This window comes from Agelaius phoeniceus, chromosome 12, assembly GCF_051311805.1.
Source record: "Agelaius phoeniceus isolate bAgePho1 chromosome 12, bAgePho1.hap1, whole genome shotgun sequence".
Taxonomy (NCBI): domain Eukaryota; kingdom Metazoa; phylum Chordata; class Aves; order Passeriformes; family Icteridae; genus Agelaius; species Agelaius phoeniceus.
This window is the reverse complement of record NC_135276.1, coordinates 22,100,316-22,378,570: the sequence shown is the minus strand read 5'-3', so window position 1 is coordinate 22,378,570 and position 278,255 is coordinate 22,100,316. Positions and strand designations below refer to the sequence as shown.

General features: G+C 45.8%; 17 protein-coding genes, 3 long non-coding RNA genes and 1 other non-coding gene across 49 annotated transcripts in view; 7 read left to right on the top strand and 14 right to left on the bottom strand.

The window, feature by feature from the left end:
- LOC143695105 (uncharacterized) overlaps positions 1-1,842 on the bottom strand; it is a 5,779-nt gene extending 3,937 nt beyond the window's left edge. The window contains exons 1-5 of one of the 3 annotated variants that reach the window (XR_013184023.1): positions 1,591-1,842; positions 437-1,513; positions 319-360; positions 181-224; positions 36-79 (exon numbers count right to left, since the gene is read on the bottom strand). This is a non-coding gene — a long non-coding RNA (uncharacterized LOC143695105). The remainder of the gene's footprint in view (positions 1-35; positions 80-180; positions 225-318; positions 361-436; positions 1,514-1,590) is intronic. The other 2 variants (XR_013184024.1, XR_013184025.1) reach the window with 2 other exon arrangements.
- Positions 1,843-1,900: 58 nt separating this feature from the next.
- Positions 1,901-4,215, bottom strand: LOC143695096 (uncharacterized). The gene is made up of 5 exons (XR_013184013.1): positions 3,251-4,215; positions 3,137-3,172; positions 2,941-3,054; positions 2,777-2,857; positions 1,901-2,699 (listed from the first exon to the last, which is right to left on the bottom strand). It is a non-coding gene; the product is annotated as an uncharacterized LOC143695096 (long non-coding RNA).
- Positions 4,216-6,114: 1,899 nt separating this feature from the next.
- LOC143695071 (uncharacterized) lies at positions 6,115-6,976 on the bottom strand. The gene is made up of 4 exons (XR_013183967.1): positions 6,651-6,976; positions 6,535-6,576; positions 6,273-6,440; positions 6,115-6,189 (listed from the first exon to the last, which is right to left on the bottom strand). It is a non-coding gene; the product is annotated as an uncharacterized LOC143695071 (long non-coding RNA).
- Positions 6,977-33,845: 26,869 nt separating this feature from the next.
- LOC129125595 (carbohydrate sulfotransferase 5-like) lies at positions 33,846-41,393 on the bottom strand. Of its 3 annotated transcripts, none has more exons than XM_077185100.1 (2): positions 41,069-41,393; positions 33,846-35,584 (listed from the first exon to the last, which is right to left on the bottom strand). In XM_077185100.1, exons 1-2 carry the CDS (start codon positions 41,132-41,134, stop codon positions 34,376-34,378), a joined length of 1,275 nt encoding a protein of 424 aa, XP_077041215.1. In that variant the 5' UTR covers positions 41,135-41,393; the 3' UTR covers positions 33,846-34,375. The 3 variants fall into 3 exon arrangements, with proteins under 3 accessions (XP_077041215.1, XP_054497060.1, XP_077041216.1); XM_054641085.2 differs by having other exon boundaries at positions 40,875-41,389; XM_077185101.1 differs by lacking the exon at positions 41,069-41,393 and adding an exon at positions 40,178-40,258.
- Positions 41,394-43,875: 2,482 nt separating this feature from the next.
- On the bottom strand, positions 43,876-49,073 carry TMEM231 (transmembrane protein 231). Its single transcript, XM_077185102.1, has 7 exons — positions 48,788-49,073; positions 48,542-48,711; positions 47,379-47,507; positions 45,884-46,027; positions 45,495-45,576; positions 45,262-45,367; positions 43,876-44,366 (listed from the first exon to the last, which is right to left on the bottom strand). The coding sequence occupies exons 1-7, from the start codon at positions 48,927-48,929 to the stop codon at positions 44,177-44,179; spliced, it is 963 nt and encodes a 320-aa protein (XP_077041217.1). The 5' UTR covers positions 48,930-49,073; the 3' UTR covers positions 43,876-44,176.
- A 190-nt stretch (positions 49,074-49,263) lies between these two features.
- Positions 49,264-54,073, top strand: GABARAPL2 (GABA type A receptor associated protein like 2). Its single transcript, XM_054641089.2, has 4 exons — positions 49,264-49,449; positions 49,760-49,815; positions 51,755-51,927; positions 53,493-54,073. The coding sequence occupies exons 1-4, from the start codon at positions 49,416-49,418 to the stop codon at positions 53,581-53,583; spliced, it is 354 nt and encodes a 117-aa protein (XP_054497064.1). The 5' UTR covers positions 49,264-49,415; the 3' UTR covers positions 53,584-54,073.
- Positions 54,074-58,181: 4,108 nt separating this feature from the next.
- Positions 58,182-78,892, bottom strand: ADAT1 (adenosine deaminase tRNA specific 1). 9 transcript variants are annotated; one of them, XM_077185094.1, is made up of 11 exons: positions 78,772-78,892; positions 78,132-78,325; positions 77,297-77,365; positions 75,559-75,613; positions 74,668-74,795; positions 72,512-73,130; positions 69,889-70,034; positions 67,585-67,684; positions 63,878-63,964; positions 60,359-60,485; positions 58,182-59,193 (listed from the first exon to the last, which is right to left on the bottom strand). In XM_077185094.1, the coding sequence occupies exons 2-11, from the start codon at positions 78,298-78,300 to the stop codon at positions 59,116-59,118; spliced, it is 1,578 nt and encodes a 525-aa protein (XP_077041209.1). In that variant the 5' UTR covers positions 78,301-78,325; positions 78,772-78,892; the 3' UTR covers positions 58,182-59,115. The 9 variants fall into 9 exon arrangements, 7 of the variants coding, with proteins under 7 accessions (XP_077041209.1, XP_077041212.1, XP_054497058.1 ...); XM_077185097.1 differs by having other exon boundaries at positions 78,132-78,253; positions 78,772-78,888; XM_054641083.2 differs by lacking the exon at positions 60,359-60,485.
- Positions 78,893-78,926: 34 nt separating this feature from the next.
- Positions 78,927-87,622, bottom strand: KARS1 (lysyl-tRNA synthetase 1). 3 transcript variants are annotated; one of them, XM_054640637.2, is made up of 14 exons: positions 87,468-87,622; positions 86,634-86,778; positions 86,262-86,427; positions 85,767-85,860; positions 85,319-85,505; positions 84,949-85,074; positions 84,058-84,177; positions 83,690-83,852; positions 83,422-83,595; positions 82,585-82,670; positions 81,662-81,747; positions 81,217-81,343; positions 79,407-79,550; positions 78,927-79,113 (listed from the first exon to the last, which is right to left on the bottom strand). In XM_054640637.2, exons 1-14 carry the CDS (start codon positions 87,620-87,622, stop codon positions 79,036-79,038), a joined length of 1,851 nt encoding a protein of 616 aa, XP_054496612.1. In that variant the 3' UTR covers positions 78,927-79,035. The 3 variants fall into 3 exon arrangements, with proteins under 3 accessions (XP_054496612.1, XP_054496613.1, XP_077040994.1); XM_054640638.2 differs by lacking the exon at positions 87,468-87,622 and adding an exon at positions 87,270-87,439; XM_077184879.1 differs by lacking the exons at positions 78,927-79,113; positions 79,407-79,550; positions 81,217-81,343; positions 81,662-81,747 and adding an exon at positions 81,794-81,877.
- Positions 87,621-89,869, top strand: TERF2IP (TERF2 interacting protein). 2 transcript variants are annotated; one of them, XM_054640650.2, is made up of 3 exons: positions 87,621-88,086; positions 88,195-88,271; positions 88,845-89,869. In XM_054640650.2, exons 1-3 carry the CDS (start codon positions 87,621-87,623, stop codon positions 89,280-89,282), a joined length of 981 nt encoding a protein of 326 aa, XP_054496625.2. In that variant the 3' UTR covers positions 89,283-89,869. The 2 variants fall into 2 exon arrangements, with proteins under 2 accessions (XP_054496625.2, XP_077040999.1); XM_077184884.1 differs by having other exon boundaries at positions 87,621-88,271.
- A 3,033-nt stretch (positions 89,870-92,902) lies between these two features.
- CHST4 (carbohydrate sulfotransferase 4) lies at positions 92,903-104,105 on the bottom strand. Its single transcript, XM_054641037.2, has 2 exons — positions 98,590-104,105; positions 92,903-94,800 (listed from the first exon to the last, which is right to left on the bottom strand). Exons 1-2 carry the CDS (start codon positions 98,700-98,702, stop codon positions 93,609-93,611), a joined length of 1,305 nt encoding a protein of 434 aa, XP_054497012.2. The 5' UTR covers positions 98,703-104,105; the 3' UTR covers positions 92,903-93,608.
- Positions 104,106-106,390: 2,285 nt separating this feature from the next.
- TAT (tyrosine aminotransferase) lies at positions 106,391-129,134 on the bottom strand. Of its 2 annotated transcripts, none has more exons than XM_077184883.1 (12): positions 128,995-129,134; positions 114,109-114,351; positions 113,825-113,929; positions 113,002-113,069; positions 112,465-112,623; positions 112,103-112,241; positions 111,541-111,593; positions 111,020-111,172; positions 109,988-110,116; positions 109,465-109,548; positions 107,804-107,902; positions 106,391-107,071 (listed from the first exon to the last, which is right to left on the bottom strand). In XM_077184883.1, the coding sequence occupies exons 2-12, from the start codon at positions 114,341-114,343 to the stop codon at positions 106,928-106,930; spliced, it is 1,368 nt and encodes a 455-aa protein (XP_077040998.1). In that variant the 5' UTR covers positions 114,344-114,351; positions 128,995-129,134; the 3' UTR covers positions 106,391-106,927. The 2 variants fall into 2 exon arrangements, with proteins under 2 accessions (XP_077040998.1, XP_077040997.1); XM_077184882.1 differs by lacking the exon at positions 128,995-129,134 and adding an exon at positions 120,892-122,271.
- On the top strand, positions 122,271-124,304 carry MARVELD3 (MARVEL domain containing 3; the record flags this gene model as incomplete). The annotated part of the gene is made up of 2 exons (XM_077184887.1): positions 122,271-122,748; positions 122,862-124,304. Coding segments are annotated over 2 exons (1,080 nt in total), but the record flags the coding sequence as incomplete, so codon positions are not given.
- Positions 124,931-157,837, bottom strand: PHLPP2 (PH domain and leucine rich repeat protein phosphatase 2). 3 transcript variants are annotated; one of them, XM_054640624.2, is made up of 19 exons: positions 157,632-157,836; positions 157,181-157,425; positions 152,273-152,406; positions 148,025-148,215; positions 147,467-147,592; positions 145,860-146,014; positions 141,316-141,462; positions 139,618-139,848; positions 138,686-138,888; positions 138,135-138,195; positions 137,520-137,615; positions 136,071-136,226; positions 134,939-135,139; positions 134,277-134,439; positions 132,908-133,038; positions 132,423-132,533; positions 131,774-131,962; positions 131,414-131,645; positions 124,931-130,370 (listed from the first exon to the last, which is right to left on the bottom strand). In XM_054640624.2, exons 1-19 carry the CDS (start codon positions 157,773-157,775, stop codon positions 129,231-129,233), a joined length of 4,056 nt encoding a protein of 1,351 aa, XP_054496599.2. In that variant the 5' UTR covers positions 157,776-157,836; the 3' UTR covers positions 124,931-129,230. The 3 variants fall into 3 exon arrangements, with proteins under 3 accessions (XP_054496599.2, XP_077040992.1, XP_054496600.2); XM_077184877.1 differs by lacking the exon at positions 132,423-132,533 and having other exon boundaries at positions 157,632-157,837; XM_054640625.2 differs by lacking the exons at positions 157,181-157,425; positions 157,632-157,836 and adding an exon at positions 153,010-153,029.
- Positions 157,838-158,740: 903 nt separating this feature from the next.
- AP1G1 (adaptor related protein complex 1 subunit gamma 1) lies at positions 158,741-196,748 on the bottom strand. Of its 3 annotated transcripts, none has more exons than XR_013183981.1 (23): positions 187,529-187,732; positions 183,112-183,236; positions 180,842-180,983; positions 179,535-179,631; positions 178,627-178,703; positions 176,359-176,454; positions 175,816-175,896; positions 175,473-175,571; positions 175,010-175,065; positions 174,480-174,593; positions 171,256-171,396; positions 170,881-170,935; positions 169,669-169,791; positions 169,276-169,365; positions 168,650-168,777; positions 167,977-168,081; positions 167,355-167,496; positions 166,661-166,787; positions 166,135-166,230; positions 165,735-165,895; positions 164,650-164,748; positions 161,791-162,574; positions 158,741-160,243 (listed from the first exon to the last, which is right to left on the bottom strand). XR_013183981.1 is itself a non-coding variant. In XM_054640630.2 (23 exons), the coding sequence occupies exons 2-23, from the start codon at positions 187,727-187,729 to the stop codon at positions 162,473-162,475; spliced, it is 2,457 nt and encodes an 818-aa protein (XP_054496605.1). In that variant the 5' UTR covers positions 187,730-187,732; positions 196,499-196,748; the 3' UTR covers positions 158,741-162,472. The 3 variants fall into 3 exon arrangements, 2 of the variants coding, with proteins under 2 accessions (XP_054496605.1, XP_054496608.1); XM_054640630.2 differs by adding an exon at positions 196,499-196,748 and having other exon boundaries at positions 158,741-162,574; XM_054640633.2 differs by lacking the exon at positions 166,135-166,230 and having other exon boundaries at positions 158,741-162,574.
- Positions 172,996-173,082, bottom strand: LOC129125610 (small nucleolar RNA SNORD71). The gene has a single exon (XR_008534975.1). It is a non-coding gene; the product is annotated as a small nucleolar RNA SNORD71 (small nucleolar RNA).
- A 631-nt stretch (positions 196,749-197,379) lies between the features above and the next one.
- ATXN1L (ataxin 1 like) lies at positions 197,380-202,733 on the top strand. Its single transcript, XM_054640636.2, has 2 exons — positions 197,380-197,559; positions 197,803-202,733. Exon 2 carries the CDS (start codon positions 197,913-197,915, stop codon positions 199,977-199,979), a length of 2,067 nt encoding a protein of 688 aa, XP_054496611.2. The 5' UTR covers positions 197,380-197,559; positions 197,803-197,912; the 3' UTR covers positions 199,980-202,733.
- A 3,511-nt stretch (positions 202,734-206,244) lies between these two features.
- Positions 206,245-218,728, bottom strand: ZNF821 (zinc finger protein 821). 3 transcript variants are annotated; one of them, XM_077184881.1, is made up of 9 exons: positions 218,525-218,728; positions 218,198-218,349; positions 217,059-217,150; positions 210,401-210,511; positions 210,179-210,304; positions 209,592-209,734; positions 208,971-209,075; positions 207,861-208,027; positions 206,245-207,167 (listed from the first exon to the last, which is right to left on the bottom strand). In XM_077184881.1, exons 3-9 carry the CDS (start codon positions 217,096-217,098, stop codon positions 206,513-206,515), a joined length of 1,347 nt encoding a protein of 448 aa, XP_077040996.1. In that variant the 5' UTR covers positions 217,099-217,150; positions 218,198-218,349; positions 218,525-218,728; the 3' UTR covers positions 206,245-206,512. The 3 variants fall into 3 exon arrangements, with proteins under 3 accessions (XP_077040996.1, XP_077040995.1, XP_054496616.1); XM_077184880.1 differs by having other exon boundaries at positions 210,179-210,511; XM_054640641.2 differs by lacking the exon at positions 210,401-210,511 and having other exon boundaries at positions 218,525-218,725.
- A 30-nt stretch (positions 218,729-218,758) lies between these two features.
- IST1 (IST1 factor associated with ESCRT-III) lies at positions 218,759-225,361 on the top strand. 2 transcript variants are annotated; one of them, XM_054640646.2, is made up of 10 exons: positions 218,759-218,991; positions 219,962-220,061; positions 220,723-220,903; positions 221,130-221,217; positions 221,487-221,570; positions 221,947-222,057; positions 222,355-222,561; positions 223,629-223,721; positions 224,837-224,882; positions 225,044-225,361. In XM_054640646.2, exons 2-10 carry the CDS (start codon positions 219,974-219,976, stop codon positions 225,241-225,243), a joined length of 1,098 nt encoding a protein of 365 aa, XP_054496621.1. In that variant the 5' UTR covers positions 218,759-218,991; positions 219,962-219,973; the 3' UTR covers positions 225,244-225,361. The 2 variants fall into 2 exon arrangements, with proteins under 2 accessions (XP_054496621.1, XP_054496620.1); XM_054640645.2 differs by lacking the exon at positions 218,759-218,991 and adding an exon at positions 219,272-219,371.
- Positions 225,362-225,977: 616 nt separating this feature from the next.
- Positions 225,978-229,678, top strand: DHODH (dihydroorotate dehydrogenase (quinone)). The gene is made up of 9 exons (XM_054640649.2): positions 225,978-226,091; positions 226,348-226,542; positions 226,839-227,038; positions 227,257-227,339; positions 227,869-228,056; positions 228,522-228,635; positions 228,921-229,074; positions 229,148-229,307; positions 229,426-229,678. Exons 1-9 carry the CDS (start codon positions 226,074-226,076, stop codon positions 229,478-229,480), a joined length of 1,167 nt encoding a protein of 388 aa, XP_054496624.2. The 5' UTR covers positions 225,978-226,073; the 3' UTR covers positions 229,481-229,678.
- Positions 229,679-229,818: 140 nt separating this feature from the next.
- On the top strand, positions 229,819-240,079 carry DHX38 (DEAH-box helicase 38). Its single transcript, XM_054640627.2, has 26 exons — positions 229,819-231,002; positions 231,242-231,429; positions 231,588-231,689; positions 232,124-232,289; positions 232,398-232,516; positions 232,627-232,703; positions 232,791-232,946; positions 233,573-233,734; positions 233,820-233,927; positions 234,785-234,897; positions 235,000-235,137; positions 235,357-235,543; positions 235,633-235,818; positions 236,234-236,374; positions 236,554-236,664; positions 236,737-236,853; positions 237,089-237,196; positions 237,312-237,424; positions 237,900-238,108; positions 238,194-238,348; positions 238,428-238,583; positions 238,659-238,793; positions 238,876-239,001; positions 239,381-239,476; positions 239,618-239,739; positions 239,846-240,079. The coding sequence occupies exons 1-26, from the start codon at positions 230,689-230,691 to the stop codon at positions 239,928-239,930; spliced, it is 3,690 nt and encodes a 1,229-aa protein (XP_054496602.2). The 5' UTR covers positions 229,819-230,688; the 3' UTR covers positions 239,931-240,079.
- Positions 240,043-275,340, bottom strand: LOC129125278 (polyamine-modulated factor 1-binding protein 1). 6 transcript variants are annotated; one of them, XM_077184886.1, is made up of 8 exons: positions 272,254-273,643; positions 256,207-256,351; positions 252,705-252,790; positions 241,909-247,478; positions 241,036-241,200; positions 240,773-240,940; positions 240,540-240,695; positions 240,043-240,218 (listed from the first exon to the last, which is right to left on the bottom strand). In XM_077184886.1, exons 6-8 carry the CDS (start codon positions 240,917-240,919, stop codon positions 240,090-240,092), a joined length of 432 nt encoding a protein of 143 aa, XP_077041001.1. In that variant the 5' UTR covers positions 240,920-240,940; positions 241,036-241,200; positions 241,909-247,478; positions 252,705-252,790; positions 256,207-256,351; positions 272,254-273,643; the 3' UTR covers positions 240,043-240,089. The 6 variants fall into 6 exon arrangements, 2 of the variants coding, with proteins under 2 accessions (XP_077041001.1, XP_077041000.1); XR_013183983.1 differs by having other exon boundaries at positions 240,420-240,940; XM_077184885.1 differs by having other exon boundaries at positions 240,043-240,940; positions 241,909-242,157; positions 245,613-247,478.
- Between the last annotated feature and the right edge of the window lie 2,915 nt (positions 275,341-278,255).

Here is a 278,255-nt window from a genome sequence, read left to right as displayed (position 1 = left end):
CACCTATGAGTCAGCCTGCCTAAACGCCGACTCACCTGCCCTCCTCTGTTCCTTGGCGTACCTAGGGCAGCAACAGCACCTGCAAAGTAACAAAGCAGAAAAGCATGCTGAGATACTGTGAAAACACAACCTCCCAAATCTGACAAATATGCCACACCGATACCTTAAGCTCGCACCCACCTGGCACGGATATGCTCGGCTAGGATAGATTGCAAGCGGACCACCTAAAATAAAAAAAAAAAAAGAGATGCTTAAAGCTGCACCAGAAACTGAGACCTCAGCAATAACAATTGCTTCTGTACGCTAGTCAATGCTCACCTCGCCCACTTGGCCTTGACTGCTGCTCTCGGCTTTAACTTCCTAAAAAGAGAGACAAAGAACAATGCTGTAACGGCCACCAATTATGCTTCCTCTACAGAAACAAGTAGTGCCTCACCTGCTTGGGGGAATCCCCTCACCCGGGATGGGGCCCTCTGGCACGGATTTAATCCATCTGAATCTGAAAAAAGGTTAGGACAAGAGTCAAACTGTTGCAGGATAACTTAAGAGCTCCAGATATCTTGTGTCCATTTACAAATCCCATCTAGAGTCCAACTACACCCCACATTACAAACTTCAAGTCCCCGGGACTTCTCCTATTGCACCGGGCTACGCGGCAGGGCAGCGCAGCTCCGGCACAAATGTGTGTGCTGACACCCGTGACACGGGACGGGACAGACGACGGGGACGCAACACAGACAGAAATCTCCTGGCAAGGAAAATGGCTGCGAGGACTGAGAGAATGCAAAATGAGATGACCGAGGTGAAACTGATGGTGGGCTGATGAGGCTCAGAGAACCCGGGAGGAAAAAGATGCTAACTGAATGATTTATTCCAAGAACTGCAAAGATGGATGCCCGAGAATCCTACAGCCAGAAGCCTCTACCTGCCCTCACATTCTTACAAGTCCTAGTCCGCCATAATGGATCCTGGCGGGGTATAGCTGTCCATACAGCTCAGAACAAGACCTGAGAAAACAGCTGACTGGATGCTTATAAAAAGAGATGAGAGTCTGAGCTCCTGAGTCAAAAGTTCTATGGCATGGGTGCCAGGCCAAGGAACGCTGAGAGCACAGATGCTAAGACTGGTGCCAAGGTTTCTGATAGGCCCCTCAAAGGGCTAAGATAAAAGACATGAGACAGCTAAACAAGACATAATGCACAACAGACAAGTGACACAATACACACCGGGACTGCTCTGCCCTGCTCACCTCAGCATGGTGATCAAAAGTGAGATTTTGCTTTTAGGGGGCCTAAGGGGCCACTTCTTGGCTACCCTCGTCTCCAGAGCCAACTCAAAACCTCCCCCATCCCAGGAGTGCCGACCCAGCACCTCGCTTTCATCCCCTCTGTGGGTCGTGGCCCTCTACTTATCTCTCGGACATCCGGGGATGCCGGTCCGTGTCGGGTGCGAAGAAAGGCCGCCTCGCCGGCTGGGAAGTTGTGCTGTCACCGGGCTGTTGTCTCTTAGACAGCTATATTAAAGAAAACCAAACATCCACGCCTGACCTTGGCACCACATCGGCCAAAACCCCACAAGTCTGCTACTCACCGTTCTCCTAAGAAGGCCTGGCACCTCGTAACCGTAACCCTCTGCCACAGATGTAATTCATCTGCACCTGAAAGAAAGGTAGAACATATGTCAAACACCTGCAGGATAACTCAAAAGCTGCAAACACCTTATGTCAACCTAGGAATAGCATCTAGAGTCCAAGTACAGCCCACATTACAACTTTCAACTCGCCGGGGCTTCTCCTATTACACCAGGCTATGCGGCAGGGCAGAGCAGCTCCGGCACAAATGTGTGTGCTGACACCTGTGACACGGTACAGACGGGACACGACAAACAATGGGCACAAGACACAGACAGAAATCTCTAGGCAAGAAGGATGACTGCGAGGACTGAGAAGATGCCAAATGAGATGACCGAGGTAAGACAGACCGATGGCGAGCTGATAAGGCTCAGAGTGCCCTGGAGAAGGAAGATGCTAAACTGAATGTTTTAGTCCAAGAACTGCAAAGATGAATGCACAGGAGCCCTACGGTCAGAAGCCTCTACCTGCCCTCACATTCTTACAAGTCCTAATCCACCATAATAGAACCTTGCAGGGTGCAGCTGTCCATACAGTTCAGAACAAGACCTGAAAAGACATCTGACTGGATGCTTACAAAGAGTTGCAATTCTGATGCCTGTCTGAGCTCCCGAGTCAAAAGTTTTATGGCCTGGGTGCCGGGCCAAAGAAACGTGGAGATCGTGGCTGCTAAGAATACTGCCGAGGTTTCTGATAGGCCCCTCAAAGGGCTAAGATAAAAGGCATGAGACACCCAAACAAGACATAATGCACGGTAGACAAGTGACACAATACACACCGGGACTGCTCTGCCCTGTGCACCTCAGCACTGTGATCCAAAGTGAGACTTCGCTTTTAGGGGGCCTAAGGGGCCACTTCTTGGCTACCCTCATCTCCAGAGCCAACTCAAGACCTCCCCTCCCCGATCCCAGGAGTCCCAACCCAGCACCTTGCTTTCATCCCCTCTGGGTCAGAGCCCTCTACTTATCTCTCGGACATCTGGGGATGCCGGTCCATGTCGGGTGCGAAGAAAGACCGCCTCGCTGGCTGGGAAGTTCCTGCTGGCACCGGGCTGGTGTCTCTTAGACAGCTATATTAAAGAAAACCAAACATCAGTGCCTGATCTTGGCAGCCCATCGGCCAAAACCCCACAAGTCTGCTACTCACCCTTCTCCTAAGAAGGCCCGGCTCCTCGGGTCACACGCTTTGGGCACGCTCAGAGGCCGACACCGTCGTCGTGGGGTACGCCTGGGTTAAAAAGACAGGAGGTGATGTGGCATTGCTGAAAACTGACTGGACCCTCGGTCCTCCTCCCTACTTCCCTGACTCACCGCAACTCCTCGGTGGTTCCTGACTGCTACCCAGAAGACAGGGCTCATCAGGGTGGAAAATTCGGTCCGTCTGCCGGTTGGGGATGGGAGCTTGGCGTGCTCTGAGTGGATTGCCTAAGGCACAAAAACGAGAATGGAGACTTAGACTTGCCCCCGTAGAATTCAGACCTCAGCAACAAGAAAGGCTACTGCTCACCTTGCTCTCTTGACGGCTGGGATCCAGCTATACTTCCTAAAAATAAAGACAAAAAACAGCGCTGTAATAGGGTCACACTTGACACTCCCCCTGCACAGACAAATGGTGACTGACCTGCTTGTGGGAACCCCCTCACCCAGGATGGGGGGCTCTGCCATGGATGCAATGCATCTGCACCTGAAAGAAAGGTAGAACATATGTCAAACACCTGCAGGATAACTCAAAAGCTGCAAACACCTTATGTCAACCTAGGAATAGCATCTAGAGTCCAAGTATAGCCCACATTACAACCTTCAACTCGCCGGGGCTTCTCCTATTACACCAGGCTATGTGGCAGGGCAGAGCAGCTCCGGCACAAATGTGTGTGCTGACACCTGTGACACGGGACAGACAGGACGTGACAAACAATGGGCACACAACACAGACAAATCTCTGGGCAAGAAGGATGACTGCAAGGACTGAGAAGATGCCAAATGAGATGACCGAGGTGAGACCGATGGCAAGCTGACGAGGCTCAGAAAACACTGAAGGAAGAAGATGCTAACTGAATGATTTATTCCAAGAACTGCAAAGATGGATGCCCAAGAATCCTACGGTCAGAAGCCTCTACCTGCCCTCACATTCTTTCAAGTCCAAGTCTGCCTTAATGGATCCTGGCGGGACATAGCTGTCCATACAGCGCAGAACAAGACCTGAAAAGACATCTGACCGGATGCTTCTAAAGAGACAAGAGTCTGATGCCTGTCTGAGCTCCCGAGTCAAAAGTTCTATGGCATGGGTGCCAGGCCAAGGAATGCAGAGATCACAGATGCTAACAATGATGCCAGGGTTTCTGACAGGCCCCACCAAGGCCTAAGGTAAAAGACATGACATATGCAAACAACACATAATACACAAAAGACAAGTGACACGATACACACCGGGACTGCTCTGCCCTGCGCACCTCAGCACTGTGATCAAAAGTCAGGTTTTCCTTTTATGGAGCCTAAGGGGCCGCTTCATAGACACCCCCCACCTCCAAAGCGGACTCAAAAACCCCTCCCAGTAATTCCCAAACCAGCACCCTGCTTTCATCCCCTCTGTGGGTCGTGACCCTCTACTTATCTCTCGGACATCTGAGGATGCCGGTCTCCGGTGCGAAGAAAGGCCGCTTCGTCAGCCGGGAAGCTCCTGCTGGCACGGGGCTGGTGTCTCTTAGACAGCTGTATTAAAGAAAACCAAACATCAGTGCCCGATCTTGGCAGCCCATTGGCCAAAACCCCACAAGTGTGCTACTCACCCTTCTCCTAAGAATGCTCGGCTGCTCGGGCCGCACGCTTCGGGCACGCTCGGAGACTGAGGCTGTCGTCACAGGGGGTGCCTGGGTTAAGAGGAGAGGAGGTGATTTGGCATGGCTGAAACCTGAGTGGAACCTGGCTCCTCCTCCCTACTTCCCCTACTCACCGCAACTCCTCAGCAGCTGCTGAAGGCCACCTGGATGGCACCTTTAAATAGAAGAGTTCAGGGTTTCATCACCAGGTCCTGTAATGCATCCACAGGGCTCACACGTGCAGGGAACCCGGTGCATCGGCCGGCTGGTGACGAGGGCTTGACAGGTTCCGAGTAGATTGCCTAAAGTACAAAAAAGAGAATGGAAGCTTAGAGCAGCACCAGAAACTGAGACTGGAGCAATAACAGCTACTTCTCTCCACTGCTCACCTTGACTGCTGGTATCCAGACTTAGTTCCTAAAAAGAAAGACAAAGAACAGAGCTGTAACAGAGTCACCACATACACTTCTGCTGCAGAGACAAATGGTGCCTCACCTGCTCGGGGGAAACCACTCACCCGGGATGGGGCCCTCTGGCACAGATTTAATCCATCTGAATCTGAAAAAAAAGTTAGGACAAGAGTCAAACTGTTGCAGGATAACTTAAAAGCTCCAGATATCTTGTGTCCATCTAGGGTCCAACTACACCCCGCATTACAAACTTCAAGTCCCCGGGACTTCTCCTATTGCACCAGGCTATGTGGCAGGGCAGAGCAGCTCCGGCACAAATGTGTGCAGACACCCGTGAAACGGGACGGGACGTGACAAACAACGGGAACACGACACGGACAGAAATCTCCTGGCAAGGAAAATGGCTGCGAGGACTGAGAAGATGCAAAAGGAGATGAGCAAGGGGAGACCGATGGTGAGCTGATGAGGCTCAGAGAAACTTGGAGGAAGAAGATGCTAACTGAATGATTTATTCCAAGAACTGCAAAGATGGATGCCCAAGAATCATACAGCCAGAAGCCTCTACCTGCCCTCATGTTCTTTCGAGTCCTAGTCCGCCTTAATGGATCCTGGTGGGGTATAGCTGTCCATACAGCTCAGAACAAGACCTGAAAAGACATCTGACTGGATGCTTCTAAAGAGACAAGAGAGTCTGATGCCTGTCTGAGCTCCCGAGTCAAAAGTTCTATGGCATGGGTGCCAGGCCAAGGAATGCAGAGATCACAGATGCTAACAATGATGCCAGGGTTTCTGACAGGCCCCACCAAGGCCTAAGGTAAAAGACATGACATATCCAAATACACGTAATACACAAAAGACAAGTGACACGATACATACCGGGACTGCTCTGCCCTGCACACCTCAGCACTGTGCTGAAAAGTCAGGCTTTCCTTTTATGGGGCCTAAGGGTGTCCGCTTCATGGACACCCCCATCTCCAAAGGAGACTCAAAAACCCCTCCCGGTGGGTCCCTACTCTGCACCCCTCTTTCATCCCCTCTGTGGGTTGTAGCCCTCTACTTATCTCTCGGACATCTGGGGATGCCGGTCTGTGTCAGGTGTGAAGGAAGGCCGCCTCAACATCTGGGAAGTTCCTGCTGGCACTGTTGTTCAACAGCTTCCTGTTGTTTCTTAGTCAGCTACATGAAAGAAATCCAAATATCAATGCATGATCTCTGCAGCACACTGGCCAAAACCCAACAATTCTGCTACTCACCATTCTCCTAATAATGCCCGGCTCCTGGGGCCGCACCCTTCGGCAGCGCTCCGAGGCTGATGGAGTTGTCACCGGGTAAGCCTGGTGTAAGAGGAGACGAGGTCATGTGGCATTGCTGAAACCTGAGCGGACCCTCGCTCCTCCTCCCTACTTCCTCGACTCACCATGACTCCTCGGCCGGTGCTGAAGGCTACCCTGGTGACACCTTTAAACAGAAAAGGCAGAGGCTTCATCAACGAATCCTGTGATTCTTCCGCAGGGCTCGAGAGAGCGGCACACCCGGTGCGTCAGCCGGTTGGTGACTGGGGCTCGGCGTACTCCGAGTGGATTGCCTAAAGCGCAGAAACGGGAACAGATGCTTAGAGTTGCACTGGAAAGCGAGACTGGAGCAATAACAACTGCTTCTGTACGCTACTCAATGCTCACCTTGCCCACCTCATCTTGACTGCCGATATCCAGCTTTACCTCCTAAAAAGGAAAAGAGCAGTGCTGTAACAGAGTCACACTTTACACTCCCCCTGCAGAGACAAACGGTGACTGACCTGCTCGGGGGAACCTCCTCACTCGGGATGGGTGGATGGATTTGGCCCTGGATTTTATCCTTCTGCGTCTGAAAGAAAGTGAGGACAAAAGTCAAAGGGCTGCAGGATAACTTCACAGCTCCAAACATCTTGTGTCTATCTAGGAATATCATCTAGAGTCTGGCAACACCCCACAAACTGCAAGTCCCTGGGACTTGTCCTATTGCAGCAGGCTATGCGGCAGGGCAGGGCAGAGCAGCTCCGGCACAAATATGTGCGGACACCCGTGACATGGAACGTGACAAACAGGGGGACAACAAACACAACACATTATGCTTGTGGTGAGGGTCTCGAGGGGAAAAGGCAAAAGGGACCCCAAAGACACGCTAGGTAACACGGTACACCGGACAACACGACGTGGACCGGAACTGCTCTGCACTGCCCGCCTGAAAGCTGCCGTCAAAAGTAGAGCCTCCCCCTTTAGCTGTCCTAAGAGGCCCCTTGGAGAAGATTGCCTTTCCCTCTGCTAATTTTTAAATCTGTCCCAGGAACTCCCAACCCACTACTCTCCCATCATCCCATCTCCAGGCCATGGCCCTGACTTATCTTTTGGATGATCGGTGATGTGGATCCACGTTGCGCCTGAAATGAGTCTGCCTTGGAGGGCCCCGTGATTGCCTGTTAGCCTCTCGGTCAGCTACAATAAAGAAAAACAAAACCAAAGTATGAGTACAGAGTTATGTGGGCCAAATCCCAGCAAGTCAGCTACTTGCCCTCTCCTGAGTGTGCCTGGCTCCTTCAGGCTCCAGCTTCATCCTGATTCCAAGGCTGTGGCCATTATTATGAGTGGTACCTGGGTAAGAGAAAGGCAAAGTGAAATGGCATTCCTGTGAGTGCAGTGGATGACACGTGAATGCCTCTGCTAGGCTTCTGAAAAGCCTTGGGGTGGAGGCTCAAATAAACACCCTTTCTCACCCTGCTGCCCTCAAAACCACCCCCCCCAACAATGACTCCTAACTGGATACCTGCTCAGCCTCCCTCTCCTAGTCACAATCCTCAACTCACCTGAAGCCTCAATCTCAAACATCATCTTGGACACTGGGCAGATCCCTCTTGTGACATGATGAATCTGCTGAAAAGTGTTGTAGTTGACACAACCTGGAGCCTCTAGAAGCTGCACTCTTCCTAAAAAAAAAATGCAAAACAAAATATGAACAAAACCAGAAATTATAAATGCACTTTACCACCCCTAAACACAAAACCCAAAATTGTGAACTTAAATAGTCCCTGTATTCTATGCTGTTTTCTTCACAGCATCTTTAAAGCCTCTGTTGCTTTAGGTGCCCAGAAACACCTACTGAAAACAAGCTGAGATAAGCTGAAAGAGGCTCTTCTCTGAAATGAGAGGAGAGCTCTAATCCCAGCACAGCCCAGAGAGGGAATGAACCCCCTCAGCAAAAGCTGGGGTTAATATACCCCTGATGGTGCCCGCCTCTCGTTCCCATGGCACCCAGGAAAAGGGAGGGGGCTGATCCCACCGGGCATAAAAGCCCTCAGAGAAGCTACAGCTGTTTGGCTCCTATGACTCAAATTCAAGGGGAGCAAAGGGCTTGTTATAGAAGAAAGCTCTTCAGAAAAATAACAGTGCTTTCTTTTTTGCAACAACTACTTGGAGTAAAAGGGCAGAAAACTGGTAAGAAATATAACTTTCTGTTTAGGCAGCATAACTAGATAAATTGGGTAATTTGCTGTTAGCTTACTTATAATTATTCCTTAGTGGCTGCTAAGTAGTACTTCACGTGTGACTAAGTCCAGTGGAGAAGAATGCTTATGATATGAATAGTCTAAGTCTCCTTGGGACCTCTAATTAGGCCTATCTACATTATAAGTAAAAATAAGGAAAATAAAAGCTTCCCAGGCAGTGTAAGGGTTACGTGCATGCCAGGCTCACCCTGCTCTGAGGTACTTGGTCCTACGGCACAGAAAGAAGGGCCCTGAAATGTAGTTTTAAACCCTTAAAATGCTGAAAAAGGCAGAGCTTCCTTCCAGTGCACCCCTTAAACAGAGGGTTAAACAGAGGAAATGGGGCAGTTACTTCTACTGAAACTAATACAATGGCAAATAAATAGCTTCTGCCCTTTAATTTATTCTCCTTAAGTACTGGGAAAAGAGGGGTTTTCATCACTTTAAATCTCTCCAGTGATGAAAAAAGAGGGATTTTTCCCTCAGTTCAAACTCTTATGGAGGGATAGCTGGGCTTCTCCCTCAATTTAGGCCTCAGGACAACAAAAAGGGGCCGGCTACCCTAAATTCAAACCCATAAGAAACATTTTCAATATTTTCCCCTTCTACTTAAACTGGAAAATAATAGAAAATGAGGACTCCCTGTCAATTAACACCCCTGACAGCATAGAAAAGGCAGGGATTCTTTCAACTGAGACCATTAAAATTGCAGGGGAAGCAGAGTCCCTCCCAGTTTGAACACAAAAAATAAAGGAAAAGGAAGCTTTTTCCCTTTTTTCTAAACCCTTTTTCTCCTAATAACCCCTCTCCTGTCTGGGGGCCCTGGGGAGGGACTGACACAGTAAAAGGGGAAAGTTGAAAGCCCTCTCCTGGAACCCCAAATGCTGCCTGGCCTGCTCAGATGCTGCCCCTTGGCAAAAGGGCTCTTCCCTTGGCATTTTCTCAAAGTGATGCTCCGTGCCGAGGTGGGTCTGGCTGCTCCCTAGTCCGTGCTGGATGCTCCGACCGTAGTTCCTGGAGGGACCCTTGGGATGCCCCTGTTAGCCCCTCTGGACTAGCAGCTCCCTGTGCGGGTGTGCCTGGGTAACCCTCTGAAAGCAGCTGGTCACAGGGGGCCTGCTAGACCTTGGAGTGGGCTTGAGGTGAAGAAAGGTCCTGTGAGGAGTTCCTTCCCCTGCACAGCCCTTCGTCTGCCCCTTAAACCATGGACTGCCAGACTTTCCTTTCTAAGGAAAGTAACCGTCTTTCCTCTCTGTGTGCCCGTGGCCAAAACTGTGATTCCGCCTCCAAAACTGTAGAGAACGATTTCTCACGGACCGCGGCTGCTGACGCCGAGAACTCTCGCCGCCCTTGGAGTGCCACGTGCCTCCTGCGAACGGACGTCGACGCGCAGCGGGGCTGAGTTTGGCTTTACGGGGAAGAGGGCCGGCGCAGGATTTTTCCGGGAGCAAAGCTGCCCCCGCCGAGAACTCGGGCTGCCCTGGCAGTGCCGAGCACCTCCTGCAAACTGGCGTCGGGAAACGCGGGGGGTGAGTTTTTCTGTGCAGAAGTTCTCCCAGACCAAAGCTGAGAGGATCTAACCCTAACCACAACAACTTAGCTGGGTCTAAAACTTACAACCTTCGGACTGGCGGCGTGGGACCCAACCCGCTGTGCCACTGCTGGCCCCTTGCTCAAGCATTCCACTGCAGTCCTAAAACTCTGCCTTTTCGGAGGGTGTTTTCTCTGACCCTGACCATAATCTTCCAAATATGCTAAAGACTCATAAAATGGCTTTGAAAAAGCCCCAACAATACCCTAAGTAGTCCCAGAAAAGTCCCTTCCAAAATCCCCTAAATACCTTTAAAAGTCCTGGGGAAAAAAACTCAAAAAGATATGCTCAGTCTCCAAATTCTACCTATTGCTGTCTAGCCCACAGATGTCGTCCCTACCTTGCTGCAGTGGGTCTGTTGTCCTCTGAGGGTTCTGTCATTGTGCTGCTGTGTGAGGGTTGCTGTCTGGTCTCGCTGTTAGGGTTGCTGTGTTGTGCTGCTATTGGGGGAAAAGGCTGTTTTTAGGGGGGCTGCTTAGGCTGAGGTTAGGGCTGGGGTGAGGGGTGGTACAGCTGTACCCTGTACCCCTGATCTCCACTGGACTGTCCAGCCCTCAAGCCCTCTCCCTTTACCCCTCAACTGGTCCCTCTGCCCCCCAGCCCTCAGCTCCTGTGTGTCACCCTTGACCCCTCTCCTTTGCCCCTCAGCCCCCAGCTTCTCTGTGTCACCCTACAGCTGCCCCTGCCACCTCAGCATCTCTGTGTGTCACCCGCTGTCCCCTCTCCCTGTTCCTCCCTCAGCTCCCAGCCTCTGTCACCCTCAAGCCCCCACAGTGCCCCTCAAGCTGCCCCTCAGCCTCCATGTGTTGTGCCATGAAAAGACCCTAAAAAAACCTAAAAATTCCCTGAAAACCTCCTAATCTTCAAAATGTCCTAAAAACCCCATGAAAACCTAAAAACACCCTTAGAATGCTGTTAGAATACACTGGAAATATCCTACTTTTAAAAAACCCCTAAAAATCCCCAAAGAACCTTTAGAAATCCCTAAATATACCCTAAATAGTCCAAAAAGAGCTCAAAAAATACCCCAAAATCCTTAAAATGCCCTGATAAGATCCTAAAAAACCTAAAAATTTCCTCAAAAACCCTAAAAATACCCTAGCCCTAAAAAGTCCTCCACATACCCTCAATAGTCCTAAAAAAACCCCAAGAACACCCAAATCCCCCCCCAAACAATTCTTAAAAGTACTAAGAAAGCCCTTAAAATATCCTAACAAAATCTTTTAAAAGCCCTGAAAAAGCCCTAAAAGTATCCTAAACGTTACCAGAAAATTCCTGGAAAACTCCTCCAAAAAAGCCCTAAAACATCCTTTTAAAGGCATGAGAAAAACCCTAAAAAAAAACCCTAAAAAACTGCTCAGCACCCAACTCCTACCTGTCACTCTCTAGACCACAAACATCATTGCTACCTGTTTATTAGGGTTGCTGCCTGCAGCTGCTGGGAGAGTTCTGGGGCTGTCCCAGCATTGGGGTTACTGCCTTGTGCTGCTGTTGGGGAAAACTGGGGTCCTAGGGGTGCTCTTTAGGGTGACCTTGGGGTTGGGTTGAGGGCTGCTGCACCTGTACCCTAACCCTACCTGGTACCCTGTGTCTTTTGTACCCCTAACCCTCAGTGTGAGCTCTCCATCTGTCAAGCCTCCCCCTCCTTGCCCCTCAGCCCGCAATGTCTGTGTGCCACCCCGAGACCTCTGACATTGTCCCTTGGCCCCCTGGCCTCCACCGTGCACTCTCCACCTGGTTAGGGGTGGTGTGAGGGGTGGTTCACCTGTCACCCTCAAGCAGCCCCCACTTTGCCCCTTAAGGCATCTGCTTCCCCTCACTCTCTTCTTGTCACCCTCAAACTCCCCACTCCCAGCCTCTCAGCATCTCTGTGCCACCCTGGAGCCCCCCAGTTGCTCCTAACGCCCCCTTCTGCCTCTCAGCTCCCCCCATCCTCTGTGTCACCCTCCAGCCCCCTCCCCTCAGCCCGCAGCCCCCTGTGACACCCTGCAGCGCACAGACGTTGTCCCTGCCTGTCTCGCCTGGGTGTTGTCCTGCTGCGAGAGCTGCGCCGTCCTCCGAGGGTTCGGGCTCCTGCGTGCTGCTGCAGGGGACTCACGGGTGGGCGGTGGGTGAAGTAACGGATGGAGCGGGAAGTGTGGTGGGACGGGTTAAGGGCGGGCTGGAAAACAGAGTAGGGTTAGGGGTGGAGAAGGGGACGCAGCAGCAGGGGGCTGAGGTGAGGAGGTAAGTGTTAGGAGGAAGCGTAACTCCATAACTCCAAGACCGAGTCTGCAGCTAACGAGAACTCTGAGTGACCTGGGAGTGGTGAACATCTTTGGCAAACTGATGTAAGGAAACTGGGGTGATGAGGTTTGTTTCCCTTGGAAAAGGGATGGCATTTGTGTTCGTGGGCCTGCACCCTGCCCAGGACCTTTGATCTCCAAACATCGCAGGTGAGACAGGGGGTTGGAAATTTTACTCGGGGTAGAAACCAATTTTGGATTTAGCTGAAGTCTGCTGGTGAAACTTGTGTAGTCTGTTAATTGGTGTGCTTGCAAAAAGGCCTGCAGAGAGAACAAAGGAAGTTCGAGGCTACTGCTGGAAAAAGAGAATCTGGGTTACAACTGAGTGCACGGCCTCGTCCCTGTGCAAGTAAAAGTTTGAGGTTTTGCTGGCAGTGTCACTGAGTGCTGAGGGGTCCCCTGGTCGATAGGGCAACTTGGGAGGGTTTGCTTCGGGCTTTGCTTGTGAAAGGTGTGAGAAAAGCAAGCAGCTCTGAAGCAGATGAGCCCCCTCTTGCCTGTTGAAGTGTTGGATAAATCAAAGATAAACCTCAACGTCCCTTCCCACCCAAACCATTCCGTGATTCTTTGCCCTGGAGGCAAAGGGTGCACCTGTCACCGCATTTCTCTACACAGAGCAAAGCAAGGCACAATTCTTCCCAAGAATATTTCTGGGATTCACATTCTCTGAACCTCAGAGGAAGGAAAAACAATTCTTATCTCATTTTCTGTGCCTGTCTTTGTGCCGAAGTAGAATGCAACGTGGAGATTGTTCACCCAAAGTGATGGTGTTTTGTTTCCTTGGCCTGTCAGGGCCAAGTGTGTGTGTGTGTCAGGACTGTTGGGTGACAGTCACGAGTAGTGTGTGGTGTGTGCGGGGTTGAGTACTTGGCAGATTCAGTTTAGATGTAATGTAATATAGTATATTAAAGTAATTAGCCTTCTGATAAGGCAGAATGCAGATTGGAAATATTTGCACATATGATATTAAAGGACACGTGAACCACCTTTCTGTGAGACAAAGACACAAGACTTGGCCCATTCCTAACTTAGGACACAGCTAAAAAATAATAGATAATTTTTAATCTATTTTTGAATAACTCTCTAAAACTAATGGCAGATGATATAGCTATTTTATCTGGCAAGCTTCCGTGCAAAATTTCCTGCTGATGCTGGCTCAGACGGATGGAGACTTGGGAGGAGGGGGAAGAACAAAGTGCCACAGGGTTTTATTGGATAAGCCTTGAAAGGTTTCTGCAAGCTTCTATTGCAAGGTTGATGAACCTTGTGTTTGTTAACTTCAGTTTTGCTCAGTGTTTTAACCCTGCTTTATCTCCTGTGGTCCAGATGACACATTTACACATCGTTAGAAAATTCAGTGGGATGCTCTTCAAACAACATGTGACTTTGCACCAGTGAGGGCAGAAACTTGATGGTTTTACCTCAATCTATAGTTTTTCAATATTGTTATAGAAAGTGCTTTTCTGTGAAATGTCTACTTTGGTTAGATCATGCAAATTGAGTGCTGGCTACTTCCATAAGTTGAAGAGTAAGAATAACTCGGGAATGTTTCATCATTTGTCTCTGCACTGGTCAGAAATGGTAATTTGAACTCCAATCTGTAGAAATTTAGCAAAAGAAGTTGGACACTCGGAGGATAAAAATAGAAAAAAATGCTTTGGAAGGATTTTTCCTTGCTAGTGAGTGAGTTTCTACCTGTAGGAGCATCGGGGGGTAGCACGGTCAGGACGGACGGAGACGAGAGATCTCTGAAGCCAGGTCGTGGAACTTGGGGTTTATTGCAAAGGGCCTGGGTGCAGGGGCCTGCTGGGAGCTGCCAGCCACAGCTCAGAGCAGGCCTGAGAGAAGAGAGGGGTTGAGAGGATGAGAGGGTAAGAGCATAAAAAGGTAAGAGAGCAAAAGCATAAGAGAGTAAAAAGGGGTAAGTGAGTAAAAGGTCAAGAGAGTGAAGTTCCCATTACAATACAATAAATCATCTTCTGTGTTGAATATTCTACTTCTCACTAACCAATCTAGTACAATACACAAATCCTATAGCATTTCCATACGGCCTATAAGAATCACTACATTACCATACCGTGTTACATTTTAAACCCTAAAAGCTCCTCTTTGGACCCCTTCTGCCAAGCTGGTAGGGTCTGCTCGGCCCCTTGGAGCTGTCTGCAGGCAGAGGGTGTTGTTTCATCAAAGGGGATTACCTTCAGCTGGCCACACCATTGTTTTCCTGTTGTTCAGTAACTGAGGGATCTCAAAGCTCGCTTTCATTTCAATCTTGCTTATAGAAATATTACCTCATCCATTCCCGTTTGTTCCCCCACTCGTTCGCGGCTGCCCCAGCCCCTGTGCCGGCTCCGGCACAGTCCGTCTGTCCCGGTCCGTCTGTCCCGGTCCGTCTGTCCCGGTCCGTCTGTCCCGGTCCGTCTGTCCCGGTCCCGGCCGCCTGGCCCGCGGCCGCTCCGCTGGCCGTGCCGGCGGAAGGGGCGGGGGGTCCGTCCTGCCGTGTGCACCGTGGGTACCGCGCTGACCGCACCGAGGGGGGGTCCCGTCTGTCCCATCCCCGGCTGCCCTGACTCTGCTCGGCTCCCGCCGCTGCAGCCGGGGTCAGTCGCCGGCTTTGTCTCTGCCGGATCAGCCGTCGTGAGCCATGTGGGGCCGATCCACGCTCCAGCTCGGTCTGCACCGGAACAGCCCCTGGGACGATCCCGGCTGCAGACCCCGCCTTTGGAGCACCCGGACCCTGAGCTGTGCCGATCCCCTCGGGCGATTCCCCCTGCAGACCCCGCCTTTGGAGCATCCAGACCCTGAGCTGTGCCGAGTTCCCCCGTCCTGCCCTGAGCTCCGTTCCCTTGGTAACCACAGCTCCGGCTGCTCAGGGGAACTCTCTAAAGGAATCACTTTATCGAAACACTAAAAGTTCAGGTAAAAGAAAGCCATCTACTGATTCTTCCTAAAAATACGGGAGAAAAGCTATAGAAGATAAAAATCCAAAAAGAATGGGATAAAGGGATTGGTCTATTTCCATTAAAAGAGGTTCCCATAGGAGGGGGCGGACCAGGGTTTGTAAATGCTCCTTTGACTTCGTCTGAGGTCTGAAATTTTAAGAAATAAATAAAAGGGATATTTGGAGGATCCCATAGGCATAGCTGAACAATTAGACCAATTTTTAGGTCCAAACATTTATATTTGAGAAGAGATGAGGTCTGTAATGAAAATAATATTTTTCTCAGGAAGAAAGGCAATTAATCAGAGCAGCTGAAATAAAAGCTTAGGAAAAAAAGATAATCTGTGGGGACCACCAGAGAAGACAAAATGCCAACTGTACCTCCTGAGTGGGGTAAAAATAATGAGGGGAGTAAACACGTGAATAATTATCGTAATTACATAATCAAAGGAATAAATGAGACAGCATATCAAAGGCGAAATGCAGGGAAAAAAAGAGTTTTTAAGGGACAGCTTTTAGAGGGGAAAGAAGAAACTTCAGCTAAATAGATAAACAAACTAAAGAGAAATAGGAAAATGGTCCTAAGTAAGTGGAAGATCTGAAAATCGTTAAAGAGATGGGCACAGAGGAGGAATAGGGAGGTCATAAGCTCTAATTTTTTAGGGGGGACAAATACCATCTGGAGCCTGTGATAACTTTAAAAGTGGGTCCCCAAGAAGAAGAATTGGAATTTGTAATAGACACAGGGGCAGAGAGAACCTGCCTGTTAAATATTCCAAAAAGTTATAGTGTGAGCAAACATATAGTGAAAGTAACAGGGGCAAAAAGAGAAAGTTTTAAATTTCTGCTCATTAAAGATGTAGTAATTGAGGGAAGAAACTAGAATTTGGATGGGAGATGTCTTATTGGTCGCAGGGGCAGGTAGCAATTTATTGGGAAGAGTCTTACAAGTGCAATTAAGAATAGGAGTTATATCAGAAAATGGGAAAATGACAGCTAGAGTTTTAAAATTAGGCCAAGAGGATGAAGAAAAAAAAAATCAACAAAGAAGTTTGGGCTGGAGAAGGAAATAGGGGAGGATTAAATATTGACCCCATAAGGGTTACAATTGAGAGAGAAGATTGTCCCATACATGTACGTCAGTATCCTGGATCTTTAGAAGGACGGGAAGATTTGAAGCCGGTAATAGAAGGACTAATAAAGGATGGGGCATTAGAACCTTGTATGTTTCCTCATAATATCCCTTTTCCCCCAGTAAAGTCTGATGGGAGTTATAGACTAGTATAAGATTAAAGGGAGGTTAATAAAAGAACTCAGACTCACTACCCAGTGGAAAAATATCTTAGACACTTAATAAATAAAAGTAGCTAGAAAACCAACCATGAGAAAATTGCAAGAATTTTATTCATTCTCCCTCCCTCTTCAAAGAGAGAGATCAGAAAATTACCTAGATTATTGAAATATTATAGATTATAGATTGAGGGGTACGCACAAGTAGCAAAATTCGTGTATGAAAAAAATTGACAGAAGGAGATGATGTAAAACAGACCAAAGAAGATATTGTTAAATTAAAAGAGTTAAGTTAAAACTAGCCGAAGTACCAGCTTTAAGCTTACCTTTGTTAGAAAAATCCTTTATCATTTATACATAAATACAGAAAATGGAGTAGCTCATAAAATTTTAATTCAAGAGTAAGGAAGAGTAAAAGAATATCTAGTAGCTTATATATCAAAGATGTTAGACTCAGTAAGCCACAGCTAGCCAGTAGGTATTTAACAGCTACTGCAATCCTAGTAAAAGAAAGTTGTAAGCCTACTTTTGGAAGTAATTTAGTTAGGTTCACCTCGTACCATCTGAGGTCTGCTGAATTAAAAAAAAAAAAACCAAAAAAACAGGTAAGAAGAGAAGAAAGAGAGAAGTTGAAGTAGGGAGGTGGTTATCAAACTCTGAGATTTTAGAATGTGAAGTGATGACATCTTGGTGCTAGAAGAGAGCAGAAGTGTGAATGCAGGTTTTTTGCATGAAAGGCAGGGAAGTGTCTTAACACACGGTTGTTAGGAGGTTATTCAATGCCAAACTGAGGTCCAGAAAGGGTTTAGCAGAACGGGCTCTCCTTGAAGGGAAAAGAGGATAAGTTGACTAGAGAAAGGAAAAGAATGTCAGGAGCACCTGGGGACGCCAGGTTTGGGGTTGTCAAGGTTGGGAGGTGTTTGACCGCTCCCTACGAGCGGCGGGGTCTCGGAGGCTGCGGCAGGCACCGATCCATGGAGGTGACCCGGCGGCGGTGCTGGCAGCAGGGGACACACGGGTTTGCCGGGCAGGAGCGCGCTGGCTCTGTGGCGGAACTGCCGGGGGGCTCCCAGACTGCCGGAGTCCCGAGTCGAGGATGGCAGTGTCGGCCCCGGTAAGTGGGCCGAGAGAGAGAAGGAAAGAGAAAGAGAGAGAAGAAGAGAGAGAGGGCAAAAGGGACCCAAGGCTGCCCCCAGGGTCCCCATGCCCGTGGCTGTTCTCCCCTGCTCCGGCCCTGCAGCAAAGTGGCAGCACTGCATTGACAGCAAGGCCGTGAAAAGTGCGGGAGGGGGGCTAGCACTAAAAGATAAAATCAAAGCAGAGATTGCTGACTCTCCAAACCTCACAAAGTGGGTTGTTTTTCTTAAGTAAGAAGGTTTTTGGTCTTTTCTTTTGTGTGTTTTGTTTTACTGTTAAAAAGAAGTTTTTTGGTTTTTGGTTTTTTTTTTCCTGAAAAATGGGTTTGTAAGGCTAAAACAATTAAATGCTGCCCAAAAAGTAAAAAGCAATAGATGTGATACATCTAGTGTTAAAATTGGTCTAGCTTTTCTTATTTAACTAACTGTAACTCACAAAAAGAAGAATTTGCCTCTGCAGCTATTAGCACAGCTGGATAGAAGAAGAAGAGGCTGCTGTGGAAAAAGCTTTTAGCTAAACCCAGAAAGTTTGGAAGAAAAGTGAATGGTAAAAGTTAATGCAGTAGTATCTTACTTTTATTACTATGCTATTAAGAAGTCCTATCCAGGTACTACCGAAGCAGCAATCAGAATCACGGAAAGAGGGTGAATTCATGCCAGCAGAATCAATGGACTATCACATTTAAACCGGGTGATACCAAACTGACTTTCCAATGGGGACTGAGTGGTAATAGTTTGGAAAAAGCCAAATGATCCAAGAAATGTACAAAGAATAACACTGAATTCAGAAGTAAGACAATGCTTATACCACTGGTTTCAAGCACTGCCTGAATAAAACATCTCCTTAGGGGAGGAATACTCCAGATAGAAGGATGAAGACTGTTTTTGTGTTCTGACCTTAGCCTGAGAATTGTACAGGGGAGAAGGGGAATCACCATTTCCATCAGTAAACTTTATTTGATTCATTCCAATACTGGACATGCTACCTGGGTTATAAGTAAATGCTTGAATTGTGAGAATAATTAGTATTGTAGTTCACAACATTTATGCTCTTATTGCAAAAAGTGTTAAAGTAATAACTTAGCTTTGTGGATGGGAATTATTACTGCCTGGTGAATGAGAGATACCTGAAGAATGGTAAGAGACCACAGTTAAAGGGTGTCCAAACCAATTTGCCTGGAAATTAGTTAAGAGAAAGTGACAAGGAAATAGAGGGCAAGACCAGATTGGCCCCTGTATTTCGCCACCAAGAAGATCAAATACACCTGCTGTGGGTTGCAACCTCACAGGCCTGGGAGGTGGGAGTATAAGGCATACTGGACCTCTGTTATTCCTGTTTCTGGCACTCATTTGTTCTCTTTTCCCTTTCAGGATACCAGCAAGATTGTGTCACAAATGCTACAGAAAGCATCACGTGGAAAGAAACCAAAGTTCCTCTTTAATTACACACACCTATGTCAACAGCCACTGTTATAACCCATCCAAATTAAGAACCTGTAGGCAAAACGGAATAAATTATTGGATTACAAGAAACTTAGGAAAATGTGGTAATAGATTTGGAATTGAATGTCTAAAAGGAGAGAGATTGATTTGTTTTAAATTTAATCTTGAAGATACGGTTCGAGATTTGGTAAAAAAAACAAATAATAAACAAAAAAGTAAAACCAGCACAGCAATTGAACTCTGTGTTGACCCCAAATTATCTATTGAGTCGTATTACAAGACTCCAAGCAGTTATGGAAATGATAGCAAATGGAGCCGCCCAGGCTTAGAGTTATTATCAAGTCAGCTAAGCCAAACAAAACCTGTAGTGTATCAGAATAGGTTGGCTTTAGACTATATATTGGCCAAAGAAGGGGGTGTTTGTGGAAAGTTTAATATATCAGATTGTTGAAAATTGATGAGCACAGAAAAGTCATTCTAGAAAAAGCAAAAGAAATCAAAGAAGAAAAGAATATATATATGCATATAATAACCCAGGTACCAGTCCAAAAATTAGAAAACAATGTTAAAACCTGGCTGGTAGGGTAATGTATTAGAAGAAATTAGGATCTTTCATTTTATGTGTTACAACTGTTTTTATATTTCTTCCTTATGTAATCCCCTGTTTTATTTTGCCAGCATAGTCCAGAAGATGCAAGTAGATAAGAAATATTGCTCAAGCCAAATGATTTACAAAGAATAAGAGTGGGGATTGTGAAAAATGCATGTATTTTATGATTGGCTTTTCAGAAATAATAAAATGAATATTATATGTGTTGTGTTAGAAAGTAATGCTGTATTAATTCTCTTAAGTAGTGTGTTAAATATAGTTATAGGTTACAAAAACTGTTAAAATAGAAACGATGTGAAATAGAAATATGTAAGATACTTTTTTTAAAGAAAGGACTTGCAGCGAGACAGCGGCCACAGGACACCTGAATCTTTCAGAGAAAAAGAATTTATTGCCCTCTTATCAGAAGAAACGAACTTCTCCCCGCCTCCAAGGCACTGTTAGGATTAGAAGGAAGAAGCTGATGATGACCAGACAGAATCCTGTGTTTGAATGGAATTTATGCACCATGTATGAAGTGTATGACTATGCAACAGGCTATTGCTTTTAAGGGTCAATCCTTTGTTAACGGGGGTCCTTTTTCGGGCCCGTGCTGCCCAGAAAAATGTACCCCGATGTCCGTAACTCTTTGTTTTTGTTATCTCATATTGTCCTAATTCAAATTGTCCAAATTATTATTACTCTGATTGTATTACTATTTTTATAACCATTTTATTACTATTAAAGTTTCAAAAATTTCAAAAACAAGTGACTGGCGTTTTTCAAACCAGTCTGTTAGTTGAAAATTATCAAAAGATTGTTGTGAGTTGTCTAACTTTGGCATTAATGCTGGCGAATTTTGAGGATTTACTGTCTCATTTTGGGTCGAGAAATCTGTCCCAAACACTGGGGGGACTCTGGAGCTATTTGGGAACGGTTATTTATCGAAATTCTTTTGCGTTGGGATCAAAGGGTTGGCATTTGCAGGGGCAAAATAATTCTGTCTGTCCTACATTTATTAAAGCAGCTGTCATATTCCACCCTCCTCCTCCTCCTCCTCCTCCTCGTCGCACAGTTTTTGTGCATGGATGTGGCTGTGCAGACGAATCATGACACAAAGTAGTCCCACTGGGTGCTAGGCGTGTGAAGGCGAAAACGCGGAGGCACATCAGGTATCGGTTGTGCACGGTTACGCGCGGCACTGCGGAGGGATCTCTCGGTGCCCGGCAGAAGGAGAGACGTGGAAGGATACATGCAAGGCGCTGCAGTTTTCCCCTGCTGTGCTGCCGTGTATAGACGCAGTGGTGGCAGAAGTGGCGTGACAGGGCACATGGATGCTGGCTGTGGCTGGACAGTGGCACACAGCGGCTCGGAACCAGGACCGGGCTGTACCAAAGCTGCGGCAAAAGCAGTGGGGGGTGGCGGCGGGGCCGTGGAGATGGGAGGCTGGGCTGGAGCACCGTGGCGCCGGCACGGGGTGCCTTGGGTGGCTGGGGCGCCCCAGTAAGACAGTCATTAAAAAATTATTTTAAAAGCTCTGAAAAAGCCCTAAAGGTATCCTAAACATTTCCAGAGAATTCCTAAAAAACTCCTGCAAAAAAAACCCCCTAAAATATCCCTAAAAATCCCTGAAAAATCACCTGAAAGACCCTAAAAATCTGTTTAACCCCTACCTGTAACACTGTGGCCTCCAAACATCATCTCTACTACCTATTAATCAGGGTAACTGCAAGACCCTCAAACACCACCACAATCACCAGCTTGAGTTGGTATGGACAGCACCAAATAAAATAAAATAAAAAGCTTTATAAATAGAAAAATTAAAAATAAAAATTAAATAAAAAATAAAATTAAAAAATTAAAATAAATGCTTTAAAAATGGGAAAATAAAAAAAAATTAAATAAAATAGAAAATTAAAAAATAAAAAGCTTTAAAAATAGAAAAATTAAAAGTAAAAATTAAAAAAAAATTAAAAAGCTTTAAAAATAGAAGAATCAAAACTAAAAATTAAGATAAAAATAAAATTAAAAAATAAAATAAAAAGCTTTAAAAATAGATAAATCAAAAATAAAATTAAATAAAAAATAAAATTAAAAAAATTAAATAAATATTTTGTAAGTAAAAAATGAAAACTAAAAATTAAATAAAAAATAAAATTAAAAAATAAAATAAATGCTTTAAAAATGGAAAAATTAAAAATTAAAATTAAATAAAAAATAAAATTAAAAAAGAAAATAAATATTTTGTAAGTAAAAAATGAAAACTAAAAATTAAATAAAAAATAAAATTAAAAAATAAAATAAATGCTTTAAAAATGGAAAAATTAAAAATTAAAATTATATAAAAAATAAAATTAAAAATAAAATAAAAAGCTTTAAAAATAGATAAATCAAAAAAAAAATTAAATAAAAAATAAAAAAACAAATGCTTTAAAAAAAATCAAAATTAAAAATTAAGATAAAAATAAAAATAAAAAAATAAAATAAATGCTTTAAAAATAGAAAAATTAAAATTAAAACCAAATAAAAAAGAAAATTAAAAAAATAAAATAAAAAGCTTGAAAAATAGAAAAATTAAAACGAAAAATAAAATATGAAAATAAAATAAAAAGCTTTAAAAATAGAAAAAATAAAACAAAAATAAAAGATAAAAATTAAATTAAAAAATAAAATTAATTAAAAATTAATAAAAAACAAAATAAAATCCGTAAAGTGCTGTAAAGTAACGTAAAAGTTCCATAAAAGCTAGTGTCGTAAAGCGCGACCGTCGTAAAAATACACCTTTTACGACAGTCGCGCTTTACGGCACCTTTTACGACAGTCGCGCTTTACGGCACCTTTTACGACAGTCGCGCTTTACGGCAGTTTTACGACAGTCGCGCTTTACGGCACCTTTTACGACAGTCGCGCTTTACGGCACCTTTTACGACAGTCGCGCTTTGCGGCACTTTTACGACAGTCGCGCTTTACGGCACCTTTTACGACAGTCGCGCTTTACGGCACCTTTTACGACAGTCGCGCTTTACGGCAGTTTTACGACAGTCGCGCTTTACGGCACCTTTTCCGACAGTCGCGCTTTACGGCACTTTTACGACAGTCGCGCTTTACGGCACCTTTTACGACAGTCGCGCTTTACGGCACCTTTTACGACAGTCGCGCTTTACGGCAGTTTTACGACAGTCGCGCTTTACGGCACCTTTTACGACAGTCGCGCTTTACGGCACCTTTTACGACAGTCGCGCTTTACGGCACCTTTTACGACAGTCGCGCTTTACGGCAGTTTTACGACAGTCGCGCTTTACGGCACCTTTTACGACAGTCGCGCTTTACGGCACCTTTTACGACAGTCGCGCTTTACGGCACCTTTTGCGACAGTCGTGCTTTACGGCAGTTTTACGACAGTCGCGCTTTACGTCACTTTTTACGACAGTCGCGCTTTACGACAGTTTTACGACAGTTTTACGACAGTCGTGCATTATGCCACTACATTAATGGAAATTTTACGGTACTTTACAGCACTTTACGGTTTTTATTTTCTTTTTCATTTATTTTTTATTAATTTTATTTTTTAAATTTTATTTTTTATTTAATTTTTATATTTAATTTTTCCATGTTTAAAGCTTTTATTTTTATCATTTTATTTATTTAATTCTTCTTTTTAATTTTTCTATTTTTAAACTTTTTATTTTATTTATCTAATTTAATTTTTTATTTAATTTTTATTTTTAATTTTTTATGTTTAAAGTTTTTACCTTTTTTAATTTATTTTTTATTTAATTTTTAGTTTTAATTTCTCCATTTTTAAGGCTTTTATTTTATTTTTTTAATTTGATTTTTTATTTAATTTTTATTTTCAATTTTTCTATTTTTAAAGCATTTATTTTTTAATTTTATTTTTTATTTTATTTTAATTTTTAATTTTTCCATATATAAAGCATTTATTTTATTTTTATTTAATTTTTATTTTAAATTTTTCTATTTTTAAAGCTTTTTATTTTATATTTCTAATTTTATTTTTATTTAATTTTTATTTTAAATTTTTCTATTTTTAAGGCTTGTTATTTTAGTTTTTAATTTCATTTTTATTTAATTCTTATTTTTAATTTTTCTATTTTTAAAGCCTTTTTATTTTTCTAACTTTTTATTTAATTTTTATTTTTAATTTTTATATTTTTAAAGCTTTTATTTTTCTAATTTTATTTTTAATTTAATCTTTATTTTTAATTTTTCTATTTTTAAGGCTTTTTATTTTATTTTTCTAATTTTATTATTTAATTAATTTTTATTTTTAATTTTTCTATTTTTAAAGCTTTTTATTTTATTATTTAATTTTATTTTCATTATTATTTTTAATTTTTCCATTTTCAAAGCTTTTATTTTATTTTTTAAATTTTATTTTTTATTTAATTTTAATTTTTTATTTTTGTATTTTTAAAGCTTTTTATTTTATTTTTCTATTTTTATTTTTATTTAATTTGTATTGTTCATTTCTCCATTTTTAAAGCTTTTATTTTTCCATTTTTAATGTTTTTATTTAATTTTTAAGTTTATTTTTTATTTAATTTTTCTTTTTACTTTTTCCATTTTTAAAGCTTTTCTTTTTCTAATTTTATTTTTTCTATTTTTTCTATTTTTATTTTTTATTTTTAATCTTTATTTTAAATTTTTCTATTTTTAAAACTTTTATTTTTTAATTTTATTATTTATTTAATTTTTATTTTTAATTTTTCTATTTTTAAAGCTTTTTTTTATTTTTCTAATTTTATTTTGTATTTAATTTTAATTTTTAATTTTTCTTTTTTAAGCTTTTATTTTTCTAATTTTTTTTAAATTTTTATTTTAAATTTATCTATTTTTAAAGCTTTTTATTTTATTATTTAATTTTATTTAATTTTTTTTATTATTTAATTCATTTATAAAATTATTTATTTTATTATTTAATTTTTATTTCATTATTATTTTTAATTTTTCCATTTTTAAAGCTTTTATTTTTCTAAATTTTTTTAATTTAATTTTTATCTTAAGTTTTTCTATTTTTAAAGCTTTTTATTTTATTTTTCTAATTTTATTTTTATTTATTTTGTATTTTTAGTTTTTCCATTTTTAATGGTTTTATTTAATTTTTTTAAGTTTATTTTTTATTTAATTTTTATTTTTACTTTTTGCATTTTTAAAGCTTTTCTTTTTCTAATTTTATTTTTTCTATTTTTTCTATTTTTATTTTTTATTTTTATTTAATCTTTATTTTAAATTTTTCTATTTTTAAAACTTTTATTTTTTAATTTTATTATTTATTTATTTTTTATTTTTTATTTTTCTATTTTTAAAGCTTTTATTTTTAATTTTTTTATTTTTAAAGCTTTTATTTTTTTTTAATTTATTTATTATTTTTAATTTTTCTATTTTTAAAGCTTTTTGTTTTATTTTATTTGGTGCTGCCCAGACCAACTCAAGCTGCTGATTGTAGTGGTGTTTCAGGGTCTTGCATTACGGCACTACCCTTTATGGAACTTTTATGGCACTCTATAGCACTTTACAGTTTTTATTTTGTTTTTCATATATTTTAAATTAATTTTGTTATTTTAATTTTATTTAATTTTTATTTTTAATTTTTCTATTTTTAAAGCATTTTATTACATTTTATTTGGTGCTGCCCAAACCTGCTGTAGTGCATTTTTATACTTTATAATACTTTGAAGTAATTTTGATTTGTATACCCATATTTTTCCCAAATGGTTTATCCCAAACTGTACCCCTCTCCCTTTACCTGTGTTATCCCTCTCCCGGGATGAGATCATCCCCAAACCCCCACCCTGGCTCTCTGTCAATCACTCAGCCTCCCATCCCCTCCATGCAGAAGTTTCTGTCCAAGTCATCGAGTGATTAGCCAGAGGCCGGGGCTCAGCCCCCCAAGCCTTGCCCCATACACTGTCCTATATGTCTATCCCCCAGCATTCATCCCTTAGGGTCACTTAATGGTTGGTAGGATGTTATCTCCTTTCGGTTTCCACCTCCCTTTAAATGTAACCTTGGCACATCTCCCCGGGGCTCTCTGCAGGAAGTCCCCTGAGGTGCAGGAGCTCCTTTGGGACTCCTAATAAAACCTTGGATTAACCCCTGCTAAGGGTCGGCCCTTTATCATCTACCGATGTCTCTGGTGTCTCTTCTGCTGCAAAGGCGACCAGCCCAGGTGCCCTCAGTACCCTCGGGGCACAGAGAGTGTCTGCCCCCAGCCCAGGTGCCCTCAGTACCCTCAGTACCCTCGGGGCACAGAGAGTGTCTCCCCACTGTCGGCCGTGTCGGGGCTGCCCCCCCGGTTTCTGCTGACTCGGGATCGGCCGAGGGTTACAGAGAGGCTCGCACAAACCCGCTCGGCCGCTGATTGTGGTGGTGTTTGAGGGTCCCCAGGACAAGGGAAGAGACGAGAAAGTTGACTCCACCTTTCAGAAGGCTGAAATATTATTTTATGATCTCTATTATATTAAGAGAAAATGAGATATTAGAACTATACTAAAAGAGCAAGGAGACATCAGAAAGCTGGAAAGGAATGAATAATAAAAACCTGGGACTGCTCACAGCCCCAACGCAGCTGGACCATGATTGGTCATCGAGTAGAAACAATGTACAGGAGACCAGTCCATGATGCCCCTGTTGCTAAACCATCTCCAGCCCACACTCCACAGCTAGCAGATTGTTATTGGTTCCATTTCTGTTCTGAGGCTTCTCAGGAGAAAAATCCCAGCAAAAGGATTTTCATCAAACACATCAGTGCCAGGTGATGGCACAGGCAGCATTGGCCGGCCGAGGTCACTGTGTCATCCCTGCCAGCCCACGTGTCACAGCAAGGAGGAGAGAGTTCACCCGGTGCTCACCCTGTGCTCCCTGCCAAGGGACCGGCTGCCAAAACAGAGCCGTGCCATGCATGCCAGTGTCTGCATGGCAGAGAGAGGACAAGAAAAGCCATTGAGGAAGCTGCCACCTCCTCCCTGAGCTCTGCCCTGCAGTCCAGGTCATGGGCAGCCACTTTGGGAAGGCTGCATTTGCTGCCCATCAGCTGCTCTGTGTCTGACATGAATTGAAATAGCCCAGACTTGGGTTGGTGCTGAGCAGAGGGCAGTGAGGAGAAAGGGAGAAGGCTGTGCTGCAGGGCGGGTGGATCCAGGCAGAGCCAATTTGGGGAGCAGCCTTGTCTAACAGCATTTCATTTTCCAGTGCTACTACATTACATTTCATTTTGCACTTCTGCTAGAACAGCATGTCAACAGGTTTCAAATATTCTCCTCAGTCCAGCAGCCTGCTTGATAGTGCTGTGTCTTTATCAGACCATTGATGGTCCTTCTGAAATGTGAGTCTCACTGGCTGCATCCAAACCTTGTGCTTGAAGAGCATTCCTAATTAAAGCAGATTGGGCCTTTGGGGAAGAAGGGGCTGCAAGGCATTTCCTAAAGCATTTTCTACTCCAATTTCATTGTGAGGAAATACACCTGAAGGATGATGCAGGGATTAGGATTGAGAGAAAGATGAGTTTGGTGGGTCAATTTTACTTTGAGAGCTTGAGAAGCACAGGAAGCCCAAGTGATGATCCCAGAGGGTTGAACACAGAGGTTTCACCCTCCCAGATATACAAGGGCCTTAAGGTTAAAACCACTGCTCTCAGCACGGAGCTGTCTCAACACTGCATTAATGTTTTCTCCTCTTTGTGCATGTGTAGAATTGAAATCCCTCTTGGGGAGGAAGCTTATTCCAAGTAAATTCCTAAACAATCAACTGAAGAAAAACCCTGAAATGTTCTTTCACTTGATTTGCTACTCCCTGCCAAATGCATGCGCATGCCAGGTCTTGAGCCTGGTACTGGAGCTGAGCCTTGAAGGAAGAATTGTCCACACAAGGCTTCTCCTTCAGTTTTGGGATCCAGTGCTGATTGCAACCAGGTCTGGTGAGAGAAGTGATCATAAATACACCACGTTTCTGTGTGGCTCGAGAAAAATGAAGAGCAGGTTTGGCCCAAGGCAGGTGTTGTGGTCAGATCCTGTCTGCTCTGCATGGAGTGGAGTTTTTGGTCTCTGGGAACCTCTCGTGTGGGGCAGGAGTTCATGTTGCAGCGTCTCCTGCTGGGCTTCACTCCCAGATGCTCCAGTAATGATATCTGAGGGTTATCTGGCTGCACTGGCCAAAGATGCTCTGCTAAGACACCTTCTCCTTCAATTCTTTCAGGTCCCATCGGCTTTCATAGCCTTGTATGTTTTTAAATCCTTTGACATTTGAAACACTGTTCCCCTGCAAGGCCTTCTCCTAAATCCCAGCTTCTCAGAAGGCCCAAGGGGACAGGGTTGGCCAAGGGTGGAGCTGTTCTGGGTTTGTGGGTGGTGCCTTGTAGTGAACAGTGTGTTCAGAGCTGCTCTGCTGGTTCTGCCTATCACTTTGACAGGGAAGGAGTGTGCTGGGATATGATAAATCACTAAATTGTCACTTCTAAATGCTGCTTGCAATGAAAACATTGTGTATAAATCCTCCTAAACGGTGTTAAATTTCTCTGCTATATTTCTTCCCTCCCACCCCACCACTGCTGCTCTAAGTAGGATTCCTTAGTAGCTCAGTCTTTCTTTGTGTTTTGTGTGACATTTATGCCCACTTTCCCCAAAGCTCTGGGGGTTCTTTTTAAAATATGATATTGATTTTTTCTTGGTTTAAAAAAAAACCCTGAAGTACACACACACACACATACACACACACACACACACACACACACACACACACACACTAAAGAAGCAGGTCTCCATGGCTCAGCCCTGAGTGGTAAAGGAAGAGCAACAGGAAGGGTGGTTTGTGGTGTTGGAGAAAGTCTCTGCAAGGCTTACAGGAGCATCCCATTTCCACAGATGGCTTTTTTTATTAATGCGTTATGGTGCTGGGAAGATCTGGAAAGAGTGCAAGTCCTTCATTCCGGTTTGGATGTCTTGTTTAAAGAAATGCGTTCTTTCAGCTCTTGGAGAGCATAGTTTTGGATTCATCCTCACATCCTCCAGTCTTGATGGCTCTGTTATTTATTTCCCTTTCTCTGCCCTTTTCCCTGCCCTCAATCCCCTGATGGCTGCAGGGGATGTGGTTCAGGCACTCATCACTGCTCTGTAGCTTCTTTAGAGAGCTAAAACTGACTGGGTCTTATAGACATCTGAGAAAAACAAAGTTTCAAGTCCCTGTTATGGGATGAAAGGAAGAAAGCACTGACATTCCTTCTCATTTATTCTTGTTCTGTGGTCGATTTTGCCAGAGATGCTACAAAATGTGTAAGTGGCAAGATTAAGTTTTGTAACTGATATAATCCTAATTAGGAAAAGTTACAAAAATACAAAAATCCCATTAATCAGCAACTATCTGAAATGGTTTCATATAATTAATATAATTATAAATTCATATATTTTCAAATTGTTTCATGCTTTTTTATGTGTTTCATATAAAAAAATAGTAACACTCTTACAAACAATCCCAGCAGCCTTCAACATGAGAATAGTTCCATTCGAGACCAAACAAGAACTTACCATAAGCATCTTCATCTGGCTCCCCATTGCTAGCTGAGTAGTACTCTAAGACTGTCCGGTACACACTGTAGCCTAGTTGCTTATACATATTTACAGCAACATGATTTGATACTCTCACAAAGAGATCGACAAAAAATCCACCCTTTCTTTAGCAGGGGAGGAAAAGAAACAAAAAAGCAAAACCACATTAAGGAATAGTAGGTAAATGTATTTCTAAATAACAACCCATAAATTGTAATGAAACACAAGCAAGTCCAATGTAGTATACTAATTAAACATCTTTCCCAATGTAATAACAGATACTCTCATTTACCAAGGGAAAATTCAGTCATAGACGTTTAATTTAATTTTTATCGCATGGCCATTTTTCATCAGTCAGTGGGTTCAGAAATTTGATCAGAAAGAACAAGATGAGTTACATGCCCCCACAGGCCTAAATCCAATTTTAAAAGTATCCACATTTTAGATTGCTTGGATTAGGAGAAGTGGAATCAGTCACAAAATTCAGTTGCCTAACAGGAGATGATAGACCCTTAATTCCACAAGGCAAATTTTTCATACTACTTTCCAATCTTACCAACCATAGTGGGGTTGCACTACTAGAATCAGCTAAGGACATTTCCCAGTGGGTTCATCTGACACTAAATTAAATTTTCTCAGGTACAAGTAACCAAGCAGGGGATGGCAAGTAAACTAAGATACTCTCTGCAGTACAAAATTTGTTCAGGACTGTGCCTGAGGGCATTGCACAAAGCCCACAGTTACTGAACAAGTATGTTGGAGGCCCTATAGGAAACAGTGCTGATGTTTCACAAAGCTCTTTTTCTGTCAAGGAATGTTCTTTTATACACTATCTGTACTGGAATTCAGGCTATTTCCTCCTCCCTCTGGCAAGTCAGCTTTCAGAGAAACCCTGAGATTTGAAACTGCTAAGCAACTTTCATAACTCTTTTTCTCCAACTGTGAGGAATTTCAGAAAATCAGAACACCACATAAAGCAAAATTCTGCCACGTAAAAAAGAGGCAGCTTTCTGTAGAAATGCTACTTTTAAACGTTACTGTAAAAGATAAATTTAAAGATAGCCATACTACTCACTTTTCTGAAATTTCTTCCAGGAGCTCCATCAATTTAGCAGCCAAACCCAGCCATCAAAATTGTGGTGCAACAGAGAGAGCAGTAACGTGTCCATGCCATTCTTCCCTAGTCACAGAGCCTTCGGCTTTGCCCGTGACTGTGAACATACAGAGCATCAGCGCAGCAGCACCTTTGGAGTAATGCACTGCCTGCAGCCAGACAACTTCACAAGAGGAATAAGCCATGGATAAACACATGATACAATGGTTGTGGTAAAGGCTAAAACAGGGATGTCTACCTTTTCACTCTATGATTCAGCAGCCACTAAAAATGTCATTTTACTCAAATATTACAGCAGTTTCTTGACTGCTCCGAGCCCCCATCATCCTCACAGCTCACACCTGGCGCTGATGCCACTCTCCAACAGCGCCTCTCCCTGTCCAGCACACAGCCCGCTTCTCACAGAAACTAAGCAAACAGAAATCTGCTCCGGGTATTGGCTTTTCTTAGTCCCTCTGGTTCCACAAATCAAACATGCACGTGCACTGATGGCATTGAGGGAAAGCCTTCCAGTGGAGAAAACTGTCATTCTGGTAGCACGCTTTGATACGCCTTCAGAAAAAGCAGAATCAGCGCCACCTCCTAAGGCCCCTGCTGAGGAACCCAGCCCTCCTTGGGACACCCAATGCAGCAGACCTCGAAAAAGGAGGAGAAAAGTCAAGCTTGGTGTGGAAAAAGAGAATATAAGTACACCAGCTTTTAAAAAAAAGCCTTCACACAGCAATAGTGGGAACCAGTCACATTTCTCCTTTCCTTGCTTTATGTGGTGACATAAATACAAAGTAAAAACACATTAAACACAAGGCAGACCTAGGATTTTACAGGTCTTTGTTTTGGATGACAAATGTCTGGATGACAAATGTCTCTTCCTAACCCTAACCCTAACACCCAGCCCAGTTTAAATCTGTCTTTAGCCCGACTCTTCCTTACCTCCCGTTTCCCACTGCTCCGCTCAGGGCTTTGCACCTCATGCTCCTTCCTCCCGCAGCGGCGTGGCACCGGAACACAGAGAGGTTTTGGCTGGCACTCACGTTCCCACCAAGATGATCTTACCAAGAACTCTTCTGCTTTTCACTGCGCCAGCCACAACAACGTTTGCTCACTAAAAGAAATCTTTTCCACAATGAACTGCAGGTGCAAGGGAACAAGTGCTGCCCAGAAACACTACTTTTCAACCTAAGGACAAATAAATGCTTTCTGAGGTCCTAATTCTGTTTCAGTGCACCAGCACCAAATCAATCTGCTTTGGCTCTGAAAACATCTGCAAAGGAAGTATTTGTACTGTTGAGTGTGTAGTTACTTTATCTACGTATCCAGCTTCCGTTAAGGAAAATAACAGGTGGTATAAACTTCATTCAAACACTGTGATGAGACATACAAAGTGATTTCAGTGCAAATGAAATGAAGTAGCTTGTGTACTAAGAATGTAAGTAGAACTCGGAAAAGCTGGGATGGGATCGAGGGAGGATGAAAGAGCCTCAAGACCATAAAACTTCATCAAATGACTGAAGCTGATTAAGGTAAGCAAGCCTTACTCTGTATCTTAGAGCAATTGAGTTTCTCACATCAAAATGGAAATCAGTCACTATTAAATTGTTTCATAGCGAGTGGTATAATTCTTATACAAAACCATAGAATTATTTATGAATTATATTAATGAACATCGTATGAGGACTATGCCTGCATGTTACTACAGACTTTTTTTTTCTTGCAGCTGGGACATTCTTCTTGTCCAGTTGTTATCCAGGGATAACAATGTACATAATGTTGACATGGATTCAGGGTAGTGGTATGATCACCTTCCTGACATACGGGATACTTTTTTGACTGAAGCTGAAAAATTACCTGTAAAAATATTATTGCAGCCCTCATCATCCTCACAGCTCACACCTGAAATAATTTTATTTCCAAGTATACAGTTTTGTTCTAGCAAATTTATGTTTAGGGGTCCCAAATAAAAAAATTCTAAATTAACAGCACAAAGGACTGAGGGTGATTAGATCAGTGTACACGCAACTTTTAAAGTAGTGCAGTTAGAGGAGTTTAGGACTGAAATTGTCCTACATAATTGGGATTAGTGATGCAAACCAACAAATTAAAAAAAAAAAAAAAAGAGGAAATAAACGTTTTCTACTATCATTTACTCCCCCATTTTGCCATTTAAAACCACTGTTACATCTTCTCATGCTGTGGAAGGTGTTTTCACTGGGTCAAAATGGAAGCATCCTAAATGTGCTATACTTAGAATAAATCTACTGATACAGACTTCACGGAGGATGCTACAACTGCAAATTAATTTCTCCATTCAATAATTATATATTAACCCTATTAAGGAACAAGAGTAACTCATAAGCATCTAACAGCTGCATTAATTTTCAAAGGGCAAGACATGGTTTGGATTAAGAATCCAGCATGCTGTATGTGGCACTCCCTAAAACAGAAGAGCTAGGTGAGCGGAGTCCACAGTGGTAAAGGAAACCTGAGAAACTGAGGAGCTGGAAAACATCGTATTGGTTGTGATGAGGGTTGCCCGGCAGCCGAGTGGTGGAAAACCACAACACCCAGCACGCCCCGGGGACCAACACGGACTATAGCAAGTTCCGTCCCCTGGACCGCAGCTCCCGGCGTGCGGTGAAGCGCCCCCTTGCCCGCTCAGTTCCCCCGCCGAGAGGCGATTGCACCACGCCGCGGCGCCACCGTAGCTCCGCGCGGCTCCGGACGGACCGTGCCACCCGCTCCCGCCCGGCGCCCTCCTCGGCAACCCCCGCTGCCCGCTCCCGCTCGGCACTGCCGCCCGCGCCGCTCCATCCGTCGGCAGTCCCCGCCACTCACTGCTTGTGCCGCGGGCCCCGCAGGCACCGTCGCCCTCCTCGGGTCTTCCCCTGGACTGGCCACGCGGTCGCCCGTTCACCGCTCACCTTCAAGTAGCAGTACCAGTGTGAGGCAGAGCGCAGCCACGGAGAGCGCCACTACGGGTTTCTTACCTGGAGCTCTGGTCAGCAGCTGGCACCGGCGACGTCTCAAAACCGCCAAGTACGCGCTCCATGCTCAGCGGAGGGTCTGGGGACAGCCTCCCCCGGCCCCCACCCGCGCTCATTCCGAGCGTCTGCGCCCGCGCAGTGCTGGAGCATCACCGCTGCCCCAGGAGTTTCTCGGGCGCGGCACCGAATATTAACCGTACACGAGCATCTGTCTGTGCTATCAAAGTTGAACGGATCACTTCCATGCAGCAATATAATCGATACGCAAATTTTCAAGGCTTACTAAACTTCTCAGTGATCTTCACAAATTGCTTATAGTTGTACAGAGAGAGGATAACAGTATGGAGTGCGGTGGCAGGAGCAAGCGTGCACTTATTCTTTGTCACAGTATTAGAACACAACAGGGACAGCATTAAAACGCTATTTCCACTATGATTCCACTGAAAGTTTCTTCATATCCTTTGGTTCTTGCAATCCAAGCAAACATCACATTCAAGTATCTGATTGTAAATATTGCTATTCCAAATAAACCACTATGAAATCTATCAATAAATGAAGTTTCCATTTATGCCTTTTACAACACAGCTGCTGCAGTTGCCCCACCTTTTGGAAAACTTGTATGTTAAGATTTAAAACATCAACAGAAGTCTGAAAAAAAAATACAACTGCAAAACAACTTTAAAGAAGAAAGTCAAGTGAAGGAATTTACTATTTACTTTGTTCCATATATACAAACAAAGAATTGTGATTCTTAAATACTTAAAGCATGAAAAAAAAAGAAGTATTATCAATAAACAGACATCTTCGAGAATCCATCTTTTAATAGAAAGTGCTTAAATTATATTCTTAAAATAATGCTCTGAGCAGCACAGTAACAGGCCGACCAAGTATCTTGCTCTTTTTTTTAATATGTAAAAAACTCAGGGAAAAAAAAAACTTCTTACATTAACAGAAAAGGAGTAGACGAAAAGATAAAGTCACAGCCAAGGATTTTCCAATTACTATATGCTGTGCAGTATAGAAATATTCAAACAACTACCCTGCCCCAACTCCCCAGATCTCTCAAAAATGTCTCAGTGCTTTGGATTAAATGATGACCAACTGAATTGATTTTGTCGTCTTGGCAACACCAAATCCAATGTCAGATCTCTTTGTTCTTTTTCTGAATCCACTAGCTGATAACCAAGAATGTTTATAGCACCTTTGCAAACTTCCTGTATTTTCTTAACTTTCTGAAAGGAAAGAATATTTCTCCAGGCCTGTGAAACACTAACTGCATCTCGGGATGTTATTTTGAAGGCTTCTTTTTTTTTCCCCGGTCCCTGTCCATGAGTGATATTATAAACCCAGCTTTTGAGCCTGGGAGTCAAACTAAGATCTGCAAATTTATACATTTCTGAGATTTCTGATAATGGATCTCTTACCAGATCTTCAAAACGGACCATTAAATAGCGATCTTTCAGGAAATTAGGTGGTTTTAGAGTAGCTGTTTCATAAATCTGAACATGACTTCTACAAACCTCTTGCATTACTTTGTATTTGCTATCTTCCACTTTAGTGCCATTGGTACTCAAGACAATTCCATTGTCACGGGCTAATGCTTTCACCGATTGTTCCCGTGACTTAACGACTGCCCTGGGGTCACGGACCAGGTGAATAATTTTGAGATTCAAGGACGGATCAGTGAGGAGGGGGTATAGGACCTTCAAGTCAAAGAATCTAACTTCCTTGATGACAACATGGCTGTAAGTTTTACAGGCTTCTTCCACCTTGCTGAATGGATACCGTCCACAAAGAGTCTTGCATGCCAGTTCACTGGTTATGTCGGTACGTTGAAAAGAGTCACAAGCAGGAGCTGAACACAGAGCCCGACTTGCTGCCCACTGGAAAAGATCGGATAAGTTTCTTTTCCAAGGCATGTAAGCATCAAACACAGACATGTCACACAGAAAGACGGACCTGACTAAGTCCCGCACTGCCATGTGTAAGACTTTGGCACTGTTCTGGTACATTGTAACCCACACGTGCCATGCAGGCTCCATCAGGTAGAAGACACTGGGGTGCTGGCTGAAAAGTTGACCAACAAAAGAAGATCCTGACCGCCAAGAGGAGAGAATAAGTACGTGGACTTGTGATGGTTTCTCCTCAGACTGAGGCATGAAGCTACTGTACCGGGCATACATGAAGAGTAAGAATCCAGTCTGAACCGTAACAAAAATTATAACAATTGTGCTAGGAATCCGAATCCTTGCCATTCTCACCGAGGAAGGGTAATGAAAAAGCTGAAAAAGAGAAGGGAAATACTGGTGAACCATTGCTCCTGTGGCACAATAACAATACAACTTAGACAATACAAACTCTTGCATTAGTAAAACCTTTCTTCAAATGTGTATGTATGTATGTGGCATTAACTGCCTCCTTAATCAGCTGCACTTGGGGATGATCACTGCAGGTGACAGCTGTTGGGGAAAAAAAAGGAAGTAATGTGTGACACTAAGATCACTGCAGAAATAAGGAACTAAGTAAATGTTCAATGTTGAAGAAAACCTTGGGTTGATGCAGCTCAACCCTTGGATTAAAAAAAAAACAAAACAGAACTACAAAATACGCAAGGCCCTCAAATTGAACACTGGTAAACACTGTGCTAAAAAAAAAAGAAGAAAAAAAAAGTTTCTGACTTGCTCAACTGTATTTCTATTTCAATTTAACATTACAAGGATTTCTATCCCCTAAAAGGAGTGGATGCGAACATTGGTAGCTGTGGGTGCTGAAATTAAAATCATCTTATCTAATGTGTGTGCTGTACCCTACAGTGGCCATAGGCTGCTATACCAATTGGTGTTTGTCCACAACCTTCTATTTTCCAAACTGCAGAAGGCAGAAGATGGATGAAAACTCACAACCTGAAGCCACACCTGGCCACAGGTGACAAAATTTAAAAGCTGCTGACACGTATCTTTGGTCTGGAGTGCATACACCCCAAGACGGAATACCCTGAGTTTGCATTCAAGTTAGATTTGTCTGCATATAACTCCTAGAAAATCTTAGGCATGTCAAGCCCAAGTGGATTTCTGCTTTACTTTGCAGTCAAAGTTCAAGACACATGCACTCCTCCCCCCCAGCTTTTTACTAGAGATTTTTGGCACCTACCCTTTTGTACTCTCACTCATGCAGATTCCACTTGCAAGCAGGCAGTAAATGTTAGCAGGCAAGGTAAAGGAAAGTACTCCTCATGTATGCAGATCATCTCAGAAGTTCTACATATACCTATTTGTTATCTAGCTGCATTTGCAATTACAATTTTTTTCTTGTTACAGTGAAAGACACATTTTTCAACACACTCTAAACTCTTGAAAGAAAATCATGCAGACTAGTAAACAAAGATACATATTCATTTGACATAATAAATTGAATTGAATTAAATGATCACCCATTACAAAACCTTTATGTACACCGCATATTAAAAATGTGAAACTCTGCTTCAAAATTCTGTAGCAGCAAAAGTATACAGGAGTTCAACAAATAATCACATTGATTTAAAGTAAGTAAGGGAAGAAAAGCCTTCCAAGGACTGTTAAAGGAAAAAATGAGGCTACAGCCCATGGCTTAGCAATCCCCTAAGCCACGGATAGCCCATGGTATACTGTATTGCAGTGACATGCTGCAAGAAACAAGGCTTAATGTATTACTTTCTCCTTAGCAGTCCGCTGCTTGCTACTCTCAGGCACAAGAGCAGATAGATAAATCCTTAGTTTAGTTCAGCTTGGCCATTCTTCATAGATAAAATCTGCCTTGTTCTAATACTGAACATATTACATCTTTTTTTTGCATATTACATCTCCAGAAGCATCTACAAGTTTCTCTGTGCTGCGAGGATCACCAGCAATCCAGCAGCCTGCACTGACACTTCACCAAACAGAGGGGATGAAAGAATCTAAGCTGAAGTCAAAGCTGAAGTTGCATTTGCTAATTGAAAGATTTTTCTTGAAACAGGCTCTATGCCTGAAAGTCAGCCAGACACAACTATCTCGGATCTTTTTCTTGAGTGCAAAACGTGAGTCATTATCTGCACTAAGACTGCATTCTGCAGCTCATTGCAGTCTCACTTATTATGTAGCTTTCAGAAACTCAATTGTGCTTTTTAAAGAATGTGTTTCTACTCTAGCTACGCAGAACTGTTGCTCCACTCTAATCATGCTGCAGAGCTGCAACACTAACTGCTCTTTACATGTTATTAGCAGAGTGTGGGAGACTGAGGAATAAAAGCCAAAAGCTGTTTTTTACATTCACTTTTGCCTTGACTTTCTCAGACCTCTCCTTGCTCCAGTTCCCACACAAGTAGTGTTGCAGACAACACTGTGCCAATGAAAAAGCAGATAACGTGAGTATTAGTCCACAATATGTCTGAACTAACAAGACTCAAGCGCTACAAATAACATCAAACGACTACAGCTGAGGTATTTCCCTACACTTCATTATGATAGAAACTGCAAGAAAAAGTAAAACACTAAGTAGATATCAGTTTTCTATATTTAAGATTAATTTTCTTTCCTTTTAGAAAAGTTGGAGTGTTTCAAAGGAATATACACACATGTAGACACCATCAAATAAAAAGCATAATTACGCAGGACAATACAGCATCTGTAAAGTATTCTCTTGTGTGGCTTCCAGTGCATAAGGCCAAATATACCACTTTTTCTGTGAACAGTGCCCTTTATTTCTGCACTTTTCTTGTTGGGCATGTGTAATTCTATTTTCATGTAAACAACCACTTACCATTTCCAATTGCATTCTGCAGTTAAGGTGATTTTAGCCCAGGTTAAACTCACATTCCCCTAAAGTACAATTTTTTTAACCCAACAAGGTCTTCTGTGATTTTTGATGAACTTTAGCTGAGGCAGAAAGCAGCTGTTGAAAAGCCCATAGAATAACCTTCTCATAGAGTTGCTGAAGATCCATATATGTATACACACATTTATAAATCTACTGAATAGATTACATTATATCATTGCCTTAGTTGTGGACTTGGCATTGTTGGATTAACAGTTGGACTTCATGATCTTAAAGGTCTTTTCCAATGTAAATGATTCTACAATTCCAAATGCGAGGAACGGGACGTCGCAATACAGGCTACTTCTGATCCTCTACCTATTCCATTGCAGGACTCGCCAGATGGTGCTGTTAGGCAAGCTTGCTCTTTCAGCACAGAAAGGCAATGTGCCAAAACTGCACACTGAAGCTGCATGCTGAAACACTAGCCTGTGACTTGCTTTGCATTGCATTGCCTCTTTCTGCTAGTGCCCTCCTCCTCCACCAACAGCTCAGTGGCACTACCTGCTCACACCAAGCTCCTCTCCGGAAAGCAAAATTGGGGTTTGTTACACCTCCTTTTATCCTGCTCTGTTCCACATAAGTGCTTCCTCGTAGTGCACCTGCCTGACTATAGCATGCCTGCCAACTGCAAACATGGGGGGGAGAAAGGAGAACCAGCAGAGGGGCCAGAAGTTTTAGCATTACCGCCACTTCAGCTGCCATCTCAGAGACAAAATCAGACTGACCCCAAGTGGCAAGGGAGCTACAACAAGCAGAAAAACAGGCTGCAACGGGCCTCAAGTTGCAGCAGACAGCACTCTGACGCCTCTCACATCTCTCAGCTGAGACACATGAAGTATGGCAACACTCAGAAGCATCACAATACGTGTTTCTGTAAGTAATGAATACTCCTTAATGTAAGTTATTTTACTAACAGTTACACTGTTATTCCTTTTCTGTGATAGTAGTAGTACTTCTTTGGTGATACTATTTCTTCAAGGAGAGCTCTGGTAAAGAGAATCATCAGAAGTCTCTCAAATTCTTGAGGCACAATCATCTCTTCACAGGGCAATGCAAATTTTCAAAATGTGGTCTGAAAAGCATTAGCTTATATGGTTTAGTTGCCAGTCCTGAATCAAGCTCTGTTCCTGGGCTTCCCTGCTAACAGCTACTAATGGAAACAAGATTCTACACTAGATGAGCCCTGGGACAATTCCACAACAACTATTCTTACATATTGTTCAAAGAAAATTAATTATACAAACTGGCCAATAGAGCAATCATTTTCTTCATCACTTAAACTGTCTTTGATAGACTGCTGAGCTGCAGGGCCACTAGTATCTGCTTGCTAAGAAACTAGATACATTACAGAAAGCTATCCAGTTTTACTAAGCAGGGTAAAAATACAGTCAGTGGTAGTACTGATCCCAAAAAGATCTCATTTCTAAGATGAGCACTTTTCAGACCCAGAAAGGCAGAAAAGAAAGAAAGAAATGATGATCATTTAGCTCATGCTTCCAGGGACTTTTATTCGTTTGTCACGTAAGACATATAATGTTGGAATTAAGTAATCAGATCTTTTCAGGTCAGCTCTGAAAGGAGTAGAGTTTCTTAGTAACTTCTTTCAGCACAGAATTCAACCTGAAGAGACTTAATCAAGTAGCAAAAACTAACTTTCTAGCTAAAAAAGACCCTCCTATTAAACTGCAAATTTTTTTTCTGGGATATTAAAAAGACTGTAGAAAGACAGAAAGTGTCTCATATTAGAGCTGTCAAAACCATGCTCTGTCTTAGAGCTTTGGACAATAGGCTGGGATGAAACACTCCCTTAGAACAAACACTTCTGGGTCTGTTGTGGGAAGACTGAAAAACCAGGCTGGATTAAAGCAAAAACATTTCAGTGAAGAATTACAAATACCTGCTCCCCTACAATGACTTCTGAGCAACTGAATCTTAGCTGTCTTTGTCAGTGGTCTTCCCTGGCCATTTTCTGTCAGAGAAAATTTCCAGCATACTTTCATTTTAAACAGTCTGTGCAGTATTTTTAAAGTCAAAGAACTTACAGATTAATGTACTCAGTCGTGGGTCCCTTCCAGCTCAGAATATTTCGTGATTCTGTTGATTTCCCAGATTGATTTCTTCCACTGAAAAATGAATACCTAATGCGGAATTATGTGCACAACCTTTTGTTACCCAAAAATGACTGTCCTGTATGCTGACCTTTCAGAGCAGTCATACGAGATGAATGTAATTATCTCTTATGTACTTAAAATTCACCAAATGCAGCAATACTGACTGTAAAAAGAATGATAACAGTGAATGTCATCATGCATTTTATAGAATTAAGAGGAAAACATTTGTTCATGGCATGATAAATAGAGCAAAGATCACCTGAAGGTCTACTTCTCATCAAATTTACTCACTGCATTCTTCACCTATCAGACATTGCACCAATGCAATTACCGCCAAAAAAGGTTCTGTGAGCTAACGTTAGAAACATAGTTTACTACTCAAAAAAGTAAAATGCTGGAACACGACAAAGCTGGTCAAAGAATAACACACAACAATATTACTAGTAATTCTTGCAGTAAATCACCCCACTGACAAAACATCACTTTCCAGTATTCTTATGCAGCTAGAAATCTCACATCTTCATAAGGCAGAAGCTTATTGTATCAACAATATGCAGACTGGTATTTGAATGGGTACAGAAAAAAAAAAACCACCTAAAATAACCAGGCTGATTTTCGACAGCTTTACCTCTATCGGTGCGACATCGGCTCCGCCGTAACTAGTATTGCCGCTAGTCCGCCGCCACAGGCAGGGGCGTGTGTAACCCGCTCAAAAACATCTCCTTTAAAGTACCGTTGTTTGAGACCGGAAAAAAAAGGTCTGACCGGGCCTTCCAATCCCGTGGCATAACCGCACCCCCATCCGCACCAGCCTGTCCGTACCTTGTCGCCGCCTCCCGCCACCGCCGCGGCTCCGAGCTGCCGACAGAGACAATGAACCGCTTTCATACGTGGCCGAGGCGCCGGGGCAGCGGGAGGAGCCCGAGAAGCCGATCCCCCCGCCCCCGGAGCATCCCCGGGCAAAGGCGCAGCCCGGCAGGGGCGGTCCGCTGGCCTGTCCCGCCCAGCACGAGTGGGACCGGCGCGGCGGGGCAGGCCGCCCGCCCCGCAGGGTCTCTCTCGCCTGGCTCGCGAAACCGGCTCGCGGGCGCCGCAGCAGCCAGCGCCCCGCCACCTCTCCTCCGCGGGGTCCCGCGTGCCTCGGGCCTTCCCGCGGCAGCAGCCCCCTCCTCCCGGCCCCCGCCTCCTCCCTCCATCCCGGCTCGGCACCCCCAGGCGAACAGAGCTCGGCGCGGCCGCGTCCCGCTCGCCTCGTGCGAGTAGAGCGAGAAGATAATACCCCCTACAAAACGGGCTGCTTGGTGAGTTAAAAAGCAGCGAGGTGGTTTCTTTTCTCCTAGTTCTACCTCTTAAAACACTCCCGAAGCATGGCTCTTACACGGCCATGTAAGAGCCGTGTTCCCACGTCAGTTTATGCATAGGACTTTTAACTTAAAACCTTGATTAATCCTAGCGAGCCACCATGTCCTCGAGCCACCATGTCCTTTCTCAATGACGAGCATTTAGATTGCTCTGTCATATGTCTACAGAGATCTGTGTAGTACAACTGTGGTGCATGGTGGTGGTTTTGACTTTTTGTGTTGCTTAGCAAGCCAAAAGAAGAGTCCTTGCAGATAGCTTTCTGAGAAAGGCTCTTCCTTCCTAAACCTCTTCTAATGCTGGTTGCAGTGGATCCTCAGGTATATATTTTTCCCGTGTAGTTCAGTTTGTTGCTTAAGCTATAAAATCTTGCTTTTTTTCTATTGCTTGGTTACTTACAAAAGCAGAATGTCTCTTCAAGCTCAAGAAAGGAGTCAGAACTGTGAACCAAGAACTACAGTCAGTATAAAAATCATCTAGGAAGTGACCGCAGGCAGATGTATCACAGGGTTTTTCTTCCCCACTGTGGTAACATCTGCCTTTACAGCTCCTTTTACCCTGCATTCAGTTATTAGTCCAGTCATGAAAGACCTCTTTGACAAGAAATGGAGGGGTGGCTTCAGGTCATATTAAACAATTACATGCCACCTGCAAGTAACAAACTCTTTTGATTGCCTCCTTTTAATGTATATAGTTCTTTGCTTACATTACTGAACAGGATTTTTTCCAGTTTTCACCATCTAAAGAAAAAGAGAAACTTAAGGATATTTTTCTCTGTATTTCTGGAACTAGGCCTGATCTCCATTTCTTATTTCACATGCATTCACTGAAGTGTTGCTGTCAGCAGCATCACGTGTTCTAACTTAATGTGAAAGGCTACAACAGGAGAAAAAAGGGAGAGGGATTAATGGAGTCTCCCAGTACTGTGGCTTTCGAGCATTAGTCTCTTCTGTGTTTCTGTTGCTACCGAAACAGACTTCTGTTCAGCTTGGAGGAAGATTCTTATGCATTCCATTTTTGTGGGAGTAGTACATTCAAACCCTTAAATTGCGGTCCTGTGGTCTCTCCAGAGATTTCTACCCTTTGCTCATGTCCACCTTAATGCTTGTGCAGATACATACCAAGTTCAGTCAGGGAACTGACTTGTCTGAAAAAGTGATTATATATTTGGTAAAGATCATCTTCACTATAATTAACTCCCTGAATTAACTCATGCAGTCACACAAGCACCATTACTGCTGCAAAGGAGAGCACACCAAATGTACACCAGCAGGAGATATGGTGGAAACAAGCTCACAGCCCCCTTCGTTCATGCTGTGCAGTGGCTAGAAGCACAAAAAAGCAGTAGACAGTTGCTTTGACTCTGGAGATGTTGATACGAAGCCAGTTATCAGTAGCTCTATGCTGCCACATAGAGACTTCAAAGATCAAAGAACAAACTGGAGACTTCTGGAAAAAATAGCTCTCCCAGCTGCCAGGATGTTCAGTTCTAGAGGATGATGGCCAAAAGATGGCCTACCGCTCAGCTGCTCTTTCATATTTCATAGCTGCACCGTGTCTTAACAGTTCAAAAGAACCAAAGACACTTGGTTTTTTTTGCAGAATTCTAGCATCTAGAATTGTTTTAAATTCTAGATTTAAATGTCCTGCCATAACACTGCTTTGCTAGAATTAATTCTTTAATTAAAAAACTGAAAATATAATGGAAATTCTGTTGTTTTCTCTTGTAAGCTTGCCTAGCATAAAAAGTAAGCCCAGAAAAAGAAGATAAAATAATCTTCCCTATGACCACCACCATCAAGAATGAGGGACATAGTCTTTCAATGTCTACCAGGTGATTATAATCTTTATCTGTTCTAAACAATTTAAGCTCTGAAGGTAATTATTCACTTGCTTTGAAACTCTGAGGCTTCCCTGGCAGAATTTTTTGCTAGTTTTCTTTCAATAGATAAAAGGATTCTCTGTTTCACAATTCACAATTAATGGTCAGGTGCTACAGTAATAATACCGGTAGTAAATGGTTGTGCAAATTTTGCACACGCTATCACCCAAAACCTGATTTCTCACATCAACCTTGAATTTATTCATCATCCAATTTAATAATTAAATTGCTGAATAAGTATAGTCACAGTTACAGAAGCGCATCTCTGACCTTAACTCATCCCTGCAGTTTTCACTTCATAGTGCACATACATAAATGCATGTACAAATAACTCTTGACAACTCTTAAGAGTGCAGTGAATTGATTTACAAGAAGTAAAATCAGTTAATATTGTTACTTTTAGCATATTTTTATTTTCAGTTTTCAAAATGGTTTTTGACACATGCTCCATTTGCAAAAAAATAACTAGGCTGTTTTTTACTGTCAAAAATATAAACTTTTCCAGCTCCAAAGCAGTGGTCCTAAAGAAATTAGGTGAATGAACATGTATTTTAAAAAGGATGCACAAACAGAGCATACTTGAAATATACTTACAAAATTCTGATCTTCTGAAGTAAGAAGTGTATAGAGAATAAAATCAGGGAACTATTTTTGAATGGCATGTCTATAAAGTCTTCTCAGGCATCTCTTCAGGACTGGTGTTGTTTGTAGGATAGGACTGGAGATACAGGCAGAACTGGTGATACTGGAATTGTAGTCAACACCTGATTCTGGAACAAAAATGTCTTAATCCTACCGAACACCCAAAGAAAGATAAGGAGGATGCTGACATACTGGATCCAGGCAAATTTAATAATTTCCCAAAATCCTGGCTGATATTTAAGCAAAGTCAAGGAGTGTTAATAGAGAACCTTCTGATGCTACCATTGCAATATCTAAACAAGGAAACTCATAGACAGAAAGGCACAAACCTTGTTAAGACAGCAGTTTGTGTCACAAATGCTAAGCCTCTGAACCACAGAAACACCTAAAAGCCTTCCACCACAGTAGGTAACAAAAGCTGGAGAGAACATCTGTCCTAGAAGACATTTAAACCAATTCTGGGTAAAGTACCTGCTTTGTGCCTGAGTCATCAGGAAGTACTTATTGTTAATATTCAGGCAGGTAAACAAATCTTGTAAGAAGTGTGCTCCATACAGATTCTTCTAAATGCAGATTTGTTCTTGTCTCAGAAAAAGAACAAAGAACATAATCAGTGAAGAATTACTTTTTCAAAAGATAAAAATTCTGATCTGTCTGCACATGAACAAATGTAACAGCCTCCCACTGCAGGAGTTATTATTTGGTGAGATGATCTTGCATACAGATTTCTAATAATTTGCTTTAGGTCACAGACTACAGTATCATGCTTTGTGAGTGACATCTGTGACAGATCGGGACAGCAGGTGCTGCAGAACCAAAGCAAGATGTACTACGAATATTCCATGACAATAGCTAACAAACTGCTTTAAAGGCCTTTTTAGCAAAGCTGAAAAGCAACACGGGTTACCAATAAAGAAAGGCAAAAAGTAGTTACGAAGGCACAACCATCTGAAGGAATGGACAAATAGGTATTTCATCAGCTCCAGAACTGTAACATTTGCTTAGCTAACAAAAAAAAAAAAAAGTTTAGCAACACATCTAAGAGAAAACATTTTCATTTGGCCTGCATGTGGTGGAGGCTGAAATAATATAACCCTGTTATGTCACAGTTTGTGCAGTTTTTGAAGGATATAAGATAACTTCCACTGGGTAATGAATAGTGGCATTAATGATAAATGGTGTATCCGTTGCTCTTCCAGTCATCCAAACAGGGCTGGGATCTGAAAAGACTGTTGTCACTATAATGGAGAAAGGAAATGTCCAGGTTAAGGGGCTTTTAGGTATTAATACAGAAGTCATATACCTCACAAAACAGCTGCCAATATGCTAACTACTACTGTCCTGTAGCTACACATTCAGGCTTACCATTTCTATCCCAATATGCTGCAATGATGTTTGCCAGATCATAGTCACTTGCAAAAGGACTTGTGCCATTGACCACAGACACCTGTTACAACAAGGAGACACTTTATTATTCATCCAGTCTTCAAGACAGTAATTCTACTGAGTTTCTTACACAAAGTAACCATGCCTTTCAAGGAATGAACATGAACATCAGACTGAACATCTTGGCAGAATAACCTCTTCCTTCTTGTAGTCTAACAAGAAAACACCAGTTCAAAAGTCTTACAGTTCACTCTGTGCAATAGTACAAATAATTAGGGTGTCACCTAAGATACTAGGAGGATTAAGAGATTGGGGGGGGGGGGGGGGGGGGGGTTGAATTGATGGGGAAGGGAAAAACATTTCCTCACATTGTATCTGGTATCCAGTCCACAGTGGTTAAGTAATTGCCTCTGGTTTAATTTCAAGTCTCCATTCACGTGGAGCTGAGACCCTGGCACAGGAGAAAAAAACTGAAGAAAAGCCATGCTCTGCATCACAAATGTTGACATCCTCTGAAAAAGTGAACACAAAAAAGGAAAATTTAGCAGGGAGGAGGAGGGACACTACGTACTTTTCTATGTCTTGGTATCTACACATTTTTCTACATGGATTTGATTTTTCTAGGGCTCCCAAGTTTCAGATCATCACCTTAGTCTATACAAGAGACCACCAAATAAAAAATACTGCTTTTTTAAAAAGCGAACTACCTTAGCTAATAGCTAACTAACTTTATTATGTCAACAAAGTTGAGATTCAGTGAAGTGCAATGTCTGTGGCCAATAACCGAAAGTTTTGACTAGCCATAACATGTAAAAAGCAGCAAGGTGACTAAAACATATTCATTGGAGACACACTTTAAAAAAACTCAGCAGTCAAAATCAAGGACTTGTACTCTGCAACAAGAACCAAATAAAGAAGGGAGGTCCTTAGTTCTTATCAACCACTCAGTCTGAAGGAAAATTTCCACATTCACAGTGGGATAAAAAAAAGTGTTGTGAATATGGTAACTCTGTGATACCAATACCTGACCAAATACTTCAGCCCAAAATCAGGACTGTTGGGCCTTTATTCTGGGCCTCAGGCTTAAGAATGTTTTCTACACCACATAGCTATGCTTGCTAAGCTTGTCAATCTGCAATCAGCAAGACTCTCTATAGAAACAGCCTAATCACCCTAGGAAAACAACTTTTTGTCTGTGTGGCTGCACCCAAGCAGCTCTGTATTACTGCTCCTTTCAGATGTATCCCTGGGTTCTCTGTGTGCTGGTGGTTTTCTCTTTGCTTTAAGGTATTAATTACACTGCCATTTGAGGTACAATGGCAGCAGAATTGCACTGTCTTGTCTTCCTATAACACTTCCTCCTCCCCGTTACAAGATATAAAAGATCCTGGCAGATGATTATCGATGCTTCACGAACTGTTAAGCAAAATCTAAGGAGTTTTAGGCTGCTGCAACAGCCTGACTCCCCATCTCAGAAAATGGAATGCACATCCTTCTGCCTATTGCAAAAATCTCAGTTATTTTCAGGTGCCACCCACACTGATACTCACTGTTGTGCATTTCTGTCCTGTATAGTGAGTGCACTACAGCCCAAGAGAATATAGAGCTTAAAAATATTTTAAAAAAACAAAAAACAACAAAAACCAAAACCACCAAACCCTAACAAAGCGTATCAAAATACACAAGAGAGCTAGACTAGGAATGACACAGCAGAGGGGGAGAAAATTAAGTATTTTTCAGTAAAACACATATTTTGGATAGGAATTTCAAATGTGGAAGGTTTCTTTTCATCTTTTGTATAACCACTACTGGAATTTTACAATAGGTCTATACATCGCAACAAACAAAACTAAAAATGCTCACATAAAGCTGGTAGGAAAAGAGTAGAATCAGCTGAACGCCAACTACATGCTCTGTTGGTTGTAATGGAAGTTCCAGTTTAAAATGCAACTGATCCATTTTGCCATCTTGATTTTTGTCTTCTTCTCTCGTCTAAATAAATTTTTTTTAAAGACAGGAATTTCTGTTAGAAAGAAAAACAAAAAAAGTAAAACCCCAGGGGACCCTACAACTGCAGCACACACATACCAAGGAAGCAAACGGACTGCACAGTCAGGAATGTAATAAAAAGCTACTTGACTATTTACAGACAGAGGACTAGAGACAAAAAGCCAACACTGTTGTCTGTTATACAAGGTCTCATACACCCCTCCAAGGGAGGAAAAGTTTACTTCAAGGTCTTTTCTGCCCTAGACCATTCCAACCATCTTCCTTGCATGCCACAAAGCATGCCTTGGTGCTGGATCTTCTGTGCAAGACACAGTGCAAATATATGACTGGTGGTCAGGCCTGTGCCTCCTGCTATTTTAGCATGCCTGTTAAATGGCTTCTGTATGCTGATGCCTGGCAGTAAGCCAAGGCTTGCTATGCTTGTGTGCCAGAGTGTCCAATACTTCAGCTACTTGCAAAATACAGAAGGGCTCATAAAGAGGCAGACAGAAAAATAACTGCCACTGTGCAATCCCAGAAAGAAAAGTGACTGCAAGGCAGAGATTATGTGTTTCTGAAGGCACATATCTACTTCCAAATCTAGGTGTACCCTGCAGACTTCATATAATGACAAGCCATGTGGCCAGGGTAGAGCGGCACAACTAATTTGAATAAAGTAAACCGACGTGTTCACACAAACCACCAGCGGTGTTTATGGACTTGGTTTAGTGGCAAAATTGGTAGGGTTTGATTAATGACTGGACTTGGTCTTACGGGCTTTTTCCAACCTAAGTAATGCTACGATTCAGTAACACTGAGAGGGAGTGAAACGGGATTCATTAAAATTCCAGCAAATCCCGATGTGAGGCACAAGGTTATACATAAAGCTGCTGCTACCTGAAGGCAGCAGTGCCTGACGGGCCACACGCTCAAAAGCGCCATCAGCACTCGTGCCCTGAGCCGGCTGCCGGTCCACTGGCCCCACTCTGCAGCCTCGCTTCTCGCCAGTGTTGCCGGGCCGCCCCGGGCAAGCCTACCGACAGGAGCGGGACTCGGAGCCGGTCCTCCTGGAGCCTGTTGAACGCTGGGAATGTGCTCCACGCCAGGAAGCTGCCCGGGCCGGACCCGATGGTGGCGACGAAGAGAGCCTCGTACCGGAAACGAACAGTGGGCTGCTCCAGGTACGCGCTCTGCTTCAGCCAGAAACCTGAGGGCAAAAACAGCACGAGATTTCAGGGCTGCGCCAGGCCCGGCCGGGCCGCGTGGGGTCCAGCGGCGCTCACCGTGGCTCCGGTAGGCCACCAGCAGCGGCGGCACATAGGTGAGCGCCGTGATGAGCAACAGCGCCAGTGCAGCGGCGGAGCAGAACCCAGCCCGGTAGCGCGTGTACAGCGCGGGATGCGAGTACAGCTCCACGCCCGCCATGGCGAGCGGCCCTCAGCGCCGGCTGCCCGCGCCTTCAGCGCTGCACTGGGCGGCGCGTCGGACTGACGAGACGCCGCACCAATCAGCGCCGAGGAGACGAGCCCATCAGCCAATGAACGCGCACCGCTGCCTCCCGGGGCCGTGGGCGAGATAGCGCCCGGCAGCGGGATGGGGACACACGGATGGGGACACCTGCCGGGGCGATGAAGTCTGTGGAGCGGCTTCGAGTGCTCCGGGAGCCCTGCGGGCGGCTTCGCAGCCGGCAGGTGACTCCGTGTCAAGACGCCACAGCCCCGCCCCGTGATCCCCGGCCGGAAGCACGGCTGCTCAAGCCGTTGCCGGGGAACAGGCGAGCCGGAAGTCCCGCCTGCCGAGCCGCGGCTGTTGTTGTGACAGAGACCGTGACAGCGACAGGCCCGGCACGAGCCCCCGCCCCCCGCACACGGGCCTCGCCGCCTCTGGCTTCGCTCTCTGCCCGCCTGCACCATGAAGTGGATGTTCAAGGAGGACCACGCGCTGGGTAAGGGTGGGTCTGGGCCAGGCGCTGCCTGGCAGCGGCCCCGCTGCCCTCCGTCTCCCGTGTCGCCATCTGTCGCGGTCGGCTTCCCCAGGCAGTCGTCTTGTATGTGGGCGGACAGCCGCTGGCGGCCCTCGCCGAAGGGTAGTGCGATGCCCGGGGACGGTCTCCCCGAAAATCTAGAGACCCACTCGGAGACGGGAACGTGATCGCGATCCCCGCAGGCTCACGGCCCTGCCGGCGCTGCCCTCTCGGCCTAGGACACCAGCAATATAATTACTATGCAATGACTAATTACGAGTTTTGTTCACAGAGCACAGATGTGTCGAGTCGGCAAAAATCCGAGCCAAATACCCCGACCGTGTCCCGGTGAGTAGCCAAGCCAGCTTCAATAGAGTACTTACAGGCAAAGGTGGATACAATGCTTCCATCCTGCCCACTCTGATGAGTTCCTACTAAGAAAATTCATTTTCCTTTTTGTGTCCTTAGATGTTTTAAAGAAGTCCCAAACACATATAACTAGTCCAACATTTCCTCCTGTGCCCCAGTGCATATTGACAAAAACGCTTTCTAAAAACTTTCCAGGGATTTTTATGGTATATCATGGTCCTGCTTTCTTCTAATGGCAGTTATATCCCAGCAAATACCTTCATTGTCTTGAAGATTGTGCCTGAACCTTAGAAAGATTATAAAGACTATTGAAACCTTGACCATCTTCCATTCTGGCTAAATTAGTTAGATGATATCCCTCATGTATTCCACGCCTATAACCAGTCATCATGGTGAGTTTCCCCATGCAAACCCTGTTTGAAGAGCCAATGCGAGTGGTGACCCCTCCTTTCCTGGAGGAGCATTAATACCTACCAATCTGCTAAAGAGTGAATGAGCTCTCTTCTTCTCTCCGCAATCCCTTTTACCATGTTTCAGTCTCTGAAAAGACCACAGTTCACATCCTTATGTAACAGCTAGCAACATGTCTACATTCTCAACTGACTTGCTTGGGTATAAAATTTCCCACATCCCCTCTGACCACATGCCAGTTAGTGCCACTCCTGCCTCTAACCTTTTGGTTAACTTTTCCATTAGCACAGCCCAGAGAAGAATCTTCATTCCCGTTGACTTTTTCTGCTGCTCAGTTGCACAAAGTCACACGATTTTCTCCAGCTGCAATCTGGCGAGCTGATATGATCCATGCTGTTCTCTCTTGACTAACTATTCCCTCACGCATAGACTGCAGCATCCTTAATGACCGTACATCTTCACAGTATCCACGTATCCATTTCAAAAATATCCTTGATAACCTATGGGGAAAAAGAAACATAGAAACTCACTGTCAGAATGACTGAGTCAGAATGACATACTGCTGTATCAGGGATGGACAGCAAGGTATAGACAAATACAGGAATTGAATTTCAAATTGCAGCAATCCTTTGTCTGGACCAGTATGTGTTTTCTGCTTGATGATTCAAATTGAGCCGCATACCATTGATACCAAATAGTTGGTGTCAATTTAACAGTCAGAAGTATTTTTCAAACTTAATGTTTCACTTGGAATGTAGAGCTAAGGAATGGAGACCCTGGAACCTCTTGTAAACCCCATTTCCTGACCTTCTGAATTTTTCCTTCAAGAATCAGTCTTTGTAGTACAATGAGCATCGGGTCTTTTTCACTAGCAATACTTAATTATCCTTTCCCCTGCACTTGTTGCTTTCTGTTTGGTTTATTTTTGTTTGGTTTTGTTTGTGGCCACCTTGCTATCTTTCCTTGCTGTAGTCAGTTTCTGATTTCCGAAGCAATGATGGAATACTCCAAATGTCAGTTCAGCAGAATACAAACGTAGCCTCACCAGTACCAGCACAGAGGAAGGATCACCTCCCAGTCCTTTGCCTAATGCAGTCCAGGACACTATTAGCCTTACTTGTGTCTAGGGTACACCGCTGGTTCATTTTCAGCTTTGGGTCCACGCTGCAGTAATTTCATATCATCAGTGTACAAAAGGTTAAGTGGTGTGCATACTTTCCTGTCACAGGTGTCTTTAAGGCATAATACACCTTTTTACCCCATGACTGCCAAACATGGGCATAGGAAGTTTCAAGCCATTGTGTATATAAACGTAGGTTTCAGTGCAGCTGTAAAATCAGGTTTTACAGTGCTGAGCCAGTTCTACCTCTGATTTGGTTGTGATCAGGAAACCTTTTTATTCATCTCCTCTACTCACCACTGTAAGCCTGTATGAGCAAAAAATCTACCAAAGCCATCTGTTCATACCAATCCTGAACAGCCTGACCTTCACACCTGCACTTTACAGGTCATAGTGGAGAAGGTCTCAGGATCTCAGATTGTTGATATTGACAAGAGGAAGTACTTAGTTCCGTCTGACATCACCGTGGCCCAGTTCATGTGGATCATCAGGAAGAGGATTCAACTGCCATCTGAGAAGGCAATATTCCTCTTTGTAGACAAGACAGTCCCACAATCCAGGTGAGAGGCTATTCACTTGGTATTCAGAATCATTACAGCAAGCCTGTGCATATTAGAGGGTCAGTAACACTGCTCTTCAAGGCTCATTTGGTGATTTTGGGAGATGTCTGTCACATCTTAATCTCACTAAAAGTTTTTTTTCCCTCATGAATTTGATAAACGTCTTATTTCTTGAGCTAGGCTGAAAAGAAAGGTGACTGAAAAATATATTATGATTTACTTCCACGGCAAAAGGGTGAGCTTTGCAGTTACGATGTTGCATTTGGTTGAGTGCAAAAACATGTACATCATCAATATCAAGAAAACAATGATTCTCAGTATAACAAAAAAGGTTGCACATTAAATACTCAATAGCAAATGCCATAAATTATTCTGAAAAAAAAACAATAACCTGTCAGTTTACAAAGAAATTGTAACATTACAAACTGCTGGTTCTTTTTTTTTAATGATTTTTTTCTATGAAAAAAAATAATTGCAATAGAAAAGTTTTTTGCATTGCTTTTATATAGGAATATGTTTCATTGTTTTCTGCTACATAACAGAATATAGCAGAAGCAGCAACTACAACTTTCTACACTAGATACTTTAGTAGCATTTAAGGAAATAGTATGTCATTACATGCCTTAGATGTGATATCATTCTGAATACTTAATTGTAAAAGAAAGAGTCCCTCCAGGTAACCCAATACACAATAGGGATCCACGAGAACCATCCTTTTCTGCTTGTTTTCTTCTAACAGTACTGAGAATGCCTATATGTCATCTTTAAAACCGTATTACAGAATTGCTGGGCACAGGAAAGGGAGATCCATTGTCTCTTCTCACATGTTCATAATAAGACGTAACATCTCAGCTAGAAAAACAGGGCTTTGATCATTCAATATTAATGTAAAAATGGTAACTTCTTAACCAATAAACAAAACCACAATCTGTTCATGGTTCTGCTCGTTTCACAGGCTTCAGTTTATGTAATAAACCTCTGTATGAGGAGAGAAGGATGTCAAGGATTGGTAATCTATTTACTACTCACCAATTTGCTTCCATTGCAAGTACTGCTTACAAATCTTCCCAGCTCCTCTCTTGGGCAGAATGACGTTGTTGTTTTTCCTGCAACATCCATCTCCATCTTTCAGTTCATTAGCCTTTTCTCAGTTTTGGGAAGTCAGAGAAAGGTAAGCTGAGGAGGCTTCATTTGTGCACCCAACTGATGTCTACTGCTCCAGCTATCTGTAAATAGATGGTTGGAGCAGTTGACCCGCCAAGTAATTGCTAGGGTTTCTTTTTGTTTTCAAAATAGAGACCAATTTCCAACAAAATAAAGAAGCATTCTGACAAAGGCATTTGTGAAGAAATACAAAAAATTTACTCTGCAGAGAGTCCAGGATCATTTCTCTAAATTAGGAGCCAACTGCTTTTCATTTACCCTCATTTTTTTTTGTATTGTAACCTATACAGAGACTTAAAAGTTTTAGCTTTTATTAATCCTTGTTTATATGTAGTTCTGACTGTTAACACTGACAACTTGCATGAGCCAAGCAAACCATTTCTCTTTTTTTCCCTTTCAAGCTTAACTATGGGACAACTTTATGAGAAAGAAAAGGATGAGGATGGATTCTTGTATGTTGCCTACAGTGGAGAGAACACATTTGGTTTCTGAATGGTGGGTCTTGGCTACTGTATCATCCTGCTGTGTATCTTGTAAATAGCTGATCATTTTCTGTTTTGACATCCTCAGAAGTTCCTTCTATATACATGCATTTGTAACTGGATTTATTTCTTAATATATTGCTAGGTCTTGTTTTATTAGACTGTTAAATTATAAAAAGAAAGTTTTGTTAGTTTTGTGCATTTTTTTTTCTCACAGCTATGAATTCCCAGAGCCTCAGTTCTTTGGGGGGATACATTTGATGACATTGATTAAATAATAAAGCAAAGTAGTTGGGCTACTAAAACGTGAAGAGAAGAACACACATTTATTCTGTTTTGAGATGTCAGTGTAAGAAAAATAAAAAGAATAAATTAGTATTGGAAACACTGGATTTGCTAGCGTATCCAAAGCCAGGAGCAAGATGCTGATTGTGTTGAATTGAGCTGGTATGTTCCTTTCTCAATTAACAAACAAGTACAATAAAAATTCCTGTCACAAACAGGCAGTGCTGTCATTTTTTTACCTTCATTTTGGCCAGAAAGTTGCTCATCACATTTACTAGATGCTACACAGCTGCTTCTATTACTTACTAGACATTGTACAGCTTCTCAAACTTTACTGTGTGGCTGCTGATACCACCAGGAAGAAACAAGGAGCTCTTTGTAGGTTTCAAAACAAACAGCTTCAGAGCTCCTATATCTCACAGCTACTTCTGCTTAGAGGCAAATCCTTGGATTGTGTGGGAGAGGGTGGAAAAACCAGCTAACTGACCTAATTGCACAGTGCTGGAGTTCGCACTCTGATATTAAAGGATAACACTGCATTGAAGAAGTATCATCACTTTGACCTTCCTAAGCCAGCAAGGAAACACTAAATTCAGTTTAGATTCCTGTTAAAAAGTTTTAATTCATTTTCACACTATGTGGTGCCTAAGAATCTAGTTCTTAAAATGCTTCCAGTTATAGTGGAAATTTACCACTTCCAAACTTAAAACAAATTCATACTAACTCAAACCCCCACGACGATACATTACGCCTAGAATTGTTTAGCTCTGCAGTCATTCATACGTATTGGCAAAAGGACTCAAAAATGTGAATGTAGGAGCCTGTGAAAGGTTGACACTACCCTATTACTGCGGGTTGACACACTAACTGTCATGCATGTGCTTACTGCATCTTAAAATGTGCTGTTGATCTCAGTAAGCCTTTCATTAGTCAGACTAGCGCTGCATTGTAAACCACTGCTTTAGGCAACATTCTGTCAGTGCTTCCATCCTAAATTACTTCTAACTCCCTTTTCACACATTAATGTTTGCTCTTAACAGAATTTTTGATTCAGAATGAAGAAAAGTGGTTTCACCTGTCATTTTCTGAATTACCTTTTATTACTGGAAAATGTTCTGTTTCCTTTATGCTGAAACGTTACCCTTTTTCTACACTCACCAAGTAATATTTTTTCTTAGCTGTTAACAGAGGAGTAAGAAACACTTAAAAATGCTAAAGTTAGTTACATGCTAGCGAACAGATCTAAAACCAAGGGAAGACGTTATGATTGAGGTAACTTTTGGATTACCCTTCATAAGCCCCTAAAACCCCCACATAACTGCTCTAACATCTCTGTATTTATTAGTTTAGATTCAGGAGCCCAGACACGCAAGCGTTCCAGAGAATGTAAGGATAAATGTTCTACAGCAGTAACTTCACTTTTCATCTGCAGATACACATTAAATGGCAATAAAACATCAAGAGGTTTCCTTTTGAAATGCAGAGGTGAAATGCATCCCTTTAGATAGAACACTCCTGTAAAATTTTACAAAGCATTTGAGCCCATATGATCTTCATTTTCTGTTAACCCTTCAACTGATGCACTGAACAAAAAACAAAGACAGCAACACCTCTATGTCACTTACCTTTAACCAAATTGAAATGTTATCTCCAATATAACTAAACCAGTACTGGATGAATTTAGTATTCAGTCAATATTTAGTATATTATTATAGACCATTATTACATTATAGACATTATTATAGACCAAATTTAGACCATTTACGTGGTCTTTCCTCAAAAAATACCTTGCTTCTACATGTATATATGTTAGTTGTATGTATTATGTATCTGTTGTTGCTGCAGCCCTCTTATGACATTATCAGATAGTCTGAGAGAAAACTCTAACGCCTTTCTTTCCTCCTTGCCAAGAGAATTCTGCCCTCAGCCGCACAACCCCAGCTCTTCCTTTCCTCTAATACTTAATGGATTTATTGCAGAAGTCTTAACTCCTAGTGAAAGGCTGCATCTTGTTTTGGGTTGATGCTTTGTTTTTCTACAAATACAGTAATTTAAATATTTTTCAGTTTACTTGCAATGTACTGAGATCAGTAAGCCTTCCAGCCTGTGTTAAGGTGAGCAGTGGAAGTACACGGTGAAGATCAAAACCTTGCTTTTCCAAAGACAGTGGGATGCTAGCATCTGGTCTTGTGGAACTGCAGCCTCAAGGCCAAACATGATTACTCCCACCCTTGGAGAAAACCACCTGTTTCTATGCTCCGGTTTAGACTTCCTTAAAGATATGCAGGGAGTCTGTCCTGCCTTCTTACTAGGACTGAAAACAGAATAACACCTCTAACAGTGATGCTGTTAAAGACATTGTACTCAATGATTACAGTTTCTTTGTCCTGGCAATTAACAGCCATTGGTCCCCAAACAAGTTTGGGACAGGCAAGGCCCTATCTGGGTAATACAGATGTGCTCATTTACACATATGGTGGGAATCTTGCTGCCCTCCTGTGCTCCGCCGCTCCCACTCCCACTTGTTTGCTCGTCCTCATTAACTATGCACTGTGGGCACTTCATTCCTGCTGCTTCTCTCCCTACCAACTCTGCTCTCCTGTGGCAGAGTCTCTGCATTCTGCTGTCCTCCCCGTGCCTTGCCTATCTTTGTTTTTCGGGGTATCAGCTATCCCAGCGCAAAGGAGTGATACAGGCTTGGAACATGTCAACTGTTCCTTTCCAGGAGCAATTCTTCCAAAGACCTGCTGACAGTGATCCAAGTTTAGTTTGTTACCAATTACAAAAGCAGAGACTGTTCTTTCCTATCTCTGCATTTTTCCATTCTGATTTTTAGAGCAGTTTCATGGTACTGCCAACAGAGTTTCCTGACATTTTCAAATGAAACAAATGCAGCATTTAAATACTGATTTTCCATCACAGAAATGCCATCCAGTTGAGGATGAGATCCCACAGGCTTAGCCCCTCAGCCTTTTAAATGCTGTTCTGTTTCAGCACCGTCCTTCTCTTTGCATATTCACTGACTTGCTCTAGGCTTAAATATGTCCTCAGCTCCATCCAAGAAGTGAGGTTAGCATCAGTGTTCAGCACCTCAAAATCTACTTTTAAATCTGACAGGTAAACAGCAACAGTCTACAGTTCACAACTACTTTAGAAATTCACAAAAAAATCTTACCAGGAACAATCCGAACAGCCAGGCTCAAATTGTAGAAAAGAGTTAAAAGAATTTAAACCATATAACTGCTTATGTGAAAACTGATGCATGACTACAGAACTAGTCTTATGTAACCCATTTTAATATTGCAGCTGAATAGGAAATGGGAACATTCCAGTCTGGTCAGCAGGTTCACTGCAGACATTGTTGATTAACTATGCGAAACTAGGTATGGTAAGTTAATCGTTTCTGCAAGATTTCAGCGAAGAACAAAGGCAAATTTCAGGAACCTGGAAATCTACTGATAGCTCTTTACACTGTACACTGTAGAACCCTGTCCTTGGAATACTACGTGCTCGATTACAGGAACAGCTACCATTTATTTTCAGCAGTTCACCCTGTAACCCATGTGCAATGGCATCTGGCCATTTTTTATCCTCTGATGACTACTGCAAGTCCCTAATCTCCATAATCCCTTGCCCTCTACAAACACATAAAATTACTTCCCCCTCACCAGTACAACTGGTATTTCTGCATGTTAGTGCTGGATTTGAGAGAACTGGCCTATACACACAGAATTCAAGTTGTTACTTCTTCAACAAGAGAACTATTCCTACTTGACAAGTCAACCTGAGTGTGAAGTAACAAGGATTTGCTGCTATCACTTCTCATACTGTAATGTTATGTGTACTGTTTGGTCCCATATGTAGCTCAGTAAGTTGACAACAAAGGCTGTTTGGAGAACTGCTGTGCCCATTTTTCAAATCCAAAACTACAGACCACCACAGAACAAAAAAAATTCAAACCACTAAGGAGTTTTTAAATTCTAAATTATCCACTTCTTTCATGCTGACATTGCCTTGTCCAAATATTTTATGAATTGTGGTTTACAAGAGAAAAATACAAAAGGGGAATGTGCTCGGGAGCAGTTACACAGTCCTGAAATTGCTCACAAAAGGCAATAGCTGGGACAGAAGGTTTAAGGAGGATTACACACTGCTTCCCCCACAGCTGCTCACAGTGTTGACTGTCTTGTCATGCAGATGTTAGTTGGTAATAAAGCATAATGGCAAGAGAGAATAGAAGGAACATGCCAGAGACTACTTTCAATACTCTCCAAAGCATCTCCACTTTTGCCAGGCTATAAATGAACACAAGGACCAGTGACATAAATGGCTGAAGCATTTCTGCTTTTAATTGACCATTTAACACAAGGGAGCATGGAGATGGACGTTGCTTGAAACACTGAAAAGCAGGTAAATGTTTGCCTGTAATTACACAGGACTGGCCAATTTGAACCAAGTCATTCAGGAGTTTTCATTCCTGCCTAGAGAAGCAAAGCAGTTGAAATGTTATCTGGCAAAGTCCTGAAATTGAGATGCACAGAATATCATAAGTAGTATTATTTGAAACAGACTCCTTCCCAGTGCTTTTGCTTTTGCTGTGGCAATACCTGTGGGTATGTTTGGTAAATAGCAGCATATATATGAAGGATTCCCAAAAAAAGAGACACTTCAACAGAACTAGTTTTTCCAGTTAGAAGCAATGGGGCTGAGGGACATAGAAAATTCTTCCATGCACCAGACAAGAAGAGCTCAGAATTATGAAAGTATTACTTATTATACATGAGGGTTGTCCCAACAACAGAAAAACAACCACAACATTATGAGAAGTGGAAGAAAAAAGTGGCACTAAAATTTTCCATAATAATGCTTGAATTTCAGTTGACATTTCTTTCACTGCAATGACTATGGCTGGTAGGCCATACCTTCAGATACCAGGATAGCGCAGCACTGCTTCCTTTCTTTTGGAGGCATATTATTTCATGCAGCTCAGAATTTAAAGTTAGCAATGATCCTTTTCTATATTTCAATAAAAAGGGGGCTTCAACTCAGTAAAAATAAATGTATTCTCTAAATGGCTTTCCTTTTCACTCCTGTCTCTTTACAGCACATAAACTAGAGGGTGTCTTTTTCTGGCCCTTGAACTACAGAGGTATCTGCTGTGGACCAGAGTTTATTCCTGGATTCAAATAGTCACATGGATTCTCATGTGAAGTGCAGGTATTCCTTGGCATTCTTGACCCAACCCAGCAGAGCTTGGCTACGTAGCACTCTCCAGGCTTCTTGATAATTTAACGCAGCTTCCTTGTAGTCCCAGTAGGTTTTTAGTGTCTTCATCCTGACAGAAAATGCACAAAAATGAAAACAATTCTATGATCCTATTGAATATGAGGTCACAAAATGAAAAAAGAAATCAAACATCTAAGGACCTGACGATCTCCTATGAACTCTTCCATACTACTTAGTGAAATTCTCTTCTAGAGAGACTTGGAGACGCCCAGGCTTTAAAGCTAGACATCGTCATCAATCTTGCAAAAGGAACCAAAACAACTCTTCTAGCACTAGAAACGTTTGTGTTTGACTGTGTGACCACAGAAAACTTCCATGACAGCAAAAACCACTGAAGCAAAGCTGAAAAGGTAGCTAGGGTGCTTTGAATTGGGTGAAAGTAGCTTTAGCATGCTAGAAAACAGGCTGGAAAAGGACAGAATGAACTAGACAGTTTTTCTTTTCCAACAAAAAACTAACAGGGAAGAATGAGACAAAGGAGAAAACACTCTCTTTTCTTTCCCTAAAGCAAAAGAGACACGTCAATTTTGGTGTCATTCCCCTTCCTCAAATAGCAACTATGCCCCACAATCTCAGCAGAACAATTGGTCACTCTGCTGAGTACATTACACCAATGATTTTCAAAACAGGGAAATTCAGGTCTAGAGTATCCGAACACAAGTGCCTGTAAGACAATTTCATCAAGATTTTTTTTTTCCTTTCCTTGCATTCCGTTCCCAACCTCTTTCATCTTCCTTTGCCAAAACATCTGTCAGCCGCATGGGATAGGCAATGTTTATACATTAAACCCAATATGAAGGGAAGATCATAGGTAACATGACCTTCACCAAGAAAGAGCCAAACTACTGCAGGAATCCTAATCTGTGAGGTCTGAGAACTACTGCACTAACCTCTAAAACAGGCTTTCAAGCTCAAAGGCAATTATGATCACCCCCAAAAAAACCCCACAGCTCTACCATAACAGCAGATCATCAGAAGCTGGGTTTGAGGCACTCAGCATTCTGCCATGAATTTATTTCTAAAATACTGTGACATGCAAAGCAAGCCATATATCTATCCTTTAAACCTTGTGTTCAGAAAGGTGCAAGAGTGGACAACCTGTCTATGCCGGGAAATGTATTCTCTCTTAAAAAACCTGCCCTGCACTCTTATCACAGCCAATCAGTTTTGCTTTCTCCACCTCTTTCACATTATTCATACTCTGTGAAACTAACCTGTGAGATGCTCTCAAAAGTCCCATGTAAGGGCCCCACTAGAACTCTCCCCCACCTGGCCAGTGGAATGGTAACGGAACCCCATAATCTGTACTGGATCTGGAACTGGAATCCTCCATATTGTGAACTGAGCAGGAAGGAAGAATAATAGTACAATCTTAATTGTGATGGCTCCTGACAACAATTTAAGAGAAAAGAGGATTAGTCAATAATTTAACAAGGTCAGCAAGAAAGTCCGTGCAGGTTTATTTCACAAAGTCTCCCTTAGATTCAAACAAAGAGCCACACAGCCAGCCACACCTTGTTCAAACAGCAATGCCTGGAGACTCTCTATGGTGGATGCCAATGTATGACAAGAGAAGGTTTTCACTTCCCCAGGTGGTCACTAAGGCATGCTTTTTTTTCCTAACAGCAGGGAAAAAAAAAACCACAGTAATGCAATAATCTCCTTTGCCACATTACCATTAAGTGATCTGCAAACAATATTGCAGAGGATTTTATGTAACAATTCCGATTAGCAATAGCACAAGACAGTCCAATGGTGTGTCACCATTCCCTTGACAGTGAGCATAGAAAACATGAAAAGAAAAAAAAAAAAAAAAGATGGACCAGTAATTTCAAAATGATAATGTGAGAGGGAATCAACAGAAGAAAATTAGGTATATGATAGGTGGCAGTAACAGGTAATCAATAAACAACATTAGTCTACCTATTAAGAGGAGTGAGAATTTAAGTAAGGCACAGAAGACAGATTGTAAGAATTATTGCAAAGGAAGAAAGAAGGTGGGACAGCATTGTACAGTACTATCTGGTTCTTGGTGAAGTAGCTCATACCAGCCTAACACCACCACCTTCTCAGTCTCATCTGAAAGCAAATAAACTAAATCCTGAAAAAACCCAAATTGATGAATGTCATGCTTAACATCTCAGATAAGCTATACTACTACAAATAACTAAATTTGCCTTTTAAAAGAGCCAGCAAAGTTCTGGCTCCAGTAGGCTGTCCACTGTTCCAATTCAACAGTACCCACACAGATTCTCTGTGTCAAGAATGAGTAAGAAAGTCACAAAAAGCAGGAGAAGCAGATTTAGATACATGCACACCAAAAAAATAAACCAAAAAAAAACCCCCAAAACCAAAACCAACTAAAAAAAAAAAAAAAACACCTAAGCAAAACCAAACCAAAGCAGCAAAACAAACAAAAAAACAAATTAAAAAAAAAAAACCCACAAAAAAACCAAACCAAAATAACATCAGAATATAATCAGTTCCATGTAAAGCTTTAAATTCCCAGTTTCCAAGTCTGACAGTGGACAACAGTAAATGAAGGCAGCATTACATGAAGAACAACCCTTGTCCTAATGTACCCTACAACTACAAAACAAGCTATTCAGCAAATCTGAAAGTATTACAGAATGAGCATTCCTTGATGGATCAGAAAAAATGGAAGGCAAGAGAAGTGGACTAGAAGAGTCAGGGAAGGAACTTAGGGTCAAAGTGGAAAAAGGAAACTGCGTGATAGCACAGCTTTAGAGCCAACCATTTGTGGGAAGAGATAACAAGATAAATTTGAATGCGAAGAAAATACAAAACTGGTAACAGTTAAATACACAGAAGTTTAAAGAAACAATTTGAGAGTGTAGGATTTCTTATATGAAGTACACTCACACTCCAAGGGGAAAAGAAAAATCAAAACATCAGAATATCATGTAGGGAAAAAAAGGGAAGATGAAGGAAACAGCAACACAAAGACATTTTTTAATTTTGCTTTTCAAGAGAAGAGGAAGAAAAACAAAAGACTTCCAAGGCAACCAGCTGCACAAGCTGACTGGTGAGCTAGCACCTCCTCTGTATAATTAAGAGTTTGTGCAGTGAAAAGAATGTCACATCTGTGAATCAGCTGGACTTTGTCAGGAGAAGCCCCGACAGACAAACAGTAGAGGACAAAAAAGTCAAAGGAAACAACAAGGCCAGTGGTCTAGAAAAGCCCTGAGGTGAAGTGACTTTATGTAAGCAGCATGTGATCAGCATAATGAGTCACCTACCCAACAACGCACAAGTTCACAGTCCGTTGAGGAAATTATGACGGCTAAACAAGTGAGGAGGAACTCCCACCCAAAAGAGGCTAAAAATTTTCTATTTCAAACTGATTTAAGGACAAAGTATCTCTACTTATAGAATCAGTTGAAAGCATCTCAGCAATAGCATGGTCCATATTGACATTGAAACTTTGAAACAGTTACAAGACACTTCCATAGACACAGAAGGTAACTGCAATCTTTAATTCAACAGAACTCAAAAGCAAGCAAGATCCATTAATTAAAGAGCCAGGGTGCACTTTGGCTAAGTTTGTTGGACCTACTATCTTAGTACCATGAAGGGCTGAAATGGCCTATCTCCCCTACTTTCAGTCACATATGCCTCCTATTTCCTTGGAATGGGTTTTATCTGTTTCAGATTTCCATTAAGTTCTCGTTAGTCCGAGAGAAAACAGAAGACAAGGAAATTGTTTTCAGCCACAGTACCTACTCGAACTGGTTCATCATGAGATTGGAGAAGTGCTACTGATACAAGGGAGTAAACAGGAATCAACAGCCAGTAGCAGCATTGAACTGCTGTGGGACCACCTCATCAGCAGCTACAAGCAGTTAAAACTGGCTCAGGAGTTGGGATAACTGCATCCTAAAGCTGATGAAATTATATCTGGAAGTAAGTCTAAAATAAAATAAACCTTCCGTGGCAATGGATTTGGAACCCTCAACATCTCCCAGAGTCTCTAAGACAAAGAGAACTAAGTTTCTGTACATGTGAAACTATGCTTTGCTTTATAGTACACCACCAAATATATAATGCACCTAATGCTATGCCATAGTGGATGATTACTGGAAGTAATTAACTCCAGACTGATAAACCAAATTTGTTCTTAATAATGTAAAGGAAAATTCCAATTATGGCGTCTTCAGACAAAAGCTGCTTTATTTTCTTCACGGAAGGTCTCTGTTTATGCAACATATGCACTGCAGAAAGAGCCCTATCTATCCTTACCAACCATATGAGAGAAAAATGCAGAAAGAGCACTATCACTCTCTTACTTCACCATATGCTAAGCTGAAAACTGATTTTAACCTAAACTTAAAAAAAAAAAAAAAAAGAAAAAAAGAAAAAAAGAAAAAAGTGGTTTTTTTACTCAAACTTTTCCTTCTTGTGAATCAAAGAAGTGGAATTTGACAGAATTACTGAACACCAACTAGATATCAGTAACTCCATGGCAATTTTGGGATGTAGGATTTGAATACATCCAAGGGTAGAGAGCTGCAGGCAGCTGATCCAATAGCTCATGTTTTCAAAAACAAATGCCACTTCCTCATCTTGCGTCTCTTTCCACATTTTTCAAGTATCAAACTTTAACAATGGACTTATCTAAAATGAGATTCCTGAGCAGATACTGTATCATTACAGTACTCTTCACTTTCATTAAGATAAATTCCTTCTTCTAAAGGCAATGATAATGTCTTTACCGTAGAGTGTCTGGTAGATCCTCTTGTGAAATACTTGTCACCAGCTTTTGGAATTTATGGAAGAGTTCCACTTTACAGATTTTGGATCTGATATAAAAAAATGTTAAAAATTAGGAATTCTGATGGAAAAAAAAAATCATAAATTCACTCCACCTTACAGCAGAACATCCCAGCTAAACACTTTTGATAGAAAGCATTATGTTCACTTCTCAGTGAATGTAAAAACTTGTCTATCATTTAACTTTTTCTACCCCATCCAAGCTGCCCGCATGCCTTTTCCCTTAGTTTTAAATGCTATATTGACAAAAAGCTGCATTGCTCCATTCTCCCAGCCAGCACTCACCAGTTTGCAGAACGAACACTTTAATATCACACTGTTATCTGCATGAAACTGCACTGTCATCAGTTCAGAGCTGCAGTAAGGTTTAACCAGAAGGACTAGCCCCAGAACAGATCAAACAAGCGCACCTTTTTACAAACTGTTAAATTTTGTATTATTCAAAACAAATAAAAGGAGGAGCAGAAGTATCTGGAACAATGCTGATATTTTCACAATGGGGATGAGGACACATTCAGCAACAGCTGCAGGGCAGTTAAATACAAAGAGGCTCATCAAAAAATAAAGTGAGACAAAGTTTTAAAGATCTTTAGAAGATACTATATACATCCGTCAGCTTTGAGCCCTTCTACTTCCCCAAAGAGATGGCAACCAGAATCCAATCACTGTTTATAAAGTGTAGTTTTGTTTTGAATGGCCCAGCTGTTTCCTCTATTTAATTATCTTTGCGTACTTGTCTTAACAATGACAGATTCAGTTCTCCAACAAATGCAAGCTGATTCTCCACAAACACTGAAACAAAATCAATTAAAAAAAAAATCCTCCTATGTTGCTAGTATGTGTTTTAAGAACATCAAAAATTGCGTAGTATCATAGAATCTCCACAAGGATCATCGAGTCCAACTCCTGGCTCAGGAAAACCCCAATAATCCCAGCATGTGCCTGAGAGCATTGTCCAAATGCTCCTTGAACTCGGACCACTGTGACCACTGCCCTGGGGAGCCTGTTCCAGCACCCGACCACCCTCTGGGTGAAGAACCTTTACCTAATAATCAGCCTAAACCTCCCCTGACAGAGCTCCAGCCATTCCTCAGGCCCTGCCACCGGTCACCAGAGAGCAGAGAACAGTGCCTGCACCTCTGTGTCACCCCACAAGGAAGCTGTAGCCTGCTGTGAGGCCGGACCTCAGTTTGCCCTTCTCCAGGCTGAACAAATCAAGTGACCTCGGCTACTCCTTGTAGGGCTTCCCCTCCAGACCCTTCATCATCCCTGATGGCCCCCCCACTTTGGACGCTTAGAGCTTTATCTTCTTATATTCCTGTGCCTAAAACTGCCTACAGGAGGTAAGGCTGCATCAGAGCAGTGCAGAGCAGGACAGTTCCCTCCTTCACTCAGCCACCAGTGCTGAGCCTGATGCCCCCCAGGATGAGAGTGGCCCTCCTGGTTGCCAGGGCACTGCTGACTCATATTCAACTTGCCATTAACCAGGACCCCTAGGTCCCCCTTCCATGGCCCCGCATTCCAGCCTCTCATTCCCCGATCTGTCCATACATGCGTGTCACTCCGTGCCATGTGCAGAAACTGGCATTTGTCTTTGTTAAACTTCATATGGTTGGTGATTGTCCAACCATTTTATTTGTCAAGGTCTTTCTGCAGGGCCTGTCTTCTTTCAAGGGAGTCAACAGCTTCTTCCAATTTAGTGTCCCTGGCAAACTTAGTGTACCTTTGAGTCCTGCATCCAAGTCATTTATTAGGAGGCTGAAAAGCACTGGCCTTAAAACAGAGCCCTGCTGAACCCCACTGGTGATGACAGCGTGCAAAGATGCTCTAAAATTTAAGATTCAATTTAATCTGTCAAAGTTTCATCTTGTAGTTTTTGGTGCTTTAGTTAATTAAGCATTAACAAAAGCACATACCAGACATTTACCTACAAATTCCTGTTAGTCAGTCAGCCTTACCATCCTTGTATTTAATGTTATCTAGCATTGAAAGGGGGATGTTATCTATATTGAAAGGGGGAAAAAAACCTCAAAGAACACTTCCCAGCAATCACCCTGAGATTCCTTGAGAGGAAAAAGAATGTTGAAATACAAGTCCTGTTTATTATTAATCACCACCAGTCCCAATAAGGCTGTAAATTCCTTATTTTCATTATAGAAGTTCCTTTTGTGACTGTTTACCTCAAAAGCGTAAATAGTTCACTTGTGCATTGACGTTGTTTTTAATTCTGATTTCCTAAGGAAATGAGATGTTTGTAATCACACAGTCTTGTAGACTCTAATAACTTTTGAAAGTTTTAGTGAACTTCAAACACATGTTGAGAAGAGGATCTTTCAACAATAATTGAGTTCTTACGCTTTTGTGCTAATTGCCAGCTAGGAGATGGCTCTCAAGTTTTAGAGCTGATGCACAAATGCTGCGTTACAAATTTAATCCTACTGAGAAAAAGGGGTTAGCTGGTTTGTTTGATCTTTCACATGTCTTCTGGAATGCTTACATATCGCATATTGAAAATAAATATTCTACAGAGCACATGGAGCCTGTCTTAAAAGATGCACTAAGTCACCTAGGTCACCTATGTTAGCAATACCGCAGACACCAATACAGGTCACAAACCACAAAGTTCCTGGTCCTCTTCTTTCCACTGAAAATTTGGAAATAGTAGGATATACCAGGATAAACTTCAGTCAAATCAGGCCTAACTTCAAAAAGCTCAGAATGTGCAACTTGCAGGCAAATTAATAAATTCTCCAAAAGAATTATCTGAGTTGTATTTACTATGCTATTCACCCCCTTGTCAGGATTGTCATCATCCTTCCAAAAAGTCTGGGAAACATGAACAATATGACCATTGATAATTTGGTAGTATAATCAGCCAGCAGCTAAAACATGAACACCAATCCTTCAGCTGAATTTCCACAGAACAATGATAATTTTGGCACCTCACCCAAAATGAGGATAACATAGAGATGGAGAAATTTGTCTGCAGTTGCTTATAAGTAATTTCTCTCAACCTCAAGAAAAGTAAGTAACTATTTCTTTAAACTATGATTGTTGATAGAGGATTTCTTAAAGAGCCAAGTGACAAGCTGGCTGAACCGAGTGCCAAGATGACAGCTGGAAAGGTGACATGTTCATGTTAGGAGTGTGCTGCCATCATTTCAACACCTTTTCAAACTTTAAGGCAGAAAGTCATGTTTCAAAGCTACACTTTTAATAATCATACATCATTAAAAGGATGGACATTAAATGGAGGATAGCTGGCTTGACTATTCAAGTAAAAGAAATCTCTAGAAAGAGAAAATGCAATGCACACATTTCCTTCACAGTCAAAACCAGAAAGCAAAAATTCTGTTTCCTTCAACAGTAAACATCCTTTTAATAAAGAACTGATCACAGTTCCTCACCACCATTATCTACAATGTTCTCAACAGGGATAAAGAAATAGGATAAACTTGTTAATTCTCATCTAACTTCCATTATTCCAACTGCCCTTTCCCCCTTACACAGCGACTCTTCCCCAACTCTCTACCTTCCTCCTTCTTCACCACTTTCTAGATTTCCTCCTGCTCTGACAACATCACATGAGCTGACAAAGGCACGTAAGCTAACAAATGAAACACGTCTAGATATTACAACACTCTCACACCTGCTCTGATGGCTCCCAATCCCCTTCTTTGTTGTTCCCTGGCGGAAGCCGTCTGAGGTGACATCCAGAGGTTGTTCAGGGACTGCACTCCAACTGATAGCTGTAGAAGACATTGTTATGAACAAGGGAGACGCTCTTGTCACAAAAGCAGAACCTAACAGTTCCTTTCATTCTATTTGTTCATGTGTTGCTTCCCAAAATAATTCAAACTAGAAAGAGGACCATGGTTTTCCAGGGCCAGAATTCCAGTATGTCACAGAATGTTTACTTTAAAAAAACAAAAACACACACACAGAGCTTTCATCCTAGTTAGATCATTTAATAATTCATGCCTCTAAATATTTGGCCTTCAGCTTTGTAATTCTCCATTTCTGTGGGGAATTCTACTTTCTTTTGTGCATCCAGTCCAGACAACGCATGAAGAAATTTCCGAGTTAGATGGCTTATTTTCACATCAGGCTGTGAAATACTGCCCTAAACTACTTGCACCAGTCACTTTGTTTTTCTTAATTTATCGTCTGCTGCTATTTTATTGTGTACTCTAAGTAGTTTCATGTTTGATAACTGACATACACCAAATATTTGTAGACTTTACTTGAAAAACATTATTAGGTAGCAGTCATACAAAAATAATTTGTTGAAAGAGATAGCAAGTGCCAACAGCCTTAAACTCTACCCCAAGTCTGAGAACTTTGTAATCTTCTCAGACTGTAAACTTCTAAATGCTGAAACTCTACATACAATACCTTACAATTTCTAAGTAACAAGCAAAGCATCAGCAGCATGTCAACAGAAACTGACATGTCAAATCTGTCCTTCCATAGCATAACAGCAGATTCTTCAACTTCTACTACCATGAGACAGCTTCCATTTCCTAAATTCTCCCTCTTCTCTGTGTTCCTAACAGGCAAAATAGTTGCACATGCATCCACTCCTAAGACCATCTTGTTACTCAAGATGCTCAAAGACTGTTTATGTTACTCATCCTTGTATTACAATTCAGCTGTATGCTGCCAATTGTACTTACACAGTGATTCAAGTACAATGCTGTATCACTCTAGTAAATTACAGTCCCCTGTAACATGAAATAACATTAGATACATATGACTGGTATTAAATCCTCCACATGTGAAAAATCTAAAAATCCCTTGATTAGAGGATATTAGTTTCTGACAAGCAGCTACAAAGTTACTTAAAAATTAAAACATTTTCCATTCTTTCGGTTTTTCATCATTATCTCAAACTTCAAAGCACTAAACAGAAAAGATACTTTCCTAAATTAACAGCTGAAATGTTCCTATCAAACATCTTTCAATACTCTGTGTAACAGTCCTAAATTTAGAGCTTATTCTGATTTTTACTCCTTCAAGAAAAGAAACCATCTGGCATAAAAAAGCGTGCTAAGGCATCATTCATCTTTCTTTGACAGAATGACTTGAGAAGTGTACGGAAAGAAAGACATACACTGAATTTAGTCACAGCTGCTTTCAGGCCTTTTTTGGTAACTCAACTGGCACTACTTTTCAATGATGAAATTTGTTTTCTATCTCACAAAATAAAAGTATTTTCCTTCCTGGCACTTGTAAATAACTCCAATTTAATGAATGTGAATTTCTTTAAGGAACCCTTTGTTTCCATTCTATTCTATCGTTAGCGGTATTGTAATAGAAAACTTCCAGTTCTGATTCAGACAGAAAGTCTGATCAGAAGCAGAAGGCAGGCATGTCCAATTAAAGAAACTGCTTAGCCATGCACATAGAGTGGCAGTTCCTTTTTCCCAAATGAGACCATGTTGCAAAATCCCATTGAGATTTAAGCATTCATTCATCATCATGGCAAAAAATTGCCATGCCTAAAATATCTATCAATACAACTTTTACACTACACTACTCTGTATTCTTTCTTCATTCACAGACTTTTGGAGCAATTACAAACATAACTCAGCATGGCAAGTCTTTTGTTCATTACCAAAGAGAACGCAAAACTAACTGAAACAAAAAGTCTTTTGTTTTCTTCTTGTACTCAACTTTTGTTTCCCCTGGTTATTTTCTGTCTGTGTTTAATTATAAACTCTTAATCACATCAACCAAATGTTTATTCAGCCTGAAAACTTCCTACTGGAAACTAGAGGCTGAGACAAATTTTATTAACAATTAAGTCATGACCTGAAAATAATTTCTTGCTTTTTGTATTTTGCCAGTAGCATACTGGCAAGGAATGATGTTCCATTCCAAACAACCAGACCCACCTCATTTCTATTTGGACTTTTGCACACAGTTACGCAACTAGCCCAAATTAACTCACCTGCACTACAAGGAACAAGTTTTGTTTTGCTGTTACTTTGAACTTCCTGAATTGCCTGTCGGCTATGTTCAAATTGAAGATCTGATTGCAGCAGCTTAACCTCCTGAGTGAGAAAACCATCCGGTAAAGATGAGATGTGCTGACACCTACAGGAAACACAGAAATTTTCAGTATGCTCTTCCCAAACAAGACCATTTTGCACCGTTTCCCTTCATTATCTAAAATACATTTCTTTTACATTGAAACTGAATCGAACATGAGTTATATAGGTGAGACAATGAGTATTGGAGGCATTTTTCCCTTCAGAAAAATATTTATTAAATAAAACCCCAAAGTCACATTAGTTTATTAGGACCTTGTCCACCCTAAAAAAAATATATAAATTGACTTTTAAAAAAGTCTATTTAAAAGCTATAATCAATTAAGTCAAATGCAGGACAAAACCTGCAATATCCTTCTTCAATCACAAAGAAAAACAAAAATCATAAGGTATTTACATAGTCAACTGCATTACATCGGGAATTGTTTTATGAGGCTAACGGTTTATAATCAATGCCTAAAAACACACAAAGTACACCTAGAGTTCCATGTATAATCTCATCTTTGTTACCTTAAATTATGGTTGCATACTGAATGACATTAGGATCATAAAAGGAAAAAACAGCATGTGTTTAATCACTACAATATTTACACAGAGCAGGAATTATTACTGAGATTCATACTGTCAGACTCAATAGTCTGAAAAAGTGCCTGACTACACTAGGACTAAAAAGGCTAGGCAAATTCTTGTTACGTGTCACAGAATGAGGAAAGGATTATTCAGAAAGCTCTACCGGGTATGTCACTAGAGTTTATCCATTAAAGTTTATCCATTAACAGAGTTATGACCACTTTTATAATCATTCTAGAAGGATGAAGGGGTATACAGAAGGGGAGTTACTAAATAAAGTCAAACCTTTCATATTAACTGGTCTAGTAACTACCACTTAAAAAGAATGGTTCGGCTCCCTGGTTTTTTCCTTGCTCTCCTTTTCCTCCGCTCTGCCCAAATCCATTTACCATTCTCTACTGCTCTACTCTACTGATTTAGCCTCCCAAGTAAGAAAAATATTCACTTCCTATCCTTGTTGCTGGGATAGTTTTCATCAGCTGAAGAATCTGAGTAGAAAGAAGGCCAGTGCACAACAGATAACCCTCCTCATTTTGAAGCAGTTCAGTTCATCTCTCATACAGATTTCCCTGAGGTGACAGTTATGAGAGCTCTAGTACTCACAGCAAGAAAAAGATCAGGTCTTGGATGTAACTGAGAGTAAAGAAGCAGACAAATTTTTACAACCATGAAAACACATATAAGCTTTCCCTCTCCAGTGTAACATAACTGTCTTCTTCCAGCTGACCAGTAAAATCTGTCACATACTATGTATCCTGAAGCACTGTAGTAAATCAGAGAACAGCTGAGGTGGGAGGGGACTTCTTGTAGGTCATCTAGTCCAACCACCATTCTCCAGATGGGCAACCTACAGACAACTGCTCAGGACAGTGTCCAGATAATTTCTGAGTACCTCAAAGACAGGAGACTCCACAACTTCTCAGGGCAACCTCTGCCAGTGCTCCATCACCCTCAAAGTAAACAAGTGCTCCCTGACATTCCAAGGGAACTTCCCATGCTTCAGTTTGTGCCCGTTACCTTTGTCCTATCACCAACACCACTGCGAACAGCCTGGGTCCATTTTCCCTGCCACCTCCCTTCAAGTATGTATACAAAGTGATAGGATGCTCACAAGCCTTCTCTTCTCCAGGCTGAGTAGTCCCAGCTTTTCTCATATGAGAGATGCTAAAAATCCATTATGCATCTTCGAGGCCCTCTGCTGGCCTCTCTCCAGTATGTCCACATCCCTCTTGTACTGACTGAGAGGCCCAGAACTAGACACAGCCTTCAAATGTGGTCTCACCACATCTGAAGGGGTAGGATCATCTCCCTGGACCCACTGCGATACTTTGCCTAAAGTGGCCTGAGACACCATTAGCCTTCTTTGTTGCTAGAGCACACTACTGGCTCATTTTCAACTTCACGTCTAGCAGGAACCCCTAGTCCTTTTCTGTGAAGCTGCTTTCCAACCAGGCAGCCCCAGCATATATTGGTGCATGGGACTGTTTCTTTCCCAGGTGCAGGTTTTTACTTCCCCTTGCTGAACTTCATGAAGTTCTCACTTTTCTCCAGCCTGCTGAGGTTGCTGTGGATGGCAGCACAATGCACTGGTTGATCAGCCACTCCTCAGTCTTGAGTCTTCAGCAAACTGTCTGGGCACACAGTCTGCACCATCATCCAGATGACTGATTAATGAAGATATTAAGTAAGTTTGGACCTAGTATTGATCCCTGGGGTACGTGGCTACTTACACCTTTAACTACATTTAGCCTAATGATCACTACCTTCTGGGCCCAGTCATTCAGATAGTTTTCAATCCACATCTGCTCATCCAGCTCACACTTTACCAGATTCTCTATCAGGATTTTACAAGACACATTATCGAAAGCTTGCTAAAGTTCTAATATTTGTACGACATGTGTTGCCTTCCAAGGTTCCCTGTCTCCATACGCACCATCTGAGGAGTGCACTTACCTTTCAATAACTGCTCTCCGCATTGCTTCTTGGCTATATGGACATTTTCCCACTATAACTGCTGACAGATACACTGGATACTGCAGAAAATGCATCAGAAGAGCTCCTTGACACCCTAACACATTCCAGCGAGCCAGTTTATCACTGCAGGACATAGAGCATGTTCTGTCTCCTCGACCTGGCTTCACTCGTAATAAGCCGACAGAGTGGTACCCCAGTCCAGGTACTCGGGCATCATCCAGCTCTCCAGGTACACATTTTGCTCCAGTTCTATGAACATCTACTACCTTTGGTCTCACTAAGCCACTCTCCTTATTAGCTGTCTGCATCTCTGCAGAACATTCACAGCTCTTCTGATTTGCGTTGTCTTCTCGTTTCACAGATTCATGATGAACAGGCAGGTCTTCAGTGGTTATGGAAAAACAACCACCATCATCAGTTTTCATTCTCTTGATTATACAATCCCTTGCCATCTTCTCTGATTTTCTTTTATCTTCTGGACATAAGTGATTACGGTCACTTCTACATTCTGCTGATTGTCCAGCTGCATGACCTTCAGTCACTGGCTTAGGAAGCTGGTTCTCTGGTTCACTGATTGGAAAAATAGAAGCATCTCCACCTGGAACAAAAGAAATAGCATGAAAGTGGCCAAAAACCCACCTTGTGATGGGAACACATCATACCGGTAACATTACAACTACTAGTAGCTTTCACAGATCTGCACTCAGGAAAACTTAACTATGAGAACACATTTTTTAAACAACATTGTCCTGTGCCAAGCTGAATCAAATCTCACTAAAATTTGAGCCAATATATGCTTCATTTCAAGTTCTGCTTTCTATGTAAGAGATAACCAAGAAAGCAAAATTTACAACCTATAAAGTAAAAGGTAACAAAGGCATTTGACAGACTACAAGAAGTGCTGAAGACTCACAGGAAAACCAGCCTGATCTAACCAAGCAATATGAATCTCAAAAGATTAATGAAAGAATAATCTGTCAGGGTGAAAACTTTAATCTGTATCACTGAAACAAGCTCAGAACCAAAATTCTGAAACTCAGTTCAAAGCTAAGCAAACCTGACAGGCCTGCTGATTTATGTGAGAAATTTCTCACAATGTGAGAAAAAAAAGGCAATGAAATTATTCTCACTAATAAATTTGGAGATGTAATTTCTATTCTCAAATGCACTAATAAAGAAAAATAATATTGCATATTTCAGCAATGCACTCAAGATCATGAAAAAGTATGAGCAACTAACTCACTCTGAAGTACTGATGAGGCGTATTTTGAGAGTTCTTAAAACTCCTTTGCTCCGTAACAGACTAGCAGTTGAAGAACACACCAGTGAGAGAGCATGGTAACATCAAGATGCCTGATATGTTGGCAGACCATGAGGCCGCATTCCTTCGTTCTGTCAACAGATCTTCATCTTTGTGGTGCTGTTTTTTTTAAACACACAAAGAATGTTTTCCATGACAGAAGTTTCATTACATTCCCAAAGAAGTTTTTTGTTGGAGAGCTAGTGATGATTCATGAATGGGGCTTTTTTTCCTGTTTTCAGGAGCGTGGTTTTGGTTTGCTGGGGGGTTTTGTATGAGTCAGTGCTGGCTCTTCTTCCTTGTTTTTCTTTTTGCTTGGTTTTGGGTTTTTTCTTTGCTTGTTGGTTTGGGGGTTTTTTGGTGTTCGTTTGGGGTTTTTTTTCTTTGTTTGCTTCATGAGGTTGGGGGTGGTTGTTGGCTGGGTGTGGGGTATCTTTTGTTTGGTTGTTTTTAGGGATGGTGGTAAATGCCAGTAGTTTTTATTAAAATTTTAATCCAAGGAGATAATGCTTGAAGCAAAGCAACTAGGCAATATGGCAGGACCTCTGACAAGTATATTATTTTCTGGAAGAAAAATAATAGCTACTGTTTAAAGTGAAACATTCCACTATGTAATGAACTGTACATCAGACTTACTGAGTTCTCCCAAATCATATCCAGTGAGATAAAATGCCAAATCTATCTGTGGAGTCAAATACATCTTGGGGCATGTATCGGTAAACATGAATTACTGCTTCACTCTCAATCCAGACCAAAGAGAGACAAAAGAAAGACACAGGGCAGAAAAGATTCTACAAGTGGGACCAATGTACTTGGCTCACTCCAGCATACTCACATGGGGTATGGCTGGAGAAGAAAATAAAGATAATATTTGGTTTGAGTTTCCATTTCCCAGTTTCAGTTCCCGGACTAAAAATGCATTGCTGATGGGAAGCTGCAAGCCACAGCTGATGGAGAAGATACCTGTTAGGCAGAAAGTTTTCATGAAACATTGACTTCCTTTTTGATGCATGAGAAAAAAACAAAGCTTAAATGCCCTCTAGAGTCTGTTCTTTCCTGATGGGAGTCTATCAGGAGCCAATCAGTTACACTTCTACGGAGAGATGGCAGCCAACATAATAAATGTAAACTCATCATTGGAACTTTAATAACAGACCTCAAAGAATTGGGTCCAGTGGAGTTAACGTTAACCATCTCGAACTGTATAGATAAGGTCCTCTCCTCCCACTGTGTTTTTATCAACTCTGCAATTCATCTTATTCTACGAGACTCAGTTTAGTGACGTGGAATTGCAGGAAACGTACTCATTTCTGCAGAATTACTGTTCCCCTGGCTCAGTTCCCTGAACCAGTTTATCCCATGTAAACAAGAGGACTGGCATGTGGGAAAGAGCAAAAATTCTATCCTTGAATAATAGTCACCAGATCTGCATTGTTGTCACATGGAATCAGATCCTAATTCTTCATACAGAGGCTCCAGAAGAACAAGGAAGAAGCTTCTGTGAAAAGGCCTTAACACTACCTAGAAGTATAAAAATTAGGCTAAAATCCTGCTGACAACAGGAAAAAGTGTGTTGCCCACACAGAAGTAATGCAGTCTTTCACTACATTCTCATATGTGAAGCTACAAAATTTGGCTACTTCAGCAATAGGTCAAAACGATTTTTATCACAACAACCTCAGGCGGCACTGTTACAGCATTGAGTAAAACTTCATTCATGCCTCACCTCTGGAAGCTCCTCTTGGCCACAATTTCAGCATGGCTGTCATTCAGAATGTCTCCTAAACCAAAACCCAAATGCAAATACTAAATCATTACTAAAAAAAGACAAAACAAATGGAATTCAACATAGGACAGTTCTCCATATTTATTAGTATTGGAAGGTTTCCATTGATTTTAGACTATTGCAAGATATTTAAATTTCCAATCATGACAAAAGGAGGTCAACAGACTACACAAATGAAGGATAAAAGTACTCAGTCTGCAGCAAGTCAGAGACTTTTTTGAATACCAAATTTTAACTCTTCTGATATTTGAGTTGATCAAACATTACCATCCTTCAAAATCTTCCTGACTTTTGTTTTCAAGGGTAAATCCTGATATTCTCAAAACACATTCCACCAGAAAATTTCAAATGCTTGTTAAGCTTTTGGCTGAAGATTCTTTTTGAACTATGTCCTACAATTTAAACTATTTTTCCTGCAAATAATTCTGATACTTACTAAGTATGCACACCTCATCTTCAGCTTTCCTGAACAGTATCTGCCTGTTATGCCACATAAAGGAACAGGAGCTGTAGATCATCTTTTATTTCAGGCAAAAAAGGCCAAGCGACAGAAATCCTCCTGAACACCTTTAAAAGTTTAGAAGTGATCTAAGAGATAACCATTAACATGACCTACCACCAAGTTTAAAATGGTATCATAAGAAGAGAGTATTTTCTAAATTTGAGATCACTGAAGAGAAACAATGGCAAAACAAACTAGTGTTACTTTTTCCTAGTCAATTTTCTACTTAGACCCTTAATATCGAGATTGTAAATGATACAACAGTTTGATCATAATTTTCCTAAATCAGTCAGAAAAATGTCTTTATCAAAACTCTTCTGAGATGGCCAAATCACAAGAAACATGAAAAAAGTCTAAGATACAAAATCTAGTTTCTTCTCTTTTGCTCCACTAATTAATTTCAAAATGAAGGACACTATAGAGAACATGAATTAGCCTAAACCAGATACAGGCAAAACCCTTTCTCATATCTCAGTCTAGTCCTCCTCTGAAGTCTAAAGAGGGTAGAAAGCCCTGTACCTTCACATGCATGAACACTTTGCACCCTTAGGCACTTTTCAGCATTCGTCATAACTACAGCTTCTTCCCTGCCCTAGCGGAGGAGACAGATACAGCATGAATTTAAAAAATGGACACAGAGAGCAAGGAAAGTCTCCTACAATACACAGTAAGAAATGGTAGTTGTGAGAAGCTGTGTATGTATCCCATACATTTACTGTACAACACTTAAAACTACCCAGCAGTAATATAGGGTTTTTCTTTCTGACTGCATTAGTACCTTCCTGGTGCTTAGTACCAGCAGTGGTAACCTCTTGCATCAGACCCCAACAAAATTACACTGCAACAGGTAATCAAAGCACAATTATTTGGCTTATGTTTTGTTTTGCTTTTTGTTATGAAGTCTTCGAGTATGCAGAGTCAGGGTCTAAACCACAAATTTCCAAATAGAAAAAGTTCATTCACCTTTGAGGCAGCAAGTGCAGCAAACCTTCCTGGCAGCCATTGTGGCTGCCTAAGCTCCTCTCTCATTGATGAAGGAAGGTTGCCTTAACACTTCTGGCTTCAATCCAAAACCAGTCTAAGCAGTACACCTTGGACATCTTCATTGATTCTATGACACCAGCAAGAAAGAAGGTAGCATAGGTAGTCTGCTCTTGACTTTAATATCATACTTACCAGTTTTTCGCATTTTGTTTTGGCCAATACATTTTGTTCCAGTTCCCATAGCAACAACTTCCTTAGTTACTGAAAGAGAAACAATATTAATTGAAAAAAACAACATTAACTGAAAAAACTATCACCTCCAACTGTTGCCAGAAGCATTGCTCTCATACAGTCATTCTAGTAAGACAACACACAGAACACTGAGTAGAAGGGAATGTACAGAGAGGCAGATCATGCAAGCTTACAGAAAGGAAACAGATTGAGAACTGAATACAGAAGCATTAGTGCTAGGAAAAGTCTAGGACCACATAGGAGGAATGCTAAGACAGGCTTGATATGCTAGACAGCACACAGCAGACACTGCCATAGCATTCCTAGGCACATAAAAATAAGGAATATGGGATACAATCTGCCTAACAACACTGAAGTGCCACTACGGGAAAAGAAGATGACGACAAACTAACACAAACACAGGATGTAATAACCTGTTACAGGAGAGCAAACCCTTCCTGCACTCTATCAAATTAAACATGTTTTTTCAAGAGTGTTTATTAGGAATTCAGGCCCTGCCTAGACTTTCACCACATATTGAACGGCCAAATGAAGGCTTTCATTATCTTGTTTACAGTCTGGGAAGAACAGCATTTCACTAAAACCACCTCTTTCCAGACAGAAGCTGTGAATCACAACAAACACAGAGTAAAGAATTTGGGTGGAGATCGATGGAATAGGAAAGGATGTATGTTTTTTTAAAGGCATCTTAAAAAAAGTAAATATAAAGAAAGCATGAAGAGCCTTCTCTGCCCCTCCCTTCTCTCCCACCCCTATCTCCAAAATTCATTCTTACCCTGCAGGTTTCCTGGACTATCAAGAGCCTCTCTTTGGGCTGCAGATTCCACTTTGACAATAGCTGCCAGGGAAGTCCATTCCCTGTTTGGATCTGGTTTCCCCTGCTTAGGAAGTCTGGTCCTGTAATGCAGGTAACATAACCCAGCGATTTCATCAGCTGACCACATGGTTCTTGATTCGAGTGTGCAGGTTCTACACAGAATTGGATTCCATCACAACACTTGAATAACAACCCCCATGTCTTCAAACGCTATCAACCTTGTTCTGCATGACACTTTCCTGCACCACATTTCAACAACAAAGACCTAACTGCATCATCCCTTTCAGGACTACTTATAGGAAACGAGTTCTTCCAAATCGCAAGAAATAAAAAGCAACGCTAGAACCCTTAAGTGCAACAGCAGGTGGGTCTGCTGGGTTCCCAAAGCTCGTACTATGCAGCCATCAACCGCATGCATCACGCCGCCACTCCGGTGAAGTCTCTGCAGCACACCTGAGGCGCCTGGCACCACCAGCCTCCTTCCGAGGCCTCCCCCTTGCCGAAAGACCCGAGGCAGCCCACGCTCCGAGGGCGCTGCCTCCGCGCTCGGGCGCACCTCCCGCCACCCCGCCTGCAATCCCTGCAGGCCCCTGCCTACCCGCCGGGACACCGGCGCCGCTGCTCCTCGCCAGGACGGGCGGCGACAACGGAACCTCCGGGGCCGCGCCTCTCGCAGAGCGCCCCAGGGCCCGCGCACGCGCAGCCGCCGCTCCCGGCGGCTCTCGCGCAAGCGCAAAAAGACTCAGAGACGGGTGCAGAGAAAGCTGCCTTTATTGAAGGTATGCGCCTCGCCGAAGCTCAATTGGAGGTGCCCTCGCCGCGCTCGGGCCTCACGCGGAGGTGCCCGCGGCGGTCTGGAGGCTCACACAGAGGTGCCCTCGCCGGGCTGCGCTTCCTTCTTGCTGTCCTCCGGTTTCATGGCGGGGAAGAGCAGCACCTCCTGCGAACAGCGACAGAGTCAGCGGCCGCACCGACCGGCATCACCACATCCCGTGCGCAGGTCTCGCGAGAGCTGCCCTAGCGCGGACTCCGCTGCTCAGCCGCGGGCCTCAGATAGCTGAGCAAATGCCCCAAGGGGCTTTGCCCAGGTGGGATTCCACGGCTTCAAACATCTCACACAGCTCCATTGTCAGGCACTGGATCCGTCGAAGAGATGGCCAGCTTTGCCGAATCCCATTCCCTTTTCCCTGACAAAGCCAGCAGTAGGAAGGCACTACCACTGCTTATGCTTACCTTGATGTTATTGGAATCTGTAAGGAACATGGTCAAGCGATCAATTCCCATGCCCCAGCCAGCTGTAGGAGGAAGACCGTACTCCAGTGCGGTGCAGAAGTTTTCATCAATAAACATAGCTTCATCATCACCTGCAGCTTTTGCCTAAATGAGGAAATTAATAGTAAAATGTGAGTTGTACAGAGTTAGACACTCCTGCTAACCCCTACCAAAGAGGAGGAATACTGCTATTTGTAGCAGCCATGTAACTGATGAAACCAAAGCGCAGACGACGAAATCTCAGCACAGAGAACTGTAGAGGTCCTTTGTAATTTGGTGCTCCCAAATTAGTTCTAGACTCCATTCCTTTCTGACATATAAGTTTCCTATCTTGGCAAAGGCCCAGGCTCTTTACATCAGTAAAAGCCGTCTTTCAGAGCCATATGGCAGCAGATGAGAGCAGAATGAATTGCTTTCAAAGGCTTATGAGGTTCTTTATTGGTAGCAACTCTCCTTTCAATGTTTGCAGAAACCACAAAGCAGCATAATTGGTGGAATCATCAGTAGCTGCTCCACAAATAGGGCCTGTTTTTTTTCCTCTAAAGTAGAAGACTAAAAAACCCTACACTGAGATGTTAACTAATATACCTGACCCTGACAGCCTCCAAGTGACAAAAGTCATAGTAATAAAAATACAGATTAGCCAACCATTTCAAATTGAGAAAAAAAGCCAAAAATAAGTGTCAAAACAGCAAACATTTTTGCTCACAGGTTCGAGGAAGACTTTGCAAAGACTGTTACAGCAAATTTTTTTCCTTGAAATCCTGAAAATCCTACAGCAAACTGTCATCCTTCATCTCAGTCTCCACCTTTACATTAAATTTTGAGGCTAATTTTCATTCAATACATATAATCATATGTCTGCAAAGTCTAGCTATAATCATGAGGGAACTGCAGCAAGCATAAATATAATAGATCAAAAATTAAAGGTACTTGTAATATTATTCATTCTGACTGAACATTTTGAAATTTACTATCAAGTTCATTAGTTAACATAAATCTATTTTCCTGGCTTTGACAACTGTTTAAACCTCTCAGGCACTGTGAAGCCATTAGAAAGAATATGAAGATCAGGAACTCTGTTTCTGCAGACCACATCATTTGAACTCAGTCATGTGTGGCCAAGCATGCATTCATGGATGTGTATACCAAATTAATAACAAAATGAATTTCAGTCACTCCTTTTGGAGGCTCACAGAGAGAAATCCACTATTATAAATCTGCAAGCCTAATAGTTCCCAATGTGCACCTCTATCCTGTGAATCAACCTAATATATTAGTACTCTGCTCAGGAAATTAAGATATTTCTTAGACAGCATTTAAAGTCTTAAAGGACATGAAAATTTATTTAAGAACCTAGAAGTATGATGTTGTATGACTACATAAATACTTAACTAGGGGAAAAAAAACCCTTTCAACCTGGGAAAGACAAAGAGAACTTTTTGCACATTTGTGTTTTTCCAGATTAGTACTTTAGGTGGAATAAAAGGGAAGAAATTCCAAAACAAAGTTGCACTAAAAAAACCCTCATCAACAGCAGTATTTCACCTTGTTTACCTTAAAGAGCAAGATTCCTATAAAAGGAATGGCATTTTAATGCCAGACTTTTACTTGAGTGACGAACACTCACTCAAAGTAGTAACAACTCTTACACTCAAACTAGTAACAACTCTTTTCAGCAGTAGGTATAAATGACAGATTTGGGACAGACATAGGAAATACTCTTTGCTTACATGCCTGTATTACATTCACTATCAGCAAGACACCATACCTTGGCCTGATCCTCAAAAAGCTGACGCTGTCGGAAAGGATCATTAAGTTCTGTGTATGCATTGCACACTTCCTTCTTCATTACAAAGAGCTCAAAGCGTTCTGTTAGTCCCGGAAGAGAGCGATGCCTATGTGAAGTAGACAAAACAGACATGCCTTAAAATAATCTTACTTACAGAAGCAAACAGCACATACATTACTTAGGGGCATTGCTCACACTTAACACTAACAGCTGTCAAAATTTCAAAGTACTAAGCATTGACACACCTCTTCCCTGGATGATGGGTTTTACAGCTCAGGAACCAATATCTATCTTGGTTTGTGTTAGAATTCCTAAACTACTACGCAACACCAAAATCTGTTTTCATATGTGCAACTTGGTGTTTTTTTTAAATTAATTAAGTAGAAGATTTGAGCCACACACTGACCATGTGTCATACTCTTACCATTTGGCAAGTGGACTCATGACCTGTGGGTGATCACAGATGAATGTAGGGTTGATACAAGTGACTTCCAGGAATTCACCAACTAACTGGGAAAACAAAAACAAAACAATGTAGGGTTGATACAAATGACTTCCAGGAATTCACCAACTAACTGAGAAAACAAAAACAAAACAATGTAGGGTTGATACAAGTGACTTCCAGGAATTCACCAACTAACTGGGAAAACAAAAGTGAAACAATTATGCAGTGTACAATTATGTACGTTCCTAGCACTGCCTTCACCAAGCACCCTAATTTCCTCTCTTTTGCTACTGAAGAAGGTATCAAAAATCTGAAACGTTTCCAAAGTATTTCTGGTTATGGTAATGTCTTCATCAACAGAGAGTGCATCCTAGTCAGGAAAGGTAAGGAAGGAAAGGTAAGGAAAGTGCATCCTAGTCAGGAAAGGTAAGGAAAAACGACACAGCAAAAACTGCATAATAATTCAATTTGCACATTACAGCAAAGGCCAATAGGAAAAGCATCAAAAGAACAGCTATCAGACAATATTTGGGTACAAAGAAATACAGCTGATAGAACTATATTGTACTCCTACCCTTTTGGTCAGCTACATACAGATGCACACATCTCACAGATAAAACTGACCTACAATAAAGCAAATCTGTTTTAAACACAAGCAACCAGTTATCCAACTAAAATCCCCTAATGCTCAAGTTAAGCAGACATAAGTAAACTACACTTTGGTGTAGACGACATGAAAGAGGATTTTGACACTGCAAGTTTTCTCACTGTAATATAACAACAGCTGAAGTGCACTGCAGCATGCTTTTCCTGGTGCAGCTAAACCTTTTCTTCTGAGACTTCTGTTGACACAGAGAGATCCTCAAAGACATTAGGATTATAAAAATAGCACTCTTACTTACTTTGTCAAGAAGCCTGGCTGTTGTCCTGGGAGGTGGACACTCAACATTTCTCTCCACACAAAGGTTATCAAAGAACCTGCGAGTTTCTGAATTTGCAGACGAAAATTAGAACAGCCATCCCAACAACCATTTTTTGTTCTTACTAAATCCTTCAACATTTCTTAGAGTCACTTGTAAAATCCCAATGGTAGACATCATGGAAAACATGAGCTTAAATGTTAATCTACAGAAATGGCGTTTGGTTTTAATTGTTTACAGTAAAATAGTAGTTATTTTATACTTCAGAAATTTGACAACAGTTAAGCACACACCACATAACTGCTGGACATTATTATTTGGGGGCTGGGGGGGGGAGAGAGGAGGGAACTGGGGGGGGGAAAAACAATCACTATAAATTATATGAACTTGTTTCCTTATGTCTCTCGATTCCAGGAATAAAATAGCACATAATTACATTTTTAAGAAGGTCCCAAATAATCATACACCCAAGCTACAATTACAGGCATGGAAACTCAACTGCACATGAGATAAGAAATAAGAAGCAAAAAGCTGGATCTCTTCAACAAATCAAGAACTCCATACATCAAGCTTCTTGAGTATATCCTTTCACATATATTCAACAAGGAAGAGCCAAAAGAGTCAGATCCTGCCAAAGATGGCAAGGAATGAACGCTTCTTTCTGGACTCACGTAAACCAACAAAACCAGAGGAAAGACATCCCATGTGTTAGTACTACTGCAAAAAAAGCAGCTAACAGACTGCAGCCTGAGAACTGGCAACCTTTTGCCTGCTTTCTGTTAACGAAGAACTACAGGACATTCATACTCAGCATCTAACCTTCAGTTTCAAAACACTCAGTTGATGGAAACTTCACTCCCAGGACCTTTTCCAGATCATACACCATGCTAATTCGCCGGAAGGGAGGAGTAAAATCTATCTCATAGGCCTGTCCATCTTGACCATCTGGGTGGTAAGTGATCTTGTAAGTCCCAGTAATATGTTTCACCATCCCTACAAAATGAATGTGAGGTTTAGAAAAGGAGTACGCTACATAACATCTGATTCTTCCAGAGATTCTTACTCTTTTTTAAATTGCATACATCACCTGAAAGCAACTTCTCTGTAATTTCCATTAAGTCATGGTAGTCCGCGTAAGCCATATAAAATTCACAAGTTGTGAACTCAGGGTTGTGAGTCAAATCAATTCCTTCATTCCGGAACTGACGCCCAATTTCATATACTCTGTCCAGACCACCAACCACCAACATCTAGACAAAATGAAAATCTAGTATATACACTTTCTCAAAAGAACCTAAGAGAACCCAAACACATGCAACTGCAACACAACCTTACAAAACTCATTCATGAGACAAATCCACCTTTCTTCAAAAATAATCTCCATTTTAGCTACATTTGCTTTTTTTAATACAGTTTGAAAAATATAGGTTTAACCATGAGAGGCTTGCATTTTACCTTATGGTAAAGTTCTGGAGCAATTCTCATATATAAATTCATATCCAGTTCATTGTGGTATGTGATAAATGGCTTTGCCACAGCTCCACCTGGAATTACATTCATCATAGGAGTTTCTACCTGTAACAACAAAAAAAATTCCCTTGTTTTCATGAAATCTGTTTCCAAACCAGAAATGCATAGATCAAACAAACAAAAAAACCCAAACCAGCTAGTTTTAATGAAAAATCTATATTTCACTTACAGTTCAGCATTTCAGTGTATGAAAACAATTCTAAACTAAAGTCCACTGGACAAACCTGCACTTTTTTCATCCAGTCAGTAATAACAAATTCATCTGTTGCTCTGAAGAGTCACTCATATTTACTACAAATGTGAACCTGCTGGCTTCATGTTATCAAAGCCAGGAACATCGCTGTAGCATTATCACAAAATCCTCTCTCTACACTACAGAAAATTGAACTCAAGAAGGCCAAGTGCAATTTCCTGCACCTAGGTCAACACAATCCAATTCTGCCTACAGGACATAGAACTGGCTTCAGCTCTATGTCCTGTAGGCAGGACAACATTTCAAAGATGCAAAACAACATTTCAAAGACGTTGTTTTCACCCTAATTTACTGAAATATGGAAAGGACAGTAGTAGTTTGGAGTATTACCTTCAAAAAAGGTTCCCAAGCCATAACCTCACCAACTGATAAATAATCTTAACTTTACAAAGAGAGGAAAGGAATTGCTCCCATTACATTAAGCTGATAAAATACACCATGCTGAGGCAATTATTGTCAGTTCTGTAAGTGCTTTGTATATGAGCCTGAATATAAAGCATCCTTGAAGCTAAAAAACTGTCAACACATTCAGTATGCAGAGAGAAAAAACACTGATGCCTTACCTCAAGAAAGCCCAACTCATCTAGAAAGCTACGAAGGTAAGTGATGATCTTTGCACGGGTTATAAATTTCTGCCTCACATAATCATTAAGAATTAAATCCAAGTATCTCTGACGATATCTGGTTTCCTGAAAAGAACACATATCTTTAGAACAAGCTGCATGCCAAAGGAAAAAAATACCAAAACAAAACTAATATTCCTTTGTTGACTGATAATATCAGCAGGTCACAAACATCATCCATTCAGATCTATCTGTGGCATTCTTGCCCATGGCAGGGATGTTAAATTAAATGATCCCAAAGGTCCCTTCCAACCCAAACCATTCCATGATCTGTCAAATTGCTTCCAAGACTGACAGGTATGACAAATACCTTATCTTTGAGGCCAAAATGAAGATGAGGCAACATATGCAGGCACGGAGACAAGAGAGTGATTTCATAAGGAATAATACTCAGTTCCCCTTTCCTTGTTTTCCCAGGATTCCCCTCTACACCAATAATGTCCCCACGACGCAGCTTGCTGTTAACACGGAAATATTCTTCCTCGGATTTGTAGAGGCTGCAATTGCAAAACAAATGTAAGCATGTTTATTTAAAATTCAATACTCAAAACTGTCCCCAGGTGACTCACAAGACAAAATCCATTTAAAAATATATACATATATAAGTTATTTTACCCGGAAGTCAACCATAACATCTAAAGCAAAACATTACTCGGCTGCCTAAGCCAAACCACAGATGAAATAGAATATTTTATCTCAAAATACATATATCTAGACCCCAAAATGCTAAACTGAATGTTGGGAATACCTCTACTTACCTGGAATTTGCCATGACCTGCAGCTTGACTCCTTCACCACGAAGATCATAGAAAATCAGTTTCCCTCCAGAAGCACGCTTTGCATGGATTCGACCTAAATATCAAAAGTATGCTAGACATCAGGAAGAGAGTCCCTACCAGAAAGGGTGCAGGAGCAAAAGCCACAGTACTATCACTTAGAATCAGCAGCTCTGAACTATTTAACTGATTTGTGATTTAAGTGAAAGAGAAGCAGTTAAGTCTCAAAATCAAATCCAGTGGAAATAAGACTGTAAAAACTTTGGATCCCAGAACCCATGTTACATACAACCTGATCTTATAGTTGCAAGGGATGTTGTATAGATCCACTCAGTCTGAAGGGTATGTCCTGAATAGTTTAACACTGCTACAAGGCTTCACGACTGAGTAAGAGATCAGCAAAATTCAAAAAAGGCCAACCCATCAATAAAAGCAGCTAAAACTTCATATTTTTCTGTATCCCAGGTAAATTTTTACCTGCCACTCTCACGGTAATGTTTGTCAGGTGATCTCCTGGCTGCAGGTGACTGTACTTGTCTATAAAATCTGAGAGAGATATGTCAACATGGAACTTGTGGGGATAGGGATCTTCACTGGAGCCCTTAAGCTGTTGGACTGCATGGCTACGGATCTTGTAGTATTGCTGTCACCAGAAACAAACAAAATCAAATTATTTTATTAGAATCTGAAAATATGTTACAGGCTGTGAATTTAAATGTAGCTGCCCTAATGTAGAAACATACATCTTTCCCCTTTTAACCTTTTAATTACCCGTGAATAAAAAAATCAAATGCAAGTCAATAAGACCGATTCACAGAACATCTAATAAGCGTGGGACCAGATGCTCACATTTGGATCCAAGCTCTCCTCATCAGTACCAACATTATCCTCAGAAGTCAAGGAAGGCTTATTTGAATGCTTTTCACTTTGCTCTTTCTGCTTTGCTTCTTTTTCAGCTATTTTTCTCTCAGCCTTTAAACGTCTCTTCAGCTCACTACAAAAGAGAAGGAAACCGGATGCAGCAAGTACTCTAATACTTCTACAGGAAAATGATTGGCAGGATTCTGCCAAAACCTAACTGTACAAATAAACCCACCACTTCTCTTACTTTTTCCAATAGTCAAAATAATTCTTTAACACGTTAAAATATTTTCTACTTTGAACTCCTTCAGTTAATCCCCTACGATACAAACACTCACAGAAAGTGAAAGCGAAATTAAACATAGTTTAGACAGACCTTGACGACGCGTGCCTACGTGCTCAAGGACTTGAAGCACTCCATTTTGTCCATAAGAGCCTATCAGCCCCAGGCAGCGTGTAAGTGAGAGAAGGCAAACTCCCCCCTAAGTAACGTAGGGCTCCCGAAGCCACCTTCGCGGTCTAGCCTACTCCCCCATGGCCCTCAGGCTCCCGTCGCGCTCCTGACCCCACCTTCCACGACTCCATAAGGAAAGAAGCGGGCCAAGCCAGACGCAAAGCACCGACCTGCTTTGGTCATGAAGCGCCTGCTGCCTTCGGAGCGCGGGCGCGGCCCTCCAGACCCAGCTGCGGAGCCGCACAGCGCCGGAGCTCAGCATAGCGCTCCGACGGGCGCCTTGACGGAGACAACGCGCCGGATCAGCTGGACACACTTCACTTTCACCTCCCCGGCCCGGCCCCACCTGATCACCCGCCCACCCTCACTTTTTGCTGAGGTGCGACTCAGTCTCCTCCACGCCGCACTCGCGCGCCGCCGCCGCCGCCGCCATCATCGCCCCGCAGCTGCCGCCGCCTCCGCCCTTCCGCCCTTGCACGCCTGCGCAGGCGGTGACGGCGGCGGGCGGAGCTGGGGCGGCCATGGCGGGCGGCCAGGCCGGAGCAGCGCGATCCCGATCGCTGTTCCTGTGGGATGACGGGCATCCTATGCGGTTCTACCTGCGGCCCGGCCTGGCCAAGCTGCGCCTGGCGCCCCTAGTGCTGGCGGGCGGCGGGCGCCTGTGTCGGGTGCAGGAGCCAGGGGCCGTGCTCCTGGCGCAGCCCGGCGAGGTGGCTCCCGACGGGGCCGTCTCAACCGAGTACGTGGCGGAGTGCGTGAAGCGCAACCAGCGGCTGCCGCTGGAGCCCTTCCTACTGACAGCCCGCGGCCGCCTGGCCTTCACGGAGGCGGAGGATGCGGCGCTGCTCCAGGCGGTGCGCGGCCAGGGCATGGTGCGGGTGAGCGGCCGTGCGCTGTGGATAGAGCTGGAGCGGAGCGGCTTGACGCGGCACAGCTGGCAGGCCATGCGTGACCGCTACCTGCGGCACCTGCTGCCGCGGCTCTGGGGTGAGCAGGGGCCACAGCGGCGGGGCAGGGTTGCGAGGGGGCGTGGTGGCGGCGGCGACCGGCGTGGGTCGCTGTGGCCTGGCAGACGATCCGCGCCTGTTTCCGCAGAGCCCCCGCAGACGGAGGATCCCACGCAGATCAGGGGTCTGTTCGCGGCAGCTAATCGGGAGTTCGAAAGCACGGAGGTGAGCGACCGGGGCCAGCCTGGGGAGCAACAGCCTCCACTGCGCGCAGTGCTCGGGGCAGGCCTTCCCCGGTGTCACAGATGGCACAACAGAAACTCATGATTAACACATGAAATGAGTTTGCGCCGCGATATCCCTTCTGCTCTGGCTGAACTGTGAGCTGTTATCTATGTGGTTTGCGATAAATGGCGCCTGGCTGGTGCATTTTTTCTTCCCTGTGCAAGTTAGCATGAGGAGGTTTATGTGATGGGGGTTGTCACATTAAAAACTCTACTAGCAAATGAAAGTCATCGTTTCACCTCAGGCAAAAAACGTTCCTGCCGTTGCATCAACACTTACTTTTGCCTTTTATGCTTAGTTTGTTCAAATTCTCTCTTATGGTTTATGGATTTCTGTGATCATGTGCAGCCTCATTAACACATATGGCTTCAGTCACTAACTTTTACTATGCTTACTAATTTCTGAGGTTTTAATACACTGTAGAGTCAGAGTAAAAGGTGGTTGATTGCAGTGGTAAAAGATTTGCCAGAAAATACCATCTCTAATTGGTGATTCCACTTCTCTTACTGTTAGTCAGAAAGTGACTCTTCAGATGTTGCAGAACTTTCCACACAAGATGGAGTGAGAAGGTCCCCAGGAGAAACAGCATCTGAGCTGAAAACTGGGCCAGAGGACTCTGCTTTCCCTGACATTCAGTTACAAAGGCAAGAAAGACCACAAAGCACTTCTTCTTCCAATGTGGTGGGACAGGTAATAAAAACTATGGAGCACTTCATGGAGAAGTTTGCTGTGGACCTGCACACTGTTACACAGGCCTTTCTGAAAAACAGTGGTGACGTGGAAGCTACTTCATACTTTCTGCAGACAGGGCAGCGCTTGGATGGGTACCCTGTATGGAGCAGAGAGGACGATTTAGAATTGCAAAAGGATGATGAACAGGTCAGAAATAAATTGATAGCCAAATTTGGAGCTGAAAATGTAGCAAAGCGGATAGTGTTTAGAGAGAGTTAACAAGAGGACCTTACTGATCCAGAACAGTTGCATAAGTGTAATAGTCATTTCAGAAACACAGTGGAATATTTGATCGAGTTCTGAAGTTTCAGAAATGCTTTAAATTTTTTTGTATTAAAAGGCCTGTTTTGCATCTCTGCAGATCTAAGATGCAGCTGCTTTAATCAAAGGAATGCTTGTACCAAGCCGTATATTCTACTTGGGAAAAATACACCAGCTTTCAGGGCTATGTGTAATAGTTGAAATAGGAAATTAAAGTTAAGAGGGAATTATCAGAGGTTATGTATCTATCACCTAAGCTGCATTTGAGAGAGAACACTATTACTAGGATAAAGTCGTAATCTGAAAAACTCAGTACTTTTAGCCTGAAATTGTGCTCTGGTTACTTATTTTAATATTATTTGAAGTGAGTCTTAAAAATCTGGAATTCACTCTTTTGGTGAAATAAAATGGGCTGGCAAAGGCGAAGTCTGGTTTTTGGGGTTTTTTTAACCTCTCCAAACAGTTAACATTTTGGGGTTTTAGCATATTGCTAAAAATCTGGAATTCACTCTTTTGGTGAAATAAAATGGGCTGGCAAAGGCAAAGTTTGGTTTGTCCCTTTTTTAACCTCTCTAAAGAGTTAACATTTTAGGTTTTTAGCATATTGCACTGTGGCACTCGGAAAATTAAAGTGGATTGTGAAATGGCTGATGTTAAGCCAAATTAAAATTATAATTAATAATTATATTTAACATAAAAAACAATATAATGAGACTGCTGTTTCAGGAAACCACTGCAACACCCACTGATTACTCAAGGAGTTAACCAATGTTACCAAATAAATGCTAAAACAGCACTACACAGTGTTTCACTGGATTGAAAAAGTGAGAATTATTTGGCATAATCGTGCTATTCAGACTTTGAATAGTTATTTGAGATTCGTGTGGAAGCCAGACAAGCACTTAATGAGGGAATGCAAGACAACATAGCTAATATAGTAATTTTTTTTTTTTTTACATTAGATACATTACCAGCTTGGTTTGAAATTCAAGTTTTGCTGATGACCAGGTTCATGAACAGGAGACCCGTCACCTCTTGTAGCTGAAAACTGCCATTCTAGCTTGGACTGCTTACACACATCAGCAGCACCATAGTGTTGCAATGGTCTTGTTAAACAAAACTGCTCTAGGATTCAATGTGAGAGGTAGAATGAATTAAATAGCTGCAATATAAAATGGTCAGATTTATTCTATCTTTTTATAATTCTAAGTAGCACTTATTTTAAGAGGGAGTTTGTCTTGTTGGAGCAATTAATCTTAGGTGCAGTGCAAACTTCTGAGTTCACATACAGTGTTTTTGCATTTGGAGAGCCTTATGGACATATTGTCTAACACTGAGAATCTTTCCATGTGTGTTTGTGCACTCAGTAGGCGTAGGAACTAAGACACAAAGACCACAGTTTACTCAAGGCTGCCCTCTTGCTTCTGTTATGAACTCCTGAAAGGCACTGCTTGTTCAGAGATGCTCTTTCTTGTGCATGCACGTAGGTCTAGGTCTCTTTTACCAGGTTAAAACCTGGAGGACCCAGAGATGACACCATATTGTATGGTTCTACTTCTGGTTCTCTTTTCCCATGATAAAAATCCTTGTTTTCTGTGCTTTGTCTTACCTACAACACAGTTATGCTCCTTTCAACATGCTGGAACAGTTTGGTTTTCCGTATTCCTATCAGGTTCCTCTACTATCACAGAAGGTCAGGAAGGTTCTTTTTGTGGCTCAAAGAAGTTTCTTTCTATTATTGCCTGGAGCAGCAATATTTGTATACCTGGAAACGTGAGCAAAGTGGCAAAGTGCATACAAGAACTTTGAGTTAAAGAGAATTCTACAGCCAGAAATTCTGGGTCTACAAACTATTAGCTGGAATTTGGGTATTACCTATTTGCTTCCTTTTAGAGTTAGCCAGCATTCATCAAAATAAATTAATTTCCATGCTTTCATAACTAGAGTTACCAATAAAAAACTGATTGTATGCACTAGTTTGAAGAGCAACAGACAGAGTCAGCTTTTAAATGTCCTTTTGACTGGAGACTTTGCCATCTTACATTTCATTGGTATAAAAACAGAGTTTACTCTTTTAAACTTATACAATGTAAACTTAATGTCTGTTTTTAAACAGACTTCCGTGATCTTCATTGCATATGCCAAAGGACTTTGTCATAGTTTTACATGTCACCATCAGCATCTTGAGATTTTGAGGGATTTTTGTTGGGTTTTCTTTTCCTCCTCCAAAAAGTATTTTAAGTTATTTTTGCTCAAATCAAGACAACTTTACATTTTCATGTAACAAGACTGGCAGCAGACTTTGCTGTATCCAGAAAAAAAGAAAATCTTACAAATTGTTGTATTGAGGAAACATACCTAAAGGACTGTAATAAAGACATACTGGAATCAACAATTCTGCATTTTCTCTGATTAAGCTTAGGAAGCAGAGGTGTAAGTAATTTTCAAAACAGTACATTAGGGAAATGCATCATATGTTACTTTTACCCAATTTTTTTACTGACTGGAAACACTGTGGAGGCTTTTATTCAGGTAAACACGTGGTACACAGAATTGCATCCACTGAAAACAAGTATTCATAATAAAACTTAAGCCACTCAAGCTGGCATTGGTTAATGTCAAGATAAGTAGCAATGTACCAAAAAGAATCTATGTTTGCTCAAAATCCAGCTGCTTAGCACTTACAGGAGGAAGCTCTTTACTATAACTTCAGTAAGAATGGGCTTTTAGCTGCTTTTAGCTGAATATGTTAAGGTCTATTTTAAAGGGACTATAAAGAAAAACAGTGGCTCTGTGCTTCTGTTGCTTAGTGCAACTCCCACTTCTCTATGTCAGCTTGCCTGCCCTAAATTTGCATAAACACAGTGTAAAGGAGGATACCTTGCTTTCAGTGAACTTACTACCATGAGGCCAATGCTGCCTGCTCAGCATGGATTTTGTCCTTCAACGCGATCCCTAGTAATAAGACTATTATTTCCATAATACAATATCCCGCCCTTTTCAGGGATTAGGGGTTTAGCTCTAGGAATACAGATACCCGTATTGCTAAGGCAGTGAGTGTTCTGTGTTAAAGGGACTCTGCAGTTTACACATGGAAAAGGATATTCAGAAATAGGGATCTGTAGGCATTTCACTCCTCCCCAAATCTGGTAGCAAGTTTTTCTCCTTGTCTTCTGGAACACTTAAAACCAGGTGAAAACCATTCTGTTGTTCAGGTTTGAACTATATATTCCCATTGGAGGTGGGAGAATGGCACCTCCAATGGAGGCAGTGGAGAATGGCATCGACCATTAAATTTATTTTTTTGTGCTCCAAGACTAGAAATACTCTCACCAAATATTTCAATAGGAGAACTTCCCAATCTTCTCTCGGTTTCTTCAATCCATTCCCATTAACCTGTCTTCTCAGTTTTGGTATTTATGCCAATGAAATCTATGTCTTTACCTTGTCTTTAGGATCTCAACCTTAGCATCAATTCTTCTGCCACCCATGTGGACTGTGGGAATTCCCAGGAAAACAACTGTTCTTGACAGAATTATTTCAGCTAAAAAATAAATGGATTCACATAATCACAGAAATGGTTTTCCACATGAAAACCCAGGAGTTTTTATTTTCAGCATTAGCTGGTTTAATTCATTTTCCCATTATACAGTAAGTGAACACAAACATTTCCCCACCTTTGCCACCAAGGCTGGATACTCAGGCAAATGGAGCAAAAGGAAAACTGGACTTGAAAATGCAACTATTAAAAAAAAAACAAAAAAACAAACCACAAAAAAAACCCAAAACCCCCAAAACAAAAAACCCAACACAAAATCAAACCAAAGCCCAACATCTTTCCAGAAACCAAATGTCTGGTCATCCCTGCGTCTTTTCTGGCACTACATATCCTGCATGGCAGCATGTCAAGCAATGTTTTCTTTATTCAGCTTCCTTTTATATTTCCTCCTCCTTGGCAGTGCAATTGCTCCATGTGGTTTCTCTAGTCTTCAGCTGTGGTCTGTGGGGGGTTTGAGCTTCTGCCATCTGGTCCTACTCCTTTGGCATTCTGTGTGCTCCAACCTAAACATAATTAATTTGGAAAACAAACCTGCATTACTTTAGCCTCCATTGTGGCTGTATCTCCAGGGGTCTTGGAGAGTGACCCTGTGCTGCTGGGAGCTCTCCTGAATGTAGTCAGGGTTCTTGTACCACTTGTTCTTGCATCCACGCATGCTCCTACACTTCTATGCCTGCACCTCTGTCCTCCTTGGCTCTAGTGAATAGTTCAGCACTCTGCAGCCTTCAGAAAGTAGATGCAGAGACCAGCTTTTCTGCCTTCAAAATTTGATGCTCAGAGGAGTTCTGGGCAAACAAAAGATCCAGAGACATATTTTTCTGCTCTTCTTCAGACTGAACTAGCCGGTAGCCCAGCAAATCCATTGCATCTTTGCACACATTTTGCACTTTTTCTATTTTCTGGAAGGGAAGTGTGTTTCTCCAGGCCTGGGATACTCTCAGTGCATCTCTCGACCCAATATCAAAGGCCTGTGCTCCGTCACCTTTTCCATGGGTGATGTTGTGGACCCACTTCTGAAGCTCTGGTGTGAAATGGAGTTCTGCAAACCTGTACATCTCAGCAGCCCTTGCTAGGGGGTCTCTGACAATGTCTTCATAGCGAACCAGCAGATACCGGTCTTTCAGGAAGCTTGGAGCAGCCTGACTTCCTGCCTTGTATATCTCAACGTGGCTTTTGCAGATTACCTGCATTGTGTTGTAGGGCCCCATTTCTCCCTTTGTCTTCCGAGACCCCACAACAATGTTACTGTCGCGTTTCAGGTCTGCCATTGTATTCTCTCGGGACCTGAACACAGCCCGAGGATCACGTACCAAGTGAATGATTTTGAGGTTCAGGGATGGATCGGTGAGAAGGGGATAGAGAACTTTCAGGTCAAAGAACCTTACTTCCTTGATGGCAACATGGCTATAGGTTTTACAAGCTTCCTCCACCTTGCTGAATGGGTACTTGCCACAGATGGTTTTGCAATTCCCTGCAGTGATTATGTCACTGCGACTGAATGAGTCACAGGCAGGTGGGGAGCACAAGGCTCGGCTAGTCTCCCACTGAAATAAATCAGACTTTTTCTTCTGGCTAGACATGTAAGCATCAAACACAGACATGTCACACAGAAAGACGGACCTGACTAAGTCCCGCACTGCCATGTGTAAGACTTTGGCACTGTTCTGGTACATCTTAACCCACACGTGCCATGCAGGCTCCATCAGGTAGAAGACACTGGGGTGCTGGCTGAAAATTTGTCCAGTGAAGGAGGATCCTGACCGCCAGGAGGAGAGAATAAGGATGTGGACAGGAGAAGGTTTTTCCTCCATATGGGCATTGTTGCTGCAGGGTAGGAAGTGGATAAGAAGGAAGGACAGAACTACCAGAATCAGGAGCACCTGCACTCTTCTAGACTTCACCATGATTGCAGGGGACCTGCAGAGACAGAGGAAGTTCAGCATCACATGATGAAAAAGGCAAGATGTGGTACATCAGGCTCCTGTGCATCCCTCTGCAGGCACAAGATTTTGGAAAGCTGCCACGCTACTAGTGACACTGTGACAACCACCACACAAGGTGTCTTTGCAAAGGACATAAGTACTGCAGGGCTGAAGGTTTTCTGCAGCAAAACCATTGTCTGTCAGGAAGCCACTCTAATATAGTCTTAGAAGATAGTGAAAAGCTTGTCTGTACTTTTATCAAAGTTTAACAGCTAGTTGAGTGCACTGAAGTCGGTACAGACAAATGTGTACTTCATGTGCATAATCCCTGCAAATGATCCTGGCAATTTTTATGAAGGAAAAATGCAAACCTTCCCTTTTTGCTGAGGTGTTCAGAATTCAACAGTTCCACATTTTACTTTTAAACACCTTACTCTGACTAATATTTACAATTATTTTTATGCCAAAATGCTGTAAACATACAACGTAGGTTTCCTTTTGTTTTGATTATACTCCTTTTGAAATTTCAGGAAACATTTATTGTCACCACACATTTATTTTTACCAAAGGAAGAAGCTTGGCACTGTAATAAATCCAAGAACAGTATCTCCACCAGACAGAGCTTTGTAGGCAATTTTGCTAGAAAGACCCATCTTTGTGTAGGCAGGTTTAACTGCTTACCCTCCCCAATAACCCCCTTCTTAGCCTAACTCCTTTTTAAAGACTGTCACTTGCTATCCCTCCTTCCAAGCCCACTCATCCTATTGGTCTTTTATGAGAAGACATACAAAAGAATGTGCTAGTTGAACTCAAAGGTCTGCCCAAAGCTGGGTCCTTGTTTCATACACTAAACCTCTCTTCTGCCTGTGGAAGATGAACTGAATTATTGGAAAGTGTCTAAAAACTTCCATGCCATTGGGGACATGGCATGAAAATACCACAGAAACAATTCATAGCCTGAATACCAGCTGGCACGGTAATCTGGAGGAAATACACCACTGAAGATGAGATCTGAGGCAGAAATAATTAATTAATTTTTTTTTAAATACATTAAAGGACACTTTGCCTATTACTCCTGGCTTGTGTGCTCTCTTTCTGTTACCCAGCCGTGCCTGACTGTGCCTCAAATACAGGTTGGGTATCCTGCAGCATGGGCTGTACCTGGGGACAGGCTCCTTGTGCAGCACTGAAGCCCAGGCAGGATGGAGTTCTTCCCATCACCACCTGCCAGGTTTGTCAGTTTAGCTGTGCCACAGGGGAGACAGACCTCTCTTGCTAGTGCAGCTGCTTTGTATTTTCTAAGGTGAACTAAAACTGAAAAAACTTTTCTGTTTCCTAGTCATGGTCAGTCCTTCTGGGTGATGCACAGCAAGACAGGACAGAGAGAGAAGGGCTTTTAGGGCAAGATGTTAATCCCATACAGAGCAGCATCCGAGCCCAGGCCCTTACAGCTTCATACACTCCTTTTGTGCGGTCCATATTACATGAGACCCAAGCAGCTATTCCCATGCCAAGCAGCAGCCCCCCTACTCAAGCAGCAGAGGTATAAAATAACTCAGCTGCAATGCAGACATTGCCTCCCTACTACATGCTTGCCATGCCATCTGGGTCCACAGTAATTTTGAATGTTCCCAAAGTTTCCCTAACCTCCTCCTTATGCCCTGCCTCAATTTTCCTCTGCAGCAAAGCTTTCAGACTAATTTGCACAGGGGTGCCTCCTCTCATGATTTCAGTTCCTCTAGTACTGATGTTTTAGATTTTCACATACAGTCACTGCTGCTAACCAATGATGAGCAGTACTAATCTGTGCCTCCAAAATACATGCATAAATTGGCTTTTTTATCTTAGTAACCTTCTGTGCATTTGTGTTGAGCTTAGGGTTTATAAGGCAGCAATTATAATTTCTCGGAGTAAGGAAAATACCCAGCCTGATGGATAATTCTGGTTGTTGCCAACAGGTGCTACCACAATATGAATTTTACTTTAGTAATGTCTGGCAAGGATGGGGCTGTGCATTTAGAGAGGGACCACATCATTCCTGTCTCCTGGACAAGAAGCCCTCTGATTCTTTTTGGTTACACAAATGGCCTGTAGTGTTCAGGTCCGACAAGGAGCTGAATCAGGTTGCTATTTGGACCAACCCTAGGAAGAGCTGCAAACAAAGACTGTTGTGAAAATAAGTGATATATCAGTTTCTTCCTTCCAAATGAATACAAGCAGTGTTTACCAAAAGTCCTGGCTTCCAAATGAACTTTGATGATATCACTTCCATCTGGCACCATTAATATTGTTATTCTAACTCCTGACAGAGTTCCTGGAATATAGCCAGAAGCTATTAATTGAGAAAAATTCTGTTGAGCAGACATGAATGATGGCATGAAGGTAGATACCCAGGCAGATTTAAAACCACAGAAATAGTTGTTTCTTTGGAAACCTATATGTGAATTTCCCGAGTATGAGAATGAAATCAGGTTTTTTTCAGGAAACAAGAGTATACTTTTATCCCAGGGTGGGATAGCTGGATGTTTTAGATATTTCACAAAGTGACTGCTTTTGATAGAAAGCAGCAGATGACCTCATGTGAGACCACAGTTTCAACAGCTTCTTCACTCATATAAGAAGCAGCGATAATTGTTGCCATCACAAGTCTGTTCCACAGAGAGTAGAAGGACTGAAATGAATTGTGTGCCTGATGAAGAAGAAGGAAAGAGCAGCATCATACTATACTACATATCATACATTCCCTAATATAAGAGAAATACTAATTATATAACCTTATTTTTCACCACTGTATTTCTCAATCATGGGAGCTGGGATGTTTCTAAACTAAGGTCTAAAGCTTAACTACATTTTCTCTACAGCAAACATCCACAGTCACCAGTGATAGAATTAATTTCATATTGCAAAAGTGAAAATATGAAGTTCTCACTGAGCTGGCAAGTAAAGATCAGCCCAGAATAATTGAGACAATCTCAGCTGCAGAACAAGAAAAGCACACTGTTAGCAGTGTGTGTGCTAACAGAGAAGAGCCAAGATCTGGCTGAAAGCAGAAAGAAATGGAAGAATCTCAGGGCACAAAGGATGCAATGTAGAAACTATCAAAAAGTACAACAATCCAGTGTCAACATGTTAGTGGCTTGTTCCAAAAAAAAAAAAAAAAAAAAAAAAGCAGAGACTTAGACTTTAGATTTTTCCAGAAACACATAGGGACCTTGGAAAAGCTTGATCCTGGCAAAGAGCAAGTGTTAAAGAAAGCAGCAAGCAGCCCAAGGGAAATGTACCCATGAAAAGCACTCAGCATTAGGCACCATATCCCCAGATTACAGGGAATTTATTGAATATGTGCATGTCTCTGGCAGGTGTGAGACAGTTACAGCCCAAAACCACCTTGTGCTGTGCAAACCAATGCTGAGTGTTCTGCCAGTCTGAGGGACTTCTCCAGACATGTACAGGTTCCCCACTGCTGTAGCGGCCCCAGTATAGCAAAGAGGATCTGGCACCAGAGAAGCTCCTGTCACTGGTCTTTGATGGCACTGATGGTTGCTCACAGTTTTTTCAAATGCTGCTTCAATTTGGCCTGGTCGGTTTCTGCAGAATTAGAAGTCGTCTACCCATTCAGGGGGGAGCAGCTGGCATGACTGTCACTAGTGGGAGAAGCTGAGCAAGGGCACTGAGAAATTACCCTCTAAGCCAGACCCACAGCTTCTGTCTGCAGAAAATTGTCACAATTTGCTGGCATCAAGAGCATCTACACTAGATACCAAGAAATGGTTGAAAATCTCACCTTAACAAGTCCTTGTGAAGCACCACCAGACCTGATTCAAGCAAAGTTGCCCTCACACACGTTCGCTGCTGTGGTACACACGCCTCCAGGCAGTCACACAAACAACAGTGCATTCATGCACAGGCGCTCCGTCTTCATGCTGGGGTCTCATATACACGTGTACTTAGCTCCTACCTACACCTGTGCCTGCCCCTTCCCGTCCTCTTTGTGTACATCCCAGCTCTAAGACTGACTGCTCTACACTGCCCGCCTACTTTGACCAGCCTTAAACTAGAAAACTCCACCCTGCACTAAGCAAAAGGTACGGAAATGGCAGTTTCTTGCAGGGATGTGAATGACCAGGTGCTGCTAGTAAAGGAACAGGGCCAGAAAGTTCATGAAGGAGACTGAGAGATACTTTAAACCCCTATTACAAGCCCCAAAAAAGACTGCTGCCTGTAAGAGCATGAACAGGGATGTCTGTAGCATGTCAGAGCAAAGGACAAACAAGTTGCAAAGAGGACCAGCTTGCCCACCATGAGTGCAGAGATAGGGCATACTTTCCTACTATTGCTCTGGCTGCTTGTCATGTCAGCAGATGCAGATTCACATGAAATCTTTTTTACTCTTCTCTATCTGTACCTTGCTTGAATTAAACATTTGTGGGCTGGGAAAGAAAACTGTGTGAAAGGAGAAGCTGTGAAAGGAGCAGCTGGACTTGGCCTGTTAATGATTCACAAGGGCGCTGGAGTTGCAATGGGACTGTGCCAGGTAAGGTAGTGAAGCAGGGCAGCACTGGGCTCAAGAGAAATACTTACACACAGGGACAGTTGTTTTGGGTCATTCCTATTCCAGATCTCATAGATTCTGTCACGCAGTCTGGAGACATCTAGACCTCTTAATGGTGTCCTCTTTGTGTTCCCAATGACTTCACTGCTGCTCTCAGGGCAAGTAGAGTATAGGAGACAGCAAAAGAAAAAATCTGGGCAAGGCTGGTGCTTCCAGCAGGAGGAACAATCTGAATGGGGCAGGTCATGTTCCCTTTCATTTGTTGCATTGCAAACACAGATGGTCAAGCCCTGGTAACCCTGGGCTGGGAAACAAGGTGAGAAGCTGGCAGTGGTCCAGGTAGGGCCCTGTGGAGGACCATGCAATGTTTGGTGCAGTCTGGACTTCTGTTATGTGTTCCCATGCTCTGCACTGACACACAGGATTTACCTGTACGTCATTTGGTGTTAGAAAATCTTTGTAAAGACCACACCACTTGAGTGGCTCTTCCTGAAGGAATATTTCTCCCTGTCTAACAGTTGCAGAAAACAAAGATGGATCAAAACTTCTTTTTCAGCTGTATGCAGTTTGCCCAAGAAATGCTGATCCCTTGGCATCAATATGTAGGCTTTATGACAGCACTGAATACTACCGTGCAGTCATCTTGTCAAAGGGTTGAACAGATTTTTCTACTTGTATATATGCCATGTCCCAGTTATTTGTCTAGGCTTTCCAGAGGGCATCCTCTGTAGTATGAGCAGTTGCACAGAGGAGGAGAATATGCTCTTCCTTGGATTTGAGATTTGGGAGGACAAACTAGTCTGGCACACTGTATTTCCTGAGACCTGCACATTGTGACACTTGAAGGACGAAACCTCTGGCTCCTGGAAACAAACAACACACTCCCCATATGTCTAACTCAAAAGCTTTATGATGCAAAGCAGAAGCGTATGGGGTTGAAGTAATCCCAAGCACAAATACAGGCCATGTGGAAAATGGATTGATATCAGCTCTAAGAAGAAGGTCTTTGGGGGTGTTGGCTGACAAGAAGTTTCACATGAGCCAGCAATGTGTGCTAACAGCCCAGAAACCAGTCATGTTCTGGGCTGTGTGTCACCAACAGCATGGGCTGCAGGATGAAGGAGGAGATTCTTCCCCTCTGCTCTGTTCTGGCAAGATCCCACCTGGAATACTGCATCTAGCTCTGGGCTCCTCAGCACAGGAAAAACAAAGGCCTGTTACAGTACGTCCAGGGAATTACACATTTCTATTTTCTACCCTCACTCTGTGGACTCAGAGACTAGAGATCTCTGTGAACTGCCCATGCAATCACACTCTGTATTTCTTACACCCTGAAGTAAGCAACATGTACTGTGCTCCCAAGCATGCATAAACAGATCACACCTGACCCAGTGCAGAAGCAACAAAAGTAGGCTGAGGAGTAATGCAAATGGTGTAGACTGGAGTTTAACTCCACAGTGCTTACACTGGGGATGCCTCCCTACCTGAGAGCACGTTTTTGACAGCTGATAAGAGAGCCAGGCATACCTATGGCAGTGAAACCTGATTCAGCTCTAAGGCTTGACTAACCCCGTGCCCTGTCTTCTGCCATCATCTAGAGGAGATGCCTAGGGAAGAGAACAAGATAAACATTTCCTCCCTGAAGCCAGGGATCTGGAGTACACGATTCACCTCTCTGAATGCAGATGTTAAAAATAAGCTAGTGAGTGATGCCCTGGAAAATCCTGTTTCTTTCTCTTGGCTGTGATAAGAGTGGAGAGTGTTGTCTGTCAGTAGACAGAAGCTGTCTAAAATTAGTTCAGATCAAGCTTGTCTTTGCATTTTATATCACCTAGACGTTTTTCTATTCACTTTTCCAGTCTTGTTTTGAACTTAAGATACTTTTGACAGCAACAGGATTTCCTGGTAATATGGGTAGATTTAGCTGCATGTTGTGGGAACTACTTTCCTCTGCCATGGACCTACAATAAAAACTGTATTTGGTATAATCACAATTTTTTAAATCAAGACACAGGAGTAATTTCTCCCTATTTGCAGGCTTCAACCTATAAAAGTCTTTAATATCTGCTGTTATATGCCCCGAAGAACACAACTCATACCAGGCTGATATGTAAAGCAGCTCATGGTAATCATGCTGCCAAAATCTCTATCACTTTCAGGTGTGTGATGGGATAGTTCACATTTTCTGCATCTCAAAGGTATGATGCTGGTGAGCTGCTGTAAGAGTCAATGCTGTGATTATGCATTGGTGAATGTTTCCCTTTCAAAGCAGAGGGATTTCAGTTGTTTTCTAGTTTACACTTCTGAAGCTGTAGAGGAAAATGAAAATTTATGGTTCTGCAATGTCACTGAGTATGACACAAAGCTGCAATGTCGCTGTTCACACAAGGGCCATGCATGGTCTCCTGTGCTGATCAGTGGATTTGAGTACTGCTATATTGTGTTTTGAAATGCACAGGAAAAACCCTGCTCATTGCAGTAAACAAACTTGATAGTAACCTACAAAAAAAAAAAAAAAAAGTCTCTATGTCAATTGCTCATTACTTTCAATGGGATGAAGGCAACAGAACAGAATTCTGCTTTCAGAAAAGAGTCTTTTTTGGTAGGGATGCTGTATACAGTCACCCTGGTTGCTTTAGAAGTCATCATTCATAGAGGATGGAAAGAATGCAGCAGTGAGAGAAGCTCAAGAATGCATAGGAGCAGAGGTGCAATGCCTATGTTAAATTCCAGTCAGAGCAAGTTCTTTCTGAGCTAGAGCAGATGTTGCCCCATATGCCTTCAAGAACGACGAAAAATGAGACAAATTATTGATATGGTGTCCTATATGGCAGCAAGGACAGGCTGATGCGCCTGTGGCTTTTTTCTTGTGTTTGAAGTAAGTTTTAAAGTTATATTTTTATTTAGAGGCAGTTTGAGATAAATAGACTTGTCTGAATTGGCACACAAGAACCCAAAGTTGTGTCAGGCAAGAGCAAGGATAGTGGCTGACCTTCTCCCTCTCTTGCCCTTGCACAGTTGCAGTATCATTTCTTGCCTTCATTGTAATGCAGCACTCTAATATCAAGTGGTGGGGGAACAGGAAAACACGAGAGAAAGAAGGAGGTCACATAATACTTAGCCAACACATTACAGAAATGGGAAAAATAGTAAGAAAAAACTGAATCTATTCAACTTTTGAAATAATTTCACTGGTCAGCTTCTGCCTTCTTTATGTACATAGGCAGTCTAAAACTGGAAATCAGCACAGGAACTGAAGGGGGAGCAGAACAGCTAGTTTAGAGTGGAGAGAAACAACAGCAACAAACAGACCTGAAGCATGCATAGCCCATGCAGTGCAGAAGACCCTGTGCTAGCACCAACTATTTCTGTCAGGTATCCAGGAAATAACTCATTCAGACTCATTGACAACACCTCTTTGCTTTGGCAAAGCTTCAGGGAACACTGACCCAAGACAAATAAGGAAAACAAAGACAACATATGACAAAGCAAAGGGCTGGTATTGATCTGGGCTCCCAGCACTGTAAGAGCCCATGCCAGACAACCAAACCATGAGGAAGATTCCAGTGCTTCTGCCCTTCAGGAGGCTCTCCCCAGTGCTAGGGACCGAGGCTGAAGGCTAGTGTAGAACACACAGACTCAATCTTGTTGTGACTGGTTTGTAAGTTTAGCTGGCTTGGTAGGTGCCTTCTAGCTACTGGAACCCTGCTGAGGATGTGTCTTGTGTGGCTGTCCTGTCAATGGTATGACTTTGACCATGCTAAGCCTTCCTTCTCCTGCGGAGCTCCTCTACACTCTCACAGTCTGGTTTACAAAATCCCTCCCATTCACCTCGAGTAAGTACTGTCTCCCAGCCCACTGCTACCACCTCCTCTCACATCCACGGTCTCTTCCTGGCCACTTCTCATGCTTGTGGAAACCTGTGCCTCTGGTGGGTAATGCCATCAGAGCAGGTCAGCTCCTTTGGCCCCTGACAAAGCAGCATGCCCCACGAGAACAAGGTTATGTGCTAGGCCTCACATACAAAGTTTTTCACAGACACCTCCCCTTGGGCTTCCACTGCCATGCACTGCTCAGGCCTTACCTGAGCTCCCGGAAAGGCTGGGCTCTGATTCACCAGGGCCTCCACGATCATCCCCCAGACTGCTTCCTTGGAACCATCCTTGGTCCAAATCAGTGAAAACCACATCTTTCCACTGCTGGCGTACAGCGTGGCTACATGATGGTAGAGAACAGGCTAGTGTAGACAGGCTCTTGCAGCCAAAGGCCATGTCCCCAAGGAGGACCCTGAGGGACCTCCCCTTTGGTCTACAGACCAGCTGAAGGCAGTAAGGGCTACTAGAAGAGGGAGTGGGTGAGGCCAGTGCCAGGAGCCAGGCTACACTGAGATTCCTAAAACCTGGGGGAACTGATGATCTCATTGCTGGCAGGTGCAATTTATCCCAGCTTGCCTGCAGTGCCGGTTTCCCTGTCAGGATTGAACCTACTGCCAGCCCCTTTGGAAATTGAGGACTAGTACACTTAAAGCTGAGAAGTTCCTTAATTTCCCAAAGAGAGCCCTAGGCATGAGGCTGCCTCCTTGCCTAGGTCCCCATATCTGAAGTAAATCACCCTAATCCTAAACATGGCCAGCCCAGACAGCACAGAAAAGGGCAGACACACAATGCAAGCCTGTGCCAGGGTATAGCACTGCTGCTCCCCAGCTAAGACAGGGAGGATGGCTGTGGATGGGTGTGTGAGCTGGCACAGGCAGCATGCAGTAACAACCACAAAAACACAGATGAAATGCACAGTAAATTTATTTCCATTACCTCACCAACCAGGGAATCCTCAAAGCAGGACCCAGGCAGAGACATACAAACAGGGATGCCAGCACTGTGGAGTCTAGTCCATGCTCAAGGATCACCAAACCTGCTGTTTTCACATGTATATCAGGGATTATTGCAGGCACAGTTTACCATTGAGATTTGATCTTTACCACAGCGAAGCAGGAATGTCAAGCATGTTCAATAGGGTGGTTCTAAGTCTAGCATAGGCCTATGTTATATAAAGACAGATGTACCACTTACCAAACACACAAGACTAAACAACAATTAGTGTAATATATGTGGTTTTCTACACTTCACCTGCAAGACACTTGAGTGTATTTACAATCCTCCTTGCCAATCTTCCCTTATTTTCCCACAATCAGTTATAAGGCCACTGGGCAGCTCTGCTAAAGCTCTGCAGATCTTGTCTGAGCACCTCCAAAGAGCAGCTTCAGATCTGTCTTGACTTCTTCCTTGGTCTCAATGCTGCAGGGGTTTCCTTTGGCACAGAGTACCTCCAAACTCCAACTTAGGCTAGTTTGTATGGCTGGCAGGGTGCTCTAACCTATGCCCACACTGTGACGCAAAGCATCTGTGAGTATAATACCTGAAAAATGATACTAGCACATTTGTGGTTTAATGCTAGTTTGCTATTGCCTCAGGGAAAACCTAGGTGTGGTCAAAAGGATATGTTTACAAAAGATGACAATGGAGGATGTGGCTTTGAGAAATCAAGATATCCTGAGATTTATTTTATATATATATATATATATATATATATATATATATGCCTATGTCTCTGGCTCTCTCAGCCTTCTCAGTCAAATGTGGCTGGGTCAAAAAGAAACAGGATTGTGTTAATTATTGCAGAATATTTGCATATTAACAGACATCTCTTTTTTTTCTGAAAGAAAAGGGGTTCCTGAAGGAAGAGTGATCTCAAAGGATCAGCTTTCTCTAAAACCAGGATCTGTTTATTAGTAATGGGAATTAAAGCCACAGAACCTAAGGTACATGGAGAAGAGTTGAAGGAAGCAGATGGTACATGAAAGCTGTAGTAGGTTCAAGATGGCATAACAATGCAGCAACATCATGCTGTAAAGGTCTCCTGGTCCAACAGACCCTTCCATACACCAACCTGCTTGTTACTTGTCAATGTCTTTTCTTAAGCAGTTCTGGTTATTCAGCTCTATTTGAAGGTCTAATGGCATGAAATCTCTGAAGCTGTGTACCATTCACTCATAGCCCCAGCTTCCCTCTCTTTTTGTTCTGGGATTGCTTTCTGTGAAAGGAAAAGATGTAGCATGGACACCCAGCTGATATGTCAAAGACTTTTCCATACACTGCTATCTTTCTCATTTAGCCCTCCCCTCTAATGGAGTAGTGGTACCCAGACTTTGTACTGGGCAAGGTAAGGGGAGATAAAGAGACCATTATGGAACCTGGCAGGACTGGACAGGTGTAATCTAGAGCTCGCTCCTGTCACTGGGGAAGCAGGGTTGACCTGTGCATCCCAACCCTGTGGGAGGACACGTGAACAGAGCTGCAGGTGGCAATGTAAGGCACTCCACAAGTTGCCTCTCTGATAGTTCCAGAAATGGAACATCTCACCTGAACATCTGACCAGAACACGTGTTGCAATGGGCATTATCATCTCCTCCCATTTCCACTGAATAAACAGACAACAGGCCACCAGTTCCTTATTACTTTATGGAGCTGACGTATTCAGCAATCAGTAACCCTGGTACCACTGGCATGTCACAAACACCACATATAGTATGAGCCGTGGGGTGCCACCCCATGATTCACCACTACAGCAGGAAAGGCATGCCAAGCCTTGAGTATTTAGGCATGGCTGGCAGCAGCAAGCACAGCACTCACTGCTCTGCTGGGGTCCACACTGGGGGAGGCTGTGAGGGCCAAGGAGAAGGTGCAGACATGGCTGTTCTGTGGGGAGTGGACAGGCTGCCACAGCAAGCTGCCAACATCATCAGGGCAGGAGGGGCTGGCTCCAGTTGGTGTCAAGCTTTCAGGGCCCATCCTGCTCTAAGGGTTGGTGGGTTTCTTTGGGGGTCTGAATCACTCCCACCATATCCCCGCTGGCACACAGGATGGCTCTGGGCATGCAGGCACATGCCTGGTGCACTGCAATACCATGAGGTGAGCAAAGGTGACCCAAACAGTGACCAAGCCTAACCTAGCGCAACAGTAGGACAGTGCAGGACTGCCATGTCAGAATTTTTATTAATAAAAAAGTTACAATAACTTACTCCCTTTATCACACAAAGGGCTCAGTATAAAGAGCTCTGGCCTCCTAAGGTAACACAGGGAAGTGAGAGGTGGGTACTTTTCTCTTATCCTCCAGGACAGCAGCCTTCTCCTGTCCCCAAGGGGAAGTGTGGCCAACACAGGAGCCACAGGCCAACTGGGCCCTTGCCACAGGGCCCGACCCAGGGACAACCTTTTGCCCCTGCTTGCAGCTGGTTCACAGGTAGCACAGACCAACACAGGGCACAGATGCTGAGTCTACAGAGACATGGGGGACTGGAAGCAAGAGGATGTGCAAGCTCTAGTGGAGGAGGAGAGAGAAGTGTCTTTCTCTTTCCATAATGCTGGGTCGTCTGTGGAGCACAAAAAGTGAAGCAACAGGACAGTGGCTGCTTACAGGCAGGGAGAGGTGGGGCTGGCTGGAAGCAGCCTTGCCTGCCCAGCTGCTGCCTCATACAAGGTCTAGCCTGACAGAGGCAGGGGGCCAGCTGTAGCTACTTGTCACACTCCAGATCCTGGGCCCCCTCAGCACCCTGGTAGTGCATCTCACAGAACTCCTGAATGCGACTGCAGGCCTCCAAGATCATCTCCTCAGGCACGGTGGTCACTACGCGGAAGAAGTTTGGGTACTCAAAGCACTGAAATGAGAAAAGATGAAGCTGGCAGATTACCTGGGATAGTGCCAGTTTTAGAGCCCTGCCTTGGCACCATGAGCTGCATCAGCACATGAATACAGTCAGTGTAGAAGAGGAGGGCTTGGTTCTTGGTGCCTTAGACTGTTTTTCCTGTTCCAAGCAAATCTCCCATCTCCATCTGTGTAGACATGATGCTGTGAGGGGGACAGGCCAGAGGACTTTGTGTGAACTGTGCAGACCAGACTGTGCAGGGAATGGGCTGAAAGGAGTTAGCGAAGGAGAGGGCTGGAGAATATTTAAGGCCCTGTCCATATTCAATGCTGGAAGTGAATGCAAGGCACAGATGTTCTCAGCCTTCCCTGTGTCTGGAGGGGTGAAGGACTGGAAACAGACTGAGGAAAGGAACACAGGTGGGAGCACTCGTCTGAGGGAGCACCTTCAGCAAGGAAGTGTGGGGTATATGGATTTCAGGGATACAGCTCTGTCAGGTTGAGAAATACTGGGCAAGTCTGGAGTTGGGAAGATCCTGGCAGCCTGAGGGCTGTTAGAGAGCCAGAGACTGCCACACATAGCACAGGTAGCTGACAGCAAGCTCCTACACACTATTACATTACTATGGACACTTGCATACACAACTCCCAGCTTGTCCTCAGAGCTCAGGGATGCAAACCCCTACAGTTTCTCCCACCCTGCTTTAACCTTGCAGCTCCTTGGGGCTCTCAGTGTTAGGCTCACCGTGGCTGGCAAGCAGAACACAGACTGCTCCGAGATGAGTCGCTCAGTGAACTCCACATCATTCTCAAACTCCGGAAAATGCTCCATCTCTATCTCAACCTGCAGCAGAGGGATGTAACATGGCAATCAAGGGCACCAAAACTATCTACAGTGTCCTTGTTTACACATATGGCCCCGTGACTTCCCAGTCAAGAGCAACTGTCTGCCCTCAATTTTTGCTTATGATTTGGGCTGCCTGGGATGCAAGAGAGAAACATATAAAAAAACCAAAACCTGGGCTTCTGAAAAAGCCTTCATTAACTACCTAAAGATGGAATTTCAGTTAATGCTGCTTCAATTAAAAAAAAAAAAAAAAACTGATAGAAAAGACATGGTAACCAATTAGAAGTGAAAAGGAATAAATAAGACATCGAGACAAAGCTTGGTAGAGAACTCAATATGCATTAATAATCCTGTCATGAAAGAAAAAAACCTAATGCTTTGGTTTAAAATAAAAAGAAATATAGCAAGGTCTAGAATATTATGAACAAAATAAATCCGTGTAGGATGATATAATTGGTAAAATGACATGAAAATGGTAAAATCTTCAATAAATACTTCTTTTTTGTATTTGGAAATAAGGCAGCTGTCCGTCTCTTACATAAAGACAATGCTATTCTGGCCATTTGTTTATAGAATCCCAGAATGGTTTGGATTGGAAGGGACCTTAAAGCTCATTTAGTTCAATGCTTCCACTACAGGCACGGCTGCCACCCACTAGATCAGCTTGTTCAGGGCCTCATCCAGACTGACCTTTACAACCAAAGAAGATTTTTAAAATCTCATGAAAATATTCTTAAACAGGTAATTTGAGAGATACTTTGCATACATAAGTTCTGAAAGAGCTAGTAGAAAATAAAAATAAACACGTGATTTAATTAGAAATAGACGGCCAGCCACTGCAGAAATACAATAAATGTGAAAGAATCTTAGAGCTGTGCCTCTACCTAAAAAGCATAAGCAAAATGACCTGTGTAGCTCTGAGTAAAATTTGAAACAGGGTCAAGTGATAAGGATTTTTCTATAGAAATGAGTGAGACATATACTGCAGTATTGTCCAGTTCTGAGTCCACATTTTAAGAGTGAATGAAAAACTGGACACATTATGAAATGGAACAAAATAAAAGGAAAAAAAATTCAAATATGTCAAAGTGTCATAAATTTCTCAATTGAGCTTGATGAGATGAAAAAGGAAATTTCAGCACATTATGAACTTTAAAGCAAACAGGCATAGGAAAAGGCAGAAGAAAAGGCAACACCACAGGCAGAAGACAGGCATGCTAGTATGAAGAAGGCTTCATCTTCTATAGGAGGTATGATATTCTGCCTTGTTTTATAATAGGGGCTTCCAATTGCCAGCAGGCTTCATATCCAGGTGAAACAGCCTTGTCTTGAAAAGTCATGGAGTTCTGTGCGGAAGCAAGTGGGTTAAGTGCACTGGCCTCTGCTCTGTGAGCAGTGAACAGCATATCCTGGCCTTCTAAGGTGACCAAGGGATGCATTTACCGCACAAGGCAATTTCAAAATGCACACTAATGGAGAACTGGTGGCAAGTACCAATCTGAAACGTTGACTAGCTCTGACAACCAGACCTAGCATGAGTGTTGGCAATCCTCACTTACCATAAGGTACATGGCTCCAGCAGGCCTGACAGGCTGAAGGCCAGGGATAGCTGATAAGGCAGCATAACAAAGGTCAGCATTAGACTGAAAAGCAAGAAGGAGAAATTTCAAAACAGGAGAAATTCCAGAAAACAGGGAAATGATTGGAAGCCAGACTCTGGACTGGGACTATGAACAGGTTTGCCTACTGTAAATAAAGGGACAACAAATGCAAACAGTATGGGAGATCATGGCCTTGAGTGCAGCAGGTGTTACTGAGCTGAGCTCAGAAAGTCAGTGCCAAACTCCATCCCCTGATGGCAGCTACAGCTGCAGAGGTAGGCTGCCTGAACATTATCACAGTCATTATTTCTGCCCATTACAATGTCTCCCGCTGGAATTTGATCTGTTGGGTCATCCTAATCACAGACAAAACTGCACCTCCAAGTGGGGAGGAGGAGAGGAAGAATGATGAACTAGAGAGAAAGGACTCCCTCCAAACAATTTGTGAACAGCCCTTCTTGATCTATAACAGCCTGTTTACCTTGAGGATGCTTAGGGTGTTGTGATAGAACTCAGGTGGTGTTCGGTGCAAGATACGCTCCAGTGCTCCTTGGACAATTGTACAGGGTCCTAGGATCCTCTGACTCAGTCTTAGAAGGCCGTCCCTGATCTGAGAAAACATAGCTTTTGCAGCTTAGATGATGCTTCCCCCTAAAGGAAAGGAACAGCTCCAAGGCTCACTTCCTGTATTTCTACAGCTGTTCACACCCTTCTCTTCAGTGAGCATACAAAGTACTAAAGAACATTTGTTTGACTATATGCCAGGTTTAGCAGACTATTTACAGTGTCATTCTCTCTCCCTCCATTGCAGATTGAAATGCCAACAGAGAAAACTTTTGGAGCTTCCCAATCTGACTCAAACCAGGCTGGAATATAGATAATACAAATAAAGCCGGAGCCGTTCCAAATACAACTTTGCATTTCTCTTTGGTTTGTGCCCACAATCCACACTTTCAAAGCCAGGTAAGGACAATCAATATTAGCTTTTCTGCTCACTCATTTGGTCCTCTCTTCTCCCTCTTCCTCTGCAGAGAGCCTTCTAGGTGGAAAGGTCACTGCAGTAGATGGTTGTCCTTGTAACACTGCTGAAAAATAGCCAGATAAAGTACTGGCAGCACTGCAAGGTGCTTTGTTCTTACTTTTAAGAGAAACCATGTAAGACCACATAGACACCACACATGGACTCCACATGCCTGATAAGCCATGCAATACTTTCAGTGCACACTGGAGCTCTCTGAGAAGTTAGAAGCACAGAAAAAGGACAAGGCATATATTAATGAGCAGCAGAGACGGAGTGAGTTACAGTGTAGATGTGGGTAGAAGACCATGTCTGGAAGCAGATGGAGTAAGTAAGGGACATGAAAGGGGGGCAGAAAAGCAGGTAAGCACGATTGGGTGACACCTACATGAGAGCAAAAGAGCAGTACCTGCCTGTATCAGTTAAAGACCTGGTGATCCACATACTGAAGACTCTGCAAGTCTGTTGCCATGACAGCAGCACATTGGTTCTCACCTCATTACCAAAGATGTCTCTCCTGTCATGAATTAGGATCCAGCCCATCCGCCAGCCAGGGACTAGCCATCGCTTTGCCAAGCCACCGCAGGACAAGACTGGCACATTGGTGCTGAGAGTTGCAATGGGTTCGTACTTGCAGTCAGCGAATACCTATGACCAGAGACTGTGTTAGGGCTGTCCCTGCCTCCTACTGTGAGCATGGGTGTGAGCATGAGGCTTAGCAAGAAGGGATGCAGGGAAGCGATGGGAAACCAATGGTGAAAACTCACAGCTTCAAAGTATGAACATGGTAAGTGCACAGGCATAAAAGCAAGCTGTTCGGGAAGTGGAAGGGAGCTGGACATTAGAGGTTCCCCTAAGACTGTGCCCCAAAGGACTGGGAGCTCCAGGCATGGACCCAGGCTCAGGGAAGTGGAGCTGTCCCTCACCTCTAGAGACCTGGCTGCCAAGGCCAAGGATTAGTACATCAAAAGGGACAGGCAGCATTGCGAGTGGAAAGGACTGCAGGGTATGCTCACCATGTCTCCGTAGATCTCATCAGCCAGGATGGGCACACACTGTCTTGATGCCACTGTGGAAGAGAGGGCATTCAGCCTGGCCACCTGCATCCTCCATGGGAACAGACTTGCCCTTTGCTGCAAAGCCTGGCAGAGCTCTGAGGGAAGCTCTGTCTCAGGACACAGGGTCCCTATCTTCCTCCTACAGACTGTTCATTTGGAGAGCCTGAGCATGGAGATCCCTGCCCTGACTGAGCCTAGTTGTGCTCCAGTTGGTGGGGATTGGCAGCACAGCCCTCCCTGTCAGGACAAGGAAGCACAGGGCTCCTGTGAAGACTCCCAGTGCAGAGCCAGAGGGGAGAAATGAGCAGTCCAAGTCACACAGAGCTCTTGAGGAAGACACATGGTCTGCATGTTCTTGCCTAGATAAGACAGCACCTCCACACTGAGCAAGCCCTCATTCCTGAGGTGGAGTCAGTCAGAAGCAAAGCCATGGTGCTGCAGTGATTGAGACACGAGCAATGGGGGCAGACACGAGACTGCAACCATGCTCCAGGCCCCAGAAACACACAGGCAGGCTCACCTGCCAGGATCTCCTGGAGGTGGCTCTTGCTGAACACAGAGCCACAGGGGTTTGATGGGTTGTTCACAATGAGGCAAGCTGTTTTCTCATCCACCAAAGACTCCAAGTGCTCCAAATCAATTTCCCAGGCCTTCTCTGGCTAGTGAAGTGAAGAGAAAGGGAAGTAAAAGCTGAGGAACTGGACTTGCCACACAAGGTCAGTTGTGCCAGGGCACCCAGGTGACTCATGTCACCTTCCCTTGCCACACAAGGTCAGGTGTGCCAGGGCACCTAGGGTTACTCTGCCACTTCCCAGGCAGAGCCAGGGTATTTCTGAGAGGAGAAATGTCAGGGCTGCCCCTTCCAGGCCTGCCACTACTTACCAAGAGATTATAGAGTTTGACCTCTATCCCCAAAGACAATGCCAGAGTCTTGTAGAGGGAGAAGCCAGGCCGTGGCACCAGAATGTTCTGGCCTGGGTTGGCCAGCACTGCCAAGGCAAGCTCTATGGCCTGGCTGCAGCCACTTGTTAAGATGACATCCTGCAAAGAGCACAGAGAGGTCAGTGGGAAGCACAACCACTCTCAAGTACTCCAGACACACAAGAGTGACATAACATCCAGGCTCAGCTCTGCCAGGGAAAGTTTCTCAGCCAAAAAAGACAGTGCCAAGGCCTGACTGAAAGCAGGGAAACTTCAGCTGGTGAAAAGAAAAATCTCCTCCTGGGGAGGGTGGAGGTGAAGGGCTCCAAGAAGGGATGAGAGCAGCAGGCCACCTTGGGACAAGGTGATTTGACTAGCCTTTAGTCCCATAACTGGGCAGGCAGGGACAGCTGGGGTAGGGCCCCCATGCCCCATGGTCTGCAGGCAGCAGCACCCTGTCTGCACTGCAGTGGGAGTGCCTTGGCTGGGCACCAGTACCTGGGCCTTCAGTGGTGCCTCCGGGCAGTTGTAGTATGCAGCCACAGCTTCCCGGCAGGAATGGTAGCCTGAGGAAAGATGAGTCAGACATGGAAAGGAGGTTTTTACAGATTCTTTCCTTCTTGTTACCAGTACTGTTTTTTTCTTCTTACCAGTACGAGGCTCACAGCTGCTGCCCAGCTGGGGAAAGGCCATTTGGTGGCAGAGACTGTCCTACCTCAGGCCAAGCACCATGCAGCCCCAAGGCTGGGCCAGGACGGCCAAGAGCAGGGACAAACCTTGGGCAGGGAGGCAAACTCAGACCCCAGTATGTCCCAGGGACAGAACTGACAGGAGCAGAGTGGAAGGTAGCCAGAGAGTTTTCTGAGCCAGAGGCTTTCATTGTTTAGTGATGCCACTCTATGCCAGATCTATGCTCTGTACATGCTTTTGGCACTAACTTCAAACAAAGCTCATGGTGTCAGTGAAGTCAGGGAGCCCAAGAGAACTCCTGGTTAAGGCAGATCAGAAAGGAGCTTGGCTATAACCCATGGCAGGGACACACAGTACCCAAGCTCTTCTAGGTTCTTGATATCCTGTCTGCCCCAGTGGCTGGGGCAGCAAACAGCTTCTGCAGGATCTCCAGGCCCCAAACAACCCACACAGGAGAGAGCACACAGGTGTATCTGGGGGATACACATACCTGTGTGTTCATGTGACTGTTGGTGAGGACAGCTGTAGGGTGCTAATGGAAAGATGTCTGTGGGCTCCATATACCTGCTGGGGGATAGGACCTGGCATATGACTTCATCCAACTCTCACAGGATGAGCGTTGTCAACTTACCAACAGATGGAGCATAACCATTGTACTGTCCTGAGTCCAAAACCTCCTTCACAGCCCGTGTGACCTCATCATTTGTGGGAAGGTTTCCAAAGACCGTCGGGTCTCCTTTTCAAAGATCGAAAAAACAGTAAAGTTCTCACTGATCTGTGACAGGCACAGAGCTGTGTGGTTGTCTGACCTATCCCTTGGTGTTCACACAAACTTTGTGCTTGAGAGCCCTGTCATCTGTCAGCCACACAGTTGATCCAAATACCTGGAGGCTTCAGCCACAGGACTATGCTCACCTAAGGATAAGGAGATCATGGCTTTCTTTGGGTTGGGTTCCACCTTCATGCTGTCTACAATGGCTCGGATGGGATTGAAAGTCTTCTTTGACATTTCAGAAGCCCTGACAGCCCATCTTGGCTTCCGACCCTTCACCTTCCCTGGTGATATGGTGTTCCCAGTGTTCTTGAGATGAACATCTAGCACAGGGGCATGATCTCCGTGGCCATTCACTTGGATCAGGTACGAGTCCATCCTGAGAGCTGTCAGTGCAAAGTGAATTTCCTGGGTTTAGTTAACACATGTCAAACAAGGAATCTTGTCTGGAGATGCATTTGGGGATGCAGCCCATAAGTAAAACTTCCAAAAGCCGTAGACACTACTTACTGCCTACGGACAAAGCAGCAGAAGCAGCAAGTAGGGCCCTATTTGGTGCCAGGATGTAGTGAAACCCCATGCATAAGTAAGAGAGCAATACAGTGGGAAAGATTAAGGCACTTCTGTGTGTTAGCTGCACCTGTGCCTAGCATGGGCCTCCTGCACTGAGGAGGAAAAAGCCCCGCTAAAGCCAGAAGCCAAGAATTAGCAGCATGTTGTAGTCACTGCATGACTGCAGATTCAATAGTCCACTGACAGAAGGACCAGGTCACCCACTTTCTCCCCCCAGCTATCAACTTGTACACCTCAACCTGCAAACACAAGGGCTGGCCCACTATGTGTGTTCATATGCAGTATGATCCTCCAGTCTACAGACAGAAATGCAGCACTACAAATCAAATATCAGATGCCAAGAAGGTAGTTCTTCTTCAATGTTATCAGGATGCACTGGGCAGTGGCAGGATAGAGGTTAGACACTTACTTCTTCTGCTGACACTTACGTCAGCAGAGAACAGCCCAGCCCAGAGAGCCTAGAGCAAAAGGCAATGCTTAGGAAATGGAGCAAGACTGGTATGGCCAAGAGGGAAATCCAGGAGGCAGTGCCCCAAAGAGTCTGTAGTTCAACCTGAGTAAAAAGCAAGGCACAGCAGAAGAACAGCTGCCTCCAAGGCCCAAAATTGGACACAAAAGCGACTTACACATCCCAGCATGTTATACCCAGAACACAAGCTAGATCAGGCAGAAAAAGCCTAACTTACAAACTGATGATGACTCAGGGATTTCCACCTGCAGCTCAGGGATGGGCCACAGAAGAGGCAGACCTCCTGATCCACAAAGTCTGTTCTTCCTAATACTGGCACACTCCCTTGTAATCCTGCCACAAACTGCTTATGCTTCCTATTCTGTCCTATTTCTCTGCTCCACTGAAAAGCAAGTCAGTAAACAGTGGCCCTTTCCTGATGGTAGTTGCATAGCCCCACACTCGCAGATAGAGCACAGCTTCCCCTTCCTTGATGCAGAGACTGAGCCAGGAGGGCTGTAGTGTTACTTGGTTCAGACAGGATTTGCTATCTGAACAAATTTCTCACTGTTTCAGTGAAGTTTGCACCTAGAGATGCCCCATGCTGCTGCAGTTACTCTACCAGCAATGCATTATTAGGCCATTTATAACAACCCAGGCTGATCTAACAGGGTCACAAAGCAAGACTTCAGCTTTTCTGCTGAAACCTTCTGCATTTCCTTTCCACCAGAAGAAAGTCAGCTGAAGAAATATCCAGCGGGGCTGCACAAAAAACTGAGTCTAGAAATGAGCCACGTATCTCAATTCAACAGCTGGGCTGTGTCCCAAATACACAGTCTATCCTAGCAGAGCCCTTACACCACCCTGAAATATGGCTCTTCTAAAAAGGGGAGCTGTAGACACAGGCACAATAGATACCTTCAGTGTAGGCAGCCTGGGAAGAACTCCCCACTACCCACCTGAAAGAAACAAGGCACCAAAACACAGCACCTTACCTTCTACAGCACAGACAGGAAGACACCAACAAGCCTGGGGGTCCAGTCCCTAGTTTTCATCCAGGACAAATCCCCTTGAGAGGAAAGTCCTGTGAATTTTTGCCCATGAAATAATCCCCAAAACTGGGCGTTGAGACTGAATCATTTAGCCATTGGCCCACAGAGAGGGCTGCTCTCTCCACCCAAAAATGACCTCTCCTCCCCTTTGCAATTGTAGTCACTTCAAACACCTGGAACATGGCTCTGCATTAACTCTTTCTGGAGGCAGCCTAAGGACACAGCTTGGCTTCCTGGCATGCCTAGGCTGCCATCCTTTGTCACCACTTTCCTCAGTCTGCAAACACTGCTGGGGGCAAATCTGCAGAGTCCGGGTATTCCAGCACTAGCACCTTGTAATTCACTGAGAGTGGATTGATGGACCGTAAAGCTTGAGGACACCATCAGTCTGTCCTGACCTAAGAGTTTCTGGGATCCCAGCGCACCAGCTGACAAACACTAGTTTGTGGCTTCATTACAATTGATTACAATTGGAAGGTATCTTCCTCAATAAACTAAAGGGAAGAAAGCATTTCCCTAGCCAGTGCTTTGGAGGCACCAGGAGCTCAAGCTGTCATTGGTTTGGAGGTTTTTTCCTTTTTTTTTCCTTTTTTTTTTTTTTTTTTGGTTTGTTTTTTTTCGTTTTTTTTTTTTTTGGTTGCTGCAAGACCCAAGTAAACTCATAATTCTGGCAGCCAGCAGAAATTAGGCAATTCTTCCCTCTTTGATGGTATTGCAAACCACAGATGATACCATTCCCAGAAGGCCACTTTTGCTAAGTGATGTGAACCTATGACTTCCTGCCTCAATTCCTCCATGGCTAGGATAAATGAGAGACATCTGCACTCTTCCTTACCTTTCAAGGGTATTGCCATGGCAGCAAATGGCCAGAGACTGAAGAGTTGCTCAGGGACAAGAGGGACTTGCCAACCTACGAGCAAACACACTGCTGATGCCTTCAGTGCAGAGGCCAGTGGTCACTGTGAATTTTACCTGTTTATACCTGCGCTGGAGTTGGAGGACAAAGGACCTTGCATTCAACCCATGCTCACTACACAACCATCAGAAAGGCTGCAGCTCCCCAGGTGACATGAGTAGCCCCTTCCCTCACTGCTGTAGCTGGGCTGACACTGCTGGGGAGCCACGACCTGTGTTGACCACACTATTGCAATGGGCACTTCTGAGGCCACAATGGGGGCCAAGGATTCAGGCTGGAGACAGGCTGGAAGGCGGTGGAGTGTGCTCAGCAGGTCTAGCCGGGATCCTTAGGCCCAGACTGGAGGGCAGACTTCTCATTCCAACTAGCCCCAAGGCCTTTGGACAAGGAATAGCACCTTTCAAAACCCTTTCACAGAGCAACATCTTGTATTGAAGCTGTTTGGACTGTCTTCTGCTGAGGGCTGCAAAATTTCTCTCTTCTTTTGACTGAAACCTGACATGAGTAACCTTTGGAAGTTTATGCAGGCCCTCTCCAAGCACCTATGGGTTATTTTCTCACTTTCCTCAGCTAGCCCCATGTCTTGTCATGCTGCAGGCCTGGCAGGGTTAAACATGGCATTGGGAGGCCTCAAGGACGATGCTGTATGTTCTGCCTAGCAACAGTCCCCAAAGTGACGCAACTGGAGCCCTACCCGTCATACTGCACACAGCAGCGGGGTTCAGGGAAGGCCACAGTCGAAGTCTGTTGCCAAGGTGGGGAAAAATGTGGCTCTGGAGACATAGGAGGCTCGGTTACATAATGTTGAGAACCTGGTGAGAAGCAGGGTGAGGACAGACGTGTACAACGGCATCTGTGGGTCTCTCCTGCTATTACAATGCCCTTCTCCTCTCACTGAATGACCCCAGTCCTCCTCCAGACACTTTCACATGGGGTATGCAGCCCCTATCCTCCCACCCCTTGTTGTGCACTGTTTCACAGGACAAAAGCATGAACACACAACTCAGCAATTAGTGTTCTAGAAATATGGCCAAGCCATCCTTCTATGGTGCGGTGAAAGAGGCAGCCATACCCTGCAGGATGCATTTCTGCCAGCAAGGCTGCCATCTCTCTGCACTGTCAGGCCCCTATGCTCCCCACTAACACCTCACCCCACTCACTTGCCTCCACCCTCTGTAGTTTGCTTCTCTGTCCCAGCAGGTCAACATCACAGGCATCTTGAGCATACCTCTTCAGCTCCCTCTTTCTTGTGTACCTTGAGCAATTGATTTTTATCTCTTCCCACTGGAAGGAGAAACTAGTGATAACTTCAGCATTTTTTATGGCACTGCCTTTCTCTGGTACCAAGGCTCCCAGAGTCCCATTTCTGTGAGCAGAGGTGAAGCCATTAAGACCAAGCAATTCGGCTTCCAGACTGAGCTGCAGACACAAAGTGGGACTGACAAACAGCTGCTTGAGGAGAGCACAGGCTCAAGCATTGCTGCACTGACAAACCTGTCTCTGTCAGACTGCAGGTAGGTCATACACAAGGACAGTTTTGCCAATTCAGGGTGCACTGGGAGGTGCAGGGACAGACAGCCAACTAGTACTCTGCATAAAAATCCACCAGGGTCGGTAACAAATCACTTCACTTGTTACCTGCCCCCCCCAAAAATTTTTTTTTGCTTTAATTTCCAGCAATTTATGTCTACTCCTTTCAGCAGTAGACTGCACTACCCAGCCTCTGACCACTGTGGTGCTAGGAGGGTACAGAGTCCAGCAGGTACAGGAGCCTTTGCTTGCTCAGCCTGGGCACTGAGTCCATAGCCAGCACATTGACAGACACAGAGTGCACTCCAGGTTTGCGGGGAGTTGGAAGCATCAGTGAGCTACAGGCCCATCAGCCACGATGAAAGACTTGCAATTCCTGTTACAGATGCTGAGAAGAATGTTCCACAAAGTGTGAGTGTTACTGGCTCCTGAGTACAGGCACAGTGAAAAAAACCATCTTGTCCAGACTTGTGTCTGTTTACATCCAGGTAAATATTATCCAGGTAAGTGCATATCCTGTGTTTGACTTACGACTTCAGAGACTTGAGCTGTTGCATGATATGTCATAGCAGCTGTCCTCCAATGGCCTTGCAGCCACTGGGACAGTGACCAGCTAATGGGGGGGGTGCGGAAAGGGGCACAGTGGCTTTGTGGGGTGAGATGACAATGTGCGGTTATAGTGAGTGCTGTGGGCAGCACCAGCACTTCCTTCTCACAAGAACACAGACAGGCCAGCCTTCTCATGACTGAATTACAGCCCCAGTGATGGAAACCTACCATCTTCTGACTCATCCACTCCTGCAATAACTGTTCATCTCCTTATAAAATGGTGGAGTTGGAGTGTGTGTGAGAAACGTTGAGGGTGCCTAAAATAAATCCCTTTTGCTTCAAGCTAAGCTCTCTGTTTTCTGATCATGCCAACAGCAAACAGAGTGAACAAAATATTTCCCTGCTCTTGACAAGAGTTTTTTACAAGTTTGCAAGTTGTCTAGACACCTCTCTATTAACAAGCTTGCAGCTGTTAAGAGAGGCTTGTTATTTGAAATGAGATGTCTGTGATCAATCTTTTTCTCAGAGGTTGTATTTCTAGATATTTCTTTTGCTTTCTTCTGAATCCCCTCCAGCTGATCCACTTGCCTCTGGAAACACAGTGTGCAAGACTGGGGCCAAGCCAGTCTGAAGTGGGGGCAGAAGAATTTCTTCACACGTCCTACATGTGACATTCCTGTTCATACACCCTAGAAATGTTAGTTTTTTCGCAACAGGATGACATTGTGGACTTGAGTTCAGTTTGTCATTCACAGTAACCTCCAGTTCTTTTCTACAGTACTGCTCTATCGTCATCATGCTGCACTCATTGTCCCTGTGATTATTTATTTATGTGGGACAGTCAATAAATCTGGTTGTGGTGTTCAGCAGTGATTGTGCTGCAGCTCCCAGCTGCCTCAAACTGGAGACATACAAGGCAGTTCATTACTTGCTCCTACCACTTTACCCTCCAAGTTCCCAGGGAGGGCACTGAACCAGGTCAGAGCTCTTGGTCCATGGCAAGCCAAACCACATCATTCCCTCCCTTAGCACAGCAATGATACCAGAAGTAGCCAGAAACAAGGAAGCCAAAAATAATATAATAAATAATTATAAAGAGAAGCCTAAACAGTGGAGAAGATTAATACTGGCATCCTCAACTTCCTATTGCTCTGTTCTGCTGACTGGTATTTGTTGCAGTGAAAACAGGAACCCAGAAGATGATGCTGACCAAGTTCAGCTACAGTACTTTGAGCAGGAGTGAAGTGACACAAAGTATTTTTAAGATTTCTCATTATAGCAACAGAAATTAAATAAGATTGACTCACTTCTGTGGTATCTTAAGCTCGTACTTCACTTTTTAGCAGCAAACACTCTAGTAAAACACTGAACACGTCTCCAACAGACCAATACTTCCTGTCTCTGTCTTTGAACAAGTAAATCACAGACAAATCCAAAGAAAGCTTTATCTCAGTTTGTTGGATGACCAGCAGCAACACTCTGCGTAAGAAACACTTGTTTCATCCCTTCTTGTGACTCATGACTATTCAGCTTAGTTCTTCATGTCCCTTTCAGTCAAAAGGTCTACTAAGAAAAATGGCACTGTGCATGACCCTGAAAGTTCACAAAGGGTTGCTAAAATTTTTAAACCCATCCATCAAGGAGGCCTGCTTTCTGGCACGTCAACATGAGTGATGCAACATATGCTGATGAAAGGTTGTGTGCAACAGCCTCACTGCTGAGCACCTGCACTATCTCCAGACTGCTCGTCCTAAGCTCCCTATGGATTCTCCATTTTCTAACTTTGCACACAATTTCTGTCCCCTCTATCTGACCCGGGCTTTGAAACAATGGTTCTTTTGTTTTCCTTCTCTCTTACCTCAACCTAAGTAAATTCTAAGATGCATTTTCAGATCTCCAGACCTTTGTGGAATCAGGTGAAGTGTTGAGGAGAGTGTTTTCCCACAGTGCTGAGGTGCAGTTTTTTGCCTTTACACCATATAAGTCTATAGGGTTATTGCTGTTGCTCCTGTAGAGACAGAAGGGTGAAACAGTCTGTTGCCACCAGTCTTGCAGATGGAGGAAATGCATTTCTGCATTTTAGAGACAAATTTGGAATGTGTGCCTCTCAGGGCACATATTCACGTACTGTGTCTGAGACCTTACAGTGTAACTGTTTTCCTAAAGGCAATGAAAGTATTTCTTTGCAATTTTTTTTGCTGTAAAAGCAAAGAGCTTTTACAGACAGTGTTTGGTCAAACTCTTGAATAAAAGCATTTGCTCTGAATGTGGAGTTTTCTGTATTTTCAAATTGTCCTGCTGTCCTTACTTTTCTCCCTTTCCTGAATCTGCTCTGCCCTTACCAGTCCTGAGAAATGCTGACACTTGTAAATGGGTGAGATCCTGACTTGCCTTCGCTCCAGCCACTGCCAATAACCACAGGAATAATTCATCACCTCCTCTGCTGGAAGGTGATGGCTGCTGTGCTAAGGGGTCTACCAGGATGGGAGGACAGACGGAGGGCAGCAGGACATTATTGTCAGTAGAAAGGTCCCATCACATAGTCTGAAGTGCTCTCCGGCAAAAAGACACAAAAGGGGTCTATTTTGTTCTGTATGGCTAAATATAAGGTAACATATCTAAAGAAAATTACCTGAACATGGTCTGCCAAGGGCTGAACTGGAACCTCACAGCTGCACTGCAGGACAGATCCCACGGTGTTAGTGACTGTATCTGGAGACACTGGCTCTGTGCTGGGGCAGCTGGAGAAGCAACAAAATGCTGCGCATTGCCAGGACAAGACAGACAGTTGTTCTGCTGATGTAAACTGCCAGTGCACTTGTGTCTTGAGTGCTGCATAGAGGTGCAATCACTGCTTCACAGGATGGGTTTAGGGGAGTTAGGGCAGGCCCAGAGAAGCTGGGAGTGGGGTTTGCATAAGGAGCAGAGAGGCACGGATGAAGTTTACAGAGGCACGAGGCGGCAGAAAAACTGAATTAAGAACACTCACCAAAACTCACAGCACAGGAAAAGGCAGAACTTGTACAATTGTGAAAATTTAGTTAGATAAATTTAGTCAGTTTCCAGTGGGTTCTAACAAGCATGTTCTGTGGCAGGTGAGAAACCTCGAGACGTTATCGCCACAAGGGGCTGCAGGGACCGTGTCCGTGGAAGCGAAGGGGAGCGGGCACACACAGCCAGCAGCTGGTGAATCGTGCGCAGGTGCCGGAAGACCGCGCACCTGCGCCGGGGAGCTGAGCACCTTCAGACGGGGCAGGGCCTAGCCCGGTCGGAGCTTCCACCACTTTAGAGAAGTGCCGGCGGGGCGGAGGCGAGAGGACGAGACGGAGTTCACCGCGCCAGCGGTACCCCGGGGCGGCCCGGCCCGGCCCCCCGGCCCCAGCGCCGGCGGAGCGGGGCCGCGCCGGGCCATGGCGGAGCGGGGCTGCCCCCGTGCCGCGCGGGGGGAACGTGCCGGGGCGGGCAGGCGGTGAGGGCAGCGGCGGGCAGCGGGCGGTGAGGGCAGCGGGCGGGAGGCCGCGAGGGCTCCGGGTCGCCACCGGGGCTGGGCGGACCGGACTGGCGGCGGCGAGGGGCCTGGACGGGTCACTGCCATCCCTGCCATCATCTCTCCTTAGCGCCATACCCGCACCAGAGGCAGAGGGGCCGCGGGGAAGCCGCACCGTGCCGGGGTCGCTGGAGCGCCGCCACTGCCTGTACCTGCACACAGGCCGGGGTGAGCGCGGCCGGCGGGAGCCGCTCCCTCTGTCCTGCGGAGCGCAGCGGCTGGCCCGGCTCCCTCCCGGGCGCTCCTCTGCGGCCGCAGACTCACCTCGGCCTCCCCTCCAGCCTTCTGCCAGATGGTGGAGGTCCTGCTCGCCGTCCTGATCCTGGTCTGCAGCTCCGTGTCCTGTGGCTCGGCGGGAGGATACACCGGCCTCCCCGCCCTGGGGGGCATCTACTACTACCAGTACGGCGGGGCCTACAGCGGCTTCGGCGGAGCGGAGGGGGAGCGAGCCCAGCAGCTTGACCAACGTTTCTACCTACTGAAGCTGCCCATTGCAAGGGCAGCGATGGTCGTGGGAGGGTGTCTCCTGGTCTTCCCTTGTGTTCTAATTTTGGTTAGTGTTCTGCAGGTCCCGTGGCACTTCCCAGCATGGCTGCTAATTGAATGCACCTTGTACGCAGTGATTGCAGTTAGCACAGTGCCTGCTCTGTACTATTTCCTCCATTCTCTGCTGAGCGTTTATAATTCATCAGTGTGCAAAGAGAGAGAGCAGCTTTATCAAAGCAAAGGCTATCAGGGCTTCTGGTGCAGCTTGCATGGGGCAGAGATTGCTGCTGGCCTATTGGGCTGCATGGCTGCCATGGCATACCTGCTCAGTGCAGGCCTAGCTGTCAGAGATTACAGGACAGTTCATGAACAGAAACAGAAGCCACTGCAATTATAATAACTTTCAAATGATTCCTCCACTCCAGTCTTGATTTTTGCCAGTTTTACTGAGATGAAGCAGTATGCTTTCCTTTCTTCTGTAGCCTTAATGCTACAGAACACTCACCAAGCTAGCATAGCTCTAAATATGGTAGAGTCAGGTTATTCCTAACTTGAATTTGCATTATTGAGTTATTAGTGGCTCAAAGCTGATGCAATGGATTGTCTCTGCTTCACAGGCAGCCCTTCCATCCCACTCTCAGGTGTCCTCCAGTGAGGCCTTGCTACAAGTACTGCCACTACATGCTTTTGTCAATGAACAGCTTTTTGTAGCTGAAAAGCAGCTTTTTGTAGCTGTCTTTACAAAAGGCACGTGACTCTGCTGACAAAAGAGCTCTTAAAAACAAGTGACTGAGGCCCATGGTTGTGACGATTAAGCATTGCTTCCTTGTAGGTCTCTTGGAATTAACAGACCAGTGTGAACGTCACATTTACAAAGCCATGAAAATATCTTGAAAAAAACCTCTCAAACTCAGTCAAACTTGTGAGAAAATGCCTTTTCAAACTCCTGGAGAGGGTGCATTTATGTATGAAATGGTCTTTTTATATGACTTTTGTATACAAGAGTTTTGCTTAAAAAGATGTCCTGGATTGGGGACAAAAGCTTTATGAGATCAAATGGGTGATTGAATATAGAAGTATATTGTTTTCAAAATACATTTTCAATGTACAAGTTGGAGAAATGAGATGCTGCTCTTAATTTTTTTTTTTTTTAGAAAAACTTATAGGAAATTTAACTGGGAAAAGTAGCACTAGAATCACCAACTCATGTCTTAAAATAAAATGCCACTTCAGAGCAGTGTCCTCTGTGTGCATTGTTCATGGAACCACCGTAGTTTCACAGATGAGTTCTGCCCATATTAAAAAAACTAAACATACTAGAAACATGCTTTGCCTTGGACATACCTCTTCTTTCACTGGCACCAGTGACCAAATATCCTCACAATTACCAAAACCATGGAACACTAGAAACACTAAAGTAAAACAGATGCCAAGTACGAACACACTAGCTGCTTTGGGGTTTGTTTGATTTAGTTTGTTTTTAGTTCAAGTTTTTTTTTGCCTTTTAACATCAAGTGTCTTAGCACAGGGATTTACGTGGACAGTCCATTGTTGTCCTGTTTCTGTTAACATTTCTGTATTTCCTCTTGTTGCAGCTACTTCTAGAGCTGTACAGTGCTACTGAGAGCAAGTTCACAGGGCAGCATTCCTCTAGCAGGAAACAAAGCTGCCTTAATAATTGGTAAGCCTAATTCTACCCTCACAGTGTTCTGAAAGAAGTTTTTGTATGGAAGGCTGATGAGTGAAGTAGCACACAGAGCTCAGTGAATAACCTACAGCACAGCTGCTGCTAGACACGGCTAACTTTGACTGGGATATTGCAGAGATTTTTTTTCCAACACAGTAACAGAATCAGAATAAGCTGTTAGATGAAAGTAAAAATCTTTATTGCTAAGTCAGCTGAAAATTCAATGCAAAAATACTCTTCCTCCCTGAACCGCTCTATACATCTGAATAAAGAATCAGTGGACTAGTGTTTTCCAACAATCTTACGTTATTTGCCTTTCCAAAGCAATACATAGGCCACAGTGCTGAGGGCACATTCATTAGACAACCTACTCCCACACACAATAAAAACAGGGATCCTTATAGGTGCATGCTAGAGTGGGATACAGAAAATACTCTCCTTTTTAAAAACAAAAAAAAGCATGAAAAAGGATTATTTAGTAAACAGTTGGTACACTGCAATATTTAACATGCGCCAGATCATATGAATAATTTTAAAAAGGTAACATTTTAAAATGTGAAAAAAGAGGAAAAGTACAGTTGAGTCTTTAGAGAGCAATAGAACAGCAGACAATGATTGCACAAGACCAAAGAGGAGATCTGCCTGAAGCAAGGCCTTCGGCAAGTGACACAAAAGCCACCAGCATCTATCTGGAAGGAGTGCAGAAACCCCACAGGTCCAAAGCCTTAAGTGTGGCTGAAGGTCCTGTGTACTACAGGAAAGATTTCAGACTTCACAGCAGCTTGTCCCCGAGAGAGGGGAATACTTCCTCCTTCTTGGATCAGGATCCTCCCATCTAACTGAAGATTCCAGTCTGGTATGAACAGTCTGTGATGCTGCCTCCACTGGGGCCTGTTCCTTGTTCTAGGGGCAACTTGGGGGCTATCTCTTACCTTTAACATCTGAGACCCCGCTACCCACCAGTCAATACAACCCTTAGGGGTTCCTTTTACACAAGCCTTTCTGGACAGGACAGGACAGAGCAGTGCCTTCAGAGTACCTTTCTCAGCAAGCATGCTTATCAGCAGAGCCAGAATTACTGAAAAGATGGACCAGCAACCTCCTTGGCTGTGGCTGCGTGCAGCGTGGGAGGGCTTGCATTGCTCAGCAGGGACAAAATAGCCTGAGGACCTCAAGGTGAAAATCCCTCTCTAACAGCAAGTCTGCAAATGAGTGGGACATTCTCAGTGATGTGGTTATGTGATGATCACATAGTATCTCTGCAAACTCCAAAAACAAAAATTAGGGAAGAAACTGGAGAAGAGAAAGATAACTGGGAAGACACTTTCTGAAGACTGCTATGAGTCCTTCAGTAAACTCGCCCTTTCATACCTGTTCCACCTACAGCAGTGCTCCTTGGGAGCTTGAAATCTAAGGTAGTGTTAATAAATAAAGTAGGGGAGACACACAGGAGGAAGGAAAACAAAAGGTAGTGGAGGGAAGCACTCTGTTCTGAGAGTTGTTCTCACCAGACAGATGAAGATAACCCAGCCACTGTCTGACCAATGTCAGAAAAAACCCCTTTTCTTTGGATGACAGTGACCTTGAAGCATGTCTCAGCAGTTGGAATCTTGTGTTAGAAAATCCAAGACACTTGCGTGAAAAAAACTACGCCAGTGTCTTTGCTGACTCCCAAAACTGGCCTAGGAAAAAGCAGTACTTTTTGTGATGAACAGGCACTATTTTTAATGCATGAAAAAGATTTTGGATGACTGGAGAAAAAGCATCACAATGCTGTGGCTGAAGTGGAAAAGGAAAAGCTTAATCCTTGGAAGAAGCACATGGGAAATATGCAAAAGCTGCTTGAGGACACCAGCACTTGTCTTAGTCAAAAAGAGAAAGACTATTTGGAACAGGTAAAGTCAACTCAGCCTGTGCTGCCTGGAGTCCATAATACCAGCTTCACATAAATCTGTGGATTCTGCCTGGAATGTAAGAAAGATAACAAGCCATGTCTTCCATGACAGTTCACACCCATAGAAAATAGGAGCTGGCTGTATTTAAACTCCCTTTCTGCTTCAAAACCAGAGACAGCACTGGAGAAAAAGTTCAAGTAAGAATTCCTTCTGTTCCATTCTTTCACTACCTCTAAGAGGTGCAGTTCAGGAATCTGCATGCTCTATTGCAGATAGATGTGTTTTCCTTATTCCTTCAACACTGAGCTAGGAAGAGCCATTCATTACTAACTCCTTGTGGCAATTCTGCATGCAATACTATTGATTCAGACTGGCAAGGACACACTGGACTTTCCATATCAGTGCAAGAAATTGAGAACTGATTTGCATTCATACATGCTACTCAGAGTGCAGGGCTTGTCAGAGTCTTACTCAGAAATAAGGGTTTCTGCATCAGTCCCATACTGAATGGAGGCTGTTCTACAGCCCTTTCAGGTATCACAAACTGTGAGGCTAGGCACAGATTTTTGGTAAAATTATCACCAGTGACAGAATCAAAAGTTGCAGTTGAAAACATTGGAATGAACTTCTCCTGCATACTTACATGATGATAACATGAAAGAATTTTGGTGTTTAGCATTTGAATCTTTTCTGCTGCTTTTCCTCTGCATAAAGGATTTAAACACTGTTGTTTCTGTGATTTTAAGAATTAGCTTCAACCTCCAGTTCCAAATGGAATAGGCTTTTAGACAACCAAAATTGTGAGAGTTTAAACTTTGCAAAAAGTTGGGTTGTTTCATGATTACACTGCAACTAGCGCAAAGTATATCCTAAAATGTTGCTCCTCATGCATGATATAAATACCTTTTCTTCCTAGTGATAAGAAATTCAGGGTGCTCTGGAATCTCAGTAAAACTCCATTAGATTTTGTGAAAAGATCTATATTGACAGAATTCCACAAATAGTCTGCACAGTATTTCCTTCTGAGCAAGGCCCAAATTTGATCCAAAAATAGACAACTCAAGCCCTTCAGATCTCTTCAGAAGAAATGTTTAAGTTTTCTTCATAAATGTATAATTAATGAAGAAAAGGCACTAGCCCACATCACAGTCAGGATTATTGCACCACTGACATGACAGGGACAGCTGCTATCCAGCTCTGTCAGAAAGGACGACAAATCTGCATGCTACAGAGGCAGTGATCTCCACAACTCTTATACAAGATGACAACATGGGCAGCCAACTTACAACCTGCACCAAAAATCCTAATGGAAACACAAGGCCTCTCAGTGCAGACTAGCAAGTTCATCATTAGTGGGACTGTTTTAAACTTCTTTTTCAGTGCTGATAAAAATGTTAATAAGATGAAAAGTTTAATTTTTGCTTTTGTGCTGAAGGCTAAGCAGGAACAAGTTTCACCTTGTTTGTGGCCAAATTGGGCACATACCATGAAATGCTGGTTGCTGTGGATTTGGAATATGACTCCTGCTTCCAGAGGCAAGCAAAGACACTGCAGCTGACAATGCAGAGGTTTATGCTGGATGGAAAAGAGCACTGGATGCTTCTGCCAGTCTTAGAGCAGCACACCACTGTTTACAGCTTGGCTCTTCTGACTGACCACTGGGACAAGCACAAGCTCCTGGCTTTATCCCATGTCTTCTGTAGAGGAAGCCTCTGCTGTGAAGCATCCATGATGAAGGTAGCCAGGCTGCTGCTGAGGTGGGTCTGTGCTCTGCAGCTAGATGCACTAGATATACATGTTGCCTTAATCAATCAGTCCTGAGCTGATCTTTCCTATGCTTCATATAAAATGCATTGTTTGGCACCTGCTTATCACTCAGCTATGTATTTTCTCATCCTGCACAGAATGATCCCACCATAACCTTAACTCTCCCCTACACCAGTGCTCATCAGAACACTGGTACCCTGAGTCCTCCACTGTCCTAAGAACATCCATTGGGAAAAGTCCACAGCATACCTGCTGCAGAGTGCTTTCTCCCCTAACCCTAAATAATAAAGTGCTGGGCTGAAAGGGAAATAACAGCTTAAGTGCAATAAATAAAAGTGCTAGCAATTAATGTAGGAAACCATTCTCAGGTCAGCTTCATTGCAACTGTCTGTATTCTTTCAAGGAATAACAAAGTCAGGTGCTGGGGGGAGGGTGGGACACTGCATCAGAAATATTCACAGGACTCTAAACACTGAGCATTTCTCTCTCAGCAGCCTCCTCACCCCCCCCCCCCCCCCCCACACACACACCAGCCCCTTTCCAGCAGAGCTGGCAGAACCTCAGGGTTCAAGGACTTACCAGACAGTCCCTAACACAGAGCTCAGCTGCTGATCTGCGTGCTCATAGAACAACTGAGATGCTATAGTGGTTAAGTGGGCAGCCCAGACATTGGCCTTCCTGATTCTTCCTCAACTTCATTAAGGAAGCAGCAGGTGTCTGTACTCCTTGCAGATCCCAGTTCCCTCAGAGGGCATGACAGCCCTTATTAAACAGAGCTTCCTGGGACAGATAATGTGGGAATGGTACTCATAGGGTTACAAAGCTGTATCAAACTCCTCTGGCAGGGATGCTGCATGTTCTTCTTTCAGCTCCTGATCTGCTCTATCCTCCTGGTGCTGCTTCATTTGTTCCTGCACTTCCTCTTCCAGATCAGGTGGCACCACAAATTGATCTTCTGGCTCCATCTGGGATGGAGCAGCAAAATAGCCTGTCTTCTTCTTGGGTGCCTCTGTCGCTACTTCGATGAGGTTGAGGCTGTCCTCCAAGGGCACTATGGAGCCATTGGAAAGCTTCTTTCCATAAAGACAACATGTGGAAAGAGATTTTTGGAGTTCACACTTCTCCTTAACCCCTCTCTGCACAGTGTTGCTGTTTACACTGTTCTGCCTCCGAATGATGAGTACAAGCCCAGAGTCATCCTCTGGCCCTGGAGCAGAAGAGCTGTACTCTGCAGCAGGATGTTCTAATTCCATACCCTTTCCTTTACAGCAATGGATGTCCACCTCTACCTCCACTTTACTGCCATTTGTCATCACACCTTCCACAGGCTGCTCATCATCACTATCTAGACCATTGTCAGACTGGTTGCTAGAGAAGGTGGCACTGGAAGGTTGGCGCTGAAAGATGCTTGAGGGGGGCACAGGATGTAGGCTGCAACGTCGTTCTTGTCGTGGTAGCAAGCTGCCATCGAGACCAACAGCACTGTGTTCATCTGATGCAGTAGAGCCCACCTCACTGCTAACCTCAGAAGCAGACAGTTCACTGCTGAACTCTGAAGCAATTCCACTGCTACATGAAGGTGTAGCTGGTTTGGTGGTGGTAGAACTAAATCCCCCAGGGCCTGTCAGAGTGAGGCCGTGCATCTCACACGTGCAGTTGTCCTCACTGATGTTCAGACATACCACCATTGCACCAACATTGTCTTGGCAACCATAGCTTTGTGCTAAAGTGCATAGTTTCTTTGCAGCAGCTAGTGGGTCGTGTAGGTGCCGCACAGCTGAGACAGCTTCTGCATAAGAAAGGTGTTCCCAGAGAGCTTTGTTCCCTAGAAGTAGCAACTCATCTTGTACAGTCAGTGGAACGGAATAGACATGCGGTTTGGGCAGGATCCAAGGATGCAGGTACGTGCAGCCCAGCATCCGAGTACAGCAAGTCACACCATTGACTTTATTGTCCTGCAGACAAGAGAAATAAGGCAGTAGCATTGGATGTGCTATTGGGATCACTTAGAAATCAAACTTTCCCCTGCTCATATGCTGGTTTGGAGCCTCGAGAAATGCCAGTTACACAGCTGCAGCATTGGAGAAAGGGATCTAGGTGCAGGTACTACAACAAAAAACATTCACTATACCTGATGACCAGGTACAATAACCACCATCAACCATGCTGGCAAGAACACTTTTATCCCACAAGACTTTTTGTTGCACTCTGAAGAATTGTAGCAGACAATTCTGAAATGTGCAGCTAGACTACCTGCAGTACACTGATCAGAGAGTCTCACTGATTAGTCTTATGTGAAACTTATTTTTTTTAGTACAAGACAGTGACTTTCAACTTTCTCAGTGCAAGACAGGTTACCCAGACATTAAACTATTTCTATGTATTATCTGAAGTATTTCCCTCTTTATTAATATATAACTGCATTCTGAAGTGTGGACACTACAACCCAAGGATAAAAAGAACAGGTAGGTATCTCAAACTGTTTCTGTAATCAGGATGTATTACCCCCTTCTGCTAGATGGTCTCCTGGCCAGCCTGGCAGTGGTCTCCCATAAAGAGAAGTGCCCACAACCCTCAGTCCTTTTCCCAAATCAGTGTTTTGAGTTTAATTTCAGTATTCTTAATTTCTGTATCCTCTGGGTGTCAGCACTGCTGCTGCCGCCAAGTATTAAAACCCAGCAGATGAGACGCACAGGGAAGTCTCTTATACAATAATTTCACATTTCTTTTTCAGAATCCATTAATGAGCCAGTTTTTAAACTATTTAACGTGATACATTAATCCCACAGTTATTTTCAGTCAGTAGCCACAGTGCTAAGCCTTGAAGAGCTGTAACACAGTGACCCATTATCAGCAAATGAAGCAGAGCAGGAAGCACTAGATCAGGACCTTCATGTCACCCTCTCCCCTGTAATGTTATGCAGACAGCTGAGCTCATATATTTGTGCCCAGCTTTTAAGTTAGTGTGGAAGCTGAAGTGAAAAGGGTCCAAACCAACCTCTGTTATAATGGCTTTTTGTTCCTTGACTCTCCTGGCTTCTTCTGAACATTGTTCAAGACTGAAGACTTTGGAGAGAGGCAGTGCTTTTCCACTTCGGCACAGAACGGCTTGGCACGTCCCCACGTTGGCCACCGTCAGAGAAAAGTTGCTGGCTGGATCAGCCACCTCATTACGAATGTAGCAAAGGACAGCAGAGGAACCCAGCTTCTGCCCAGCCATGCCCAGCTTCCTGTTGGAGGAGAAGGTGTAGGAGGCTCCAGACTCTACTGACAGGCATTCTGGAGGGCTGCCTCACCCCAGCTAACATTGATATACCTTATGCAAGTCCCACCAAGACCAGCCTGCTCACTGTCCTACCTGTGGGAGACCAAGAAGGTGTTGGACATGAACATGGTGTCAGACTGCTGTACCTCCTCCAGGAGCACATCAGCCATGGTGCACTGCAGCAAACGTGGCAGTTCTTCATTCTTGTCACCATCAAACATGCCATACACAGCCTCCACCCCCTCTGCAAAGCTCCCCAGTGCCAGGGATGACACACACAGCCTGTCAGAAAAGCATACAAGCTAAGTTAATATGTCTCAAAAAATGATCTTGTTTTCAAAACCACAGCCATCAGGCACCTTGCTGTGAGTGCCATTCTCACAGGGCAGCAAAGCCACTATCCCTACATTCACTAGCCTGGGAGATGTACAGCTGCATTTCATTATTGGAACTCCCAAATCCTCCTTGACCACATGCAGGAGAGGGCCACAGGCACAGCTGGCAAGAGAAAAAGCATCTTTGCTGCAGAGGGAAGGAGAGTCCAAGTGTACTGGGAGAAGTGTGAAAGTTGAGGCAAAAGGTAATGTGGAGACATGAGTTACCAAGATTTAGTAAGAGATCCAGAGAGAAAAAGGGAAGGATGAGCTCTTGGGCAAAACAGGTCTGCTTGAGTGCTCAGCAGTGCACTCTGCCCAGTATCCTGAGAAGACAGTGTCAGTGTTCAGCAGACCATAATACTCACTTATTTCTTTGGCCTGCCATCTCAGCTACTCCGTGACTCCAGAAGACAGAAGTGAGTGCCGAGTCTGCCGTGAGGGAGGGCTTAGCATCAATCTTCAGTGTGCTAATGTGACTACAGAGAGAACAGAAGTTATGCTTTTCTAGAACCTGCTGAACAGGCCTTAGGACCTTGTCCAGTCTAGTTTTAGACAGCAGTCTGTGTAAAGAACTGCATCAAGGAAAGGAGTTTAAGGTGTAGGTCTTCTGGTGATGCCTGGCTGCTTATGCCAGAGACACCTGGGAAAACTTCATACCATCTGAAAAATTCCTTGCTCTGATGTTTCAGACCCAGACTTTTCCCTTCCCAAAGACAGCTGCCTCAGGCAGGGAACATTATTCCACCATGCAGTGATAAAGTGCTTTTACTTTACTATCCCATTTCCTCTCCTGGCAAGAGTTACCCTTCCCTGTGCAGGTCACTACTGGGTTGACATGTCAATGGCTCACCTGAAGATATCCAGTGTCTTGTGTTCTAACACCAGGTTTGTGTTTCCACTCAGATCCAGCTCTTGCAAGGCACCTGGCAGTGCCTCAGGGATTAGGATTTCTGTTAACTCATTGCAGCTCAAATCCACAAACTGCAGTAGCAACAAACAGCATGACAAAGAAAATACTGTGTTGTGTTGTGTCATCAGTTACTCCAGTGCTCCTTACAAACATCATACAACCCTGCTACTTATTGTATCTCACACACAGGTTATGGAAGTGGATCTGACTTGTCAGAAGAACGATTTATAAGCAACCTGTAATAGCCATGACTCCAATACTGAAAGACTAGGTCACACCAAAGATAAAGGAAAGCCTCTATATGCAAACCTGCCTAGCTATTTAACACTGCCCACTGTCTCAAATGCAAGCAACCAGAAATGTCAGAGACAAGGGGTAAAGGTGACATGATCTTTGTTCAACTCAGAAAGGTGAGAGATCTAGAAGGCATATTGTGTGGCCTCTTCTCGGGTTGATCAAGCAAAATCATAGAGCCACAGAATATCTGTGCTGGAAGAGACCTTAGAGCTCATTTTTTCAACACATCTACCATGGGCAGGGACACCTTCCACTACAAGAAGTTGCTCCAAGACCTGTCCAACCTGGCCTCGAAACTTCCAGGGATGGGGCAGCCACAGCTTCTCTGGGCAACCTGTGCCATGGTCTCCCCACCCACACAGGGAAGAGTTTCTTCCTAATATCCAACCTAGACCTACTCTCTTTCACTTTAAAGCCATTCCCCCTTATGCTGTCAACCGATGCCTTTGTCCAAAGTCCCTCACAAGTTCTCTTTTAGTCACTTTAGGTAATGCAAGGTTGCAATAAGGTTACTCCAGACCCTTTTCTTCTCCAAGCTGAACAACTCCAAACCACTCAGCCCATTGCCACAGCAGAGATGCTCCAGCCTTCTGATCATCTTCATGGACTCCTCTGGACCCACTCCAAGAGGTCTAAGTCCTTCTTGTGCTGAGGACCTGGGTGCAGCCCTCCAGGTGGGATCACATCTGAGCAGGGCAGGGGGGCAGAATCCTCTCCTTACCTGCTGTCTATGCCACTGGGGATGAGCCCGGGATGTGTGGGGGGTTTCTGGGTGCCAGCACATATGGCCAGGGCATGTCCAGCCTCTCATCCAGCAGCATCCCCAAGCCCTTCTCAGCAGGGCTGCTCTCGACCATTCATGCCCAGTCTGGATTGATACCAGGGGCAGCCCTGACCCAGGTACAGCACCTTGCACTTGGCCTTGCTGGGACCTCCTGTTCTCTCCTAGCAGTTACTCATTCTATAGCCCAAACTTTACCCAGATATCTCTTTATCTTCTCCATACAAATACCTGAATACGGGGCAAATGCAGGATTTCTGGAAAAATGCTGATTTCATTAGAGTGTGCAATAAGCGTATGAAGTAGCTTGCAGTTTGCAACCGTTGTAGGAATTGTTTTCAGTTTGTTTCCACTCAGATTCAGTTCTTCCAAGTGCTCCAGCTTACTAAGTTTGCTGAAATGGAAACAAAAAAATACTGTATCTTACAGACATTGTAACTTTCTGAAGTTGCAGATGAGGTATCTACAGACACTGCCCTTGATGAGCTACTTTTCTGATTTACTGACAGGAGATCCAAAGTCCTAGGAGATGCTCTAGTAAGATGCAGGGTCCCCAAGCCTGGCTTGGATTTGTACAACAGACAGACCCTTCACCATCAGTGCTGAAGTTGCAAAGAAATATCACCCCATCCCCACACATATGCAACACAAGAAGTTACATCCCTTGGTCCCCCTGGATGGCACCTTAACTAGAACAGGAAAACCTACAGACAGCACTACCCTGTGCCAATCCCCCTTAACAAGTTTCTCCTCCTTTTGTGTGTAGAAAATGTCAGGTTTTTGTCTTCAAGCCACAGGGAGAGCATCTCACTCTGACTTTGACTCACATACAATCATGGGGAGGTGGCAGCTTCCTCCCAGCATTGTCTTGCCTAACAGCCTTACTGACTTACCTTGCAGGGAAAGTCTGCAGGTTGTTGTTTGCCAGATGCAGGATCCGTAGGTTTGGGTGTCCCACCAAGACAGGGATGCATTGATCTGTGAGGTTGTTATTAGTCAAGTATAGCAGCTGCAGCATGCTCAAACTCTCCTCCCCCGGACACGTGGAGGGCAAGGACTCCAGGCTGTTGGCAGATGCATTCAGGTACCTGAGGCTAACCACAGCAAGTGCAAGAATCAGACTTCACATCATCCAAACCACTCCATTAACATGGAAAAGGAGCTGTACAAATGCCAGTGTAGACAGCAGTATGAGACAGGAGGCCAGACAATACTGTAACATCCCTAGTCATATTAAGCTTAGCTTAATTAAAGCACCTGAGTTGCATTTAGGGGATGCAGGGTAGTGGCCTGCGGACTTAAGCAGAAACTAAGAGGGTTTAACTCTTGTTTAAGGCTTTGAAGGCCTTTGGTTTAGGTAATCCTAAGTTTCTTAGACAACGGTAAGGATTATAGGGGAGATAGGAAGGAGTATGACAGACATGGTGGTTAAGATAGCAATTGTGATGCTGGTTGGTTTGTTAGTGCGTCATTGTTTTATGTGGTTTGTAGTGTGTGGGGGGAGTGTGATAATTGTGCAGTGAGTCTACTAATGACTTACTAGCTATATGCACTGTGGATGCATTTTTACAGTAAACAGTGAGTACTGAAAAGCCCATGGGTAATACTGGTGGAAGCAGACAACATAAAACTTTACTTAAAGAAGGGCTTCTTTAAAGAAGGGCTAACTCCAGTGTGAATACAGTTAGGAGAGACTGTTCATTTGTAAAGGGTCTCTCTTGTTGCTCTCGAATGACCTGAATCTAACTGGCTTCTTTTCTTTGCACTTGAACTTATGACTACTTTTAAAGACAAAGTTCTTCTGGCAGCTTCTGTTTTCCTGTAATTATACAGTAACATGGACTGATTCCTTCGAATCAGCTTGATGGCTTCCCTTATGGCACCTGAATAACCTCCTCACCAAGAGCATACCTCGTTATCTCTTATGCAAATGGAACCTTGCAAGGACAGTCACACAGGTGCCACTTTCAGCCCATACACTCCAAAGGATAATGCGGACAAAAGATGTTTGATACTGACACTCACTTCAGAGCTTTGACAAAGAGTGTCTCTGGGAGTTTAGTCAACAGATTGTGCTGAAGGTCCAGCACCTCCAGTGGAATGTGTTCTTGAAGAGGTGGAAGGCTCTGCAGATGATTGTGCCCCACCATCAACTTCCGAAGACTTAAGCTTCTGAGGATCCTAGAAAGACACAGGGTTTTCTATTTAACTTGGTTCATTCCTCTTGACATTCACAGAGTGGGAAAGGTAGTATTTAATCCACTTAATTTGCTTGTACAACAGGGAAAAATTAAAATACACCCATCCATAAAATGGAAACAATTATAAAGCAGAACAACACACAGGGTAAGATGACTCAAGTCTCTCTGAATGCTTGGGTGCGTATCTTCGCTTCCCTCTACACTACTACTCTTTGGTATCTTGTGGTTCGAGTTGGTGTGCATGTGCCCAGCATTCTCTCAGGCAGACAAAGAAAGAAGTCACAAAGGAATGCTTTAAATGCCTGTTGTCACTTGTAGGTAGAAAGATGTGCTTCCACAGTGCCAACATAAATTCAAAGCTTTAACTAGCGGCTTAACACTCCTGTATTATTTCCGAGGCAGTAAATTATTCTTTGCATAATATACTTAAAATTTGGTCCCTTTAATCCACTGGATTGGCTAAAATTCTCTTCTAAGTTCTCACCATCACATCCTTGCTGTGTCCTTTTCTTGCTTTTGATGTATACAGTTTTTCTGTGGCAATCACTGGAATGTCACTGCTGTTCACCTCCTATGTCTCTTGCTTCAACTTCTCCAACCCATGTTCTGCATTTCTTCCCTGTTAACCACTTCTCCATTCAATTTTAGTGCAACTTACCCCAGGCACTGTGTCATTCATCAAATCACAGCCCCATCAAACACCCTTATTAGGCTGAGAATGTTTATGGTTTGCTTCTTCCTAGGCTAAATAACTGCAAAATTGTATTAGTTCTTGGCTCTCATTCACTGCATTTCTGCAGAAACTGAAAGGGAAATAGGGAGAAAGGAGCTGGCTGATGGTGTACTGTGAAAGCTACATTTGAGATCAGCTGAATTGTCCCTTTGTGATAACTGCCTGTCAAAGGTAACAGATGAAATTTCTGTGGCATGATGCAAAATGTATTAGGGTCTCACCTATGACCTGTGTTTACAGACAGTATGATGACACATATAAATCACAGCAGCATGTTCTATGCCAGGTGCAAACAGCTGCAGTAGCAGCCGAAAGCACAGGACAGAATTACCTAGCCCCTACTGTTCAAAATGCTGACCTAGAAACTGGTTCTTTCCAACATTTGAATGCAGAGAATTTATGATGCTACATAGAAAAAGTAAGTGAGAGTAAGTATCTCGACATAACAAGGAATTAAGCAACGGGAATAGCACTGCTTTTCTCTTCCCAGACAGCCCATTGTAGAAAAAAGCTCAGCTCTGTTTACGAAGGTTTTCTGACCTCGATGGAAGCTCCAAGAGTAGATTGTAGCTCACATCCAAAGCTTCCAGTTTCTTTGCTTCACAGGCCCAGTCTGGGACACACTGTAGTTGATTGCTGAGAAAAGCAAGTGGGAAAAGCTAGAAACCAGCACTCCATATGGAAAAGACTCTGAATGCTGCATGATTTTAGTGACAGCCAAACCAAAAGCAACAGGCAAAAAATGAACAGCATCTGAGTTAGTCACGGATAATGCAAACTGAACTGGCTCATGACTTGGCAGGGCATCCTATCTTACAGGTCTCACAATGCTGCTCCAAGGGCAGGTGTAGGCAATGAAACCAACAGCAGAGATCACTTGGAACTACTCTAAAGATTTGATCCACAGATCCCCCCCCACTCAGTTCAGTAAGCTGCCAAAGTTCAGTGGTCCCTGCTTGGATTTTTTTTTCCTAATCACAGCCTACAGCTGAAGGACAGCGAAGTCACCTGAAAAGGTCATACTGGTTCAGAAGGGCTTCTGGTCTGGGACACTTTCATCATTGTTTAGTGCTGGGCTTTGAAGTTCTATTGTTTTTAATTGCTCTCAAGATGTCCAGATACTTGCTTTAAATTCTGTTGTGTATTATCACTTACTGAGAGAGTTCTAGACATGTCAGTAGACCAGGAACCGGATAAATATTGACAGCTGTCAGACCTGATGAAGTAAAGCAAATAAGTATGATTGCAGAGCTTCAGAGAGAAAACAGCACAGAGATGCAGCTTAGTTATCAAATGAGACTCACAGTCTTTCTTTATGGAGACTCAAGGTCCCCATTGATACTTCCCATCACGGAGTTCACACTTCATACATCTACCATATGACACACTATAGTGTCTCACTATCCAGTTCTCCATCTGTCATGTGGAGCACCAGAACAAGGGAGAACTGTACTTTTCTTTGTGGGCTCCCAAACAGATCTCAATGGAACATGAATTCCTTGGATATAACACTACAATCTCCACACTGTTACACAGCCTATGTGTGACCCATAGGAGCTAACCTCAGAGGACCCATTGCATATGGTTTCACCACAATGACATCAACATAAGTATTTTTTTAATGCGTGAGAGAGGACAAAAGGCTGTTTTCCTTTCCTCTCAGGGCTTAAAGGGAAACGGCAAGTGAAGAAGACAAAGAGACATACAGTTGCTGTTGGCATACAGGGCCCGAAGGGAGAAGCCGCTCAGAGTCAGCTCTCTCAGCTTATTTCGCTCGCAGTGCAGCTGCTCCAGGCTGACCAAGGAGCTCAGATCCAGATCTGTCATCTGATTGTCTCGTAAATCCATGTAAGCCAAAGATTTGTTCCCCTCCAGAGTGTCAGCTGCTGCTCTCTTCAGGTTGTTCAGCCTAAACACTCAGAGATGAGTTAAAAAGTCAGAAAATAAGACACTGAACACTGGACATTGGTAAGAGAGAAGAAAGAAGAGGAAATGAAGAATTCTGGTGAAGGCTAACATCAGAGGTGAGCACAGTGAATGAAATGTGTGACAAGCAATGGCAAATTTCAGGCAGTGAATACAAAGAAAAACATTTTCTTTGTCTACACTGCTACACATAATCATTTTAATGATTCCCAAATTTTTAAGAGATTCTGAAAAAAGACCCAGTCTAGAAAACAGAAACCAGGTCAAGGGGCAGCTACTCTGCATGGACACAGGAAGCTAATGCAGAGAACAGATACTAGACTGCCTTGCCACACACAAAAAGATCTTTGTCCCTTTCTGAGAGATCTGCAGTTGGCAGCCTGGAGAATCAGGATCACATCTCTAGGGCAGGGAGGCAAAGAAGGGAAGAAGAGAACAAGGTTTGAGTACCTTGAGCAACCAAAGCTCAACTAGAGCTGGAAACTAGAGAGCTGGGTCACATTCAGCATCTGGCACTGCTCAATTAAGCTTGCTTTTCCAAGTGGATTCTGCACACCCTCAGAAACAGAACTCCATAAAAGCTAAAGAACCAGTAAGAGAAAAAACTGAACCTAGTTATTATAGCAAAATGTACCAGAAGTTGCACAGATCCTCTGCTGTAAATGGAAAGTACCAATCTATTTTATAGACACCTGCCAGTTTCACCCCTTACCTCAGGTCCACACTTTTGATGTGACCCATGCGGTTCAGCACTGTCAGGTCCAGGGTCTCTATCAAGTTCCCTGCCAGGGCTAGTTTGTCTAAGGTGACAAGTTTCTCACAAATTGCTGGCAGTTCACAGAAGTTATTGAAGGAAAGCCCAAGACAGCTGAGCTGCTGCAGGTTTCCCATCTCTTCTGGTAAGGATGTGAGGAAATTGCCATCAAGACAGAAGGTCTGGAGACTGCAACAGTGAAAAAGAGAAAGAAAATACTTCTGCAATGAGCAGTGAACATCACATTTCGTATTTTTAGTGAATTTTCTCATATAGTTAGCTGATCTCAATGTGGTTATTTTTAAATAACAGCTAATTTTATTCTTATACACATAAATTTACTGAAGTACTTTTATCACACATGTAATAGGCTTGGAACTTCCAGTTGTGCCAAAGATTGTAAGTTAACATAAGCAAAATACAAACCAGTACTTACACTGTAAATTAAAGATATTTACTTAATTACTTAATTTTCTACAAATGGCACAGTTTAATCACACTTCCTACCACATTAACGCACTAGTAGAAGATTTTTACACTCCAGTTGTCCGTTCCAACACACACTCAGAAAAGAATAAGGTAGCTCTGTTGTATAATGAATTGTTTCAAAGGTTGTATGGCTTTTGAGACTCAGATCCCAAGTATACAATTCCCTTACTATGATTATGTTCCAACAGAGATCTTTCTGTGTTTAGTGGTGGTAGAAATTAAATCCAAGGCCACAAAAAGTTCTTATGAATAAAGGCTCAAGGAGTCATCAAGATAACTGGACCCATAACTATACTATAAACCTCCAGGAGGTGTATGCCTACATATAACTTTATCCTCACAGTTTGCATATGGCTAAAAGATTATTGAGGAAATTACTTGTTCACATCCAGTGTGGCTGCAGACATGCCTTTTTTAAAGATACAAGTTGGAGGGAAAGAAGTCCACAACAAATCAACAGTTCAATATTAATGTTTATCCATATGCACATTTAGATAAACATCTATTGATGTTTATCTAAATGTACTAACAGTCTTGCAATTAAATTTGCCTAAGCTTAAGCTCTTATGCATTTGGGGCAGCTACTGGGGAAAATGGACAAGGCTCCAGCAAACACTTTAATACAAAATTTTCAGAGGGGATTGCTCAAGTTTTTTCATGTTAAAATCCTCTAACACAAAAGCAGCTAAATCTGTAGAACACAATCAAACATACCAGTGCTGACAAAAATCACTAGACCCCTGTGAGAAGTTATCACAGAAAAGTTTTTACAATAAATTAAAACTTCAATAGAAATTACATCAGTACTGAAAATATTAAATTCAAATAACAAATGCAGAAAGTCAAACAACTCTGAAGCTGGAGAAAAATGCACATAGACTTATTTGAGAAACAATGCAGTTGCCTTCAGTGCTTTACCTGTATCAAGTTTCCTTATGTTTTCTGTGCTAGCAGTTGTGATGTTTTCCTGGTAGTGATTAAGGGATTGCACATCTTAGTTCTTGACCTTCTGCTGGAGTCAAATTAATCATTCAGCCTTCATGGATATAACAGGCTGCCCTAGTTTTTTGTTTTTTTCACACTTTCAGAAACAGTAGCTGCACATCAGTAGTGCTCAGCTGAGGCACCAAGGGTACTTATGATCACAGATGTAAAGAACATACTCACTTCAACAGTTTGCCAATCTGACTTGGCAAGTAATGAAGTCCATTACAGGAAATATTAAGCTCTGTCAGAGTAGAGATCTCACACAGTGATACAGGAAACTCTCCCAGTCTATTATGAGACAAGTTCAGACTCTTCAACTGAGAAAACCTATTAGCAAGAACACTAGTTAATGCACAAAATACATGTCTAAAAGCAAAAATACACAAACCAGTCACAAAGAATTTTAAAGTATTTGTACACTGGTGATACAGTCAGCTAACTCATTACAGGAGTCTCTGCATAAATTTGGGTTTAAGTCATTGATATTCTTCTCAACTGTCATGCTGAAAGTGATCAAATACCACGGGTTTACTGCAGCAACTGATAATGACCTTCTACACCGACCTAACAAGCTTCGTCCTAGTGACTGCTACTAAGATTAAGGTGAATAAAATGCTCAGTTAAAAAATTTGGCTTAGAAGAATTAACTACAGTAAGAGTCTACAATTATGTAGCTTGGGAAAAGAGGAGCTGAAAACATTTACTAGGACTATTCTGAGAATAAAACAGAAAGCCAAGCCAAGCTGTAAAAGGGAAAACTAGGAAAGCGCTTGCTTCATGCTGGGAAGCCCAAGAGCTGCACCCAGAGGTCCTGGAACAAGATTGCACAGCCACAGTGCTCCTTGCTCAGCAGACTGCATGGCACACACTGCCCCAAGAACAGGCAGCCCCACAGTCACCACAGCCCCTCCAGTGCCTGCAAAAGGGTTACCTAGCTCTAGCTCCTTCAGCTAGCTCCAAAGACAGAGAAGGAACTTAGCATGGCTGGGGTAACACACAGCAGGGTTCTCCTCCAAGAGTTCCTGCCTCCTTCTACAGGAAGCAAAAGTATTGTTCCCCAAGCATTGTTCCCTCTTCATCCCAAACTGGAACCACCAAAAATTAATTCAGTGGGGAAATTAGTATCTCATTTCAATGAGATAACTGCACATTTCATGTACCAGAGAACTACTTCTTGGAAACATGCAGTTTTTCATCTGCCTCCCCCACCTGACTTTTTCCAGGCATTGGTGAGTAGCTCTTATTTTGAAACAAATGTTCTAATATCAGTAACAAAACCAAGGTTAATTAGCTTGAGGGAGAATATTACTTCTAGCTTGAGATGTCTTGAAATATAGAACTGAAAGGTTTTGGAGTTGTTTTCTTCTTTATAGTGACGTTTTTTGGATTCAAAATACTTGTAATGATCTGTGTAGGAATTATGCATAATATTCCTCCATGCTTTATAACCTTGGGGGATGTTATTCTTTTGAAAGAGGGAGCATAGCTGAAACTTGGATATGAGTTGTTTGCTTTGAGCACCCCATCATATGAATAAGGGCACAGGCATTTTTGTTTGCTACAGCCACAGACTCTCTTGTACTGCAACTGAAAGCCAAAGAGAAAAAGATGCTATGTTGGTAAAAGCCTTCCTCAAAGGAAGGATAATGCAAAGGCCTAACAATGATACAAAAATTAGAAACTTGCACACAAAACTCCATCATAGTATTGGAAAAGAAGGAAACAATGAGGATGAACCTAAAGATTTTAGCAATCTCATTAGCTGGTTCAACTTGAGGAGATTTAGGACAGGTCATGGCTCTCAGGGCTTGAAATCAGCAAATGCTTTAATAAAACTGCTTTCTCAGGAGTTCTGCAATGGCTTTTGCAGCACCTGTTCTTAGTGCCAAGCAGTGTTTCCTCTCTCTAAGAGCATAGTGAGCAGCTGCTCTGAGAGACGCAGCATTAAACACAACAGCACAACTAATGTTTAGAATTCATCCCTCTGCAAAAATATCAAGGCAAGCACAAGAGGGGCATTACAGTTTCCAAAAGCTGAAGGGAAACTGGTATATGACACAGCTTGGTCTGAGTTTCCTCACGCAGACTTCCATACTCAGTGGGGAGGACAGTACTCTAAAGCCTTTTGAGCTCTCCTTCTGTTCCTTCTTCTTTGCCTCAGTAAGCTCATGTAGTGATGTAGGAGTGGAGTGGAGTGGAAATGCAACTCTCATTCAAGCTGTAGATATGAACCAGGTATTATAAGGGATAAAGATTCCAAAATCGTTGTGGCTCCTCAGGTTATGGTTTCTGCTCTCACAGGGCATACTGAGACAACAAAGAAGTATGGAAACACAGCAGTGCATCTTCCATGGCATTGCCATGTGACCGTGTTCACAGGGGTTCTTGGATGAGGGAAGAGACAAGAATGTTGACTCCATGTTCAGAAGGCTTGATTTATTATTTTATGATATATATATATATATATATATATATTACATTATAACTATAATAAAAGAAAAAGAAGGACAGGTTTTCTCAGAAGCTAACTAAGCTAAGAATAGAAAAGAATGATAACAAAGGCAGCTCTCTCAGACTCTGTCCAAGATAGCTCGGTCCTTGATTGGCCATTAATTATAAACATCCAAGATGGGCCAATCACAGGTGGACCTGTTGCATTCCACAGCAGCAGATAACCATTGTTTACATTCTGTCTCTGAGGCCTCTTAGCTTCTCAGAAGGAAAAATCCTAAAGAAAGGATTTTTAGTGAAAAGATGTCTGCGACATTACCATCCTCTGTTTAGCAGCCCAAACTGGTGCTGCCCTGAAATATTCCAAGTTTAACACATCCTGTTCTGCCACCAAAGCACACCAGCACAAATATGTATCAACTAGCTAAAATGCTGACAAGAGACATGCAGATGTATACATGTGTGTGCACACACATGTATCAATGAAGACCAGATCTCAGAGTTTGTCAGATAAGGGAGATGCTTGAAAGGCACTAGAATCCATAAAAAATAAACTAGGCGATGTAACAAAGCAGTTAGGGCTATTTGATGCTCTTTGCTTAACATTTTCCCTTTAGCCAGTTATTTTTGCTCCGTTACTATAGTTATAGGTAATTAGACTCCTAGAGCTTGAAGATCTCAGAGGAAGAGATCTGATCATTGTGAAAAATTCTGCTGTTGGGAATTGACAGTCTCAATGCACTGAGAGCACCTACTGCAAGTGAGCAAGGATCTTCTTGTGGTGCTGTAATCTTAGAAGCATCCTAAAAACCTCAGATAGAAAATCTTTTCAAAAGGCAATGAGCAGCCTTATGTGGGCAACCTAATGCTATCTGCTTATTCAAGATTGTGTGAAGTGAGAGCTTCTTTTATGGCTTTTGTTTGTTTGCGGATTTCAGCTTCATCAGACAGTCACTGCCAGGAAAAGAGTTGAGTTTCTGACATGTCAGATTTCTTGTTGACTACATGCAAGGTCAAGAGAAATTTCAAGCCCCTTTCTGATCCTGTGAACCAAGGATACTCCATTTTAGAAAATGAAGTTCTGATGTGCTTTTCAAAATCATACAATGTAGCTGAAGAGACAAGTAGAAAGCAAAATCTTAAATGATTTTAAGCAGCTTCTCCGGTAACAGAATCTATTACAATTCAGCATTAGAAAACTTTTAAACAAATTTGGAAAACCAGACTAAATTCTGGCTTGCAAGGAAACTGCAAAGAATTCCCAAAAGTGAGCAATTTTTTTTTCATTGTATATTCTCATAGATACCTGGGCATCTCATTACCCTAGAGGAAGAAAAATTAAATAGCACAGTAGTAGGCCCCTAGAGACAAAGAAAACAAAAATAAAGCCTTCCCCACCCCACCCCACCTTGAAAAAAAAAAAAACCCAACAAACCAAAATGACAAAAACAACCAAACCTCAAAACCACAACAACAACAAACCAAAACAAACAAAAAACCAAAAAGCAGTTTTGCAAAGTTTCTCCACATACATTTTCCTTAGGGAAATGTATTCCAAACAGAGCCATTGGACAATATTACTATAAGCTTCCTAACAGTTTCCAAAACTCATAGAGCAACTCCTTGAATTCTGTTTAGCATGGCTGGTATTCATATCAACAGACTAATCTCCCTCTAGATTTGTATGATTTTGGGAAATTAATTTAAAAATATTTTTGTAAGACTCCTTCACTTACCTAAGATGACTACATCATGCTTCCATACCATCACACAACTGCTACTCTCTTAAAAGCAGATCATCACAAGTTTCCAAAGCAAAGCTGGAGTCTCACAGGCCCTCTGCCAATTCCAAATACACATTAAGAACTTGCCGAAACAAGGTTTTTCAGACCTAAACTTTTTCCTACAAACTTATTCACAGCAGCAGCATTATGCTTTTCCTTGCTTTTTATTTTATACCCCAAGATGGTCTCTGCTTAGCAAGCAGCCTAATATTACTATTGCATCTTGTCCACAGAAATGGCATGTCACCCCACAAGGCTTATCTCACATCAGAGTTAGCACAGAATCTGTGGAAGGGAGCTCATGAATACTATAAATTGTTGGAAGTTTATTCCTGCTTGTGCTGCTCAGTTCTGCTTCCAACCCCCTCACTTGTTAGAGCTTCCTAAAGATCAATTTTTTTACCATCCCCAAGAGAACAGGCAATACTTCATTCCTGTATCCATATGTCAAGGACTCCAAATGTAGGAGAAAAATGATTCTTTGCAGACCTGCAAAGAGAGTCAAGACTCCCTGCTCCACTTGTTCTCATAAAATTGTGACGTAAGTTGAGGTAGGTGATATCTTGACTGTAGAAGAGGTGCTCTGGTACTTCCTCAAGGCTGTAGCATGAAAGATCAACCATGCTAAATCGCATAGACACAATCTGAAAAGAAAGAGAAAAAGCTGCAGCTGTGCAACAAATTTTCTCTGGAAGTCTAATGGAAGACCAAAGAATACAAGTAATAAACAATTTAAAAGAACATGAAAGAACCCCTTGTACCTACCAGGTAGAGTCCATGTAGGAAATGGGAGTCCATGAAGTACAAGCCTATGCCCTTTGCTACATCCCTGACAAGGATGCATAGCTGGATACCAGCCAGGATTCACACAAAGCCCTGCTCTGTATGTGCACTGGGCACACTGCCTAAAGGCAAGGCTGTAAGAGAGCCAGGGTAATAGAGGAAAACGGATCTTTCAGGAAACTCTATTGAGAAATCTCAAGTGCCTTCCAAAGGTGCAAGAAGCAACAGGAAGCAGCTGATTTTCCAGTTCAGTTCTGTGAGGTTTACAGAACCTCTGCCTAGCATAGCTGCTTCTTCTGTACTTCTAGGTACTTCTTTCTTTTATTAGCTTGTGGAGAGTACAAAATTTGAAACATAACTTGTTATAAAAAGGCTTCATAAATTATGGTTTTGCAGCATTTCATAAAGTCTCTGCAAATCTCATGTCCTTTCATAAAGTATGTTTTGTCTTGAGGTCTTCGGTGATTAATTTGACATTTTATGACCTGCTTTACCCTGAACTCATTTTGTATTTCTTAATATCCTTGCTGACCTACAATGTCTCTGTATCTCAAACCTCAAGGCAGCCCTGTGTATGTTCAGGTCATACTTCGAGCACATTCAAGTAGGGCAAATGCAATCTGTAGGTTTCTATGGCTGTAGTCAGCCAGTCCCTGAGGTTTGCTCTAGGGACCTGTGATTAAGTTAGTCTTGTAGGTGCAGCAGAGGTTAAAACAGCACAGAACTACTGCTCAACAATGTTGCACAGGTAGAGGAAAAGAGAAGGCTAAGAGAAAAATCTCTGTAGCCCAGAGCATGAAGGAAATAAAGCTGGAAAATGTCCTGGGTACTTTCTCCAGCATCATAGCATCATCTCTGACTGCAGATCAAGCTTGCATCATAATAACCTTCCTGTGGTGTACCCTGTGGTAGGTAAGGGACAGGCGTTCGGAAGATTTTGGGCTGTGACGGAAAATTACAGGACTCCTTCTGCCCCTCTCCCCAGAGATAAGGATCACCCTTGGAATGTAGCCAAACGTGTAGCCCCCCTAACCTATGGATGCCAGTAACTTTCCACTCCATACTAACCCTAGAAAGTATAGCCAAACCCCTTTCTGACGTAGAGAAACCCCTTAGTCCATAAATACCCTTGAGACCCCTCAATAAACGCCTTTAACCGTCCACCACATTGGTGTTAGCGGCCGTTACTGGCCCCGAGGGATCCCAGGGAGAGATCGCCGTGCTGGACTTCGAAACCAAGTCACTGCTGCCTTCCCAAGAAGGCAACAGTACCCTGCACCCACATCCAAACCACAGTGTCCCCATGGCCTCACCGTGGATGCCTGCCGGTGCCACCGCTGGCACTCTGCCAGCGTTTCAAAGGAAATGTGGTAGGTCTGAGCTTGCGCTCCAGCAGATGTGAAAGCAAGGGTGTACTGCCGACGTTTCATCTCTTCCACCTGCGGAGGGAGAATTGACAACAGCAGTCTGCCTAAGAGCCAGCAATGACAACTACTTGAAGTCTAGGGTGAAGTATTACTGACCACCAGTAACACTTCTGCATTTTGCCGAAAATACTGCTGTAGTCACTGGAGAAAAAGACAGAAGTAAATCCTGCTTAACATATTTCTGCTGAAATGGATACAAGAAGTAGTAATTTCCAGAGAGCCCATGCACATTGGCTACTGCTGTGAAAGCTGAACAGTGTTTCTTCGTTTTATTAGCCTTCAGACTACTACCTAAGCAGAGCAAGTAGAAAGAGGTTTGGGCACATTAATGCAATAATCTGTTAAAAAAGCCTACATTAATCTCTTGTGGGCAATTCCCATCACTACTACATTTCTTCTTCCTTCCCAGGCTACAGAGAACTAAAAACAAAAAAAAAGCCTTACCTTCCCTCCCACGAGAGGCAAGATGTGCATCTTCCCTGCATGGCTGTCCTTCACTGAGGACACAATGAGGCACGTGCCACAGAGAGTGACGGAGCGCTCTGCCCACTTGTGCAGCTGGGTCTTTCCTTTGCGTACGTTATAGACTCCGGAGAGCAGGATGCGATCCAGCTGTTCCACCTGACATGGCTTTTCTGAAGAAAAAGGGGACATTAGCATTTACTGTCCATATGTTCTTCATTCTTATCTGTGAGTACAAATAAAACGGCTCTAACATGCAAAACCAGGTGTTGTAAAGAACAAGCAGACAAACTGCGCTTAAAAAAAAAGTCTCATGCAGAGGACAAGCAACATCCTCAGTGCAGGAACAGCGGCTGACCAGCACCACTTGTGCCTCCCAGAGCAATGTTAGAATGGTTGCCATGCATCGTGTTTTTAATCCACAGGTAGTTACAGACCTTAGCAAATCCACATGCTTGCCAAATATCCTTCGTTCAAAAGGAACAGAAAAATAATTTTAAACTCTCATTGAGTCAGCTGAAGTCACTGAAATCATTAAATAAGTGGCTTCTACTGGACTTAAAAGGAAGTCCTGGAAAATCAACTACAAAGGAAGTTCTTTCCCTGAAGATGACCATCCTGGTTTTGCCTGAGATAGAATTCATTTTCTTCCTGGCAGATGGTACAAGGCTGTGTTTTGGCTTCAGTGTGAGAATAATGTTGATAACATAAAAAAAAATAACACTAAAAAAACTGCTGTTTCGGTTGGTTCAGCAGCGCTCACCCAGTCAAGGACTTTACAGCATCCCATTCTCTGCAGGAAGCAGGTGCAGAAGAAACTGCAAGGGAGCATGGTTGTACCAGGTGATCCAAACTAGCAAAGGGGATATTTCACACCATAGAACACCATGCAGTATACAAACTTAAGGAACTGGGAGAGGAGGGCTGAGCACTGTTAGAGAAAGGGCACTGGTGTGATGAGCAGTGTATTGTGCATCACTTGTGTCTTATTCCTCTCTCTTTGTTATTTCCCTTTTAATTACAATTATTATTATTTTACTTTATTTCAATTATTAAACTGTTTTCAGTCCACAGGTATCATCTTTTTCCCATTCTCCTTCCCATCCCATGGGGGAAAGCAGTGTGTGAGTGAGCAGATGAGTGGTGCTAATTGGGTGGCTGAGGTAAAACCACAAAAGTCCTTTTAGGTGCCAAACCTGAAGCACTAAGGGCAGAGACAGAGCTGACCAGAGTGTGTTAAAACAGATTTGCTATAAGCATTTATTGTATTGCTTTAACAGTGGCTGGTCACAATATTGATTGGTTTACTCAATTTTCTTGCACTTGTTCTCAAGGCTGCATTATTTAACACCTTATCTGCTATAAAGGCTGGGTTAAGGTTATGGTGCATTTTGTAATGTGGTCTGTGTGCTCAGCATGGCCCCTACCTTTGTGCTCTGGTGCCATTTAGTGGAAAATATCAATAATGACACCATTTGCCTTTTCTCCTCAGAGAGCCCGCCTAGGGAGTGGATACTTCCCACATCCTCTTTTTCTCCTCCAGGTTAATTACAACAGCATTTGGGAATTTTTAATATCCTTGGGATGTTGAAACCAGTCTGGTTCCCTATTGCTAGGCATCATGAATGTGGTTCAGGGCTTGTTTAGGGAGAAGCAACTATTTGTGGCTACTCCAACCCTGTGACAAGCCATTGCAACTACTCCGACTGGACTGGAGTCAGACTGCTGCCAATTGCTGCTGTGCTGGACACACTCAAGGTCAACCATTCAGCTTCTGGAGTTGGGGTTACAGAGGATTTGGAGCCCACAATATTGGGCTGAACTCAAAGAGATACTGGTAGCATATGAAGAGGTTTGAGCTGTTTCAGAGCTGATTGGCACTAAGGTCCAGCTGCTCCTGGCACCCTACTGGGGTCCTGGGCTGGATGTTCAAAATGATGCTATGTGGAGTAAGCAGGTCACACTGATCACACAGCAAGTTTGAATAAGAAAACCATACTCCAAACATTTATCAGGAGCAAACAGTTAACTACGAACTAAAGCTGTAACATTCTTTCTCAGTTAGCAGGATTTTCAGCTTGCCAAATCTAAAGTACTGACATGATGTCCATATCTGGCTGAACTTAGCTGAAACATGCAGTTGTTTATTTACAACAATAGCTTTGTTTCACACACATGACATTTGACATAAGATATCCTTTACTGGTAAGAAACTGTGAGAACCCACAGAAAAAATTGCTTTGATTTCACCAAGCTGAAAGACCAGCCCCACACTTTTAAGAAAACATTATTATGGGACTAAAAGTGGTATCCTACTACTAACTGCCACAGCAGCACTGCTCCAAGCATTACTACGCAGCTGCACCAATGCTCCAGTTTCCCCCTCTGTCCAAAACCATGACACCTCTCCTATGGAGACGGGCTGAGAGAGTTGGAGTTGTTCAGCCCAGAGCAAAGAAGGCTCTGGGAAGACCTTCTTGCAGCTTTTCTATATATAAAGGCAGCTTATAAGAAAGGCATAGAGAGACATTTTATGAAGGCCTATAACGGCAGAACAATGGGCCATGTTTCTAAACAGAAAGAGGGCAAATTTACACTGGACATAAGGAAGAAATGTTTTATGGGGAGGGTGGGGAGGCCCTAGCACAGGTTGCCCAGAGAAGCTGTGGCTGCTCCATCTCTGGAATTGTCCAAGGCCAGGCTGGGTGGGGCTTGGAGAAATCTGGTCTAGTGGAAAGTGTCCCAGCCCATGACAGGAGGGTGGAACTAGATGATCTTTAAGGTTCCTTCCAACCCAAACCAGTCTGTGATGCCACGATTCTAAGTAAAGTGTTTCTGTGTAAAATCCATTACTTCCTCCCTTATGTTCTCAGGTGCAGACTTTGCAAAATTATTGTATCATCCTCCATAGCATTCCCTCTAATTCCTCCCCTACCTTTGAGAATCACTTTGTCAGCATTTGCTTAAAACAGGTCTCCTGAAAACACTTCAACCCTTATACTTCTTCCTTCATCACTTTCTTCTAAGCAGACCAGACACCCATGCTGACTGAAACTATTCAATTACATTTTCTATCTACTTGGTTCCATTAAGTTGAGTTGCTGTTTGTGAATCCTCGGCAGTTCCTGCTTGACATACCCAAGCTTTCACTTTTTCCTCAGAAGTTCTCCATACCCCTATCCTTGATGCCTCTACTCCTTCCAGCTGAAGTAACTTCCGACTCCCTTGCTCCATAAATCCAGACTAGGCATGTCAGACTTCATTCCATCTGTTACACTCCTTGTTTTGCAAAAAAAAAAAAAATATATATTTATATTTGTATATATATGGTGTATACAGTATCCACGCTGTTTTGCCTGTTCTTACACACAGTTCCCAGACAAAATGGGTTTGTCTCAGATAGCAGGGTGAAGAAGCTGATTTCTTATAAATGCATTTTTTTGACACTGAATAACCAAAAGATGGCTAGCAGCTTAGCCTGGCTGCCCAGATCCACAATGCAGAAACAATTTTCCATTAAAAACATCTTAATATTTTTTTTTTCTGAAATGCAAAAAGTAGACAGGTGAAGTACTTACAAGTAAGAAAACAATTTCCTCATTATCTTTCCTCACCCTCATTTCTTTTATATTTCCTGTTTACTTCAGTGAATTCCTTTTCTGACTGCTAGTACCACATGCCCACAGGCCTATGCTTGCTATCTGTAGCTCCTTGTGTATACTGTCTCCTGCCCAAACCAATTCAACAGGCCACACTCCAAAGTCTTGCTTCTGCAATCCAGTGCCCTAGGGTTCTGATGGCACCCTGCATTATCATAAACCAGCTGGCACCTTCACTCTTCACTATTAAAAGGTTGTGGAGGTATTTGACCAGGAGCTTCCTTGCACATATCCACAAACTTTTTGTAAATACAATCTTCATGCACATCTAAACAGAACTCCCTAAATCATCAGTTGCAATATTTGAATCTAAAGACAACAGAGCAATCTTGTGCCCTCCTGTGGACCTGTCTTTTCTCAAGTCATGGACAGGATCAAGAAAACTACAGAAGTGTGATTTTTTTCCTAATAATCTTTAAAATGCTTTATTTTAAGAAATGCTTACTGGTGCTGCAGGTGCTTGATGTAGCCCTCTATAAACCCAGCAGGCTGATGACTCAGGCTTTAGCCAAGCTCCAGCTCATAGTTACAGCTGCAGGAACAGTGACAGTGCACACACACAATTTCTTACCACTGTAAAAGCGAATCATACAGCTGAGATCAGAGTTTGCTGCCTCTTCCTGCATTCTGAGAGGATCATCAAAACCCAACCGAGCCAAGTAGTCATACACAATCTGAAGGGGTTTTTCTGTGGGCTCCAGCCTCCTGTCAAAACATACAAGAAAGAAGTTTGAGAATGCAAAAGAGATTAAACAAGTCTCAGTACAGCTAAAGCATGAGGAATACTGACACACCGTCTGTTCTGCTCCTCTGAAAAGGTCTGGCAAGCACAGACTCTTGGGTCTCTGCTCCCTGCTTGACAAGCAGCACTTAAGAACTGCAGCACTTGTGAATTACATTGCAGAAGAGAAACACAGAGAAACAGCAATTGGCATAAGTCACACAATTCATGGTGAATATTTCTATTTCATGATTTAAGGAGCACCAGGAGGAATCCATGACAAGACACAAAACCAGAGATACAAAAAAAAAAGCAGATGGCAAGTAATTAAAAAACCCTATGTATAATGCCTCAAAAATATAAAAGAATTTGTAAATTTTTCTTCTGAATGCAGCTTAGAGCAAAGCATTTGAAGAATCCTCATGAAGAATCATAAAAAATCCCAAAGCAAACATAAGACAAATTTCCTACTCTCTTCAATTCACATCAGTGGCTAGATTCTTATGCTTTGGCAAGTTAACTCAACCAGTACATTTAAAAGGATGTTTTAGAACTATGGCAGAACACAGGAAGGACTCAGTGGCTACCTTGAATTAACAGCAATAAGAGAAGGTTCTCCTGAAACATCAGATTTAGTGTATTCAGAATGGAAAACATCTTTTCTGATCCTCTCTTCTCACTTTTTCCAGGGACCCGGTATTGTGATTTTCTTCAATAAAAACAACAGAGTTTCTTGCTAAATTACAAGTTTTATTTTAGGGAAAAAAATATTAGTGTGAAAGATTAGGCACTGTTAGGTAGGAGTTAAAATATATGGTAGGAGTTAAAATATATTGTTCCAATAGTCTACTCATTATCCAACATTAAAAATCCCCATTTTTAATCTAAACGTACCTACCTTCAGATTACAGTTACTGGATCTTAATGGTCTCCTCTTTTTTAAACAGGAGTTTATAAACCATGTCACGAAACATTTGAAACTTTCACTTCAATATAAGGCGCAAGGTACTTTTAAAACTATTCTTGCAGTAGAATGGGTCTACTTTTGTTCAAAAGGACTTTTACCACCAATTTTTTTTTTTTTAGTTTATCCCTACTCTGTAAGCACTAACACGATTGTTCCCTGTATCCATGTACTGACTTCACAAAACCGCACATACACTTTAGTTCAGCCCAAACACTTTTCTGTTCTTGGATCAAACCTGCTCTAGACTCATATCCCTCTAATGCGCAAGTCCTCCTGAACTGCATCTTTTGGCAACTTATAGCCTTCTTCCTCTCCTTTGCAGTATTTAGTACACTTGTCTTTTACATAAATCTACCTAGTGATACTGAAAAGCAGTGTTTTCCAGGAAATACTGCATGCTAAACCGTCTAGAGCAATCTGCTGCACTGATTTCTCAGTACCCATCACTCCCTCCATTCATGCCCTCCTGAGCTCATACCTTTTAGCCACAGGTTATTAACAGGGCAAACTGAACAATGCAAGTTTACATTTTTTCCTTCAAACAGCTCCTCACCCAAAACAAGATGCTTACACTGAATAACAGCTTCCAGTTTGTAAGATATTAGCCAATAAGTTTCACTGGTTTGTGCATTGCTTTTCTCCCCATGACATCAGAACACAGAACCTGAGGCATTTTGGGCAGGAAGGGCCTTTAAAGATCATCTACTCAAACCATCCCACCATGGACAGGGACATCTTCGACTTGAACAGACTGCTCAGAGCCCAGTCCAACATCTCACTGCAATGAATGACTAATACCTTTGGCAACCAAGCTCAAAATTTTGAAGCATCAAGATAGAATTTGCTAGGCAGGATCTGTTTTGCATTAAACTTTGTTGACTTCCATACATTATTTATACTGTGCGTCTTAATGGGAAACATTTCATTGCTGTATGTACCAAACCTTTTCACTTCTTCTCATATCTTCTTAGGAATAAGAATATTTCTGATTGCTTTTAATTACTATATCAGAGTATTTCCACTATTACTGACAGCTTTACAAATGTCATCAAATAATTAAGGCAGGACTGATTTCATAAAACATGCACCATTTACAAGTACCTAGTCATCCAGGCTTCCTTTGGAGTCACCAAGACAGCTCTCAAGAAGTATAATAACTCAGGTATTACAAGCAGATACATTGCAACTCTCACTTCACACACAGGACCTCTGGATCAGAAGAAGGATTACTCTCAAACAAAGTTTATAGCCTAAAAAGGCAATGTAGCTGATAGTTGAAGAGCAAGCAATGTGGTGTGAAACTGGCATCAGCTCACATTAGAACTGCACAAACTCATCCTGTACCCAACACAACGAGCTCTGAACACTGGCACATGCGAGAACACGTGGCTGTCACAGCAGCTGCAATCTGGCGCAAACAGCCCATGACATCCTCAGCGGTATCACACATCAGGGACTGAATATTTCATTTGCTCACAGCAGCTCTCGGGAGAACAGGTGCAAAGGCTTAAGGAGACAGAAAAGCCAAAAAGAAGGAGCAACAGTTTCAGTTTCATTCCTGTTGCAACTGTAGCTCTCCATAAGTAAGGGTCAAGTTTTCGCATCTTGGAAGCTAAAATTTTGGTTGCCAGCGGTATCCAGAGCAAAGAAGGTATCCCTGCAATTCTCGTTTAACCCTTCCCTCTGCAGGAAGATATAATTTCCAGATATGAATGGATACAAGCATAAAAAAAGATTCTGGCTAGGAGAAAGCTCAAGATCCTTGAGGTGCATTGTGGAGAAGAAAAAGTTCTTCCAGAAACTGACTTGAACTCATAGAATTGAAAAGGAAACAGAATGATCACAAGGACATTGCTGAATATTTAGACTGAATACATAAAACAGCTTCTGCTATTCTTCCATGCAGCTTTCAGTCTTCCAAGTCAGGTGCCAAACCAACATCTGTGATGCTCTGGAAAGAAAGTCACCTGCTGATATTAAAAGGGCAAAGAATTCAGAAACTGTCTGGGAGACGCGTGTAGTTATGGTAAGATGTGATCAGATATTTAACAAAGCAATTTGTATAATGAACATGTTATTAACGTAATTGGTAAAGTTTGTTTGAGGAAGGAATTATCTCAACAGGGCATGAGGATAATCTTGGGCACTCTGTCATCTTCCTGTGGACATGCAAGTAGATACCACTGAGGTCTGCTTCCTGCTACTAACACAGGGGTTAGTGAAGCAATACTGGTAACTCCTGCTTCCCTACCAAGAACCACTCCAGTGGGAAGTATTTCAAGGATCTCTCCTGTGACAAACACCTTCTGAGAATTACAAGGAATAGACACATCATAACCAAGAACTCTTTACAAAATTTATGACAAATCTTAGCCAAGTCCTAGACATACCAAGAGGTAAAAGGAGTGGGAAGTAATAATTTAAAGCTCAGGACTTGCTTCCAAAAGGCTGGCAGCAATTTGCTGCCAATTTGCTAATCCAGTGCAAAATCTGCAACAAATCAAAGACAGGCACAGCTAGCTAGCATGAGAAGAGAGGCTGAAAAGAATTCAAATGCAAAAGCCACTTCAAAAGTTAAATAAAGTCAAAATGTATCTCTCTGAACACATCTACAACCTTTACCTAAGCTTTTTCACGATCTGCATGAAAGGCTCTGCCCTTCCTTAAAAATGCTGAAAAATCTGCTTGCTATTAGGGTCCTAAACATGGCAACTTCCTTACAAATTTTTCAAGCAAGAAACAGAGGTTTCCAGCTGCCTCAGTGGCAGTGTTCAAGTGTCCATCTGTTCTCATACAGCATTTCTAACTAATCCATCCCTAATTCCTGTAACCCTGCAAATGGTTCTAATCAACCTTTTCCAACAGTCAGTTTTAAACAAGTCCTGCTCTCTCTGCATCTCCCACCACCAGCATTCCCACTCCATTACAGAGCAAACATACATGAGAGTTTTAAGAGCTGTACACATTCGACCTGTAACCTTCATTTCACATCAAAAATCCGGCTACTAGCTCTGTTCAAAATGCATTGTATCTACTGCTTAGCCTTTAAGTAAGGAGACCACAGCAATTATTTGCTCCTGAGAACAGGAGCAGCAATTTTTTATAACTGAATCTTAAGTCCAGAAGAATCAGTGCAAAGTTTAAATCCTAACAAACTGAATGGGAGCTTCTAAACCTAGAGGAGTCCATTACACACTCACAGAATAAAGTTCACGCACATTAAACCCTGAGCCATCTATTTTCAGCCTAAATTGACTTCCGGCATAAAACAGCATCTGATGCTTAAGCCTTCTTTATACAACCCTTGCTACAATTTCTGTCTGCCTTTAATTATTTAGCTGGCAACTCTTCTCAGTGAAAAAAATTACTCACACGTAAATATTAAATTACATAACTGTGAAAGCACCTTACTTCTTTTGCTGAGTCAAAGTAACTGTTTACAGCCTCTTAAATAGATTAGGTTGTCCAGAGGCTAAAACCTCCATAACACAGAACATAACAAAGGAATATATAAACAGGTGTCTCTACTCAGAAAACGAGGACATATTTCTGGCTAGAGCAACAGTCAAACCCTCCTTGTTAAAACACATAACTACGAAGTGTGTAACCTCTCTTTCACCACCATCTAATTTTTATGAAGTGCATGACTCAAGGCTGTACCTGACTGCCAGTTACTACCTCTGCCTGTTCCCTACCTGCCCTGCCAACAGGCATAGAGACACGCTGAACAAGAGCCTCGCAGACCTATACAAAACATTTCTCAGTCAGGTTTATCCTTTCTCGGCCCTCACCTGACCAGGTCTCCATGAAGCTGCAAAAAGAGGTTTTTCCTCCCTTCTCCGTCGCAGATCTCCGAGGCTTGGGTGTCCACTGTACAGAGGACCAGGCGCAAGTCCGAGGGAGCCGCAGCCGCTGAGTCTCTTCCATAAACATACACGCAGCCTCGTCCGACGTCCCCTTTCAGCCAGATCCTCTCACGGGAGCCAACCCGACTCCTGCTCTGGCAGCTCCTGCTCCCGGTGCGCTTCACGTTCCTCTGCAAGGCAGCCCAGACCGAGCGTCAGCACCGCCTGCGGCCGCGCTCCGGCCCGGCCCCGCACCGGCCCGCTCCGCACCGGCAGCAGCCACTGCCATGGGAAAGACCAAGGTCGCAGCGGGCAAATGTCTCCCGCGTCCCGCAGCCGACTCTCCTCCACCCCACCGAGTCGCCCGGAGCGGCGGAGGCCTCGGTCCCCTCCTCACCTTCAGCACCCGGATGCCGCCGCGGGATCCGGCCCGGCACCCCCGTGTGCCTCCCGGCGCCGCCGCCTCGTCCTCCTCGGGCTCCTGCGCCTCCCTGGGCCCCAGCCCCGCAGCCGGCCCCGCAGCCGGGCCGGCCTCCCCCATGGCCGGCCGGACCCACAGCCGGGCCTCCGCGGCGCCGCCCCGGAAGCGCACGGGCCGTCCGGCCCAGGCCCCGCCCCGGGCGGCGGCACCGGCGGGCAGCGCTGCCCCTCCGGAGCCGCTCCGGGCCGGGACGGGCACCCCGAGCTCCGTGCCCGCCTGTGTCCGTGTCTTCCACCAGCGAGAGGTGCCCAGTGCGAGCGGGAAAAAGGCACAGCTCACAGGAACGCCGCAAACGCACCTGTCACCGCTCGCCCTTCACAGAGCTCCAGCGCCGGTCACCCGCGGCTGGAGGGACGCTGCTCAGCAGCACAACATGCTCCTGCTGCCCTGCAGGTCCATCACGTAAGCTCTGCCAGCCTTAACTAGTGGCTGCTACTAATAATGTCAACAACTACTAGAGACGTCATAATCTACAAATGACATCATCATGACAGATTGCAAGAATTTGAGTATGTTTTAGGACAGCCACTGCTTCTGCCTCAACAGGATCAAGAACATTTTAAAAAAGCCTCCCACCTTCCCCACAGTGAAATTACAGGTTTGAAAAGACATGAAAGGTCATCTAGTGAAATGTGACTGTGACTAGAAAACACAAAGCAGGCACACGTGGGGACAGAGATATGGTGACAATCCTCGTCCAAGAGCCACATGGAGTATGAAAGGGGTCTTTTAACGGGCTCCAATGCAGGCTCCAAACACAGTCCTTGTGTTCAGATCCCACCACACCTTTCTAGCATCTGGACAAGCATTGCTGCTCATAACTAACAAGCTCTCTTCTCAGGTTGGCATTCCACAGGAATTGCTCAAGTGTTTTGCAACTGTCCAACCATCTTGATCTCCAAAATTTCCTGTAAAGATTTTTCAAAACATGGCCTTACTATTTTGTGTCATCTGATGTTGCCACGGCCAAACATTAAGAATCAAAACATTCTATCCCACTGTATTGGTAGAAAGCAACAAGGCAATTTTAAATCATTAAATATTGACTCATTTTATTAGTCACTTCATAATTTGTTTCAACCAAAAGACAATACACACAGCAGAAGTCTAATGCATCCCATGTAAATGTTCACATCTGTTAAGCTCCTCACTCACCTATGACTCAGCATTTACCTAAATTTTTCACATCTCAAAAATAGGTCTCCAGAATTTCAAGTGCCAACAGGTGCCCTGCCTCAAATGGTATGTTTTTCACTTTAAATTTGATGGGTTTGTATTTTAGTAGTTTTTTGTTTGCCTTTTTTTTCCTCTATACTGTCAAAGAGGTGGGATGGGGCTCTGTGTAAAATTTAAATTACAACATCACGAAAGAAAAAGGATATACAGGAGTAGAGTGAAAGTTAAAAGGGAAGTAGTCCAGCAGCTCCTTCCCTCACAGCCTCCAAGTAGAAAATAAACACATAAAATTGCACCAGCATCACTGCTGCTGCAGCTCACAGCTAGTACCAGCCTTAGGCGAGGCACTGGTACCTTTCCCAGCTGCTTCAGTATCTTCTGAGTTTTAGATCCAAGGTACTGTAAAGACAGTCCCCTCACTGCTATTGCTTCAATAAGTTGTTCAAGGCCATATTTTGTGCCATCAAGACCTGGACAAAGTCGACTCTTAGGACCTCTCCATGTCTTCTCCCCCTTCAGGCCCATTATGGCCACTATTGTTTCTGTCATTTTTTGACTGAAAATACATTCACTTAGAAAAAGACATCCAGTCTCTCCCAGTTCCAAAGCCTCCCATGCAGATACTAGTAAGATTAGCCATGAAGTCCATATCTTGCTGCCCTTATATTCCCCTTACACCGAAGCAAGGAAAACGTTGACCAGACCCTGTAATTGTTGCATTCAACCGGCGGGAAGAGGACTCAGCGTGTGCTTGGAGTGCCTCAGACGTGCGAGTACTCTCCAGAGGAAAACCACAGCAACAGCACAGAGCTTGGAATGCACATGGGGGTCAAGGAGCAAGCAGCATTATCTGGTATTGCAGATAGGGGAAGGTGTGAAGCCTGGCCTTCCTTCTTGTGTAATGTCAGCATCCATCCCTTAGTGAGGAGGGGAGAGCTCCAAGGACAACTGGAATGTTTGGCTGCTATAGAGGAGTACTTCATAGCCAAGGGATGGCTTCCTGCAAAGTGTATTTTGGGTACACACTCGCCTCCTCCTGCTCGACTCAAATACAGGACAAAATGCCCATTTCCCCACAGACACAGTGCAAGGGTGGCTGAAGGAGCCAAGAACGCAGAAAGAATTCACCCCACAAGCTTACCAGAGACAGACAGCTGCTCTAGGGGACAGAAAACAAGCATGACGAGAGGGACAACATACACTGTTCCCAACTCAGCTGCAACAAACTGGCCAGGCGAGAGACCATTTTCTTCTTCCTTCCCATCTAATTTCCTGTACCAGTGCTCTTTCCCAGCAAAACCAAAGGGAGAGTGAGGCATGCTGGCTTTCAGTACGAGTGATCATGTACAACTCTGTGAAGAGAATGGTAGAGCTTATGAGGAGTTCAGGAACCAAGGCAAAGACTTCCCATTAGCTTTTTATCCATAATGCTCTCAGAACTCACTGGGGTATGGATTTAACACACTCAGTCTTCAACACTGAGTATTAGCTAGTGGGGCAATGAATAACCACAACTGCAGTGAAAACGATTAAGCTAAATGCTCAGCACCAGAAATGGACCCTGATTCAGCCATTTCCTGCAAAACTGCCTGTTTCATGATGCTTCCAGCTAAGCACAGGATAGATCTCTCCACTGATAGCCAAGGCATGACCCTACCACAACCCAAAGTTAATTTTAAGGAAATCATATATTGTTCTTCTAGATTTTATAACCCTACTGATGCCAGTTCTAGGAAAAAAAAAAAAGCTCTTTGCTAGTCCAAAGGCCCAAAGCAGTTCAATCAGTAAGGTAGCAAAAATACCCTTCAAGAGAAGATCAATTTACTCCACTACACATGGACCAGCACTAAAATTAGTGTCAGTCCTACATTATATTACAACACTCAGTGGCCTCCTGCTCCCAATTCAAGGGCAGAACAGGTCTTCAGTTTTCCCTAAGTACACTGTGGATCACTCTTGCAATATTTTTGGCAAGTTCTGGAGCCCAGTGTTAGCACTTCTGTGGACACAAGAAGCTATGTCTAAACTTGTGCTCACAGCACTCAATGATTTGGAAAGCCCTAAAACAGAACTGAAGCAGAAGTGCCAAACCTTCAGCTTACCAGCACATTCAAAAATGAAGACCTAAGATAGATCCTAAAGAGCACTGAACATCTGGAGTTTGTCACACTGTGCTCGTCTGTCTTACACATCACCTCCTAAAGACTGCCCAGAACTGCACCAGCTCCCAGGAGTTCCTGCAGGGACATCCCTGAACACAGATTTCTGTGAGCTCAGAGAGGTACCAACCAGATCTTGCATCTCTGGATCCAAATACTCAAACAACTGGCTTCCGTTCAAAACACAGCTTAGTTACTTTCAGTCTGAATGTGAACTGGCACATTAATTCTGAAAGGGGAGCAAGGATCAACTAAGTAAAAAAATGGGAAAAGGTCTCTTTAAACTGCATGGTCTTTATTTCAGTGCCAATATTACAGATACAACACAAATATCCCAGTCAGAAGTAACTCAAATGGAACCCAGGGGGTCTACAACAGGCTCTGGAAATAAAATTGGGGAGAAGTTCTGGAATAACCAGGAAGAGCAACTTTGCAGCATAGTCTGTGATGAGTCTCCCAGCAGGAGCAAAGCCCTTGCCCAAAAACTGATCTACAAAACTGAATGTGTCTTTTCTACCCATAAACCACAACTAATAGGTCGAAAGACTTTGAAACCGTATGTGGTAGAAAACCAGCTGCTCCTTTTATCTCTACATCTCTCATAACTCACTTCACTTTCTGGGGAAGCTACAGAAGACTCTGAATCTGCATGACTGTGCCTACTGATGGAAGGAAAGAAAATTCAGGTGTAAGGGCTTCATTTTCAAGTACAGCACCGAAGCAATTTTACCAACTCTTACCAGCACCTCTTCTCCTGCACTGTGTTCCAGGTTTGCAGATGAACTCCAAAGGCCTCACTTGCTCTTGGTATGCAGCACATAACTAAGAAGTGCGTGTATACAATAATGCACTGAGTAGGTCATAAGAAGCCTCCAGCCCCTTAAGACCTAGGGGATACAAGAAGAAAGACGAAGGGCAGCCTGGCATTCCCCAAGACCCCATCTGAGTCCCAGATGAAAATGTGTGAAGGAATCCAGCTAGAAATGAATGACAACACGCCTTACCCACCCCAGGGAAAAAAAGACAGCAGAAAGAAGGAGCAACTGCTCACTTGCTGCAGAGAGAAGAAAGTTTCCCTGCTAGAAATTCCAGACTTCTCTTCCAACCAGGCTGTGTTCCTTTTTGAGAGGGAAGGAGGGTGGGGAAGGGGAGAAGGGAATGTTGCTTCTGGCTGTGAATGCATGTGTGAGGGAGTGCACAGTAGCCCCCACAAGCCACCAGCCTCATCAGCAGAGGAGAGGAGATTAATCTTAACAGATATGCTTCAAAGTCAGCAATCACTTCAGGAAAATTCCTCCTCATCAGCAGGTCTCTTTTGTTCCCCATGCCCATGGTGCAGTTTGGGGGATTGCCAAGGATCACAACCTTCTTCCCAGAGTTCTTTTGATTGGGTGGGATGAGAGTAAGAATGGTGCCAGAGCCTCATTGCCAAGACTGAGGGGGGAAGTTGTTGACTTCTGCTAGATCCTGCATTGCTGAGCCCTTGTGATTATATGTCAACTTGATCCGCATACGTAGTTGTTGCTACAAGAGAAAAGGGGGAAACAAAAAAACACAAAACAAATTCAGGTCTTCATTAAAGGTCAGAGACTCCCACCTCATCCAGTTCCTCTCCCCCACCCCACAAATACTCAACACTGACTTTTCCTGAACACAAGAGCTTGTTGGTGTGTGCAGGGTGAGCTACGACACTGCAGATAAACGCTCCATCTGGTGGGACATTCATTGGTCACTGTAGTTCTCAGATCAGGTACAAGCTCGTAGAAAAGTTACAGCACAACTTCTACCCATGTTTGTGTCTGCACTGGCCCTGCTCTTGCAAGCACTGAAGTCCTTAAATACAAAATTAACCTCCTTGAAATTCCAGTTAACAACAGAAAAAAGCAGGTGGCAGATCTGTACTCTGTTGCACTGCACTTGGGCCTGCAGGGAGAGATGGGCTGTCCATTCAATGCAGCAGTCTGGCAACTTCAAGTACTGCACAGCTCAGCAGCACTGTGAAGGATATAGCCTACGAAAGACTGGAAAGAGAATCTCTAAGAACATTCCCTTCTGCTGTAACTAAATGATGAAATAGCTCAGAGATCGCTTTACACTGTCATTTGGCTGTCACTCAGATACCAGGTGGCCCTTAAAAACAGCTAGAGTACAGCATGCTCCAGTTAGGTTCCCTATTCTCTCTCTCAAAAAATCCAAAAATAAAAAGCCAGAAGTTGATAATTTCTGTCTATTTTCTCCACACCTACAGGCAAATACACAAAAGGGATAGCAGAGGGAAAAAAGGAAGACAGTGACTGCTTCAACAAGGCTTAGGATAAAGAAGTGATGCTCTATGACTAATAGATCAACATCATCACTGTCACTTTTTGGTTTATTTGTTGTTTTGGAAAACTAGCCATTAGTTTCAATCCAGCATGATGGCTTTATTTTGCACCTCTGTACTCTGAAGTGTTCCTAGGAGTTGTGGCATTCCTACAAGAAAGCATGCCACTACCCTAGCTGTGCTTCACCTTGCAGGTCCCATTCTGGCACATTACAGGAAAATACCTAAACCCTTCAGAAAGTAACTTTCAAGGTGATCTTTGAAGGGTGCTCTACAGCATCACAGAGAAACTGGTAACAGATGTATATAAGACATAGAATAGTTAAGTCTTGTGGCTTAATATAGGCAGAGGTGAGCAGACTACATGGAAATAGAGGAAGATGCATGGAAACCACAAAAACTATGTACTAGAAGACTGACATTCAGTGAAACTTGGGCTGAAATTTGTGATTTTTTTTTCCTCGCTTGCACATCAATATAGCAGAAACACTTTACATCTAGAGCAGTACATCAGTTTTAACCTATGAAAAGCTTCACATGTTTTAAGTTCCTAGAGTCATTTAGGGTCATAAGGCTGTTTCAAAGAAAGAAATATGATCTCAATTTTATTTTTCTTTCTGATGCCATCTGAGCACTTGCAAACCCTCTTAAGGAGGAAATGTGGGCCACATCCCTCCCTCCCCTCAAGTCTGTTGTGTCCCAGTCTTGAAGCCTGTCTCTGAAGGCTGTAAAACAAATGGAATTACAATTACATCACTCCTGAAGATTCTTTCCATCAACTATTTAAAACTACACTCATCACATTAAAAACAAATGAGACTACTTAACAGACAATTTTAAGAATATGAATCAAGCTGCTTTTTTGTCTAAAAATATTTCAATAACACCACCCCAGATAGCAAGAACAAATGCTGAATATCTTTATGTGTCAAGATGCTTGCCTTCCAAACATTACTTTTACAACCCATAGAAACACTAGGTTAAGCTCCTCTGGCCATTTGAAAACTTAACCACTGCAATGCAAGACATGAATGACTTCAAGATAGCAAAGCTATTAAACTGTTTTAGCAGTATAACCAAATAAAGACCAAACCTGCGTCCATAACCTCCTGTGTTTTTCATAACTTTTTCCTAACTCTAACTGAAGTGACTGCCATGAAAAATGTATCATTCACTACCATTACTCCCTACCTCTCATCAGAGATGCACCCCTGACTGGCATTAAATGAATGATTACAAGACAGTATCTTCAACAATTCTTCTTGGAATCACTCACCTTCTGTGGATTCAGGACTTTAATGACCTGTGTGATGGTCCCAGAATTAAATGCAGGGATGACACTGCTGCTGGGAGACAGAAGCTGCAGCTGGAATGTCTGAAAATAGGGCAAAAAAAAACCCCATTTTGATCTGTAACCAAGTAAGAAATGACTTGTTTGCACTGAAAGGAAGCAAGGAAAAATTCAGTTTCTGGCCCTGAATAATCAGTTCTTGTATTCCCTATCTTGTTGTTCCCTAAGAACAACACACTCACTGGCCCACCTGCTTTCTATGCAAGTAGGATCCAGGTAACAAAAATAATAGGAGCTGAGGGCTTACTGCAGTGTACCAAGATCAGCAGCAATGCTTGCTTCCATGTGTTGCACTCAGAGAAACAGTCAGCACACCTCTAACTTCAGGACTGTTCTTTCCCTGATTGCTTCCTACGGTAGGTGCAAAACCTACTTGAATCCAAGTTAGAGGAATACTAGTTCCTAGAAATGAATGTACTTTCCCAAATTTGGAGAGCATTCCAGTAACATGCTGCTTCAATAGTCTGCTCTGCTATAAACTAGGCAATATCTGTCACTCGCATTTTGTGCTGCAGCTGAGTGCAAGGGGAAACAATTCACTTCCTTAAAAGAGGAATGCCATTAATCACCATATTGTGACTCATTTAATTTTTTATAAGCAACTAATAGCTTCAAAAGATTTTTTCTTTCATGTATTCATAGCTACAAAAAACACAGTATATTTCTTAGAAATTAAGAATAAAGGGTATGATTAGTGTCTCCAAAATACTGATTTTGACCCAAATGTTTTTTTTCCTGAGGTTTAGCCATTTTTCTAGAAAGTAGTGATTTCAAAACGCAATTTTGTCCAAGCAGAAGTGGTCCAATTTGATTAGAATCTGTGTTTTATTGCATTTACAACATGTACTTTCAGACTGGAAAGAGATGACCTAACTGTACACTAAGAGAAACTTGGAATAGTTCTCAGCCTTGTTTACCTTGCAAGTTTCTATCTACATGAAAGCACCAATTAGGAAGGGTTTGCAACTGGCCCTTCAGCTTCTCACTGTAGCTGCCCTAAGTGGCTCTACCTTTGGTACTGCAGCTTGGAAAACAAAATCTGTCATCTCCAGCTCTGTGCTGTTGGAGGCCTGTATCGTGATTACAGTGACACTAGGGTTGGTGTTCGACCTCTCAAAGGTGAAGTCAATCTTCAGCCCATTCTTGTTGTATGCAGTAATGGAGGGGATTCCTGTAGGAAACAAAAAAGCAGAAGACCTACAGAATCTGGAAATCATTCTCAACATCATAGTATGCACTGACTTGACCCCAGACTCTTCTGAAAATTAAACACACCCCCATGTGCTCCAGTATCTATGGCACACTTTCAAATTGCCTCCCTTTAATTTTTTTTTTTTTCTACTATTCCTTATTTCCTCTTCTAGTTAGGTGTTGGGGCACTTCAGGCAAAGGATTTACAAGGTCCCTAACCTGCAGCAATATCATTGAAGAGAGGCTGAGTTGTAAGTCCATCGAGCAGGAACGGAGGCTGTGCTATCTGGGGTGCAGGGGCAGATACTGGAGAACCTACAAGAAATGTTGAAGGATTAATACTTTGCTGTCAGGAAATGAAGAGTAATTACTCCTTTGCCAAAGACTGACTGCTGCATTTTGTATTTCTTTACATGAAGCTCTATAAATCACCTGTGTTGTCATCCTCCCCTTCTTTGCTTTCAAGAACTAGCAAGTATTCAGATGGAATTAATTCCTCACATCCCACAGTCCTCTCTGTAAAGGCTCACAGCATTCCCAGACTCAGGTGTGAAAATGCTCAAGTCTCACCAGCTAATCATGCAGAATCAACCTGTGACTTCATTCCCTAACTCCCACCTGCTAATATGGATCTTGGTAAGAGTAAATGTAAACACTAGGACTTAAAAGACAATGAAGAAGTAGCCCACCCTCATCCCATCCCAGGGATGAGAATGTAGACGTCTAAGAAATGCAGCCTGCTCACCTGTTAGGTTGAGGTCTCCCAGGAGGTCAAGCAGCTCCCCACCAGCAGTGGCTGGCTTGCTTGTAGGTGCAGTGGGAATTACAGGTGTTATATCACTTCCCCCCAACAAGTCCAATAAATCATTTGCCTAATGAGAGAGTGGATGTAATACTTACATATATTCAACGTTCTGCTACTTTTCCTTGCAAATGCAGTGTGTTCTATTTGTTCTCAAACTGAAGACCACCAGAGCTGATGGCCAGTTAGAGGGGTTCTTAGTTTCACTGTGATCCCATGCCCCACAAGAAATCTAGTTTCCATGCTTGAGGGACTGAAGAGATAGGGAATGACTGGGTTCATGCACACTAAGTTTGGGGAATCACAAAATATTCTGAGCTGGAAGGGACCCACAAGAATCATTGAGTCCAACTCTAAAGTGAATGGCCCATAAGGGGATCAAACACACAACCTTGGCATTATTAGCACCATAACCAACTGATACAATCCCACCCTGCTCCTCAGCCTACAATGACCTGTCCCACACACCTGTTCTGGACATTAGAGCCATCAGAGCAGAGCAATGATACAATCATCACCAGTCAGAAACAGCAAAGAAGCAGACAGGGCGAGGGAGATGGTGTCAGCTTGCTGTAGGCACAGGCTGGATCGTGGTCTGACAGGCAGTGGAAATTTATCCTGGCTCAGTTTCTGTTACCTGGTTAGCAGGCTGCAGTCCAGAGGGTGGAGGTTTGGTTTCCAGTACTGCTGTCTCTGTCTCTCCATTGGTCTGTACAATCTCAGCAGGGCCATTTGTGGTGACTTTCTCCATTACTGGCATTCTCTCAAGCAGTGCTGGCCTGAAAGAAGCTGACATAGTTACACTGTGCCATCTTCCTGCATCCCAATCCAAATACTTAGACATTCAAGAGCTGATATATACGGGAGAACCTGTCTTTTCCCTTAAGTTCCAACACAGGGGAACTGCAAAACTGCATGACAGTTTGAAGCAATCCCTGGCATTCTGTGCTAGTGCAAATACACTAGTTGATAGCTAAAAGACAAACAAGGCCTCCTGTCTCCTGCTTCCCCCCAGCACCTGACAAGCTCAGGCTCAAAGCAGGACAAATTCTTTGGCAGAGACAATCTCTGATCACAGAACAGTAACACAGGATACATTAAGTCCTTAAAACACTCCCTACCCCTGTAGAAGGGAAGGGATTCTAGTTCCTCTGTAACCTTAACAAAAATCACCAAAGTTCTCACAGCACACTGTCATCCACAGGAGATCAGAGCAGATAATGATCCTTTTCAAACACCAAATCTCTATCAGCACTTACCTCATGTGATCATATTTCTTGAAAAGTGCGTTATATTCCACAGCTCTCTGCTGCAGCTCCACATCAATGCTGCTGCCATAGATGGAAACTACCTTCTTAATGCGACTGTTGGGGGCAAGGGAAAACAAACACACCATGGAATTAGCAGCAATAAGCAAGGGATTAGCATGTGTCATCCTGAAGATGACACTGAGTTTCTGTTCAACAGGAGTCCACATAACTCATGTAAAACAGCAGTATCCATGTATCATCCATATATGAACTGTCCCTTCACAAAAGCATCAGCAGGTGAGTAATACACCACCTTAGGTATAGCATTAAAAAGCTCAACTACCCAGAGTGAGAAGTGTCCAACAGGAAACAAGGCTATTTTTCTCTCCAGCATCCAAAAAAGGAACGAGAAAAAACAGTCCACTGAAATTAAGGAGTTTTCAAGAAACAGCAGAATGGATTAAGTTCCCACACAGCAGAGGGCATCCCTAGAGAAAACAGTACCCACAGCTGACATTTCCACCATGTGAGCAAAGGAGGACTGTAAAAGCCAACAAGTAAGATGATGACTCTTGTAAATCACAAAAGCAGAACACGTTCAAGGAATACTCCTACTGAAGACAGCTGACGTCGGTATATTTGCAACAAAGCCCTGTGCAGTGTACCACCAAAGGGTACTCACTTGACAGTGCAGGTGAACCTTGTGGAAAGCTTCATGATGGCAGTGAGAGCATAGCCTCGTGTCACAGATGCAGACATATTAGATATCAGGACGCTTTCTAAAATATCAAGAACTTCATCCTCTGTTACCTGAAAAGGTACAGTGAGGTTAGGCTAAGACAGAGAGGAGGTTACAGCAAGCCTTCCAGACCATACTGTAAAAACCTGTCTCTTGCCTAATGGCCATGTCACACTCCTCTGCAACTCTGAGCCTGTAACATTATGTTCAGAGTGTGAGAGACACGCATCCAGGTGGAGATCTTATGGTATGAGTTTTAAAATACAGTTCCTGTTTCACACATTGAAGAGCAGGTTTATCACTGAAATACACTAAGACCCTAGCAGATTTCTTTCAAATCAGTTGGCACTAAAACCACACCATTCTGCCAGTTGTAGCAACACTCCACACGTCCAGTATTTATACAGTCCATGCGCCTGCAGCAGGGGAAGGAGATTCCTGTCCAGGGTCCATTACCATCATGGACATCAGTGCTAGGGAACTGCTGAAAGCACTCCCTTCACCTAGCCAGCAGCAAGTGGGTCCAGCCTCAGCCAGGTGTGCAGTTGCAGCTCCTTCCCAAGGCATACCTGTATTGGTTCCTCCTCTTCACACTGACCGGACACCAGAAGATCTCCATACTCTCCTATGCACCAGGAGGCAACTTGTACCAGGGGTTGCTGTTGGAAGAAAAACCAGAGAAAGCTAAGAGATGCCTGCATGATCAATTAAACCATCCGCATTTCCAGAGGCAAGCTTAGCCTTCCACAGCAGAAGAAAGAGGACTATCTGATTCAATCAAGAATTCCATAAGAGAATTGGAGAAACTAAAAAGAACACGAACTTATAGAAGACATACCTGCTCAGCAGTCTCTCCCCTGGAGCCAGACAATGTGATGCTGGCTTTCCCTGAGATGCTTAGTAAACATGCATAATTATTGCAGTACTACAAAGAAACTGAAGCCAGCTGTGTTTGGTTTTACCTGGGAGTAATCTCCAAGGATGGCTTTGTAGAGTCTCTGCACAGTGTAGGCATGCATCTCCACGCTATTAGTTATTAACTGGATCAGATTGGGAACAGCATCATCACGAACATAACTTCCTGCCTGCAAGAACAATTGTTAGGTTTTACTATCGACCTTCTTAGAGCAACACTCAGCAGCTGTGATACCCTTCACAAAACCACCTGATGCATCTGGAAATAAAAATCAACCCTTTCATCCATGAGCACTTTATGGTTGACTTTGAGCAACCTCAGGGGGGCAGAAGTACAGGACAGTACATTTACCAACAAATGAAGCTATACTCAGAGAAATCCACACTACAGATACCCTGAAACTGCAAGAGGATAGAGTGCAGAAATAAATACAACCTTATGAGTGGTTTATCTAGCAGACAAGAAAAGGCAATTACTCTCCTGGAGAAAGTAATCTGAGAACAATTCTCACAGCCAACCTTCCAACAGAAATTAATCCTCACTTCAGACAAAACTTCTCTCTGTTTCAAGGTGACAAAAGAGCATCCCAGCCCGACTTATTTCTTTCTGAACTTCTCAAATTTGAACACTCATACTGATAAATCTCTTCTCATTCCTTTGCCTCACAGAACACACTGCCTACCCAAGTTACCAAGATCTCTTCCCTCGGTTGCCAAAGCACTGCTCCAGTTCCACCTCAGCTGTGATGTTTATAGATAAATTCAAGCAGATAAAAGAGTAATAATTAAACCCAAAGAAGGTGAACTAGAAGGCTGTTGACACGGTTTCATTAAAAAGTTTTGATAAACTCAACTTGGAGTAATTCCAAGAAACTCCTTCACCCCCTTTCTCTTTGCAAGTCATTCCAGGCTGCATTCACTCTCCTCTGAAAGGACTGTATATTGGAATCAGACACTACAAGAGCTGTCCTTAGAAGCTACTGTGATTACTGCAGTAGAAACACTGCTACACACTGTTACTCTTGTGTGTTTCTGAAATAGTACAGTTCTTCTAAAAAAAAAAATCACTCAGTGATCCAAGGCAGCCAGTCAGAAATATGCAAACTCAGTAAATATGACTAATCATAAGTACGCTTCCTCTATGTATTTTAACATTTGTTATCTGCCAGCCTTTAGAAACATCTCCAACTTGATGGTAACTTCCTCCAGAATTAGGAAAATTTTATGTAGTCACGCACAAGAGAGGCAATTTCACTTACCGTTGTTAAGACTCTCATAATTGTGTCTATGTGCCAGCGCTTGGAAGGAGCATATCTGACAAAATTAAGAAAACAAAGTTAACAAAGAAAACAAAGAAAAGTTAGAACAGTAACTGCCAGTCTTCAACACCAGAAAGAAACCCAGCATCATCAGAACTCCCCCTTTCAGTTACTTCCTGGCCCACTGCTTTGTGAGGAAGGACACCAATACTGAGGGAGGGCTACAACTGACAAACCACACATAAATCAGTGAACAGAGAGGAAACGAATCAACACATTCTCTCTTGGGAACAAGCAGGGAGAGAAACAACACGAAAGGTGTTCACAATCCCGAGGATGTACCAAAAATTATTAGCAAGTAAAACAACGCCATACTTTTCAGCTGCAAGAAATATTCCAGATGCACAGTCTGCCTTGAACTCTGGTTCACAAGAATCTAGGAAATACAGTAACTCCTTCATCATTCCACGGACATTGTTCCCATTAACAAGAGCGAAACTCAGTTCCATTGCACGCCTAGGGCAAGAGACAGAAAACCAATCAAGTAACTTCACCTAGTGAAGGAAGTAAAAAAACCCCAAATCCAGCTACAAAAATGCAGTTAACTTTTAATTAAGAGGAGATCAATACTTACTAATCCTGTGAGAACAGCCCTTCACATTTAATGCGCAGTATTTTTTGTTGTTCATAAGCAGACAAATATCCACTCTCCAAAAAATTAAGGGGGAGTGGGGCTACGGGGTGCTCTAGAAACATCTATCCATATGTTAAAGATAGCTTAAGGCTAGCAATATCTTTCAGCAGCCAGAGTCCAACAGGATTAAAGTCTAACTGTCCAAGTGTAATTAAATACTGGTCATTTCTGACACACACCTGTAACAATTAAAGCATGCCACAACAACTGTAACAATTAAAGCATGCCACAGCATATTTTCTCCACCTTCAGGGATCCAGAACAGACCTGTTTCCAATTCCATATATTAGAGATTCAAATACAGTAGAGATTTAAAATATTAACTGAGAAGCTTTACTGTATCCAGTTGGATAAACTGGATACAGTAAAGCTTCTTATACTGTAGCACAAGATTTCTAGAACCCAAAGTTACCCTGGTATTGTTTATTCCTCCTCAGCACAGACCTGCTGACACCACAACTAGTCAGAGTACTAGCTCCTTGCTATTCCTTTTCGTGCACATTGAGAGCTCAGAGGCTACTCCCAGACCCTTCTACTTGAAGCTTCTGTAGTTGACTTTAGCACAGGTGTCTCATTCTTCTGCCATATTTTTGAATGAAGACTACTAACTTCAGATGTGATTGATTTCTGCACAACTTTGCAACAGCTGTATTCAAATGCATTAAAACAGGCTTGCTAAATAACCCTGAGTGAATTTTAATATGGAACTGGGCACACACTATTTGTTCTCAAAAATCTGAGAACATCCAGACAGCACTAGTTCTCTACATTTTCCTAGTTATTATCGTAATTAGGATTTTTACAGAATGGTGAATTGTAAATGTGTTACTTTGCTTTTTACCCAGCGAGTACCCAGGGACTGAAAAAATACAGAGATATTCAGAATTAGGTTGGAAATACCAAACTAAATTGCTACCTTTTAACATTTAAATCTGTGTTTAGCTGATGACCTACACAATTATTAGAACTGTTTCCATCCTTCCAACTAGTTCCCAACTCCCTTATACCTGTCCATACTGGGTTACAAGTTTTCCCTGTTTATGTTTAATATTTCAGTCACTTTATAGCAGATGCATCAATACTGCAGCTGTGCAGGAATACAATGTTGTCTTCATACCAGGCATTTATCTCAGCACATATTGCTTACCTTCAGTCATATTACATGGTTCATTCCTGTCACAAGGCTCTTAATCATGCAGTTTAATCAAATCAAGCAGAAAAAAAGACTTTAATTAAATGGCCAAGCCATTCTGAATTATGCTACATGGACCAAATATGAACTGCACCAGTTACAAGATGATGAGCAGAAGCCATGCTTCAGATAACCAAAAGCAGATATCATGTCCTTCCCTCAAGTCCTTGAAGCTTGCTGCCCGAGGACTCTGACATATATCCAGTCAATATAATGCTTCAATGAAGACAGTGCATTGTCAGCAGCATGAGTGTCAGCATGGCAACATTGTGCTCTGCTGATGGATCACTCAAAGGCTTCATCCTCCAACAGCACTCAGACATGAAGCTCAGTTGTTTGTAGCCTACCTGTGTTTTCCTAGCAAGTGCCAATAAAACGTTTTTGTTGCCTTCTACCCAAAATCTAGATAAGGCTCTGCTGTTCCACAACCGAGCCCCATGCTGCCTCTGACACCAAACAATGGCAGCCTGGCTTGCTCAGCATTTAAGATACAAATTTGTGGTTTGGGATAGTTTGCAACTGTAAAGAGAGATTACATGATACCCAGTACATAGCAGTTAAAAGTAAGTTTCAGAAGCAAGACAAATCCATTTTTTTTCCTGTTTTACACATGTTAGTCTGAGAAGAGCTGTTAAAAAAATCTACAGCTGATTCAAAGATGGGCATAAGTTTGAAGAATAACTATCAGAATGAGGATCTATGGTGTATCTAATCAGTTTGAGTAGATGGAAAATAAGAGGTTGAACAATTCTGAGGGTGTATTCACATGATGAGTGCTCAGTGGAATTCTGGCCTGTAGCAGAGAGATTCTATGAAATGCAGCAGGAAAAATGCTGCTGTCCCCAACACTGCATGCTGTATGCTCCACTGAGCCCAGACCTTTCTTTGCAACCCAGTTACAGAAAGAATAATGAGGAGGAGGAGAGAGTTCTGAAATAAAGAACAAGAAATCAAGAAGCTGAAAGACTCAGTTTAGAAGAGCAGCCTTCCACATACGCTGGGCAAAGTGAGACCAAACAGTTCAAGAATTTCCATAAGTGACAGAAACAGGAGGGAGTTACTATCATGAGTAAAAGGAACATAACTGAAGTAATGAGAATAAACTGGAAGAAATTAAGACCGAGTACAAGACAAAGTATTTCTCTGGTGAGAAGTAAGGTTGCAAGCTTTCCCAATGCCCAGAGAAGTAGCAACACACTACTTAAATGACAAATGAACACCAAGAATGATAAAAGGATGTGGTTTGTACACAAATTGTTTGAGCAATCAATTAAGTCTGAATTATACTACTCCATAATATATCTAAGAATACATTATTTGGATGACTTAACACTGCTCCAAGACAACATGGCACTGCCCGTTCATCTGGGAAAGAAAACCAACACGGAGTAAATCAGAGTAGCTTTGATCATAATCATAGTGCATAGAGGCTTTCCATCTTGCTGAGAGCACACAAATCTAATCTCCACTGATATTGCATTCTGGAAAAATTCAGGCAAACAGAATTTTTTTCCCCCCATGAATAGTAACAGCAGCTTTCCAAAGAAGGTGGAAGTATATCTGCATTATCTTGTTTGAATTATGGAACTGTATTATACCTTCACAGTAGTCTCACTTACAGTTCCCCAGGATTATTGTAATTTTCCCCTATGCTCTGCTCACTTCCCACAGACTGTCAATCTCAAGAGTCTGTTTCACTGAGAATCTGATTACCTTTTAATGGAGACATCCAGATCCTTCAGGCAGTCCACAATGGTGCTTCGGTGTCGCTGTACTGCATTATGGTCTGTCTGCACAGTTTTCAACAATGACGTCAAAGCTACATATCTGCAAACAGGACATAAGATCATCAGTAGCTGACAGGAACCATTTAATTTGTATGCACAGACACTGTCCCCTTGCCCCAAACCTAGTCTTATCTTGCAACTGAATAGGATTCTCTTGCACTTGGTAATGAATGAAAACCCTGTAGGGGACTTCCTGACCTATCTTCACAGGCGAGCTACCACACGAAATTGTAACATGCCTCCAACTTATCAACTAACAAGGGCAGGGCCACAGATAAGATTGGCATAGAGAAAAGAACACACCAAGAAAAAAGCAAGCTCAACAGCCACACTAACCCCAGGAGCAGTGATCCCAACATGGTCTCCTGGAAGGCTTTACTTCAGCATCATCTTTGTGTAATTGCTTCTCACATATTTTAAATTGGGTGTTGTCAAAACACATTTTGTACAACTTACCTAATATTTTTGTCGTTGTTTAATAAGAAACGGCCTAGGATGTTAATGGCTAAGACCTGCAGAAAGAGTTAGGGAAGATCAATGATCTAAAAGGGCTGCTGGTTATCTTCATCATTTCATGATGACTTCAAAGGCAACATGTCAAAACTAGCATTGCGGTTCTTAGCCAAAAAGAGCTCTAGAAGCTGCCGAAGCAGAGGACATGCTAAGGGATGCATCACAGGCTCTCACTTGCACTCAGGACATGCACTCTGCAGGAAATTTTGCCTTTTCGTTTTTATTTTAAGAAATCCAAACACCCTCTCTCCTCCAAAACAAGCACCCTTTCTGCAAAGGTTACAGACTTATCTAGAGTCAGATGCAGAACTGTGTTATAGTGAAACAACCTTGCTTCATGTCCTCCACACAAATTACTCTAATACAATCCTAGGAAAAAGAAAAGGCCACAGCAAAGGCAACTTACTCTCAGGCCACTCTCAGATTTTATATCCATAATAGTCAGCACAGTTTCATAGAGAATGGCATTTCCCACATTTTTACTTGTTTCTGTATTAGTGGCAACCTGCAGAAAGGAAACAAAATAACTTCAATGCATTCAAAGCAGATCCCCTTTGTGCTGCTCTGCAGAACAGGCAGCAAAAGTAACCAACCCCTACAAAATAGCATCACACTTGTAAATATTCATCTCTTTCAACAAAATTTCACTCAGCACAGCAAGCAGCTGTATCCTCACTAGTGCTGCAGAACCTAAATTATTAAGAAACTATGAGAAAGTTTCAACCAATCATCAACCTTGCAGACCTTACCTGTGCAAGTATATCATTCATTGCTTCACTAGAATCATCATCATTTCTCCCTAAAATTCTTAGTAACCGCAGGATTCGTACCTATTTTATAAAACAAAGCAAAGAAAAGCTTGGATGGCAGTGTTTGACAGAGGGTCGTAGTGGCAAAAAAGCAAAAGAAGCTGCTGATTTCCACTCTTAAGCAAAATGCTTATGCCAGGTAAGAACTTTATCAACAAAAACAGGCTTCTGCTGTGCTTATTTTCTTCCCACTAGCCAGAACTGTTCAGAGTCCCCTCTCTACCAGGCACAGCCTTCCAAAATGAATACGCGCTGCTTCTTTCTTTTGTCACATAACATGGTAAAGCACTACAACTGCTGGTTAAACTAAGGCAGGTGTCTTTCACTAGGGCAGATGAACAGCATTTGCACAATCAGCTCAAAGGAAGACCAAAGAAGCCTTAAAATCAACACAGGTGTGGCGGTAACCACCTCATCACACATAAGGCTCAAAACAGAGTCCTAGAATTAAAGCTATCAGTCACTGTTTGCATCAGTTCTTACCTGCAAAAAGGGGTCACTGATCCCAGACACATCATGCTCTGGTGAATATCCAGACATGATAAGGTTCTTCAGAATACGAACTAATTGGGGAACAAGCTGCGAAGAAGAGAGTTGTCCTATTAGGGCACTGTTGTTTCCCTGACCCCAGCTTTGAAGCAAGGTCCAAGAACAAATCTTGTATTTGAAAGCAAGTCAGGCTCTGGATTCTTCCACAAAGTTCAACTTGCACACCTAGAGCTGATGCTCTATGAATACCTCCAGCTTGGCCAAGACTCAACTAGAAACAGTTAAGCTGGGACCAGAGCACCATATTGTGTCTTCAAAGTAGTAAATCTACATCTGTGGTATAGTGTAAAAAGAAAACCAGCCTAGTTTCCCTGTCATCTCCTTTTGTTCCTACCTTGGCTCTTCAGGAACTACAAACTCCTCTGAAAACATGCATTTCATGAAACACACAAAATTAACCCTCAACTTCCTGTATCTGCCTTAAAGAGGAAACAGGAGGGTGCTGCAACATCTTCCCTCCAGACATAGTAACAGACAAGTGGAGCATTCCTGGAATCCTTATTCACGTTTGCTTTGCCTTCCAACATGCATGAATTATCAGGACTGAGGACAGAACAAAGGTAAAAATTACAGCTGTGGAGATTGGTTAAGGGCCACCCACCCCTGCCCCCATCTTCCGGAAAACAAATTACACTCATTTTAGAATGAGCTGAAGACTATCAGCACTGCAGTTGGACTGGGTAGCTCCTTGCAGCACAGAAAGCCTTTACAGCCTCTTACAGGCAGTTAACTGGCTGTCCTGCTCCTTTCTGGGAATTACCCAAAGTTGCCCCATGATTCAGACAAAACACAAAGCCCAGGGCTACAACTTGCACAGGCACAAAAAAAAAAGAAAAATCTGTCAAGAATTCCTCAAATGAGGGAAGGCTTGAGGAAAGCAAGTTGATGTTCGCAGAAGGCCGCAACTGAGATTCAGAGATGCCATGGATGAAGAGATTTAGTGACAAGACCAGCACACAAAGAGCATTAGACAGGTACAGATGATCTAAGCATGTGGCATCAATCACAGCTGTGTCATTCAGAGGCACTGCCTCACAAGGGACAAACATCTACAGATTCAAGGCAAACATGCACCATCTAGAAAAATTAACTCTTACCTTTTCATTCTAACTCAGCAGGATTCCAAACAGACAAAAGGGACAAAACAGATGAAGCAAGCATTAGGGATAGGTCAATGTTATACCATTCACAGCATAACAACTATAAGAAATAGCTAGAAAGAATGCCCCAGTGATAAAATTTTGTGCACTCAGCTCTTCTCTCTTTTCCCATAGCTATCACATTAACCAAGCAATTAGTAGCAGGGATGGTACCTGCAAAATGAACCTCATCTGACTTTTTTTCCTGCTTTGACATTTACAAGCAAGGCAAGGGAAGATGCATGCCAAAATGCTAAGATGCACCAAAGAATGTACAGTTTTAAATCCCTAATGATACAGACAAAGAAGAAAGTAAATGGGCATGCAAATAAACAAACACCTTCGAGACTTTTCAGAGGACCAAATGGCTTGCTCTGTTCTACCAGCTTTGTTCAATTTCTCCTTTTTGATCAAGAATTTAGAATGACAATCAAGGCAATTTTCAGGTGCTCTTCTATCGGTAGTCTTTCACATGGCAATAATACAGCAGATTATAGCAAACAACACAAGGAAGTCAGGAGGCTGATGGGAAGCAAACATTCCTAACCAGAGGAGGAAGAGTGACAGTGACTCTCAAACCCCTAAATTAAAATGGAAAATTGTGTAGCATAGTATGCATCAGGTATGAGGTATCTATACAACTAGAATTTAGATGGGTGTTTTTGAACTGAGTGCATATAACTGTTTGGCTGTGGTTAAGGCATTCAGGTGTTGGTATAAGCTTCAGTTTTTCATCTTACTCTCTATGCTTACTTCATTTGTGATTCCAGTGTCACCATGCAATTAGATAGAAGGATTGAGGAAAAACCTAAGGGACCATCAAGGACAACTTTAAATCTAACTCTAGGATGAGTTACAGCACAATCTTAAGACTGATTGTTTGTAACTTAACCACTCGGTGAAGGGGATTAGGCCTGGATACACATGAAATTCCCACATTTAATGATTAAAAAAATAATTTAGCAAACAGACAATATCATTAAATTCTTCACCCAAACAGTTGTAATGATTTTACTAGAAGGCCATGAATATTAACTTTGCAATATTACCAGTTCACACTTACCTTTCTAAAGTGTGCAAGCATGTCTGGGCTTCTCTCACACATCTCTGTGAGGAGAACAACTGATGTGTGAAGAACACCTAAAGGTGAGGGAGGGGGGAAAGAAAAATATATCTCCATTTAACATCATTCCACTGGCTCTAGACATTTGATAAACATCACAAGGAAACAACAGGAAATCATTAAAAATGTTCTTGAATTCAACATATCATATCTTGTAGCTGTGTCCAAGGGAAAGCAGATAGCAATGTTCTCCTGTCTTAAAGCTGCAATTAAAGGCCAAGGCAGGAGATAAATTGGACTTGGTCTGCAGAAACTCGCATACTAAACATACAGTAATGGTCATAGTTGGGCTCCTGCCCTCTAAGGTCTCTTCTAAAACCAACCATTCTATGATTCAATACAAATGTAGGACTCCAGAGGGACAGCATGTGTTAATTGCATTGTGGGTGTCAAGTTCCTCACGCTTCCTTCTGATTTTCTCTTCTGATTTGGGTTGCCTAGCAGACCTTCTGTCACCTTCCTCAGGAGGCCTCAGAACTCCATTTAAAGAAAGACTTTTACACAAAAATAATACCTCCTAAGAAGCCTAAGAAGCCGCTTCCTTAGAGTCACTTTAGGCAGTGTACAGGATAAAAATCAAATGTTCCCATTTCACCCACTCTGAAGTGTATCAAAACACAATGAAAGAGTTCCTTTTGTCACCTATGCCATGTTAAAGTCCTGTTGACTAGCAGAGTCATACACATCTCTTCCTTCTAAATGACATTTGCATTCACTGTGTAGAAATGGAAAGAAACAAATCATACAAATACACCTCTGAAGTTCCCTCCAAACAAAAGGCTTAGGTAGCAAGTGCACGATCCTCTAGAGAATGGCCTAGCCTTGCTAAGTACAATCTCAGCTATTACCATGGTTCTTCTCGTTCAGCAAGTTTTTGGTGGCTGGCAGGAACATCTCCATAAGTTCAGGCACCTTTCTGATGACATGAACAGCGCACAGTGCTGCCTGGATAGGAAAAACACTTTTTACTACACACTGCAAAGACAACAATACCTATTTTGGGAATATCTAGCACAGTGGGAACTATAACAATCTTCATGATAAACAAAGGCCTGGCACATTTTTTCATCTCTCTATTACAAGTGTTACTCAACAGCATTCCAGAAGAGAGTTCAATAAATGGGGAGCACTGAACTACAAACTAATACTCCCCCTAGTAATGGTTCATTTTTACATTATTCACATAAGAAGTGCTATTATTTGCAAAGCAGCTCTGCCTTTAATAGGGCTACTTCAGCCTGTCTTCTTCTTGCTGGGAAGGAGATAATGCATTGGAAAAAAATAATTAAACTTACTGTAAAATTATGGCTTATTTACTTTCCCTCCTTCCCCCAAAAACAACTTCCTCCTGGAGGTGGTGGGTACTATGAGAAACAAAACTACATTTCCAGGGTTTTTTGAAAAAACACGTGCCTATTTCTTCTAGGATGGAGAAGCAACAGGAGACACTATTCCCTGCAACTGCCTGAAAATCAAGTGCCTCTTTCCAGAACACAGCAAGACCTCTTGGCATTGCCTTCTCTCCAAACTCTCTCTAGATCTAGCACTAGACAAAGGAGTAACAATGCATCTCTTCCTAAATCTTAGTGCTTCACACTCCCACCAAGACTTATCAATAAATAAACCTAAAAGAATAGGGGCAATCACACTTCACTGATGCTATGGCACATTTGCTACAGAAATGAGACAATTTATAAGTGTTTGTCCATTTCAAGACCTTAACCCTTCTAGTTCTCATACTACTGTTACCATCATCAACAGAAGACATCAAATAGGTTCAAATATTCTGATACCAGCCTGCATTGTTAATAACCAGGGTCTTCTCTTATCTGAGAAGATAAATCAAACTGGTGACCAGAATTTTGAGGCTAATGTCCAGGAGGGGGCAAGCGTTCACATTATCACCAATAACATTATGGGAGAAGAGTGCAAAAACAGAAGCAACTGCCTCGCCAAATGGATGCTTGCTTATCTTTTAGAGGCTTACTTACATTCCTGCTATTAACAGACAGGGAGTTTTGAGCTCTGTCTTGCACACTGGGAAAATATTCACTCAGTGTGATCTCAGTCATCTAGTATTCCAGATATTAACAAGGTGTTCAAGCAATCTTGCCTTTTAATCCATAACAAAGTATTCAAAAGTTTCCTGAAGTACCTTCTTCCTAAGATAGGAATTGGAAGTTTTGAGGAGCTTTTCCACCTCTCCTGCAAGGTCTCTGCACATTTCTGAGGAGCCCATGCAGCCAAGAGTACAAAGTGCCAGCCCCTGCACATACTGCGTGCTGTGATTAAGGTCACTGCAAAGGAGAACAAAAAAAGTCAATCAGCATGCACACACAGAAATTGAACACACAAAAAAAGGGCATCTACAGCTAGAGTCATCTATCCAGCAACACATGGCTGAAAGAACTTTCTGGATTCACAGCTCTGTGGGAGCACAACTCAGGATCAATCAAAGCTTTGAGTGCATGTACCACAGGGTTTGCTACTCATTCTACTTAGAATCCTCAATTAAAAAGATAAAAATACTTGGTTTAACTATCAGGTTGACCTGTCAGGGTATCCAGGGATTGAGCTGAGAAGAGGGAAGACTATACAGAATTCCATTTAATATGGTTTTAGCTTTGGAACTTGCATGCAAAGTACAGACCAGCAGTGACACTGTGGGCTGTCCCAGTTTAAATATGTTCTACAACAGGCTTTAGCTTCTGCATTTACAAACCAAACAGTATAGAAAAAAACTGTGCAAAAATATTCTCTATCCTTACCAAAACCCACAAACCCCACCATCCGCACACCTTGAAAATAATTCATACAAGAATTCTGTTCAGCAATTTTTCCTATTCATATGCCTAAGGAAGTTGTGAAAAGTGGTCACTACGAAGCTAAACTACCTAACAGGAGATGCTATTCATAAGGCCAGCTACAATGTCACACTAAGCACAAGACAATATAGCTTCTACATGGCAATCCCAACAGCCTTGAAAATCAAATTCTACACCACTTTTCCATCTGTGTTTGGTACTAAGGTTGCCACAGCACCCAGGATTCAATGCTGAAGAAAGTAAAAAATACAGTTCGTGGTTTGGGAGGCAACGAGAGCTGGGGACTGCAAGATGGAAGAGCTGAGGAAAGAAGTGGTTCTGAATCAAACATGCAAGAGGTGCTGAATGCAAAGACAGTATTCTAGTTGTAACATGAAGCAGTTATGGCAACATGCAGATGAAGGAACAGGTAGCACATGCTCTTAAATAGGTTGGTTTTTTGTTTCCTTCCTTTATCAATTTTTTGGCAGCTATATAAAGCTGTGCGTATCACAAGTACATGCTTCAAGAGGTTGCTTTCCTTTTCGTCTCAAAAATCTGGGTCTCGCTATGAAACACTAAAAAACAATGCCATAAATAAATCCCTTAATGTCTAGATAAAAGCAAGACACAATGGCAGATATAGAAGCCGAAGGAGAAAGCAATATACAACCCAGAAGATGATGGGAAGCTGTCCACCATTTTTGCTCAGCTTCCATCTGACCCATTTCCAGTTAAAATTCACTACACCCTTACCAAATTCACTGTAGCATAAACCCTGGTTCTAATGGAAGCACCTCACAGGTATAGCACTTCAATGAAAGATCTTTAGACGAAAATCTTGTCTCCTGGATGCTAGGTTCAAAGTTAGCAGATCCTCAGGCCCACAGTTTTGTCAAGTTTCTTTTAAAGCACTTTGAGGCCACATTCTAATTGAAGATCAATACTTTACTTGCTAATACCTGAGATACTTAAGTGCTAATAATACATACATAAGTACATAATAATAAAAACCAGTACACCACACTCAACCTTTGGGTAGGTCAACCAGAACCCAGCTGTTCCATACCTGCTCCAATCCATCTCGAAAAGAAAACACACTCATCATCACCCACTGAACTATGATGTAAGAAAGTCCCACTTTAACATTGCTTTGCTGAGAGAAGTATGAAAAAAATAGTCATTCCCATCCCCTCTTGTCTGATTTCAGCAAAATGACAGCACATCCCAAGCTGCAGCCTTGCTTCCAATGAAAACCATTCGTCAGGACCATTACATTTTAAAAAGAAAGCAAGATACATAGCCTTGTTCCTTGACAATTCTTCAGAGTTGGTCAGCAGAAGCAAACAAACACACAGGACATGTGTTGCTTGCTACATATGCCTCTTCAAAACCAATGCAATTTTATATTCTGGTCCCACTAAAGAAGCTAGACAGGATGGCCCAATACAGAGCACTACAACAACAGCCTTTTTATGGTCAACAGCACACAACAATTTCAAGGCACCAGTTTTCTAACACAAAGGAAAAACCCTAAAATACTCTAAGTATCACTGTCAGAAGGATACTTTCTGATACTGAAACCTCAAATCATCGTTTGATGGAGGGGTGGTACCCTTACTTCTTGATGCAATTGGTCATAAGAAGATGAACATCCTGTCTCTCATCCAGCAGCAACATGGCACCTAAATACCCAATGCGCTTGTCTGTGAATTTCTGAGACGCAATAAGCTTGAGGCACTCCAACTGGAAAAAAAGAAAAAAAAGACATAATTAGCTTGAAAACGACTTCTTAGCTAGAGAAGAAACAGTTTGAACTTTGATGTGTAGTAACGTATGTATCTCAGAGTACACTTTTAAAGGTGTATTCGGTTTCCATTTTGGTGATGTGGAAAACCAAGAAAGATTAAATGACCTGGCTAAAGTTCCAACAAAGCCAGCAAGAAGATCATTAGCAGCTCCAGTGCCTTGAAGTGGTCAGACACTGTCGGTCCTCCATGACCTCAGATATACCAGATATGTTGGTTAATGTCAGACCACAAAAGTAAATGATAGCACATTGATAGAGAGGAAAGATACATCAGTAAACTCAAAATAATAAAGATCTGGAAATCTAGATCATGTGTCATGTTTGATATGCACATAAAATTTTTTAACTAAACTTATAAGGTTCAATTTACCTACTAGGAAGAGGATCAATGCTCTGTAAGCTGCCAAAACAAGGACATGTAGTGATAGGACAAGGGGTCATGACTTCAAATGGAAAAAGGGGCAAGTTTAGGTTCAATATTAGGAAGAAATTCTTGGCAGTGAGCATGGTGAGGCCCTGGCACAGGCTGCCCAGAGAAGCCGTGCCTGCCCCTGGATCCCTGGAAGTGTTCAAGGCTAGGCTGGACTGGGCTTGGAACAACCTGGACTAGCAGGTGTCCTTGCCCACGGCAGTTAGAGCTAGATGACCTTTCAACCCAAACCATTTTAGGATTCTATGACTCTAAAACCAGGTTATGTTTATTGTGATCTGTAACTAACTTGCTATCTAGGCAAAAAGTAGATTGTCAGAGATAGTTATGTTTTCGCACGCCTCTGTAATCTCTGAACACCAGAAGTTTACTAAAATCATGTGCATTCCAGTCACTACAAGTTTCCCTTTCCCCCTGTAGAAATGGCAACTGTGATCAATAGCACAGAAGAGATTCCCAAGACAACATACATAGTTTTCACCTGCACTCTGCTAATTTAAAATTTAACTGCCAGCTCATTTTTACATCTGACACTTTGAAAAACAAACACCATCCACCACAGAGATATTCTGACATTACAATGCACTAAAATAGTTTTCTGTAACAGATAATCAATTATAATCTATGTCTACTTTCCTGACAGGGAAGTAGAGTTCTATCCCTCACAAACAATTTCTGTAAGTCTGCTTTACTAGCTGGGGCAGCAAATAAGCATACACAATAGGTCTGAGGAGGGGTCACAGAGAGCTGGCAACAGATCCATAGCAAAGGGACCACACACAGGCAAAGACAAGAGGTGTCAGGAAAAGGGATTCATATCTTCAGCTAGACAGAAGCTTGAACAGGGCAACAGACACAGGTGAGATGCAAGAAACACACACATCAACAAGAGTAAAGTTGCACAGTATATTGGTAAGAAAATTAAAGGTGAAGTGCCAGAGAAAGAAAGTGCTATGGCCTAGTCCCCATCCTGCAAGTTCTCATGACCACATGGCATTAGAACGCACACTCAGCTGTTGACATTGTTATCATATGCAAAAGCCCAGCTACTGCAAAGATGGCAAATCGGGAACAAAAGGCTTGAAAGAAATTGAGTTCAGTCTGCAAGGCTAAATGGGATGAAAACCTCGAATAAACACCTCTGAACAATAAGACCAGTCCTCTGCAACAAAGATAACTGCATTTGCCCAAATGCCCGAGATCAGCCACAGATAATATACAGAACACTAGATATCAAGCTCTCATGTTTCCAGTGCTTTCTGTAAAAGAATAATGCACCTCTGAAACAACCTTCTTTCCTGGGTTTACAAGATACTTATACAATCCTCCGCAAAAACGCAACATAAAATTGATGACACCTAAGCTACAGAGTAAGAGCCAATGAAGGCAGAAGATGAATGACTGAGGAAGAGCGTAAGAAAACTGATGACTGCAACAGATACTCTAAGATATATTTTAAATTCAAAAGTACTAGAAATGTATTAGTGAAATTTACCCCATGAAAGGCTGATGAGTACTTGCTTAACTCGTATAGAAGCACACGCAAACTAGATTCATGCACAGCAATACTAAGAAACATGATCAGCTGAAGCTCTTACTAGGTGTAATTAGTGGAAAAAATCTTGATACTGTTAAATCCATTTCATTCAAAGGAACAATTAAAATCTGCTACATCACCACTGTAACAGATACTACTGGCATGTAACCAGACTACAACTGACCCAGCTTTTACTGACATAGGCACTCTTCCAACTGCAATTTTTTTTCAAATAGAAACAATGACAATAATAATAAAGTTATCTGACCATTTGTCCAGGCTGTCTGACGACTTCCAAACTCGCACAAACAGCATTTGCACATGCTCAGGAGACAGCATGCCATCCAGTGCATATCAGCATGCACTGGCTAAATACAGCGCTCATTCTCATACTTGTGTACAAGATATCCCAGGTCAAATTTGTGGAGCCCTGGGTTGGATAGAAGTAGACCAACCACTCACTCCTGGTTACCCAGACTGTTAGCTGCTGTGTGCTTACAGCTTTAAAAGAGACTGTAACGCCACTTGTGGCTCTCCTGTTTTTTAGCAAAACTTCTTTCCTGCATATTTATCCTATCACTCTCAGAAGCTTACTGTCTACATTGCAGGACTGTCTATCTGCAAGACTCCACTGTTGGTAGAGCCTGTGTCCTCAACAGGTCCCCAGCTCACACAAACTATACTCCTATACAACAGTAGCACCTTGAAAGATTCCCTCCAGTGATAAGTGTTAAGGACATGCAAAGTTCTCTAACTCACTCTCTTGCAGAACACTTGTTTAAAACCCTTTTCAGCATTGGGCCCTCCTGAAAATGCGCTGATGAATTACAAGAGAACCAAGGGCATTGAATGAAGTACTCTGCTCTCCAAATAGTCAGAATAGATGCTTCTTTTCAAGATGTAGCAAGCCTGGCAATAACAGATACTGAACAATCTGCTTTAGCCTTCTTTCATTAACAGCGAATTTACCATTACTAACCAAAGCAGAAACTGAAAATTTCTGCTTTAGTTAGTAATGGTAAATTAGTAAATTGACTTAGTAATGGTAAATTAAATCATTAAACTAAATGGCAAATTATAATCTTCCTTGGATGGGATTAAATACTTGAGCAACAAGATAGAAGAACGAAATTTTGCTCTTAACATAGCCAAACGTTGAAATTCTAGATGACGCTTTTGTAACACTTTTCATCATTCTTAAGGCCCCAAGATAATTAATTTTTGTGACAGGAAGTTTCTCCCTTGGACCAGAGAGCCCGGCTATGAATAGTGCTAAGAACAGAATAATACACAACTTCACTTGCTCTTTTTCAAAACTCTTTACCCTAAGAGAATAATCCAATCATATAGAAGTAAGATGAGGCACTTCATATGCTATAGCAGAGCCCAAACTCCAAACTCACTAATCCTAACTATCTGCAATTTGATTTCACTGATTTGAGCTTACTGTTTCAGACATATTAGGACTGGTAAATTCAGTCACAAATGGACAGACACACAAGACATGAAGCTACTTGAAGGGATACAACAATTTGACTGATTTAAGCTTTATTGAAGACCTAGGTTAGATTACTACTAACAGGACACTTACTGACTTCTAAGCAAAACTATGCCCCCTATGCACCCTAACCCAAAGACTAAACAAAGCTAACCTGAGGGACACCTTGTAGATCAAGAGCTTCCATCTTTCTGTCTCCTTTCCCTAAAATTTCTGTCAAAAACAGCACATCAAAAATAAGCCAAGAGATGGAAAACTCACACCTGCATTCTCCATGTCACCTGACTAAGATGGGGATAAGGAACACCAGCTTCTGATTGCCAGAAACAGAGCAGCTCTTTTCTGTCTCAAATACATTACTTTATATGGAAAAGGGCATAGAACCTCCTTTGAGCTATGTGGTATTTTTCAGAGACAGAACTCCGAAGTGCTATTTTGATCCAATCTAAAAACATCCCTATGTCTTGGACTGTGGTTTAAGCACTACTGCTCTGCAGAAACAGGGATGGTGAGGAGGAGATAGTATGGCAAAAGCAGACTAACCTCAAGTTTCAAAACAAAATATGTAAGCCCCAAACAGCAAATATCACTAATGAAGTCTAAACTAACTAACATAGGTTCAGAACATACGTGAAAACAGACCTCAAAACAGCCCAAAGGTGTGAAGAAGAACTGCACCTAGGAATGCTCTGAACAAGTTAATGTGCCCAAAACACAGAAGACAGACTGGCTTATGCACAGAAGGCACTAAATTTTAACCTACCTGGCCAAAATGCGCAGGATATCCCAGCATGTGCATATACAGCAGCTTTGCCACGTTTCTGCATCGGTATGTGTTATCTTCCTCTCGGAAGGATGACCGGATAGCAGCACATTCTTTTTGGATCATCTCACGCTCTTCTGCCTGGGTTCTTGCTGTCCGGATGGTCCGGATCAACTCCCGCAGTCTGATGGGGGCTGGCATCCTCTGAGAGAAGAAAGAGGACTGTAAAACTTTTACTGTCTCTAAAGGTTTCATAAGGGTCTCACACTTCCATGTATTCTTTTTTCTTTCTTACTCTTCAACTATGTAAGTAAAAGAATGAAGAAAATGTAGGCTACCTCAGTAGCATGGCTAAGAGTAAACTTGAGAACCTGAGGACTTCACTGTACCTCACATCTGCTCTTCCAGAACCTTAGAAATGGGAATTACTCCAATTTGAGCCAGCTGTCAAATGAACATAACATGATTCCCCACCTGAAACAGGCATGAACAGCACTCTGCAAGGTACTCTCATATTCACATCATTTGCCTCTCTCCAGAAAAGCCAGGCTCCAAAGACAAATGATCCCAGAATCATGACAACTTGGGGACAGAAATCCTCTACAAAACACACCTCTGTTTAACAACTTGCACAAGATTTCATCTAAGCGGCCATTTCAGATGGCTATGCTTCAGAAAACCTGCTAACTTGTGCCATACACACTTCCTTCTTAGAAGTGTGGAAGTCAGCAGAAAAGCAAATGAAGAGCAATCTTAGGTGTGTGGATATTTCAGAGAATCCTGCTTCAAATAGAAATAATCAGGTTTACATCATCCTTTCATTACACCCCAATTAGGACAACCCTTTGTGAAACAAACAAGCCTGTGCCATTACTGTCTGGCAGTATGGGTATGAAAGGTGTATACAAGAACACGGAGTTGTTTCCCCTCATCAGATGGAATACCGATGGAGTCATCTGACCCACAGAGCAATTTAGTCTACCAAGTTCCTGTTAAGAGGAAAGTGGCTATCAAACAGAACCCAAACTTTAGGATTTATGTTTAACAGTTGAACTTTTTTAGTTCATGTTCACCAAAGCAGACTTCTGACTTTCGGGGAGCTCAGACTATATAAACATCTTTACAACCTTCTTTCATCGATGCCAGCGTTTGAACAGAACTGAGCCCTTCTGATAAGGTATCAGACCAACTTGTAAGAAGTTGCCATGTCAGTCTGCTAGAGATTTTGTCTGGATCACCATTCCCCCTGAATACTGTGCCATACAGTTTAAGCACTGCCATATAAGAAAAAGATGTGCATTCAGGTGCTGCACTTAACTGGCTTACATGATGCCACTGAACAGAGAGGCTGGAACACAGAGCTAACGCGATTTCTTTGCTTGCAGAAAAGCAGAGAGAGATGCATGTACAAGTGAAAAGGTGGCCTTACAGTAAGCCAGACAAAGGCAGCTCCGAGTCTTGATTACAAACTCATACATACACTAGGCCTCTTCAGCCAAACCATGTAGACTCCTCATATTTAAGTTCCCCATCTTCATACTTTAAAAAGCTTGAATTTACAGAGACACAAAACATTCAGTTTTGAAAATGGAAGAGCAGAGATATTCTTCTTGCATAAGGAAACTTTGTCCCAAAATGCTGATGTGTTGGGTCAAGATTATTGGACACATTAATCCTTACTTTTGTCTTGTCTCTCCATGTGAATTCACAACACTTCCTCACATTAGTGTGATATGAATAAATTAATGGTTGCTATGCACTCATGCTGCACTAACAAGCATAACAGAAATAGTCAGGGAAAAATAAGAAATCCATCTCCAGAACAAGCCCTTCCATGACCACTTCCTTTGCTGCCATGCCTTCATGTAATACAGTTCTACATCCTTTCTCAAGGGGAACAAAAGTGATATGCTGCATGTAGCACTTAAGGGTAGATGTCATATTAATGTATTTATATAAAATGCCTTCTATTTTTTTGCCTCACTATTATTTTCCTGAAAATTGGTAACACTCTGTGGAGTTTCGATTGTGGCAAAGTACTCAGCTTGTGTTTTTCAAAACAGTATCATAAATGCAAAAATCTCTTTCCTGGGTGACAACTGTCCATGTTAAGTGTTGAATTTTTAAGCCTAGACTCGTCTACTACACATACATACCACATAATTCTAAACTGATCTTGATAAGCCACATTCTTGTTGGAAAATTGAGCAGAAGTTACAAAGATAAAAGTGCTACTGCAGAAATATTCCTCCGCAGCCCACAGGCGATAATTTCATAATCACTAAGATCCCTCATGCTGAAAAAGGTGAGTCCAGTCCTTCCACTGTGTTCACACTGGCATTCCAGGTACAGTGCACCAACCTGCGTGCACAAAAACCAGCTTTGCCGCCTTCCTCCCGAAAGCCGGCCCCAGGCACACCAGCCTGGCTTGTGCACAGACAGGCAGCAGTGAGAACATGCGGCTTTGGGAGACCTCAGGTGGGCTGGAAAAGAGGTGAAAGGTTCACTCCAGCATGAATCCACACTTATGCTATGGCTCTGCACCCTAGTTAAGTTTATCTACAACATTGCTGTTCCTAACAAGAAAAGCAGTGGCTACTACTAGTCTACCTATTACAAACATGACTGACTCCTTTATTTTAAAGGAATTGTTCTTTACAAAGTTTTTGAAACACTAACACAACCTGCAAACAAACTGAGGTTTGCCAACAAATTGTTTAGATATCACAAAAGCTGTTTTGTTCTCACTCTATATCTGAAGGTTTATAAACTGCTGAACACTGATATCTGCAGCCTGTGACCTGTACAAGCCCACTCCTTTCCTTGCCAGTGGACCAAAAACTTTCTGTAGGTATGCCCATGGAAGGCTTCAGCATCTTAAGCTTGGCCCTGGACAGCAGAAAATAAAAGGAAATACTGCATAAATAGTTCTGGTCAAGGGAAAAACAGAATTCAACAACGTTACTATATATGTGAAGTACAGCTTTTTATGAATACTTTTTTTTCATCCTTCTCCAGTGTTTAGGCAGGACTTCCTGTCTTACCAAAAAGGCAGGTACTGTGACGACAAACTGAAGATCTAACATCATTCAGATATTGAAAAAAGTGAATAGTCAGTATTTACAAATACCCTTGCATAAATAAAGAATTAACAAGGCACACTGTAAAGATTATTTTTTCTCCTCCCTTCATAATCACAGGAAAGCAAGCAGAACCAACACTTCAGAAAGCAAGGATTGATGAGTAAGACCCAAAAAACAATTTCTGAGGCTTCCTGCTGTTCTCACTTGTGTAACAGCTAACACAGTTACACGGACAGTCTAACCCAAAGGACTAAGAGCAACTGTATCTCACACACACACACTCCCTGCCTGATGAGAACAGAAAAATTCAGACCTGCTCTGATGAAGGATTACAAAAGGACAAAAGACAGGGCTGTGATTTATTTTCCAATATTCAGAAAAAGGACTTCTAGCCTTGTGCTGCAACTACATACTTGTTTTTAGTCAATATCAAATCGTTCAGCTTTTAATATACCTTTGAATCCATCCCATACAAAAGGTTTTGCACCCATCTATGTAAAATAGCATCTTCCCCTCACAAATCACCCTACATGTTTATCCTTGAAGCTTGAGCTCTTCTTACGTACATTCCTCCAGTATTTCAATACGAGGTAATTCCCATGCAATGCAGCACATTGTTTTTTTCCCCTCCGCAAGAAAATGTTCTCTTAACATCAAAAATTCTTGCATCAGGTACCTGCTCTTTGCCTTCAGCGACTTTAAGATTCTTCTGCATGCTAATACTCATCATCATACTCATGGAAATCTCATCAGTTTTGAGTTTCAGACATTTCAAGTATGCGTAAGCAGTAGTTACTGCAGATGAGAAGAAACTTTGGACACAAGAACAATTAAATTCAGAAACATTACAGAAGAGATTAACATTTACCTAGTTTCAGCAATTCCTAAGCCTATTGTAATGCCAACAGACCTTTACTGCAACAAAGGGAGGATAACTGTATCATCTAGCAACAGCAGACAGTGGAGCTTCCCTTTAGCTGGTGCCTAAGTGCTTCTTAGAACTTCCTCCAAAGTAGCAAATCTTGTTCTTCGGGATTAGTTAACATTTTTCACCAGTACAGACACATTCTTTTACTCTTTGCACATGAACATAAATGACAAGGCAGTTTGTAGAAGTTGTTACCTATTTCCTCCTTGGGTTGAAAACAGGAGTTTCCTTTAGCCATTTCTTTGCTAATTACAAGCTCCAAGAATCAGAGATGATTTCTAAATACTTGAAAAGAGCCTACTGTTAATATTTACAATATCTGGTAGTGTTGAACACAGAATTCTTCAACCTTATGAGATCTTTTTTCCTCTTCTAATTTCAAAAGCCTTGCTCCTTAGAAGAACATACTATCAAGATCAAAACCTCTGAGAGAGTCGGAGACCTAATTCAGATTAGTTCAAGTTGTATAGGTGGCTGGTGTTTAAGTTCCTTAGAAAAAAAAAAATTCCAGCTTCTTTCCTGAAATCCAGAGATTAGGAAAGGTGTCGCCTCAGTGATCCTCCTCCCTCTGCTGTTCAGGAATCCTTCCCATGAACTAATAAAAAGGCATTCTCTCTCTTTGTGTAACTCATTCCTACTATACACAAGTGGAAAAAAAACAACCAAACCAAACCCAACAAAAATCTTCATGAATTACACCATTTAGTTTTCATTTAAATTGTACTGATAAATTACTGTTTTCCCCTTTTCATATGGTCTGTTACTAGTGGAAGCTTGTCACATTTGAAAGTTAAATATTTTATTCAACAGGCCATTATACCAAAAACATTTGTGTATAGAACTTCACCAGAAATCTCTCTTAGAATACAGCCACATTCAAATACAATGGGTCACCTCTTATATTTACAACACACACCTAATATTATCAAAACCCACCTTGAAAATGCTCAAGTGCTTTAGTTAAGCTTTATTCCTCTATCAGGAATTGCAGAGTAAAGACAAAGGATAGTCCTTAAACACTGAGTTGAGAGCACGTCCTCTGGAAACTATTCAGAAATGTTAGCTTACATTTAAAATATCCTATGTGTTTCTAAGACAATAAAACTTTAAAAAATAACAGCTGTTTTAAAACTTCTTTAGGACAAATTATCAGACATTTAACATTCCATTATTATTTAACCTTTAATTCTGGAAACATTAAGACATAAAGGCCATCAAAAGAATGAAATTATTTATAGAAGAGACCTACTGTTTGGGGAAATGATCTGAATTTTCAGTTGTGGTGATATACACGCCAAGTTACAGCTTTTCACGTAAATAGCATTTCTGAACTTGGTTCTGTCTAGAAAACACCCCAAGCCTGAAGCAGCATAGGTTTCAAACACATCTAAAACACACAACTCCAGTTGCTCCACCCCAACACATGCAGAAGCAATCACACTCCTCAAGCAACCCCAGCTTTTGGGAAGTTACACAACTGAAGCCAGACCAAACTCCCAACTGAAATCAACAACAGAACTCCCCTACTTGCTTAGGTGCAACTGAATCCAGCCTAGTACACACAAGAGCAGAGGATCTGTCCAGACTCCATGAAAGGAGTAATTGCAGTGCTGACACCCAACACTGATGGCTTCAACTCCACATTGCTATAAGTAGGCTTCCCACTTCTATCAGACACTTAAAAAGAAAAATATTTTAGTAATAAAACCAAAGACATACTCTCCAAGTAGAAATGAGGGTGTCAACAAATGCAGAGATATTAGTATATGGTCTGGTATTATCAATATTTATACAGATAACAGTAAATATTAAATTATTATAACTATTTTTACAATAAACACCAAAGCAAGGAGCACCATCATCATCATCAAGGGCAAAGGCAACACAAATGAGCTGAGAGAAAGAGCAACCAACCACGGAACACGGTAAGTGTGACAATCTCTGGTGAGGAGAAAGCTATTGAATGCAATAGAGAACTAGAAAGCAACATCAGAAAATCAGAGACCAATTAAGTCAGCAGGGGGCTTCAAAATGCATTCTCCTAAGAAAAGGCATCAGAGTTACACTTTGCTTTATGCAGAGACAGCTGGAGGAGAGCAGGGGAGGTCAAATAAGAAAAAAAGTATCCCAAAACAAGAGCTAAAAAATGGTCTTGGAAGAAGAGATGGTCCCACTTCCAGTTACATTGAAAAAAACAAACTCACCAACAAGAAATGAAGTACAACAGTACTCAAGAAGCAAGGCTCGGTGCTGCTCAAGAGCTGAGAGGAAGAGGAGAGGCAGGACAGAGACTGAGGACACTGGCAGTGGGATTGGGTGGGATCTGTGCAAACAACTGCAGACCCCTCCCAGTCCCTGCTGACTGAGGCAAGGTCCTGGAGCACAAGTCAGCACTTTGGATGAGGTATCCCATTCCTGCACAACTGTGTGTATACACCAAACACAGCAACTCCTGAACTGCATTGAAAAGACATACTGAGCTCCCAATCAGTACAAACATTAACCTCGACAACTGCCAAAAAGAAAATAAATATCTCCCTATTTTTTTAGAAGCTAAGAAATGTAGGAAGAAGAATTAAGCACAGCTATATAGCTGATGACCATGACAGATACAAGCAGAATTCCAGATTTTCTGGCTTGTGTTTCAATACTTCAATCAGCACTGACCTATAGGTACTCTGGCTATTTTACTTCCTGTTCACTCACTTTCCTGCAGAGTTAAACTTTAAATAATAATAAAAAAGCCACTAGTTTGTCACAAAAAACCCCTACACCCTTCTTTATCCTAGCTAATGCCAGAGGAAGACAAGATGACACATTTTTACATTAATGAACATGAACTGTACAACAGGCCACGTAACTTCAGCAATGCCCTAGGAAGTTCTAATCTTTGATTTCACTTGTAGCATTTCTGCCAAATAGCAGATATAGGTTGCACTAATACCTGTAATATCAGCAGATTCACTTGTACTCACATTACTGTAGCTCTGTCTTTTGAGTTGCAGCCTCATCCTGTAATTACTTATTAAGTCCAAAACTCTCCTCCAGTGAAGTAATGCTCCTCCCATGGCAGAATAGACCCTTTCCCTAAAGAACAGTTGAGTATCATCTAGGACAAATTAGCATCACCTGCATTCAGAAGGACTTGCTCTATCATTAAAAAATGGGATGAGCTCAAACAACCCATCCCCTGCAGTTATACAGGGCCAGTTCACAAATACAAATATTCACGCTCGAGACGCACCAGCTGCTTTACTGAGTGCTGTCACTTTTAGCAGCAGTGAAGGTGTGTGTGAGCCTGCACGCTTGGAAAGCTGATGTTCCACACCTGAGCTGCACTCAGCAGGGTGGGCTCTGTGTGCCTGAGAACAGCCAGCCTGGACTCTGTGCCACTGCCCACCCTTCTCACACCATGGCCTGACACACTCACCGATCTCCCTGCACATCAAGAATTAGAACATTCCTGTTATCCCTTCACCTCTCACAGGACACCACCAAGGTACTACAGGATCTTTCCATCTCTACCATACTACCTTCAAGAAAACAGATCAGCACTTACAGGAACAGAAAGGAAAAACAACAAAGAAGGAAGAAAATGCTTTTTATCATAAAAGGAGGAAACCTGAAAGTTATCTTACACAATGGAAACACAAAAGCTGGATCCCTTCACAAAACAATTACCCAAGACTTACTTTTCCCTTCTCAAGAAATAGGCATCTAAATACCTTTTCTCTCCTTCTCCCAGCACAGAAGAATGGAAGGGTTCACACCAGCCTCCTCAGATAAAAACCCACAACATCTCCTGCCTTCATTCAGCTCTCGAGTACCCAACAAGTTTTCAAATCCTGTGCCAAACACCAGAGAGCACACGAGCAAACAGAAGAAAGAATTTGGCAACAGAATGAGATATGCAAACAAACAAAGGAAAAAATATCAAGTGTAGTTTGGAGGAGCAGTAGCAGGGAAACGGGTACAAAAAGCTGTTGTGCTCTACCACACAGAAGTGAATCGCACACCAAAAAAAAAAAGGAGAAACAAAACAGCACAAATTTCTCTGCCATTTTAAATGTAGGACGCTAGGAGCATCCCTAAATGAATTCCCTGCATTTACAGGCGAAAACACACATATATTTTACCGTTTAAGCCACTACGGACCAAACACCTTTTGGCCACACATGCGACACTCCTGTCCTTTCAAAGATGTTCCACTGGGATTCTGTGCTGTCCCGTTAATATTTCAAGCATCAGAAACTGAAATTTGTCACTCAACACTTTTACACATCACTTTCAACACAATAAAACACATGCCTATTCCATCTGTTAACTTTAAAAACAACGTCTACTATAAAATAAATTACAATTTATCTTATAGCTCGTGCGAGAACTCAACCAGCCTTGAAGAGGGGACTTGAAGGCGCCCTTACAGACCGGCCGTCAGACGGCAGCTCACTGCAAATACCTTTAGCCAGAGCGAACATCTCCTGCTGCCATTAAAACCCGTGAACGGTAAGTAATGCAGGTGCTGTAACCCTCGGAGCGCTTGTGCAGCCTAGGCAATAAGATATCGAGGGAAGGACGGGCACAAGTCCCGGCTTCTCCCCAGACGGCCCCGGGCCACAGCACGAACCAGCTCCCGAGGTACGCGCTCCGCTCCCGCTGCCCCCGAGCACCGGGAACGCCGGCCGAGGCAGAACCCGCACCGCTGTCTGCCCGGCAAAGAACGGCCAGGGCAGGCACGGACCGCTCCCGACGCCCGAGCAGAAGGCCCCGAGGCGCAGGGCAGAGTTCGAAGCGGGCCGGGCAGAGGCGGCGAGAGGGCAGGGGGCGGCCTCGCGGACAGAGCGGCCGAGGCCCAGCCGCGGAGTTGGGCCCCAAGACTCGCGGGGCCCCAGGTGGCGGGAGCTGGAGGTCAGGGGAGGCCCGGCCTGGGCGGCAGAGGCCCGAACCGGTCCCACTCACCAGGCCGGTCCCTGCAGCAGCAGCGGCGGACAGAGCCGGGCATTCAAAATGGCGGCGGCGCGGCCGCAGCACCGATACCGCAGGCGGAGGGATCCGAGCGCCGGCTCGTCCCCCGCGACCCCGCAGGCTCTCCTGACCGCGGGGGGGAGCGCAGCCGCGCCGGGTTCGGCGGGAACGGGGCGGGGATGGCGAGAGCGCGGCGAAGCACCGCTGGTGGCGGGAGGGAAAATACTGCTTGCACTACTTTTCTTGGCGGAAGCACCCGTGAGGTTGTTCTTACACGAAAAGGTGCGTCTGCACCGTGGCAGTCCCTGATGACGTCACGCGCAGGGCGGTCCCATCACCGCGCGCACCCCGCGGCGGGGCCGGGCGGGACCCGACGCCCGTGTCCGCGGTTCCGGGATCGAGAGGTTCCGAGGCCGGAGAGGCCAGGCCGCTCCGAGCCCGCCGAATCTCGCACAGTTTAAACGTCCACCGGCGGGAACGCAGCGTGCCGAAGTAAACGAGGCGTCTCTGGAAGAGAGTACAGAGCCACCCCCGCCCCAGGCAGCTGCTCAGTTCCCGCTTCCAGAACCTTATGTCACATTAACGATCACCGAATGACGAGGAGCCCGGTCAGCAGCACGGGGCCGGCCGGACACTGCGGGAGTGCGAGACAGGCACGGGCACTTCAGACCGAAGGCTCCCGCAGGGGAGCCGAGCCACTCTGCCGCTGTGCCCGCGCTGCCGGCCAACTGCCGACAGAGCCCGTCTGGGGCGTGGGACCAACAAAAGCCGCGCGGCACTGCCGCCAGGTGACCCGCGCTGGTGGCGGGGCCCCGGGCCCGTCCCGCAGGCCGGGCCGCTCTGAGCCCCGGGCGGACGCAGCTGGTTGCCACGGCAACGGCGCTGCGGGTGCCCCGTGACGTCATTCGGGTGCGGCGGAGTCACGACCCCTGAGCGATTCCGGCGGTCGGCGCGTCCGTCATTACCATGCGCCGCGTCATCGGCGTGCGCCGCGGGTGGGGAGGAGCCGGTCCGGGCGCCGGGCGGGCCCGCGGGGCCGGTCCGGGCCATGGCGGGTGAGCCGCGGGCACCGGGCGAGCACCGGGCGGGCCCGCGGGACGCGACGGGGCGGGGCGCGCAGCAGCGCGGCCGGGGCTTTGGGGCCGGGGTTGGGGGCGGCGACCAGGCTCGGGCGTCTTCCGTCCCCGCGTTCCGACCCTGGGCCAGGGGCGGTCGCCGTGCCCGTTCCCGGAGCCAGGGCTTGGGCCGCCCCCCGTTCCCGAGGCGAGGACTCACGGCTCCCTCTGTTCCTGGCGCAGGTGAGGCGGCGGCCGGCGGCGCGGATCCAGGAGCCCGCGCGTGGCAGCCCCAGTGGGTGCCCCCATGAACGAGCGTCGCGGCCGGGGCTGCCGGGTCACCGAGGGGCGCCATGAGAGCGGGCCACGAGCGGAGCCAAGAGTGTCTCCCGCCCAAGAAGCGGGAACTTGCTGCCACCAACACTGGCACCGAGGCGGGACGGGCGGGGGGAGCCCAGGGCTCGGGCGAGGGCCCCGAGTGGGCCCGCACGGCTCGGCCGGCTCCCACCACGCCGCGCTACGGTCCTGGCGACGCCCCCGAGGCGGCGGCGGGGCTGACGGTGGACCAGTACGGAATGCTCTACAAAGTGGCAGCACCGCCTGCCACCTTCTCTCCCACGGGCCTCCACCCTGTGGTGAACGTGAGCCCCCTGCCCCCCGCCTTCAACGTGACCTCGCCCATCATCCAGCACCCGGCGGTGCCCTTCCCCTCCATCCACTATGCACAGATCCCTTCGGCTTCCCTGCAGCTCATCGGTTCCCACTACACAGTGCCCTATGCCGTCCCTCCTGCCTTCATGCCTAGTCCTCTCCTGTCTCCTTCCACCAACCTCACTGCCCCCCATGTCCCCCACTTTGTGCCATATGCCTCCCTGTTCACGGAAGAAGCTGCTCCTTCCCCCCAGACTACCTCTCCCACCCACAGCTTCAACAAATCCACCTCCGCAGCCTCTCCTGGGCAGATGCAGCACCATGCTGCGCCCCAACCAGTGGACATGGCACCGGGGAGAATTCCTGTTTATTATCAGATGTCCCGCCTCCCACCCGGCTATTCTGCCTATGAGTCACCTGTGGCAGGTGGGAGCCCAGAGTCTCCTCAGCAAGACAGCCAGCTGAGCTCAGAGGGGGCTGCGACCAATGGTGGGCAGAGGCCCCTGGAGCAAAGTGTGGCCAGGAGGCCCAGCGAGGCTGTGGACTCTGCCAGCAGTGCAGCTGAGGACTGTCTTCCCCCAGGGGCTGCAGCAGCATGTATGGGTGATGGACAGTTCCTTCCAGGTTACCAGATGCTGGGAAGAGAGATCTCTGTGCCTACTCACAGGAGCACCCCAGACGCTGATCTGGAGGTTCAGAGGGTGGTGGGGGTGTTGGCATCTCAGGATTATCATGTTCTGGCAGCCCCGAGGAAAGACGACCCAAGCCCTTTGAACCTTTGCCATAATACCCCTGATGGGCAGGGAGACGAGCTGAGGAACACCACAGACAGGGCTGCAGCTGGGAACAGCCAGTCCCGGAGCCCGTGTGGAATGTCCCCCGAAGAGACTGTTAGACAGAGACAGTTAGCCAAAGCAATGGTGATAGCCAATGGCAAGCCAGTACTTGTTCCCATTGGATCTGAGCCCGTCAGGTCTTCCACTTCAGAAGCCCTGCTGAGGGAGAGCCCAAATGCCCAGGCTCGAGGAAATGTGCTTGAAAAGGAGCTGGCCCAGTGTCAGCCACCCAGCTCCTCGCAGCTGCCCTCTCACTTCATGAAGGGAGCCATCATCCAGCTGGCAACGGGCGAGCTGAAGCGGGTGGAGGAGCTGCAGACTCAAGACTTTGTTCGCAGCGCTGAGGTGAGCGGAGGCCTGAAGATTGACTCCAGCACTGTGGTGGATATTCAGGAAAGCCAGTGGCCTGGGCTCGTCACACTGCATTTTGTGGTTGGGGAGCAACAAAGTAAAGTGAGCATTGATGTGCCCCCGGAGCATCCCTTCTTTGTGTATGGCCAGGGCTGGTCCTCCTGCAGCCCCGCGAGGACTGCTCAGCTCTTTGCTTTGCCCTGTCACAGGCTGCAGGTGGGGGATGTCTGCATATCAATCAGTTTACAGAGCGTGAATGGCAACTCTGCTTCTCAGGCCAACTCCCCTCTCGGGGATCAGCTGGTATCTGCTAGGGAGAGATCGGAACGAACAGCTCAGGGGCCCCAAGAGCCATCTGACAGAGCTGCTGAAAGGAAGAGCCACACAGATAGAGCCAGCACGGCCCAGAGCTCCCGTGCAGAATCTTCTCAGCCCGAGGCTGGCAGTCTATACAGTTTGGCCCCAGGCTTCCAAAGATACAGCGTGCAGGCAGAGGAGCCTCGGCCTCCTCTGCTCCGTCCCTCTTTCATTCCCCAGGAGGTCAAACTGTCTATTGAAGGGCGTTCGAATGCAGGGAAATGATCCCATAGAGGTGTGAGCTAGGGCAGCCACAGCAGGTGACCCTCACCATCAGGTGGAGGAATTGCACAGACTCTGTCATAGGCTCACCAACAAAGGCTGCTCTCTGTCTTGCAGGAATGGCTCCGTTCCAGTTCCATGGCTGACCAGTTCTTCTTGGGGAGTCAGGAGGCCTCCAGTGCCTCAGGGAGCAGCGACAGGCTGGCTGGGGTGGGGAGCAGGGATGTGGTCATGAGTTTGTGATGAGAGCATTCCAGAGGCTGCTGGAGGCTGGGGCTTTCTCCCCCCTCCTGGGATAACTGACTCCCTGCGGGGCAGGGGACGAGCATTCGGGGCAGGGAGGGAGATGAGGAGGGCAGACTTGGCTTAAGGTAGCAGATAAAATTGCTGAAGATTTTATTTCTCCTTTCTCATGATGGGGAGAGATGGGTCCCCACTGGAGTTTGGGGGCTCTACTCCCAGTATCCCCTTTCTTCACACATGCACTTTAAAAGGACCGTTCACCGATGGAGCTCTCAAGGGCAGGATGGAGGTGCTTCTCTGGTGGTTCTGATTAATGTCTCTTCCACTGAATCCAACTGCTCTTTCTTCTTGCAAAGAATGTACAGATTTGAATGAATCACAGAAATTCAAGAGGAAGGACCAAAAGGATGGGCTTGGGTGCAGGTGAATAGGGAACTTGAGCACTTGAGATGGGACACAGTTGGGATGGGAGATATTGTTTCCTGCTATAAAGTCTACTTAGTTGTTTTGCCACCAAATCAAATCTTTCTTCCCATGTTAATAACTTTCAAAAAACCCTCCTGGGCTTATAGCTTTTGCAGAGGCTTAACCTGGAGATGAATGGGGTTGGATTTTTTTGTTCGGTTGAATTTTGGTTTTGGATATTTTATTAGTTTGGTTTGTTTTTTGTTTTGTTTTTTTTTTTTTTGAAATCTGGAGCAAAATACATTCAGCATTCTTCTTTGAGAAGACCAATACTATCTTGTAATTAAGTCAGAAAAATGTTCCAGATGGCTAATTCTTCCCTGCAGGCAGTTTCCTGAATAAGCTCTAGACAAGAGACAAGTGTTTGTGCACGTGCAGGAAAGGTACAAAGTTTGTGCTAAGTACAATTCCGTGATTAATGTAGGGGCTCTAAAAATACCATAGTGTCACAGGGCATTTTGGGGTCATTTTGTGTTAGTTTTTCTGATGCTTCATTTCAGAGTTCCTCTGTAGAACAATGTGGTCAAATCAAGAGTAGTCTTTTTCATGGTGAGATTTAATACAATTGTGTATGAACAGCTGATTGTGGTGGTAACACTATTGAGTGAAGTCTCCTGTAGTTACACTAATCTTCCCTCTCTGATGGTGTGCTATGACACCATTGCTCAGCTAGGACAAAAAATATACATCACTGTTCATCACAGAACATCACTGTTCTGGTGACAAAACGGTTTTCACTGACTTAACCTGGATTGGGTATTCCTTGTGTTCAGGTGCCCATCTCTGTGCTAGGACCAGGCTTTGGAGGGGGCCTTTCTTAGTGTGCAGAGTCCTGATGTTCAGCATGCTGTTTCTGTCTCCCTGCCTGAAATTTGTCAAGTGTGCCTGACTCCTGGGGTGCCACTCCTCTCTGTCACAGAATGGTGTGTGTCAGCACCTCTCCTTGCAGTGGTGCTGTCTCAGGGCTGTTCTGCACTCCCCAGGAGTGTGTCCTGTAACTGGTTGGCTTCTGCTGACTGCAATGGATGCATGCTCTGCCTGTGTATTAGGCAAGTTAGTCTCCAGAATGTCCCTTCCATCCCGGCCTCAGTCCTGTTTTCCTAGCGCATTGCTAGCCATTTCTGTTGCCTTTAAAATGCCTGCACCAGGACAGGCCTTAGGTGAGATGTGTGCTAAACATGCCCTCAGTGTTTGTGCCTCACAGGGTTCTCAGAATGAGGATGCTGCCTGTACCATGTGTAGCTGCTCCCAAATGACACACTACTTTTGATTTCATCAGCTGCATTTGGGATGTGTGAAGTTGCAGTGATGCTGTTGTGTGAAGATTCTGCCTTCTCAGGTGCAGCAGCTGTGGGAACAGATGCTGTTTTCACAATCCCTTTGTCAGTGAGTGTCCACCTGGGCCCCTTTGTCACCCGGAGGTGTCACAGCTCCTGCTGACTGGACTCTCCTACATAAAACTCTCTGTTAGTGTTGGTAATTAGTACTTAATGCTCAGGATATCTGAGGTGTCTGTGGCCAAAGGCAGGAGGCAGAGGAGCCTGGGTTCTCATGCCTATTCTATGCATGGTGCACGCAGAGGAGTTCTGGGCTGCGACAGGCACTTGAGGAAGGGATCTCGTATGGCATGTGAATGTAGAAGGGCTGGTTACACCACAGGGGCAATGTCTCAGCAACTGATGCTGCAGAGCCCCTTGAGTGTCTCTGAACCCCGAAGTCTGTCTTAGAGTGAGGGTTTGGAGAGCTTGCCTTAACACCATGTGTGTTACTCTAACTCCTTGATCTCAGCCACACTGCAGTGATCTGAATGGGCAGCACTGACAAATGAGGCAAGATGCTGTGACTTAAATAGCTTTGTACTGTAGGCAGGTGAAGGGCTGTGAAGGTGCTTGCCCTGTTGTTTACCTGGCTGCTGACCTGGACTTTGGCTTGCTGCACCTCTGTTGGGTGTGGTCCTGAGCTCTGTGGGACAGGCCGTGCTGAACTGGACCTCGGTGCTGTTATCCAGACTCTGTCAGTCCCGCTGTTGTGTGCTTCACCTGCCAGCTCTTCCCTTTGAAGCACAGCTCATGACGGGGGACTGAGATGAAGAATTCATGTATCTGGCTGTTTGCTCCAAAGGGTGGGCAGGAGGGGGCCACTGGCAACTCTTCAGCCCAGCTCAGCAGTACTGGTATCACAGGAACCTGTCCTTACTGGACAGGGCTGTATGGCTTAGTACCACAGTGGTGGTTGTGCTGAGCACTGAGGCTCTCCTGGGACAGGGAGTGTGTGGGACAGGGAGTGTGTGGGACAGGGAGTGTGTGAGACAGGCTCTGCTGCAGTGAGAAAGGCTGTGAATGAGCCCATGGAGGAGGCTTTTATTTCTCGGGTTTACAGGGAAAGGAGGAGATAAAGCCAGGAAGACATTGCAGAGTGGGCTGGTTACCTGGGCTTTTCTGCTGGCAGAGATGTGACAGACTTCTCAGAGAAATATACCATGTTCCTGCTGCTATTGTCTAGGGTAGGGGAGCCGTGGTCTGTCCTGCCTGGAGGAGGCCCTAATCTTATCCAGCTCACACTCTGTAGCAGGAGTCCGTGGGATGCAATAATGGGTGTCTGTAGCCATCTGTCCCATCCCATGGAACATGCCTTGGGTTAGCTGCACGCAGAGCCAAGCCTATCTCTGGGCTGTGCATTCACAGCAATGAGAGCTCATCACTACCAGACTATGCAGAGGAAGCTCTGTCTGGAAGGGAAGGAAGCTGCAGAGGGCCCTCTGCCTTCCCCTTCCAGCTGCTGAGCAGCTTTTTATATTGCACTTTTCACATTGTGTCCCTGTCCCCACCCCACACTTCAAGTCACTTTGTCCCATAGAGAACTAACAATCCTTGTTACTCAGAAAATATTGTAAAAGAAACTACAGCAGCTGGAGTAGCCCAAATGCTAGTTCCTGCCCGCAGCAGCACGCGTGCCTTCCCCAGCGTCACTCACAACTGCTCCCTGTCTTTCAAGCTGTGGTAGAGCCTGACACTTGTCAGAAGCTGCTAAGATGGCTACAAATACACATTCTGTACAGTTTGGCCCAGGGTGTTCCGCATATAGTTTAAAATGCTGATGGTCCAGGCCCTTCCACGGCCTTCACACTGTCTGTCAAGGACAGAATTGCCCTGTAGGTCTGGGCTGCTGCCGCCCACCCTGCCAACACGCCCCTGGCACACTCGAGTTGTTTTCGGCTTTCATGGCACCTTAGCGCCGGGGAGGGTGTGCTCAGAGAGAGAGAGAGAGAGAGAGACGTGGGGGAGCTGGCTGGGCTGCCCTGAGGCAGAGAGATGTTTGTAGATAAGTGCTGACCCCTCACTATAACCCCCAGTATATGGCTGTATTAACATGTAACCGATGCAGTGTATCTAAAGCCTTAGAACTAGTCAGGTGCTCCCCTCCAACTTTGTCCCTGCCCCTTCCCTCCTACCTGATCTTTAACAAAGCATTAATAATTCTAAGGATAATCTCTATTTTGTTGTGCTTTTTTTGTAACTGTTTTAAATAAATCAATTTGTACTGTATATTTGTACTTTGGTGAGATCCTTTTTCCTGTTTTACCATTTTAAGTCTGTACTTGCCTACAAACAGATTGTATTTTTATTGTTAATGCTTTTATGAATATTGCATTTAACTTGTTGACTCTGTAAACACAGTATATATCTATATACATATATATATCTATATATAAACCAATAGCTTTTCCTTTGGTGTTTGAGACTTTTTGCTTGTCTACAGTATCAGTGGTCATTAGCATGTGGCTTCTCTGGATTTACACAGTGATCTGGAGACTCGTGTCAAGGGCAAGATACAGGGTGACACATGGATTATAAGTCATAAATCTGGGTCTTCAGATACTTCAGCGTTATGTGGTCTCTCCTGAACCCCCTGGAATAAAGATAAGGTGTCAGTGACGCTACAGGGAAAGTTCCAACTGCAGGTTGCAGAGTAGAGGTACATCTCTGCTGGGCAAGTAAAACATGAGGCAGAGCAAAAGCAGATACTGCCAGAAGCAAACTCGGGGTTTGAGTGTGAAAATGAACACAAGTAAGGATAAAAGTGAGAGATCACAGAACAAAGGAGGATATGAACAAAGGAACATGGAACTCAACAGCTCCTTTACAGTGCCTTTTCCCAAAGAGAGAGAAGCAGGGATGGCTCCTGGGTGTCAGTTCTACATGATTAATGAACATCATGTTAAAACAGCTTCTGTACAGGGAGGAAACTAGATGTTGCAGTGGCAGGAGGAGAAAACTTGCACTGAAAAGGTTCAATGCTGTTTCCTAGCAGCATCCCCAGGGCTGACTGTGAGAGTGGTTCATTATTGCCAGAAAAATGCAACATTATGCATTTTGAAGGTAACTATTTTAACTAGGGCTTTAAGGGACTGCAATCAAATGGTTTTCAAACTGAAAAATGAGGAGGAAATGAGGGTTTCAAGTAGTCTGATAAAAAGATTTTGCTTCTTGTTTTAACTTTACTCTTCTGATCTCAAGTAGCAGTCTTGTGGTCACCATTTCTGACTTAAAGAGAAACAGCCACCAGAGAGAAGACAGTACTTCTCAAGGTGTTTGATCCACTGTATGACTCTAGACCTTAACTGGAAATGCTATGGAGGTAATAGGGCTTTTCAGGCTACAAACAGAAGTGTGGCACACTGGCTTTTGGTGGGCTGATGTCTCAAAACCACAAAGCTAACACCATGCATTTTCAGGTGCTCATTCTTAAAGAAGCCAAATAATGGAGAGTGTACCACTTTGCTCTGCCATGAGTCCTTCTGTGCCACTGCTTTGTCTTTTGCAATTTAAAGATGCCTAGATATCATTTCCATAGTTGCATAGTTTTGATAGTGATTTCTATTAGTAGCAGGAACCTTTTCCTGTAGGCACAGGCTACGATGACATTTTGCCTCTAGTATGTCTGTGTTGCTCTTGCACTGGGGACTCCAGCACTGGACACAGGTCTCCAGATGTGGCCTCACCAGTGCTGAATAAAGGGAAAAGCACACCCCTAAAGTCCTAGAAACTGACCTACACTATTATTTACCATTCAATCAACTCTTTCACTTGCAAGCCTGAAATGCTGTTTAAGTGAAAATAACTTGTGAGTAAAGCAGCAAACTTGCTTGCTATTTGTTTACCTTGGCCAGCCTTTCTTTCACTGTTTTTACGAGTGAAAACTTTCGTTCATTGTTTTTATCTTAAAACAAGACCTCAGGTTCTTTTCCATGGATGACACTGCAAAATACGTAAATATGTAATAACGATGTTTTAAAAAAGGGTGTGCACAGGCATTTCCAGAAGGACATCCTCCTTTCTTTCCTTCTTACGGGCACAAATTGCAAAGGATCTACTCCTGGAGGAGTTTATGGACTATCTGTCTTCAGCTCTGTAATTCATGCTGCAGTAAACAAGACCCTTTTTTATTGAGGTGGAATACTGCAGAATTGCAGTAGCCTAGACCCATTACTGGGGCAAGGGCCCAAAACCATGACAAAGCACAAAGGGTAAAGAAGGGGACTAATACATGTGAACATTAATTAATGTTAATTAATACATTAATTTATTTTTGTTCTGTCACAGGCTGTGACTTGGCCCCCAGAGCAGACTGTATCCTCAGAATCTGCTCCCACCAGAGCTGCTTTGGCAGGCATCTCTCAGCTCTGTTCTCCTCCTGGGTTCAGAGGAAAACCAGAACCACCTGTCAGGGAGGGTCAGGCAGGGACCCACAGCAGCCTCCTGGGCGCAGAAGCCTGCTAGTGCACATGTGGCAGGTGCAGCAAAGGCAGCACAGTTCTTGGCTGTGGTTTAGTGCAACGCACTGTTGCTCTGCTCCTCAAAGGTCATTTTGCCCAGCAGCTGGCTCTCCAGCTCCACATTGCTCACTGGCAGCTGAAAGAAGTTCATCTCAGCTGCCAAAGCAGCCATGGCAGAGGGGTCCTGGCCGAACTGTGCCCGGAGCATCATATCCATTTTCTCCAGGCGCCGCTTGAGCCTCTTGGCTTCGCGCTCGCGGATGAGCCGGGCCTGTCGCTTCTCGGGGGTCTCGTTGGCGCGTTTCAGCCGCATGGCCTCCCGGTCCCTCTGCAGCCGCCGCGCCCGCTGCTCGTCCGTCTCCTGCATGCGCTGCAGCCGCTTGGCCTCCCGGTCCCGCATGCGCCTCACCTCGCGCTCCTCGGGCGTCTCATTGTCCCGCCGGCTCTTCTTGGCTGTGCGCTCCCGCTCCAGGCGCTGCAGCCGCACCTCCAGGGGCTCGTTCTGGCGCCGCAGGGCCCACTTGCGCACACCGGGGCTCTGTGCCTCGAGCAGCTTGCGGTACGCGGCGCAGTTGTTGCACACCAGCAGGATGCCCGCGGGATACACGGGGGTGCAGAAGGCAACATCCTTACCCTCGGCGCTGGAGGGGCCCTGGCTCTGTGGTGCCGGCAGCCGATTCGCACTGAGCACCTCTGGCAGCTTCTCACTGCAAAGCCGGAGGAACGGAGTCAGAGGCTTGGTGCTGTGGGCAGAGTCCCCGTGAGCTGCCGTGAACATTGCTCCCACTACAGCCCATGGCAGAGCCCTCTGCTAAATCATTTGCCCACAGATATGTCTGAGTATCTAAAATAAAGCACGGTCCTGTCCAGGGCAAGGAAGTGGATTAGCCCAGAGCAGTATCTGGGTTGGAAGAGTGCAAGAGTGGGAATAAATCAGCAAGCTGCTCCTCCCCATCATCTCTGAATTTCTTTTTAGCCCCACTCCACTGGTCAGTGGATAATCTCCCACTAGGCAGGACACAAAGAAAGAACATTTTGGTCTCTGCCTGTAGTCCTCCTCTGGTCATGATGAACCCATCTGGATAGTGCAGCCTTGCTCCAATGGAGTGCTGGGCAAGGGAAGGGGTGGATTGTTCTCCAGTGACTGGAGCCCACAGCGCTTTCTCTAGCTCTGCACAGCGCTAAGAAAGACCCTTTTACCAGCACAGCCTGCAGACCTCTTGGCAGGGGATGCAGAGCTGCAGACAGGAAGGGATCAAGAGAATCTCACTCACTGGGGGTGTTTAGCACTGTCCTACAGCCTCAGTGGGTCCAGAGCCACAACTTCTGAGTCATTCAAGGCAACCCACCTAATCTTTAATGTGCTACCTAGCCCACTCATTGGCCAGGGTGACCCTGACCTGTTGAAGGTGGCGTGGCTGGTGAAGCGTGCTCCACAAACTGCACAGTTGGACAGCTGGTCCTCTGAGTGGATCAGGAGATGTCTCCCAAGGGATCCTGGGGAGCTGAGGGCTCTGCCACACACAGGACACAGGTAGCTCTTGGCACTCACCACCGCTCCAGTGTGCTGCAAAACAACCACTCAGGTGGTAGTTACATATTTCCCAGCTCCTTGCCCAGTCCAAGGCATGCTCAAACCATTCTGTTCAGCCTCTTGGAATGGGAACCCTTTACCACTAAACCTCTGTCTGCCAGCTTTTAGACCAAGCTCAAGACAAGTAATTCATTGTGTCACAGGTTAAACAAGAAGAAAAGCCCTTTATAGCTCAACTCCAGTGCAGGAGAAAAAATTAAGACCAAACCACTTGGACTGTAAGACCTGACCCTTGTTTTCAGGAATGCATTTGAGGAACTGCTGGTGCAGGACAAAGCATGACTCAATAAAAGCAAGGCTGGATGCTGGTAAAGAAGCACTTACAGGGAGACAACTGGCACGGGTAAGTTCTGTTTCATTCCTTCTGCTACAGACTTTGATGTGCTATGAAGAAAGCACTGACAACAAAACCTAAGATTTCACCGCAGATTTCTTGCAAAACTGGAATAATTTTCAGGAAGTACAGCTACTGTCATGGATAATTAGAGGAACTGTAATGAAGTATAACATAAATGATCAGGAGGAAGGTTTTTTATCTCATTGAATGATATAAAAATTGCTTCCATGTTTAGTTTGAAGGAACTGCTTGGTTTTAGCCTGAAATACTTGCAGAGACTGCAAGTGTAGAGTTATGTTATATGTTATATAGAGTTATGTTTTATATATATATATATATATATGTTATAGAGTTATCGGCATAGAGTTATGTTTTCCAGATCTGTAGACCAGGGCCTTGCTAATTCTTTCCCCAAGACACTCTCTGGACACAGTTTACAGCTGTAAACTTCAGTCACATCCTAGCTAGAAACTCAGTTCTGTGGTTGCAAAGACCAGAACAAAGTTACCCTGTGCTTTGAGTTGTTTCTGGATTTGAGGCTTCAGGCCAGAGACACTCCACAGTTGGAACTATCCATACCTGGTAGACGTGTGCAATAAGTTGATCTCTGCTTCCACACTCGAGCTGGCAGAGGGGGCATTGTGACAGTCCCAGTACGGGCTCAGCGTTCCCACTCTCAGGCACCTACGGGCAGGAACAGCCATTGGCTGTAAGGCACACCGACCCGCGCAGGCACCCCGCCCTTCCTCGGCTCCTCCCAGTCCTGCCAGGCCTGCCTTGGGCGCTTGACATCTGAAAAAAGCCTCCTTCATGTAGCCTCTGAGCAAAACCCCTGCATCTCACGGAGAGGGGGCAGAGGCCTCATAGCCTTACTTGCACCCAGGTTCTTGCTAGCACAGTGACTCTAAAAGGCAGGGCCTTTTCTGTGGCAAGGGGAAGCCAATCAGAAAATGGTACTGGAACCAAGGGAAGGGTTTGCACTCTGCAAACATCTTGGCCAGTTTGTGCCTGCTGTCTCCTGTTCCAGGCAGCCAAAAGGCTCTTCATACCCTTTCCTCCTGCCAGGAGACATTGTTTGGAGGAGGTGGGAGGGAGAGAAAGATAAAGAAACATGATGGGGAGAGGAAGTGTTCAGATAGTACCCAGTACCCTTCTCTCTCCCTGGAGGCTATAGTGAGTGCAGAGTCAGTACACACTTGCCTCATTTTCTCTTATCAATGGGGTTCCAGCCACAGGTCGTTCTGCATTTTCTAATTCCTTCTTCACTTTCACCACTGAGCCATCTTCCTCAGACGTATGGGAAGAAACTTCATCCTGAGTGGTTTCCTCATCATCGCTGCCACCTGAAATGTGCAGAACAGTTTTACCACGTGTCAGGACACCGATGGCACTCACAGGCTTTAACTGTCCTGACCAGCATTACAAGGGGCCTCTGCCCACTCCCTCCAAATACGGCTTCCATTTAAACTCAGTCTAGGGCACTTGAGTCCTGGGCATGGCATTTTACACTGCCTTGCTCAATGACTTCCAGATCTTCAGGCAGAGCTGCTGCTGTCCCCACCCTGCTCTGGTGAAATGGCACTGGGTCCCATGGCATTGCCCGGTCTGTGCTGTGCTGGTCTGGTCCTTAGGACAAAGTCCTGCACTGGAGCAAAGGGCTAACCCAGAGGAGGATCTGGGTAAGATGGCCCTCAGAGGACTCGGACACACTGTGCAGCCCTCAGCCTCACCCCTTTCCAGTCTTCCCAGTCTACAACCTTAGTGCTACTGGAAGGGGAAGAACTCACTGCTGCTGGAGTCAGGGTCTTGGAGTGGACGAATTGTTGGCCTTTGGTCCCCAAGAGTTCCACGAAAGTTATTTTTCATCATGGCTTGGCGGGCTTGCTCCTCCAGCCCTGCAAAGACTTGCTCCCCTAGCAGCCACAAAGACAAAGAGTCAGACTGGTGCTGTTCCACTGCTTCCCACCACCAAGGCTTGCCAAAAATACAACAGGCATGGGGTTGCTCACCTGCACTGTGCAGAACCTCTGGAGTCACCTCTTGGAAAGCACTTAGGTAACTTCTCTGCTTGCCTACCCTGCCACACCAGCCTCTGGCACCTGCTGATGTGAGTCCAGTGCCTGGATGTAGAAGAGTCTCACTAGTGGCAATGTGCAGCACTGGGCTGCCCTCTGCATACTATGTGTATGCCACTCCAGCCACAAAATGCCTGTGACCCCATATATCTGCCATAAATAGCCAAGTGGCTCTTACTGCTGCCAAGCTATCCACCAATATCCTACAGCACAGCTCAGGATGGGGGGAAGCACCTGGGGACTGTGACAGTATCCCAGATCAGGGATAGTACTGTACAGCTCTTATAAATTATTAACTCTTATTCCTGGCTATAGCTGGCATTTTGCACAAAAATAGCACCTCCCTAAGTGCTGGTACCTCACCTGCCCTCCACAGTGTCACTTTCTTCTGTCCCAGGAGGGATGAGGACAAGCTGCCTTTACAGAAGGTGTCTATGCTTGAAACTGGTGTTCTCCTGTGTATATGATGAATAGAAAACTACCCTGCTTTGCCCAGGAATGGCTCTCGCTAAAATAAATCTCATTGGCACTTCATGTGCTCAAAACAGAAACCTAAGGGAATGACCCCAGAGGGCTGAGATGCATGCTTAGGACAAAACAATTTTAGTTGAAAACAGTGACCACTAGTACCTCAGCTCAATAGGACGTGGCAAACACCTTGAAATAAAGTATTTATTTGTACTCTGAATGAAAAGTTCTTACAGCAATCCCTGCTCAAAGAAGTTTTGGTTCCAGAGAATAATAGTAAAAGGCAACCGTTAATTTTCATATTAAAGCAAACAAATTACATTGTTCCAGGTGTAGTCGTGATTTACCTTTTCCAGTGGATGAGCTGGGAGGCTTGGGAAAGGTGCTGAAGTTCCCAGCAGGCCGGCTTTTGGGTTGCATTTATCAACTGATTTGAAAGTGCTCAAGAACCATTCAAAGCACAAATGTGAAAATGCCAAGGAAAACGCAGTGCATTTTTGACATAAAATCAAAACATAGCTTTCAGAAGACAAAGTTACCTTTTAGTACAGGGCCACAGCTGGCACCACTATAACCAGGAAATTGAACTCCTGAGAGAGAGCACCAGTCCTGTTACAAGGACAGGTACATTCCCATGTGCTGAACTGTTCCAGCCAGTGCTGCTCCATGTTTCCACTCACACTGCCTTCCTTGGGGCTCACCTTGCAATTTTGGCAGGGCTTTAAAAAGCTGTGATTTATGGAAGATTTCAAACACCTTCAGAAGTTTTACTGAGACTGTGGGAGAAGAATTTTAGTTCCCCATGTCCCCATGTAGGTTTCCGAAAGCATTTGAAGGCTTTTATCATTCTCTTTCAGAAATGTGAGAAAGAGTGCTGTAGAGAAGATTTGAGAGCACAATCCATGTGCCTGAGGAGAGGTGCTGAGGAGGGCCAAGTCTATTTGTCATTGAAAGCAGCAGGGACCATCATGACTGCTGTGACACCCCTTCAGAAGCCATTCTAGCACTGAATGGTTTTCATGACCTGGAGTGCTGTTTTTATATCGGGACCACAGCCTCACATTGGTGGGACTGAGATACAGACTGTACAAGCAGCCAACACCACAGAAATCCAGTGCCCCTCCAAGAAGCAGAAACCCACAAACCACCAGGATAAAAGTCCATAGACCAAAAAAGCATTGCAAGTGAAAGAGAAAGCTTGATGAAATGAGGAAACCTGCAGAACACAGGACAGATATAAAACTACGATGGGAGACGTGCTGCTGCCTTTGACAGAGTTCCAAAACAGAATTCCCAAATGCCACAGGCTGCTCGTGGAAGCAATTACTTGTTTGATTTCTTCCCCCTATTCCCTTTCAGACAGATTACACTCCCACTGAGCAGCAGCCTGGAGTCGTAAGGCAGGGCAGGTTCCTGCTCAGCTATACAAACCACGCAGACAGTTTGCAGGATTTAAGAGCTGGGATCTTTATCTGAGGTGACAGAAGACGGAACTTCTCACATAAGGAACACTGGTATCAGTCACAGTTACTGAGCAATTGTGTGTGCCTCCAGCCTCTGTGCAACACCCCTAGAGCCCAGTGAGTATTGACTCGGCACAGTGCAGAGAACAACCAGCTTACAGCCAGCAATGCAAGCTGTTAACCAAACCCGTGCTGTTAGCAGGCCACGTCCTGTGCATCCTCCCCAGCCTCTATCTAAAAACATCACGGGACTGGGAAAGGCAAACATGGAAAAATACTGTCTTCCCCTTGTACAAAATTTCTAATGTATTATAGTAATAGCGTACAAAAGAACTTAGGAGTGTCCTGTTCATCTACTGACAAAGTCCTCCTTTGATAAAACTTTACAACTTTAATGTTGGATAGGTCCAGGGTTATACTTTTGATGTTTCTGCACACACATGCTCATAAACAGACACACCCCCACCTCCACCCCACTTTGGGTATGCTTCCATTCACTTGGAAGAGGAGTTGGACAGGCAACAGCTTTAGGATCACTGCCGTAAGTAAAGGATGTTATGCTCAACAGTGAATTCACAGACTCTTCTCCAGAAGTTTCTTTATTAAATACAAACAGGCCTGCAGGCTGACCACAACACCAAAACAAGTCACTGTAGTTGTTTACAAGCAGCTAGAGATGTAAGACAAGAGAGATGATACAAATGCCTCTGCTTTGTATTCCATTCTCCTCTCCATACTGCTGGGAATGAGAGGGATGCCAAGTCAGCAGTGGTGGAAATAGGGGACAGCCCTGTGTAACATGGGCAGGCATGACTGCTAGGGTACCAGCCCTGAGCCCTTCCCTTCTTGAACTGTATAAATGCAGGATAACTCTCAGGTGTTCTGGAAAATAAACACGTAAACAAACAACTCCCACCCCAAAATCCACAAAACAAAACGCAAAGGGACTACATCATTCTCCTGCCTTCCTTCCTAAACAGAACGGTCTCTCACAGATGAGTCAGTTTATTCCCTCCTTGTACATAAATTTAAAGTCCCTGTTCATGTAGGTCTTCTCTGTGTTCCTGGACCTGAAATTTGCAAGTCTTTCCACCACTGTGGATCTATTCCACCTGCCCCATGGCTATTCTGGGTTGTCCACACTGCTGTAGTGGTTACTGAAATGAAAAACAACACAATTGAAACGGTTAACAATGGCAGTCCACGGAGCCCTTCAGAACCAAGGGATTTGATGCACGTAACATTTCTGCTCAGTTGTGAATGCTGGGTTCTATTTCTTGCAAGGTACCTTCCCTTCAAAATGGGACTATTATAGACAGGAGAATCCAAGGAACACCAAAGAGCACAGAACATGTGTGTGTTAGAGAGAGAGGGAAGGAAATGGAGGATTAATGGGATATTGGAGCCATGATAAATAGAGCTCAGAAGCAGGAATTAATCTGACTAACAAAAGCTCTTATCCAGAGTTCTAAAATCATCTAAGCATCAGCTGCAGAGGACACAGGCAATAGAAAGCAAAGCAGCTTGTGGACAGCAAGGAGGGAGAAGTGCATGCTAATACCTGCAACAAATTTTGGCAAGCACGAAGACAGCAAGTAGTCCATGACTGGTGGGGTGACAGCACAGTACAGATGAATGCAAGAACAGATTAATTGCTTAGAGTTTTTATACTTTTATACTGCATACTCTGGGAGAAAATAAAGACGAAATTGAACCAAATGACCAAATTAAGGTATCTCCCCACAAGCAATCTAACTGCATTTTATTTTTCAACAAGCATATTCCACTATTACTGCTCAGTTTGTTAGCACTTTGTAAGGTATGTTTTTCATGCACCACATGGCAAAATAAAATTATATTCTTAAGAGCCATTTATGTGCTGCAGGGGCAATGACTAAATTAAAATTGTGGGACTGGCCATCATGCACAGAAAGACTTTTGTGATAAATTTTACCATAATTTTTATCATTGTTTCAGTATTATTTTGACTTTCCTTACATATCAACTTCTATTGAAAACTGTTTTGATTTGTAACCATACAATCTCCTAGCTGGTTTGCTCTGCTTGCCAAGCAAAGTGATTCTGTCCTAAGTGAGGACAGAAAACCATGGTGTTGTGAGAGCAAGGTGAAATGAGGGCCATGCCAAGCCTGCAAAGTAATCCTGGAAAGAGGAGACACCAAGCAAGCCAACTAGAGGAAATCAGCAGCTGTTACTCGCCCTAGTCAGTCCAAGAAGGAAGAGAAGATGGAAGTGGCCATGCAAGGAAGAAGTAGGCACCATCCTCCCATCAAATTTGTCCAGTCATATATGCACAGTCGTATTTATGCAAATCCAAAAGGCAGTCCCCCAGCCCCATAGCCTGCCAAATCAGACCCCAGCTGCAGGCAACTGCATAAAAAGCTGCATACCTGCTGTCCCTTTCATTCCTCTCCTCCCAACCACTGCAGTCCCTGTGAAGAAGTCCCAGTAACGTGTCTGCTATGTCTCAGCCTGACTCCTCATTCTGCTGGCTCACCCCGTTCTTGGAGCCGGTGTTTTCTCCGATTATCCTCGTCAGGGCACTGCACGGCATTTCTGGGCCCTCCAGACACACAGCAGGCTAGGTAGACAGAGAAGTCCCAACGATTTCGTGGTGTTCATCATAAGACAGACAAGATTTTCCATCCCAAGGTGAAGACATCACCATTGACAAGTTTCTGGTATCTCTCGGTCCCCTTATTTTCTTGTGGTCCTACTTGCTGCTCTCGATGGCTCCTGCTGAACAGTTGCTCTGTAGCAACGTACTGCATGTAAAGGAGATGAACAGGTCCCAGAACTCCACTCCGTGGCATACCTGATGCTATAACCTCCTGCCCCCTGGCAGTGTGTTTGTCAGACAGCTTCCTCCAAAACCAGGACTGGAGATACAATCATTTGTATTGCAGATAAAAAAGCATTGTTCACTGTGAAAACAGTGCACCACTGAATTTTGTGATACGTAGAGTTTTGTATATGATAGTACAAGCTTCTGAAGAACACAGCCCTTATGCAGTGAAGTGCAGACAAGTACCCAGCTAAACACCATGGAAACTCTATCTGCACAATTAGAGCTACTGTAGCGCTTGGTTTCCATACTCAAGAAATCCCAACTCCGGACCAAGGAAGATAGCTTAATTGCATATATGACATAAACCTGAGCTCAATAACAGCAGTAATACCTGGGCACTCTAAGAAGCAGAAGTGTGTGGACACAAGGCATGTTATTGGCATCACAGGATAAAATACCAGACATATCAAATTTCTCTAAGAACAACAACTCCAAAGTCATTAATGTACTATCAGACAAATTAAATCTATACTCTGCCCACAGCGGAACCCAACAACCAGAAGCAGGAATCAGAGAGCACAAGGCAATGCAGGTGCCACAAGCCACACTCCTTGAGAACCTCACTCTGGCCAGCAAGGACAGCTCGGCTGGCTCTGCCAAGCTGCCCAGCCAGTGGGGCTGCAAGTCCCAGGCAGAGACAGCCCTTCCCAGTGCACTCACGGAGTGTGCAAGGTGTCAGCTCCAGCCCAGAGTTTCCCTTTGCACTGAGAGCAGCATGCACAGATGCCTGTTGCGTACCTGTGCACAGAGGCAGCACACATACACACAGACATGCAAGCCAGCAGCACCAGCAATGAGGCAGTGTTAGGGCTGCAGCACTCAGCTCTGTCTCGCACTCCTGACAGCTACTGCAGCCAAAACCACACAGGGCCCTCTCAGCAGCCTTGCTCTCACAGATCTACAGAAATTGAAACTTGTTTTCCTAATTCCAGCCCAAATTCCAAGCATGTTCCCAGCCACAAACCTGAGTATGAACAAGGGCATAATTTCAGGCCCCTCAAATTCCCTCTGCTGCCAAACAAAAGCTGTACATGTGCAGTTTCCCCTCTGCAGCCAAACCTTCATCTCTGCCTCCCAGCTCCACTGGTGCCTGGCTGTAGCCTGACCATGAGAAGTGCTGATGCACAGCATCTTCAACCCTTTCACTGTCAAACAAATGCTTAGGCCTTGGCAATGATGGAGAAACAGAGATCCATCTTACCCACCTCAGCTCAAGAATGATCTGGCAGACAGCAGTTATTTGTCCTGTAATTTACTTGGCCACCACCCATTCCTTGACAGGAAAGAGCAAATGGCTTTATTTCATCATCTGGTAGAAACTGAGGTACAGTGAGCTTAAGTAACATGCCCAAGGCCAGCCAGTTGGGTCTGTGGTAGGATGAAGATCAAAACCCAGGACTTGCTGGCTTTTAGCCAGCATGCTCCAACCACCTTGCCTAGAACTTCCTTTGCTAGCAAGAGGCCAGAGCCTCAAGCCACATTTTCTAGTGTTCTAACTTGTACTTTTGACAGTGTGAATGCAAAGCCCAGCTACAGGCGCTGCATATACAAACCTATGCTCACAGCATTAGCTGTTCAAGCCTACCCCTGTCCTGCTATGCCAGGACACAGCCAGCTTCCCTGATGCACAGAGCTCAGTTTCTCTTCTTTTACACCCTAAGATAAAAGATGAGTAACCACCATTCCCCACAAGCTGTCCCTTCCCATCACTCCCATCATTCCACTCCTCCCCACCTCACTCCACAACCCAGCCAGAGCAAGGGTCCCACAATGCTGCATAACATCATACTCACAGTGAACTTTGTTAGGAGTGGTCTGTTTCCGACGGGACATGTTTCCCTGACCTGGGGGCAGAGAGTGTTCCTCCCCTCTGCAGAGGGCTCATCTGAGAAGAGAAGAGTCTGTCACACACTTCACTGAAACCCTCCAAGTCCCTGGCCAAGCTCTGCTGCCTGTCCCAGAGTCATTCCCCACCCTTCTACCTATGGGGCTCATTCTGCATCACCACAGCTGGATTCCAGGCCAGCATCCAACACAATCCACAAGCATGTCAGAAAGCATTCTGCATGGGCAGTCCTACCCAGTTCTCAGGTAAAGATTTAAGCAATCCTGATGCCCTCAAAAAATGCACGTCCCCTTCAAAAATTACCGCAACCGCAGTCCAAACACCCTTCTCTCTCCTGCCTATTCCTGCAGTGAAGTATTCATCCTTGTCGTTGAACTGACAGAGGAAGGTGGCATTTCCAACAGTCCTCTCAGACAGACAGACAAAAGGAGGAGCTGAACCCATTTCCCACAAGACACATGGACACAGAGATCCCGTCAGCCTCCTCAGAGGGACAAACACACGGATTTCATCAGCCTCTTGCTGACAGAGAAACATGGACATCAGACAGACAGACAAAAGGATCCTGTCAGCCTCGCACTGCCAGACAGACACAGGGATCGCATCAGCCTTCTCAGATAGACGGACACGAAGATCTCGGACACCTCCCCAGACAGCGGAATCCATCCGGCAGTCCCAGCGCACGGGAGACGGCAGGAAGGACCAGGCCCGCAAGCGGCCAGACATACAGACAAAGGGATGCGGCTCCTCTAGCATCAGGACGGACGCGGGAACCCTGCCCAGGCCTCCGACGTCCCGACCGGGCATCCCTGACAGACCGACCGGCTCTGGCAGCGAAGGTCCCGCCGCGGGGCCCGTTTCACTCCTCGCGGGCGGCAACCTCAGCCCGGCCCGGCTTACCCGGTCCCGCCGCAGGCACCGGGAGCCGCAGACAGACAAAGGGCAGCGGACAGACAGACGGGCAAGATGGCGGAGGGCAACGCCAGGCTGCGCGAGCGCGGGCACGGGGGCCACGGCAGGCACCGGGAGGGCACAGCTCACCCGCAGAGCTCAGGGGCCGGCTTTTCGTTACCTGAAGCGTCTCACCTGTATGCCATGGATTCAGCCCAGCGCGTGACTCCCGACCACCCGAGGGAGCTCATCCGTGCCTGCGACGGGGCCCGCCTGCCCCGGCCGTCTCCGCCGGCAGATTACCGGGAGCCCTCGTGCCACCCCGGTTCGCCAGAATCTCGCGTACCCTGCAAGGCCAAAACGCAGGGTGTAGTATTAACTCAGACCACCGCGTTACGAGCTCGCGCACCTGCTGAGGAGAACCGCCCCGCCCCGGGGGCTCGGGGCCGCCTCCCCTCACGGGCTACTGAGCGCCGCCCGGGAGCAGCGGGCCCGCTCGGAACGTCCGCTAGGCCCACTTACCCGGGAGCTGCGGCTCCGGTCCCAGGCCCGGGCTGGACTTCGGTCCGACTCTCCTTCGCGGTGGCGCCAGCGCCGTGCGACCCTCAGAGAACCGAGGACCCCGTGGCCAGGTCGCAGCAGCCGGCGGAACGCCGCGCTGCCGGAACCGCCACGCCGGGGGCGGGCACCGGCGGGCGCCTATCAGGCGTGGCACCGGTTAGACGCGCTCAGGATCCCTCCGCCGGACCATGTAGTCCCTCTGCGCCGCTCTCCCAGACTGTGCCCCTCTCTCCCCGGCCGTTGCTACGCCAAGGCCGCATTTGCGGAAGCGGGTCGGGACAGCGCCCGCCGCGCCAGCTCGACTGTGCCCCGGGCTGTGCCGGAGACTGGGTACGGAGAGTGCCGGCTATGAGGATCACTCCGCACGCGATGAAGGATTGCGGAAGCCGCGCGCCATTTTGGGTGGCAGAGCTGCGGAGCGGCGGGTGGTGAGTCGGACCGTGGGACGCGTGAGCGGGGCCGCGGGGAGCACTCGGTGTCCGAGAAACTGACGGGGAGCCTTGCCTCAGGGTCTCCCGCAGCCCTGGGACTTGCCCCGGGACCTGCTCCGGTCGTGGTGTGGGATGTTCTCTCGCTGCTACCTAGCTGGGGAGGGAGAGGGATTTCTCCCCTCAGCCCTCAGGTGCAGCTGCGCCTGTGGAGCTCATGCAGGGCCTCCTGCGCACTGTCCGAACTGTCCCTGGGCATTAGGCCAGACGCGGCGAGTCTCCCCGAGCGGCTGGTGTGGCTGGCGGCCGTCCCGGCAGCCGGATCAGGTCATGACTCTCCGCTCTGGGCGGTGGAGCCGCCGGCACAGAGGGATGGGGAGGTGAGATGCAAACAGAGGTGATTCTATGTGCTGTCTTTTAAGGAAGCTTTTCCTTGATGAACGGTTTTTGGCAAACAGAATGCTATAATTAAATAATATTAGGATTTGCTTTTTGTAGGGTTAATAAGTTGAACTGGTTCCTGGGAGACTAAGCGTGTGTTCAGTAGGCAGGAAGAGTGTGGGGAATGTGAAACGGCAGCTTTTTCCTTCTGATGACGACATTGTTACAACCTTAGTTTCTAATAGTCCTCTAGTTAATTATATAGCTGGTTTATAACTTGTATTTCGATAGGACAGAGGTGGGCTTGGCTCTTCAGTTGACTTTTCCGTTTTTAAAACAATGTCCAGTAAGTTTCCTTGAAGTTCTAAGGCCAATCCTATTGGTCTTGGTGAGGTGCAGGGTTATGAAGTGGGAAAGGCAATAATAAGCACTCGAGGTTCAGTCACTTATAAATAACTAGATTCAGGATTGGCAGACTAGGGCTTGTTTGTTTGGGGCATTTCTTGGCCTCCCCCGCAGTAAAACAGTGTCTGGTGACAGACCCTGACTGGCAGTTGTTGGTTCCAGTGGCCATCCCTCTTCTCCACAGAAAGTGTTTATCATGTTGGGCTCTGGGTTCAAGGCAGAGCGCTTGCGAGTCAACCTGCGCCTTGTCATCAATCGCCTCAAGCTACTGGAGAAAAAAAAGAGTGAGTATTAAGGGGGCAGGTGTATTAAGTATTAAGAGTGAGTATTAGGGGGAGTATTAAGGGACCCAGGATGCTTTTGGGGCTCAGGAGACTTGGGAAGGTATTTCTGGAGTTGGGGGTACTTTCATGGGCCAAGTATGGAGTAGCTTTTTGCTCTTCCTTGCTGGACCCAGGCCTTAACAATCTGCCCTGGTGCACAAGGAGCTGGAAGAGCAGGCTGGCCACAGTGTGGCCTCTGTCCACCTTCCTGGCAGCTGTTGGAGTGCAGTTTGTGGGGTGGTAGCTAACAGCTAATATTTGTGGGCTATGTGTGCTAAGAGCACAGTGGAGAACTCCCTGGGTGCTGTGGGAGATCCTCCCCACCTGCCCTGCCCTGCCCTGACACAGGTCAGGCCTGTGTTCCTGGTTAACTCTGTAGGGAGGTTGTAGGTACAGGAGTGTTTCCAGCAGCCTGAAGTCCACTTTCCCTACTCCCATGAGTTAAGTGTGCTGGGAGCTGGACATGAGGGCTCTGCCAAGCCATGCCCGAGTGTCTCGGGATGCAGATGTTAGATAGGGGGGAGAAGCTGGTGGTGGTTTTATGTGTAATGGGGACTTGTGGGCAGTCTGGAGGCAGCAGCCTAGGCCAGCACAGTGACCGGACTCGGGATGTGTGCTGCAGCTGAGTTGGCCCAGAAGGCAAGGAAGGAGATTGCAGATTACCTGGCAGCTGGAAAAGATGAGCGTGCCAGGATTCGTGTGGAGCACATCATCCGTGAAGATTACCTTGTGGAGGCCATGGAGATCCTGGAGCTGTACTGTGATCTGCTGCTCGCCCGCTTTGGCTTGATCCAGTCCATGAAGTAAGCTCTGGCTGGGAGGGTTATGGACTCAGGAAGGGGCACTGTTGGGGGCAGGTCTGGGGTACAGAAGGGCATCCATGTTTGTCTCTCCAGAGACCTTTTCTTCCCCATGTACGGGAGACTGTGGAGCCCAGTGCATGGGATGGGAACTTAAAGGCTAAGGAGATTGAGGGCAGCAAAGGCTGGGTGCATGGGGTGGAGAGAGAATTGTTTTCTTTGGTCATAGGGAGCTGGATTCTGGCCTGGCAGAGGCAGTATCGACACTGATTTGGGCTGCACCACGCCTCCAGTCAGAAGTGGCCGAGTTGAAGATTGTGAGTAGGGTTGCTTGAGGGATGCTGCACATTCAGGGTGGGGATGATGCTGCCTGATGCTGATGGAAGCCCTTGTCTGGGACTTTATACCAGAGGATTTTATGGGCTCTGCAGATGGAAATCAGATGTCCTTGAAGCATCTGGGGTGGCTGCAGCTGCTGAACTGGAGTGCTCAGTGGGAAAAATGAGGGAGGGAGCTGAGTGGATGTGAGGTTTGAGGTGGGGGAAAGCAGGAGTGTGCACGTTCTAGAGTTTCTCTCCTGCTGCAGGTTGCTGATCAGTTGTGTGCTAAGTACAGCAAGGAGTATGGGAAGCTGTGCCGGACAAACCAGATTGGGACAGTCAATGACAGGGTAAGGAACTGGTAGAACAGGCAGAGCTGGCAGAGCAGCCACTCCTGCCAAGGCTTGCTGCCCCTTGGGCCCGTGGCTGGTGGCTGATGCTTGCCATCACTCTGGAGCACAGCAGGTGCTGTGCAGCCAGGGCCCACCTGCATTGGAGCATGGTGCTGAGGCCTCAGGCAGGAAGGCCTTGCTCTACTGGTTGTGGATGGGGAAGGGTAGAGCAAATAGAGCCCTGGCTTATGGCTGCCTGCAGCATGTTGTACTGGGTTCAGGGGCCTCCCCACGGCTGCCTGCTGCACCTCCCTGGCTGGGATGGCACTGGTACAGAGCTGTTGGATGCTGCATTGCCCTGGCTCTGCTAAGTCTCTCCACCCTCGTGTTCCAGCTGATGCACAAGTTGAGTGTGGAAGCACCACCCAAGATCCTGGTGGAGAGATACCTCATTGAGATTGCAAAGAACTACAATGTGCCCTATGAGCCTGACTCAGTGGTGATGGTGAGTTCGCCTCAGGATGCGGCATTGCAGTGAACTGGGTAGTCCTTGTGCTTTGGTGTCTTCTAGACAGCCCTAGCATAGCATGATCCTTCTTCCTTCAGGCACTCCTGTGTTATGTGGCAGTAGTTACACATGCTACAACCTGGTTCACATTCTGTTTTCCATTAATACCACTGTATAGCTCTGTTCTGTTGTGTATTCCCATCTTGTCCATTGACAAATGCTTCATCTAATGTGTATAGAGGGCAGTGATCATAAGAGATGTGTTGGTGAGCAGAATTCTTCCACCCTTTCCAGGCTGAAGCCCCGCCAGGTGGAGAGGCAGATCTAATTGATGTGGGCTTCACGGATGATGTGAAGAAGGGTGGCCATGGAGGGGGCGGAGGTGGTGGATTTACAGCCCCAATGATAGGTCATGATGGGTTAGTACCCATGCCCGTGATGATGCCTATGCCCATGCCAACAACAAATCCACCCTTCTCTTATCCACCTCCTAAGGGACCGGTAAGTTCCTGGGCTTTGTGTGTTTCCTTTTCTGTGAAAGACTCCTATTGTAGCGCTTAGCCCTGTGCCTGCTGACTGTACCTGTTAGCTCAGTGTGCCATCTTCTCAGTGTGAGACTGCAGGGGACGGAGGCTGCTGGCAGTACAGCTGAAGCCTAATCTTGCATCTTGACTGTGGAGGTTCCTAACCCTGTTCTGCAGCCAGCCCTCTTTGCCTTCAGGGAACAGAGGAGTCCAGACTTAACTCCTTAGGTAGTCTTCTGACTGCCAGGCTTTTGTCCAGGAGTTGGAGCTGCACTTTGAAGTTGGTAGGCTGGTAGTGTGCCAGGATTCAGTCAAGGAAATCAGGTGAGTGTTGTGGGGTGGGAATAGCACAGAAAAATGCAGAAGAGCCCTGCCTGCAGACCTGCAAGGGGAGAAGACTGAGCCAATGGCTCTTGCAGAGGATTTGTTGTAAGGGTGGAAGGTGGGAGCTGAAAAGAACTCCTCCGTTCTCTGAATTAAGTAATTTACAGGATATCTGTGTAGACTGGAGAGCAGAATAGTGGGATGGCTTTGAGTCTTAATATGGTCCCAGTAGTGCTGAAGTACTTTTTGTGGAAAATCTGGGCCAAGTATCATCACTTGGCTGTTGGCCCAGGCATAAACATGCTGAGGGCTTGTGCCAGGTCTGGGTCCTTGAGGTGCTGTTGTGTGACAAATGAGGGCAACTCAAAGCCTTGTGTGAGCCAGAAACCTCTTTCCTATTCTGCAGTACTGCACACAGGGCCAGAAATGGCAGAGTATTTCCTTTATTGGCCTGGTGCTTCTTGTGCCTTGAAAGATGAAATGTTTATCTGTGCTGGTTCTTTAGAATAACCCACAGTCCAGTTAGCTGGGTCTGCCTGCTCCAGGTGACTACATCTGTCTTAATACTTGAGAATCTCTTCCTTGTAAGCATAAACTCTTACCCACTTGAATACGTGCTTGCATTTATCTAAGACTCTACTTCCTGTGACTCCCATGGCAGCTGTAGGCGTGTGGTGTCTCAGATGAGTGGTGTGCTGCATGACTGATCTCTCTGTACAGGAGAACTTCAGTGGCCTGCCAGTGGGGACCTACCAGCCTTTCAGTAACATCCACCCACCACCAATTCCGGCAAACCCACCCACATACGAGTCCGTAAGTACCTGAGATGAATGGCCATTGCAGGCAGCAGAGGGATCCTCAGAGTGCAGTGGTAGCCACAGAGAAGAGAAATGTTTGTAAAGGATACTAAGCTAAGCTTTCGAGCTTTTGGGGTGGTGCTGGCATTGCTTGCTACTGTAGTGAATCAGTGAATGCACACGATGGAAGGATGACTTATGGAGAGAAGTTCCTCATTCAGCTCTGTGCTTTGGCTGCAAAGGAAACCAAAGATTTCTCTTGCTGCATTGTTAAAGTGGTGTTAAACAGTTAATAAGCAGAATCCACAAGTTCTGGTTTTTGCAATGTGAAGAGTTTATCATCTTGAGTCTGTTTAATTATGGCTTTTGAACTAATTAACAGCCTGGATGACAATTTTGACTGACCCAGATGCTGTATGTTTAGAGACTCTTCCTTTCACAGACTTTCCTCAGTCCTTGGGGAAAACAAAGCAGAGGCTGGCGACTTCCCTTTCTACACTTGTCTCTGGTTTTGTTGCTGCAGTTTGTCATCATGCCTGCTACTCTGCTTTTGGTGATATGCTGTTTTTGCATTATCCTAAGTAGGGAGGAGCATAGTTGAGCATTGTGGTGCTGACACTTTTGTGTTCTCACAGGTGCAGCAGTGCAGGTGAATTGGGTAGGAATGGGTGTTGAGGGCTGCAGCATGCAGGGAATAAGTTTTACTAGCACAGCTGCGTGTGCCATGAGCCTTTTTCCCAGACAGACCAAGACCCTGCTGCTAGTCACAAGGGCCTGCCAGTGGTTTTTGAAGAAAGGCAGCAAGGAGCTGTGATGATGTGGATGAAGAGGGCGGTGTTTTCTCACTGGTGGCCTTGATAAATATTTCAGACCTGATAGTGGATACGCTCGATTGATCCAGTTCAGAATATGGTCAGTGAAGCTACTTTAGTTGACAAGGAGGGAGAGAAAAGCTGAAGAGCTGCCTCTGTTTCTTGGAAGAGAGGCACATTGTTGCAAAGCCATGGCTGCCTGCTAGGAGTGGGGAGGAGTGTGCACTGATCTGCCGGAGCTGTGCCTCTGAGCTCTGCTTGTGTGCTGGTGTGACCATGCCTGGTGGACAGAGCTGTAGTAACTGAGAGTCTTTTTCAGATTGATGAGCCTAACGCTGACAAGGATGCTGCTGCACTAGTGCCTGGTGAGTATGTTGAGGTTTGGAAAAGCTTGGATATTAGGGGCTGTTCTGAAAAACCCTCTGGTACTGCCTGTTTCTGGAATGACTGTTCCTTCGTGGGGCTCTGTTTGGCCCGGTGAGTGTATGCTGATGGTGAGGTGCAGTGATACTTCTCTTATCAACAGGGCCTGAGCCCAAGCCAGAAGCTTCTCCTAAACCACGAGCTGGAGCTCCTAATACCTTTGATAACTTTGTACTGCCTGAATTGCCATCTGTGCCAGACACACTACCAACAGCATCTGCTGGCGCCAACTCTTCTGCCTCAGAAGACATTGACTTCGATGATCTTTCACGGAGATTTGAGGAGCTGAAGAAGAAAACATAAAACTTCCTGGGCTGCAGGAAGGAGGGGAAGGAGCTGTGTGATACCTCCTCTCTGAAACAGACTCTCTTTGAAATTGCTTTCCTGTATTAACCTCCAATGAACATGCTCTTCTTTTTGAGCTCTCTTCCTGCTGTACTTACACCAAGTGCTGCCGCTTTCCTGATCTTTGCTGCTCCAGGAGATGAACTGTGGGGAATGTTGTGAGAGTGAGGCAAGGAAGAACCCCCGTCAGTCTGGGTAGCTGTATGGGGAAGCTGTGCATGATGTTCTGGGCACTGTTCCTGGCTGCCTCCATGACGGCTCCATGCCTGCCAGCAGAGGCTTTCTCTTGGGGAGCCCTCATTGGCCTTGATGGTGTTCTCGGTGGAGTCCATTTGCAGTTTGCAGAAGGGTACCAGTATCTGCCTGGGCCTGTTGGGTATGTGACTAGCCCCCGAGAGGGCAGAGCGAGACAGGCTCTGCCGCTGCCTCGGGGTTTTGATGCGGGTGCTGAGCAGCTATGGCCCATCGAGGTCTGGAGGCAAGGCACTGAGGGTGGTCTGATGGGATACGCAGCAGCACCTTGTTTACCCTACCCGAGTCGCGTGCGAGGCATCCCGGGACTGTAACGTACCTGTTGGTGACACTGCAGCTGTGCCGTGGCTGTCCCCGTCCTGTCCATCCCGTCCTTGCCCGCTTCCCGGGGCTCGCCTTCTGCCCCTCCTTCAATAAAGCGCGGGCCGGGCCTCTCGTCGCCGCCTCTGCTGCGCCGCTATTGGCTGGAGCGGTACGGCCTCGGCCAATCACAGAAGGGGTCCCCGGAAGTGTCCTCGCGTGTCGGGCTGAGCGTGATGGCGGCGCTGCTGCGCGTGAGCGGTCGGGGGGGCCCCGGGGCCCTGTGGGGAGCCGTGGGGAGCCGGGGCCGGCCTGGCGGGGCCGCCCATGGGAGCCTGGAGACCGCTGGCCTTGGCCGGTGGCGGCTGGGGCGGGCAGTGCCGGGGCGGGACGGAAAGGGACGGGTGGTGCGGGATCGGGGCCGGGTGCGGGGTGGGGAAGTGAGGGGATGGGCTGAGTGCGGTTGCGGTGGGGAACCGTGGCTGGTGCGCTGCTGACGCCCTGGCACAGGGACGGCTGCGGGCGCTGGCGCTGGGAGGCTGCGGGCTGCTTCTGGGATCGGCGCTGGCGGTAGGCGACGAGCGGCTGTACACGGCGGTGATGCCCGCGCTCCGGGCGCTGCCTCCCGAGGCCGCCCATGGCCTGGCTCTACGCGCCGCCGCCCTTGGGCTGCTGCCCTCCACCCGTCCCGACAGCCCGGCGCTGGTGCGTCTCGAGGGCGGCGGAGGAGGAGGGGGGAACCGCGCGGGAAGCAGGGCGGGGAGTGGGAAGGTCGGAGGGCGCTCAGAACCGAGGGGTGAGGGCTGGGTGGCAGAGCCCGGCGTGGTGCGCAGGCGGCTGCGTCCCGTCAAGTCCGTGGCGGGCGACGAGGGACCCTTGGCAGGCACCCCATAAGGACACCCTGAAGGGCAGGGGAGGCGGCCGGCTCTGTCGGGAGGGGGGCTGGAGTGAGGCCTTGGCAACGGTTCCTGGAGTCTGTGGGCTCTGCCTCAGCCCCGCAGGAGGTGCGAGTCTTCGGGCAGCGATTCCGCAACCCATTGGGCCTGGCTGCTGGCTTTGACAAGCAGTGTGAGGCTGTGGACGGGCTGTACAAGATGGGCTTTGGCTTTGTGGAAGTGGGGACTGTGACGCCCAAGCCCCAGGAAGGGAACCCGAAGCCCAGGGTCTTCCGGCTGGCAGAGGACGAGGCAGTCATCAACAGGTGGGATCTGAGGGCAGCTGCTCTGCAATGTCCTACAGTCTGCCCACTGTGAGGGAGGGTGAATATTTGGGTGGCCCCACGTCTTTGGAGCTGTGGTGGCTTTTGGTTGGATGTGCTGAGCAAAGCTGCAGAGACCACACATCTGCCTCATGTTTCTCACATGTCCTGTTCAGGGCCTGCAGACATAACCCCCTTGAACCCCCTCTGTCCTGGTGCAGGTATGGATTCAACAGCCATGGCCACGTCGCGGTGGAGCGCAGGCTGCGAGCCCGGCAGGAGACACAGATCAGGCTCACTGCTGGTGAGACAAGCTTGTAAGCCTTTGCTCTTGGGGTCTGCAGGGTAGGTTTGGGCATCTCCCAGGTACCTGTAGGCCAGGATTGGTGTGTAATGCCAGTATCCAGGCACAGGAGCACCTTGGCTGGAGGAACACTTGGACAGCAGGACTCTCTTGGGGCTATAGTCTCACCCCTGGCATTGTGACTAGACACATTTCTCCTGCTGTTTACTCTGGGATCAAGCTCCATTTGCTGCTTTGGGGAGGATGTGTCTGCTAACATAGCCAAAACCAAGAGGACCCCAGCAGAGCAGCTCCTGTGGGCAGCCTCTGCCAGGCTGAAGGCTGTGGTGCTGAAAGGTGCTGACTGGGGTGGCTGAGGCAATGTGGTTGCAGGACAGTCCCAGGCCATCCTCATGAAATACATGGGCTATATATATATATATCTCCTCTTCTTAACTTTAGCTGGTCCTGGGACCTCCTTTTTTGGGTGCTCTGGCCATTGGGTGGTGGTTGGTCCTGCTGCCCTGGTTCAGCTGTGTCTGGGTTGCAGCTGGGATGCCTCTTGGAGTCAACCTGGGCAAGAACAAGAGCTCTACTGATGCTGCAGCTGACTATGTGGCTGGGGTCCGGACACTGGGCCCTTTGGCTGACTACCTTGTTGTGAATGTGTCCAGCCCGAACACCCCGGGGCTGCGGGACCTGCAGGGCAAGGCTGAGCTGCGGGACCTGCTGAGCAAGGTAGGTGCCTCCCCCCAGCCAGCCCAAAGCACAGCTAGAGCACTGGATGCACCCCATCTCCTGGCAGTAGCTGCACTGCTGCAGCCAGTGGATTTGCCCGAGTACAGGGAGGAATGGGGATGGTTTTCCTGCATGGTGGGCAGGACCACTGAGATGTCCCTGTTGGCTGCTGCCGTGGGCTGTACTAGGGCACTGTATCCCAGCAAAGGGCTCAGGAGCAGTGAGGCATTACCCTCTATTTGCTCCTGCAGAGGCAGCGAGCCATCCACCCCACAACTTCAGGCATCACTGGGGTCCTGTGCCTGCTCTGTGCTCCAGGCCCTGTGCCAAGGGTGCCTTTCCTGGTTTTGGTGCCAAGTAGAGGAGCAGGGCCTGTCCCTGTACTGCCTGTGGTAGTGGGTGTCTGTAGCTCCTAGCTGGGGCAGGAGGCCTCTCCCTGCCGTGCACTGCCATGTGCACCAACAGGTGCTGGTGGAGAGGGACCTGCTGCCCTGCAAGCAGAAGCCAGCCCTGCTGGTGAAGATTGCCCCTGACCTCACTGCACAGGACAAGCAGGACATCGCCAGCGTTGTCTGTGAGGTGAGGAAGTAGGAAGGGGAGGCCACTGGAGGCAGGACCATGGTGGTCCCGGCAAGTCATCTCTTGGAAGGACACGTATGCCTGCAGCTCTCTGGCTGCTATAGGGATGGTGTCCTGGGTTGGTCAGAGTCTGTGAAGGCCCATGTGTGTCACCCAGGCAGTGAGGGCCAGCTTTGTCCCCAGGCACGCTCTGGGTTATGTGCTGGGTGGTCCTGACCTGGCAGGAGGGGAAGGGGAGGTTGGTCTGCTTGTGGGAGCTGTGTCCTCACACTACTGCCCCTGCAGCTCGGTGTGGATGGGCTGATAGTGAGCAACACCACGGTGAGCCGGCCCAGCAGCCTCCGGAGCCGGCAGCGCACGGAGCCCGGCGGCCTCAGCGGGAAGCCCCTGCGGGAGCTCTCCACGCAGACCATCAGGGACACGTACGCTCTCACTCAAGGTGAGGGCACAGCAGGGCTGGGGGCACCTGCTGGCACTGCCTGTGCCAGCTTGACCTGGTGCCCTGCCCTCAGGCCGGGTGCCCATCATTGGCGTGGGGGGGGTGAGCAGTGGGCAGGATGCCCTGGAGAAGATCCGTGCCGGAGCCTCGCTCGTGCAGCTGTACACAGCGCTTGTGTTCCACGGGCCACCAGTGGTGGGGACAGTCAAGCGTGAATTGGAGGAGCTGCTCAGGTGAGTGGAGGCCAGGCACGTCCCCAGAGAGCCCCTGGTCCTAGCACAGCTCAGGACAGCTGTGTGCTGGTGCCCAAGCAGTGCCAGCCCAGTCCTAGCACACACCATCCCTGGTTAGGGAGCAGGGCTTCAAGAATGTCATGGAGGCAGTTGGAGCAGATCACCGCTACTGACAGGCTGCAAAATGAAAGTCTAGCTGGGAGGAGCCGTGGCAGACAGGGATGGGTGTGACAATTCCAGTGCTGGGCAGACTGGGACTGAGATGAGGTCCTGGTTCCAGGACCTTCGTGACACTGCTGCTTTTTCAGGGCTGTGTTTTGGCTTCCCTGTGGACAGCAGAACTGAGTGTCAATAAACATTTTGCTCACCTGGTCCTCTGTGCTGCTCTTGGGACACCCCATGGGCTGGAGTGATGCAGCTTAGCTCTCCTCAGCTGAGCAGAATCAGCTCTCCATGTTGCTCTCACTTTTCCTGGTGGGAGAAGCCGCCAGGGTAGCTGAGCTCTGGGCTGGACTGACAAGTGCATCCGGCCTTCCCTGGCAGAGACTGCTGCCTGAGGCTAGGCCCTGGGGCAGGAGGGAAGGCAGTGATGGTGCTGGGTGCCAGGACACAGCTGTTTTGGAGATGGCTGCAGTCATGTCCTCTTAGCTGTGGAGAGGGCCTGATCAAAGGTGCTGCTGTTTGTTGGTTTTGTCTCTGGGATCTCTGGTGCTGAGTTTTCCTTCACCCCGAGCTCACTGCAGTCATCTCGGGCTTTTCCTGAGCAACAGCTCGCCCGGCAGAAAGCATTCCCTCAGCAGCCTCTCACAATCCACGTTGCAGAGCAAGATTGCACAACAGCACTTCACCGAAATTGTTTACGGCTGGTGGGAAACTTGGCACACTTCCTGTCAGGGCTTGGCAGCTTCCCGGGAGCCTGGTGCTAAGCAAGGTGAGGCTGTTTGTGCTCTTCCTGCTGGGAACTATGCTGGCTGCAGGCACCAGGGGTAGGCGATCTGGAGCCCAGGCGCTGCGCCAGGGCGAACGAGGTGGTGAGAAAAGGGGCGAGGAGGCAGCCCCAAGCAGAAATGACCTGCAGGAGGAGACTATTATGAGCTGTCCGTCCCGCTGCCCGTCCTGCTGTCCCCGCTGTCCGTCCGGGAGTCCGCGCCCATGTGACCACGGGGAGGTTGCGTAGCCGGAAGTCCGCTCCGGCAGGGGGCGTGGCCTGTCGGCACTCTATGGTGGCAGCTCTGCCATAGGCTCTGCCCGCCGTCTCTATGGTGCGCGGGGCTAGAGCGGCTCCTCCCGCCGAGCACTGTGGGGCGGCTATGGCGGCGCTCTGGGAGCCGCGTTACCGGCGTTGAGGGAACTGCGGGGCCCGCGCAGCGCTGCGGCCACGATGGAGGCAGGCGAAGAGTCGCTGCATCGGCTGTCGGGGACGGGCCCGAGCGGCGAGGCGGGCGGGCTGGTGCTGCGGGCGCGGGGCGCCGAGCAGCACGTCTTTAAGGCCCCGGCTCCGCGCGTCTCCCTGCTGGGACTGGACGTGCTGGCGGCGCAGAAGCGGCGGGAGCGGCAGGAGGAGGCGGCCGGGGGGAAGCGATCCCGTGTCGCATCCTATAAGGACTGGGAAGAGGGCCGTGACGAGGCGGGCAGCGCCGAGGAAGAAGAAGAGGACGAGGCCAACCGGAGCGACCGCAGAGCTCGCAGGAACAGGTGGCGTTTGCAGGGGGGCTCCGGGTGCCGGCGCTGGCCGCGCCCGGCCGGGCTGGCAGCGCAGGGTGGGCACAGTCGGTGACAGGCGGGCCTGCGGCCGCCGGTGTGGAGGGAGGGAGACTGCGGGGGACTGCGGGTCCATGCAGCACAGACTCCGACTGGAGCTGTGCGGGACCAGCTGAAGGACATCTGTTGCTCAGCATTTCTGAGCATTTCTCCTCTCTGCTCTGCCTGTCCAGACATTACCGCTCAGTCCACGTGGAGACACCTTCCTACACAGGGGGTGTAAGCGAGGAGTTCTTGGAGCGCAGCCGGCAGCGGGAGAGGGAGCGGCGGGAACATGGAGTCTTTGCCTCCTCCAAGGAGGAGAAGGAGCGGAAGAAGGAACGCAGTAGGGATCGGGACCACGATCGTAAACGAGACCGTGGTAATTGCTCAGAGACCTTTGTGTGCTTGTTGGTTTGGGTCTGGGTTTGTCCTTTGCCTTTTTTGTAGCCTTTACTAATGTTTGTGGTGATTGAACAGGCAGCAGACTTGCGAAGCCTGTTTGTGCAATAGGCACCTGGTCCTATTTTGTTTTTGCAGAGGAGCGGGACAGGAGTCATCACAGCAGATCAGAGAGGGACGGCTCATCAGAGCGGAGCAGCAGGAGGGGTGAACCTGAGAGCCCCCGACATCGGCCCAAAGGTAGGAGTGGGACCTGCTAAAACTCTTTTGTGAAACCTAACGGAGTTTGGATTTTTTTATGCTTGGAGTTTTTTATGCTGCCTCCTGTTTTTGCAGGACACGGGTGATAGAAAAGCTTGTACCTTTTAATGTTTGTGGTTGAGGCAAGCATAAAACTCCCAGCTCAACTCGGATCTGGGAGCAATGTGCCAGCTGTGCGTGTTTGAAACTCTGGCAGATCTTAGCAGAGGTCTCAGTGGGGTCTGCTCTGAGTCTTTGTGATGGAAATATGATCCTTTGAAATTCCTTGGAATCACTAAGTCAGTCCCTTCTCTTAGAGGGAGGGCCAGTGGGTACCCTCTCTCCATGCTCCTTTCTTGAAAGATGTTAGGTGGCTCCAGGTGCCCAGAGCCGCTGCTGGAACAACAGGTGTCAAACCCCATCTCTTGTACCAGATGCAGCCACACCGTCTCGCTCCAGCTGGGAGGAGGATGATGGTGGCTACAGCAGCGCCCATCGCTCACAGTGGGAGTCTCCATCTCCCAGCCCTTCCTACAGGGACTCAGAGCGTGGCCACCGGCTGCCATCACTGCGGGACACGGACCGGCGGGAGCGGGACAGGTACCGCGGCCTGAGGCTGTGCTCTGGGCTGTGGGGCTGCAGAGGGGACTCTGTGTGTGTGAGAAGGCTCTGGCTGGGCACCAGTCCGTGCCACCTGCTGTGTTTCAGGTCTGTGAGGAGCCGGTACTCTGATAAGACGCCGTTACCGACCCCATCATACAAGTACAATGAATGGGCTGATGACCGGAGGCACTTGGGGGCCACACCACGCCTGTCCAGAGGGAGAGGTGAGCAATCTGGGCTGAGCTGCCTGGGGTGGGCAGTGTGGAATCCCCTTTCCTGTGGCACAGAGTTCGAGTTTCCTTGGGAACATTCTGGGCCCTCTGGCTCACCCCAGGCCGGCGCACAGAAGGGGAGGAGGGCATTGCCTTTGAGACGGAAGAGGAGCGGCAGCAGTGGGAGGACGACCAGCGGGTGAGTCTGGCACGGGCCGGGAGCTTGGGGCCTCCTGGATGGGGATGGGGATGGGCAGAACTCAGTGCTGCACCTCTCCCTTCCCAGCAAGCTGACCGGGACTGGTACATGATGGATGAGGGCTACGATGAGTTTCACAACCCTCTGGCTTACTCTTCTGAGGAGTACGTGAAGAAGCGTGAGCAGCACTTGCACAAGCAGAGGCAGAAGCGGATCTCGGCACAGCGGCGGCAGATCAATGAGGTAAAGCCAAGACGCAGGGTTGGCTGCTCTGAACACGTGGGGTTTGCTGCCTCTTGAAAGATCCACTTGTTGAGCCCTTGCTCCCAGGTGGAGAAGGAAACTTTTGGGCCAGGCTGAAGGAGTGCTCACAGGGAAACTGTGGTTGAGTTCCCCTGGAAAACCCAACCCTGCAACTCCTGTATGGGCAGAATTCCCAGCTGGAGTGGCTGGTGGATTGCAGTGTTCAGGGTAGCAGAAGTGCAGAGGACCATGCTCCTGCTATTCTAAGTGCGAGGTACATTACTGGGGCTGTCTGCTGTTGGCCCAGTGGATGCTGGGGACAGCTGCTCTCTTTACATGAGCAGGATGGTGTCCAGGCTTCCTGATGTATTCTGACTGCCTTGCATGCAGTGTCTGTCCTGCATTTTCTTGGGGACAAACCTGTTGACCATGTGTTTCATGTGGGTAGTTTCCTGTACTCTACTCTTTCCGATTACTGTTCCTTCCCTTTTGCTTACTTTGAGGCTCACTAGGTTTGAACCATCCTGTTGCCAGTGCAGAGCCCAGGCCCAAGCTTGGTGTTCTAGTGTGATGTCTGTGGCTTTTTGTGGGGCTTCATTGTGTTTCTGGTACGTTGTTTCCTGCAGGATAATGAGCGCTGGGAGACAAATCGCATGCTGACCAGTGGTGTGGTCCATCGGATTGAGGTGGATGAAGATTTTGAGGAGGATAACTCTGCTAAAGTGCATTTGTTGGTGCACAATCTAGTGCCTCCTTTCTTAGATGGAAGGATTGTCTTCACCAAGCAGGTAGAGACTGTGGCTGAAAGCACCGATGGCAGGGAGCCCTGTACATGTGAGGCCTTTTTAGTAAAGCAATGCCTTTTCTCTGCAGCCAGAGCCAGTCATCCCTGTGAAGGATGCCACCTCGGATTTGGCCATCATCGCTCGGAAAGGCAGCCAGCTGGTGCGCAAGCACCGGGAGCAGAAGGAGCGTAAGAGGGTATGCTGCAGCCCTGTGCCTTACTGCCTGCTGTACACCCTATGTAGTTCCTCAGAGCTTTGTTTGGAGTCTGCAGCATTCAGGCTTTGGCAGCAGGGATGATAAGGAGTTCATATTTTTGTGACCTGGGACATCGTAGCAGCCCAGCTTACTGCATTGCCTCACAGCAGCTGTTGTGGTGTGATTTTCTTGTGCGCTGCCTTAGGACATGAATCACCACGCATTTGAACATTTGGATTATGGGAGAAGGAAGCAGGTGAAAGAATGCCAGGTAGCTTAGGGACTGTCAGCAGGTAGTATGGCAGCAGGATTTACCTTGTCACGTCTCAGCAGAAGAGTTGTGAGGAGAAGTATGGGGTAAGGTAGCAGGTTAGTTTTTGGGAGTGTTTTCTAGGGACTTTTTTTAAAGCTCACGTAATAGCAGTGGGGAAAGTACAGGTGTGTTCCTTGTACATTGAAACTGGGCTGGATTTGACCTACTTAAATTATGAGTGGAATGGTGGTGGTAGCTATACTGGCAGCAGAGATGGGAGAAAAGCCTGTTAGCGCTTGGCAAGGGCAGGAAGATTATCTCTGGTTCACATCTGTTTAGGTTTAATGGAAGGGTCAGCAGCTGGAGCTATTTTCTTAGGAGGCAGTTGGTAATCCTTTGCCTGAAGTCTCTGTATCTATCTCAGTGCCTTAAAATTCTGCTTTAGTTCATTCGGAAGAGGGGAACCTGATGTAGGAGTGGAGTGTGCATTCTGCATTGGGGAACTGGGGTACTAATATCCTTTTCTTAGTCTTAGGAGTAGGATTGAGGAAGAATTTTGTCTGTGCTTGCTGTGGCAAAGTTACGCTGTTCTCTGTACTTCCAGGCTCAGCACAAGCACTGGGAGCTAGCAGGCACCAAACTGGGAGACATTATGGGGATCAAGAAAGAGGAGGAGAAGGACGAGATGGTGACAGAAGATGGCAAAGTGGATTATAAGTAGGGGCTTGTTCTGAATTACCCTGCTCAGCTGGTAACGGGGGCTACGGGCATAGCAAAGTGTGTGGAGAGGCAGTTTCAGGACTTGCGGTGTTTCCTTAGAACAGAGCAGAAGTTTGCTGAACACATGAAAGAAAAAAGTGAAGCCAGCAGCGAGTTTGCCAAGAAGAAATCGATCCTGGAGCAGAGACAATACCTGCCCATCTTTGCTGTACAGCAGGAACTGCTCTCCATCCTCAGGTATGGCTGCCAGGGCATCCCCAGGGCATTGGCCTACATTTGTGAGCTCCGTTGAGGAATTGTAGAATCATGACCATTGGGAAGCTGTACTCTCAGGAAACAAAACCCATTGCTTTGTGTTTGCTCAGCTCTCCCACCTGACTAGGATGATGCTTAGCTAGAGAACACAAGAGCCCTTCTTTGAAGGTGTATGAAGAAATACCTTTTCCTTTCCCTCAGAGACAACAGCATTGTGATCGTGGTGGGGGAGACAGGGAGTGGGAAGACAACTCAGCTGACACAGTATCTCCATGAGGACGGCTACACTGATTATGGCATGATCGGCTGCACACAGCCCCGCAGAGTGGCTGCCATGTCAGTGGCCAAGCGGGTCAGCGAGGAGATGGGGGTGCGTCTGGGGGAGGAGGTGAGTCTGGAAGGGAGTGCAGGGGTGCCACCCCATGACAGAGAGTGCATGGGACTGTTGGAAGACTGCTGGTATCTCTGCCCTGCCAGGTGGGCTATGCCATCCGCTTTGAGGACTGCACGTCCGAGAACACGGTGATCAAGTACATGACAGATGGGATCCTGCTCCGTGAGTCGCTGCGGGAGGCTGACCTGGACAACTACAGTGCCATCATCATGGACGAGGCACACGAGCGCTCGCTCAACACTGACGTGCTGTTTGGGCTGCTCCGGGAGGTGGGTGTGATCCTGGGCTGTGACAGCAGCAGGGGCCACATCATCTGGGACAGCCCTTCTCTGACAGGACTAGGAGAGGGAGGCAGAGCTGCCACATCTCTGCACTTAACTGCTCCAGCATCCTGGTCCTTGGATCTGGGGGGTTCAGTTTTCTGTAATCCTACCAGAGTCTTGCCGGCTAAATGTCAGAACTGCCTATACAGAGGACTTTGCTGGATTAAGGTTTCCTGGACCGAGGCTGGCCGGTCTTTTCAACTGCACTGACCATAGAGCATCAGTGTTGCCTGGCATGCACAGCCAGTGCCTCTGGAGTACAACAGAAGCTCTGTCCTGTGCCATTGTCTCAGTAAGAATGAAAACAGCCCACAGCCATGCATAAATGTGCCTTATATTGTTCCTTTCATCTGATTCCTAGGTGGTCGCCCGACGCTCGGATCTGAAGCTTGTTGTTACTTCAGCCACCATGGATGCAGACAAGTTTGCCTCCTTCTTTGGGAACGTTCCCATTTTCCACATTCCTGGGCGAACTTTTCCTGTGGATATTCTTTTCAGCAAGGTGTCGTTACTTTTGTGGATGGAAATGCTGTTGGCAGGAGGGGGTTGTGACCTAGCTGTACTGTTTCTGAGGGAGACACACAGGACAGGGGAGGAGCGGCTGTGGTGTGCTACAGTCTTGTACGTAGGACAGGGCAGGTAAGGATACTGGTCCATATTAACCTGGGCTGTGCTGTTCAGACCCCACAGGAGGATTATGTGGAGGCTGCAGTGAAACAAGCCTTGCAGGTCCACTTGTCTGGTGCTCCTGGAGACATCCTCGTCTTCATGCCTGGCCAGGAGGATATCGAGGTGAGTTGGAAGGACAGGCACTATCCTACCCCCTTGTTTCAGTCTGATGTTTTCACCCCTCTTTGTGTCTAGGTGACCTCAGAGCAAATTGTGGAGCACCTTGAGGAGCTGGAGAAGGCACCTGCTCTTGCTGTACTGCCAATCTACTCTCAGCTGCCCTCAGACTTGCAGGCCAAGATCTTCCAGAAGGTGCTGATGTGTGCTTTGTGATTAGGGTGGGGACAGGGAAAACTGGAGCAGGAGACAGTACAGAGCAGGAGTGAGAAGTGTAGATATATGTTAGTATTGTACGTGGAGGGTGAGAGAAAGCATGTACCACACCCCACTTCCCAGGAGTCACCCCCATCCATCTGCCGCTCTGCACTCGTCCTCAGTGGAGCAGGGCCATGCCCAGGGGTGTGACTGACATGCAGTGTGCTTGCAGGCTCCTGATGGGGTCAGGAAGTGCATCGTTGCCACTAACATTGCAGAGACCTCACTGACAGTGGATGGTATCATGTTTGTGATTGACTCTGGCTACTGCAAACTGAAGGTGAGCCAGGGTTTTCTATACTGTCTGTCTCTGGTTTCTGGGGTAGGTTGAGGGAGTTCTGAGGTCACGATCCAGCCTTCCTCTTACTTCTGTGTGACTTTCTTGTGCCCTGAAGGTTTTCAACCCCCGTATAGGCATGGATGCACTGCAGATCTACCCCATCAGTCAGGCCAATGCCAATCAGAGGGCTGGCCGAGCTGGCCGGACAGGCCCAGGCCACTGTTTCAGGTAGGCATGTCACTGGTGTTCCTGTTGTATCCTCAGCTTGGCATCAAGTTTTGTAGATCTTTTTCTCACTGGAGCTGTTCATTATCTTGAACTTTGGTGGGGGTGTGGGCAGTAGGCAGGCCTGAAGGCCTTCTTTGGACCCAGTCCTTCAGCAGAGAAAAAGATGTGCTCCACTTTCTTCCTATGCCCATCTTCACTTGTGGCTGGTCTGCCCTGGATGCCATTGAGATAAGAACCAAGCCAAAGGCCTTTCCCCGGCTATGCTGTGAGACCGGGAGGGGCTGTGCTTGGGCATGTGCTGTGCTGCAGCCCAAATACCCCAATGTGATGGGGAGACCCCACTTTGGCTGGACTATTAGTGGCTCCCCAGAGTCCTACTGTTGGGTGCAGGGCTGCTGCCCTGTGCCAAGCTGGCACATCTGTAAGGAGCGCAGTGGCCAAACAGGAGGAGCATGCTCTTGGCCTCTCTTCCCAGGCTCTACACCCAGAGTGCCTACAAGAATGAGCTGCTGACGACCACGGTGCCTGAGATCCAGCGCACCAACCTTGCCAATGTAGTGCTATTGCTCAAGTCCCTGGGTGTGCAAGACCTGTTGCAGTTCCACTTCATGGATCCGCCCCCTGAAGACAATATGCTGAACTCCATGTACCAGCTGTGGATCCTGGGGGCCCTGGATAACACAGGTATTGGCAGCTGGGGTAGGCTGCCAGCCCATGGAACTGGGGCCTGCCCAGCTGCTGATCAGTGATCCCTGTTCTGTTCCTACAGGTGGTCTGACCTCTACAGGGCGCCTCATGGTGGAGTTCCCACTGGACCCTGCACTCTCCAAAATGCTTATTGTCTCCTGTGACATGGGTTGCAGCTCTGAGATCTTGCTTGTTGTTTCCATGTTGTCGGTGCCTGCCATCTTTTACCGGCCTAAGGTATGAGATGCTGCTGTTCCAGCAGCTCAGGGCCCTTCCCTGCCCTTTGACTAACCCATGTTCTTTGCTTACCCTTCAGGGCCGAGAGGAGGAGAGTGACCAAGTGCGGGAGAAATTTGCTGTTCCAGAGAGTGATCACTTGACTTACCTGAATGTTTACCTGCAGTGGAAAAACAACAGCTATTCTACCCTGTGGTGCAATCAGCACTTCATCCATGCCAAGGCCATGCGGAAGGTGAGGCTGTGGCTGTAAGGCTGGGGGAGACAGCCTTGTGCAGAAGAGGGATCTGATCAGCACACACCTTTGCAGGTGCGGGAGGTGCGTGCCCAGCTCAAGGACATTATGGTGCAGCAGCGCATGAGCCTGGCATCCTGTGGTACAGACTGGGATGTTGTCAGGAAGTGCATCTGTGCTGCATATTTCCATCAGGCTGCAAAGCTGAAGGTGAGAGGTGTCTGAGCTGCCTGGGGACTGCAAGGGAACAGCAGCCTGGGAACAGGGGGCCTAAGCACACTTGTCTTTGCAGGGCATTGGGGAGTATGTGAACATCCGCACAGGGATGCCCTGCCACCTGCACCCCACGAGCTCTCTGTTTGGCATGGGCTACACACCAGACTACATTGTGTACCATGAATTGGTTATGACTACCAAGGTGAGCTTGAGCTGAGGGCTAGCAGGAAGGGTGATGAGTGCTCCAGGGGAGATGGGAGGGCTTTGCTGTGAGACTGAGATCAGTCTGAGTGGCAGATATCAGCCTTTTCCATCTATACCAATTAGACATGTTTGTGTCATCTGTTTGTCCCTTCCCCGTTATTTTCCTCTGGCTTCTCTGGGATATGTTTGATCCTCCTTGTGGTCAAATCCAACCTGTAGCAGCTTCTGAGGCCAGGAGGAATTGTCTGGAAGGGGTATGGTCTCAGCCTGCAAAGTGCCATCAGCAACTGGGGAGGAATGGAGCTGCTATGGCTCTGGGAATGGTGCCTAGGCCCCAAGAATGCCATCCTGCTATCCTAGTCTGTTTGTCCCTGCAGGAGTACATGCAGTGTGTCACTGCTGTGGATGGCGAGTGGCTGGCAGAGCTGGGTCCTATGTTCTACAGTATCAAACATGCTGGCAAGTCACGCCAGGTAAGTATTCTGTCCTGGATGAGCTGGCAAACTGCAGGCCCTCTGCATTCTGCTGCTGTGCGTGTGTTTTGACATGAAGGGAGCAAGCTTGTGGGCCTACAGGGAGTCTGCTGTCCCTGACCTGCTGCTGCCTTGCTCCAGGAGAACCGGCGCCGTGCCAAGGAGGAGGTGTCTGCCATGGAGGAGGAAATGGCTTTGGCAGAGGAGCAGCTGCGTGCCCGCCGGGAGGAGCAGGAGCGCCGTAACCCGCTGGGCAGCGCAAGGTGCGTGATAGCCCTGCCTGCCCATGGCTTGCCTGCTTCCCTTGTGGGAGTTCAGGTGCAGGAAAAGGTTGCATTTTCCATTAATTGCCCTTGTCCTCTTTGACAGATCTACTAAAATCTATACCCCTGGGCGAAAGGAGCAGGGGGAGGCCCTGACGCCACGACGCACCCCAGCCCGCTTTGGTCTCTAAGAAGGCACAACCTGTTGCTTTGAGGCCTAAGGTGGTGCCCACCTACCCTAATCAATGTATTCTGAAGTCTCTACAGCTTGTAGCCCTGGAAGGCTTTGGTGCTTGGCACTAATTTTATTACAGAACAGAAAGAATTTTATTTGTTTAAAGGTTGTCAGTCTAGTCCTTGCTTTGTTTTGTGCTGCTTCTTGTCCTGGAAGAGGTAGCTCTGGTAGCTCTACCTCCTGGTGGAAGTAGCTCTGCAGAGTCATGCAGGGCTGGTGCTGTCAGGTTGTTGCTCTGTAGAAGCTGGAACAGGGCACAAAATTTAAGTGACCTGGAGGACAAATACAGCCTGTCCCTGTTTTGAGCCTGGCCTATACCCCTGCAAAGGCAATTCTCCCACAGCCCATGCCCTGAACAGGCAGCTGGTGCCCAGCTGTCTCTGCACAGCTGGGACCATCGGCCCGGCCCTGTTTCAGGCCAGGCTGTGCCAGGAATTCTGCTCACTTTTTCAGCTGCTCACACTTGGGCTGCTCAGGTGTTCTGAACATTAGGTGCGGGTTCTCCTCCTACATCCTGCCTAGTGTGTCTTGAATGCCTGTTTGTATCCTGCACCTGCTCTGTCACCTTGCTGAGTTCTTCCTTAAGGAAAGACGGTTCCACCTTGAAGACAACCAGCTTCTCTTCTCTCAGAGCCAGAATTTGCTCACTGTCCAGGTGTAGCTGCTGCCAGTGTTGGACTAGGCTGCTCAGTTCCTGCAGCTTCTCCTGGAGGGAGTAGGTCTGCCCATGGCACAGTAAGAGACACAGGCTGAGCACAGACTCCTGATCTTTCGCAGGAAGACTTGAGACATCCTTACCTCCTGTTTGCTTTGCTCCTTGAAGGTCTGCGTCCTCCTCAGCTCCCGATGAAGCTGTTGCCTGTGTGTCTTGTAGGCTGCAATCTTTTCCGCCTGCTTGGTGCTCTCTTGCCGAGCTTGGGCCAGCTCTGCCTGGAGGTTCTCCATGTCCTACACCTGCCAGCAAAGCTGTGGGGCAGAGAGGGTGGTTGGGCCTCTCCTGGAGGCAGGAGAGGGGTCTGGGACTGAGGCTGCATCTCTGTGCTGTCGTGCCTTGCCCTCACCTGTTGCTGCAGCTCTGCCACTTTTCTGTGTAGGCCTTGGATGGCTTCGTTGGTTCTGCTGAGCTGCTGCAGACTCTGTTGCTCCTGGGCCTGGGTGGCTCCCAGCTGCTCCTGCAGCCGGGCTGGGCTGTACTGCAGGCCTTGACTCTGTTTCTGTGCCCCCAGCTGCAGAGAAGGCAGTGTGTTGGTGGGTTGGCCTTGTGCCATGTGCCCTGCCCTGAGCACAGGCACAGCTGCCCTCTGTGAGCTGCAGGATGCTCAGGGCTGTGTGAGGTGGTGGGGGCAGGCTGGCATTGTTGTCTCCCACCCTCTCCCAGGGCTTCTGGGGGCAGGGGAGCAGGGGTGAGCCCTGCAATGTGGTTGTCATGGCTCCTGTGCCCCCCTGGCTGTGCTCCCCTTGCTCCTAGGCTTGGTGTAGTGGCTGGGGGGCTGCTGGCACTAACCTGCTTGAGCAGCTCTCTGCTCTCCTGTGGGATATCATGGCTGGTGCCAAAATCACTGTGGGCACTCAAGCAGGAGGTAACCTCTGTCTCCACTGCCTGGTCCTTCAGGTGGAGGGGTGCATCACTGACCTGTGAGTACCCAGCAGGGTGTGGGATCACCCTGTGCCCCTGTTGTGTAGAGCTGAGGCTGCAGAAGGAACCTTCTGCTCAGCTGGGTGAGCTGTGCCAGCCAGGCTTGTCATGTGGCTAGGCTGCTCTGTACAGGTGGTACTAGAGCCACATGTGGCTGGCAGGATGTTCTCTACCCTCCCCTAAGGGGTCACCAGGTGTTTGCACAGGCTGCGGGGCAGGCAGGGTGCCTAGCCTGTGGTGGAGTGGCAGTGGGGGACACATGCAGCTGGGTCTGTGGCCGCTGTGCCAGCACTGGTACCTTGCCCATCAGTGCCTGGAACTGCTGCATCAGAATGACCAAGTCCTGGTGCTCCTGCTCCACTGCACACTCTTGCTCCTGCACCTGGACCAGCTGTTTGTGGTTTGTGCCCCTGCAGAAGTCCAGGTCCAGTTGCAATGCCTGTATCGTGGTTAACACCTCAGCTGTGTCCAGATCTTCCTGCTGTGTGTCCTGCCATGCTCTGGGCTCCTCCTGCTGTGGCTCCAGTACCAATGCTTGCCTTTGGCCCTAGGACAAGACATGAGCAGCATCTGTCCAGCTCACCACTGTAGCCAGCCCATCTTGCAGCTCCTGTGTGGGCAGGCACTGGGGCTGGACAATGCTGGCAGTCCTTGTATTGTGCAGAGCAACAATGGACCGTGTTGCCAACGGGTGGATGCAGTCCTTCCCCACCAGGTAGCACTGCCCCATGTGTGTGCATGTTCTGACAGTTCCTTTGGGCTCACAAATAGCCAAGCCCCTGACACCACTGGCCCTCCACACTGCAGTGAACTGTGGCCACTGTGGGAAATGGTGGCAGTGGGACCAGTGCAGCCACAGGAGGACTGGATCCCCCTGAGCCCTTGTGTTCTCCCCAGACCTGGGGAAGAGGTGTCTGGTGGTGCAGGCAAGGGCTGGTCAGGGCCTCCTGTACCACCTGGCCACCAATCTGTGGCTATGCAACCAGTGCCTGGGTTGAGCATATGGTTGGCACTGCTCACCTTGGGCTGCCAGGCCTCTGTCTTCTGCTGAAGCCGCTGGCTGGAGCTGGTCAGCTCTGGTGGTGTTTCGTTTGCCCCTGGCAGATCTCTACAGGAGCCTTCAGGCTGATCTTGAGGTGCAGAAACCTCTCCGTATGTGCCAAATTTTGGCCACTCTCTCACTGTTGGAAGGACCATAACCTTTCCAGACAACCCTTAGTTCCACGAAGTCACTCAGCCCTACCTGGGGCAGCCCCACCCTCCCACAGTACTGGCACTGCGACTCCCTGTCTGAGGAGCACCTGCAGCCAGCAGGAGAGGAGAAGCCTAGCCTGGGGCTCCTGGAAAAGCAGGGCAGAGCTGTGTGGGACTGAGCCCTCTTCTCAGCAGCAAGTGGTCCTACTGCTGCCCACAGTCCTCACTGCAGCCTTCCTGTGCCATGCTCCTCACCATCTTGTGTCCCTGGCATGCTGTGTGACACTACTCCATATGCCACTGTGAGGTCACCAGGTCCTCGGCATCATCCTCAGAACTGGTCCAGGACATGGCAGCACCCCTGTATCAGGGCAGGGCCTTGCCACCCTCATGGTGCCCCTGCACTGTCCTCAGGCCACACTGCTGGGCTGTGGCCAGGGCCAGGTGACAGTGGGGATGACAGTGCTCAGGGCTGTGCCCTGTGCTCAGCCACCCACACAAGGGACAGGGCTGAGGGGACCTACTGCAGGGGCACATCCTGACAGGGCCACAGGCCCCTGGGGAGGCTGAGTGTGCACAGGAAAGGCTGAGAGTGCATGTCCGCTTGTCCTGCCCTGCCCTGCCTGGGGCCACCCCACAGTGCCCAGGTGAGATCAGTGACACGGGGCTCTGGGTGCCAGTGGTGGTGTGAGCATAGACCTGCTGCTGCCTGCGCTGGTGACACAGGACTCTCTGGGCTGTGTGTGCTCCCTTGCCAACGCTCAGTGCAGTTTCACAGGTACGTGTTTTAACTGGATATTTCCAAGGCTGAACTGGGCCCAGAAGGTGAACGCAGATGTACCATAGCAGAAATCATCAGTTGCCATGACAACCTGCTCCACCAGCGGGTCACAGTCACGGGTGATGGGATCAGGCACAGCACCAACAGTCCTGTGAGCAGAGCTGCTGAACCCCCTGCTTCCAGAACACAACTGAATTTGGCCACAGTTTCTGCCACTGTGAGGAAATAAAATTTCCCTGCAGACTTCAGTCTTGTTCAGGCAGTGACAGCCAGGGCACAAAGTATCCACAGTGCACAGAGCCTTTATGGGACAAAGCCTCATGCCATGTATGCCGCACTGTGCCATGTTACATGGTGCCACAGGCAATGCTGCTCTGTACCACAGATGTGCCACACCGTGCTGAGCTGCAAGCAGCGCTTGCCTTGAAGGGTTCAACACTGCTCCAGCTCCTTGTGAGCATGTGGGGCAGCCCCACAGCCCTGACCCACAGCTGCCTGCCCATACTCAGCTGGTGCTGGAAGGATGGGGGGGTCAAAATTGGCCCCTCTGCTGTGTGAGCGCAGTCCTGGGGGTGGGAGTTGTCTCACTTTAATTACTGCCGTAATGCTACTCTTTTCAGTGCCACCTTAATTGAAATTAAACAGCTGCCATGTTCAGGCTGGGACAAAAGTGAATCCTTTTTCATTCCCCTCCAGTTTAATGAAGACTGACATGCTGGGAGCAAACAAAGGCGATCCAGCTGCTGCCTCTTGCTGGCACATGCGTCAGCAATTACCGGTGACCCTGCGGGCCGGCAGAGACACCCCGAGCACCCCGCAGTTGTCAGCCCCAGGAAGCCCAGCCCTGGGTCTTGAAGAACTCCTGCCCAAAAGGGGTGTGCAGGGAATGGGGTGCCCACAACACGGGGCATGCCAGCACGGGGGCCTCAGTGCCCAGGTTCTGTATCCAGGCTTTCACTCCATCTGTTAAGAAGTGTCTGGCCACCAACCATGACCCAGTGTGGCTCCTCACCCCCCCCATGCTGCCAGGGTCCTGCCATCCCTGTGGGCTCACCCAGCTTCAGCCTCACAATGTTCAAAGTCACCAACTAGCCTATGCAGTGCCTCAGCCTCAAGCCAGGGCGGGCAGCAATGTCAGCCCAGGAGTCCTCTCCAGTCTTAAGGTTTTTTCTGTTTTAGGACCAGGATTTTGCTTCATGCCATTCAGTACGTTAAAATATGCAAAATGAGGTGCTGCTACAAACCTCATTAACATCCGCCTCCAACATCATTAAGATGTTTCCAAGAAAATTAATTGAGAGACTCATTAAAAATAAATTAAGAAAAATGTGTTGCAGAGCGCCTGCTCCAAGCTCGTAAATCACGGCTCAGAGCTCCAGGCCGCTGCACAGGCAATTAACGCCAGCCAATTTGTTTTATCCTGGCTGCGAAAATTAGAAAGCAGACATGGAGATTAGATTAGGCATGTCTGTCAAGCGGAACTTGGAGTGAATATTTTAGGATACAAAATGGAAATCAGAAAAACAAAGCTGGGACTTCATTCAGGAGAGCTGGAGGGCAGAGTGGCTGGGGTGGAAGGAGGTTTGCATGTTCCCTGTGCCATGGCTGTGTGTCAATGACACCCATCTCGTGACCATGCCACCACCAGCTCCGTCCTCCCCTGCACGTCACCCATCCTTGGTGGCTGCGCAGACACCAATCACCCTTCTTTGGGGTGCATGAGCTCACAGTGAGAGGGTTCTGAGCTGCTATGTGACACAGCCCAAGCCAACATGTTGCCCGTATGTGCTGATTACACACTTGGATTAGCAAACAGGGCAGCTGGGTGAGACCACTGCTTGGGCCTCCATCAGCTTTAGGCCATTGGTGCCCCTTTGTCCATCTCCAGTATCTTCCATCACAGGAGCTCAAACCACTTGATAATCATGAACCAAACTGCAGGGCCCCTCTGCAAAACAAGTGCTGTGATCCCTGTTTCACAGAGATGAGCCAAAGAATACATGACTTAAGGTCTTGTTTGTACTTACATGAATGCACAAGCAGCTCATGCAGCAGCTGCTGCACTGGTACATCCCAGTAGCGTGTGGGACAACTGGTGGCTGCTCGTGCGGCCAAACATCCAGCTGCGGTGGTGGCACGGCCCTTCGTGGCTGCGGGAACCTGTGTGCTGCCAGTGCTCTTGTGCAGGGGGACCATGGAGCTCTAGGAAAGGTTCCAGAAGGAGTCATGGGCACTGCACAACTCAAGTACTGTTCTGTGAGGGGTTTAGTGCAGAGCAAGGCGTAGTTTGGTCACACATCAGAATGCAAGATGAAAGTGGGAACAGAGCAGACGAGGCTCTTGTATCAGCAGGCAGAAGTGCACCCCGGTCTGATGTCTGTGAGATGACACAAACCAAACTGAAACTGCAATTCAGCACAGAGAAATGGTTACCCCTTGGCAGAGCAAGTGAACACTGTGGATGGGCCATCCATGGCCACTTGGAACCAAGTCTGGATGGCACATTTCCAGCTCTGTCCACCTATCAGCCCCTGATCCCAAAGCAGACACTGATGCTGGTCCTTTAATGAGGTCCTCACTGCTCCGCTGTCCTGAGCCAGGACTCCCCATCTGCTCATGTTGTTCCACCCCTGCCATGGGCAAGGACACCTTCCACCTTCCAGGGTGCTCCAAGCCCCGTCCAGCCTGGCCTTGGACACTGCCAGGGATGCGGCAGCCACAGCTGCTCCGGGCACCTTGTAGCAGTGGTGGACAGGGGCTGAGGGGGAGCTGCGGTGCCCCAAGGGGCTGAGGGGGAGCTGCGGTGAGCGGAGCGGGGCTGAGGGGGAGCTGCGGTGCCCGAAGGGGCTGAGGGGGAGCTGCGGTGAGCGGAGCGGGGCTGAGGGGGAGCTGCGGTGCCCCAAGGGGCTGAGGGGGAGCTGCGGTGAGCGGAGCGGGGCTGAGGGGGAGCTGCGGTGCCCCAAGGGGCTGAGGGGGAGCTGCGGTGGGCGGAGCGGGGCTCGGGGTGCCGGGGCTGCCCCGGGAGTCCGCAGTGCCGGGCGGCTGCGGCGGCAGCTCGCGCATGCGCGCTGTCAAGCCCCGCTCCGCCTCGTTCCCGCCCGGCAGGGGTCGCTCTCGGCCCGCGCGGCGCTGCCCGTGAGGGCGGCTCCGCACCGAGCACCCCCGCACGCCCGCCGAGCATCCCCCGGCCATCCCCCGAGCAACCTCTCCGGGCGCCCCTCGAGCATCCCCGAGCACCGTCTGGGCACCCTCCTTGCACCACCAAGCACCCCCCGGGCACGCCCTAAGCACTCCTCAGAACCTTTGTTCTGCCGCGGTCCCGGTCGGGGCTGGGCCGGGGGTTCCCGGCCGGCGTTGCCGAGCCGAGGTTCCCAGAGCGGGGCTGTCCCAGGGATGGGGGTGCCCGTGCCGGGGGAGCAGGTGCAGGGAGTGCCGGGCCGCGGCTGCCCGGAGCAGGAGTGCCCGGAGCAGGAGTGCCCGTGCCGGGTCTGCCCGCTGCTCCCGCCGCAGCTCAGCCTCAACCCGGGGCAGGCGGAGCGCTGGCAGGTCTTGAACTGGGAATGGGATTCATGAGCGGGAAAGCGAGATCGACGTCTCCGTCGGCAGAATCTTAATAAGCCTTAAAGGTTATTTCTGAGCGGTTCCAGTGACAATTCATGGTGTTGGCAGGGAGCCGTACCCCGGCCGATCCCATCCGGTACTGCCCGGGGCACACTGCTGTGTTTGGGATGAGGAACAGCGACAGAAATACAGGCACTGTGGGCACAGTCCACCGGGAGCGATAGCCATCGCGACTTGCAGGGCTCTGCATTCTGCGGTGCGAATGATCTCATTATCCTTGTGAGGGTCTCAGCCAGCTACTTGAAAAATACTTATTAAAAACCACAGCAGCTCTAGGGAGAGGGAAGAGAGAGAGAGGAAACTGGATGTGTAAAAACAGAAGGGGGAAACAGCCACAGTAGCAATAATGGGTCGGGACCTGCTCTGCCCTGCTGTCTTTCTAGTGGAAGCTGAAAGGCCATGACACATCCCAGAGTGAACATCAGTGCTTTGCCTCTGCTCTACTCCTCCAGCTACCACATGTTCCCAGGAAACCTCGTGGTGGGGAGTGTTGGTGCGTGAGGAGGCCCACCCGTCACCCAGGAGCCAGCCCCTGACATTGCCCCTGGTCAAACACCGGGTCACCTGGCTCATCCCCCTGTCCTGCCCCAGCAGCGTCGGCCAGAAGAGGCCACCCAGGGCTAGCCTGGTTGTGTTTAAACACGTCCCTCCAGGGTCAGGCGCAGACGGGCACAGGAGGGAGCCCACAGGTGTGCAGCGGTCCCTGGGGCTGCCTCCTGCCCGCTGCTGGTGCTGCTGTGTATTCACACCATCACGGCACATTCCCAGTGCTGCTTCTGACAACTGCATCTCCGTTTTTTGACTGTGTGAGTTAAGGGCATACACAAGCTCTGGAGGACCTGTCATGTGTTCCTCTAAGGAACCAAGAAATGGAAATCAGCAGGAAGTAGAAATTCTATTGGAAAATGGAAGGAGCAAATTAAAAGAAAGCAGTGCTTCTTGGGTCTGGTCACAGGACACAAGGCATTGGTGGTTCTTGCAATTACAATCACTAAGTTGCTGGAAGAGGGATAGCGCCCCTGGACAGCCACATCAGCAGCTCTGGGGCCTCCTTCCGAGCCAGCAGTGATGGCAGCACTGTGTGGGAGTCAAGAAAAAGCAAGAGGCCTGAGGGGAGACAAGAAACGAGAGGGAGCTGGGTAAATGGAAAGTGACTGGTGGTGGGGAGCACAAGGAGAACATCCAAAGGGCAGGAGGTAATGGGGATACAGACATGAAGCAGAGAGGGTCCCCCACTTCCCTTCCCTTCCCTTCCCTTCCCTTCCCTTCCCTTCCCTTCCCTTCCCTTCCCTTCCCTTCCCTTCCCTTCCCTTCCCTTCCCTTCCCTTCCCTTCCCTTCCCTTCCCTTCCCTTCCCTTCCCTTCCCTTCCCTTCCCTTCCCTTCCCTTCCCTTCCCTTCCCTTCCCTTCCCTTCCCTCTATGGTTAACCTTAAGTCTCTGGCCAAAAAGAAAGGAGTATTCTAAGACAAAGGATAAAACCCAAGGGAAACAAAGTAGAGACCATATTGCTGCTGCATAGAAAGCTTCATTAGCCCTGTTGGCATAGCAGTCATGAGAGAAAAAAGCCCAAAACAGTAGGAGTGATGTGAAGGGACTGACTGCCAGGGGAGGATGTCATGCATTTGCCATTTCTTGATGTCTTCAAGCCCAGCCAAATGCCTGTCTGAAGCTATCTTAGTCAGAAAAGTTACTGACTTCAGAGTAACAGGGAAATTTTCATGACTGTAGGTACTGGAGGTCAGGCAGCCCAATCCCTTCCTGCTCACCCCGGAATCTGCAGGAAGGAAATGCAGAGGAGGATCACAAGAACATGATGCTATTTGTGCTCTTGGATAGGAGTTCACACCAGCACTGACTCATCTGGCTACATCAGCATTCCACAGCATTACTCAGCCCCTCGGGTGGCCAAACACCCGAGGGTAGATCTGTCTGGAAGAGGCCAGGTCTGCTGACCTTATATAATTTCTTCCTTTTTTCAGATGTTTAGCAGCTGTCCCCAGTCTCCAAGGTATGACACAGCCAGGTGGTCCTAACCTTGCTGAAGATCTGGGGCATTTGCACCATTTTTCTCACAAGATCTCACTGCAGTCTCAGCTGCTGTAGCTCTGTTCCTTCTCAGGAATTAGGCTTGGGGCTGTGCTAGAATAAAATCAGATGAAGATGGAGAGATAGATCTGTGGAAACGTTTGTTTGGTGCCCAGGAGCAGCCCAAAAGGCAAACTGACTGTTAACAATTATGAAGAAAATAATGGAGAGCAGATCACAGTTCTGCCAATGAACAGATTCATAGTGAAAATTGCACTGTGATTTCTATATGCAGCTCTGTCTGCCTCTCTCAAGAAAAAGATTTGGAAGTGTTTCAGAGAAGACCAACAAGGATGATCAAATACAAAGAATATTTTCCATGTGAGTAAAAAGTGGATAGTCTTTTTAGGCTGGAAAAAAATAGACTGAAGGGGATTATAGTACAAAGTTTAGCAAATAGAGTTTGCCTGCAGTATGAGTTCTCGTCATCCCTTCAATGTAAGAACCGGTAGCACCCCATAAATTAGCAGGTAATAACAAAAAAAGCAAGAACCAGATATTTTTTTAATGTTGTGCTGTGTCAGACTGCTTAACACAGGGTGTGGTGCAACTCCAAAGCTCATATATATTCAAAAATAAATAAAACATTTTAATGGGAGAAAAATATCCTCTCACATTGATGGAATGCAAGAGCCCATTTCTGCTTCTGGAGCCCATGGGCTGCGGGTGGCTGAGGCTGGCAGAGTGTTCCTGGAAGCACTGTGGGACCTGTGGCCTCTGTACCCCAGCATGGATGCACCAACCAGACTCCAGGAACCAATCACCAAATTGCACTCTCTTCTCCTAGAACAAGCTACCAGTGGAGGAATAGAAAACAGGTTTTTTGTAGCTATACTGAAACTTCACAGTTGATTTTAAGCCTCTTAGACGGTATAATACTGACTGCAAGTTCCTGCTGAGGGCTATCGACTCCAGCCTGTGCCAAGCTGCAGGGAACAGCCTGTGCCATGCCTGCGTGTGATGGAGCGTGTCTCTGCACCAACAGCGTGACTGACTCAGATCAGAAACCAGCTTCCTGGGATTTCCCACCAGCATCCTTTCACACTGCCATCCAGCAGTAGAGATCTGTGCATCCACGAGGTGACAGGCACCAGAAGACAGCATCATCTTCAAACCACACGGAGGGATTAGTGCAGGCTGGAAGCAGCCCCCGCTGCCCTCTGTCCAGGGTGGGACACACTGCCTGGTGTGCTGTGGGGAAGGAGGGGGCTTGCACTGCAGAGGTGGCTTTCCCAAGTCGTGTGCTTGTAAGCAGACACCATGGCAAACAAATTGAATGTTGTAGTGTAACTCCTAATCTGGTTCTTTTGAAGCGCCTGCTGTTGTGCTGCTGTGGTGCTAAGGAATGTCTGCATGATGGAATGCAAGGCTATACCTTAAGTACTTCAAATTAATTGAGAGCAGTAGTGTTTCTTGCTGTGGGACCACATCGAGGCCACTATTTACAGTCCTGTAGGTAAGAGCTGCAGGCAGCATGGACTGTGTGGGCAGGATGGGCAGGATGGCCAGTGTGGGCTGTGCAGACCAGGCACCAGAGCAGCAGCTGACAGAGGTCAGCTGTGTGGTGCTGTTTTGTTATTACTTCAGGCAGCATCTCTGCTTCATCACACACTTCCTGTTTTGTGACACAGCGCTCTCACCAATGATTCAGCAGTCACAGATTCTCCATCTTTTTATCAAGGTTAATTCCCCATCGCCATTATTTTTGCATACCTTCTACTGCAAGAATGAAGAGGCCAATAGTGAGCAGTAGTGAACGCTCAACCAGCATAGTAACCAGCCAAATTCCATGTTAGCAGCATGGTTTAAATACGCAGCCTGCTTCTACATGGTGATCAATAACACAGTGGAAGGGAGTGGAAGGGGCCCCTGCTCCAGTTGGGTAATGCTCCCCTATTTCTGGAGTTTGTTAGCACAATATCAAAATTACAAAGCACAACATTTTCCATTTCTTGCTATCATTTTGAATTAAAGACTTTCTATTGAAGACACTCACTTCAAAAACCAGCCAGGCACTTTCTAATATCAAGCAAAATGCCTGAAGAATAAATTGCTCCTATCAGAAATAAAGCATTTTAGTTCTGCCAGAAGCAGAGATCTGTGTTTGTAAGTCCCTCCAAAGGCAACTCCATCTTTCCTGTTTTCCTCTCATTTTCTTTTGATGCACGAAGCCTGCACATTGCAGTGCTGTGATTGGATTCAGCTTTGGAGCAGTGTAATTGTAAATATTCATTGGAATCCAAGCTAGTTTTCCCAAGTCTCTCTTAAAAGCTTTGCAGTTATACAAACAGCCATGGCTCTGCATTAGCCTCACAGCCTGGAGGCTGCCTATTCCTCCCCAGCCCCAAAGTCTGCTCCATCAGAGGCTGCATGGAGAGAAATCAGCCTTGCCAACCATTTTAATCAATGCTCTATTATTTTCTTTATTCCCTCTTTAATGACGGTGCTGTAGAGCTGGCTCTCAGATACAAGTATCCAGTGGGGCTCCTCACTGGTGTCTACACAAATAACATGGCTCACCTTGGCTCCCCTGAGTGTCCTGGCCATGTATTTCAGTCCCTGTCTCTCTGCTGATGTTGACAGGGTGTCTGTGAAGGGCTCTGAGTCCTGGTATGTGGCATACAGTGCATGGTACAGGGTACATAGGGTACAGGGTATTATGCCTGTGACCATTCCTCCCCGCTCTGTGAATGCTCTGTGGCTGCTCTCCTACTGTGGGGCAAGGCAAAGGGCAGCAGACTCCTACAGCCCCTGAGGAGCTGAGGCCAGCTCTGTCCATCAGCCAGAGCCTGCCCTTGCCTGTGCCAGCCCTGCACGGCCAAACTGCATGCTCCAAGCAGATCATGCTCTCCAGGTGGTCTCTGACTGCAGCCATGCCCTGCACAGCTCATTTGCAGAGCAGCACATGTAAGAAACTGCACACAGCTATTCTGCTGAGAAGGGAAATTGAATCCAAAAGTTCTGATAGCGTATCTACGCTCCTATCTCTGCCTCATCCACTCATGTGTTCCCCACCATGGGTGGGACTCTGGCCAAAGCCTGTGGCACAGCAGGACATGTAATGCAGATGGTGGGATTGGAGCCTTCATCACCCAGTGACCTCCTCCAGGCTCTGCTTGCTCCTTTTCAGCATGTGTTACAGCCTCCTGGGGAACCTGGAACCAGGCAGGCTGGCAGTAAAAGGGAAAACACCGCAGGAGACTGTGGTGGGGCTCTGGGAAAGGCAGAGCTGTATTACCAGGTAGGAGCAGGGATACATTTAGGAAATGAGCAATGCTGATGTGAACATCAAGAGACTGATAGTCTGTCTTCCAGTTCTGAGACAGGGGAACCTAGAAGTACCCTGCATATTGTGTGTCTGTCCTTAAAGCTCTCCTGTGAGCAGGATCCTTGGGCCCTCGCAGTCTGCTCACCTGCTCTGTTCTCCTTCCCTTTAGAAAACTGTTCCTAATCCAAATGTTTCCTGATGGAGGCTCTGGCCAGTAGTTCTTGAGTGTTCCTGCAATGGACATAGAAAGCAGATGGCTTTTTTCCCTTTTTCCAGGAGTTTCTTACACACAGCTGATATTGTGATCTCCCTCAGTCGTACAGAAATAAAAACCAAAAACCCAACCCCCAACAAAGTAGCCAGATGAGAAATCACAAAAGAAATCACCCTGTCTAGTAGAAGTCCTTGCCACACAGAGCAGTAGCTGTGAGAGCAGATGCCCTGTGAAAGCAGATGAAGTAATGAGGCCTTTATAAAGATAGCAGGTTCCAATGTCAAAACAGCTCATGGAGAGAAATTCCCTGCTCCTGTAGATCCATATGTCCTGGCAGCAGCCACCAAAGTGTCCTCTTCATCTCTTTTCCCAGCTCAAGGCCAGCTGCCTTCAGAATGTGGTGAAGGAGACATCTCCGGGGAAAATCCAACCCCCAGCTGAAGGGAAGGAATGTGGAAAACCACATGGTCACGAAGAAGGGCTGGATGTTGAAACCTGCCCAATGGCAGGAGCAGAGGGAACCTGGAGTCCCTGTGGGAATTCATCCTCTCTTCTCCAGACACAACACATCACCTTTTCCCACCTGTGGTGTTACGCTGTGACCCCTCAGCAGCTGCCAGGGGAGGGGCTGTACCAGTGCACACACAGCCTGGAGCCCCATCAGGGTCTCTGGTGTAAGAACACACGGGTCCTTTTGCTGCACACCCCTGGTGCAGAGGAGTCTTCATGGCATGAGCTGGAAGCACAGACCTTCCCTTCCAACTCCGTTTTGCAAAACAGCCAGAGCACTGTTCTCCGGTGCTCCTGCTTGGATGATTTATCCAGGTCACGGTGAGGACAGCTGGCTAACCGAGGTTAACAGCTTTCTCAGTTTCATTTCAAAAAGACATTAGCATGGGGGCTGTATTAAACGATGATACGCCAAATCTTAATTCATCCACTAGGAGAGCTCGTGATCAGGTGGGGGACTGGGCTGACAAGCAGTGCTGCCAGTCTTTCTGTAAAGGGCAGGACCACAGCTCATGCTCCCAGTGCTAAATTACACCTGGCACTCCTTGCACAGGAGTCCTGCTGCCTGCTGCAGGGAGCCAGGACCACCAGCCTTAGGAGGTCCAGGGTCCCCCAACAGGAAATGCATCAGCAGCTGGGATTGGCTCAGAAAAATACATTGGAGTCCTTCTATCTAGAAGAAGGGTGTTGGGAAGAAAACATGACAAAGACTTATAAATCAGAAGTGTCATAGGAAGGTGATTAAGGAGCGACTGTTGTGGCCTTTTCCAAGAAAACAGTGGAATTTGTCAGGGGACAGGCTCAAAACAAGCCAAAGGAGGTGTCTTCTTATCCAAGCATGGTCAAACAGGGGAACTCACTGCTACAGGACTTTGCAGAAGCTGGATAAGATCTGAGTTACAGAATTAGTTTGACAAGTAATGGATGAAAATTCCTCAAGGGCTGTTAAACACAAAGGCTCCCCCTTGGGCTCAGGAAGCCCCTTCACCACAGAAGGTGCCTGAGCATTTTGGTGAATTTCACAAGCTTCCCCTGTTCTTCCCAGGGGAAAAAGCTCTTTCCTAGACAAGGCCATAAACTGCTGCCAGACACTGAGCCAGGTGGAACACTGTTCTGCCACAGAATAGTGTTATATTTATATATAACAAGGGTTGATGCTTAATTGGGAGGTTTGTAAGAGGAAGTTGAGAGCTAGGCTGTTTTATCTGCCACTTTCACACTGAAACCAACAGCAAGGCTCAGCTGAATTTGGTATCAGTGGGTGGAGAGATGGGAAGGGAAGGGAAGGGAAGGGAAGGGAAGGGAAGGGAAGGGAAGGGAAGGGAAGGGAAGGGAAGGGAAGGGAAGGGAAGGGAAGGGAAGGGAAGGGAAGGGAAGGGAAGGGAAGGGAAGGGAAGGGAAGGGAAGGGAAGGGAAGGGAAGGGAAGGGAAGGGAAGGGAAGGGAAGGGAAGGGAAGGGAAGGGAAGGGAAGGGAAGGGAAGGGAAGAAGCAGAGTATCATTCCTACCCTGCCATGCTGTCTTTGCACAAATCAACACACAATCATCCATATGCATATGCAGAACAAAACAAAGGCACATGCTGACCCTCTCCCACATTCATCCATCTGCTACCATCCACAAACACAGACAAAGGCACACATATCCTGCTCCCACCTTCACTGTGGGCAGTTGGAATGCAAGCTTGCCACGCACAGCTCAGCCCATATGCTGGGCTGACTCCTCACACACAAAACAACGGATGATGTGTGAGTAAATAGAACAACACCTTGTAACTTTCCTTCAAATTCAATAAATGTAATCAGTGCATTGTGTTCATGTATATTGCAATGTATGTATCGATATATGAACATATATGATATAGAATAGATATAGATATATGAACATATTGATAGGAATATATTTATCATCACCACATCAAATGAAACAAAATGTCTCCACTTTGACTAATAAGGGGGACACCCCCCCAACTCTATTTTAAATGCTGTCCTCTGAGCTGCTTTAGACAAACCAGCGGTGCTGAGCATCCAATATGCTGGTACCTGGTGCTCCAATGTCATAAGTACCTCGTTTATTCTACCAGAACCCCAAGCATATTTCACTAGCAAGTTGTTAAAATAGACACATTTTTTTAATGGCTTGTGTGGTGCTGAAGGGAATGGCAAGTGGATACCAGGTTAAGCAAGTAATGCTGCAGTGTGCAGCTGCAGGAGCTCCCCAGGTTTCCAGGATCAGCTCTCCTCATCCTTGTTTGCCATGTGGCAGACAGCCTGATGGCTGCAGAGGTGGGAGCAATGTGCTTTCCCAAGCCAGGCTCACACTCGGGAGCACACTGAACAAAGGATCTGACTCTACAGCTTTTGAAATACAGGGGTGGGCGGCGGGGCAGGGGCAAACAGACCCAGCATGGGGTAGAGTGGCACAGGCTGCCCAGCAGGCCTGCAGCAGGAACAAGGGTGCTCCCACCCTGATGTCCAGGAGCAAGCTGAGGGTTTTGTCTACAGCAGCATGGCTGAACAGGTCTGAGCAATCCTAATCTCCTGGCACACAGCATGTAAATGTCACCACGAGCCAGGACAGCTCTGCCCTGAGGCAGTGTTTTTGTGGCCATCCTCTTCTTGTCTCTCCAAGGTCAGCAGCAGAACAACACCCACAACATCTGTGCATGACAGCCATCACACCCCCACAGCCACTGAAATCCCACCACCCATTCACAGCCAGCACAGCTGTAGCCATCTCCCTGCTGCCTCCCATCTTCCCTCCTCACTGGGAGGTGACAGATTCTACTGTCACATCTTCAGCCCTTCCTTATGCTGCCATGTAAACAAGAGCAGCAGATTATTATTACTGCTATGAATGCAGCAAATAGAGTTCCCTTCTCCGCCTGGGCTGCTGAGCTCGAGTGGACTGGTATCTTCTCCTACCTGCTCCAAGCTCCCTTCCGTAGCTGGTGGCTGGCCCCCAGGTCCTGGCTGAGCTGCTGCTCTGGCTGCATTTCTGCTCCAGGTCTGCCTGCCTCTCCCTCTGCTTGGTCTGCAGTTGATAGATCCTCTGCTCTTGAGCATCCAGCTATTGACCCGCCCAGGGAAAGAAAGAAAAAATGGAAAAAAAAATCAATTAATACTAAACGGCTTAACAAAACCCCGAACAGCACAGACCTGATGCTGCTGGGGGTGGGGATTGGCAGGAGGAGACACCCCCCACACATTAGCTGCAAAAATCTGATGTTCTGGGGACAGGAAGCCAATATGGTAGGTGTGATTTGACATGCTTGCCCGCAGCAGGCAGACATGTCCAGCTCAGGAAAGCAGAAACCCTGCTGGCTGGGGCACCTGCCTCTGCTCGCAGGAGGGGTGTCAGACCCCCGCAGTGAGGGAAGCAAAGAGCAGCTGAGCAAGACCAAAATTATTCTAACCAGTAACCAAACACCCAGCTCCTGTTGCAGCTGCATGCTGAGCTCTTCAGGCATTTTCCCTGTGTCTGCTGTCCGCAGAGCAGAAGGGGCTCAGGCACCCCACAGCCTGTCCATCTGTCTGAATAGGGGCAGCTCTAAGGGTTCAGCATATTCATTGCTTGGTGTTCCAGCTCTAAGGTGTTTGCACAAGGTGGAAGCAGGGAAGAATCACAACTGTCAACCAAGGAGCATCAGCATGACAAGACTCAAGTGTTGACCCCAGCATGGAGCCACTCTCCCTGCTACCTTGGCCATTTACTCCTCAGGGACGCTGCTCATCTTCTTGTGATGGGCCAGAGAAGGCACAGTCAGCAGGCACTGTATGGCTCCTGCCCTGCTAAGGATGGGGAGGCAAGAGAAAATGCTGCCCAGGCAGCTTAGGAGTTGGTCTTTGGCTTGGTGGTTTAAATGCAGCATACAAACTCCTCTGCATTGCTGGCAGGGGATTGCCCTGCCATGACCAAGGGTCCTGCGTGCAGGTGAGAGCAGCATCCTCCTTCTGCTGCTCAGATATACCCGCAAGCAGCCCTGTGTCCTGGAGAAAGGGGTCTCCAGAGCTTCTTGCAAGCACTGCCTGGCCACTACCACCTTGGCTCCAGCTGGCAGCCCCCCTGCCCTCAGGCAGGCCCTGCTGCATGGGGGGTTCTCCCAAGAGCAATGTTTCCCTGAAGCTTCTCTCTTGGGGCATGTGTCCATCTGTCCTCCAGCACTGCCACTGCCCCTGGACCTCCTGGGCCCACTTGTGCTCCACAGTGCTGCCAGGCACAGCTGAGTGCTGCCAGCAACACTGCCAACATCCAGCAACACTGGCAGCAACAGAGGGGCCTCACCAATGTTCACTGACTTGCTAAACCTACAGAGGATTTCAATATTAATTAATGCTCACTGATTAGTAAAACATATTTATTGAAGACTGTTACCCTGATGTCAACATTCAATAAATATACTAATAATCAATTTGCATGTAATTAACATGAAATCATGTTAATGTCTACATTAAAGATGTATTTCAGCACACACAGGCAGTGCACAGCCCATGGTGCCAGGTCCTGGCTTCCACTGATGGGAGGGCTGAGTGGTGTGCCAGGTCACAGGGAGGCACTGGGAGGTCCTTGGCAGAAGGGTGAGCATCCAGCAGCACCAGGAGACTGGATGGATTCCAAAATCATAGGCTCACAGAGCTTTGTCAACAGGGATACATTAGAGATGGAGAGGAGCTGATGCCTCCCCCTCATCATCCCCCTCTCCCAGCTGCCAGGCAGGTGAGTGGGCTTGGCAGGCAGGTGATTCTGGGATTTTCAGTGCACTGAAGCTGCCTGCCCGCTCTCGGGCACCAGGAGTGCCTGTGACAGCAGGGCATGTGTCTCCACAGCCTCTGCCTGTGGGTCCGAGGTCACCCAGGGGTGCATCCTGGCCACAGCAGCACTGCCTGCCCCAGCTTCCCTCCTTCCCCTGCCACCCAGACAAGCCCACCTTTCTTGTGTCCCAGCGCAGCCCCACGCAGCGATGTGCTTGCAGCAGGAAGGGAGGTGGCATGTTTAGGGTGAGCATCCCCCACCCCCAGCCCTTCTCCTCTCATTTAAGTGGAATCAATTGTGCCATTTCTGCTTTGCTTTTCAAAAGCAATTACTTTCATGTCATTTTTACAGACATGCACGGAGAGAGAGAGAGAGAGTGAGGGCTTGATTATGCCCCCTCCCATCCCCACCGTACGGCTTCCGCAGCGTGGTGGAGTATTAAATTAAATGAGGTATCTATGGAGCGGCGATGGTTTCAGGTCAGAGGCGCTGTGGAAAGCTGTATGCTGCACTGCTCCTGTATATGTAAATGGATATATTAAAACCACTGATGTCAACTTGCAGCACTCATCTCTTCTGCTCTCGGGTGATCAAAGCTGATTGCAGAGGCAATTACTGCAAAGGAAAAGAAAATCACGGCCTCCTGCTCATCCCTGAGCTACTGGAGTTTAATTGCTTAGTGTAGCTGAAGCTGCCTCTCCATCTCCCTGGTATGCACACACACATGTGGGAGCATCTCACGCCTAGAGACAGACAGCAATGGGCATTTCTGGGGAGGGGTGGGGAGAAGCACCCGAAGCAGGGGAAGACCACAACATGAAAAATAATGATGCTTAAAAATGAATTAGACCACTACAGCAGGCAGGGCTGTATCTTAGCAAGCCGCTGGATCGATAGCACAGGGAAACAGGGCAGCATAAATACATGCCTGTGAGACAGCCTCTCCTGCTCTGTGGTCTCTGGTCCAGGATTTACAGTAAGGCTGCTTCAGTCTTTTACAGGATGTGGCTAATCAGACTCCCAAATTCTGGTGACACAGGTAGGAATCATGACCCCTGTTTTACAGCTGAAATCACTTGAAGGGAAGATGCCGGTGCTGTCCTGAGGAGTCCCAGCTCCTCACCCTGGTCTTACCTTTGTGTTTCACGTGTTTCTGCAGGTGCACCACAAAGGCAGGGAACACTGTAATGCAAACACAACACTTGGCCAAGTTGCCATCAGGCCTGTGCCACACACCTGCCCAGGTTGCCCATGTGTAGCACAGGGTCACCTCAGTGCTGGTCAGGCTTTGGCTGTGGAGCCTGGCCTGCCCTGAAGCAGGGCTGAGCACGTGCCCTTTGTATGCACACCTGTACCTGTTCCGAAGCAGGGCTGAGCAAAGGGTAAGGCACCAGATCTGCCACTAACATGTAACAAGGGAGCAGAGGGGCAGGAAAGAAGGTGGGGAGGGGGGCAAATAAAAGCTCTGCCTTCCCACCTGCAGGAAGCCACAGCCACCCCTGTGGCACCGCGGGGGCGTTGGCACCGCACCCCCCCAAGGCAGGAGAGACCCCAAGGGTGCCCTGCCTGCTGTGACCCAGTTCTCTCTGGTGGCTGTGGCTCTCCTCCAGCCTTGGCCAGGATGAGTGCTCCTGTGAAACCATCCTCACCTGACACCTGGGGAATAGGACAGAGCCAGAGAAATCCAGGTGCTGCAGTGCATGGCCAGAGCAGCCACCAGCAGCCATTCCCTCAAAGGCAGAGGAACAAAAATACCTAATGTGAGAACAGTTCTACCACCTCACAGCTGCATTTGGGAATGATGAGTCTGGCCCCCAACAGAAAGTTACTTCTGAAATTTTGACCCTTGAGAGTTTTGCTTTTGTGCTTTTCTCCTGAACCACTGGAAAGTGAAGAATACGTTTTTTTTTTAATTGCAACCAAAGCCTGAGATTCTGTTCTTCCTGCTTGATTTTACAACAGGGGCTTCAAAAAATCAACAGAAAATCAGGAAACCCAGAAATGAGCCTTGTGATCTGCTCTGGCTGCAGGAGTGCCAGAAGCCCTCAGCAGTGCTGCCTGGCCCCTGCCCATGGGTGGGCTCTGCCACGCAGCCTCCTCCCTGCCCTGTGAATCCAGACTCTCAACTCAAGGGTGCAATTCCTTTTTTATGAGCTGCCTGTCTCTTTTTGTTTAGCTAAGAGTGCTTGGAGCCCTTCCCCCACCTCCTTTTCCACTGCTTCTCTGGTTTTATTCAATTCAACACTTGAGGGAACTGCAGATGAAATGTCTCTGAATCTAAATTGCCAGCGATAGATCTAACAGCCTTTTTCCCTCTCCCCTCCCCGAGCTCCCTCAGACAGAAAGCTCCAGCACATTGTCACAGTGCAGAAGGGCAGCACCAGGATGGGTGCACACCCTACCTGCTCACGTGCAGGCAGGTGAGGGGACTGGGGAGCCCCTCGCTGCTGGTCCTGCCTGTGTGCCCAAGCACTGCCAGCCTTGCTGTGGGGCTGCTGATGCTGGGTGGCCAAATGGTGGGGGAAAGACTAGGAAAGGCTAAACCTTTTCCTTCCGTAGGGAAAACCCTTGACCTTAGAGCATAGAAAAGTAGTCAAAAGGAAAAATAAGGCAAAGAGAAAGGAGGAATCAAAGCTGGGAGACACAGAGGAATTAGGAGCCCGAGGGAGTCTGTACACAGGGAAGAGGCTCTCGAGCACTCCTGTAGAGCAGCTCCCTCCACAGAGCTGGGATTCATGGCAGTATCTTCATGCTGGGGAAATTAAATTATTTTTGTCCTTTGGCATCAGAGAAAAATAATAAAATATTGTCAGAATATTACTGAAACAATAAATATTTTTTTTTCTGAGTTTGGAGACAGAAGGTGAAGCATTAAGTGTAATGAGAAATTAAATACTTCACTGGACTCTAAAGCCTGGTAATACTGAAACCTAAAGAGAGTGGCTTAAAAATATCAACTTTGCAATGTAAATATTATTCTATGGAAAAGACCAGTTAGTGTGTTAATTCACAGCTGTAAATGGTGCCCATTTCCACTCAGATAACAAAAACCCCAACTGACCTCTGTCTTGATCCCATAGTCCTTAAGTCCTATTCACTCCTCATACACAGGTGGTATAGAAAATTCCATCTCAATGGAAGGAGATGTTGAGAACAAAACAAATAATTGGAGTATAAAGATAAGCATACCAAGAAGCATCATGCTGACTGCATTATAGATTTTCATATTAAGTTAAAAGAAAATCTGACTTTGGGTATCTGTTACAAGAACAGAATCCTGCTGTAGAACCTGTGGCCTGTCCAGGGTCTGGAACCGTGCAGGTTTCCACAGAAATCTGGCTTATTATTTGCAGTGAGAGCTTCCTCATCACAAGAGGTTTTCTGCTGTGGATCCAGCATTTTTACACTTGTCATGAGGAATAATCAGACAGCCTGGCTTGGTTTGAAGCACTGGAAAGGGCACTGCTGGGAAAATGTGCGTTTTCACACACTGTGTGTGAAAAGGAGCGGAAAAGGGATCATGTGGCAACATCTGAACACCACCAGGACAGTCCCTCTGGCAGAGCTCTGGATTGCATCAGTGGAAATTCAGGGTTTTCTGGTGAAACAACAAATCTGCTACTAGGCAGCTCAGATAATATAAATCTTCCCTGCCTGATTCGCTGTGTCCTGGGCAAAGGGTGCAAAGATGTTCCTGCCCCTGCTCATTCCCCTCGCTGCAGCACCCTCAGCTCTGCCTGGAGAATCAGGGGGTGACACACGAAACACCAGTCACTGGGCACACACTGAAGTGCCAAGCACAGGCTCTGGTTTTCAGGAGCAATGGATCTGTGCAGCCTCTGTGAGCACCACATGGATGCTGGATGCTGAGGAAGGGGAAGCAGAAGCTGTAAAATGACTACACCCATCACTGAAAGGCACATGGTCTCACGAGAGTGAGGGGAAACCCAGAAAAAAAAGATGAATGCTGGACTGAATAGCCAGAGGAGCACAGACAAACGCAGGAGTAAGCAAAGGCTTTAAAAATTTAGCAGGTTATTCTGAGGTCCTGGTGGCTACAGTGATGCTACTGCCAAGCTGCAAACCAGAGCAGTTTATGATGGAAGATCATTGACACAGAAATCAACCTGGTTGCTCAGTGTCTGCGTGATGAACAGCACCAAAAAGGGCCTCCCCACACCCGCTGGCTTTCACCTCTTTACCACTGCCATGAGACAGTCCTGAGCTCACAACTGTGCCTCCACTGCAGCTGCTTTGAGCACCTACCTGCATCCACTGACTGACCATGGCTGCAGGCAAGTGTGAAAATACCGAATAACAACCAAGAACTTCACTGGAAAAACCCTCAAGGAAATTCTTGAGATTTCCTGAGGACACAATTTCCCCCAGGAAACACCTGAGATGCAAATATGAGGACTTGATACACATGGCTGTATCACCCTGCTGTTCACTTTAAAGTCAGTTTATATATGTTCACTGGAGACCAAGGACATGCAAAAAACCCCCACAGGTGAAGGCTGTGGCTTTTGAAGCTGCTGCCAATGGCTCCATGGTTGCTTTAGGGACAGCTGAGGCACATCTGTCAATAGTGAGAGCCCTATCATCTCTGGATAAAGCAATACACAGTACTTACAAACACTGTAATAGAAACCTTTTCTGTGAACATGTTGCAGCCATGATGCAGAGCCCCACTTCACCCATTTTCATGGCTGAGGCTTTAGCAAGGAAGCAAACCTCAGCTCCAGTCTCCTTTTCAGGCTGTATGAGCTGTCTACCCCAAACCACCCACCAACCCCAGACACCCCTGATTCTGCAGCTCAGCGTGAGCCCTCATGAAAACAGCTCTTCTGAGGGGACAGGGATTCCCAGCACATGCTGTCACTTACTGGAACACCCCTCTGAATCCTGCATTTCAGAGAGGTCACCTGCCTGGAGCAAGGCCTGCAGGTGAGAGAAAGCAGCTTGAGCTAAGGCAAGTAGATGGCCCCTGGAGAGTGTAGAGCAGACACAGGCAAAGGGCTCCAGGGCAGGGCAGGGCAGCAGAGAGGAGAATTGACCTTACCTGGGCTACAGCCTGCACTGGCAAACAGCAGGAGCCAGCTGAGCTCAGGCAGGGAGCAGCAGCACGGGGCCCTGGCTGCCCTGGCACAGGCTGGGCTGGGCTGGGGTTGGGGTTGGGGCACAGGGTCCCCCTGCAGTGGCAGCCCCATGGGCAGATTGAGGGCTGCCAGTGGAGCCCCCTCCCTCTGAAGAGCTCCCAATGGCACTGAGGTTCTGCCAGAACCTCATCACCATTGCTGACAGGTTTCAAGGTGAGATGGAAAAGTATCATGCAGCTTCAAGTAAAAGATAGGAGGAAGACTTTAACCTCACTGTACAATCATGCTAGCTTTGTCAGAATAAAAGTCAGAGCAAATCCTGCTGCCTCACAACTTGCCACTGAGGAAAGTGCTCAGGCACAGACATTTTCCATTGGCTGCCCCTGGCAGGCACAAGGGAGAGACTCCAGCATCATATCAGCACAGCAGCAGCACCAACAAATCCTGCAGCAGTAGTGGAAGGCTGTCGTGATGCAAAGCAACAAGATCACACAATATGTCCAAGAACCCTTGGAAAGGCAAAGGCTCTCAAGATATTGCAGAGGGAAGCTCAGAATTGCTCTCAGTTCATTAGGCTTTGCCTGAGGGGTTTTCTTCCAATATTAACTACAAACAAGCTTAAGGTTTCGTGCATGCAATGCAGAAAGGTGAAGGGGAAGGTTTACCAAAAGCCATTTGTAAATATGCTAAGGCAATTCATATCTGTTTTTAAAACTCATCAAATATCCTGTGTACTAAGTCACCTTAAACAAGACCGTTGAAAAAGATCTGTCAATACAACAGCATCTTTTTCTGCATAGAAATTTTACATCAATGCTGGCTAAGAGTCTGTGCATAAATTACAGATGGCAGAACACAGAGTGCAATTTCCTTCCCTCCAGGCACCGACACTGTGTTCCCCTGCAGCCGCCTGCTCCTCCGAGCTTTATGACCCCGGTGAGATGAGCTCTCGCTGGTTTTTTCCTCGTTACATTCTGATATTTCAAAGCATGGCCTGTTCTCACTCCCATCTCCCTGCTTCACATTATTAATGAATTGGAAAGCAGACATCATTAGTTTTTGGAGACCATTTCTTTTAAAATTTACAGAACCCTTCATCTGAATCCCCAGAGCCAGTCTGCTGTTCTCATCTTGGAATCTTATTAGCATCATATCTCCTGGATCCTGCCATGCAAACTGCATTGCTATGCACTTTCCAGCACTTGACCCTTTTGCGGACGGAATTAATTTTCTCTTTGAAGCCGGAGCAGCATGCTGTTGTGCTTGTTAAAGGAATAAAACTCAGGGTGGAAGAGAGGAAATAAGCAGAGGTTATTCTCAGTTAAATATAGGCCACAATGAGTTTTATATAGGCAGGCTGAGAGAGATTGGCCAAAAGAAATAATAGATTGATGACGCTTTATTACCAGAAACACTTCCCAAAATAGCAGGCAAATAAACTGATGGATAATGCTCACTGGGATTTCTGGGTTTAGCTTCTCCTGTTCAGCAGCATCACCCTTCTTTGCAACAATCTGAATCTGCCACCTGTTTCAGTAGGCAAAATACCCCCAGAGTTCTGGTGAATTAATGGTGACTTTTGATGGAATTAATCTGAAAAATGCAAAGAACCAGAATTTGCTCCTTGCTCCCAGCAATGGAAAGGTGCCCAACTTCCTGTGAAGTGCCTAAATGAAAGCCCGGGTACAAAGAGGTCTTTCTCCAAAAGAGTCTAATATCTAGCACCCCAAGAACATCTGTGTCATTGCTACTATCCCCTTAAAAGGCACAACGTCCCTAACACCTGAAGTAAAGTAGTACTAGAAAATGTAAAGTGTTTGTTGCTCAGTCTGGGCTATTTCTTATTGCGCAGGACTCCTGGAACTGAAAAACATCCCTCCCTCATCTGCAGGGTTTTTACAATTTTGTTCCTGCTGTCTGGTTTCAGCAGCAATCTTTACTATGACTGCTCTAGAGGAAGTTCCTTAGATGAAGACTTCATCCCTTTCCAAAAACTCATCAGGAATATGTTAAGAAAAACAGCAGAAATTTATCAACATAACTTGCAAAAAATACAAAGCCAGAGAGCCCCGAATAGCAGAGCAAGTCTTACACCTTCACTATCAGTAATGGGACCAGGCTGCACTCGGGAGCTGGAACAGGTTCACACCCCTTGCATGGTTCCCACCCCTGGCTGTGGGGTGGGTCACCAGTTTAAACCAATAGCTGACTGGATTGCTCTCTCCTTATGGCTGGGCAGTGGTCCAAGTGGAAGGAGGAAAGAGGAATCCAGCTCATCCCAATCACACAAGGAAGCCACAACCCTGGAGTCCTACTCATGTCATGGAATCTAAAGGAAGAGTAAAAGCTCCTGAGCCAGGCAGGACTGAAGCAATTCATTCCTCTCTGTACACACCTGCCCTGTCCATCAGAGCCAGCCCAGAGCTCAGCCCTGGAGATGGTCCTTGCCTTTGAAGGTTGATTTTACCTTATTTAGCTCACAAACAGCGAAATCTTGACAGCACCATCCAGACACTTCTTCCAACACTCCAGAAGCCATGTCAGAGGCATACCCAGCACCCCAACCACCTTTGCCTCCCCTTCCTATCTTGCCATGACCCATAACATTGGTCTGCCTGGGAAAGAAAAGATCCCAGGCACAGGTACCTCAGGCAGGGGTGGGACAGTGCCTCATGGTGAAGAGCAAACCCAAATGCATTTTCCAGGCTACCGTGCTAGTAACACTGGGTGAGCGAGTATCATGTCCATTACCTTATCCTTTAACCTGTCCTCCAAAGAGTGAGAGCTGGTACTCACTGTCTTCTCCTCTTCACCTTCTGGAAGCGTGGCAGCTGGTGCAGAATGATTCAGGCAAACAGTGTTACAGCAGCAGCAGTGCCAGAGACAGACTGGCAAGAGCTTATGAATAGCACAGAGGATGATCTATAGCCAAAGCCATGGGCAAGTGCTAGCCATTAGTCTGGGTGCTGGTAATGCACTCCCTGAGTCCATTACTCACCAATCCATCAGGCAGCCTGCTACAGACAGAGAGATTCCAGCACTTCTAAATCTGCAAAGCGATGGCTGGCAGCCTGCACTACATGCCCTAGGTTACAAGGGCATGGAGGAAGACAATTCATTTTATGTCATAGCCAGTATTTCTTCTTCTCCTTTTTTGTGTGTACTTAAGAAATGGACCTTCTATTATCTGCAGATTGATAGCCAAGAGAATGCTCTGGTGTCTCTGATCACATTTACTACTGAGAAAGCTTTCAAAGGACAATGAACCTCGCAGTTCTCATTAGGTGGACTAAGTATGGGAACATGCACAAGTGCAGATGGAATTTCTAATTTATGAACAGTGCTTACAGTAGAACTATTTTAGAAAAACACTACAATTACAACACATTATTGGAACATTGGATATGACAGAATCAAGGTTGCCAGAATAGTCTGGGATATTCTGCATAAGCATTTGCTATGGGCTCTGATGCACATCTCACACTATCCTGTACTTATTAATTCATACATGCACAGAAAAGGCATCAGTCACTGCTTCCTACCACAGCTCAGTGTGTGGCTCCAGCTCCAACTTGCATTTAGTGCCCACTTTTCAAACCTCTCACAAAACTTTGCTATTAATCTGCTTGTGACATTTCTATGACATTCATCACTCTCATTCTCCAAGGGCAGTCCCTAATCTCAACACCCTTGCAAGAAAAAAGTTTTATCATCTGTACTTTCCAAGTGCCAAACAGAGACAGAGAGAGACTCAAGAGCAAGACTCGTCCTCTAATTTTGGTTCAAGGTGTCTAGCTCTAATTTGTGATGCACTTAACAACTTTGTAGCACTTTGTATGTTCCAAGCAAAACTGTGAGTGCTCGGCAATTCCACAAAGAAATACATTCCTGCTCTGGTGCGGCAGACAAGGAGCTGTCTGCAAGGATCCTGGCTTGTGTGCTGCCTCCAGTGACACAACCACCCCTCCAACCCTGCGGCTGCATCTGGCACTAAAGGCCACTCCAGCCACTCCAGGCAGCTCTGGAGCCACTGCTTGACATCCACCAACACTTTCAGGTTCCACAACAGAGGGATGAGGAACCCCTCACATGACAACCACTCACCGTGTTTGCCACATGCTGATCCATTTCCATTGCAGGATCTGTGCACACAGCAGGTCACCAAAGAACAGGCACTCACACCTGAGGCTGGGCTGAACCACACCAGCATGGCAGGTTCTGTGGTTTGGGAATGTAGGTCAAGAAATGGCAAGCAATCAAAAAGAGAATCTTTCCATGGAAAGTGTCAATACTACTTTTATGTAACAATATAACTCAATATTTACATGCAAATTGAACACAGGAACTTCACACATTACTATACAAATAGGAAATTCATTTTGAATACCTGGTTCTAGGCACCTTTTTAACTTTCCTTTGCCACAGCCAAAGTGTGTAATGATGAACACACTAAACCCTCCCTCTTCTTCAACCTGATGCTGTTTTCTCCGTCCACAGCTGCCTTGACATCTGTTTTAACTTTGTATTCAAGAGTCTGAGCATAAATAGGAAATGCCACTCATGTCCAACACAGGTGGATTCATGTTGCAGTAAGCACCTGAAATTTCTCATTTCATGCATTTTGAACACCCAGATTTGTAATTCAAAACCACTGGCATGTTTTTGTTTGTTTTCCTTTTTGGGAGTCAGTCTGGCCATAGAAGAAACAGGCATGAGAAGCATGAGGCATGGCCAACACAACCATTGGAGCTCCCACTCCCTGCCTGGCCAGAATGAGGACTGGGAAGCAGGGAAATGGAAGAACAAATGACAAATGGAAAAAGCATATGAGCCTGGCAGAACTAAAATCAAAGCTCTGTCATCCCAAAGAACATCCCCATCCCAAAGAAGGAGGAAGAGGCACACAGTGATGAAATGGGAGCAGTAGGAATTCATTTGCCTTGGAGGCATCCCTACACATGAACTCACACAGGCACAGAGGAAACCTCACTCTGCTATTCCTGCAGGGAACCCTCACCCTCAGGCTAACCCTAAAGCAAGCATTAACCTACTTATTGTGCCCTGGGGCAGTCTGTAGGGTGAGGAAGCTGCCTGTTTGGGAGGAAGGGGAGCAGATGTCACCTCAGTACAGCATCTGAGTACATATTGTATGGTCACCTGAGAGCAACAACACGAACCTCTTGTCATTTTGGCAGAGTTGGGCTAAGGCAGGACACCCTCCCATCCGTTTTGAGCCATCTCCTTCCTGAACAGATAAAGTGTAACTTCATTAGAACAAAAGTGTCACCATTTTAGGAGCCCTTTTCTGGGGCAGCTTTGGAAACTTCAGCTTCTTCCTTCTGCCATTAAAGCTCTCTGAGCAGTGAGGGCCCAGGCTGAGTCACCTGTGCCAGGTCTGTTCCGCTCATCTCACGGCATGGGAGAGGGACAAGGGACATGACCACCCACCCAGTTTGCAAAACCCTCCCAAATCTCAGCTGCTCTCCAAGAGCCAAACACCACCTGCCAAAGTGAGCGAGTGCCAAATCTCCCTTCTCTGGGCATATGCTCGTGAGTTTGAGCAGCCTTTGTCCCTTCAGAAGATTTGTCCTGCATCACCTGTTTCTCTGGCTCACCAGCAAACCCCAAGAACCTGCTGCTATCCCAGATCTTCAGGATCAAACACCAGTGCTTCCATTCAAGTGTACGATGGCAGCAGCAGGAGATACTGCTGCAGTTTTTAGCAGGGGTCATCATGGTGCTGCCTTTGAGACACATCTGTAGGTACTGGAGCAGAAAGTCCCAGTGCTGGGTCTGGGGACAGCACAGTGACAGTGGCAAAACAAAGTAAACAGAATCACTGAGCTGGCAAAGTGAGTGGGCACCACTAGGCAGGGCAAAGCACGAGAAAGGGTGACAGTGTCTGGGGAGCAGGAGGCACAGGACTGTGTGAGCAGGCAGACAGGGCAGCAGCAGCTGGCACTGAGTGGCTGCAGGGATGACCTGCAGCAGCACTGCTGGCCTTGGCTGCAGCGCTTCCCCTGTCTGTGACAGCTGCAGCCAGCGACGCTCCTCTACCTGATACTGAAATAGACACTTAAGAACGGAACACATGGCTCTAAGGAAGAGAAACACCAGATCTCTCCAGATAGGAGCCTAATCCTACAAAATCTGCTCCTTCAGTCACTGAAGAAAAGTCTAAGTGGCTGAATTCCACTGAGCCAAGATATTTAACCATATAATTTCCAATCCGAGCTATCTTTACAAACACACATCAGCTGCAGTGAGCACTGTGAAGAGAGTACCAGAGCCACAAACAGGCTGGTCTGATGCTCGGGACCTTAACACCAGGATGAATCTTAACAAGGATCCTGATTTCTGCCTGGGAATTCAGCAGCCTGTCCTGTTTTGCTGAAGAAGCTGTCCACACAGCACCACTTTGTTCCCCAGGTGTGCAGCATCCTGATAAAATCTGCCTGCAGCATCTTTGATGCTTTTGAGTAATTCTTTTGATACAGAATTGTGCTGTATTGCCTCATCTCACTGAATCTTTGCCTCCATCAAACCAGCACCAGTGGTCTGGCTGTCATCCTGCCACCCTAATTTTATCTGCACCAGGAACATGGGAGCTGCACATTCACACTGTGATTGTTTTAATTTTATTTATTTTCTCTGTCCTGCAAGTGATCAGCTTCCTTCTTTTTAAAGCCTGCAGTCAGCTTTAATCTACTTAGCTGGGAATTATGAGAGATTTGTTAAAGATTTAAAGATTTTACACGCTTTGCTTAGAACTATAACCATCAGGCAAAAAGGCCCATGCAGGCAAGCTGTTCCTAATGCTGGGCACATCCCTCAGATGTGCCAAGGCTGGTGATGTGATGCCAATGGCTGATGCTTTTTGCTGGCACACTGGTGCCCTCATGGACCTGCTCAGACAGTGCTTAGAGTCTGTCTGTACATCACCCTTCTTCTGGAAGACTGAATAAGGGAGGGAAAGAGCTGCCAGCTCAGAATGTGGGTCATTGCATTGGCATCAGCAGCTGCCACTGCCACAGAGCTTGGCATCAACAAGAGTGGGAAATTGGGATTATCCATCCAGCCAAGGCTGGCATTGCCTGATGGTGCATGCCTTGCCCAGGAGAGGTGGGAAGGAAACTGCAGTTTCCTGAGAGCTCTCTGTGACTGTATCCTACTGCTCAAAACAGCATTGGTACTGGGAGAATGCAAGCAGGAGGTGGAGTGACTCTAAGCTGAATGGGAACCCTTGTTGGAAATGATAACAACAGGCAATGCCAGTATGGCTAAACTGTGCTCTACTGGGGAGCCCCAGGCACAGAGGAGCCACAGATCCAAGGCCCTGGATCTGTGTTTCAGACAATTTATCTCATTGAGGGACAGAGAGCAAGTCCTGCACACCAAGGCCCCAGGAAGTCCCAAGGATGGAGCTGCAGGGAATTCTTCCAATGCCACAGGTGAGGAACCACAGGAGAACTCTGGAAGAGAGCAACAGGAATCTGTCAGGTGTGCTCTGTTCAGCTGGCAAAAGCCATCACCTCAATAGAAACCCAGAGCATGAATGAGCAGGGGTGTGAGAGATTCCCCATGAGCTGTCCCTTTTTACTGACCTGCAGAGACCAGACAATCCTGTCTGGCAGACACAGGTTTTGGTGCCCCTTCTGGATGACCTTTCCTTCTCCCACCCAAAAAAAGCTGTTTCATCCCTAAACATTCTCCAGCCCTTGGTGCAGCATCAAATTCATGTGTTTTGGTGTTTCATAAAAATATCAGCAAGCAGCATAGAGTGTGAGCTGGGGACCAGAACCAGCCCACTGAACAGCCCAGAGCAGGATGGGGACTGGGACCAGCTCCTCATGCAGCCCTTGGCACAAGGAGTGAGACTGGGACCGGTCCCCACGCAGCCCAGGACACGCTGGGGCAGCTCCAGACACAGCAGTGGGCTCTCCCCAAACAAAGAGTGAGTACCCCTGGCACCTGCACATTGCCCCACAGCAAGAGCTCTTCGTGCCAGCCATGGCCCAGCCTTGGTGCTGGGCAGCCCTGACAGCCTGCCCATCCCTGGTCCCCATCTGGAGCACCACACCAGTCCAGTGTAGGATCTGCTGGTGCTACACCCAAAACCCCAACAGGGAAGCAGACATCCTTCTCTCCTTTCCAGCCTGCAGGAGCCTTTGTGGCAAGTGAAACAGGGTGGTTTGCCTTGAGGTTAAAAAGATCTCTGACTCCTGGCATTGCAGGATGTATCCACTGATCATGGAGCTTGGGGAATTCCCCAGGGCCACCATCCTGCTTCCTCCCACTGCCCTCAGCCCTTCCTGCTCTCCACAAAGCCCCCTACCTCCAGGGGGACACACCAGTTGTTCCCTGCCCTTGCACCTTCTCCAGGTCAGACTCAGCTGCTTTTCTGTGTCAGCAAGGACCAGCATGGGGACAGCCACCCCTCGGTGCAGGGGCAGGCACCAACCCTGAGCAGCAGCAAGCACAAGATGCTGCAGAGCCTGGCTGTGCTGCTGCCTCTCACTGGCATGTCACACAGACTACAGGATGGTTTGCCTTGTACCTGATCTCTTCATATTCCCACACCAGAAATCTGCAGCCACAGGTAAAGGCACAGTCTATGAACTCACTGCTTTGTCCTGGGGATGCTCAGTGTGACTGCCGGTACCTGCATCCGCTAAACAAACCACACACACAGCCACAGTATTTTGAAAATGATGGAAAGTGTGGGATTCTTCACTTTGGAGACATCTAACACCAAAAATTATTTGGGACCAGGGAGACAAACATTTGGGTTTTACAATTGAAACGCAGACTCTTGAGAACAGCAAATCACACTTGCTTGCCCAAAAGCCCTTTCAGGCACTTCCCAGAGCTGAGGAAGGCTGACACTGAGCTCTCCTGACCCCTGGGCTCTCCCATCCCTCTGCTTCTCCTCAGATGCTGCCCAGAGCGGCAGACTGTGACCCACACAGCTTTCCACGGGCCTGTACATTATCATCTATCCCTGTGCAGACAGCTCAGTGGCTTGCCCAGGTGCAAGATCCCAAATGCACCCTCCTGGTGCTCCCCAGATCAGCAGACATGCAAAGAAGAGGGAGAAAAGAAAAGAAAATGTCTTAATACCTGCCTGAATGTCCGGATATTCCAGAGCCTTTCCAGTGCTGACACCGTGGCGTTGGGCAGGACCCTCCGGGTCCCTCGGCTGGCAGTGCCAGCCCTGCGCTGCGCCTGCAGCTGTCCCCAGGGTCACGGGGCTCAGATCCGAGCAGGGACGGAGCTGGCACAGAGCAAGCCAGCAGGAATCCATCCCACTGCGGGTGGCGAGGGGCTCCGGGCGGCTCCTCAGCGCACACCGCGCCTGTGAGCTCGCTCACCTGAGCGGTGCCGGCCTCCGCGGCCGGTGACAGCCCCGGGGGACGCGAGGGAGCCCGGCTGAGCCACCTGTGGGGCTGCCCGTCCATCCAGCCCGCTGCCCGGGCCCTGCCTCCTCAGAGAAGTTCGAGGGGAGCAGGTGGGAGCTTGGTGGAGGGAGTAATGGGAAATAAATAAAGCACGAGGACAGGGTGGGAAGGGGGGCTCCGCTCCCATTCCCAGACGTTTGCACTCCCAGACTCAGGCGGACTTTGCAAAGCAAGTGTGGACCCTCCTGGCAGGGCAGCCAGCAGCTGCCTCTCCACGCCGCAGTTTTTATAAATTCTGGGAAACACTTTTAGACAGACACTGGCACTCATAAATTATACAACTCATTTGCATATTCCAGTCATGAGACATTATGCAAATGTGACCTGATTTGCATAATGGATTCCTCTTGTCGCTTCACTTGCTTCATGCTTTTAAAAAACAAAATGAAATAAAATGAAAGCACAGGAAGGTGAAAGCAGCAAGTTCCCAGCGCTGCTGCGCCTCCTCCTGCCACACTGTCACCTTCAGCAGCGGCACACTGGGGCAAGGGAGAGTGAAAAACCGAAGCCCAGATGGGTTATTTCTCTCGTAATCACAACAAACTAACTTTGCCTTGGTGTTGATGCTTCACCCCAAGCCACACACCGCAGCCGATGAGGGGAGCTGAGTTCTGGCGGGCAGGACCGGCCGGCGGCGGCCGGGGGCCCCTGGTGCTGCTCGCTGCCGCTCGGGGTGCCCGGGCCGGGACCGAGCGCCGAGAGCCGCCCGTGGCTGCCGAGGGCTCGGGGCCGCCGTGCCGCAGCTCCTGCTGACAGACAGGTGCCTGGCAGAGCGAGGGAGGGCTCGTGCCGGCTGTTGACAGCAAACAGAGCGGTGCCGGAAGGACGAGGCAGCGGTGCCAGCCGCCCGGCCGGCCCCAGCGGCCCGAGCAGCCCTGGCAGGGCCGGCCCGGCCGCCGCCCCCGCGCCGCGCCAGGCGTAGCGTGCCAGGCGGCCGGACCCTGTGGGAAAACTTAACTGTAATTCTTCAGCTTTTAAAATCAATTAACCCGTGTGTTAATTAACATCAAGTCGACGGGAGGAGGAGGAGGAGGGGAGAGCGGGAGGGAGGAGGGAGGAAAAGAGCTGCAAGGGCGGATGGCAGCGGAGTTGGCACAGTGCCATCCATTCAGTGGCAACGCCACAGCTCCCTGCGATCGCGGCAGCGGGTATATGTTACGGGGGCCCTGAGCGCGGGCCAGACAGTGCCGTAGAGCCAAGGGAGATTATCCAGAGCCCCAGGAGCAAGCGGCAGGCAGCGACCGGAGGCACAAGTGCCAGGATTACAGACCAGGCTCCTCCGCCGGGAGCCCTTCCTCGGACGCGCACCATGGGGATGGGGCTCCCCCGCCAGCGCCGCACTACTCGGACTTCCAGCACTTTTCCCCCCTTTAGACATCATTCTGCCGCAGTGGAGCCAGCACAACGGATGCTTTCACACCCTGCGAGACAAAGGCCGTCGTCTCCGCCATGACACCGCTCCGTTCCAAGCCGAGGCCGGCATCTTGGAGTCTTTAGAAATAAATGGAAAAGGGAAATGCGAACAATAAACACAGCAATCGAAAAAACCTCATCAACAAACCCCTTGTGCCCGCTCTCCATGCCAGGGGCAACATGGGCATCTGTCGCAGCAGAAGGCGTTTGTGTGGGGCTTGCTTTTTTTTTTTGGCTTTTTTTTCCCCGCAAGCTGTTGGCGTGTTTTGCCATTCAGGTTCGTTTACAATTAATGCCAAAAAAACCCCAACCACACCCAGCCCAGTCAACAACAAACAAAAGGGAGTAGTCGACATGGAGTGAGAAATGCCCAGAGAAGCTGCAAGAATGCGAACTCCGGCCGATGCCATTTGGACAACCTCAGGGAAAGGTGCCAAATCTGCAGCTCAGGAGGGACCCCGAGGAGGGAACGCGAAGGTCTCCGAAGAGCCGAGGGAAGGAAGGGAGGAAGGAATACCGCTCTCACAGGGCAGGATCAGCCTGCACACAGCCTCTGCTGGGAGGAGAGGGAATGTTTGACGGTGTAGCGAGATGCCTGTGTATGCACACGCACACGGAGCAGTGCGTACAGACACACAGACACACAGCACACACCGCCTGGGGTCGGTGCACAGGAGCTGTGTCAGTGGGGTGAGGAGATGTGTGTGTGCTCTGTGCACACACGCGCGCGTCCGTGTGCGGGTGTTTATGTGTGTGCACGCGTGTAACACACGCAGGGAGATGTGTGTTTGTGTGCCTCAGTGCGAGAGAGCGACAGGGACTGAGGAAGAGACACACACACACACACACACTCACCCACCGTCAGTATACATCCCACTTTTTGACCTAGGTGTACACGGAAGACAAAATAAAAATCATACTGGAGCAGCAAGCAGGCAGCAGAGATTTATCTACATTCACTGCTATCACCAGGGAGATGAATGGGGCCGATCTGAAGCCCTTCACGAGATCCACTATGGGAGTGAAGGAGGAGGAGGGATGCCACACAGACATGCACAAACTTGAAGACAGAGAGATTTGGAAGGTGCTACTTGTGAAGCCCAGGTGGCACTCGGAGGGCGAGCGAGGGAAGGAGGCGTGCGGGCGCTCCACGGGGTCCGCAGGGCGCGGGCGCTTCTGGACAAGGGCATCAAGGGACAGCTGGCTACTTACGTTGTCTGCGCTGCTGAGGATCCTGCAAGGTGTTCTGTTGGCACTGGGCGCTGAGCCAGGGAAGGGCACTGGAGACAAAAGGGAGAGACAAAAAATAAAGTCATACAATGGGAATATTAATTGCCTCTCTTGCGGATTTTACAAAACTCAAAAATGTTTTCTTTTTGCCTGGTGATTTTTTTTTTTTTTTTTTTTTTTTTTGTGGATTGGTGCACTTCCCTTCTGCATGGAAAATACTAGCATGGGATCTACAGCCCAGCTACAGGGCTCGGGATTAACAGTGCTGGCATCTTTTGGGCATATTTTTTCTTTTAATAAATGAGCTTTTGCTGTTAATGAGGAATAATCGTTTGGCTAATGAGCTTTGAAACATTAAGAGAAAAGAGGGTTTTTTCCCGTTAATTGCCCTGGTGCGACCGCATGGATGGATTACAAAAGACAGCAGTAGGAACGCAGTACAAAGAGGGGAAATGTCTCCTGGAGTGGGATAAATGCAGAGATGGGTGATACATCCCTGCACCTCTCCTTGCTTCGCTCCCTCTTACTCCCTCTCTGCCAACTGCTATGGGTTTCCATAACTCCGCAATCAAAGTGGATGCTCGGGGAAGATTATTATAGTCAAACAGTGAAGCGTCGGCGGCTAATGTCTCCAGTGTTTAATCATCATACAGTAGAATGGTTTTATGCATATTTCATTTGCATATCATTAAACCACGCTAGCGCGGGACATTCAGAGCTGGAGAGGTACAAAGTTGGGGGGAGAGAGTGGGAGAGCGAGAGCGAGACAGAGGGAGGAAGGTCCCTGTGATGCCTATCTTCAAAAGCCAGGGACTTGTTCCATGATCTGTCTTCTACTTTTGCTAAAATCATGATGACTTGGAAACCTTTGAAGTTGGATATAACCTTGGATTCTTCTAATTCCAGCAGAGTGATGTATTAGAAAGGGGGAAATGATGCCGCGCTAGACATTTAAAGGAATATAAGCTCCAGTGGAATGGAAATAGGAGCTCTTTGGGGAACGAACTAGCAGAGCCAGCCACAGCTTCAACATCACACTGCTGTGTTCATACTGGTGAAGGATACCAAAGTAATACAAAAGAAATGAAGACAGCATATACATTAAGATGGGGATTATATTTACTCTTTCCCTTTTCTTTTCCTTTTTAAAGGCACAAAGCAGGATGGAACCAGCGGTAATTTACACGCTAATTAGCAAACTGTTGCCTCTTTTTGTGTTTGTTTTTCTTCTCTATTTTGGAGAGGGGCGTTTTCACCACTGAAGTGATTAATCAATTATTTGGTAGCACAGATCCTTCTCCACTGGCATTGATCAGGAAGAGGAGGTGGTGGCTGCGGGGGGAGGAATACAGTGGGCTCTTTGTAGATCTTATACATGCACAACATATTAATTGGGGTCTTTATAAAGCTCCCTCAATAGACTGTTTCTTTCCTGGAGACCAGCAGCTGGTTAGCCACCGTTGGCGACTCTTCAAACATGCTTTGGCTGGGGGCAGTCCTGACGCTGTTTGTTGTTGTGCTTTATTTTCTCTCTGCCCAGCGGGGGCTGCGGCTGCCCACGCTGCTGTAGGGAGATGGACAGACAGAATCAGTACCAAGACAATCTCTTGAGCTGGACGGGAAACTTTGTTTCCAAATGAAATGCTGTTTTATATTTAAATTACCGTCCTTTTCCTCCCCACTTCTCTTCTCCTCCAAGTCTTTGTGTCGATTATGAATATTCAGATGAGCTGTGATGTGATTACACTGTACAATTACTTGTGTCCGTGATAGAGGCAAAGGCACTGAGGAAAGACAGAGCCAGATGAGCTTGGAGCTCGTTTGGGGTTTGTTTTCTGTATTTTCCCCATCTCTGTGGCACTGCGGCACATGCAGATGTCGCTGTTGTTCTTCATAAAGCCCTAATGATATGCAAAAGCATAACGACCCCATTTGGGTTCAGAGCATCAACGAAATATTATTGGGGGGGAAATCCTGACTGAAGGAATGTCCACATAAATTATTTTTATTCAAATCAAGAGGTGGCAGTGAGGCAGAGGAAGTCACATGAATACATGCATAATGTGAGCACACAGAAAGGTTATCGCCAAGGAGAAGAGGGTTTTGCACTGTGCCTGGGACAAACAGGCTCATTTGGGGAAATCGTTCAGCCCACCATGTGATTTGCTTATTTATCATCACTCATCCTCAGCCAGGGCACCTGGCGTGCTCGCTGCTGGAGACCTGGAGTGCTGGGAGCTGCCTGGATGATTCCTGGTTACTCAGAAACACCAAGGAGTGTGCTGTGCAAGGGGGACAGGAGACAAGGAACCAGAGGGAGAAGCTTTGAGTGCTGCAGCTCAGTGACAAAGGAGGGGCCTGATGACAGCTCTGCGATGGAGTGACAACAGGCCACTGATGCCAGGCTGGCACGCAGCTTCCCAAGGGACAGAGCTCTGGCACAGTGGCTGCGGGGTCCCCACCACAGGTCAGTGGGACACGGGGTCTTGGGGCAGAGCAGCTCTGGCCACTGTGCCACCAGGAAGCCTGCTGGGGACAGGGAATCCAGAGCTGGTCAGATCCATCCTCACCATTTTCCTCAGAGAGATGAATGGTACCTGGATGTAATGAGAACAAAAACGTGTGGGGAACAGGAGCCCTCAGCTGCTCTGTTCAGCTGCTTTTCTGGACTGGGACCTGCACCCATCACCATCAGCAAGGAGGGAACAAAGAGAGGCAGAGTGAGCCAGCAGTCAACAGCAACTGTGTGACATCAGCTCAGGGATCTGTGCCTCACATGTTTGCCCTGCACTGATCCTGGATGGCTCTATTGCCTCCTCACACCCTTGGTGGTGGGCAGGACTTGGGCTGCAGAAAGATGTGGTCCCAGGGAGAGAGTATTGTTTTCCTCTCCACTCAAAAAGCTGCAGATGGAACCAGTGTGAGAGAATCCTCCTCTGCCCCATGCTCTGGGCATGCACAGACCATGCCTGTGGCTCCAGAAAGGCTCCTGAGCGGTCCCTCGGGGGTCAGAGAGGGTGG

What these genes read in the sequence shown, in the direction of transcription:
- ZNF821 (XM_077184880.1), bottom strand. Translation starts at nt 217,098, where the DNA reads ATGTCCCGTCGGAAACAGACCACTCCTAACAAAGTTCACT. An exon ending in AGACCCTGACTCCAGCAGCA is followed by an intron (nt 209,735 to 210,178) that starts GTGAGTTCTTCC and finishes TGCACATTTCAG; the next exon opens with GTGGCAGCGATGATGAGGAA. An exon ending in CATTGATAAGAGAAAATGAG is followed by an intron (nt 209,076 to 209,591) that starts GCAAGTGTGTAC and finishes TCCTGCCCGTAG; the next exon opens with GTGCCTGAGAGTGGGAACGC.
- PHLPP2 (XM_054640624.2), bottom strand. Translation starts at nt 157,775, where the DNA reads ATGGGGGAGGCCGGCCCGGCTGCGGGGCCGGCTGCGGGGCTGGGGCCC. An exon ending in GCGGCATCCGGGTGCTGAAG is followed by an intron (nt 157,426 to 157,631) that starts GTGAGGAGGGGA and finishes GCTGCCTTGCAG; the next exon opens with AGGAACGTGAAGCGCACCGG. An exon ending in CTGCAGACTTTCCCTGCAAG is followed by an intron (nt 134,440 to 134,938) that starts GTAAGTCAGTAA and finishes TTTCCATTTCAG; the next exon opens with CAAACTTAGTAAGCTGGAGC.
- DHODH (XM_054640649.2), top strand. An exon ending in TGCGGGACCTGCTGAGCAAG is followed by an intron (nt 228,057 to 228,521) that starts GTAGGTGCCTCC and finishes GTGCACCAACAG; the next exon opens with GTGCTGGTGGAGAGGGACCT. An exon ending in TCGCCAGCGTTGTCTGTGAG is followed by an intron (nt 228,636 to 228,920) that starts GTGAGGAAGTAG and finishes CTGCCCCTGCAG; the next exon opens with CTCGGTGTGGATGGGCTGAT.
- LOC129125278 (XM_077184885.1), bottom strand. Translation starts at nt 245,813, where the DNA reads ATGACTCCTTCTGGAACCTTTCCTAGAGCTCCATGGTCCCCCTGCACA. An exon ending in TGAGCTGCTTGTGCATTCAT is followed by an intron (nt 242,158 to 245,612) that starts GTAAGTACAAAC and finishes GTCTTGTCCTAG; the next exon opens with GGCCAAAGGCAAGCATTGGT. An exon ending in TCCAGGCACTGATGGGCAAG is followed by an intron (nt 241,201 to 241,908) that starts GTACCAGTGCTG and finishes CCTTCTCTGCAG; the next exon opens with CTGGGGGCACAGAAACAGAG.
- IST1 (XM_054640646.2), top strand. Translation starts at nt 219,974, where the DNA reads ATGTTGGGCTCTGGGTTCAAGGCAGAGCGCTTGCGAGTCAACCTGCGC. An exon ending in GCTACTGGAGAAAAAAAAGA is followed by an intron (nt 220,062 to 220,722) that starts GTGAGTATTAAG and finishes TGTGTGCTGCAG; the next exon opens with CTGAGTTGGCCCAGAAGGCA. An exon ending in TTGGGACAGTCAATGACAGG is followed by an intron (nt 221,571 to 221,946) that starts GTAAGGAACTGG and finishes CTCGTGTTCCAG; the next exon opens with CTGATGCACAAGTTGAGTGT.
- KARS1 (XM_054640637.2), bottom strand. Translation starts at nt 87,622, where the DNA reads ATGGCCGCCCCAGCTCCGCCCGCCGCCGTCACCGCCTGCGCAGGCGTG. An exon ending in CAGCCAGGCTTCTTGACAAA is followed by an intron (nt 81,748 to 82,584) that starts GTAAGTAAGAGT and finishes TTGTTTTCCCAG; the next exon opens with TTAGTTGGTGAATTCCTGGA. An exon ending in TTTTTGAGGATCAGGCCAAG is followed by an intron (nt 79,551 to 81,216) that starts GTATGGTGTCTT and finishes TTCCTCATTTAG; the next exon opens with GCAAAAGCTGCAGGTGATGA.
- ADAT1 (XM_077185094.1), bottom strand. Translation starts at nt 78,300, where the DNA reads ATGTGGTCAGCTGATGAAATCGCTGGGTTATGTTACCTGCATTACAGG. An exon ending in CTTCTCCAGCCATACCCCAT is followed by an intron (nt 73,131 to 74,667) that starts GTGAGTATGCTG and finishes CTTTTGTTCCAG; the next exon opens with GTGGAGATGCTTCTATTTTT. An exon ending in CTTTTGAGAGCATCTCACAG is followed by an intron (nt 59,194 to 60,358) that starts GTTAGTTTCACA and finishes ATTTTCTGTCAG; the next exon opens with GATGAAGACACTAAAAACCT.
- CHST4 (XM_054641037.2), bottom strand. Translation starts at nt 98,702, where the DNA reads ATGCACTGTTGTTTGTGTGACTGCCTGGAGGCGTGTGTACCACAGCAG. An exon ending in CTTCACAAGGACTTGTTAAG is followed by an intron (nt 94,801 to 98,589) that starts GTGAGATTTTCA and finishes CTGTCTCTGCAG; the next exon opens with GTCCCCTGCAATCATGGTGA.
- DHX38 (XM_054640627.2), top strand. Translation starts at nt 230,689, where the DNA reads ATGGAGGCAGGCGAAGAGTCGCTGCATCGGCTGTCGGGGACGGGCCCG. An exon ending in AGCGGCGGCAGATCAATGAG is followed by an intron (nt 232,947 to 233,572) that starts GTAAAGCCAAGA and finishes TGTTTCCTGCAG; the next exon opens with GATAATGAGCGCTGGGAGAC. An exon ending in CTGGCCAGGAGGATATCGAG is followed by an intron (nt 236,665 to 236,736) that starts GTGAGTTGGAAG and finishes CTTTGTGTCTAG; the next exon opens with GTGACCTCAGAGCAAATTGT.
- ATXN1L (XM_054640636.2), top strand. Translation starts at nt 197,913, where the DNA reads ATGAGAGCGGGCCACGAGCGGAGCCAAGAGTGTCTCCCGCCCAAGAAG.
- LOC129125595 (XM_077185100.1), bottom strand. Translation starts at nt 41,134, where the DNA reads ATGAAAGCGGTTCATTGTCTCTGTCGGCAGCTCGGAGCCGCGGCGGTG. An exon ending in TGGCGGGAGGCGGCGACAAG is followed by an intron (nt 35,585 to 41,068) that starts GTACGGACAGGC and finishes TCTCTTTTTCAG; the next exon opens with CTTTTTCATTACCCTTCCTC.
- TMEM231 (XM_077185102.1), bottom strand. Translation starts at nt 48,929, where the DNA reads ATGGCGGGCGTGGAGCTGTACTCGCATCCCGCGCTGTACACGCGCTAC. An exon ending in GGTGGCCTACCGGAGCCACG is followed by an intron (nt 48,712 to 48,787) that starts GTGAGCGCCGCT and finishes TTTTGCCCTCAG; the next exon opens with GTTTCTGGCTGAAGCAGAGC. An exon ending in GACTGGATACCAGATACAAT is followed by an intron (nt 45,577 to 45,883) that starts GTGAGGAAATGT and finishes TTGTTGTAACAG; the next exon opens with GTGTCTGTGGTCAATGGCAC.
- GABARAPL2 (XM_054641089.2), top strand. Translation starts at nt 49,416, where the DNA reads ATGAAGTGGATGTTCAAGGAGGACCACGCGCTGG. An exon ending in CAAGGAGGACCACGCGCTGG is followed by an intron (nt 49,450 to 49,759) that starts GTAAGGGTGGGT and finishes TTTTGTTCACAG; the next exon opens with AGCACAGATGTGTCGAGTCG. An exon ending in AAGACAGTCCCACAATCCAG is followed by an intron (nt 51,928 to 53,492) that starts GTGAGAGGCTAT and finishes TTCCCTTTCAAG; the next exon opens with CTTAACTATGGGACAACTTT.
- AP1G1 (XM_054640630.2), bottom strand. Translation starts at nt 187,729, where the DNA reads ATGCCAGCCCCCATCAGACTGCGGGAGTTGATCCGGACCATCCGGACA. An exon ending in AATCTGAGAGTGGCCTGAGA is followed by an intron (nt 175,066 to 175,472) that starts GTAAGTTGCCTT and finishes CTCTTTCTGCAG; the next exon opens with GTCTTAGCCATTAACATCCT. An exon ending in TCCTTGGAGATTACTCCCAG is followed by an intron (nt 169,366 to 169,668) that starts GTAAAACCAAAC and finishes TTCTTCCAACAG; the next exon opens with CAACCCCTGGTACAAGTTGC.
- TERF2IP (XM_077184884.1), top strand. Translation starts at nt 87,621, where the DNA reads ATGGCGGGCGGCCAGGCCGGAGCAGCGCGATCCCGATCGCTGTTCCTG. An exon ending in GGGAGTTCGAAAGCACGGAG is followed by an intron (nt 88,272 to 88,844) that starts GTGAGCGACCGG and finishes TCTTACTGTTAG; the next exon opens with TCAGAAAGTGACTCTTCAGA.
- TAT (XM_077184883.1), bottom strand. Translation starts at nt 114,343, where the DNA reads ATGGACTCGTACCTGATCCAAGTGAATGGCCACGGAGATCATGCCCCT. An exon ending in AGGCACCACTGAAGGCCCAG is followed by an intron (nt 112,624 to 113,001) that starts GTACTGGTGCCC and finishes TGCTCTTTGCAG; the next exon opens with GATGTCATCTTAACAAGTGG. An exon ending in GAGACATCTTTGGTAATGAG is followed by an intron (nt 110,117 to 111,019) that starts GTGAGAACCAAT and finishes ATGTTTTCTCAG; the next exon opens with ATCAGGGACGGCCTTCTAAG.